This window comes from Drosophila sechellia, chromosome 3R, assembly GCF_004382195.2.
Source record: "Drosophila sechellia strain sech25 chromosome 3R, ASM438219v1, whole genome shotgun sequence".
Classification (NCBI taxonomy): domain Eukaryota; kingdom Metazoa; phylum Arthropoda; class Insecta; order Diptera; family Drosophilidae; genus Drosophila; species Drosophila sechellia.
The window spans coordinates 15,209,261-15,487,069 of NC_045952.1; the positions used below are offsets into that span (position 1 = coordinate 15,209,261).

At 42.3% G+C, this 277,809-nt stretch overlaps 31 protein-coding genes and 1 long non-coding RNA gene across 48 annotated transcripts in view; 15 read left to right on the forward strand and 17 right to left on the reverse strand.

Annotated features, from left to right (window-relative positions):
* Nucleotides 1-202, forward strand: part of LOC6606540 (lipase 3) — a 2,121-nt gene extending 1,919 nt beyond the window's left edge. The window contains exon 3 of the mRNA XM_002031305.2: nt 1-202. This exon is cut by the window's left edge and continues 221 nt beyond it. Coding sequence (XP_002031341.1) covers nt 1-160 — 160 coding nt within the window. The 3' untranslated portion in view covers nt 161-202.
* LOC6606541 lies at nt 134-881 on the reverse strand. Its single transcript, XM_002031306.2, has 2 exons — nt 594-881; nt 134-535 (listed from the first exon to the last, which is right to left on the reverse strand). Exons 1-2 carry the CDS (start codon nt 822-824, stop codon nt 215-217), a joined length of 552 nt encoding a protein of 183 aa, XP_002031342.1. The 5' UTR covers nt 825-881; the 3' UTR covers nt 134-214.
* A 642-nt stretch (nt 882-1,523) lies between these two features.
* Nucleotides 1,524-5,564, reverse strand: LOC6606542 (mitochondrial dicarboxylate carrier). Of its 2 annotated transcripts, XM_032720543.1 has the most exons (4): nt 5,274-5,564; nt 2,802-2,998; nt 2,316-2,738; nt 1,524-2,228 (listed from the first exon to the last, which is right to left on the reverse strand). In XM_032720543.1, exons 3-4 carry the CDS (start codon nt 2,714-2,716, stop codon nt 1,787-1,789), a joined length of 843 nt encoding a protein of 280 aa, XP_032576434.1. In that variant the 5' UTR covers nt 2,717-2,738; nt 2,802-2,998; nt 5,274-5,564; the 3' UTR covers nt 1,524-1,786. The 2 variants fall into 2 exon arrangements, with proteins under 2 accessions (XP_032576434.1, XP_002031343.1); XM_002031307.2 differs by lacking the exon at nt 2,802-2,998.
* Nucleotides 3,569-8,363, forward strand: LOC6606543. 3 transcript variants are annotated; one of them, XM_002031308.2, is made up of 2 exons: nt 3,569-3,714; nt 7,529-8,363. In XM_002031308.2, exon 2 carries the CDS (start codon nt 7,538-7,540, stop codon nt 8,291-8,293), a length of 756 nt encoding a protein of 251 aa, XP_002031344.1. In that variant the 5' UTR covers nt 3,569-3,714; nt 7,529-7,537; the 3' UTR covers nt 8,294-8,363. The 3 variants fall into 3 exon arrangements, with proteins under 3 accessions (XP_002031344.1, XP_032576437.1, XP_032576436.1); XM_032720546.1 differs by lacking the exon at nt 3,569-3,714 and adding an exon at nt 6,029-6,137; XM_032720545.1 differs by lacking the exon at nt 3,569-3,714 and adding an exon at nt 6,030-6,143.
* A 6,453-nt stretch (nt 8,364-14,816) lies between these two features.
* On the reverse strand, nt 14,817-16,559 carry LOC6606544 (probable G-protein coupled receptor Mth-like 12). The gene is made up of 6 exons (XM_002031309.1): nt 16,053-16,559; nt 15,848-15,995; nt 15,614-15,790; nt 15,306-15,557; nt 15,073-15,247; nt 14,817-15,021 (listed from the first exon to the last, which is right to left on the reverse strand). The coding sequence occupies exons 1-6, from the start codon at nt 16,557-16,559 to the stop codon at nt 14,817-14,819; spliced, it is 1,464 nt and encodes a 487-aa protein (XP_002031345.1).
* Nucleotides 16,560-25,046: 8,487 nt separating this feature from the next.
* On the reverse strand, nt 25,047-31,658 carry LOC6606545 (somatostatin receptor type 5). Of its 2 annotated transcripts, XM_002031310.2 has the most exons (7): nt 31,185-31,658; nt 29,141-29,830; nt 28,915-29,080; nt 27,899-28,031; nt 27,629-27,827; nt 26,356-26,579; nt 25,047-26,156 (listed from the first exon to the last, which is right to left on the reverse strand). In XM_002031310.2, the coding sequence occupies exons 2-7, from the start codon at nt 29,616-29,618 to the stop codon at nt 25,380-25,382; spliced, it is 1,977 nt and encodes a 658-aa protein (XP_002031346.2). In that variant the 5' UTR covers nt 29,619-29,830; nt 31,185-31,658; the 3' UTR covers nt 25,047-25,379. The 2 variants fall into 2 exon arrangements, with proteins under 2 accessions (XP_002031346.2, XP_032578473.1); XM_032722582.1 differs by lacking the exons at nt 27,899-28,031; nt 28,915-29,080; nt 29,141-29,830; nt 31,185-31,658 and having other exon boundaries at nt 27,625-27,754.
* Nucleotides 31,659-35,594: 3,936 nt separating this feature from the next.
* On the forward strand, nt 35,595-40,973 carry LOC6606546 (pyrokinin-1 receptor). Of its 3 annotated transcripts, none has more exons than XM_032722145.1 (9): nt 35,595-35,913; nt 36,919-36,993; nt 37,535-38,075; nt 38,458-38,623; nt 38,703-38,835; nt 39,148-39,346; nt 39,415-39,629; nt 39,753-39,866; nt 40,094-40,973. In XM_032722145.1, the coding sequence occupies exons 3-9, from the start codon at nt 37,721-37,723 to the stop codon at nt 40,703-40,705; spliced, it is 1,794 nt and encodes a 597-aa protein (XP_032578036.1). In that variant the 5' UTR covers nt 35,595-35,913; nt 36,919-36,993; nt 37,535-37,720; the 3' UTR covers nt 40,706-40,973. The 3 variants fall into 3 exon arrangements, with proteins under 3 accessions (XP_032578036.1, XP_002031347.2, XP_032578037.1); XM_002031311.2 differs by having other exon boundaries at nt 35,595-35,845; XM_032722146.1 differs by having other exon boundaries at nt 35,595-35,783.
* Nucleotides 40,974-50,900: 9,927 nt separating this feature from the next.
* On the forward strand, nt 50,901-51,216 carry LOC6606547. Its single transcript, XM_002031312.2, has one exon. The coding sequence runs from the start codon at nt 50,935-50,937 to the stop codon at nt 51,094-51,096; it is 162 nt and encodes a 53-aa protein (XP_002031348.1). The 5' UTR covers nt 50,901-50,934; the 3' UTR covers nt 51,097-51,216.
* A 93-nt stretch (nt 51,217-51,309) lies between these two features.
* Nucleotides 51,310-61,329, reverse strand: LOC6606549 (glutamyl aminopeptidase). Of its 4 annotated transcripts, none has more exons than XM_002031314.2 (7): nt 61,237-61,329; nt 60,785-61,173; nt 59,474-59,844; nt 53,001-53,963; nt 52,792-52,935; nt 52,217-52,708; nt 51,310-52,159 (listed from the first exon to the last, which is right to left on the reverse strand). In XM_002031314.2, exons 1-7 carry the CDS (start codon nt 61,244-61,246, stop codon nt 51,484-51,486), a joined length of 3,045 nt encoding a protein of 1,014 aa, XP_002031350.2. In that variant the 5' UTR covers nt 61,247-61,329; the 3' UTR covers nt 51,310-51,483. The 4 variants fall into 4 exon arrangements, with proteins under 4 accessions (XP_002031350.2, XP_032576667.1, XP_032576666.1 ...); XM_032720776.1 differs by lacking the exons at nt 59,474-59,844; nt 60,785-61,173; nt 61,237-61,329 and adding exons at nt 54,151-54,637; nt 55,124-55,531; nt 58,894-59,166; XM_032720775.1 differs by lacking the exons at nt 59,474-59,844; nt 60,785-61,173; nt 61,237-61,329 and adding exons at nt 54,151-54,637; nt 55,124-55,531; nt 58,885-59,166.
* LOC116801419 lies at nt 60,075-60,550 on the reverse strand. Its single transcript, XM_032720777.1, has 2 exons — nt 60,473-60,550; nt 60,075-60,411 (listed from the first exon to the last, which is right to left on the reverse strand). Exons 1-2 carry the CDS (start codon nt 60,498-60,500, stop codon nt 60,218-60,220), a joined length of 222 nt encoding a protein of 73 aa, XP_032576668.1. The 5' UTR covers nt 60,501-60,550; the 3' UTR covers nt 60,075-60,217.
* Nucleotides 61,330-61,633: 304 nt separating the features above from the next.
* On the reverse strand, nt 61,634-65,008 carry LOC6621501 (glutamyl aminopeptidase). Its single transcript, XM_032721160.1, has 6 exons — nt 64,784-65,008; nt 64,360-64,715; nt 64,060-64,204; nt 63,472-64,005; nt 62,481-63,409; nt 61,634-62,415 (listed from the first exon to the last, which is right to left on the reverse strand). The coding sequence occupies exons 1-6, from the start codon at nt 64,970-64,972 to the stop codon at nt 61,740-61,742; spliced, it is 2,829 nt and encodes a 942-aa protein (XP_032577051.1). The 5' UTR covers nt 64,973-65,008; the 3' UTR covers nt 61,634-61,739.
* Nucleotides 65,009-65,680: 672 nt separating this feature from the next.
* LOC6606551 (glutamyl aminopeptidase) lies at nt 65,681-69,302 on the reverse strand. Its single transcript, XM_032721159.1, has 7 exons — nt 67,878-69,302; nt 67,715-67,812; nt 67,338-67,655; nt 67,156-67,274; nt 67,005-67,090; nt 66,517-66,922; nt 65,681-66,458 (listed from the first exon to the last, which is right to left on the reverse strand). The coding sequence occupies exons 1-7, from the start codon at nt 69,238-69,240 to the stop codon at nt 65,810-65,812; spliced, it is 3,039 nt and encodes a 1,012-aa protein (XP_032577050.1). The 5' UTR covers nt 69,241-69,302; the 3' UTR covers nt 65,681-65,809.
* A 91-nt stretch (nt 69,303-69,393) lies between these two features.
* LOC6606552 (wnt inhibitor of Dorsal protein) lies at nt 69,394-71,980 on the forward strand. Its single transcript, XM_002031317.2, has one exon. The coding sequence runs from the start codon at nt 70,895-70,897 to the stop codon at nt 71,822-71,824; it is 930 nt and encodes a 309-aa protein (XP_002031353.1). The 5' UTR covers nt 69,394-70,894; the 3' UTR covers nt 71,825-71,980.
* Nucleotides 71,981-72,227: 247 nt separating this feature from the next.
* LOC6606553 lies at nt 72,228-73,321 on the reverse strand. The gene is made up of 2 exons (XM_002031318.2): nt 72,649-73,321; nt 72,228-72,587 (listed from the first exon to the last, which is right to left on the reverse strand). Exons 1-2 carry the CDS (start codon nt 73,319-73,321, stop codon nt 72,262-72,264), a joined length of 999 nt encoding a protein of 332 aa, XP_002031354.1. The 3' UTR covers nt 72,228-72,261.
* Nucleotides 73,322-75,145: 1,824 nt separating this feature from the next.
* On the forward strand, nt 75,146-76,219 carry LOC6621776 (protein apnoia). The gene is made up of 2 exons (XM_002045830.2): nt 75,146-75,373; nt 75,567-76,219. The coding sequence occupies exons 1-2, from the start codon at nt 75,259-75,261 to the stop codon at nt 75,863-75,865; spliced, it is 414 nt and encodes a 137-aa protein (XP_002045866.1). The 5' UTR covers nt 75,146-75,258; the 3' UTR covers nt 75,866-76,219.
* A 1,169-nt stretch (nt 76,220-77,388) lies between these two features.
* On the forward strand, nt 77,389-78,864 carry LOC6606555. The gene is made up of 2 exons (XM_002031320.1): nt 77,389-77,902; nt 78,419-78,864. The coding sequence occupies exons 1-2, from the start codon at nt 77,389-77,391 to the stop codon at nt 78,862-78,864; spliced, it is 960 nt and encodes a 319-aa protein (XP_002031356.1).
* Nucleotides 78,865-79,471: 607 nt separating this feature from the next.
* On the reverse strand, nt 79,472-84,184 carry LOC6606556 (stearoyl-CoA desaturase 5). Its single transcript, XM_002031321.2, has 5 exons — nt 83,872-84,184; nt 81,285-81,570; nt 80,887-81,223; nt 80,384-80,730; nt 79,472-80,315 (listed from the first exon to the last, which is right to left on the reverse strand). The coding sequence occupies exons 2-5, from the start codon at nt 81,568-81,570 to the stop codon at nt 80,059-80,061; spliced, it is 1,227 nt and encodes a 408-aa protein (XP_002031357.1). The 5' UTR covers nt 83,872-84,184; the 3' UTR covers nt 79,472-80,058.
* A 7,705-nt stretch (nt 84,185-91,889) lies between these two features.
* On the forward strand, nt 91,890-94,794 carry LOC6621454 (TBC1 domain family member 5). Its single transcript, XM_032720740.1, has 6 exons — nt 91,890-92,771; nt 92,829-92,925; nt 92,985-93,127; nt 93,259-93,401; nt 93,463-93,815; nt 94,090-94,794. Exons 1-6 carry the CDS (start codon nt 92,053-92,055, stop codon nt 94,591-94,593), a joined length of 1,959 nt encoding a protein of 652 aa, XP_032576631.1. The 5' UTR covers nt 91,890-92,052; the 3' UTR covers nt 94,594-94,794.
* On the reverse strand, nt 94,666-99,487 carry LOC6606558 (protein suppressor of variegation 3-7). The gene is made up of 5 exons (XM_002031323.2): nt 98,564-99,487; nt 97,566-98,150; nt 97,140-97,499; nt 96,125-97,084; nt 94,666-96,059 (listed from the first exon to the last, which is right to left on the reverse strand). The coding sequence occupies exons 1-5, from the start codon at nt 99,334-99,336 to the stop codon at nt 95,006-95,008; spliced, it is 3,732 nt and encodes a 1,243-aa protein (XP_002031359.1). The 5' UTR covers nt 99,337-99,487; the 3' UTR covers nt 94,666-95,005.
* Nucleotides 99,488-99,761: 274 nt separating this feature from the next.
* LOC6606559 (protein suppressor of variegation 3-7) lies at nt 99,762-101,106 on the forward strand. Its single transcript, XM_002031324.2, has 2 exons — nt 99,762-99,867; nt 99,928-101,106. The coding sequence occupies exons 1-2, from the start codon at nt 99,836-99,838 to the stop codon at nt 100,970-100,972; spliced, it is 1,077 nt and encodes a 358-aa protein (XP_002031360.1). The 5' UTR covers nt 99,762-99,835; the 3' UTR covers nt 100,973-101,106.
* A 440-nt stretch (nt 101,107-101,546) lies between these two features.
* Nucleotides 101,547-103,430, reverse strand: LOC6606560. Its single transcript, XM_002031325.2, has 3 exons — nt 103,327-103,430; nt 102,008-102,173; nt 101,547-101,738 (listed from the first exon to the last, which is right to left on the reverse strand). The coding sequence occupies exons 2-3, from the start codon at nt 102,134-102,136 to the stop codon at nt 101,655-101,657; spliced, it is 213 nt and encodes a 70-aa protein (XP_002031361.1). The 5' UTR covers nt 102,137-102,173; nt 103,327-103,430; the 3' UTR covers nt 101,547-101,654.
* A 782-nt stretch (nt 103,431-104,212) lies between these two features.
* On the forward strand, nt 104,213-117,922 carry LOC116801403. 3 transcript variants are annotated; one of them, XR_004361987.1, is made up of 3 exons: nt 104,213-104,308; nt 105,353-105,456; nt 117,604-117,922. It is a non-coding gene; the product is annotated as an uncharacterized LOC116801403 (long non-coding RNA). The 3 variants fall into 3 exon arrangements; XR_004361986.1 differs by having other exon boundaries at nt 104,220-104,308; nt 105,334-105,456; XR_004361988.1 differs by lacking the exon at nt 104,213-104,308 and adding an exon at nt 104,406-104,421.
* Nucleotides 117,923-118,028: 106 nt separating this feature from the next.
* Nucleotides 118,029-141,310, forward strand: LOC6606561 (acetylcholinesterase). 2 transcript variants are annotated; one of them, XM_032720642.1, is made up of 9 exons: nt 118,029-118,448; nt 119,861-119,999; nt 120,126-120,671; nt 120,774-120,981; nt 125,989-126,131; nt 126,846-126,995; nt 131,049-131,212; nt 131,332-131,495; nt 140,900-141,310. In XM_032720642.1, exons 1-9 carry the CDS (start codon nt 118,126-118,128, stop codon nt 140,971-140,973), a joined length of 1,911 nt encoding a protein of 636 aa, XP_032576533.1. In that variant the 5' UTR covers nt 118,029-118,125; the 3' UTR covers nt 140,974-141,310. The 2 variants fall into 2 exon arrangements, with proteins under 2 accessions (XP_032576533.1, XP_032576532.1); XM_032720641.1 differs by lacking the exon at nt 140,900-141,310 and adding an exon at nt 134,500-139,706.
* A 2,247-nt stretch (nt 141,311-143,557) lies between these two features.
* On the forward strand, nt 143,558-144,546 carry LOC6606562 (chaperone protein DnaJ 2). Its single transcript, XM_002031327.2, has one exon. The coding sequence runs from the start codon at nt 143,719-143,721 to the stop codon at nt 144,445-144,447; it is 729 nt and encodes a 242-aa protein (XP_002031363.1). The 5' UTR covers nt 143,558-143,718; the 3' UTR covers nt 144,448-144,546.
* A 5,074-nt stretch (nt 144,547-149,620) lies between these two features.
* Nucleotides 149,621-155,334, forward strand: LOC6606564 (venom allergen 5). Of its 2 annotated transcripts, XM_032721949.1 has the most exons (5): nt 149,621-150,010; nt 153,031-153,231; nt 153,772-154,030; nt 154,289-154,441; nt 154,596-154,801. In XM_032721949.1, the coding sequence occupies exons 1-5, from the start codon at nt 149,926-149,928 to the stop codon at nt 154,786-154,788; spliced, it is 891 nt and encodes a 296-aa protein (XP_032577840.1). In that variant the 5' UTR covers nt 149,621-149,925; the 3' UTR covers nt 154,789-154,801. The 2 variants fall into 2 exon arrangements, with proteins under 2 accessions (XP_032577840.1, XP_002031365.1); XM_002031329.2 differs by having other exon boundaries at nt 149,623-150,010; nt 154,289-155,334.
* A 15,994-nt stretch (nt 155,335-171,328) lies between these two features.
* On the reverse strand, nt 171,329-172,258 carry LOC6606565. Its single transcript, XM_032721723.1, has 2 exons — nt 172,077-172,258; nt 171,329-172,027 (listed from the first exon to the last, which is right to left on the reverse strand). The coding sequence occupies exons 1-2, from the start codon at nt 172,165-172,167 to the stop codon at nt 171,411-171,413; spliced, it is 708 nt and encodes a 235-aa protein (XP_032577614.1). The 5' UTR covers nt 172,168-172,258; the 3' UTR covers nt 171,329-171,410.
* Nucleotides 172,259-174,487: 2,229 nt separating this feature from the next.
* Nucleotides 174,488-175,449, reverse strand: LOC6606566. Its single transcript, XM_032721745.1, has 3 exons — nt 175,341-175,449; nt 175,095-175,274; nt 174,488-175,031 (listed from the first exon to the last, which is right to left on the reverse strand). Exons 1-3 carry the CDS (start codon nt 175,389-175,391, stop codon nt 174,756-174,758), a joined length of 507 nt encoding a protein of 168 aa, XP_032577636.1. The 5' UTR covers nt 175,392-175,449; the 3' UTR covers nt 174,488-174,755.
* Nucleotides 175,450-177,420: 1,971 nt separating this feature from the next.
* Nucleotides 177,421-178,482, forward strand: LOC6606567. Its single transcript, XM_002031332.2, has one exon. It carries the CDS (start codon nt 177,538-177,540, stop codon nt 178,345-178,347), a length of 810 nt encoding a protein of 269 aa, XP_002031368.1. The 5' UTR covers nt 177,421-177,537; the 3' UTR covers nt 178,348-178,482.
* Nucleotides 178,483-181,812: 3,330 nt separating this feature from the next.
* On the reverse strand, nt 181,813-182,710 carry LOC6606568 (cilia- and flagella-associated protein 299). Its single transcript, XM_002031333.2, has 2 exons — nt 182,314-182,710; nt 181,813-182,260 (listed from the first exon to the last, which is right to left on the reverse strand). The coding sequence occupies exons 1-2, from the start codon at nt 182,617-182,619 to the stop codon at nt 181,865-181,867; spliced, it is 702 nt and encodes a 233-aa protein (XP_002031369.1). The 5' UTR covers nt 182,620-182,710; the 3' UTR covers nt 181,813-181,864.
* Nucleotides 182,711-200,026: 17,316 nt separating this feature from the next.
* On the reverse strand, nt 200,027-267,617 carry LOC6606569 (protein timeless homolog). Of its 3 annotated transcripts, none has more exons than XM_032720797.1 (18): nt 267,408-267,613; nt 267,024-267,347; nt 263,251-263,508; nt 262,871-263,199; nt 260,875-261,060; nt 257,295-257,418; nt 256,433-256,599; nt 249,444-249,615; nt 247,008-247,141; nt 246,776-246,856; nt 242,075-242,175; nt 205,727-205,822; nt 205,551-205,599; nt 204,702-204,843; nt 202,563-202,768; nt 202,175-202,263; nt 201,653-201,856; nt 200,027-201,502 (listed from the first exon to the last, which is right to left on the reverse strand). In XM_032720797.1, the coding sequence occupies exons 1-18, from the start codon at nt 267,507-267,509 to the stop codon at nt 200,106-200,108; spliced, it is 4,161 nt and encodes a 1,386-aa protein (XP_032576688.1). In that variant the 5' UTR covers nt 267,510-267,613; the 3' UTR covers nt 200,027-200,105. The 3 variants fall into 3 exon arrangements, with proteins under 3 accessions (XP_032576688.1, XP_002031370.1, XP_032576689.1); XM_002031334.1 differs by having other exon boundaries at nt 200,106-201,502; nt 262,871-263,190; nt 267,408-267,509; XM_032720798.1 differs by lacking the exons at nt 200,027-201,502; nt 201,653-201,856; nt 202,175-202,263; ... (11 more) ...; nt 262,871-263,199; nt 263,251-263,508 and adding an exon at nt 266,218-266,965 and having other exon boundaries at nt 267,408-267,617.
* On the forward strand, nt 208,126-231,157 carry LOC6606570. Of its 2 annotated transcripts, none has more exons than XM_002031335.2 (4): nt 208,126-208,286; nt 209,030-209,401; nt 222,942-224,653; nt 227,334-231,157. In XM_002031335.2, the coding sequence occupies exons 3-4, from the start codon at nt 223,685-223,687 to the stop codon at nt 229,800-229,802; spliced, it is 3,438 nt and encodes a 1,145-aa protein (XP_002031371.2). In that variant the 5' UTR covers nt 208,126-208,286; nt 209,030-209,401; nt 222,942-223,684; the 3' UTR covers nt 229,803-231,157. The 2 variants fall into 2 exon arrangements, with proteins under 2 accessions (XP_002031371.2, XP_032576690.1); XM_032720799.1 differs by having other exon boundaries at nt 208,126-208,240.
* Nucleotides 267,618-269,398: 1,781 nt separating the features above from the next.
* On the reverse strand, nt 269,399-269,950 carry LOC6606573. Its single transcript, XM_032722396.1, has 2 exons — nt 269,894-269,950; nt 269,399-269,843 (listed from the first exon to the last, which is right to left on the reverse strand). Exons 1-2 carry the CDS (start codon nt 269,916-269,918, stop codon nt 269,458-269,460), a joined length of 411 nt encoding a protein of 136 aa, XP_032578287.1. The 5' UTR covers nt 269,919-269,950; the 3' UTR covers nt 269,399-269,457.
* Nucleotides 269,951-277,809: the final 7,859 nt, after the last annotated feature.

The window sequence follows — 277,809 nt, forward strand, 5'->3', positions numbered from 1 at the left end:
TGTGAGCGATGTCCGCAAGTTGAGAGACGAACTGCCCAACATGGCGCTGGACTACCTGGTGCCGTTCGAGAAGTGGGCCCATCTGGATTTCATTTGGGGCACTGAGGCCAGGAAATACGTGTACGACGAGGTCTTGAAGCAGATGCGATCCTACGAATAGATTTATTTCTCAGGCAATAAATGGAACATGTGAGCTAGCAAATTTCGGGATTGATTAGTTCTCCTCCAACTCCATCTCCAGAACATACGATAATATCTTAGACTCCTCATTCTTAAGGGTATACTTGATGCGATAGAAGCCCGGACTCATCAGCTTTTTGAGCAGCTTGACATTGAAGGGATAGTCCTCTAGCACATAGCGTTCCTTGGGCAGAGGACAGCTGCTGGGATGCGGGGCATTCGAGTATTCCTTGATCCGTTCGTAAAAGATATCCTTGTAGTAGCTCTTCATAAAGTCGCAAAGCTGCATCTCGAATATCAAAACCTTCTCGTAGTCTCCATCGCCATCTGGAGAACTTAAGACCTTAAGCACAACCTGTTGAAGGAATAATAATTATTTAATTCCTGGACTATATATAATATAAACTACGTACCATCCAATCATTGTCGAGACGGTGATTCAGATCGAGATATCCGCTGACTTTCAACTCATTTTCCTCGGACTCAGCGATTTGCAGACGACTGCGCAGATATGAGGTATCCTCAGTCACCTTTTCTAATTTCTGGATCCTGATCGTCCTTTTAGCCTGGACACCAATATTACTGGTTAGAAGGATAATTGCAAAGACCGCCACATAAGAGACGGGACATAAAGAGGAGCCCATTACGATACGTTGACGACTGATGGCTGATCATTCGCTCTCATTGGTTTATAAGGATTTAGATAGATGATCGCTAGCAGTTTAAATTAAAGCTTGTACCGGAAACGAAACTGTTTCGGTTATTCCCAGAAATGGTTTATTAATATCGAAACGCGATCCCTTTGTTTTATTAAGCTATTGCACAGTTCTATTTAATTGCCAACATCACGACATATACTATTGACTCCATTTTAAGAACGGTACGCCTATGAAATAACTAGTACCCTACATTTTCTTTTAGCTGATTTTATAAAAAAAAATCGAACTGTGATTTAAATTCTAAGAACCTCATTTTAATCCTTCTCACATCTTGGGATGACCTTTTTGATTTTCATTTATTTGTTTATAAAAAATACACTTCAAAGAAACTATTTGTCCTTTTTTTATTTTTTGACTGTCTTTACACATAAAGCAACAACAAACAAATGCTAAGCCATTGTTAACAAAATATATATAATTAGTAACAGCACGACAATGACGATGGAGTACGATAGAGTCAACCTGTACCTATTATGTCCACACCAGAATATATTTAATATTCTAGCTTCTGTATAATTGTTCTTAACTTTGTTCAAAATCCTGCAAAAGTATACATATTGCTATACGCAGTAAAAAGATAATATGTTTACTTTAAACAAGCAAATTGCGAAGAAATCGACGCTATTTAAGCATTAATATTCACGGTAAATGAATACATTTCTGTATTTTATCAAAAATTATATATTTCGGGATAGCGGCCATCAAACGCTTAACAACAAATATTTTGCTAGCATAAAAGCATCTTGGTTAACAACTGGAACGGGCTAAAGCTAAGTTATGTTCTACACGGTGAACGAATTGCTGCTGGAATGTTGCATTGCTCAAGGGAATCTGCCAGCCAGCCAAGGAGAATTATTGCCTAGTTAGAGTATCGATTGGCATCGCGGCTAGTTCAATGTGCCAAAATTGAGACGCAGTTGCTCCAGGAACACGAAGGTGATGATCGTGTGTGGACCCAGACGCACAAATGCCGGCACATAGCCCTTAAAGAAGCCGAGGGGACCCAGCTTCGCCGTATGCTTCACGATGTCCCACAGGCCATTGAATTCTCCGGGCTTCGCGTTCATCGAGCGCGTCTTCAGCACATCCAACGGCTGGGTGAGAGTGGTGGCTATCGTTCCGGCCACCAGGGAGGCGGTGAAGTGCGTGACCAGGTTGTCTTGGAAATACGGCGTGGCCAGCAGGTAGATCTTCGTCTGGTCATAAAATGCAATTTGGCCAATCGTCATTAGGATGCCACGGGCAGTCGCTGTAGTGGCGCCAGAGAAGAGTCGCTTGAATCCCTCCTGGCGGTAGACCCTAACCAGTCCGTCGAAGGCATTATTGTAGCTGAAAAAGAAGTCAGTTAGTTTAAAGCCTCAAAAGCCATTTACACTACAAACTACTATTTAAAGGATTAAAGGTATTTTCACATACTTGCGTCGTTGTTGCGGCGGCAGTTTTACGTCGTTTTGCATGCGCACGTTGACCATGTCAGCCGGAGTTCCCACGATTCCTCCGACGAGACCGGATGCGCCTGCCAGGGCCACCTTGCCGCCAAAGGTGTCCGTATTGACGTACTCCTTTCCGGCCTCGTACACCCCGAATCTCGCAGTGGAGTATGTCAATTGGCGCAACACGGAGGCGGAGAGGCCGTTGTAGAAGACGAGTACTCCCTGTTCGCGGGCGAGTTTAGGGATCAACTGGGCCACCGACAGGTGACCCTGTTGCGTCTGCAGCGTGACCTTGATGAGGTCGAGTGGATGGGTCACCATGGCTGCACCTACGCTCGCCAATCCGCCAAAGAACCACATCGATTTTCTCTCTTGGTGGGCCATTTTGCGTGTTAGTTATCTTTAGCTAGAAGGTGGTAAATGATATAAGAATATTATTTGGATGCCAAATTAGTATGATTTCCTATACCTATTGCAAATGTGATAGGGCGGCTAAGTCGTATCTCTTGCGATGGGCGTCATTTTCAGTGGGTCGGCTGTGTTATGTCATGCCGGTGGGGCTATAAGGAACTGACGGAATTGAAGGACCCACCGCTAAAACATCTGGGCGGTTGCGCGAAAGCTTAGCTTGAAAGCTTTCGGCGGTTAAATATTGCTAACTGTTGTCTGGGGCGTAGCCGAAAATGTTTACATGGGGTAGTTGGTTAATAATTATTCTAGTTCAAAATCATGTTTTGATTCTATACATTTTAAGGTTGAATGAATAACTAGTTGAAAAATGTAAATAACTCCTTTCAATTTTAAGTCCTTTCCAAAAAACGGTTTGTTTATACTTAATGATGGTAGGGTATAACTCACCTGGCAAAGGCTTTAAATTTGTAAAGAATAAACCAAAAACGCAATAAAAACATTTTAAGCTCAAATAGTTAAGTTCATTAAAAAAATATGTAGCCAAAAAACTGTTTTTCTACAAAAACAATGATGAAAGTGAAGACATGAGTGACTAAGTTAATTCATATGAACCAAAATGCTTCGATTAGAATAATTCGTTTCTTCTGGTCACTATTGGAGCATATGAATGAATTTGTTAATAGTTTTAAAATAAATATTTGTCCCCTTTGAATACGACCATGTATTTTTGTTTGCCTTGGCACGCGGATAGCATTCTGTTAGCACATAACAGAGGTCTTGCTGCGCTTTACAGCACTCTTTTCAGACCTGTTTTCAGACAGATGATCGCCTCGAATTTATGGTCATACTAGCACCTATAACATGTTTTTCATGTCAAAATTGTATATTTGTTTCGTAAACTAAACCGAAAAAGTGAATCCCTTGCCACCAGTGAATTGAAATCTAAGCCCGCCAGTCCTCCAAACACACGGGTGAGTAATTGAGCCCAGTTTGGGCAGCCCACCAACTTGCGCAACAAGTCGCCATTGCCGGGCAGCGTCAATATGCAATTTCTCTAATTTAATTTGTTTATAAACGTCTCGAGTTTTGTTTACATTTTGTTTATAATTTTTGGCAACTATTGCCAACATATCGGTCCTGATCTCATATATTCAGAGTGAGGTAACGTGGAATTCGGACCAACAAAATGAATCGATTCGAGAGCAAGTTCGACTATCTGTTTTCTTTACTCTTACTTGCAAAATGAGTTTATTTACAGAATTAAGTGACTTGCGCTTCAGTAACTTTAAAAATGTTTTTGAATTCTTCGTGAATGAATCACCTTTAACGAACACACATTTTCGAAATGAATTGTCTATGATATAACCTTGAAGTTATAAGAAAATACATATCTTAAAAAATCTTTGGATTTCGTATGATTGTTATAAATTAAATATTATATGAAAAATTCGTCCGATCCTGACCTTATGAAACTCTGATCTTATATAATCGCATAATCTTCCAAGGCCTTTGCCCTTACTTTTTAACATTAAACACTAAACAATGGATTCTATGTATGTTCAAATCTAAATGTATTTACCTAAGCGATTATCTATTTCAGTTATTAGTCGATATAAAAATGTAGTTCTGCTACCAATTTCATACCACAATGTTCTGTAATGTTATTATTGAATTGGCGGCTTATAATGAAAGTCAAGGGCATAGGGTATTCGGTTACAATTAGGTGTGTTTACAGTTGGTATCCATATCGGCCAATAGCCCTTTCGCTCGATTGTTTTGCAACCATTTATACACCCGAGACCCGGGAGTAGTACCAATCTTTATAGGCCTGTTTGTTGGGCCTGCCTTATCAAGTGGACCCGGTTACCGGGGCGTGTTTATAGATAGATAACATGTTTACTATCGATCGAAATCCCGGTGCACCACATTATTGCTGGCATGTGTTGAGTTAGATTCTGTGTTTTCCCAACAGCCCGCCATTATTTATTTATTCAATTACTATTTTTGTTTGGGAACATCCACGTGCGTCGATTGCTTCATAATTTATATGCAGACAAAAATCTATTCTCTTCTCGTTTTATTTTATTTCCACTTTTGTTTCGTTTCTTTTTTCGTCTGAATTTTATCTGAATATAAAAATGAGTGGCAGTGGTCAAAGTCGAATTAATAACGAATATCACATGATCACTGGGCATTCTTTAAGTTGTTTTCGCGCTTAACCGAGCCCCCAAAAAAGATTAGTTGATAATGGATTTTACTACAAATGAACAGCTGATTTGGGACAGACTATTGGAATCGTCCTGTAACCTTTCGTGGCACGAAACATCGCGTGATAATTCACTAACATAATCCGTCTGAAACACTATCTCTACGGGTGTTTGCCCATTTTGAAGCCGCATGTTTGCCTTGCAAATTGAATAATAAAACTGGCACTGCAATTGCAATTGCTAAACTGCTAATGAAGCAAAAAAAAAAAAACAAAAAATAGGACGGGAATTCTGGGCACAGCTGATGGCATATGCATATTTACCTTGAACAAGAAAACGCTGCCTCTGGTTTTCCGGGTGTTGTTGGTTGTCTACTTTCCGCGAAGAAAACTATTTAAAAGGTTTATAATTTTTTTTTTGTGGCACACCAGGAGAGCGCGTTGGAGAGGGAGAGCCAGATAGAGAGTGAGAGGGAAAGAGAGAGAGCGACGTCAGCACGTCATCGTTGTCCACACAAACTGGTCTGGGATTCGGGTAATGGGATTGGACAGAGGCCTTGCTGCTGCTGCTGGAGGCAAACGAAACGCAACGCTTGAGCACCGAAAGCGGACTGATCGCCGCGCAGCGTCAGCGCGGCAGATCCCACACAACTGCCGTCAAAAGTCGACCGTACACTCAAAAAATAGTGTTTCAAAGCGATATTAGAAATGGAATAAAATTTTTTGGAGACTTTTTTAAATCTTGTGATTTGAATTGCAGTTTAAAATATCCCTAATTCTTTGATTGATCTATTAAGTTCCTGCATAAGTATTGTTCAAAGATTTTTAATATTGCTAATGGTAAAAATACTATAATCAAAATAGATTACTATCAATGAAATACAAAGTGGCTTCAAAAAATATTTTTTATTCAAAATATATATTTTTTTGAGTGTCCCCATGCGCTCTGAACTCGAATGAGAGGTCTGCTCTTTATCGCGCGGCCAAGGCGGGCAATTCGGAAGTGTTTTTTCGCACTGGGACTGTCACCGGGATACGGGGACTTGATTCTCGACGCCGGAGCGGGATCGACTTGGTTAGTCAGTGGTTGGCGGTCAGCGGGGCGACACTGCGAGAGAGAGCGAGAGCGGGAGAAAGCGGTACGCGAGCGGTACACCCATTGAGTCGAGCGTCAACATTAAACAACTGGTACTGGTGAGAGCTTTTTATTGACAACGCAATCACTCACCAAACTTTGTATGTGACTGTGTGTGTGCGAGTGCTACGATGATGGTATCTTTTGGCATAAGAAATCATAACACTCGGGAATTACGTTGTAATTGTGAGCATTGCTAATATCTGGTATCCATTCAATGGCGCATTTCCCATATGGTCATGGGGTAATAGTCATGAAAATGCCATGTGCAAATGACTCAAATTTTCCATTCAGAAAACATTTATGTAATTTCAAGAAAATCCGGGCGTGCGCCTGCCAAAACCCATTAATCATTGGACCCTAATTAACGGAACATTATTATTTTGTGCCTAATTAAATCGATTGCTTGTGTAATGCACTTTTAAGTCAAGGTTTAATTAGAATGTTTTTGTTTGCCTGCACTTTGAGCAGTTAACGCTTCGAAGCGGAAAATCTGTTGCCTAGACGGTAATCTTGGCCGTGATAAGAGTCCATAGCGAGAATGAATCCGCAAATATTTTCTCCAACTTGTATTACCATAGTGCTTAATTCTTCTTTAAATATTTTCTCGCACGTTTTCAGTGCATGTCCCACCATTAACACCAATTTGTATCTCCCAGCTATTTTAGCAACTCTATCCCTAGTGTTAAATTTTGATTAAATACAATGAAAAAGAACTCTTAAATATAGCTTCATGAAGCTTTGTCGGAAAGCTTTTTACCCCTCATAGGAGTTTTAGGAGCTTTGGAGTCTAACTGGGCATTTGGCAGCGCTTCTTACAACGATATTTTGGCTCAGGGGTTTAAGTGCCATCTTATATTCCAATTTTATTACTAAAAACGTGGGTTCAATCTCCTGTTTGGGAAATAATTTTTTTTTTTTAATTTTTAAATTATCAATCCAAATTTATAAGTACATTTTAGGTTACCCAGCCCAACATAAAAGTGTATTTTATTTTATTTTTAGATAAAGTAAACTAAACTAAATATTGTCAATTATCAGTTAATAGTAAAAGCTAGAAAGACAGTGACACCTAGACTATAAATAATGAACAAAATCTGCTTTCCCCCAATATAAATGCTTAATAATTTATTACTCTTGGTTTATTTACTCTCTCTTTGTGTATTAAGTACACTGTGTGCCACGTGTGCCGCTGACAGCAATGATGAAGTGACAAGATGGAAATTTCCTCCTTATTCATTTTCCCTCCCCGATTTTGGCCAATAAATTTCAAGTTGTTGGCCCCGCTCGAGTGTTTTTAACCTCATTGGCTCGGTCGCCACGTGACCTGACCCGAATGAAAAAAAAAAACAAACAAAATACTGCGCACTTACTTGTAATTAATTGAACTCCACAAATGACACTTGCAAATTGACTCATGACTGTTCTTTTTATGCTATTTCAGATCGAAACAATGGCCACCTCAGTCCTGCTAGCCTGTGGACTCAATGAGCAGAAATTGCCAGGATTTATCCACATCAGCGAGGAGTCCAATGTGGATGGCAGCTTTCTGATCAGCTGCGTTTTGGGTCAGAGATTGCGCATCTCAAATGCTGGAACCCTGCTCGTCTGTCTGCAGCATCACTACCAGCATTATTTCAATGCTGGCATGAGATTGGGGTATAATACTAACATTTTCCAAGGGAAAACCCTGGGTGTTATCGATGTTCTGAGTGACATGGCTGGCGAGGGATTGGCTTCCAAATGGCTAACGAATACCGAGGGTCAGACATTAACCGAGCAGCTAGTAGATGATATTCGCGCCCAGGTGGAGAGCAACTATGCCAATCGCAACTCCTATACGGTTCTGATCGACAATCTGTCCATATTGTTTAATTTGGGAGCAAGCAAGCTGCAGGTTCAGCAGTTCTGCCAGGACCTGGCTGCGCTAGCCAAGGAGCGCGAAAAGCTGACGGTGATCACCAAGCTTAGCAACAGCGACATCTACCAGCTGACGGACAACAATGTGGCCAAGCTCGGTCAGGTGCGCATCCAGGTGTTGCGTTTGAAGAGTGGTGTCTTCCGTGAGGTGGATGGCAAGCTGCTAATCGAACGCGTCCTGGACGAAGGAAACTATGCCTGCGAGGAGACACGCAAGGAGGTGCTCTACAAGGTCAACGATCGCAACGTCAAGGTCTTTGCACCCGGCGAAATTGGGGTCAAGGTCTAAAGGATGCATAAGCTCAAATAATTGTATGAATTTTAATAAAGCCATTTTTTGTATATTCCAAACATAGCCAGTCAAAGGTTTCTTATTGCGGCGGAATATAAAGTAATTGTATCTAATTTTGAAATAGTAAATCAAACGACTAGACTTGTAATTGGAACCATTATTTTAGTTATATTTTTGCAAATATGTCATTCTGTTTCCTAGGCTAGCTGTTGAAATTAAAATTAATTTAAATTTAAACCTATAAGCTGTTTGTTAAAAGGACTCAATCACGTTGTGAGTAATAGGTAGTCATCCTTCTCTGGCGGTCAATGCTCCTCCTTGTTCAATCAAATGGCCTTTGTGCGTTCCTTTTCTGGTAGCATCTGTTGACGTCACCCTAAATGGCGAAGTATTGATGAATTTATGTCTGGTCACGATCAATAAGGAGCCAGTAAAAACGACTCAAGGCGGCGGTAACCCAAGTCAGCGTCAGAAAAGTTTGCCTAAACTCGTAGGTCCACATAAACGCTAAATGACGTTGCCGACAATAAAAGCGGGCAATTGAATTTTTCCAAGCCATACAGCCAAAAAAAAAGTTGATTAACTACGCCTGGGTCCCTGCCAGAAATGTGCTTTGCTTTGCAAAGAGTTTTTGGGGTCCAGCCGGAGGAAGATTTATTTATATCTGTGTTGTGTCCCCTGAATTGGATTAGGTTTTACCGACTAGCATAATGGCTTTCCAGTTTGTTAATTACTTGAAATTTTCCTATCCCCAAGCACTTTATGACAGACTTTGATGGAAACGTCCAGAAGGAAATTTGATATTTTATGCTTTACACGATGACGAGTTTATGTCTTGGCCTTGATTAATGGGAATTATCTTTTAAATGCCTGTAATTTTTGTGGAACTTCTTTAAACACTTTCGGCAAGTGCTTACAGCCTGTGGCGAGGCCACAAATTCGTATTCGCTCATTTGGAATTCACGTCGCAAATTGTCGAAGGACCAAGCCAGGCGTAAATGGAGAATTGCATATAGCGGTGGCGCACAATCTTCCAGATATGGCCCCTAAACAAACCCAACAGATGACTTAATTAATTACGCAAATGCTTTTTGTGCACCCAAGCGCTGAATGTCGCTTATTGAAAGTTATCGCGGCGCGGAGCGCCAGGATATCGGAGCCAATCGAAGGACGTGCCTTAAAATTCAGCAAATGCAAAAGGGGAAGGAATAAGCGACGCCTGTCGAAACGGAAGCTTACGAATATCTACTTGAATACCCCTGAAAATATAATGGAAAAGAGAAAGAAAATCTTTGCTGAGTAATATTTAAATAAAATTTGTAAACAATTACCCATTTTACACATTTGGAATTTATAAATTATAATAATCATATTTTAAAAAATATTTGTTCATCATCCATGTATCAGTGAAAACAAGTTAATCAACATTTTTATACATATTTTAGATGTTTGTATAAATAATTGATTTATTCAGGAAATGCACAGATGTGCGAATATTTTCTCAGAGTGCCCCTTTTGAGTTTTGTGAGACCGGGAAAATCCAATTGCCGGTTTGTCCTTCTCAGCAGGAATAGCAACAAGCGGGCAAAAAGGAACTGAAAATAATGATGGGGTAAAGGAAGTGTATTCTCGCATGAAGTACGAAAGGATGTTACATTGAGTGCTTAGGACACGCCCCTTTACGAACGAACCGGTCTCTGTTAATGACAGTGCCACATACGATTTTTGTTGCATACTTTCGGGCACGCAGGAAATGAGTGCTCGCCCAAATATGCAGCAGTCTGCACATACGTATACGTTATATTTATGTACGAATTGATGACAGCAGCCGAAACGCAAAAAAAAAAGAAAGAAAATGGTGCACAGGCTATAATTTCTTCACATAGGATCGTCATAAACATAAATTCGGCTCGCCGGTCTGTCCTTTCATCAATGATAATAACGTCGCATTTGTGCGGTCCAGGCCTGAAAAATTGGGCCAGCGATTCGAGTGCGATGACCAACCAGAAGAACACAGACACCTACGTCATTCTTAGCCCTTCATGCTCTCCACTTCCATTAAAGCTGGGAAACATTCACCCTTCTCAACGCCGAAAATAGGGGGGTACATTTTTTAGGGTTTGACATGATGCCATATCTTCCGATTTTCATCGCCATTGTATCGCGCGCTGAATTATCGGCAGCCACGCTCTTGCCAACATCTTGTGTTTGCTGATGCCACACAGGGCGTATGTGTAATATTTATTTAACAACCACACACACGCACACTTTTGCTTTAAACGGCGAAAGTTGAAGATGCTTTTAGCTGCCTCTGCCGTCGCGAACTCTCTTTTCTAAAAGGATTATAGAAAGTTGGTTAAAAGAGTTGCCAAAGACAACACGAATGGGGTTGGGGCGATAAATAATAAAACCAAAAGACGGTTGTAGCTAGAGGGTACTTCTGTTACTAAAATATCAAATATCTCTGTATCAAATATTTTGTTTTCCAAATCTTTGTTATTTGTAAGAGTTTATGAATCAATTTAATACGAACTTAAAGAAGCTTGATAAGATATTTTTGGAAATGGCTGCTATAAAACGAGCCAAAACTTTTGTCGAATTAAATTTAAGCGCAGTCTTTTGGCCACATTTCAGATTTAATTTTATCTTGTTCAAAAGAACGCAGCAGAAAATGCATACAATTTTACTAATTCAATATGAATATTTGAGTCGTGTGTCATTCAAACGGAATTGTCAACTGTTTAGTGTCCTTTGTGAGCGCTCTCCTTCCGATGCAGAAAGTTTTTCATGGGTTTCCTCGTTTTGCTTCCATTTTACTTCCGTCGTTTTGCCACGATTCCAGTTCCGGGAAAGCAATTAAAGATACATTTAAAGCGAAATGAACGCTAATGAATTTAATAATTTCCATTCAAGTGGTGTGCAAACATTTTTCGATTTCGAGAGGATTGAGATTAAATCAGCCGGAATGTTACCACAATACCTGGCCGCTTTCATTAGACCACAAATTTATAGGTGCAGTAATCGCATTTCACCGCCATCGCCGCAGAAGTGGCTGCTAAACCGAAAAACATTCAAATTGATTACATTGCGTATACGCAACATTTGGCACTCGGGCTTTTTCGTACTCAAATATTGTTGTTTGACACTTTTTTTGCGTTTGTCTTTCCTGCGGGTTTTTGGAACCGCGCCATCTAATGTGGGCTGTGCCATGATTATGCGGTTGGCTGGTTTTGCGTGGGAGCGTGTTACTTTCGTGACTTTAAGCCAGGTTAAGTGCTCGCACCTACGCTATAACAGTTTGAGGCACAAATTGAAAGCTCCAAGCGAACTGGGTGCAAATCAACCGGGACAAACAATTACCAATTTCGATATGCACAGTCAGACAAGGACGTTTCCGTGCCATAAAAGCGTCCGAGTATAACATAGAAAGATACCACATTGATGGCTCGTTACCAACAAATTGCATTGAAGTCCCATCTCCTAGCTGTTTGCTTTATTTGCAGAAATACGTTTTATGGCTTGTCCAGCTGCCATAAAGATCCCTTCGGCATTGGACATGACCATGGACAAGAGATCAACTGGTCGTTGGTCATTGCCAATTGAAATGAGGGAGCAGATTCCGCACTTTGCGTTACTATAATATTTTAAGATTAACTGGCGGAGAATGCTATGCAATTATAAACTTACTGTTTGAATTCTCACTAGTTATTGTTAGCTTGCAGGTAAACCACAGGATAAAAACTTTAACTGGTACCTAAATAACAACTATTCAGAACCATACATAAATTCACTTTTGCCCTTTGGAATTATGTATCTATGGTAGCAACACGTGGCCAATTGCGCTGAATGTTTTCAAAGACTCAATAACGGGAATATTGATTGTAATTTGCATACACTTTTAAACTAGATTAGGCGGCACCTACGACATTCCGAGAAGACAAAATTCCAGCAGCAGGCCGGATTCGGTGTCACGTAGTCCTCAGATGTGATCTCCGTGGGACTGACAAATGCCTCTCCTATCATAGGCTCGTGTTTGCTGACCTTTGCTGCTCGGAATCCTTAAGCAGTTCGCGGTAGAAGCCTGCCCGGGACAACCACTTATATAATAAGCATGAAGCGACGAGCTCTCTGCCTTTGATAACCAATAGGTTGGCGAAGAAGTGCTGGTGAAATTATGTTCAGCTGGATACCTTTAATTACGGCACGTTATTGTGATGGCCACCTTCTGCTGACTGCTACTTAATGCTCGTAATTTCGCTGAAAACTTTGCCGCTGCAGTAAATTTTGAACAAAGTACACTTGCACAAAGGGCGTCGACAGCAAAGATAAAGAGGCAGTCAAAGCTAAATCCGGCACACTGCAAAAAACTTGACTACATTTTGTACAAAATAAATGTGCTTTATCTGCGTTATCTGCTTCAATGCAAGATTTAAGTTTATTTTTACTTTTATTTTATTTCAAATTTTTAAAAACAACATATCTTCCTCTCTTGCACATTGGAGTGACCTTTTTCTATAATAATAACTTATAAAAACAATATCTTGAAAATCTAAAGTATGTTGATGCATCCTCCTACACGATGTTCATTCTAATTGAATGTAAGTGTGTCTCGAAAGGGATTTTGTTTAAGTGTAAGCCAAACACAAACATTGGATACCCCAAAATGTTACGCCCTCAGGCGAACTCACAGATACAGCGAATCCCAAAAACACATACTAACACCCCCACACTCACGAAACAGAGACACTCACACAGGTGGCCGAAATATTTACTGTCTAAAATGGCAAGTCGCGTGTTGTAATTTTCATGTGTCGGCAAAACGGAAACGGAACAGCAAAGCAAACACAAAGCTAACTTTCTACACACACACACACACATACCATGCCAACGTACCACAACACAGACCAACAAAGACAAACGCACAGATGGGCGGAAAAGGACGAAAACCACAGCGAACGATAATGGAAAGCATTAAAGCAGATTACTTGCGAAGCCAAAATGCCAAGAGACACAGCGGCAGTCTGAATTAGTGAAATTCAAGGACGCGACTCCTTTTTTGTATGCGCGAAAAGGCTTCGAATTGATGAAGATGAAGGTCATTCGTCGATGGCTGCAATCAGTGCCTTCTTTACTGCTATTCCAGGATAGTGGTATCCATTTGGTTGGTCCGCCATTTGCCTAGGCCAATTTTAATTATTTGCTTTCTTTTCGGAGGATTAAAGTGGACCCAGTGCAGTGTTGCCAACTTGGCCATTTTTTTTAAAATAAAATAACGGATTAGTTTTTAAGTAAAAAATTTAAATTTCAAAGTTTGAAAGCTAGATAAGAGAATTATCTATTAAAAAATTAACGATTGTTAATACAAATCAAGTTGTAAATTTTAAAAGTTAAGTAATTAATCGGGCTTTATTGTTTTTTTTTCCACTAATTGAAAATCCACCATTATTATTATATAGTATTATTGCTATTCATAAGCTGCCTGCTCCAAAATGTAGGCAACACTTTTTAGGTGGTTTTAGCCCGCACACCCACACGCCCATACACACACTTAGCCATTCTAGTTAAAACTAAGAAGGAGAAAAATAGAACTTGTCGCTGGGCAATTTGTTTAATGAAATCATCAAATTAAATAAAATGTGCGGCCCAAAAAGTGTAAGTGTAAGCAATTTGCCGGCGCCTTTGTTGTTGCTGCTGCTGGTTTTTTTGTGTCATGAAATATAAAACCACAGTATGACATGGCCCAAGCCCCACTAATGTCCCTTCCTCCGCCTAACACGTGCCCGCCCACTGAAACCACAAGTACACTGAGGAAAACAGGATAAATGTATGGTGAAAAATGTTGAAGTTAAATTAATATATTATACGCATTTACTTAATCAACTTTGAGCATTTTTCATATCCTTAACATTTTTGTACTTTTTTTCAGCGCAGTGCAATTTGTAACCAAAGTCAACAGCATAACTGTGCGCGTGTCGGTCGAATGCTATCACGTCTCTTTGGCTGTCATTTTGGCCATGTTTTCAGCCTAAATAGCCCGTTGCCCCTCGACTCGATCCTGGCCAAAATGCCCCCTCGGGCGTTTCAATTACATTATTAATCACATCACTCGCAGGTCTTATTTTAAGCAGTTTGCCGCCCCAGCTGCCGGGCAATAAATTCGTTGGCCACTAACAAAACTTTTTCAATTAACACAAAATTATGCAAATTGAGTGGCTGGCAAAGTCGGAGTCATAGGAGTTGCTTAGATAGCGAAAAGACAAATGGCTCTGCCAAAGATTTCGGATGTCGTATTTTTTTCCCCGACGGCACGAAGGATTTATAGAATCACTACATTCTACAATGGACCAATATTTTCATATGCGGGGATTTTTATAGTATATAATATATATAGTTTGATTATATATAATCATAATTTGATTTATTTATTGGTTACTTTGCAGACATGACATAAATCGTGTTCCTCGAATGCTAATAAGAAAGAAAAAGAGTTACTAATAAATCAGACTCCAATATAGGGTATTTACCTTTCCATTATCATTTTAAGTGTGCTGCCCTTTAGTATAAGCAAAACAAATATGAGTATTCCAAAGGTGGCATTTAAGTAGACTGTTAAATTCAGAACTATAGTGTCCAGCAAAAGGTGAGAATCCTCAGCCAATCGCGTAAGTTGGTCAAGTAGCCAACTTGCGCCCATAATCAGAAAAAGTCGCACAAACTGTATGTAACTAAAATTAATATATAGAATAGTTCTAATTTCAAATGAGACTAGTTTTTACGTCTGAACATCGAATTCAAGACAGGTCGTAGTTCTGTCGTCATGTTGGGCGAAACTCTTGACTTCCTTCTTTACTTTCCAAATGTAAATGGCTGTTAGGATGAACATGATCACATTAAAGCTGTTTAGGATTACTATCGGTATATGACTGTAAAACCATGAAGATGATTTCCAGTCTGTAAATTAATATGTGTAAGCTATTTAAATAAACGATTAAAATGAAAAACAACAAACCTTTAACCGAGCACCCAAAGTAACCGACCAAAGGCAACCATCCCAATTTCTCTGGATCATTTTCCCACATTTGGTTCATTGAAAAAATCACTGCTGTGGGAATAGCAGCCGTGCACCAGACGAAGGTGTTGTATATCAGGAATCGATACTTTGGTTCGTGACGGTTCAGGGAAGTAAAAAGTTCCCACAAATGGAAGCTTACGACAGAAAACCATAGGTACGATGACATCGAAAAGAAGTATTTCGTGTATCCTATTGGCGATCTATTTTTAATTACAATTTAAGATAAAAAATAGTTGTAGACCAACCTGCAGCGGAACAAATGTTCTGTAATAAACTAATGTGATCCATTGTCCAAATAAAATACTCCATGAACATGCTAAAAAGTGAGCACATAAGGCACTTTCCAAGTAAATTCCGAAGCTTCTTAACAGAAAGATACACGGCCAGAGTAAGGATGAAGCCTACTACTGATATCACAGAAACTAAAAGATAATTTATTTAAGTTTATTGAAATAATAAATTTGTTAAAGGTCTGTTACGCTGGGGTGTTCCTGGCATCACATTTCGGTAGCACCTTCGATTTATAATCCTTATGGTTTTCGGAAAGTCCGCGTAGATTTCGGGATAAAGGCAGTATTGATCATTGGACAAGATCTCGGCGGAGGTGTGGAGGAGTATGGATCCGTCCTGAAAAGAGTTTGATAAGAGTGAGCTAGTGAAGCCAAAGGAAAAACTAAATTAAACCTTTAGCATCGTGTACTCATCACTTTTTAGGCTGACAATCTCGTCGCATGGCTGAAACTGTTCCCTTACAACCAGGAGTTCTGTGGAATTATGCTGCGGTATCATATTTAGTTCGGCCAAAGGTGGATCAGTCAGCAATATATCCTGCATCGTTAGGTCCAACATGGTTAGTTTAATTTCCTTCTTAACTCCATCACCACACTCTCCATTGCTTAAAATATTTTTGCGGGCGCAGCAGATTCGAATGCAGGTCCTAACTTTGCAGATACAGGCTCTTAAATTGCTTTCAGCAGGAACTTTGGAACCATCCATTAGCTCCTTATAGTCGAACTCGCCGGTCAGGTTGGCTGGAATTTCAAAATGTTCATAGATATAGGCATCGTTGATCCGTTTAAAATTCGATATATTGATGGTTTCATCGTATTTGCAGTTCGGAATTTCTGCACTCGAGTTTTTCGCGATGGTTACGATAATAAGTGTACAGAAACATTTGAACCACAAAAACATAATTCACATGGAAGTAAAAACTGGACTGGGGTTCCAGACGACTTGGTCGTGCATTAAATAGGTCTTTGACTTTTATAATCTGGAGAGAGAAATGAGAAATGATTAGTTATTGTTTCTTTTTTGTATAAAACATATGCTTAAACAATAATGGTCTCATAGGGCTTTAGATATGTATATATATAGTGTATAAATATAAACATAACGATTTAACAGAACATAATCAGGGTCAACTCCCTATACACTCGTTAATGTTTCTTTTCTAAGCATGAGATGATTGAACAAATCATTAAAACTGGTTATTTTAAGAAGAATTTAAAGTATGCCGCTATAGTTATAGATATCCCTGGGGCAATGTCTCTAATGACTGCTAATGCTGTTGTACTTGTAGTTGGCCTCTCATTAAGACGAGGGAGCCATAAATTCACGAATATACGCGACGAAGCCAGAAACTCTATTCATGCTCACAGGGGGTATGAAAAGTACACTTAGAGAATTTTGTATGTACTACATAGTGCTGAAAGTCATGGTTTAATAAAGGTAACAAAGATAAAGGTAACATTAGGATTACATTTAATACATATATTTTCTTCCTACCATTTTTTCCTTGCTTTTAAGTATTTTAAGTATTTCTTAATACGAAGATTGAATATTCTCCCTGTGCAGTCACAGGTTCTCAGCATTCCAGATGCATTTTCAGCTATGAGGCATTCATCAGAGCGCGTTTCGCGTTCACATTGTCTCGCCGGAGAACGAGGATGTGGCTGTGACTGTCATCCGCAGGAACAAGGACGCCGATGGATCCAGAGAGGGGGGCGCGGAGCTGTCTCGTTACGCTTACTTAGCTGCTTAATTTATGCATTGTGCAAGGCGCAAATGATGCATTGTTTGCCATTGCAGTGTGTTTTCTGGTCTGGTCGTAAAGTTTCCCCGGGAGGAAAGTTTGGCGCACCAATTCCAATTTCAATGTGGTGAAATCGAGTTCAACTAATCAATTAACACTTCTTAAGTACGCAAGATACACCTACTTAAATCCATTAAATATTTCTATTAATTAGAAACAAACTTATATATTTTTGATTTAGGTTTAGAAGGATCAAAGTACTTACCAACAGATTGCTTAGGTATTTAATATACTATAAAGTATGGATTAGACTTAAAATCAATATCAGCCAAGCTAACCGAGATCTAAAAAATTCTCTTGATGTTGCAAATCGCTCCAATTTGACTCAAATTTGATCTCACTGTTATTTCCGCAAACTTTCTTGCGGGTCTGTTCGCCGATTAAATATAATTTCAGCTGAGCTGCCACATGCCACAACCACTGCCACTAAATTGCGCAAAGTTGTACCCTAAAGATGCAGCAACTAAAGCTGTCGCCGTGCTCACCTTTTCCTCCAGGGGAGCTGCGAAACTTGCAATTAAGTTAGTGGCTTTCTTTCTTGCCACCTGCAGCAACTGCTCACTAAATGCGCATCACGGTACTTAAAACAATTTTGCCTTAAAGCGGATTCGGATTTTAATTGTTTGTTGAAGCTCGCCGTGTATTTAATTTAATGTTTAATTTTGTTGGATTTATTGAAGGGTAAGTTATAATCGTAGCTATTAAGAATCTTTGCCATACATTTGAAATGAGAATTTCTACTGAAACATTCCCTTTAGTCTACAATTCTCTTTAACCCCAATGTTGGCTGCAAAGGAGTTAACCCACCGCTCTGAGTGAGATGTATTAATGTCAGCGATGGTCAACAGGTTGGCAAATAGGAATTGATAGCGACTGACCCGTCTGAGCGGAAATAGACAGACAACTCGATGGTGGAATCGATTTGTCTGGTGACGTTGGCCAAAAGGATATTTGCTGGCTCGAAAAACGCTATCAATTGGCAATTATGTGCTATGGACGTTCTACGCTGTTTGAATTTTATGTACCGGCTGCTCCTGAGTGGCTGGCAATGATTTCGTTTTCGCATAAATCAAACAGGAATTGCGTAAGAATGTTGCTTTAACTTATTTACTCTTGACTTATTGTTGTTTTCATTTTCGTTTTTGTTGCTTGTGGGAAATTTATATTTTTTAATGCGCCCTGTTCTGTTTTAAGGCGTTTCCATTTATATTCCGTCGTGCCCTTGGTAAATGTTACATAATGATAAGCGAAACGAGAAGTGTGAAATGTAAATAAAATACTGACTTCCTATGCTTAAATTATTATAACAAATTAATTTTACCCAAATGGAATATAAACATGAATATTCAACTTTTTATTTGGACTTTAAACCTTTTCAGCTTTAAAGAATATTTTTTTGTAACTACAATAAGTAAATAATATAAGTTCTTTAAATGGAAATTAATTAGAGCTTTCGCTTTTAGCTCTTAAATAGACTTCATTTTTTTCCAGCTTTCGCCGTCTCGTAAAAATTGTATTCTTTGTAAAACACCTGACAACACTGATAGCTGCCTCGTCCTTTTGTTTACTCTGCATTGATTTATGCATTGAGTGTTTTAAATGTGGGCGTGCTATTTATGGGCCTTGACCGATGTTCTTTCGTCTGCTGGCGTTTTTGCGCCCCTTGCACTTGATTTGTGGCTTGTCCTGCAGACGAGGACTCCACACCCAACGACACATCCAAGCCAGGACTCTGGATGTGGCGTGTCCTGGCGAAAGGTCACTTGATGTATGGGGACCTTAGCTTCTTGGCGCTCGGCTAGTTTGCATATTTGGCTGCTGCTGTGTCAGCAGTGGAAATTACTTCAAATATTATGGCTTCTTGTCCTGTCAGTCAGTCAGTCGCCAGCCAGATTTGTGTCCGAAAATTTCGTGACAAATTTGATAAGACTCTGCAGCTCATTTGTACGGCATGTTTGGCTGCTTTGTTGGCTGGGTTTGTGCTGCATTGCACTTGGGTGCTGATTTTCCCATCAACATAACAAATGAGTGTCGCTCCTTCGTCTGCAGATCTGTCGTCGCTGTCAATTGGATGGTTCTCCAATTTGAACCTGAATCGAATCTTATCAGTCTAATGAAAACCAAACTTAGCTCGAGTGATTGCTTAATGACCAGCAGAAGTGTGGCGAAAACATAAGACCTCTTTAAAAATTACGCATACGACGCGTATGCCGACCATGCTTTAAGTTTAAACGTGGTGAAAATAAATATGGCTTTAAATAAGAAGAATGTAATTTAAAATCAAGCATTTAATTACGGACAACTATGCTGAAATTTTAGAGCATTAGCCAAACAAAATCCATTGGCCTGAGTGTGTCAACAAACCATTTCAATTAGGCCAAAACCGGACACTCAATGCAAATGTGGAGCAGACCGACCACATGCGGAGGAGACGACTTGCCAGGAATCAGCAATTTAACGTCGGTTAAAGCCGCAGACATCGCATCAACATGGAGCAGTTGGGTGCCCAAAAGCCGGAGTCCCTGTGTCGATTGCCGTAGGATTGCCATGTGTGCGCGTGTTGCTTCAGCAGACCGTAAGCTACGTGCCAGACGTTCCTCCACGGACCCCCAAAACCTCCAAAAACCCCATGCCCACTGCCATGTGTCGACCATCCCCCCTTTTCCTTTTCAGGGGCGGCATGCCAACAGCTGCGAGTCGCTGTCTCGATTTCTTTGTGTGATTTGTTGTGGAACGGATGTTGGCAACATGTCCCACGAACGGCGGACACAGTGCTCCTTTGACCCTTCTTCATTTCTATATACTTTTTTTTGCAGCCATTCTTGCCCCTTGCCAAATAGTTGACTTCACTTCGCGTCCACAATTGTTTGCCATTTAATTCGCTTTCGCCTGATATCAACCTAATTGAATTCATTTCAACAGCAGATGTCGGAATCCTAAGAATTCGCATACCGTGGCGGGGCTGAAATGGATACATTATAAGATAATGCTTCGCTATGAAAATGAATGAAATTTATTCATTCTCGGTTTCGATTGAACGTGACTGGAAATCATTAGAATCGAAAAGGGATCGAAAAGTAAAGGTCGCACTTGTAAAAACATACAGCTATTGAATTGATTACAATAATATACACTCTAATCGAAATAACTTTCATCGACCATTTTTGATTTTATGTAATGCTTAAATTTAAAAATTGCGTATTTACTTCGCATTAAATAAAGTGTTGTATTACCAGATACATTTTGGTAATCGAAACAAATGGCAACATTTATGACGGTTATACAGAGATTTAGATTCCGCATTAGCAAAAATTATTTGTAAACTTTTTGTGTAAAATTTTACTTGTAAAGTTGCTTATCTGGAAAAAGTTTTCCATTTTTCCTTTTCATATCCTGCACGGAAACGTAAAGCAAAACGGTTGAAATTATGACAAAAAAAAGAATTTAAGGCATGTGAAATCATTTTTAGCAAAATGTTGTTCCTTTTGGCAATTAAAGTATCAGGCTAAAACGACCACAAGTAATATGTCAAAAAACCTTGATTTTCTCAGAACTGACATGCTTTTAATGCCGTTAAATTTTTATTTACTTGAACGACTTTGTCTCTGTGGAATTCAGGGAAACGCGGTCTTTAAATTGTGAGCTCTACTTCTTTCTCGGAATATTGTTAACTTTATGCTCTGTAAGCGACAGCAGCGATCAACAATTAAAAACAATTTGCAGACGTTAAATGAGAAAACTTAGTCAGTAGTGGAGCTGTAGTTGTTAATTAGCTTATGATTATTTGAGCTATTTGATTTTTGAGAAAAATTAAAAACATTTAAAGTCGCTTAAGACGTTCAAGCTTGTAAAATGAATAAATTGAAACTACCTTACTAATATGCAGGATTTTTTTAATACATAAATTTCATGCCTTTAATAAGTAGTTCCTATTTAAAATCAATTGAAATTTGTGACGCGTGAAGCTTACATTTGTTATGGCGCAAAAAACACAACCTCTTTCTCACATCATTCTCTATATAAACACAACTGACGAGCTGGGTTAATGGTCAACGAAGATAATTGAAATACTAAATAAATCAATTATTTAATTGCGAATATACAGATAAAAATTGTAACCGCTAATTTGCGTATTTTATATTAAATTACGTTCGATTATGTAGTGAACAAATGGCAGACACTTCATTGAAAATGCAATCCTTAATGACTAAAATAGTTGGAGAAGCGAAAATGGGAATAAACAAGTTGGCTTACAAAGTGGAATAAGTAAGAAGGATTTCTTGTCCTGTTCCCAAGCAAATGCTAATTAATAAACTTACCCCGGTCCGGAGAAAGCAGTTGAAATTTGTAACTTTACACTATGCCACTGTTGTTCCCTGCACGAGTTTAGAGATTAATTTCAATTGACCAACTCGATGCCATGGTAGTTTCAGCTCCACTGACGTCGATAGCAGCAAAAAGCAGCTTTCGGGAGGGCATCACTGGAACTGGTACTGGAAAATGGCGTTAAATCCCAAACAAATTATCTCAGACACGTTTCAGCATGGAAACAAGATGCCAGGAGGCACACATCCACCAGCAGGACGATTAAAGCCTGATTTTGATTCTGGTAAAGTTCCCAGAAAATCCTTGCGGCTCATAGTGCCGCTTTAAGGACAATTACCCCGGGTTTTCGCCGAAAAACCCACTGGCAATTGCAAAGAAAGTATAAACACACGGAGACAAATTTTCATAAATAAATTAAATTATTAAGCAATTTGTGCGAAAAGTATTCTTGTATTCTTGTATGGATATTATTAGATTTATAATATACTCTTTTTACTTTAAGTTAACCAACAATTCAAGAATGGCTAAGACTAAGAAGTAAATGATTGGGACTATAATTCTTTGCCAGTGCAATTCTCTGAGGAAGGTCGCCGCATCCAGATCAAATCCGGAGACAGGGACTTGGATGGGTTCATGCTCATGCCCAACGCTCCATGTCCATGTCCATGTCCATGGTCAGGGCGGCACGGTTTATTGTTTTGGCCACTGCAATTGAGCGAAATATTTCGAGTTATTTTTGGCTCTCGACTTGTGGCGCAGCTAATCTTGAGTTGTCTGCTTTCGGAGATTGCGAGTTTTGTTTTGTTTGTCTCGAAAAAAAATACATATAGAAGTGGGGTAGATAGGGGTCGCAAGCTGGGGCTTTAAGTACGTCGAGTACATCGAGGCCATAAAGCAAACACTTTTAGTTTGTTGAACTGTGACCGAAGGTCGGGGCTTCTAATTCGTTGTCAAAAACTGCCAGTGCCAGCTGCTGACTGCCTCTTGGATTTTAAACTGTCCTCCCTTGTTATTTTAATTTGCCTCATTGTTCTGCGGCGACATGGCACTGATATTACAGCAGCAGTTTTATATGGCCAGGATAACGGCCCGATTGGCCAACCGGCAGGACTAAAATTTAATTAAAATTTCTGCTCTGACATGGCACGGCATTTAAAGTGTAAATCGGTTATGCACCATCACAATCCGACTGAGCCGCAACGGACAGCGTGTAGCACACAGAAAATAATATTTATTTGCCATCCATCGATGGGGGGCACGAGTTGAGTTGAATTGACCCCATGGCAGTGCCAGCAAAGGAATCAATTGGGTTCATCGAAACAGAGCACAATAAATAAACACATAAGTCGCCTATGAAGTGTGTCCTTTGGAGCGTGTTTACGCAACTTTAATTGTTGCCCATAACAAGGACACTCGAGCTGTTTTCCACAATCGTTTTTGCCAGCCGCCCGACCGCATTTTTGTGTAAATTTTTAATTGAACGGGAACTGAAGCGTTGTGCACATTCTAACTTGTTCGCATATGTAACTTTAGAAAATAGGCATTATTCGTTGAGCACTGGAAAAGAAAATTTCACTTTTGCAATTTCCCTACTTTTTCACATCATTTATGAGCATATCCCGGACTCGACCACTATTTTGCACAGTGCCTGCCTGCTTGTGATCCTGGAGTGAACCCGGTGATGGGTTCAAAGTGACTCGACTCAGCTTTTGTCCGGCTCTTTGCTGGCTCGTTAGGTGCAGACAAGGACCAGCAGAGAATGACCGGATAGCATGCATGTGTAAGCGCTTCGGCTTTAAAATCTGGACAAGGACATGGACATGGACATGGACATGGGCATGGTTATGGATGTGGATGTGGATATGGATATGGCCACTCAGGGGTCCAAGAGTCCAAAAGACCGAGTTATTTGTTGTTTACCCTCTAATGGGAAAGAGCAAAAAATGAAATGAATTCGACGCTTTGAAAAGTGAAAGTTGGTCGGTCATAAACTGGAAGAGTAATCTGAAATGTCTGCGCGTAATGACCGGGACAATATGCTAGCTGCTCCGCCGGACTTATTAAAGTTGCTGGCAGCCCAGGATGGGAACAAATCGGGAGCACTCTTCATCTTCGTCAGCGAGCATTGTGCGATGTGTTGGCCGTTAAACTGGTTGTCTAGACCGTAAGTAAATTTATGGCTCTGATTAATATCTTTATTGTGTCAGATTATGATTGACTAGGCGGCAGGCCGCACGATTTATTGATGGAGGCTCCGCCCATCCAGCATCCCCCAACTGAGAGCTGCTCACAATGGACTCCACCTCGGGTGATGATGAATGAGGTGGAGTGGCCCAAAACGCAAGCCCTTTGTTATGGTTTCCTGCCGACAGGCGGTATGGAATTACATGGGTCTTGGCTAAGCGGTATTCAATGGGTAAATATCCATTTGATATATGAGCTGAAACCACACGACAACTTCAATGGCCCACACATCTCATTAGTCGGAGGTAAAGAGGCGACAATATGGCTTTGAATTTTTCAGGACTTGAGAGTCTTGACTTTTGGCTTCTACTTCGAATTTATTTGCCTGCCTTTAATGAACCATTAATAATTCCCTTTGGACATGACATCAGTCGAGTCCTTAAATTTGTATGCCACTTTTAAGTTGATTTATTTTGTGGCACCGACACCGCTCTCCATGCACTCCACGTGCCAATTCATCACAGGATAAGCCCATTCGTGGCACTCCCTGCACATTCGTTTCAATCCGAACTTCCTAGCCTACAAAGCCCTCTTGACTAATGGACCTCCGGCAATGGGCCAGGTGCAAACTGAAACTGACTTGGTTGCCAGGTGCAAGTGGAGTCGTGGGGCCATGATTTACACTGCGAAATATATATATTTACATCAACAGGATATCCTGATGAGCAATCCATTTAAAATTTATGCTACGTTTTCCCTTCAAGTTTTGTTTCTGGGGGTTTTGAAAATATAAAGACTGCTAATTTATAGGCACTTTATTTTCTTTAATAGTTGTCATGCTCTTTACATTTTTTTCAGCGCTTTTAGTTTTTGTGTGGGAAATCAACAGAATGCCAGGCAATCTGCAGGAAAAATGTCGCAAAAGGTACGAACAGAGATTGCTTGGAAACGCTGCACCTGTAAAACCTGAGATGTAACCTATTTCCGATTTTCCCTTTGATCCGGGACAACTTGGAATGCAGGCGAACTTGAATGTAACTGGCATGCATTGTGAAAGGAAAACGCATTTAAAAGGATTTTGCTGTAATATTGAGAACAATTTTTTATTTATTCACATTATTTAGCTGGTAGCTCAACACTTAACACTTAATTTATGAGTGCGATGCGGTTGCCATTGCAAAATGATGCGGGGCGTGTATTCGTCACGATACGCCGTAGCCTCATTATCCCGGCTTTATGACTCCCATAAATCGTCTGGACCATGCCCATTCGTTAAATTTTTTTATGGTCAACCAAAATTTGCATGCAAATCGCTGGACTTTTTCTGGCTTATTTACAGATAGAAAAGTTTATTGCGCTAACTAAACAATGCCTAACTAAGCATACCTCTAGTTATCAGCCAGCTGGAATCACTGGGACTTGGGTGAGCCATAGGTCAAGCCCTCGCTGCTGGGATCCTCCGTTTTTTGCCTTCGCTTTCGCCACGGAAACTTGCGGGAACTTCGACCAGCCACCGATGCCGATTGACAAGTCTCCGGATCCGGCAAACTGTGGCTCCCACAAAAGGGCGGAGTGCTGGTGTTGGCCACCTCATCCCGCCGACTTATCACCCTAGTCAGCTTGAGACGAGTGGCGGGCTGACTGACTTCTGAGGGGTCGCCACTTTGTGGTGGTGTCACCAGCAGGGCTCCACTTTTGGTGGCCAGGAGAGCTCTTTTGGCTCGCCCGGATGCGTAGTGCCTGTCCACCACCTCCGCCTCCAGCAGTGAGTTAGCATCGCCCAGCGACGAGAGCTGAGACACCTGGGCCTGCAGCATTCGATGGGGAACTGCTGTACCCGGAACGGGTCCATAGAACTCCTGTTTTCGCAGACGCCGCCCACCGCCACCAGCTCCAGCACCAACTCCATTTCCGGCTGCCATGCTGTTGCTGTTTATCGTCGTGGTTGTGGTGGTGGTGCGAATGCTGTCCTGCAGGGACAACTGGTGGCTCGCATCCCGGCAACGAAACTGCACCACTCGGTAGGATCCATATGGTTCCAGCGCGTTGTTGTTTACACTGCAACTGGCCGGCTGCAGACGCATCGATCCATTCTGGCGGAGAAGGGCACTGTAGTTGTGCTGGTGGTGCTGACTCTGCTGATGGTGGTGGTTCCTGGCCAGACCAAACTGTCGCGTCAGAGTAATCTTAAAAGTGCAAAAAATACAAAGATTACCAATTCATTAATTTAACAAAAACCATTTTGAATAATTAAAGTTTAAATTTGACTTTATGAACTGTAAAAGCCTGTAAGAAGGGTCACAAAATAACATTCGATGGTCCCAATTAATAATAGATTACTATTATGAAGTGGTTAGATGAGAAGGGTTAATCCCATGGGCTTACCTTGAAGGCCTCGCGGAACTTGTGGCTCATGATGTTGTACAGAAGCGGATTGATGCAGGTGGAGAGAAAGTAGAGCACCCCGGACGTGTAATCAAGTATCCGGAAGTAATCGTTGAAGGCGTCCCGGCTGATGCCTATATTAATCAGATTCAGTCCGTAAACTGCCATCAGACGCTGGGCGTGAAATGGAGCCCAGCAGAGGAAGAAGGCGACGGCTACAGCTACTGCAAATACGGTCAAGTAAGGATAAGCAACGTATTAAGACCCCAGAAAAACTAGGTCACCGGAAAAGGAGCTCTCTCTTATACTAAAAGTGGTCTTAATACTTTATATCCTCGAAATCGAATAGTTTGCGCAATATAACATTTTGATAAAGGCCAAGGTTTTACCTGTTAGCAAACGATAAATAATATCCCACTATCTATGTATAACTAAGCCCTGCGAACGGGTGTGTTTTTTTCCACTCTTGCTGGCCAAATTAATTTATTGTTAAGGCTGTGGGCTTAATCTGAATTGCTCCATCAATTTCCATTTGGCAGACCAAGGCCAATGGTAAATTTCGAAATCAATGGTCTGTGTTTCAGTTAAAAGCATCCGTAAATTGAACGTTGTTTCGTAGGCTGTAAGGGAAAACGGCTCTTCGGGATCTAAAATTTGGCCCTGATTTACACTTAAATTTATTTGCTGTATCTTTTGATATAATTTTCTAATTATTTAAATAAAATATGTGAATAATGCGGAAGATGTGTGATGAATAAAGAATACCTTAAAAATTTAACAGCTAATAATGTGGCACGTAAGCGGACATATATAGATTTAAGGAACACTTTTTACAAATATTTAAGCTTGCTGTGCGCACCCCGCAGTCTTGAGTTCATTTAAGTGCCCCGGCTTGATTACTTTTGAGGTGACACCTGGCTTCACCTTTGCTTCATGCGCTAGATGGCCATTTAAGAGCTTTTCACATACGCACCGATGTTTGCGAAAAATGAACGACACCGTTGAGGGAAAAGAGGCAAAAAAAAAAAAAAGACAGAAGCACGTTCAGCCCACATGACGCAAGTCCAAATGAAGGGGGCGGAAGGCAATGAGGGCGGGGCTATGACGAATTCCCTGTTTGATGTTCGCCAACGCAAATATGTTGACAGTAATTTTCAATTTAGGACTTTCGGCGGAAAAGTTTTGACAGCCGTGGATGTTCTTTTCGTTTCTGGTTGGCGGTGGGGCCTATTGCTGTCTTTAATCAATCAAGCTGCCAACTTAACTCACCTACCCAACATTCTGATGACTCGTCCCTGGGCATTTAGGCCGCGATTCGCATCGAAGGTCCTTCGCGGCAGCGATTGCAGCAGACGACTCCTCTTCAGCTTCACTCCGATCAGCACGTAAAGTACACAAATCGCCGTCATGGGTCCGCAGAAGAAAATAAATCCCGAAACGGCGAACACATGGGCGTAAAAGTCGTTCTCCATCTAAGGGAATAAACAGCGAAAAGGACACTCGGTGATGCGTCAGTTGGTTTTCACATTTCAGTCCCACCCACCGTGCACGAGTATCCTTCGTTCTGGTAGACCACCGAAAATTGCATGGCCTGCGGAAGGGCCAAAAGGAAGGCCGCCAGCCAAATGGCAAATATAAATTTAATGGCCCGCGACAATTTTGACATGGTGTGCTGCCTACAAATGATGGAAAGATTAGGCTACATTATATGTTAAGTATTAAAGACAAGATGATGTGGATGTTTCGGATAAACGTGGGCAGATATGAGATGGAAAATATTAAGGTTGTAAAGTACAGGCAGTGACCACCTACACTTTTTACGCTTTTTAACTTTCTCTTTAAGGTTTTGGATATTAAGTGCAACATAAATATTTACTTTGAATGTTGGTGTAAATGGGAAGGAATTCAAACAGTTTCCTACCAAATTCAATGTTTATCACTTTTAACTTCTTTTGGTAAAATGACTATAATGGGTTTCAGACCTTTTTCATGCTATGCTCATACCCAAAAATCCTTTCGTTTCAAAATAACTATAATACTATCAAATGACAGACATAGAAACATTATACTCTTTTCGACAACAATATTAAATCCCAACTTCAGAGATATGAAAACTCTTTGCCTTATCGGACTTGGAATCCCTTCTTTTAGAAAAAGATATTCACATTTATTGGAACTTAATTACATAGTCTGTAATGAACTTGGTTCATTTATCGACCTAACTATTAATTAGTGTCAATAAATGAAAGCTAATGCATTTGGTATATTAAAAAACGATGGGAATTCGGTTGTCAAGCCTGACTTGTTTTATCATTCCACAGCCAGACTGTTTAGTTATGAATAATTATTGTGCCTATAATTTGTTAGGTACTTTTGTGGTTTCATATCATAATGTTTCCGACTGACGCTTATCAAGTTTCATTTATTTATTTATATGCTCTGTCCTAATTATGCATGATCCACTTTGTTAATGAAAGGGAGGCAATAACACTGAAGAAATTATACATTTGTTTAATAAAATAAATAAATATTTTTAACGTTTAAATGTTAAAAACTCACCGGAATGGATGGCAGATTGCTATGTATCGCTCCACAGTAAATGCTGTGATGGTGAGAACTGTTGCATTGGCGGCCATTTCCGAGAGCACACTGCCCATGATGCACATGGCGTCCGTGAAGGGATACATATCCGGATACCAAAGGTTGTACAGCTCCTGGGGGATGCCTGCAGGATATTTGCCGCATTACGCATACGCCATGGTGTTCCTCAAAAATGCCAGCTCACCTGAGACCAACAGTATTAAGTCGGAAACCGCCAGGTTGAACAAGTAGAAATTGGTGGCCGTGTGCATGAAGTTATTTCGCGATATAACAATGCAGGTGATAAGATTACCCAGTACGCCGGCCACAAAAATGAGGGCATAGCAAACGGTGAAGGCAGTTCGCAGGGTCAGGGACTCGTCGACCGGCGAATCCGCTGCCATTGTGCTCGCATTTGTGCCGTTCGTGGAACCCAGGAGATTTGATAGATTCTCGGTCGTTATGTTCAGCAGATGGGCGACATGTGTTAGGAATTTGTCGTTCTTCAGCAGCAACAGCTCGGGGCTCTCGCTGGGATTCGGCATCGTGGATGAGGCGACACCGATGCCCACTCCAATGGAGGAACTCTGATTGGGACTGGGCGCCACATGAGCCATGAATGATTGATTGAGGCCATCATCGTTGCTGTCGTTGGCTATGGTGATGGCGACGCCTTGCAACATGCTAGCTGTCGTCGATTAATTGTGGACTCTATCCACTCCACGCCACGCCACACCACTCCTTTCCAGCGCCAAGTTTGGGAAAGAAAAACAAAAGCAAATCGGCCGCCCACTCGTATCAATGCGTTATTAATACTGTCTGTCGTGTCCTTTGCGGCTGCGGTGGGACATAGCCGATAAACAGTCGACGACAGGCCCAAAAATTGCGCACTCGCCTATGAAGCAAACAACATTAAAAGTCATTAGACTCAAGGATGAATTTAAATTGAATCCCCAGCCAGGCTGACGTCACATTCAGACGGACGGCATCAGGTATCCAAAGTCTTCGATCAGGAAATTGCCTTTTACATGCAGTCCCGAAATAAAAGCACTTGATTGCTCCCACTTGTCACTTGCCACTTGGCTCTATTAATAGTAAACATCTTCACTTATGCAGAGAGAAAAAGTTCATACAAAACAATATATTCTATTAATCTACATTTTAATAATAATATATTGAGTAAATTATTATGTATTTATTATACATCAATATTTAGGCCAAGAATGTATATATGTACGTAAATTTAATTGATTTAGAAATTATTTTCTCTGTAAGCAGTATGTCATTTGCCACTTGGCTCTATTAATAGTAAACATCTTAAGCTTAAGCAATACAGATTGCTGGCACTCAATACAGATATGTTTGTGGATAAAAAACTTTTTCTATTTGCTAGGTTTTAGCCATGATAAGTAAAACGAAACATGATTGCATGTGTGGAAAAGTTCTTCCAGCTTCGATAAAAATGGAAAATTTTGCCATGCCATATTCTCATATTGGTACCAAAAGGGTGTGAGCTTTAAAGATGTTCGTGAGTGGTAATATTTCACTCATAAATCGACCAAAAACCAGTCGAACTGGTTTCCCCGGCTGCCAAGACTCATATTCTGGGGTTAGAAGTCAAAGAACAAGTAACGGAACACCAAGTCACTGTTAGTGCCAAGTTGGATTACTGGCTTATAGCCAGAAATCTGCTTGATACGTCTAATTAATAATGTTTCTGGTTCGTTTAGCGTTGTTCCTTGCGAATAGTCGTTTAAAAAAGCCCCAAAAAGTATGCTAAGCACTTAGTGAGCCTACGCAGTTCGAGTGGTCAGCATCACAGCGACATCTTTTTGACGCCAACTAATTGGAAAAATAATTGAATTGCCAGTTCAGTTGTAAAAGTTGATTTAGATATGATTGGGCTCAGAGTCGGTGGACTGGGAGTCGGTGGCTAATTCAGAGTCTGTGTACAAATGTGCGCCTTCGATCGCTTCTACACAATCCAATCAGCAAACGCAATGCCACGTGGACCATATTAGGGTTTGCAATTCAATTTCAGTTGGAGAATGAGTTTAAACCACAATCTAGCTGCATTGCCCAGCTGTCCAGCCGTCCATGCGGACGATGCCTTAACATTTTTTAATTAAGCTTTGCGGTTGCCAAAGGTAAGCAATTTAGTAAAACGGGAAAGGGAGTTTTTTAAATTCCGAGGACCAAAAGGATTGGGTAATGAATAAATTGCCATCGACATGATTCTTGATTCTTACCAAGGCTAGATTAAATAACAAAAGTGTATTTACTTTTGCTACGCGAATTGTCTCCTCTTTTGTTGTCAACTCGTATCCTTATTCGTTTTTGAGTCGCGCAAGGTGTGTGTTTCTTTACCTTTTTTTTTTTTTATTTTCAAACGTTTAAGAACTTCCGCCTGGGGATTTGTTAACCCTTTTGCTTTCAATAAAACGAATTCACCGAACGGAAAATTAGTTTTGCACTTTGCTAGCCAATCATTGAGACATATTTAATCAGTGGAAAATGGCTTGGGAGTTTTGGGTGACTTTTATTGAAGCCCTGAACGATTCATTTAAATACATTATAATATTATTTTCTGCAAAAAATAACTTTTAAATTTTTTTTGCACTTTTTAAATACATTTTGTATTTATTTTTCACTTTCACGGATCTGTTTTGTTGGAATATAATTTTCTCGTAGTCGCACACGTCCGAATCGAAGGAAAGTCCGTGAAAGACTGAGTTGCCTTGCGGCAATCGTGGCAATTGTCAACGGTCTCTGTTAGCCAAATGTTAACTAACAGCGCTTCTTGGCCATCTGGCTCTCCGTGTTGTCTGCTTTTTCTGCGACTGTGTGAGGTACGCAAACATTCGGTCCTAATTTCATTCATAAATTCATGCACTTCACCTTGACTCCGTCTGCTTCTCAGTCGCCGTAAGTTATGGCTTACTTGTCGGATGAGTAATGTCGCAGGCATCCGGTTTAACAGAGCGCAGCCATAAGGGGCAGTCGAACCAATTGAATCGCTAGTTGCGCGGGGCTAATTGAAATTGCAAATGGCCCAAAAGCACTGGCACTTAGTTTTAATACTTATTGCCAAAGGCGACCGCCTAAATTGTTTTCTCTCCGTCCTCAGAGCCAGCGAATCAAATGAGAAATCAAAGCCATCATAAAGTAGGAAAATAAATGTGTTTGTTTTGCAGTACATGAGGCCTGATTTCCCGCTGACCAACAGAATGCCGAACCGCATATTAATGTCGGCCCTTGTCCGCAGATTTGTGGATTGTTTTCATTATCCTCCGCCGTTCTGGTCTCAGTTAGCCGTGTGGCTCGCTTTCATTGGAATCCGCCTGTTGTTCTGGTCTTAAAGATATTTATCTTGTGGGAGGAGAAGACGCCTGGCCGTAGAGTTCTCAGTCCAATTTGGCATGGTTGTCTGGTCGCGGTAAATATGCACAATTGCTGGAGCGTGACCACAATCCGGTTTTTCGAGGCTGGCTAAAAGGCCTGTGTATATAAAGGAAATTCCTGCGCGCGGATTTGAAGATTTAATATTGTAATTCTTAAACGAGTACTCAAATACATACATATATATATTTAAAAGCACAAAATAAGAGGTAACACAAAAATCTAAAATGTACTTTAATTTGCTGTTAGCAATTCATTTTTAATAGAAAATACATGTGTTTATTTGACGAAATTCAACGTAGTTCTGTTTTCGTCCTGTGCAGCAATAAGATCCCAAACAGAGTTCACGTTTCCACGCACTTTGATCCGCCGTAAATGCGATTAAACGAGCGTTAAATGAATGTTGCCCCAAATAATCACTGTCCGCAATCTGAAAGTCGATTTCCTGGTTTATTCATGAGCTCCACAGTAAATAATGAAAGCGTAGGGACAATCAATATTAGTGCTTTACCTACTGACCTTTACAAGTTGCGTATACGCCATGTTATCCCAGTGGTTAGTGTGTTTCCCTGAATCTGAATGATTCAATTGGCCTACGGGTGATGCTGATTAGCATAATGTCTTTTGACACACATGTAGGCCACTCACAGGGCCAGAGACAAAGGACTACCAGATCCTAATCGAAAAGGGTCAACCACAGTTTTGAGGGCACAGCAGTTGGTCCAAGCTCTCGGGCTCTGGCCTTGATTTACGATTGCAATGGGTGAGACGACAATGATAATGTTCTGGCCACAACTAGAGTCACTGATTAGCTCGTCGCAGCTTGTTTGAACGATGCCAATATGAGGGCCCTGCGAATGTGGCTTAAAGCACTTTTGAGTGCGTCATGTAATTTCAGTTGTGGCTAATTAGTTGCAATTAAACTAAATGCGGGAGTCCTTGGCCTTTTGCCCTGCCAAGAGCATAGAACATTGAACTATCGGCCAGGACTAAATATCCCTTTACATACTATATACTTATAGTAGTTGATACTTAAAAGCCCACGCTCTTAGCTAAGCTCACATTACTCATACAACCCGTTGGCCAAAGTGTATGGGAAGTGCTTTTATTTCATGTTGGAAATTGGGCATCTTGGCTGGCATTGGCATGCCGACGAGGGCAATTGCCGGGCTTTTAACCAAATGAACTCCAGCCAACACGCACACCTCCGTTCTTTTTTTCTTCGGGAATTCAATTATTTGAAAGGCTTTGCAGTGCATGTGGAAGTCTGGCTTCATTTGGCCAATCGAAGGTCACAATTAGCCACGAGCTATGAAATTTTGTCAACGACTTGTTGAGCGCGTGCAAAGGTTCAATAAATTGGTGCCGCTTAGTAAAGAAAGTCGAAGCTTGCAGGAATGTTAATACTCTGATTCATAAAGCAAGCTAAACTAAGGCTACTCTTTAATTAATAATATGTGAGCCAACAAAAAATGCTGGCATAATAAATGTTATAATCGAAATGAAAAAAAGAGAACTATAATTAAAAAAAAAAAACCGTTGTAGTATTCAACTGACCGATAACTTTATTTTTGCTGTGCCATCCTTTTTTCGACTTGCTAGAGTTCCTTCAAATGTAAAATGAGCCAATTCAAAGTGTTTTAAATGTCTGGGCTCATATCCACTATCTTGTCCTGGCAGACAAGTTTCATATTTTATTTATATAAGCCCCAACCCTAATATTATATTGTCTGTACTTAGGTGAAAGTTAGGGAAAGTCGAAATGGCCTGCCCTTTCTGCGTGCAATAAAACTAAATGAATTGGAAACTTGCACAAAAATTTGGCCAAACTGCTGACGAGGATGCCGCCGTCGCCTGATGACAGAGTCCTGGGCAAAAGGCAAAACTGCAAAATGCCAAACAAGACGCCCCGAATCTGATGTCATGCCCAATGATCATAAAGAGCAAGGCAAACGAAAATCTCCCCCATTTTCCACTTTCTTGTCCATTTTTCTCGGCTTTCGTCAACAATTGGCAGCAAAGTTTTGACTGGGAATGCCTTTGCAGCACGTGCTCTGTGTGTTTCCCTTCCTTTGAATTCATGAGATACTCGATGTAGAGATTAAGAGGGAAATGTTGTAGGGTTCCTGACAAAGAAATGCCAACGCCGACCCTAGATTTTATATCCAACACCCACCAGTATTCATTGTTTGTTTAGGACTTTGTTTTGATTAAGTGCCAAAAAATTGTTTCGAATTATTTACATAAAAATTGAGAAATTGAATGCATGCAATGGACTTGATTTGTTTGCCTCACAATTCGATTTTCCCAGCGTTTCATATACCATTCGCTACATTTGTTTGCTCTTAATATATATCGCAGCAGCGCTGGGATAGGAAAATACACATTTTATGAGCCGCAAAGCTCTGATAGATTTTCCCGCACATAGTCATAAAAGTTAGGCCCCGGGGCACTAATAAAATCTCCCTTTGACTGATCATAAAACCACGGCATCATGTCCAATTTCGTGACTTGATGTCTTGGAGCTCAATGGCGTACAAAGTGGTTTCACAAATTAATTTTAAGCAATTCCGATGTTTTTGCTACAGTAATAAAAGTTTTGCAGAGAAAATCGCACCATATAGTGGCGGTTACATTATATAATGCATTCTTATATATATGCTTTAAATATTAAGTTTTCTTGCATTGCTTATAGTATACAAATGACAAGTTTTTAAATAGCAAAGCTATATTTGTATATAATATCAATTTTTCTACTTTAATTTTTAACGTTTTATCACTTAAGGGCACCGAGCATTTCTAATCAGGAAAATTAGGTTCAGTATAAAAAATTTCTGTCTTTATTCTTTGAGCGACCTCTTCACCTTTTCCGAGCTGCCTTGACTTAAATTGATTGTGGTTGTGGGTTTAGTTGCGATTTAAGTGGGCGACAAGGTCGGCATTTGCATTGTCCTTTGGGCCTGTTAACATAATAATCAAACAATTTGCCGCCATGGGCAAATTAATACGCCACTAAATAAGATAAACTGCATGGCACTCCAGAATTATTTGCATTTTTATTACCCTTTTTGCAGGGGGACCCTTCATATAAGGCCGAAAACCGGCAGCGCGCCGCCGCAGAGAGCCGAAAAGCAACCGGTAGTTGTTCGCTGCCGACGTCGCTGTTGCGTCGCTGTTAACGGCAACGGCCGTGGCCCGAACGGACTTCGTTGCCAAGATATTTTGGCCAAAAACCCAGTCAGTCGGATGCTGCGGCCCGTTGCTGTAGCCGCCGCCGTCGCTCTTTCGGTTCTTAAGTTTTCGGATCTTTTGACGACGAAATAAAACGAGATATCGGGAAAACCATCAATTTATGCGTGCCCCTCAGTCATAATTTTTCGTTTCGCAGAATCATTTTACGTACCAGAATTAATCAGTGCCATACGCAAATAGTTAAAGCCATTAATTCTGTGAGTGTGTGTATCAAATTAAGCCCAACGCGTTGCGGTCATTAATCAACATTTAGCACATGGTAAAAACTGATTAGCTACATTGCAATAAAACAACCTAAAAACAAAACGAAATCACATCTCAGAGAAAGTGAGTGAAAGATGGGAGGGGGAGTACAGTGAGTGCAATGCTCGCAAATGCGAAGGCAAAGTGACAAAATCAAAACAGTTCAAAGCCATAAAAAATAAATGCATTCCGAAAAATGTGGCAGGCATCGTTTGATAAATTTAAATTAAACGTGTTTTAAATGCACAAACGATAGCCAGCCCGAGAGTCGAGAAATATAATTAATTGCCATTAGGCGGAATGAAAGCCACGAACAGGAGCACCGAAACAGTTGTAAACAAGTTGAAAATAAATAAGGCATTATCGGGGCCTCGAGATCTCCAGATTGCCAGTGAAATCCATTGACCCGAAACACTAATGATGCAGAATCTATAATAACATATTATAGCCTTATGCGAACCGGCTTGCCAAGCGCAAAATATGGAAAATAATAGTAAACCAAATACAAAACTCACACTTAATGGAAATGGGCGGGTGCATGGGCATAATTTTTTCGGTGGGATGCCACACGGTCGATCATCGAAATCATCGGACAACGAAACGAAAACAGAAAAATGAATAAATGAAAACCAGTTTGATCGATTATACAATATAATAAAACCTAATTCGACAGCATTCTTTTGGCCGTGCATATATTGTAGAAACTTTTTTATGATAATGATAATGAAAACGGCCAAAAACGGCCAACAGCGGTCAGCAGCAACAAATAACGAAAAATATAGCCAGAATGTGAACAGAACAGAACACAGAACGGCAGCAGCCGAGAACACTCATCATCTGAATGGAATGAAACTATGTTAATGTTATTAAGTCACCCGGTGTCCATTTGCCATCGTCGTCTCCTTATCCGCCTTATCCACCACCTGACCTTGAGCTTCTGGCTCGTTTCATTCGTTTGCCACCTGGTGTTGGGTGGCAGGCGGAGCGGCAGGTCCATCCTTCTGAGCCTTGTAGCAACATCCTTAAATTTATCCCGTGTACACAAATATTTTGACTAAATGCCACTTAGCAATTCAAATTAATTTTCAGCTTCCACTCGCCCTAAGCCTGGTCTTTCGCCTAGGACACGCCTGACTGCCGCCTGCCAGTTTCCCAGGATGCCAGGTAAGCACACAGGACACAAACACGCTTAAAGACGCGCTCTCTAGGGTGGACCTTAGCAGGCTAAACAAAGCGCACAGCTTACCAACTAAATTGTATATATGTATAATTTATGGTAATTTGGTAAACTGGGCTAAACTGCCTTAATGTTTGAAGTGGACTTATGTATTAATAAATTTGTTAAAATACATCGTTGTCTTGTATTTAATAATCACATTCTTTGACGTTCTTTAAGATGAACATTTTTAAAAACGATAGACATGTGGATAATTGTAATTAATAATCTTAATTTGCACCAAGAACTTGTATATAACACGTTTACTGCAACTAATAAATACAAATTTCATTCAAAAGTCAAAGGCTTAAGCAGGCCATATAAAAACATTTTTTATGAAACTGGAACCATTTCAGTTAGCAGTAAAACACCAATTTTATTTTAATTTGAACAAATTTTGAAAAACATAGTTTTATTCAAATAGCACATAGGGTCCACCTTATCGCACACATCCGTACAAAAAATTTAATCCCACACTCATTACAACAGATTGCAAGTGGAGTGGCTCTGGCGTAAGTCGAAATTGATGAGCCCCCATAAGGGGCGTTATGAAAACATTATTTGCGAGCGAAAGCTTCGATTGAGAATACATAAGCAGAAGTCTGAAATTTCCAAAGAAATTCGAAAATAATTGTGCGTATATACACACTCGACACACACAAAGACACACACCCCATGGCAGTCAAAATGCTGCCCACTAACAGTTCCGGTGTCCTGGCAACCGATCTGCAACTGTTTCACAATGAGAAATTCCTCTTAAATCTGACACAAGTGCTGAACATCTCCGCGGACAACCTGACCAGCCTTCTCCAGGGTCTGGAGCCGGAGGAGCTGCTGCCCACGGTGACCCCGATGACCCCACTTTCACTGCTGGCCACGTTAAGCGTGGGCTACGCCCTCATATTTATCGCCGGCGTTTTGGGCAACCTCATCACCTGCATCGTCATTTCGCGGAACAACTTTATGCACACGGCCACCAATTTTTATCTGTTTAACCTGGCTATATCCGACATGATTTTGTTATGCTCAGGTGAGTGCAAAACTAAAATGTTCATGGTTTTTGAATTATAATTTAATTCAGTTCAGTAGTGCCAACAATAAAAGGAACTGAGGCATATTAAATTAAAATTTGTAAATAAACTAGAAAATATAGAGTGAGATATTCGGCAGATGCTCAAATCGATTTGCATTTTGACACCTCAGGCCTTCCAACACAATTCATATAAGCTCAAAATTGCAGCTTTTATTAAATATTTATAATAAACTAATTGCCATGTAGTTTAAAAATTTTCATGCTATATACAGTATGTTCTATTGTTGTTAAGCGATTTTTGTATACAATCAAATAATTGTTGTAAATATCTATAATCCGATTTTGCCATTTATTCGAATTATGCGTCTTATGTTCTTAGGAATGCCGCAGGACCTCTATAACCTCTGGCACCCGGATAATTATCCTTTCAGTGACAGCATCTGCATATTGGAAAGCGTTCTCTCGGAAACGGCGGCCAATGCGACAGTTCTGACCATTACCGCCTTCACAGTCGAGCGATATATTGCCATTTGTCATCCGTTCAGGTAAGGGAACCGGCATTCCACCCACTGCCCATTTCCATTTTGCCCTTAACTTGCCTAATTGGTTCTGCTTTCGATACAGGCAGCACACGATGTCCAAGTTGTCCCGGGCCGTAAAGTTCATATTTGCCATCTGGATAGCTGCCCTTTTGCTGGCGCTGCCCCAAGCCATTCAGTTCTCCGTGGTGATGCAGGGCATGGGAACATCGTGCACGGTGCGTATGATTGATGCAAAGTCCTTAATCGTATGCCCAGTTATGAGTAACCTGGTTAATTGATTCGTCGAACCGGTCCTTTGATCCTTTGATTCATTATGGGGTTTCCGTATAGATAGTTCCTATAGAGCCTTTGCTTAAATTTACAAAAATTGAAGAGCATGATAAAACAGCGACAATCCTTTACGAGGCTTGATTCAGTTTAGGCAATCAAATTTACAGCCATTGCCTTCCGGCTGTGGCTGTAAGCCAAAACCATATCGTATCGCATGCGAATACATATATATTATTTTTGTGAAATGCCTGCTGCAGATGAAAAACGACTTTTTCGCCCATGTGTTTGCTGTGTCGGGCTTCCTGTTCTTCGGCGGACCCATGACGGCCATCTGCGTGCTCTATGTCCTCATCGGGGTGAAGTTGAAGCGGAGCCGACTACTGCAGGCGCTTCCCAGGCGATGTTACGATGTAAACCGGGGGATAAGCGCCCAGACGCGAGTCATCCGGATGCTGGGTAAGCAGGATATGAAATATCCGAAATAACTCATAGTTGCATCAGACGCCCTTATCCAACTTTTGCAGTGGCGGTCGCTGTGGCCTTCTTCATCTGCTGGGCCCCCTTTCACGCCCAGCGGCTGATGGCAGTCTATGGATCCACCTCGGGCATCGAGTCCCAGTGGTTCAACGACGTGTTCAGCATCCTCGACTATACGTCCGGTGTTCTCTACTTCCTCTCAACGTGCATCAACCCGCTGCTCTACAACATCATGAGCCACAAGTTTCGTGAGGCTTTCAAGGTGAGTTTTGTCTGCATGATATTCATTTCTATAGTTTGCTTGAGGAAATTGGCAAAATGCTTCAAGTTACAAGTTTATTAAAGGATAAATTAAAGATCAATTTTGTATTTAATCGCATTTTAGGTAACTTTGGCTAGACACTTTGGACTGGGTGGCAAAAATCAGGGAAGGGGGCTTCCTCATACCTACAGCGCTCTGCGGCGTAATCAAACTGGCTCATTGCGGCTGCACACAACGGTGAGTACACTGAGAAAAATTACACAATTATCAGTCCATATATGCACTTATATTGTATTAAGTGGCATTATTTAAGAGTAAAATAAAAAGGATTTCCCAACATGATATTTAAATCGCAAGACTTTTTAAATCCTCTATAAGATGTTTATTGCTTAACTTATTTTCCTGTCTGGCGACTGCACTTTCCCTTTCTGATTATCCCTGCATTCCTTGATTTCCTCCTGCAGGACAGCGTTCGCACCACAATGACTTCCATGGCGACGACCACCACAGGGCTAAATGGCTCTGCCAATGGGAGTGGCAATGGAACGACAACGGGTCAGTCGGTGCGCCTAAACCGCGTGTCCTTGGATAATCTCCAGATGCAGGGTCAGAATCGCAGCCGGCCAGAGCTCTTCGATAATCCGCGTCGAATGCTCCAGACGCAAATATCGCAGCTGTCATCGGTGGGCGATGCCCATTCGCTCCTTGAGGAGGATTTGCAGTTTCCCGGGGAGCCACTGCAGCGCCAGCCCACGATGTGCTCCATTGACGAGCTCACAGATGACTTGGCCATCTCGCGGTCACGCCTCAAACTTACGCGCATCACCCGCCCATCAGGAGCTGTCAAGGGAGGCGTGGCAGGAGGCAGCACTACGGGGGGCTCGGGGGGCGTGAGTGGTGACGAGTTGAGTGGCAAAGTGCGCAAGGCAAAAGTGAAAGTGCTCAAGAGCTCTAGCGCGTTCAAGGGTCTCAGGGCCAAATTCAATTGGCGTGCCAGACGCAAAGGCAGCCACAAACCGCACGAAAATTGGGCGACGGTGAATGGAGGCGACACTGAAGAGCGGGCCGCCTTTTAAAGGGGGTAACACGGGGGTCAGCATATCCTCCATCTGTACTCGATAAGCGAAGGAGTCCATTCCAGTGCCACCTACGTACATTACACACACACAACTGTGATACGAGCAGCAAGCGCCACTCCAGCTTGTTTGTGTTTTAATTTAGACAAATATTCCACGTTGGGGTCAATTATATGGTTGTCCTTACCAATAACCGTAATATAGCCCAAAGCTATAGTTTGAATTATAGTTATAGTGCACGTAATCGAATAAAATATGTAGTTCATAAGTCGACCGATGTTTCATTTATAAAAAAATCAAAAAATAGTGGACTTTTGATAAATAAAATTTACACGAAAATAGTATTTATTAGACAACAACAGCAGGAGCTACCCTCGCACACTTTTCTAGTGCGTTTCGTCAGTATGTGGAGTACAGTGATATATCAATACATATTAAGGGTGATACCCAAATGGTTTTATAATGCAATTTAAATATAAAAGCGATCTTAATTTTGTAAACAGCTGATCGACTTTGCTAAACACAATATATTAGCAGTCCAATAGAAACGGTTATCTATATGTCAGTTATTCAATATCCATTAATTACATTTCTCTTAGAGAACAGACAGCCATCTAAAAGTAATTATTTATTTCCCATTTAATGAATATATTTTTTTTGAAAGAGTGTGGATCAAGTGGGGATTATCAAGAAGAGGGTTCAATGGGCGTCTGGCTAATGACTGTCAGTAAAAAGCGGGCACTGCATCATAATCCCTGGCCATTAAGATGTTTATCTGGCGCACAAATTCGCTTTTTGGTCTGGAGTCTAGACAGTGGATGAAAGCCATTCTCGCGATTGGCCAACATTCGCTGAAAACCGCCGTTGGTGACTAATTAGCATGCCATAACGCAGTGTCCCAGTGCATTTAGTTTTAATTTCAGCAAATGCAATTTGTCAGGCTCTGCGTGTGTGCAGCCCAAAATGAATGGCTTTTAATTCATAAAGTGCAGCATATGGTGGCAAAATGTGGCTGAAACGAGTAACTGAAACCACAAAAAGTTTCCTTAATTTGCCCAACAGTTGCAGAAATAATGTTCATTTTCGGTTGCACTTGGGTAAGCACAAGTTAGATCCTAGTTCACTTTTAGCTGGCGAAGTATTGTGAAGACCAAGAGGCTTATGCAACATCAAAACGTTTGTTGAGGTTTTAAACTAATTGGCAGATTTTTCTTTGCTTAAGTTCAAATCCGTATTTTCCCAAAGGTGTTACAAAATTCTTTGGTAATTCTTTGGAAAAATCAGTGGTACATGTACTACTTCTATGCCAGATGCAATTATTAAATCTTAGACAAATAATGCAAAATCCGGTGAAGCGTAAATTTTATAAAATTGTCATTGAATACCAAAATCTATTCATATAAATTCTACAACCTTATTTACATACTTGTAGAAGAACAAAAAGTTTATAGTGTTTGCCCGGGCCGATTTTCCTCGTGCTAAATTCGGAGAAGGACAAATTTGGTTTATGAGCTACTCTTGGTATTTAGACAATATTGTCAACTCCCTAATGCCACATACAAGATGCTAATCCGTCACACACGCCCAGTCGATCCACTTTTTAATGGCCGGCGACCGAAACGACTTTCTGCGTCTGTTTGTCTGGGTCGGGACCCTTTTCCATCAATGGTCGACCATCATTTATGCGACATAAAAGTCAAAGGCTGTCAAATAGTTTCGATGAACTTCATCATTTTTATGTGCACGGCGAAAATAGCAACGAAAACTCGTAGATAACCATTCCTTTGCCAACCACACAATAAATTTGAGTGGGTTTCATTTTGTGCAAATTTACTATCACTTGTCTCGATGGTATAGTAGACTGAAAGCAATTGAAGCATTCAATTTACGGGTTGGCCTAAAAGCCTTTTCTGCTCCTATTTTAAATTCCCCGATGAGCCTTTGTTCATATCACGCATACGCAGTATGTGCCGCACTCAGGCACTGCGACCGTCATAACGCATAAATAAGAAATAAATAAGTAATTCGGTGGAGAGGCGATGGCGATGGCAGGACCAAAATAAAGCCAAGCCGATCCCATTGACTGTGCAATAAACTCTCAATTTCATTTATATGTATGAGCCATGTTAGCAATTCAAATGGACGATGTGCCAGATTCACTAAACCATCGATAGCCGCATATACACACAATGTGTATGAGGTGGGCGTGCTGAAGCAATTAAGCCATAAAATACTGTTTCCTACTTTCCGCGGCCATCGATTTACGCGTCCCTCCAAATCGGTGGAACAATTAAATGGAATTTATAAGCTGCAAAATCGCCTGAGCACCAACCACTTAACCCCCACTGATAACATAACAGTTTATTAATTAGGAGCTTGCCCAGCCAGGCGCACATATTGCAATTCAGAGAGTGTATGTTAGGGTTTACTAAGCTAAAAGGAGTAAAATAACTGAAAAACTTCACAGGCTAACTACGCTATGGTTCTAGATGATTTTTTAGGGATGTTAGTAGCCACTATTTCTTTACTAAATAAAATTAAAATAACTTAATGTGTAAATGAATGTTTTATATGAAGCGACATCCGTTTTTGGTCCACCCTAATGCATTCACGCACATATGCGTTTGGAAACATACGCGGCAGTGAGTTTCGCACTTTACTGGGTCTCAACCGGTTCATCCAACATATATCGAATCCCTCTTGCTATGGAGTAGATGGCTCTGCTGGCGGATCCACTTGGCACGTGCGGATTGATGCCTCCATTTGGAAACTGTGCTAAGGACATGGTCGTCGATGTGATATGTTTGACTTTTCGCCAGGGTTCTGTGCCGCAGCTTTATGTATTTACTCAGTACAATCCCCATGGCTTTCATCCTATAGCCCTGGCCAGGGATCTGGTTTCTTGGCTTTGTGGGTGTTGTCGCTGCGATGGAAATGGCATTGTTTTGCGCATTTCACACGTACTTACTCCTCGTGGGAGTGTACTCATAAAAGCGAATTTGATCGGGTCTGACAGGAGCAAGGAGCTCAATATAGTCGGATTGCCTAAACACCAACTAAACCGCAATTCAATCGCTGACTCGTCTTTTCCCAGGCGACGCCTTTATTGCCGAGTCACTTAAGCTTCCTTCCGACAAAGAGAATCCAACAAATTTATATGGTAGTTGGAATTGGGCTGTCAAAGTAATCAGACAGTCATATAAATAGTTTAATTAAATACATGTAATTTAATAATGAGTAAGCAGTGACTAAAAAATGTATAACCACTCCCTAAATCCAGAATCGGATTAGCAAAATGTATACAATACCCACTTTATATACAGATCGATTTCTTAACTAGTTTTCTGATAACATCAGGAATTCGTTGAATATATTTTAAAAGCTTTCGATGTCGAACACCAAGCTCTGAAGTAAAGTAAATAATTCTTAACAAAACACCAAAATCAGCTCCTCAAATGGCACAAGCTATCGCTTATTCATACATACATATACTTTTTATATGCATTTAATATATGCCACACTTTTTTTGAAGGCGTGCGACCCTGCCGGCAAATCAAAAAGCTATTTTTGACTGAATTATAAATAGCTGACAGTTGCCATAATTATGATGCATGATGCATAAAGAAGGGGCTTAAGGCCTAACTGTCAAAGAATGCATATTTTAAGGTTAATTTTAGTCCAAGCTTTAAATATATAAAAAAAAATAAAATAGGCGGTTGTCATGTTCAAAAGAGTCTGTATAATTCCATTGACCAATCGCGCGCCAATAACCAATGGCAAATCTACGATTCTGGTTTATCTCAGACCAGCATCAATGGTTTCGCAAAATATTAATCGGAACGCCCAAAGAATTTGCCCAAAAACCAGTTATTTGGAAGTCTGCATTTATTTCGTATTTGATATGATAATCATTTTTTGATCAGATTCTTAATTAAGCAAGCAATGAATGCAGGTAAATCAAAACAATAGGAAAATAAACCAATAAAACAAATGTTATTTTCTTTACATTTTTTAACGGGAATTGCTCTTTTCAACTTTAAATCATAGCTATTAATAACACATTTCCCTTTTAATTGCTACAAAGTATATAATAACTGAACAGATCAAATGGAATATCAAAGGCATAGACTTCGCCAAGACGTGGGACCATAAATGCAGTCGGATTCCGAAATTTAATGCTCGCTACCAAAACAAGACCGCAAATTTATGACTGGCTGTTAAAAAATACCGTCTAGCACAAAGAAATTATTGAATCGAATGGCGGCATAACAATCCTAATTAATTGTAAACAAGCCATGAAAAACATCAGCTCACAGCACACACACCCTTGGCACTTGCAGCTCATTTGCGTGGCACGTCGGTGGGTGGTCGTCGGTGAGTGTGAGTGTGAATGCGAGTGCGAATGGGAGTGTAAATGTGAATGAGCGGTGGGTGTTGCTTTGTGGGTGGTTCTACGCATTGCGATCCCTTTTCGCTGCACCATGCCGTGTAAGTGTGTGCGTGAGAGCAAAGAGTGACGGCTTCGTCGACGGTTTCCATTTGTACGATATACAATAATATTTTGATTGACTTGCCCCCAACAAAAGTGAAATGAGCAGCACAACAAAGTGGCATTTGATTTACGCCGACACGGAAAACAAGTTGTTAAGCCGAAGCAGTCCGCTAACCGTTTATTCGAATGCGATAAGTTCCATTCGCTGGCTAGGTTTGTTCGTTGTGAAGTATAAAGGAAAATATTTAATAGCGTATGAATGAATGAATGATGGGTTTGATGAGACGGAATGGATTATCAGTTTCAAGAAATGTATGACTAACTAAACATGAATAGGAATTCATTTATGCATGCTACTGTGAGTGGAGTCAGTTGGCTTATCAAGCTCTTTTAAACATATAATGAATCTTCTAAATTATGAACAAAATTCAGATAAAATGAAAATTAATAATAAAAATAAAAATCATTTAAACATGTTTGTAAACATTAATTTTTGCTATTTTACATTGAACAAAATTATAGCTCAATTTTTATTTATGATTTATGATTATTTATTTATGATGATTTATTTATGATTTATAGAGCATTGATATATTCACTTAACAACTGACCAACGTAATTGTGTTGATATGTGCAATTCTATATTTAAATGTGTGTTCTACGATTTTTCCGTGGAATGGGCAACGCAGACGCCACTGCCGTCTAAAGAGTCAAATACCTCATCCGTCAATAAAATTATGATTCATTGTTTGGCGGCATCGTAGCGAACGCCTTCGTGTATTTTGGCCCAGATCAAAGTGTAGCCATCGGGAATATTGTAAACATCTTAATTTGCATATAAATACGCATGAGGCATTTCTGTGTAATTTTTTGGAAAAGATTTATATGACCGCGAGGAAATTTGCGTTTGTGCGCGGATTTATTTATGGCCTGACGAGAGGTCGGGGAAGCCGCACAGATTTGTCAGTTCATTAAAAATGAAGCGTATGTAAAATGTTAATGAATTTTGCGTAAATGAAGCGCCCACCACAATTGTCAGCCAGCTTGGACAGGCGTGACCAAAAGATGTCACATTGCGGGCAGTTCAAAGTCGTTAATCTAGCAAATCTGGGTGTTAGTTTCACTGAAACAAAAAAAAAAGTTGATTTGCATTTGATCGGTAATAAAGGTTATTACTTCATTGCATTAAAGTAACGCACATTCTACTAATTATCTACTCATTCTACTATTCAGTTATCTTAAGCGCAAAAATATTATAAAATACACATTAATTAATTTGATGAGTTTTACTTAGAGTGTTTATTAAAAGTTTAATTGCACTCAGGCGGCCGTGAGGTTCGCATCTAATTAAAATGCAGCAAACGCAGTGCAGAGTGCTGCACAATTTGTTGGGTTATAAATTCAAATAAGTGTCGAAGCGGCAACCCAGCCCGCTGGCATCGAAACTTTTCCAATAAACGTAGCTTATCGGGATGTCGGACTCGGTTCAGGCCGGGCTAAGACAAATGCTCGGCGCATGGCATAAACAAGAGAAGGCTAAAGGGAACGGAGCTGCAGAGTCTGGGAAATGCGTTAACGCATATTGCTTTTCGCAATCACAAAAACCAAACGAAATGGTTTTGCCATTATTTACCACCGGCAAATTAAGTATACGCAGCGTGCTCACGAGCCACGTTGCCCAATAATTGCAGTGCAGTTAAATTAGCTGTTAACTTCGTGGCTCTTTGATATTTGGCGAATTGCATAACAGGAAACTGAATACCACTGCAGTTGAAAAAACATTTTTCCTCATCTAGCCAAGTGCCATTTGTTACCAAACATTTGCTATTTGTTTTGCCATTTTTTGTGTATTTATGAGCCTGTTTGGAAAGCGAAGAACAAATGGCCATAAATCAAGGACCACATTCCGGCCACAGACAATGTTAGTAGTTATCATAAAAAAACTAAAAAAAATATAGTTGAAACTATAGGCGGCACACGAATACATTCTGTTTAATTAAAGTACTTTAACTGCATTTTAAAGTCGCATGGGCTTAGAGTTCACTCACATCACGTATACGACATGCATGCTCATGCCGAAGGAAGACGAGAGCGACAGCGCGTGTGGGATTTTAATTACAGACAGTCGCGCCATTAAAGGCTTTTATGGCACTTCTTTACCAACAATTTTACTGCCAGCGACAAGCCAAAATAAATTTTATGCACTTTTTCACAACAAGGATCAAGGAGATACGAGTAGTGGCATCAGGACGACGTTCAGAGCCGTAATCTGCATACAACTATAATCCGACGACGGTCAACTGCTTTTGCCAATAAATAAGTAAATTGCAAACATTTTATACACTTTCAAATACTTGAAATCAAAATTTTGTTGTTTTTTTGCCTGTACTAGTATCTATATTCCTCAAGAGCTTAATTGCTTTTCTATTGAGATACTTAAAATGCTTTTGGCTTAGCTCTGTCTGTATAATGCCATTCACACACAAATATTTATATAGAATATATATATATATATATATATATATATATATCGAAATATTTCTAATAAACTAAGCTATTCAACAGAAGTCTTACGTATAGTGGCTAAACATATTTATAAATAGAAATATTTTTCTATTTTATATACAGATATAATTTAACGAGAAGCTTACATTATTTTCAGTAGGTGCTGAAAATATATAAAAATTAAAAATTTAAAGGAGTTCATAAAAAGCTTAATGTACGTGTGTTTATTATTAAAGCAAAAATGCTTATTATTATTAAAGCACAAAAGTGAGTGTTCTTTAACAATCAACTTTTGCATGGTTCACTTAATATTTTTTTTCCGCTTTCATTTCGTTCAATATTGCCAATAGTTCTCGATTTGCATAGCCCATTAAGTGTCGCAAGTTGCCTGTGAATGGGGAGTAGCCATGGAAACGGTGCGCACATTCTTCGACCGGTCCTTTAAGTGGCACTTTAATTTAAACGAGCGCTTAATGTGCCTTTAATTAGGAGATCCGCCTGTACCGCGCCCTTGGGTTGATTGAATGTTTGCCCTTGAAATTGAGATTAATGGCTGGGGCGGAGGAGCCGGACCGGAAAAGCGGTCTCCGTTCATATATAACACAAACGAGGTTACATCCTGGCATTTCGGTGCTTCTTCGTTTTGTCTTTTATTTACCCCAATTGGGCTGTTTTTTGTCTCGCCGCTGACAAAATGCAATATTAATCATGTCGAGAGCCCTCCCGCTTGCTGATTTCCCTCAGCACCGTTCAGGAGACAGCCAATTCAATTAGCAGCTAATGAAGTAATTTCGCCAGGTCACCAATTAATTTGGTTCATTCTTAAGCCATCGCAGTGCGCTTCAACAGGTTTTGTGGTCATAAAAGTTTGCCTGCAGCAAATTGGGAAAATATTCCATACGACTGCCATTTTAGATGTCTGATAGCGAGCGTAAACACTTAAACATGCGAATGTCAATCCTGTCTTCGCATTTTTTCCCCACCCGGATTTTATGGTGTTTGGCAGGATAGGCAATTATTTTTTATTGGCCGACCAGCATGTGAGTGCATAGAAATGGTAATCACCAGCCGAAAAATTCATGCGACCGTTTTCTTTCTTCATTTGTCATAAATAATTGATTTTGACATAAAAATTAAAATAAATTAGTTTAATAGCTTTAATACATTAAAAACGAACCTTGTTGTTACTTAGTTTTAAACAAAGCCGTGTATATAAATTTCAGAAAAGCTCAAGACGCGTTTAATTTAAAGTTGCTTTTATTTTGATTACAAATGGCTTGCTTCTCACCCATTCGCTGCTAGGAGAGGCAAACTTATTCGCCTGGCCCACGGCCAACTATTCATACACTGGACAAAACAACATAGAATGCTTTAACATTTAATGAAAATTTATTATTTTTCTACTATTAGTTATCTGATTTTTTTATTTACCTAAATAAATAAAAAGTACGAAAGTAATATCAAAATATAAATACATTTCAAAAAACATTTTGCATATTGAAAGGCAGAGTTGGATGAGCTGAAATCACTCGGATTAAAAAAAGTACAATCCACTTCAAATATCCATCAATTATTTCTTCGAGTGCAGACCTCTGCGGCATGGGCAAACTTTATGGCACACAGGGGCATAGACAATGGGCAAATGAGATGGCTTGCATTGGTAACAGACTCCGGTTGGATGGCCAATTTGGACGCCTGCAGCTGTTACAGTTTCAGATCCAGAAGTTGGCCGTCTGCTTGATTCGACCCGATGTTCATTATCTCGTCTCAATTGGGCCTCGTACAATGCATTAATAGTTGGGCGGCCCAGACAAGTCAATTGTGGTGCGACCTTGGCGCGTGGCGGCTAAACGCTTCTTAAAGATTCCGCCAAACTGATATTTAACCTTAAATCGCCGTTGACCCGCGCCATTTACGAGCGAAATCAAATCGAAACAGTCGCATATAAAGATAAATCGTTACCATGGTGGCGGCAGATTATTGGGGCGCAAGTTGAACTTTCATTGCTGCTGCAAAATATTGTCATTTATTGTGCGAATGATAGCGATAATTCAGCGATGCCGAATCGGAATTTATGCAGTCCCATGGGCCACAGCCCAGGACATGTCGTCATCATTTTTTCCGTTTTTGCGTATTGGCCTCGGGTCATTTGAGTGATTCTGATTGACTTTCGAGCGTCCTCCTAATCGGTTACACAGCGCTATCAATTCCACTCGTAAACAATTTCGGAGAGTGTCCTGTTTACGTCAGATCTTGTCAACAAAAGCCGTGTTTTATGTCCCTCGTGCTGGCCACAGAGCATAAACACTTTTGGCCATATAAAATCCCACGCAAACGGAATTAAACAAACACTAGCGCTCCGTTAGTTATTTCCGGTTCCGCTATTTCATTGGTCGCCCAGCCAGAAAGTATGCAATGAAATGTTTCCCTCGTGTGGGATAATAAACACATAAATATGAACAGAGTTTCTCCTCAAGGTCGAAATCTGGCAATCAACGGATTTAGGTACAATCGAAGCCAATCATGTGCGTGTGCCGAGAAACAAGCCATAAAAATTCACATAAAATATAATTGAAAGTCTTGTTAGTTCCACTTTGAATAACTTTGCCTGTGGTGTCTTTTAGGCCCTTGGCACTTAAGAAAATATATTTTTATACTCGTTAATCGTATGCTTGATACGTTGGAAAGTATGTAATCGGTAGAGGAAAGTGATTTTGACCATATATCTCGATCTTATCTGGAAAATGTAGCCATAAAATTCAGACACCCAACCGATTCTTTCTCAAACTCACAAAAAATGGCCACTCCCGAGATTCTATTTTTTGAAAACTTTGGAACTGTTATTTTACACTCGAAAAACGATTAATTTAGAAATCTAATTTAAAAATACATTTTCTAGAATAACAATTCGCATCAATCATTGAACTCGTTATAAAATTAGCTTGTCGTTTGTAAGTAGTTCATATTTTGCCAAAACAGATATTTGATAAATATTGTATAAACGTTACAATTTAATCGACACTTACAAGCTACTTCAGCTGAAAGCGACTTCAGCTGAAAGCGTGCGCAAATTATTGCAAGTGTTCATGAACAATTGCCGTATCATCTTAGCAAATTTGCTGGGTCTGTTTAAAACAATAGTGCCGCAGACTCAGAGTTCGTATAAATAGGGGATTTATCGGAGGAAAAGGTAGTTCTGGATCAAGCAGAGTAAAACTATCACGAAATTATCATGCAGTCTTCTACTTTCCTGATGGCCATCTTGGTGGTTTCCCTACTGATGCTAATCAGCACTCCGGCAACTGAGGCCACCTTCTTCCTAATCGCCTGCATGTTGCGGTCACCACTTTGCCCCTGGATTACCACCACAGCCGCTACCACCTCTAGCGGCTAGAGGCTAGACACCTAAAAAGGTGTCTCCCATTGCCGATAAACATATATAAACCATAAACAAAAAATAAACCATTGTAGTTGCATTAGAGTATGCAACCTTGTTCAACCATTTGTCAAATTATGACAAAAAATATTATTTATTTAGGTTTGCTAAAACTTGGAAAGGAAGGAACAACCATAACTATTCCTAGTTACCAAGCCTTCAGAAAAAAAATTACACAAATTTTTTTTCACTTGTATTTTCTTCAAAAATATCATAAGCAATCACAATTCTTCGTTCATATTTGAAATGCTTTTGCTGCACTAGTTAGCTAAGACTATAGTCACTTCCATTGGTAGTTTTTACATTACTGATATTTTACAAGGTGCAAATGGCCGAGTTTAGTGTTCACTGAATGCGGTTGGTGACGGTGGACTGTTGAACGTAATTGGCCAACCATTCGCCCACCTGGGCCTTGTTGACCGCTAGCCATTTGATGTTTGCCTTCACCGCTTCCAACGCCTGTTGACGGGCCGCGGTTCCGGCTCCAGCCTCGGGATATTTGGCAAAGAACTGCTGCATCTCTTCCAGCTTGGTTTCTGTTGAGAAGCGGGCAGTGATCGTGGGGATCAGACGACCCAAGGTGCGTTCATTGATGCCGAAACGATCCACCAACTTCTCCCAGTTTTCACGCACGTAATCCCACACAAGACTCTGACCCACCGGATTGGTGGATATGTATCCCAGCAGGGTGAAGTAGTCCTGTCGGCGCACATTGCTCTCATCCCAGGCCCAGTTGATGTATCGCTGCAACAGCCATGGCACCTGCACGGCGGTTAGGCAGTTCATCAACTTCAGCTTCTCCTGGGCATCGCTCTCGTCCAGGTACAGCTTCCACACTTGATCCCAGGCGGCCTCTGTGTTCACCTGTTGCAGACCATAGTAGTAGACCACGTCGCGGATATCCGGATTGGGTCGGGTCTCGGGGCTGGCTAGCCACTGGTTGAACAGCGTGACTGCCTGTTGCAAGGAGCTCTCGTGTCCCAAGCTGCAGGCTGAGCTCAGCACCTTGATGCGGAGGCGACTGAAAAATAGAACGAATTATATAAGTGTAAGAACGCCAATGTCTAAAGTGAATTACTTTTCCAGATGATCGGCTGCAACGGTAAATGTGACCTTTTCTACGATGGGCGTAAGGAGTTTACGGGCGTAGGTGGTGTAATTAGTGTACAAATCCGTGTAGTATACGCGGTTCCTTAAAGTAGCCAGGGCGGAGGTGCCTACGCTCCAGGGCACGTAGTCCTGCTCGCTCTCCAGGTAAGATATCAGATCCAGTGCCACGGAGTAGTTAAGCTGTCCGGCAGCGGCCAAGGTATTGGCGTCGTTCAGCAGATGAGCGCGATCGGCGGTGCTGAAGGTTTCCCGGGAGTTCTTCAGGGCCGAAATAAGTTCCGCCCACTGTTCGCTGCCGTAGTTCACCCGGTAGTATCCCACTTGATTCGTGTTAATCTTAATCCAGCTGGCCTCTCCAGGAAGCGTGATGGTGGCCTCATTGTCATTGTGGTTAAATATTAATGATTGGACTTCATTGTTGATGCTGCTCGTGTAGGTAATGGGAATCGACCAACGGTAGCTGTTTAAAGAAGTATTGTTAAAGTACGGAGTACTAGCTAGAGTTTTTTAAAAACCTAATCAGCTTTTAATGATTCCACCTACTTGAAGGACGATGCTTCAGCATCGGCTGCGTAGTCATCTTCGTTGGCCAGGAAACGCTTTTGGGTGAGCTTATAAGTACTTCCACTTTTCTCCACCTCCACAACCGGAAGACCCATCTGCTCCGTCCAGGTCTGCATGATCTGCCTGCAGATTACATAACATATTAAATGTAGGGAATACGCCTTCTATCAGGCAAAAATATTACTTACTTCACGTCAAAGTCCAGGCCTTCCTCCTCCTCGACTGCGGTGAGGTAATCTTCGGTGGTGGCAGTACGGTAGATATGACGCACCAAATAGCGGGTGGTGGCGTTCCTCAATTTTTCCTCGCCCACCAGATTCTCCAGCATGCGTACTAAGGCGGCTCCCTTGGAGTAGGTGATGGTATCGAAGTACTCCGTGATCTCAGCTGGACTCTCAATGGACTTGACAATCGGATGGGAGGCTAAGGTGGCATCAATGGTCAGCACCGAATGCAGTTCCTCAATCACGAACTGATTGTCCATATCCCATTCTGGATGCATTTGCTTTACTCCCTTGTACTCAAGAAATGATGCGAAGCCCTCATTTAGCCACAGATCGTTCCACCAGTTCATAGTTACCAGGTTTCCGAACCACTGGTGGGCCAATTCATGGGCCACGACGATGGCCACACGCTGCTTATTAACGCTGGAACTGGTAGATTCGTCGTACAGAAGAGCCGTTTCTCGGAACGTGACCAATCCCCAATTTTCCATAGCACCAGACACGAAATCGGGTATGGCAACCAGATCCAATTTGGGTAGCGCGTACGAAACATTGAAATAGTTTATGTAGTAGGCCATCACGCCAGCCGCAGTGTCCAGGGCGTACTGGGTTTTCTCCACCTGCGCTGGTGGGGCATAGACTTTCAATGCAATGCTGGTTCCCTCCACAGTGGTTTCCTTGTATTGAAAATCAGACACAACAAAGGCGGCCAGATAGGTGCTCATGGGTACGGTCTCTGCGAAAGTCACCTCGGTGATATCGCCATCGACATACTCGCTGGCCACTGGCATGTTGGACAGCACGTGGTACTCATCACCACTTGGACGGGCCACCGTTATGGTGAACTGGGCTTTAAGAGCGGGCTCATCGAAGCAGGGGAAGGCTTGGCGGGCATAAGTGGGCTCGAACTTGGTGGAGATGATTGATCTGAAAAGGGATTAAAGACGTTATCACGATTGTTTATCATAGACTAAACAACAAACAATTATCAGTGCGCTAAAGAAAAAATTGGTGTTTTTGTAGTTAAATAAGAATATTCAAATATAAATTAGGGTCTTTTGTCTGTGTTAGTGAGGAGCATGCTGTAGCTTTCGATGGTTAGTAGACGGGCTACCTGGAGCGGTTCTTCAGCTTGTCCAAGTAGGAGCTCTGGTACATCCCCGTAATCCGATCTACAAGCGATCCCGTAAAGTTGAGCAGCAGTGAGTAGTTTCCCGCCTCCAGCGGCTGTTCGAACTCGGTGACCCAGTACTCAAACTCCGGATGGGCAAAGGTCAGCGTGGGGGTGATGTCCTTGAGCGGCGCTCCCGATTCATCCAGGCGCTTCACCTCAACGGTGCTCACATTCAGTTGCTTCACATGGACTGGGATGAAGGCTATGGGCTCCAGGACTTGCAGGCTGATGCTTATATTGCCGGAATAGTTCTTCCGTCCGAGATCGGGCCGCAAATGAAGGCGGTACTTGCTTGGCTTAATCTGTTTGGGCAGCCGGAATCCCAGATTCTGGAGCACCTTGCTCGCGGCTTTTACAGCGGGCGCCACAGTGGCCATTATGCTCGATTTTCTGCTGGTAGGCACTTGGGTGGTGTGAACGCGACTATCTGGTTTTGAGTGCGATTAAATTATCAATAAGATGGCCAATATTATTAATTCTATCAGTCTCTAAAAAGCACAGAAAAGTGTGACAGTGGGTCGAAAATGATTTACTTAAATGTGCTTGGTAATGTTAAATACTCCCTTGAATATACCAAACAGAGGGCAGCAAGGTTGTGAACTTGGATAGATTCATTTGGTATTTTTACCGCTAAGAATGCGCGCCAAATTCAAACATGATTTCAAGCTACTAAGAATTTTTTCTTGCATTTTTTTTTTTGAGTAAACTTAAAAATTTGACAATTGAAGAAAAGAAACATGCATAATACGTAAAGAAGCATTTCGCTTTGTATGTTACCAACTATGGTGACAAAAATAGCAAACAATTGTAAGAGATCTCTAAATTCCGATTTTATACAAGCGCTTGAATTGACTGGTTCATTTACTTTTGGTAAATTCCAATGGTGCTTCTGTTCCCCCCTACACAAACCAACCTGAAAGTACACTGATAATGGGCTTGGTGGATAGCAACTGGTCCCGATCCACGTAAACTGTGCGGATGGTGGAGTTCAAGGCCCACTGGGAAGCATTCGCGTGCTGCTGCCTCTGGTGCTCCTCGGCTATGTTCTTGCCCACGTAGACGAGGGCGCCCAGCAGGAAGCCGCAGAGGACTAGCAGGAAGACGCAGAATGCGGCGAGGGTCAGGATCGTGTTGCTGCGGGCCTTGTGGGGCCGATTGGTGTCCTTGATCCGGTGATTGTCGTCTGTGGAGAGGCTGCTGCGCGGGCGTACGTTTTTCGCTGTATACATGACTTTTAGTTTCTTTCCTTCTTAATTGTACTTCCTTTTGCTGTTTCTAGTCTTATTTTACTGGACTGGGTGCGTTCTACAACAGTAAATCACTGGAAAACATTATTAAATGACGCGATCGGTAAGCTTCACTCTAACTGTAGTGTTTTCGGCCAACTAAGGGGCTGTCCCACAACGCCATAACTTCATGCAATCTATTGTGTCATCGGCGGGGTAATTCGAGAGCATCATAAAAGTCGCGTACTGAATTACATGCGTCGCCGCTGCCATCATCAGTTTTTTCTGTTTTAATAATCTCCGAGCTGCTTATAAACAAACCCGGGCTTATGGACCCGGCTTTTATGGTGGTGCCAGGTGAAGGAGGCGGGGCATCTCAGCTTCCGTCACATTTCACTCTATCTCCAGGTGGAGATTGCCTCAATTTCGACTCGCTGCAGATCAATCAGATGCCTGTTATTTTTGTCCCCCAGTCCCCGCCAACGGTCACGTAATGAAGTTGGTCATTTCGTGAAATTGTTACTACAAATACTCGAAGCCATTTTTTAGTTTGGTTTATAAAGTTGGTGTTGGAACTGGGCTGGCTAACCGCAGGAGTTGCAATCCGAATCCCCGGGCTTGTTGCAATGATACGACTTTCTATGGAGGAGTCTCTACATAATAACGCTAAGAAATTCAGTAGCAAACAATACTTTTAAAACACCTCAATTTTATGTAATGAGCATTATTTTTTTTTATTATAATGCATAGTTTTTCTCGCTGTGTACGATTGATTGACGGATCGCGAAAGGTTGTTGGCTTTTTGCCTGTCAATTTACGGAGTCTGTTGCACAAATCTCCGCAGATTGTGCGATGGCAAAAAATTGCAGATGCCATTATCAGCATTGGAAATGAATTGAGTTGCCCGCAGAGTCATGATCCACGTCTTGCTTTTCGTAAATGATGTCTGGATATACAGCTATATCTCCTATTCAGCTCCCATTAAGCCAAAAGATCACCACCATTCACTCGGAATTGTGCGAATTGAGGAATTCGAGGCTGCAGAATATGCTAATTTTCACCAGCCGGCAGGCAATTGTCTCTGATACCCATGGTATAATACGTATACGCCCCCTTGCATCTTCCGCGGATGATGTAATGCTGACTCAATTAGGGAGCGCACATCGCACAAAGCCACCGCACATCGGAGTCAACAAAATTGCATGACTACCACCTTATGAGCGCCGGAAAAAAGCAACCAGAAGATCTGCAGACAATGGTCGGTATATATATATGTACCATATGAGTTCATATATCTCCGACTTCCAACAGCCAATCGGACACGCCCCATTGCACAGATGTGGATATCTCGGCATTCTGAAGCCGATGAAGCGATGATCGCGGGGGCACAAGCCATAACATAACAGTTCTCATGCTTGGCTAATGAGTCGCATAAATTTCACTACTTTGTAGATCGAGTCGAAAGCACACAGAAAAAAAAAACTAATGCGCAATACAGCAGCTTAAACAGGAATTAATCTCAACATAATTTTATGTAAGACATGTGGATCATATCATAAGCTGAACAGTAACCATTTGTGTGGTAAGATAAAGTGATTTGGATAAATATTGTCACTGCTTGTCAATCCATTATAAGTTTGTTAAATGCATTTAAAATGCATTTATATTTGGGAATTCGAAACCGAAAGCTTACATTTGAAACACGTTCTTCGTGCCTTTTAAGGTCATAACTTTCACAATATACACAAAGTCGCAAATCGTTATACGTGACAAGTGCGCCCCAGAAACACCCAAAAACTCAAAGTGAATCCCAGACATGATGGAAATACTACCCATAACACCCGCGATGGGATGAAATTGACAAAGGTCGACTATACGTGCCTGCAATTTACGATATACACAAAGGGAAAATTCAAATAAAAACAATAAATAAAAGGATGATGCGTTGACAAAGAAATGATTGCCACAATTTGCATGTTTGGGGTTAACGGAATGCGAAATAAATTTACTATCAATCAATGGGTTGCATCACTTTCAACACAAATAAACTATAAAATTTGTGAGGAAACTTCGGCCTTGACTTGCTCAATTTAATGCTATGAATTTAATGATATAAACTTTATAAATAAGTTTATTATTGGAAAATAGGAAACTCGAAAACATGGGATATTTACAAATATTTATGTAAGCTTTATCAACAGTTCATTGAAATCAATAAATATTTTATAAATAAAAGATCAATGAAATTGTTTATATTTCAGTATATGGAGCAATGAACTTCAAGGTGTTAAATTGTATAATTAACACCCTGCCAAAGGTGTCAAGCGCCTTATCAATTCAGCCAACAGTCATTAATTTAAATTATTAGCACAAAAATCGAATTAAAAAGCCCTGCACTTTCGAAGGTTCTTTCCAACAGTTTGGAAATAAAAAATTTCTATTTCACCTAAGAAGAACAAAAAAGAAATCAGTGTCAATGAAAATGAAAAAAGGTTTGACCACCGAGCTTCGACTGAACTTTTAAGAACAAAACAAACCCAGGAAACACAGTGAGAAACGGGGAGGGGAAACTACTATGACAACAAGTTTCTTGGCAGTCAATGATGTTGACCCATTTAGTTGCGGCTTTTTGAAGAAAGTATTTTCTCAGCGGCCATTGAGTATTTGCCGCATTGGAGATGTAAACACGACGCATTTGCTGGCCAACAACCACAGATACACAGCAAGAAAAAATCATCAAATTGAAGATCTAATGAAGAGGTCTATTTGCTGTAATTGTATTCGTATTGTTATCACTAGAATTTTTAGGGCCATATGTTTATAAGATTGGTAATTTAAATAACTGTTATATCAATATTTCTTATTATAAGATTGGTAACATTTGTTGATAAAATATCTAAGAATGCAAATATAAACAAAATCTTTTTCTTGTTGATATGAGGCATACCGATATAATCTGATAATGGGTTACGATAGATATAATTCTTTTCTTTTTTCGCAGTGCATCGATTGTGGCCGATTTAAGGCCAAGAACTTGCGCGGCAAGTGAACTATGTATGCATTGGGCTCCAAGCCTGTTTGCAGCGGTCCCATAGGGGTATGGGTAAGAAGGAGGGGAGATGGAAGAAGGGAGCGGTGCAACCTGTTTGATTCAGCCATGTGGAGTTCTCTTGGCCAGCCTGCGATGGCCCGTTGTTTATCGAAACGAATGGCCGTTGAAAGTCAAAGTTGGCATAGAATCCGGTGGTCGCATTTCAGCGAATATTAAAAATAGTGATCGCCTCAATGCGCCCAATTAAAACTAGAATTTTGATCGCATAACGGCGCTGCGTTGACAATGGTCATTTGGTATTAGCGTGGAGCTTTTGGAGCGGACTCAACGGTATCTGATTGATCTGGGCCACTTATTATCTATTATTCTCGTCCCATTTCGCACTATGCCTTTTACTTGATTTACAGTTGAAATCACGGCTTTTTGTGTCTCGTTTTTCTTCTGTTTTTTTTGTCTACGAATGGCATTAATTGTCACTTTGCCGGGTCCGAGGAATATCACTCATCTAATTTGATAGCGGCAATTGCCGGACAGCTATCATTCTTGATTCAAATCGTAGGCGCGCACTCGAGAAATCCGAGAAAACGAAGAAAGGCGAGAAGAAAGGGGAATCGAGAATCGTAATTGAGATCGTGTATTTGCAAACGGGGTCCGCTCTTTTCTATCGCGACCGTCGCGCTCTGCTCTGAACTTCCAACTGAAGCGGGCTCCAAAGTTGTCACGGCATTCGAGCTTCTCCGGAAAGCTCTCTCATCAGCTGAGACCGGCTTTTTTGTGGCCCCAACATGCGGTGATCTCCAATGCATTAGCGGTATTCACAAGTCTGCTTGCAATCGTACTAGTTGCGGACAAAGCAGATTACTAGATACTAGATCTTAGCTACATAAATATTACGACTTAACAAAGATACCTAAAATCTTGCATCTTAGTCTAGACATGCTAACAACATGTTATTCACTACAAGATATACCTTAGAATTACTCACCTATCAACTCCATCGGCATTCGTGTAGTTGCTGATGTAGCTGCCCACCAGACTGCTCAGATTGCAGTCGAAACTAGCGGACAGTGTGTAGGCCTTGTTCATACTGAGGACCTCCCTCAGCGTGATCAGGAGCAGCTCCCGGGACTCATCCAAGTTGATGCTATCGATGGCCACGCGCATGCGCGCCATCATGTTCAGGATGCTGATTCTGTGCACATTGAGCTCCTTGGCGTGCAGGACGATCAGGTTGGTGATCGCGTTCAGCTGGAACTGGATGGACACGGTTCCCTCACAGGCGCCGGTCTTCAAGTCGGGATGATAGTACACCTTGTACTTGATGGGCGTCAGTTCCGTGGGCAGGCGCCATTCGATCTGCGGGGTCGTAAAGTTTGTTCAATATCCACGCCATCGATAATGGGCTTTGGCCCTATAAAGTGAGCAATGCGTTGATAAGGTGGCGATAGGAAACAGCACTGTTGTGGTCAGGTCGTAAACAAAGTGGACGTCGTTGCAACACATATGCCTTCGCGGGATATAGTGGCTAAATGTTGTGAAATTAGGGTCCTAATTTATGAGGTGCAATTTCAGATATCAAACAACAATCGCTGTACAACAAATAGTTTGAAACCTAAGCGTATTTTGGTTTCTCATCCGTTTGCCTTTATTGCTATAACCTGGGGACATTTTTGGAAACAGATATATATTTGCAAACATTCTTTTTGAACGTTTGCCAGCACCCTAATTCTCATGAATTTCTATCCGAAATGGTAGACAGCAAGTGGCTTTGAATGTATTCCTCCAGGACATCCAACATCCTTTTGGCTTCGTCCAACTGCAGCCATAAATTATCCCTGTGGACGACCACAATTACAAGGGCCACGATCAAGCAGGTTGACAATAGACCAAAGAATATAGCCACGCGTTCAGCGGTGATCCAGTCTATAAAAGTATACATGTATCTCGGTATTTTCCCCAAACTTCCTTCGTTATCAATAAATACCCTTAATCCTGTCCTGCGTGTGTCCCATTTTTGTGACTCCTAACACTGCGTTAGCCGCAATTAAACTAACTAAAACACCCAAGAAATTAGACCCGTTTTGTATTATGATAAAAAAAGGGGGGAAAAAAAGCTAGCCAAGCGATAAGCACTTGAAATGACCAGTAAGACTAAGTTGGAACTTAATAAATTCGAAATTAGTAGCCATGCCGACTTTACGACTAATCGCTGAAAATTTTCCCACTCAGTGTGAGGGTTTTTCTGAACTAATATAATTTAGAGCTATGAAATATATTTTGCTTGCACTGCACTCACCTTTTCAGGATCAGGAAGTCCTGTCGGCAAAGTCGGATAGATGGGATTGGCGGTGGTGGAAGTGCTTCCTGTACTGGGTGATGGCGTAGTTCCACCCGGAGATGTTCCTGCACTGGAGGTTGTGTCATTTCCAGTGCCAGGTGTGGTGGTAGAGCCAGGCTCGGGTTCATCCGTGGGCCTATTGGGATTTGCAGTGGTGGGGGTCGTGGAAGTGCTGGTAGAGGTGGAGGACGTGGACGTGGTGTTCGCCGTCAATGCGTCGATCTTATCGAGGGCATCCTGCAGATCGTTCTCCAGGTCCGCATTCTGAACGGCCAGCACAATCGTGGCCACACAAAAAGCAGTGGAGGCCAGGCCCAAAAAGATGGCCACTGACTTAACCGTCAGCCCTAAAACGAGTTCACATTGGTTCCTGTTTCTCCTGGATATGCTATTCTATATATAAAACTCACAGGCAACCATTTTTAGGGATAATCTTTTTTCGATGAGAACTACTCGACTGCTTCCACTAGGCTGGAAGCCAAATTGGAAACTGAATGCAAGTTGCGAATCTGACCCCACAATTTGGACTTGATAAACCTGACCAGATTGCTGGCCGATATCTAGACTATATAATATATAGCTTCGTGTCCAGATAAATTCGTTTTATGCTAGACTATTACTTTTACGAGGCCAACAAGGGCATATATCGACTATTATGACTGGACAGTCTAATTACTCAGGATAATTACGCACGGTCATGATTCCGCATTGACCATATTCTCGAAGACTCTATCTTCAATTATTTCCTAGGAGCCATGGAAATCGCCATTTGCCGTGGATAAAATGAATGAAAATATGGGGGTTGTATTTATGGTTTGATTTTGGAATTTCATTTTATTGAACTCGAACGGAATTTTCGCTTATGCAACTATAATTATTGGCTAAATGGCCGGTTTAGATACAATATACAATTTTACAATTGGTTTTCCTTGGTCAGCGGCGAGGCTGTTCCACTTAGCCAGTTGCTGATGTCAGCTTCGTTTCTGGATAGCCATTCGATGTTGTACTTGATGGTTTCCACGGCCTCCAAACGGGAGTTAGCTCCAGCTCCCGATTCTGGGTACTTGGAGAAGAAGTGCTGAACCTCCTCCAGTTTCACGGAGCTAGCAAAGTTGGCCGTGATCTGGGCGATAAGTCGTCCAAAGTTGCGGTTGTTCAGGCCAAAACGGTTGGTCAGCTGGGGCCACTGTTCGCGGTAGAATTCCCAGACGACAGGTTCACCCACAGGATTGGCGGCTATGTACTGCACACAGGTGAAATAGTCCTGGGAGCGGACGATGCTCTCATCTCTAGAGGCCTGAACCAGGAAGTCGAACAGATACTGGCTGTTCCGTACGCCAGACAATCCGTACATCAGCTTCAGTTTCTCGCTGGCATCGGTTTCGGCCACAAAGAGTTGGAACAACTGATCCCAGCTCGATTGGCTGGTGGACTGCTGCATGCCATAGTAGTATACGATCTCGCGAAGATCGGGGGAAGGTCGGCTGGTCGGAGTCTGCAGGAAGGTGTTGAAGCGCTCGGAAGCCTGCTGCAGACAATCTGGAACACCCAGGGCACAGGCGGCGGTCAAAATGGAAACACGCAGGCGGCTGCAAAGGAATAGGGATTAGGGGGTAATGTTTTCAGAACAAGAAGTTGGTACTTATATGCGTACTTCTTCAGGTGATTGTCGGCGTCCACAGTCCAACCCACCTCCTCGTATACGCCGGCGATCAGACTTCTGGCATAGGTGAGGTACGAGATGTATCCCTCGCTGAACATGAGACTGCGATGGAGCGACCTCAGCTTATTGGAGGCCACATACCAAGGCACGAAGTCTCGCTCCTGGGCCAAGTAAGCGGTCATATCCAAGGGAATTTTGTAGGATAGTTGGCTGGCATCCGCCAGAGCGAAGGCATCGTTCAAAAGATGGCCACGATCGGCGATTTCGAAACGAGCGGGATTGGTGGTTAGCTGCTGGATGAGCAGGGCCCACAGATCCTCCTCGTAGTTGACCCTATAGTAGCCCGTTTGGTTGACATTCAACTTGATCCACTGCACCTCGCTGGGCACGGCAATTCCCACAGAGTCCACGTCGTTGTCGTATATGAAGCTGTTCTCTGAGCCATCATCAGCAAACCAGGTAATCGGAACACTCCACTTGTATCCGTAGGTGCTATCTGAAGGAGCCTCCTCGTAACTGGCTGGATTGGAGAGGAATCGCTGCTGGGTAACCCTGAAACTACCATCTGCAACCTTGGAGACATTCAACACCGGATAACCCATCTGTTCGGTCCAGGTGAGCATCAGTTTCTTGATATCCAAGTCAGTTACCACAGCTTCGACTTCGGTGAGGAAGTCATCGGTCACCGTGTTATTGAACTGATGCTTGACCAGGTAGTTGGTCACCGCCTCCTCAAACTTTTCGGCGCCCACAAGTGTCTCCAGCATACGGATCACGGATCCTCCCTTTTCGTAACTGATGGTGTCGAATATGGCCGTAATCTCATCGGGGCTTTCTACCTTCTGGACAATTGGATGGGATGATAGCTTGGCATCGTATACCAACACGGGTTGAAGGGCCACGATTTGGAATTGCTCCAGCTGATTGGTAAATATCAGATATTTTCTTTGAGGATTGAAATCGGTATTTTACATTTCCTTACCATTCCCCAGTCCGGGTGGACAGCATTGACTCCCTTGTACTGCATATAGCGGGCGAATCCCTCGTTCAGCCATAGATCGTTCCACCACTTCATGGTGACCAGGTTTCCGAACCACTGGTGTGCAATCTCATGGGCCAGTGTTCCGGCAATCGATTGCTTGTTCGCCGTGGAACTGTAACTGGGATCGTACAGCAGAGCGGTCTCCCTGTAAGTGACCAATCCCCAGTGCTCCATGGCGCCGGAGGCGAAGTCGGGAATGGCGGCCATGTCCAGTTTGGTCAGCGGATAGGGCACCTTATAGTACTGAATATAGTACTCCGTGACTGCTTGACCGAACTCCAGAGCAAACTCGACTTTGTTGATCTGATGCGAGGTGGCATAGGCTTGCATTGAGAAGTCCTCGCCAATTCCGTTGGCCTTCACCGTGGTCGTTTGGGATGCGAAGTCTGACACAATAATGCATACCAGGTAGGTGCTCATCGACACACTCGTCTCGAAGATGGCCTCAGTATAGTCACCCAGATAATTGGATTCCTAATATTTTAATTTTGTTTAACCCATTTTAATTGTTTGTTTACTTGAGCTCACCGTTTGCTGCATGTTGGAAACGGCGTGGTAGGATCCCGATGGATGAACGACTGTGATGGCGAATGTGGCCTTCATGGCTGGCTCATCGAAGCATGGGAAGGCCTGACGCGCGTAGGTGGGTTCGAATTTCGTGGTTGAAATGGTTCTGCACAAGAAACATATTAAATATTCAAATAAAAATTTAGAAAAAATCATCAAAATTGCTATTAAAACATAATCATCGTTATTGCTTATAATCCAGATCTGATCATGAAAACTCATTGCATACTTTTGGGCTTAACGTAAAAATATCGGAAATACCTGGTAGCTCCTGCCTCGTTTAGATAGGTACTGCTGTAGAGACCCACGAGTTTATCCTTCATCTGTCCACCGAAAATGATTCCGAGAGTAATACTGGCGTCCACCGGCAGCTCTTCCGTCAAAGTGATGATCAGGAACTGACGTTCCTCCTCCAGCTCGAACTTTTCCACCTCTCTATTCAGCACATAGACACTTGTGATATCCAGGAGATAGGAGTGCAGAATAATCTGATTGGTGGCCTCCACCACCTTGATGCTGATCCTCTGCTGTCCGGTGAAATTGCCTGTCTCCAGATCCGGATGCCAGTAGAGCTCGTAGTGCGTGGGCACCAGATTCGTGGGCAGGCGGTAATCCGTCTTCAGGGTGAGATTATGGTATTATTATATATTAAATGGATTCAACTGATTAGCAAATGGTTACACACCGTATCTTCACGCTTGATGCGAGTGCGGCCCTCTCCGTTCCACTCCTCGAACACATCGATTTTGTCCTGTACATCACGGAGGTCCCTTTCCAGCTGAGCCTTCTGCACCGCCACCACCACCGTGGCCGTCGCAAAGGCCACCACCGCCCAGGAGAGCACCACCTGCAACCAATAGCCACTGAGGAACATCTTAGCAATCGCACCTGTCGCGAGCGACTAACTAGCGTTAGGTCATTCGAACCAACTCTTACCACTTGTTGCCCAATATTCGATTATTTGATAGTGTGTGCACTGGAAATGGTTTATGTTCACTTCGGCGATTGCGATAGTGATTGGCAAAATAGCCGCGATTACGGTCAACTGGGCGATAGGGTAAAAGCCAGAGAAAGTGGGAAAATACGGAGTGGTAGGGTATGAATTCGCGTGGCTTATGACACCATAATTGTGCTATGGGTTTAATAACATCATTTAAGTCAACTTTTACTCTTTCACTAACGCAAATCTGTGCTATTGGTACTTAGCCATTTTAATTAGATTCTCTCCACATCACTGAGAAAAAGAGAATCCTCTATATTATCAAAAAAGATTTTTATTTTACGTATTCATAGTTTAATAGAGCTACTAAAGATTAAAGGTCTGCGTATATTGCTCAAATTGATAAATATTTATGTTTTAATTGACTTTAGATAATTTTAAAGCCGTAACAATAGAATTAATGTGGATTTATGATATATGATGTAAATTTCCATTGCATGTCCAATTTATTGCGAAAATTTGGACGTGCAATAAATGTCAATCAAAAGTTTTCGTGTCCAATAGTGGAACCCACCCAATCTTGATTATCAACCCATGTTATCAATCAGTCCAATGGATAATTGCTTATTTATGGAGGTGTAATTTCAGTTTTTCCAATAACTAAGCTTATCTTTATTTCCACTTGTTCGGCACATTTTTGCTTTATAATGGCAATTAGATGAGTACATGCTTAATGGTATCCATGGTCGCACGACCACTTCCTTGGACTTTTTACAGTGACTGCTTGTCCAGCCAGGCGTCCACACCCTCCAGGTTCTCGGCCAGCCAAACAATGTTGTTCTTCACCGTCTCCAAAGCTCTAACACGGGCAGCTGTGCCGGCTCCAGCTTCCGGATATTTGGCGAAGAACTGCTCCATTTCCTCCAGCTTGGTTTGGGTGCTAAAGCGGGCAGTTATCGAGGGAATCAGGTTGCCCAAATAACGCTCGTTGAGTCCAAATCGGTCCACCAGTCGCTGCCAGTTCTCCCGGACATAGTCCCAAACCAGGGACTCACCAACTGGATTCGCAGAGATGTAGGTAAGGCAAGTGAAGTAGTCCTGACCCCTCACGTACTCCTCGTTCCAGGCCAGATCAATGTAGCGCTGCAATATCCATGGAATCTGGATGGCGGACAGGCCATACATCAGCTTGGACTTCTCGCTGGCATCGGCTTCGTTGACGAACAGCTCCCAGACTGCATCCCAATCCTCTTGGCTTCCAACGGACTGTATACCATAGTAGTAGACAGTTTCACGGACATCGGCCTTTGGGCGATCCTCCGGCTTGCCCAGCCATGCGTTGAACTGCTCCCCGGCTTCAGTGAGACAGGATTCCAGACCCAGGGAACAGGCGGCACTCAAAGCGGTGACACGAAGGCGGCTAGAGATGCAGGAGAAAGCGATAAAAAATACACACATCTCTTGAAGAATCTACCCACTTATCCAAGTGATCCTCGCCGACGGTCCAGGTGAGTGCGGTATAGATGGGCTCAATCAAAGCTGTAGCGTACTTCTTGTACTTGGCATAGGTGCTGGTGTAGTAGAGCGTTCTCTTCAGCGAAGTCAGACGGGAAGCAGCCACACTCCAGGGAACATAATCGGTCTCCTTGTCCAAGTATCTGGTCAACTCGAAGGCAGTTGCATAGGGCAACTGAGTGGAATCGGCCAGGGCAAAAGCATCGTTGAGTAGATGAGCGCGATCCACAGAGCCGAACGCACTTGGTTGCACCACCAACTGATCGGCCAGATCATTCCACAGATCGGTATCGTAATTAACGCGATAATAGCCCACCTGATCGGCGTTAAACTTAATCCACTTGACGGCAGCAGGAACGGTTACAGTGACTGTAAAAAAAATACAAAGTAAATAAGTTAGAGATCAAAGATCTGGGGAGCCGTGCTCCAGCATACAGATGACACCACTTACTTTCGCTCTGGTCATGATAAAACCACAGACGCTGCACCACCGACTCCGAGCTGGTGAAATATGTGATGGGGATCGACCAACGGTAGCTATATAATGTATGTGCGAAATTCGCGATCAGATAGCGTCCAGGCAATAAGTTCTGCACACTCACTTGAATTCCGAGGGCTCGTGATCGGCGTCATAGTCGTTCGGATTGGACAAGAAGCGCTTCTGCGTCAATTTGTATTCCGTGTCGGAGACCTTTTCGATCGTGACCACTGGCAGACCCATCTGCAAAACAGAATGGGGTGTTGAAATATTCGCGAACTTAGAGGTAAACGTCTATGGGTTTACCTGCACCGTCCATGTTAGCATAATCTCTGTGACATTGTAGCCCAATTCCAGTTTGTCGATCTCTGTAAAGAAGTTACCCGTTTCCGCCGTGGAGTACTTGTACTCATTCAAATAATTGGTAACCGCCTGGCGGAAGGTTGGCTCCCCCAGGAAATCCTCCAGCATTCGGACGAGGGAGGAACCCTTGGAGTACGTGATGGTGTCGAAGATCTCCGTGATCTGGTCCGGATTTTCCACGGTCTGGATTATCGGGTGGGAGCCGAGGGTTGCGTCCAAGGTGAGTACGCCGTGCAAAGTGCTCACGGTGAATTGATCGCGCTATTGATATGATATGTACATAAGTTGGGTGTGTCCTTGATTAACTTAGGTTCACTTGCCATTTTCCATTCTGGATAGACGGCATCTACGCCCAAGTACTCAACAAAGCTAGCGAATCCTTCGTTTAGCCAGAGATCGTTCCACCAGTTCATGGTAACTTATAGAAGATAATTTAGGTTAGGAATAAGAATTCCGATCTATTCAAACCCCCATTTAGCTTACCCAAGTTTCCAAACCACATGTGAGCGAATTCGTGGGCAATCACGCTGGCGATGCGCTGCTTGTTGGTTGCGGAACTCGTGGCTTCGTCATACAAAAGCGACGTTTCCCTGTAGGTGACCAATCCCCAGTGCTCCATGGCGCCGGAGACGAAGTCGGGAATAGCAGCCATATCGAGTTTGGGCAGCGGATAGGCGATTTGGAAGTAGTCGATGTAGTACTCGATGACTCCCTTGCCAATGGTCACAGCCAGATCCACTTTGTCGAGTTGCTCCGGAGTGGCGTAGACGCTCATGGAGAAGGTTTCTCCAATGCCCTTGGTGTCAATGCTCACCTGCTTGTAGGCGAAGTCGGAGACAATAAAGCAAGCCAGGTAGGTGCTCATGGGAACACTTTTAGCGAACGTGACCTCCTGGAAGGCTCCCTGACTGACACTCGAGTCCACGTTCATGTTGGACAGGGCATGGTAATCTTCCCCAGAGGGATGCACCAGAGTAATGGTGAACTCAGCCTTCAATGCTGGCTCATCAAAGCAGGGAAAAGCCTGGCGAGCATAGGTGGGCTCGAACTTGGATGTGGCGATCCATTTGCGGGTGTCATCCCCCTTCACATACGACGAACTGTACAGTCCCACAATCTTGTTGGCCATCGATCCTTCGAATCCAATATGCAGCCTCACTGTCCTACCTTTTGTCAGTGGTTCGTTGAGCTGGATTATCAAGAATTCCCTCACAGCATCTACTTTTGTCTCCAGGATCTCCAAAGTATCACTGCCAGTATTCATTATGGATACACTCGAAATGTTTAGGTTAAGGGAGTGCAGGACTATCTCGTCGGTGGCCTCTTCAACTGTAATTGTAATCGTCTCCTGTCCACTGAATTCACCAGTTTCGATGTTGGGAAACAGATAGAGATCATAGTGGGTGGGCTTCAGAGTTCCGGGCAGTCGGTAGTCGATTTTTTCGGGGGATGCAGTAGTGCCGGGTTCACTTGTTGAAGCAGTGGAACCTGGTGTCACAGTGCTTCCTGGGGAAGCTGTGCTTCCGGGCTCAGATGTGCTTCCTGGAGAAGCTGTGCTTCCAGGAGAAGCTGTGCTTCCTGTAGAAGCTGTGCTTCCGGGTTCAGCTGTGCTTCCTGGAGAAGCTGTGCTTCCTGGAGAAGCTGTGCTTTCAGGATCCGCAGTGCTCGCTGTTGTCGGAGTAGCTGTGCTCGTTAATCCCGCCTCCAGGAGATCCAACTTCTCCTGGGCATCGCGCAAATCACTCGTAAGATTCGCCTTCTGGACGGCCAGGACAATGGTCGATACGGTGAAGGCCGTGAGCGCGAGGCCCAGACCAATGGCCAACAACTTCGCGGTGACAATCATAGCACGTTAATCCGGCACAAGCGGAGTCCAAAGCGCAACTAAGCGTTCTCCTTGGTAAAATAGCGACAGGTTAGGTAGTGGGGGAATCTGAAGTGGGCCCCTATATCTTAATTGGCTGCCTGCGTTTGCAGATTGCTAATCTAATCGCGAGTCGATGAGCTGCTTCGTGGGTATTAGCCGGAACATATGTAGGGAACGAGTGCCGGTGCGGCTGACAATCGACCGAATTTATGAACCCTGTCATCGTTTTTTGATTAAACTTAGAAATGCCAAAGATCTGGCGCGTTTTTCCTCGGCAAGTCGGAATTCCAAGCTGGTTGCTGAGCCCCGAGGAACTTCCAGTGTCAAGGCCCATATGTGTGATTGTATCCCTCAGATACTGCTATACTCAGGCGCACGAACACCAATTGAGCAATTTTTTTACTACCTGCGATATCCCGATATCCCTCTCTGTTTCTGTTTTACCCGGCGCTTAGGTCCTAAAAAACCCTTTTCCGGTGCTACGCAGACAGGACTTTCGACCTAATTAGAGAATCGGTATTTTCATTGTGTTAAAACCCAAACATCGAAATTTCCGCACACGTTTTCGCAACGCCTGGAACTGAAGTACTTTATAATGACTTTGGCTTTGTGAGATGTGTTCTGTAAAGGGGAAGTTCCCCATAAAAAATATTATAGATGTATTACAATATCAGTACTGGCACTTGATGATATTCACATTTTTTATGGATGATCAGATGTTTAACTGTTACTGATTGCATTATCTTTAAAGTAGTCTTTAAGTCTTTAAAGTGACAACAAGCTATTATTTTAAAGAGATTATATTCATGGTCAAATGAAACTGAATTTAAGTGTTTATCAATATATCAGCGATTTTATTAACGTTGTAGCTAATGTTGGTTAACTCTTATCATATCTGAGATATTGTTTTTGGGCATGCTAAAATTCTCATCTGAAAATATCCCAAAAAAATCCGTTATCAATATCTGGATATCTGTTCCTAATGATGCTTAACACCATAATCCTGGGTATTAACTTTTAAATAATATAACAACAATACTGGCAGTTACCGCCGGCTCACCACAATGGACAATTAATTTCCCAGATTATATATACTGTTGGTCATATGTTTTGTTATATAATTGGCTTGGCCAGTCCAAAACCCAAACAAACCCGACCGCGTATCGGGCATTGATGTTGTGCAGTGTGAGTCCGGGAAAATCCGGCCGTACTGAATGGACTCGACTGGGTTTCATTCATGAGCACGTCGGGTGCCGTTTACGGCTCTACCTGCCTAAGCGTGGGAAAGTTGCTCACAGCAAGGCGGATCCTCCACCTCCGCCGGCGCAGGACGAGAGCAGGTAGTCAATCAGGAAACTGGGCTGCTCCGCAATTGCGTCGCGGGCTGCCAGTGGGTTTTTGTACCCGTCCATCTCCGGGAGTTCCTACCCCCTGCCCATGCAAAATTTCCAAGTGGAAAACGGCAAATTTCCGGTTTTATGAGCAGGCCCGAAATTCCCACGGGCCGGCCCCAGGAGGGCGCCCCGGCTAGGGATTTGCAGGCTATATAAGTGTGCTGCCCCGGCTCATCATCATTCAGTCGATCTTACGACATCGCAGAGATAGCACCACAACAATATTATAATCAGACAGCATGATTTTTGCCATCACATTATTCATGGGTATTACGAGCACTCTGGCAGCAGTTTTGGAGCCCATGAGCTACTACCAGTACACCCAGTTTCAGGCTCCACTCTCCTGGGAGGATATAACCGGAAAGGGGCTGAAACAGGCCCGCGACAGCTGCCAGCAGAGTTTCCAGTGGCAGCGATGGAACTGTCCCAACCAGGATTTCGTGCAGAAGAATTCCAAGCCGGAGGAAAACTCACCGAATCGGGAGGATGTCTATGTGGCGGCCATTTCCATGGCAGCCATAGTCCATACTCTGACCAAGGACTGTGCCAATGGCGTAATCGCCGGATGCGGATGCACTGAAAATGCTCTAAATGTACCCTGCGCTCATGAGCCCACCAAGGCATTGGAGCAGTACGAGAAGCATTTCGGATCAGGATCAGGAGCCACCAGTCACAATCGACGGGTGGTGGGAGCTCTACTAGAGAAATCACTGGAACAGGAATGCCGGTGCAAGCAACCAGGAGCCGTGCAGGGCGAGTGCCAGGAGGAGGAGTGTGTGGCGGTACTAAAGCCATTCGAAGCCATTGCCCAAGATCTCCTCCAAATGTACGACGATGCCATCCAACTAGAAGGAGCCAGTAGCAATCTGAAGATAATGTGGCAGAACATTCCTCTAGACTCCCTGGTCTTCATGCAGGACTCGCCCAACTACTGCGAACGCGATGCCACCGGATTGTGGAAGGGAACTCGGGGTCGCCAGTGCTCCAAGGATGGCAGTGGTTCTCTGGAGGAACGTCTCTCCTGCCAGCAGCTGTGCCGTGTGTGCGGATACCGAGTGAGATCCCAGCACGTGAGAACCGAGAGGAGGTGCAATTGCAAACTGGTCTGGGGATTCCGACTCCAGTGCGATGTCTGCGTCCAGCTGGAAAGGCAGTACTCCTGCTACTAAATGGATGCACCACCGGAAATGGAATCCAGGACTGGGGCGCTGGTCGAGCCCCACGAAAACTATTTACCTACATTTAAGTTAATTTATTTGATTCCACATCTAATTTATTGCCACAACAAATGCTATCAATAAATACGTTATTTAACATATACCATACATACTCTTCGGATTTATAGATCTCTGATATTTATGGACTGTAAAGCAGACTTTATCATCGGTTCTTGCTGCAGGTGGTTTAGAGATTACCGATTTCATTCGCTAGCCTAGAATTTCATTCACAAGAGTTATTTTATTCCTCTACAATTCCTTTTTTTGTTGGGTAAGAGTATTGCCATGTGAACACAAAGAAAAAGTATGGTGATCAATCCGATTTGTGTATATGTTTATTTGGAAGCACTAAAAGCCTAGAACCGAAACTTATAGCCATGTGAGACCGCCTAGCTTATCCAGGTTGTTGGCTTACCCTCCACCCGATAGCCATTGTATGCGGCAGCCGCCGAGGAGGCAGCGGCGGCCAACTCCGATCTCCGACTTGGTTCGCCGGCCCAGTAGGAGGGCACCTCGTAGCTCTGGACCATCTTGTTGCCATTCTTGATGGCTGAGATGATCAGCAGAAAGATGGCCAGCTTGCCCACCAGAATCGATTTGACCAGGAGCAGCTTCAGCTTGGTGACCAGGAATGGAACAATGGCCGATTGGATGAGGAAGGGGAGAATGAAGAGTGGTAAGACTTTGGTGATCATGTCGTACTTCTTGCCGCGTCCTGATGAAATTATAAAGAGTAAAGTAATGTTTTAAAATATGAAGATACCAGTAGAACTCACCTTCTTCACTATTGTCTAAGGTTAACCAGCGAGCTCCAATGATCTCCTTGAGATTCTCGCCATTCAGTTTCACATGCACTATATCGTTGCTCATGTCCAGACTGACGTTCAGTCCAGGACCCACATTGTACCGCTGTATGCTCTCGTCCTCCGTCGAAGGATCGGGCTGATCAGTTTCGGATTCCACCTCCTCCTTTCGCTTGTTGCGATCCTTACGCTTGCGTTTGCGTCGTTTTTTGGCAGCTAGTGATTCACTATCATCGTATTTGGGGGACTCTGTTTGGGTCTCCATCAGAGCCTCGGCCTGGGCATCCTGACGAATTTCCTGGGCCAGTGAATCCCTTGGGTCCTCTTGATCGGGCTCAACCGTTTCAGGTGTTTCATTTTCCGCCATTTGGGGAGCAGTCACGCGATCCCGTAGACGTTTCTTGTACTCACTGGTCGTTTTGTTGCCCAAATAGGTGCTCTTGTAGTTCTTGTAAATGCCCATGAAGATGTGCGAGTTCTTGCGCAGCGCCTGCTTGTCCTCCGGCTCATAGCTGCTGGCCAAACCTCTAGCCGCCTCCTGGCTGACGGTGGATGCCTCCTGGTTGCCATCGCCACTGCTGTCCTGGGCCAGAGCCAGCGAACTACAGAGCACACTCAGTAAAAGGAACCTCACCAGGTCGCTCATCTCTGTTGCATGTCAGTTGGCTGTGGGTCTGCGTGAATTAATCTTGTTGCAACCGCTGCAATGGCCTGCTGCAAAATGTGGCACGATCGGCGATGGCCAAGCGTTTTATCAACTACGAAGAAAGCTGAAGAAAAGCAGCAGAGTAGCGGCTGAAAAGCCAGAGTTAGCTGCATTCTGAGGCTGGAATTGGCATTGGAATTGAGCACAGAGACAACTGCAAAGAGTGGCGCGAAGTGGCCGCTGCATCAGCAACCTGTTGCCAGTTGCAGGTTGCCACCACCGCTAGAACACGATTCTTGTGCTGGATCCTCTTCAATTAAATTGCCAGTCGCACAAGCCGATGTCTGTGTTAGAAGTAGTTGCGAAAAAAACAAAAACTGGAGTAGGCCTGCAATTTCTCAGTGATCTCGCTCATTGATTTCTTTTAGCTTTAATTGCCCCCGGGTCCCCGCGGTATTGGCCATAAATAACGCTGGCTCTCTAAGTAGCCTGCTAACGGTTTCCGACTCCATTCTGTAACCCACCACTTCAGACTACGGTCTTCAGACATGAGACGCCTCCAATTAACGCTTGACGGCCATCGCATGGGAAAGTTGTTGACAAAACTGGCGCTGGCGGCAGATCGATCTCAAAATCCAGAGTAGAAAGTAAATTCTATCCATCTAGCGTTGCGAAAAATCCGCTTTACCGATTTGGTCACCTAATTTACTTTCACACAATTAGCAAACAAATACTCCGACTCGCATTAGGGAAATCTTTATTGCGGTAGCCATGGTTTTATTACCCCAATAACATGTCCGTCGCACTACGATACGCTTTTCTCAATACTATATTTTGGTAACAAGTAGCACGCGAAATTTAATCTTATCTTCTGTCCAGCTAATCCAGTTCGAAAAAGAGTTCAAACATGACTAACAAAATTCAAGGAATAGGGTTCTTAAAAAGCCAATGATTCACAAGTTTGAGGTGAATATATGAATTACCCCAAACTCCTGGAGGAACCCAGATCATCTAAAGGGAGAACTGCAAGAAAAAACGTAATATATGTTAAAATAATGTATGCATTACTCACATGTGATTTGCATATTCATATATATCCGTTAATGAAAGTGAATTGCGATGCCGAGGGCGTTGAATGCCAAGCATTCATCAATGAACATCCATTACTCAGTCGAATGGTTAAACATAGTTGCAGTTTAAACCGCAGGTATAGATTATAAATTAAAATGCAGTACGACATTGTTAATTAGCTGATAAATCATTATCGGCCCGCGACGAAAAATGAAAGCGAATCGAATGCGGAGACCTGGTTGCTGCCCTCAATATAGACACGCGTCGTGAAAGAATGCCCATGTCCAAGTTCCATTCCATGTCCAAGTTCCTATGCAGCACACCCCCAAATGCGTTGGTCCCCAAAAAGGGCCCTTAGAGGTAGTGAAAATAATGACTGACTGCATGCATATTCAAAAATATACACTGCAAGAAATCGGAAGTGGATATGTCATGTATAAATCGGCCAAGTTGTCACAAGTTAAAATAACATAATACATATACAAATCGTAGAACTGTGTAAATGTGATATATATGCAGCATTATACTTTTATTCGAATTTTTGTTGGTTAAAATAAACTGATTTTTTCCAGTGTACCGGCATCAATGGGACGGTATAGTGTAGTTTCAGTCCGAGTCGTATGGCATCGGCACGATTTGCTTGTTTTGGCGCACGTTCGTGCTACGCTGCGGCTACGCGATGTCCGGCTGCCGAATTTCAAGTAGCCGCCCAGTAAGCCGGCCCAGACCCTCGATAAAAGCCAATGTCAATGTGAGCCCTCCATTCAATTGCTAGCCAGCGTCGGAGTCGAGCAGTTTAGTGTCGAACGGATTACCAGATACTCATCCTCAAGGAATCAAATCACCTACAGTCAAATCAAATCGAAATGGCCGCCAACCAGAAGATTGTGTTCGCCCTCGTCTGCCTCTTTTTGGCATGTGATTTGGTGCTAGGTCAGCAGCAGGCGGCCAACAGCTCGGATGCGGACTCGGATGTGGCGGGTTAGTGATCTTGCTAAATTGGTTACAGTGTTGCTGAGGATATTTTCCGTGATAATAAGTTACCAGAGACGGTGATCTAATACATTGTGATCGGAGTTGCATATTAAAAGTGAAATAATCCATCTTTACTGTGTAAATTTCTATATCAACTTGTCATTTTCGATTCTAATAATCTTTTTGTGCATTATTCCAGAAAGCCGTACTTTTGGCCATCATTTCCTGCGGCGCATCAGCTTCGCCTTGGTGCCCGGCGCCTTCGTCGTGGGCGTGATCACCACCCTGCTGGCGGCCTTGACCGTCGTCTCCATCAAGGGACTGGGCGTGGGCGTCATCCTGCTGGTGCTGGCCATCGGACAAATGCTGTCCCGTGCTCTTCCCGTCCAGGCAGCCGCCGCCTATGCCGCAGCACCCGTTCCCGTCCAGGCACCCGTGCCGGTGGTCTACTCCCACTCGCACACCCAGCAGCCCGTCTGGTTGGAGAAGGAGTGGTAGAGGATTTGGTTCGGTTTTGGCTGACCAGGATGACAATGCAAGACCAGGGATAACGGCGAGCTGGTAGCGGGTCAGGATTCAGATTTACCTCAGCCTCAGCGAGCGTGCAACCAAATAATAATTTAAGTCTAGTTTAAATTATTTATTTAACTTATTTATTTATAACAAGTCAAAGATGGCAAAGACATTTAGCAGAGAATTTGTACTATGAAATTATTATACAAATTAGTCTGCTAAATGAATACAAATTAAAATTGAGCAAGGAAGAAACATATTGAAAATAATTTGGGAAACGAAAAGTTCTAATGAAAAGAAGATAAATACTTATAATAAAAGCACATTAAAACATCTAAAACCTTGATCAATGAAAATACTGGAAAAGTAAATTATTTGGTCTGAGCTTATCTAAATGTTTATCAGATGTTTGAGTAACAAATCAATAATCGAAATTTCCTGTTGACAGCGCCAATGGATTTTATTCGATTGCGTGTGCTTTACTGCTGAAATGAAAAGTGAAATTTCTATCTCATTTTGTATGCAACAGAGGGAGTTCGTGATTTACGGTTCTTTTAACTGCTCTTCCGCAGTGCCACACGTATAGAAAGCTATATATGGATAAAGATACTCGTACTCCCAGTTCCAAAATAATCGAAATGGGTCACAGTTAGTCGGAACAGCAATGCCGATAATTGTCTGGGGCCCAGATTTCTCCGTGACTTTGCTCATAGCTCATTATGGTTGGAAACTAATTAATTAACTCTCACTTGATCCATCGTCACTTAATTCAAAGCGTATCGATTTTCTAACGATCTAGCCAGCCACTCAATCATCTCAAATCCGGCTTTAATTGTTCCACTTTGTGGCAATTTTTACAATTTTGCACACTGTCAACAAAGTATCGCCTCTAATGGATGGCTTTTAAATTAATTGATTAAATTCTTGCAATATAATTTAATAATAATTGTAGTAGTAATTGTAATATGTAGAATATTCCCTCGATACTTTGGTTTAAGTTTTTGCTTTCATATGAGGTTTCAAAATGTTCTACTTTAAACGAACACCTGGTGCACCGTTGAGTTACTTTTACTTGCAGACGCACTGGTGGCACAGTTTATGCCACAGATAACTTGGCCAGGTGCGCCAGATTCTCAGCGCGAAAAGAACTGATTCTGACAAAGATTAGAGGAATGACAACTGGACACAGAATTTTGGATGTAAACAATCAAATGTATCGGCCATAAGTTAGGCAAGTGGGGCAAGTACCTCGCAGCATGCAGCATGTGGCAAGTAAGAGCGAGTGCCGCCTGACCCGCTAAACTAAATCTAAGAGGCAGTCGAGCGTTGGCGATCGCAAACCAGTTGGCCCGGCCGGAGGAAAGTAGTGGCCAAGAATTGGCATTCAGTTGCCAGACAATCGGGCTAGGATGGCAGCTGCACTTGGCCAAGATGTGCATTCAGTTTTCCACTGTCACTGATGCCGTGCAGTTGTGTTGTGTAGGCAGAAGCGAAATAAACATACAAAAATGCGAGCTAACTCGACGAGATCCTTATCCTGGCACATCCTGCTCGGACTTTGGCTGTTTCTCTTGCTGAACGTACACACATCACTTGGCCAAGATGCAGTGCCTCCTAGCGAAGACTTGAACCCGAGCACTGGTCGCAGTCAGTCGGCGAATAGTGTGTCATACTTTAAGGCGTCCATTCCAATGAGAATCTACGAGTGTCTGCGGGAGTTCACCATGCTACACTGCACGAAATTGTACGTGCTGCAGAAAATGGAGGAGCGCCACCAGATGCCAAACAGTGGCAATCTCACCCGCGACTTTGTGGATCAGTTCTTCGGGGACGAGACACACATGGGCAGTCTGGTGGGCAAGAAGTACCACAAAATGTCCGAGAAGGAGCTCAACCAGCGGCTGGTTGTTAACTTTCAGCGATTCTTTAAGCATCGCGATCTCAAGATGCACTTCCTGCCCGGAATGCTGGTGAAGATTGTGCCCAGCAAGGACAACAAACTGAAGTTCTCGATCAAGAAGGGTGAGCTAATCAGAGAATTTATTAATATTAATTTATTAATACCTAACATTTTAGCTAGTTACTAGGTATAGCAATCGTTTTATTTTTATCTTTCCATATGGATAAGAATGAAGATGCACACATATTAAGATACTTTCACACATTAGTGTCGTCTTTCATATAGCGAACTTGGCTACTTTGATTTTAAGCGTGGCTTTCGTAATCTTGAAATATTTGACACATACCCAAACGAGTGATATGGATTTTGTATTATATAATTATATTATTTTTAAAATTTGTAAATTAGCACAGCACATCCAGAGTTGCTAGACGTTTTAAGAGACAAGCATCTGAGAACGGTACACAACATTCGAAAAATAATTATTGGCAATGTTGTTCAGGAAGCAAAGCTGAATTTAAATTTACGGCAATAACATTCATTGAAAATAATAACCATAATAATAATGGGAAACAAACAAATTTGTTGTTTCCTTTTTGAACAACTACACTAAACTAAATACTACTTATATTCTACAGCACCCAAATCCCGGATGGGTCGTTCTCGAAGACGTGAGACCGAAGAAATGGACCTGAACCTAATGAATATTCCGTCCATTGGTGGGGGTGGTGCCAATAGTGGAAGTGTGGAGACCTACGAACCGGAAGCGGAAGGAGATTCCAAGCAGCAGGGGTTATTGGGGGGCGGAGGAGGCGTGGCCGGTGGCGAGGGAGGCGGCGGAGGCATTCTGGGTAAGCGCAAGAAGAAGAACTCGTACAAGGTGACCATGATGCAGGTGGCGGTGCCAATGCTGATCTTCCCCGTCGTCCTGCTTGGCAGCCTTCTGCCCTTCATCCTGCCCGCCCTTAAGATGGCCACCATACTGTCGCTGGTGATGAACAATGGCGCCTTTATGGCGGCTTTACTGTATGCCGCCCGTACCCAGTTCAACACCCACGAGGAGCAGCACATCAGCTACAGTTAGCTCCCGCATTAGTGTCCATTTAGTGTCCTTCGATCATTTTCCATTAAATGCCTCTTTCATTGCTTCATTATTTCCATGTCTGTGGAAGCAAATAAAAAAGAAATATAAACTTTTTGCAATATTTATTTACTATTCAACAAATCGTTCACATCCGCAAAAGGTCCCAAAATGCATTTGAACTTTTAGTTAATGACCAGTTTTAAACTAACTACAGAATTAAAGCCCTTTCAAGGTGTTAAAAGGTTAATGACACCTAATAAATTTGAAATGGGGAAATTTATTGTACTTCAAAATATAATTACAGCAATTATAAACAGTAGAAGTCGTAAACATTTAGAAACCGAGAGTAGGCACGAGTTAAACAAATGTATTAATGTTTATTAATATGTTGTTATTACTCACCATTACATAATCAGTTAAGTAATTAAACACTCATTTGGAGTTAAACAAATTTAGTAATGTTTATTGATATGTTGTACTTACTCACCATTACAAATAGTTCTCACTATGCAAATATTTAATCAATTAAGTAATTAAACACTCATTTGGATCTTGAGAAGTATTGCGTATTTCATCCCTTTCCGATAATAAGTTTCTTACAATTTTTTTTGTTTGGTTTTTTATAATTTTTGTTATAATTTTCAACAATAGTTGGATTGAAATGTACAATTTAGACCTACATAACTAACACAATGTACACACACATAAAAGTCGATGCTTAAAATAGATCTTAGCAGGTACGCTTAATTCTAGAACCTCTTGCGTAAATATACAGTTATTAATATATAAAAATAGAGATAGAGATATGGAGAGGGAGAGGGTGGCAGATGTGTTCATTATCCCCGAACGACAAGTGCGAGATACGGATTGTGTAGAGAATTAATAGGGTGCAGGTTTTTTTTAACACTCCGTTGCTGCGAACGAGTTGCATTGACTAATCTCGAATAGTTTTCATTTGTTTTGTAGTATTTGGAATTGAAGCCATTGATATATAAGATGTCCTTGCTGCCATCATACCGGGTCCCACGATCGGAATCCCCCTTAGGTAGTTATTTTCAGTTTTTAGTTTACAGCCACCACTCAGATACGCAGGCAGTACGGAGAATAGGCAATTAATATAATTAAATACTGAAGACCCGATGTGGCAGCAAGAAGTGTGTTCGTTTTGGGTGAACTCCCACTGGTCCCCGATCTCTAATCCAGCTTGCACTCGGACTCCTTGTTCACCACATTGGCTCCCTTGCGATCCTCCTCGCTGATATCCTTGTCGTCCCATCCCCAAATGGCGTGCTCCTCCTTCTCGTGATCCAGGTGGGCCACCAGCTCGCTGGTCGGAATGGCACTGTTGTTGTTGGCATCCAGCAGGGCGGCAATGTGGGAGCCATCGCCAGTGCGAAGGACTCGCTTGTAGACCATCTCCTGCGACACAAACTTCAGGTCATAGGCTTGTCCTGTGGGAGATAAAGATAAAGGTAAGTGTTAGTAAATATGCAAGGGCATAGAGCGCAGCAGAACCTACCGATTTTAGCCATCACATCGATAAATGCCGTCGTCCAGTTGAAGCTGTAGGTGCCCAGCTCGGCTGCCTTGTAGTCCCAGGGGAAGACGTGGTGGTAGTTGTGCCATCCCTCGCCGATGGTCAGGGTGGACACCAGCTTGTTGTTCATGGCGCTCACGTTGACATCGTAGGGCTTCATGCCGTAGAAGTGGGCGGCGCTGTTCACCAGCCAGGTGAAGTGCAGCGACAGGCAGAAGCGCAGCATGGAGCAGGTGAAGAAGCAGACGCGCAGCGAGCTGCCCATCACGTAGTAGGGGAAGATCATGGGCAGGGCGAAGCAGCAGATGGGCATCACCACAAAGTACATTCTACGAAAATAATAAGTGGTATAAGTACATAAAATAGAGGGATTAAAGTTAGAATAATTGCAACTCCTTAGAATCAATGGAACATTGACTATTGTTCATTGTTCATTCATTACTTAGCAAACTTCAAGAAAACATTATTGAAAGCACACTACTTACTTCTTCTGGAACATAACGACGGGATCCTGCTCAATGTCCTCCATGGAGATCTGCTTGCCCTTGCTGGTCACATCGGGGTGCTTCTTGCACATCAGCCAGCCCATGTGGGCGAAGAAGAAGCCGCGTCGGGAGTTGTGGGGATCGGCGTGTGTGTCGGTGAACTTGTGGTGCACACGGTGGTCACGGGTCCACTCCCAGATGCTGTTCTGGAAGGCCAGGGACTGGCACAGCATGAGGAAGATGCGCAGTGGCAGCTTAGCCTTGTAGGCCTTGTGCGACCACAGACGATGCACTCCGGCCGTGATGCCGAGACCGCCGAGGAACATGGTGGCATAGACTGCAGATGAACCCAGAAGCTTAGTAAGGCAAAGACGGAACGCGGTGATACTCAGACTCACCTGGCAAGAGTTCCCAGTAGGCACTCTCGGCGAACACCAGGTACAGACCGTACAGGGCCATCGAGTGGAGGATGACGAAGAGTCCCACGTTGCGCCACACGATCTCCAGTTCGTAGGGCTTGTTCTCGGGCGTCTTGGCCTCCGCCTTCTTGGCCAACTTCTGGCTGGGCGCGGCTGCTGGAGGGGCGGCGGAAGCGGCTGGTGTGGCGGCCATTTTGTTGTTGTTGCCATCGGCAATGGCCGTCTCGGCCAATATAAAGGTACTGCCTATTATGTTGGGCGACATCTGCAAGCGTAACCGGAAAAGATACATATTCAGCAATTAGTATACCCCATTAGCATTCAATAGTATTCGTCTTTCTGATTTATAGCCTGTCGTCTCGACTATGTGGAGCCCACACGGAGATGCAAATCTATCTGTGGGTGCTCCTCTGTGGCAGTGCTTTCCCTCATTTAAATGCAGGACGCATTGCTATATCACTATGGCACTATGGATCTCCATATGGAAGGCATCACCCCAGCTGCACGACTAATTATGGTCCACAATTGAGGTGAGTGCCGATCGGCGACCTTCGGCAGTTGGCCAGCTTCAATGATACTCAAAACTGATAAAAAAATAGCAAGCCGGAAGCGCAAAAAGAGAATTCCGAATAAAACGAAATCCAAAACCCAAGCCGAATAAATCGAAACAACAAAATCCCCGCAGAAAAACTATCAATATTTTTTTTTATGTTGTACACGACGAATGGATATTTGCATATCCATTCTTTACAAACGTACGTTTCAGTCTATCATTGAAAACCAGAAAAGGTTGGTCAAGAACCCCAATAGTTGTGCCCCAAGCGTAAAGGTTCTTTCAAGATCATTTTATACGATACTGCATATAAGCTGGAAAATCGTGGAAAATTCTATGAAATGCATTGAGGAGTCCAAAGCCATTGGTGATTTAGGCAGACAGTTTGCGAATTTGAATAAGTTTGTTATTTATGCAGAGCTGAATTAATTCATGAGCAGGGGCTAGGTGAAAAAGTTCAGTGCGACACATTGCGCATACGCCCTCTGGGTCCATTTAATGGCACCACACAATATGCACTTTGTAGCCGTGCAATTTTCAAATCTCCGTCTCTGGGACATTTAAATAATTGCGGGTGCTGAGACATCGTCACATAGAGTTGGCAACAAAAATAAGTTGGCCAAAATGGCTGAATGGCTGATCTTCAACTCTCTAGAATAGATAAATTAGACAACCGGTTGACCTCAGAGTGGTTGCATGTCTCGTATGGATTCAAAACAAAAGTATTCTTATTACTGCTAGCTGTGCGCATAGATTCGAAGCCATTAACTCTCCGCGGTTCAATGTCAATTCGGGTGTTTTGAATTTTATTCGCCTGCTTAAATCGGTCTTTCGGACTAGGTGGCCTTTGGCCCAGTACGATATGTAAACCACTGGAAATTACAGCCACTATTAGGAGGTAATTCGTTATCAGGTGCTAGGGAATGTAATTGAATATACGATAAAGCTCGCGATCAACTTAATATCATGCAGGTGCCACGCGCTGGCTGAATTAAACTAGTTTTGCCACGGGTCTTCTTCAGATCGATTCCGATACTCGGATGAGTCCAGCGCTCAATCATCCTTACCGGAATATTAGCATAGTTAAGTAACCGCGATAAATTTATGTATAGAATTGCTTTTGTTTCGGGTTCTCCAACGCCGAATCAAGGTTGGTGTTGCCAACGAGTTTTGGGGGGTTTTTGGCAGAATGTGTCTTCATACTTTGGGTTCATCTGTGGGTTTTCGTGCTCAGCGTTTCTTGGGACGGGAAGTCGTCACAGAGCACTGTCGAAGTAATAAATAGAATGCGAAAGCTTATAGTTATGGGACCTGACTCAAATCTAATGCGGGGTGTGATTGATACCACGGGAGGAGCTCCATTGATCGATTCGAGCAGCGCACGCAGCTGGAAACGCTTTTCGCATACCAAATATACATTCAGTCATGATGGAGCCCAGAACTGAAACTGGGAACGTGACTTTGGTCTGGTCTGGACGGACTCTACGGCTTTCCATCTAAGCAGATCCCACCGGACTTAATATGCTTATGACCACATTATGCGTGGCATCCATACTCATTATTTCTTATATATTACTCTGACGCATTCGCAATTAGCGCTTGCGGCTAGGAAAAAAGAGATTAGATTCGAAACGAATTGATTCGTGAAACTAAACTCCAAAAGTCAACTATATAGAATTCCATTCGTTCCATTTAGGGCTAGCATAATTTTTAGAATTATGAGGGCTACGTGGGGCGGCAATTGCTACTTTTTAGGTCTTGCCTCATACGCTTTATTAAATTCTTTTCATAAATATAATTTATTGCTCTATGAAATGCCATTCTCTGTGCGTGAATCACATGGCCGATTGAAGTGCTATCTGTCGATAGCTGTTGAAATTCGGCTCAAACTTTTATGATGGGCAATCGAACTGGCTTTGATTTCCTGCTTGCTGACTTCCGTAAAAATAGTTCCAAAAGCATACAGGTTTCATTCATCGGTCAGTTCATATAAGAAATATGACCCAGACTCACCTTTAAGGTTTGAGTTTGCAACTAAGTTTGTAGAAATCCAAGTGAAAAACTCAAAATCCGCTGAGTTTGGTTCGCTCACACTACACTTGATCACTGTTGGCACTAGAGTTCGTTTTCGAATCGCCTCGATAAGGACGATTCCGCGATATATGATAGCTTTTTGTTTGGGTTCTCCGCTTTTTACAGCCACAACACACGGCACGTCCACGAGGCGCGATGAATGCACGGCGTATGAGGGATCGTAGCAACTGGCAGTGCTTTTTAAGCGCCTAGTTCAAAGAATTCGCACACCGCACCGCGATCGATCGTTAGACGCTGGCTTTTTGAGACTTTGAGACGCTGATCGGCCGAGAGAGCTGGCGGATGGATACAGTGCCTCAAAAGTTAACCAACACCGAAATTTAAAGCCGTCTCTCTGCGACTTCGACGCTTCTGCCGACGCTTCGGTTCTTAAGACGATCGTTTCGGATCGGTTCGGTTTGGATCGTATAATATCGTATGCGATCGTATCGTATTGGAGCAAATGGGATCTCGGATATACGGGGCCGGGGTCGCTTAGGCTATATCTTTTGCTTGTATGCGTCTCATAATATTCGGCGCGTGGCTGTTGGGGAACTTGGTCTTATGGCGGATAGCATAGAATATCCAGTTCACTTGCACTTTCCATTGAAATGAAGTGATATGTATTAGGGGTAAGTCCCCTGGAAAATGAATCTGTTAGTGGCTCTGCTCACGTACGAAGTGAAGCCACAACATTTGGCCAAGTTTATTGCGTGCTTTTTTTTTTGGTTTTTTTAGATCATCGCGGGTCAAGCGGTTCAAACTTCGGTCAAGTGAGCTCGCGTCACGTCGATCTTTGATTTCTTTTTTTATTTTCTCATCTTTTTTTGGGGCTTTGTACCGCCTGCTAATGAAGTGCTTGGGAAAAATGTTTTCGAATTTCGGTATTATATAATGTTCTTAGGATCTGGACCATATATAACGCGATGTATGTCATATGCCAAACGATTAACCAGTTTGCCACCTTGGCCTTATCTCCATATGCATATTCAGATGATTTTGGCCAACTGGTAACAGATTCTAATTGATTTTGTCGTTTGTTTTCAGACATTTTCCCCGCCGCATGGCCGACATATAATTGCTGTTTAGTCCGTCCAAATATTTGGCCAAGCGACTCATGAAATGGGCCAATAATGGCTCGATTCTTTTGGGTGTTTTTTGTGGAGCTGGCTGAGTAAACAGCCATTACCGCATCGCAGGTTAAGAAGAGGTGGCCCAAAAAAATGCCTTTGTTGACAGTTTTCGCGTTGTTGCGGTTTCTGATAATTGCCGGGTTTTCACACCAACGCCGCAAAGTTGAACTAAGCCGGGCCTAATTTTGTTTAGTGGCGGCCACTAAAATTGTTTGCCATCTGCCAGCATTCGGTGTCAAAAACCCCTTCTCGAGCCGAAGGTTTCGTGGCCCCGAAGGTCACATGTTGCATCTTGCAGCTTGAAATTGCATAGTGGTTACTCAGTGGGTTAAACAGCGCCGGGTTAACCGGTTTGGCATCACGTTTCCGTCCGATTCCCAGCCAAGTTGGCCTGTAATCGCACTACCCTAAAAAATATAAACAAATATGCCACGATTTTATGGCTTTCGATTTCAATCAGCATAATTCCAGAGTTTATTTCCAACACGTGGCCACTAAAGAGTCATTAAACCGCCATATTTTGTGTCCATTTGTGAATGGGAAATAAAATTGATTGCATATTACCCATTTTATTAAATTATTATTTTGTTTTACTAGTTGTATGTAGTTTAAATAAAAATTGAGCTAATGGAAAATACTCGGAGGATTTGAACAAAACTCCAAAGCCTCTTATTATGTTGAGCTCACCAATTTTAAAACAAGAAATATTTATGTCTTCACACGGACAAGTAATTAAAGATAATAATTACTTGAGGGGAACACATTTCCAGTTAAAGTAATAAAATTTAAATACGCTCCAAAATCGCGGGGCTTCAAATAATTTTAGGTGAAATATTACTAAAAGTGCAAGCATTCACAAGTGAGTTGAGTTATTACCTTTGCAAATTGTTAGCCTTAAAAACCAAGTAAAGCCTATTTAAAAAAAACAGTTGTGTTAATAGGGTAAATTAAAGCATAAATCAAAAAGTTGTATTTAAATATAACGCTTTAGGGTGTAAGTAAACAAACCGAAGACCGTAAACAATAAATTTAAAAGATCTCAATGAAAACTTTTCCGTAGATCATCAGCTAAAAAAATCCCCCAGCGGAAAATAATTTACAGCACCACCTGATTTTTTTCCATAAACTGGTTGGTCAACCAGAAACACTAACCTTAGCCACCGATACTCCAGATTAATCTATTTAAGGGGTATGAACACAATATTAGTTAAATGAGTAATCGCAGCAACTAGAATATAACAGATTCTCGGAATCGTTAGCCACTGTGCAAATTGCAAGGTCAAGTGCCAAATTGCAACCGAACTCCCTCGCAAACCGCGAAGCCTTCCTCAATAAATAGAAGATAGCATTTAAAATTCGAAAAAATAACAAAACATTTGACTAAATGACTGTCATTGCGGAGTGTGGTTAAAACTCATACGAATGTGACTGGCAAAATGGCAGTAGGATCTTGAAAATGAACAGGGAATGGTGAGGCGGTGGGTCGTGAGTTATCCAAGGTCGTTTGGTGTTTTTGAGTTCTTGGCAATATCTTAAGTGGCGAAAATTGCACAATTAAGTACAAGTACACTGCGAGCATGCCTTTTGGCCCGTCTTAACCTGGCCCTAACCTTTTGGGCCGTTACCAAACGCAACGCGGCATTTACCTGAACTTAAATTTCACTTGTAAGCCAAAAGACTCTGAAAGTGATGCGATGCCCGAACTAATTGCAACTAATTGAAATTCACGCTGGCGGCTGTTGCGAAAACACTGTTCAAATGACGCAGTTCCTCCGCTGACAAATTGGTCGGGACAGAGAGATTTTTTTTCTGAACGTTTTCAAGTGCAAAAGTGCGTGAAAATCCAAATCAGTACACCCAGGTGCCGCCGATCGCTTTAACCAAATATTTATGCAAATTTCTGATTTGCCGCAGGAAGAGCACAATGTCACGTCACCTGAAATGTGCCGTGAAAATAATAACAAAATCAAACAAAAGCCTCATTACATATCCGTAGATGTGTGTCCATACACACATGCCAAAACAACCAAAGATACAGATACAAAAACTATAAGCACATCTTTTTCTTCGTTTAACAATCTTGATAAAATTTTAAGTGAAAAATTTGTTAATAGCATATATCAATTGCTAAATTAGTTAGTGAAGACCAATTGCATATAATTATATAGACAACTTCAGTTGGTTCCCATGTTATGAAAAGATACAATGAATTAATGTAATTATCAGCAACAATAAAAGATTGAAAGATATGAAAGATGGCAGATTGGGAAGCCTTCAACTCAAATTATATTCCCTATCAGATGGGTATACTTATTAAATATATGCCATAATCCTATACGTATCTTTTTCTTCTGTGTAGCTGGAGATCGGATAAGGAGACCAACCCAAATGGATTTTCAGGGCAACGCGGCCTGGACTTTGCAATACCGATCTCATTGTCACTTGTCACAACGCAACCAACTTAATATGGCCGCATTGCGATTCTCAGGCCGTTCGGCTGGCCAATTTATCAAACATTGCTTTTACGATTTGGAGGTGCTTGTCAGGCTGCGTACAACCCAAATCCATTAGTGTTTAGCACAAGATCGTAAACCTGTACCCCTATTTTTAGACTATTCTTTCGTCCAGCAGCTCCACGCCCATTCATATGAATACTCGTGGCTGGCACGTTTGGATGCTCGGAGATTTATTCGTGAATATAGTTGAATTCAATGAATAAAGCCATTAAATAGGCATGCGGTTGAATACTTGTTGTGGGCCGTAAAATTATTACTATCTATACATGTTTTGTAAAGTAATTCGGTCAGCTTACAACAAATATTTAAATCTTGCTGCTATTCAATATTATTCTAGCTAATAAGTAATATATTAACTAGTTTTACTATTGTAGCTACATCTCAAGAACACACACTTGTCAAGTTTATGGGTTATTAACTTCACCGAAGACATTGAAAGTTACTTCGAAGAGAAGAAACCCATGTAAAACATTGCATTAAGATTGCTGGATAGTTCGCAGGGCATTGGCCATTCGATTGCCGGAGTGTAAGAATAAGCCATGCAAAACATTGATAAGCCATAAAACGAATTGAAGTCGCCGGAGCGCAGAAATTAGCAAATTAGTCACGTGCCCTCCAACTTTTTCTGCTCGCCCACGCCCGAAAAGTTTCGATGATATTTTCTATTTTGGCGCAACAATAAGCATTTCCGTACACCGTGTGGTAGCTACACCGAAGCACAGAATCTTGGCCCCTGGGGAAGTTGGGATTTTTGTGGCTCAAAGAAGTCGTCACCAAGTGCTCGAAGTCTTTTCATTAACAACTCGATCATGCTCAGCATCGAAAAGGCCGGGAGCCTGCTTAGAATTCTGGGGGGATCGCAAACCTGATTGGCGTTTTAAACTGCCTTCTGGCCCGTCCGCAGAGATATGTATTTTGGGGGCTTCTAGTCTTGACTCTTTGCTGGTGTGTAAGTGGATTTGCATAAATATGCATGTGATTCCATTGAGCACTGGTTACCCCAACATATATTCGCGACCTAATCGAAGTCACAAATTGGCCCTTATTTAATTTCATCCGGTGAAAACCGGTCGATCGACTCCATAAACCGGGGGGCAGCTCATTTAACACCCATTTAACGATATCAGTCAAGGCGAAGATGAATAAAATGCTGCCCAGAGATATGCGTCATAAAGCTAATCAAGAACTCTTCAATTCCACGAGATGCCATGATTAAACAGACAATCGTTTCGAAAATCGAGGAAATCAAACGTAGGACTAGATCTGCAAGTGGTTAGAAACGTGTCTTAAATTCTCACCCCGTTGATGGGAGTAGAACCTTCTCAAGCGTCAAACGATTTATTTATCTAAAGATCAAGTTGATTGAATTTCTTGGCGGATAGAACAATTTTTGGCCAACACGAGACTGAGCTCACAGGGTTTGAATATAAACATTGGAATTCGATAAGAACGCTTCCAGATGCCCATTTACATTTAACCTCGTGACCCTTGCTTGGATGCGGACAAGGCTATCGGTTCCCTATTATTTATATATCATAATCGAATGGATTCCTAGCCCTCCGATAATTTGGAAATCCCCCGCCTCATTACACATTACACAGCCGGTGAATTTGGCCAGACTTCCGCCTCGAACTCTTCCGCATAGGTGTAACAGTAAACAAGTTGACGACCGGACCTCCGAAAAGCTCGATTAGCCCCACAGACCCAGCAATTAAAATATGTAAATGGAAACAAAGCCAAACAAAAAGGCCAATGCTGCGCGAAAAAACGACGCCAACAGAATCGAAGCTAACCTCGCGTCTGTCTTTGCTGCAAATGAAGAGATGAAGGTGGAGTCGAGACCGCATTGGAGCTACATATGACGGCAAAAAAAGATCTGGCTGTACACCAGATACCATCTCTATAAGACTGGCAAACCAGTTGCGACTCTTAAAGCACCTAACTAAGTGGAATTTTATTGGTAACGTGTATAGATGTGGTCGAAGTCTCCAGTAAACTCTATAATTCAAAGGGAGATTCACAGTCAGCTTAGCTTGCGTTGAAGACCAAATCTTTAAAAGTAATTCAGCAAACCTCTAGAAGTGAATTCAACGAAATTTTCAGAAATTTGAATGTTCTAATATTTCAGATTAATTATAGAGGTAAATGGGATTGCAAAGGTTCGGATATTCTTGAATGAATTTTATATCTTATAAGAGAGCTCATAAAATTTGAACTAAAGGTTAATGGGTTTCTATATGCAAGCTGAAGTGTTTCACACTTTGAGCCTGATATATAGTTTATTTAAAAATGTTGTTAATTTAAGTTCAAAGTCAAATAAAAAGAAAGACATTTTAAGAATGAAGTTATTAAATGACATAAAGGCTGCATAGAAATCATGGCACCTCGTCGATTAGAGCAGTGAAAAAGTGAACCCCGAAATGGTTTTGCCGTCGCGACTTCGACTTAAGCGTCTTCAGCTGACTGATTAAACATCAGGAAATACAAAATGCTAAGCAGGCAAACGCAAATTGTAACAGGGCCCAAAGTCAAACGAGTTCTCAGGCCAAAGGCAAAAGCTATTGCTATTGATAAGCGGCCAAAACTCGTTCGCATTTCGACCGTTTTCGTGAGCTTTTCGTTGGATGGAGGGGCAGTGGTGTGGGGTTAAAGCCAAATAGCCAGATAGCCCCATTGACTGATTATTGTTATTAATGCGAATGCGGCGGTGTCTTGCTGGTTTTTTGCCATTTGCATTGACATTGACTTTGACCGAGAAATTATAAATCGAAGCCAATGTGACGCATACGTGCGACTGACTATGTATATGGCTGCGTTTATGCGGCGGTCGGATTAAATGCAAATGCACTATAAAGACTCCTCTTTATTCCATTAATCGCTATGGCAACAATGTGGCAATGATTAGCATGCAGTCGGGCATTGCATTTATATACCATACCATTTTCCAAATTTATGTTTTCGTGCAACTCATAAATCTTAGCGGAGTACTTGAAGCCATAATTGTTACACTGGACACACTCGCTTGACCACCGACCAACCGAACCACCCAGTGAGCCAGTGAGCCACCAAGCCAAGCCAACCCATCCATACAACCATCCTTCCATCCACCCACCGCAGACATTCGACATTCAGTCATTGGGTCAAAGCCAACCGATCGTTCAAGTTCAAGCCCCCGAAAAGAGATTAGAAAAATTGCTCAAGACTCAAGACTAGATCAAAAAACGACATTGACCGTCATGTCATGGCACCGGCACACAATCAATATTAGAAAACTTAGGGACATTAGCAGAGATTTTGATGGTTTATTAGCAAAATTTGGCATGGCAAGAGGGGCAAAACTTCTGCCAGTCGAAAGAAAAAAAAAAAAAACCGAACCGATCCGATCCGAGATCTTCGCATTTCGTTATTGTCTTCTATTTCCTGGTTGGATCCGCTTCGCTGCCGACTATTTGGCATTATCGTGAATTAATTGTTGCATATTATAGCGACAAGCATTGACCTCAATAGAGAGATTTGATAAACACTACATACGTGAAGCAGAACGCGTAAGTAGATGCGAACTTAAAGCCAATAACTTTTTTTTTGGATTTTTTTCTCTAATGGATTCATATACATTTGTGCTCATTAGAAGCGGATTGGCAAACAAGACCCGATTCAATCTTCTTTAGTTGGAACCATCATTTGTGACCAGAGAGCAGAGTGTTTAGGAACTTGGAAGCTAGAGCTTATGAGGCTTGAGTGTATAAACAATTTTATTGTTGCCTGGTGGTTGCACATTCATTTATTAAATCTCTAGAAATACTCAGCGCTACGTTTTTGATTCAAAGATTCGGCGCTACGTTTTAGATTCAATGATTCGGCGCAAATTGTTATTAATTATGTGTTCACATTGATTTCATATTATAGTGCTCTGTTCTCTAGTTTTCTAGATCTCAACTAATCGATATGAGCTTACATTAAAAATGTTGAATTCTAATGCAAATTATGAAAAAATGGTTTGGTCTTTTTTAAATCCCCTTGGTTGTTTAATAATTGATGTCTTAAGACTTTAAGTGGATTTTCTTTGGAAATTTCATAACTTCCTTTATTATGAAATCTGTATTATGCAAAATTCAATGCAGTTCATAGCCCAAAAATATATATTTTGTAATTGATTTAACGAAAAAACGTTTGACCTTGTAATTCAAAATTTGAATAAATTAAATATTGAAAAATCCGTTAATTTACGATATTTGATAGGGCTAACATAGGTTCTAGTATATTATCGCGAGGCCCTGCGGTATATTCTAATGGGGAACCAACGGTCACACTGGTGCACTGCTATCTTGGGATTGGATTCAGGCCACTTTCTTCCGAAAACCCATTGTTTATTGTTTAATTTGGCGCCACCCCCTCCACCTACCGGAATTTAGTGTTGACATGGCTACGGAGCGGATAACCGCCTGCACTTAGTTTCTAGCCAGCGTCGAGCGATGACTGTTTGGGGAATAGAAGCCATCACACTGAACGGATCGTCGGCAAGGGAAAGTTTGGAGCACCTTCCGGGAAACGGTGCAATTCGGGAGATTCCAGAGGTGGGAGCTATGAACTCCGTGGAGCGCTACCGGCAGGAGTGGCAGGTGCTGCTCCAAAACCTCGATGCGGACCCGGAAAGTCTCCGGCAGTCGGCATTTGCCGGCGATCTCAAGATGTCCAAATTCCGCAGCGTTCACTGGGCCCTCCTACTGCGCGTCCTGACGTCGGAGTACCGCAGTTGGGCTAGCCAGCGACTGCAGCAGCGAGTGAGGTACGACAAGTTCCGGGCGGACTACGTCCGTAATCCGCACCAACTGGCCGTGGACTGCAACGATGACCCGCTGTCACAGTCGACGCAAAGCGTATGGAATCAGTACTTCAGCGACCAGGAACTATTCGCCGTCATCCGGCAGGATGTGGTGCGCACTTTCCCGGGCGTGGACTTCTTCCGTAAGCCATTGGTGCAGAATGCAATGGTCAACATACTGTTCTACTACGCCAGGGAGCATCCGTACATGTGCTACCGGCAGGGCATGCACGAGATCCTGGCTCCCATCATATTCGTGGTCTACAGCGATCACCAGTCCCTGCTTCACTTTAGCGAACTGGCGAAGACGGATATCAATTCCACGCTGCTGGACGTGCTGGATCCCGCGTATCTGGAAGCGGATACCTAGTACGTAGTTCAAGTAACATGAAATCTCTTTATCTTAAATCAATGCGTTCCTCGCAGCTCTTTGTTCTCCCGCCTCATGGCCTCCGTGGAGTCGTACTATCGCGTCTCGAATCTGGTCTCCACACCCGGTGGCCACATCGAACAGCGAGCCGAGGTGCGTCGCAGTTTGCGGGTGCAGCAACCAGCCCTTATCGCTACCCATTCCTCTTTCAGAGCCCCGGGGACAATGAGACGCCGACCGAGGCGGAGGTTATCGGCCAGCTGAACTTCATACGGGACAAAATACTCGCCAAGCAGGACCAGCACTTGCACCACTATCTACAAAAGATGGAAATCCCACTGCACATATTCGGCATGTGAGTTGGCAATGAAAATGGGGGTTTTAGTTACTAGTAATGCTTTTCGAAAAGAGAGTTCCACAAACAATATGAAGATATTTTAAAAATGAATATTGAAACTAACCAAATTATCTATTTCCTTATTATAGTCGATGGCTAAGACTTCTCTTTGGACGGGAGTTTATGCTGCTAGACCTGTTGCTGCTCTGGGATGCCATCTTTGCAGATAGCGACCGCTTCGACCTGCCCAACTACATTCTAGTGGCCATGTTGGTGCACATCCGTGATAAACGTGGGTACTCCCGCCTGGTGCCTTAGTTCCTAAATAATGACCTAACTAATGTCGATATCAGTGCTTCTTAGTGACTACACCACATCGTTGACATATCTAATGCGCTACCCAAACAATGTGGACGTTCATCTGGTGCTGAGGCATGCCCTATTCATGCTCAATCCCAAGCAGTTTGAGTATCCGCCAAACGCCTTCACGTGTGTGTCCTTTGCCAACAGTTCTGCGGACAAGGAAGTGCCTCCTCCTGCGGGACAACGCCCGCGCACCAATTCAGAAAACTCTTCGATGGCCACTAGTGCTAGCCAGATCGATCGGCAGATCACCTTCATGCAGGAGCGCAATGCGGCGGATTCTTCTGCGCTGGCCAAACTGCAAGATACCCATCGAGTTGCAATGGATGGATACTTGGAGAATGTGAGTATGCTTTGATATATGTCGTATAAGTGTTTCTGTTACCATATTTAACCGTTTATTAAATTATATTTAATTATAAAAAAAACAAAACTACTTAAATCTAAGCCAATCTTTCGTACATACTTTGGAAGTAGGGTTTTAGTGAGTCAATTCTTAAATACTTTCAAGTTATAACGTTACATTTACATTCATGAGAATAACATTAAGTGGCTTGGCTTTTTTGATTTTTTTACAACGACCTGTACTTAAGAAATATTTGTATCGGCCCTTGCAGAGTCCAGAGCTACTCCGATTGGAGCTGAAGAATGCCCAAACTGTAATCAAGATAGCCCGAAGCAAGTTGCAGAGCTACCTGAGCAATGTGCGCCATCATGTGGGAAAGCAGGCGAGTAGTAGCGAAGAACTCGGTCGGACACTGGACGGGATTGAAGAGCTATGCAGCTTTCTGGACGTTAAATTCATGTTCCCGCTGCACCAGCGATCGGCGCCCATCGACCAGGCTCTGGAGGCCAACGAGCAGAAGCAGCTGAACAGCAAACCGCCAAAGCTAACGGCTTCCTCCACTCCCGCTAACGCACCCGCTGCTCTCTCTGCAACTGGCGGCTATCAGATGCCCGAAAACGCCTTTATGCACAGCTCGATGCGACGGCTCCTGGGGGAACTGCGTGAAATCGAGCTGTCCACGATAACGAGCGATGAGAAGCCTGGAAATGCGGTGGTGCAAAACGGATTGCCAGCTGCGGAGCCCCAGCAAAGGCATAAAAACGAATCGAGTTGATCGTAACGACTGAAACTGAATTTAGACTTAAACAGAGCAGCCACAAAGTGGATAAACCAGAACTAGTAAGAATTATGATTAGAAGACATACAGTTTACTTAAATATTTCGGACTTGAATAAGTCCATAATTTGTAATTTTCTTAATGAAAAATAAATATTTTCTGGTATTGGAATGGTTCCGAAACAAAACGTCTTCAAAACATGCAAGTTTCGGAAGCAACAGATTCGTTTTGAAGGAGTCAGTATTCTATGTGATATCTTGGAAAAAGCTCCATTGTTTGTGTATTCTAAATTTCGAATAATTGCTTGCAAGTATTCATCTTTAACCTTAAATATATCTGATTGAGTCGAATTTAAATAATGACAGTGACAAAGTCTAAAATTACGTGTGATTCATATTTCCTAGGACCCCTATGGCCTGCGGTTATGGTTCACCATTGTCCGAAATGTTGTGATTTGACTACCGTTGCTGCTGGGACCACCACGCATTATTGGAGTCGAGGATGTTATGCTTGCCGGTGCCTGCTGCATCTGCGGCGTCTTGGTAATGGTAATCATCTTGGAACTGTTGGTATTGTTGACCCGTATCTGCCTGAGCATGGCCAACGTGTTACCATTGCTAAGGTCCGCCTGTGAGGTGGATGGTGCTTCCGAAGTGCCACCTTGACTGAGTCGTCCGTTCACGTTGGTCCGACTCTGGGTTGTTAGTTTGTCCAGCGGTACACAACGCACGGAATCCGTATCGAGGCGGTTGGTCACTTGCGTTTGGTTGGAAGTTAAAATACGGCGTATATTCTCTGGCAGGTCTTTGGCGCTACCATTGATGGTCACTTGGGTAGAGGAAGCGCCGCTAACTGTCTCTTTCGGTACGGTTTCCTTGTCGTTATTATTGTTCTGCCCGTTATTGTATTCATGCGGGGTTGTGACAACCGAGGAATGCAAATCTGCATCGGCAGAAGCAAGGGGAGCGGAACTAGAAGCCGGAGGAGTTTTAACTGGGGTGACCGTAGTTGTAGAAGGCGATTTCGAGGAAGCACACACTGTAGCTGTGGTTGAAGTTGTCGCATTTCTCTGCATGGCACGAAGCTCCAAGCTACAAACGAGCTGCATGATTTTCGACTTGCCCTCTGCGGCTAAATCCAGCGGCAGGGACTTCATGGTCGGCGAAATGCTGTCAAAGAAGAGATCCACTACATGTCGTGGTTCCGGTGGCTTACTCGGTGACACTGTCACCGATGGCGGCGCCTGGGCCATGGACACGTTATGTGCGACCGACTCCCGTTCCAAAGTTCGCAAGCGCGTAACAATATCAAACGACGAGCATATCATGTCCCTGGCCATGTCCATTTGGGAGCGTTCCTCCTGTTGTTTGCCCATTGAGTCGCGAAGGGCGCGTATTATGCGACGAACCTCCATTGAGCGTCGGGACCGCTTCGCCAGCGGTTCCGCTGTGCTGCAATCGGATCTAAGTACCCATAATGAGTGGTTATTAGAAACAGTTAATGAAGGGATTTCGAATCTTAAACTCACCGAACGCTCATATCGTTTTCGCTCTCCTGCCTTTCGGCATCAACAGTGGGAGTGGTACTAACTGACGGTGCATTGGCGGCAGCGGCGGCATTGGCTTTGTGCCGCTCCACATTTTCGAAGTGCTTACGCGAAGCGTCGTGTTGCCGCAGGTAAAAGACCTTGATCGGCAGCCGGCTATCACAAACACGGCAGTGACAGTGATTCTCGTCATTGGCGTCGGGATCCAGCCAGTCGTACTTGGCTTGCAGCTCTGCCATAGCCGCTTTCTGTCTAGCCTCGGCGCTGGCCAAAGCCGAAGCTGTGGCCACAACAGTGGAAATTTCACCTGAGTTTTTGTTCGATGTTTTCGAAGGGTTGCCACCATTGCGCTTCCGATCAATGCGGAGACGTATGTGTCGCGTAGTCCTCTGGTGCTTGGAGGCCCACTTGGATGAGGGCAGGTAGAGGGACACTTCGCACAGCTTGCACCAAGCATAGTTTCCACGCTGCTCGTTCTTTTTGTAGGAGAGCCACGGGAAGCGGCCCTTCCACACCATTACTTTGCCCTTCATAGTTGCCGGAATGGGCTTGACGAAAAGCTTATTGTCCGGTCGAGCAGTCTTTCTTGCCTGCACGGTGCCCAAGTTGAAGTTGCTCTGGGAATCTTCTTCTGCGTCCTCCTCTTCTTCTCCATATTCCTCGTCCTGTTCCTGCGATTCTTCATCATCCTGCCCATTATTTGTAGTTTGCGTGTTTGTGCCATGGTGCAGTTTGGCTTGCCGCTTCTTGAACTGCTTCACCAGCTTTACATGCCGGACACTCAACTCATGTCGCGCCTTTGCCGTTTCGTTGTGGAAGCGAACGCGGCAGAATTTGCAAATCTGGGTCTTTCGGTCCTTGGAGTAGCAAAGCCACGGGTAAAAACGTACCGCAGCGCGAACCTTGGCCTTTCTTTGCTCGCTAGTGGATTTTTGAGCAAAACTATACGAAATAATTATTATTAAAGCAAACATTAAAAATATTACAAACAACATACGCTTTTCCGAGTTTTTGGATCGAGGACCAATTGTCATCGTCATTATCTTCACTGTAATCGGTCTGCGATGACTGGGCTTGATCACTTGCCTCCGCATCCTCTTCATTCATGTTATCGTCGTCGTCCTTTTCGCCGCCTCTGCCGTCACGCGATCCAACTTCGATGGCTGCCTTGGCGGTGGCCAAAGCCATGGTATGCTTCTCGGACCTTTCGTGGTTCTTGCGCTTGATCTCCGAGTTTCCATACATAAATCGCTTGCGACAGACGCTGCAGTACCCAATGGTGGGGTCTTCGGGATCAGCAATCAACCAAGGATGCATGTCGGCGAACACGGCCCAAATGCCGCGAATATCTGAAGAGCTGAAGTGAAATAGTGGAAGCAGTTCAAGAACAGGAACTATTTATGTTCTGTAGAATAACACTCACCTCTTTTCATTGGGTGCCAATAGCAGGTGACAATGAGCTCTGGTTTTACAGTGTCGAAGGAAGCTGGTAATCGCCATTGTGCAGTTGCAGAGCGTACATCGGCATTGTTGTGGATTGGTGTCCGGAATCAGCGCACACCATTTGCTAGGGTCGTCGCCCGAATCCACATCGCCGTTCATCATAACCACAGGGGTGTCGTGAGCATCCTCCGGCCCAGCTTCTGGTTCAGATTCCTTCTCTCTGTCGGCCTCATCCCCGCCTCCAGCGGTCACGCTGTTGCTCTTGCTCCTCTTTCGCTTCCGACTCCGCTTATCGGAATCTAGGTTGCGCAGTGCCTCAATGTGACCTTTGGTGGTTTCATGGCGTTTGCGCAAATAGACAAACTCCACGTTCATTCGCACGTGGCAGATGCGACATGTCCCGACGGTTCCTGTGGGGTTGGAACGTTCAAGCCAAGGATGCCAACGGAGCCAGCGCAGCCAGTTGAAGTTGGTAAAGGCCTCGATCTCGGAGATTCGCTTCTGCTTCATGGCGGCCACATAGCTCTTGGTGCCGAATTCGTGCTTGATTTCGTTGTCGCTGATTCTACGGAAAATTGGGAGTTAATAAGTGTTCTTGAACTTTCGGTGGTCTTAATATGATTTCATTTTTTCCTTTTTCAAAGGTGCATATCTTCGTAGCAATACGAGTAGAGCTACTCTTATTGAAAGCAGGGAGTGTAATACATGTAAAATGTATTCTGAACCGCGACCAAGCCTGTTATCCACCAGTTTCTTTGTGTCAAACAATTGCTACACGTTGGAAAATTAATGCGGACTCGGTGCAGTGTTTCATTCATTAGGTTTTCAGTTTATTTTCATACTACAGCGCGCTTTCTTGATAACAAAGTGAAAGGCATTTAAAGAGTTGAGCTTTTACTTTATCCCGCGTGTTAATAAATTTGATTTCTCTAACTTTTAGATTTCTGTACTCTTTTCTGTAATCTTTCTGATACTTACGCTCCTCGAGTTTGCTCCTCGCTTTTCTTAAATGCCAGATAGTTACACTCGCGTTCCTGGTGGTAGAGCGACATGTTGTGCTGTTGGATGTGTCTGGATCGGTTGTTCACGTTGATGGTCATGTTGCAGTAAAGACAGAACGCAAGGGAGCCATCGGAGTCCTCGTGTAGGATCCAGGGCCAACGCTTCATCCAGAGGAGCCAGCGCTGTGCGCGGGGCATCTTGCGGCTCATGGCTCCGTTAGTGCCACCGCCATTGCTGCTTTCGTCATCCTCGTCGTCGTCATCGTGGCTGTCTGCCGGATCATGGGTTTCAATCCTCTCCAGCAGGCCCATGGGATCGTGGTACGAGTGGGAGCTCTCCGCATCGCTGGAGGGTTCAGTTTTAGTGGATTCACGTTCCTGGTCTTCCAGGAGGGGATCCTCGCTGGTCTGTTTGTCGTCTGGGTTATTTAGAGCGGACTGCAGCTCGGCCACCAGCGGAGCATGTTCGTCGTCCATGATGTCCTCGATACCCGGGTCATCCCGCATCGGGTGCTTGTCCTCCTCCACCTCCATGGCCGTATCCCCATCGTCATCATCCACCACGATGACTATGGGGGTCTCCGCTTCCTCGATGTGATCCGGATCCACCACAGCACCACCCTCTACGTCCATGATTTTCAGCTCGTGCGTTGCCGACGCCAAAGTTTCGGAATTCGCAGACGCCATTTTGAGGCCGGCGTTGCTGTGAGCATCTGTGTTTTTCGCCTGTGTGCTCGAATCCTGATCCATCACGAGATGCTGGTTATCCAGGCACTTTGCTTTTATATTTGCCGGCTTTTGGGAGATCACAGCATACGGTTAAAAACTAAAACAAATAAAAATAATTGCAAGCGAAAACTGAGATTCGCTGTCAAGGCGATTGCCAATGTGACCGTCCTGTTGCAATAAATCGGCGGGCTAAGGACCATATACTATGGAAGTGCAAAAAATACTTACAATGCGACTGAGTGACTGGACCGGTCACTTTATTGTGAGAGGTCTTAAAACGTACTGCTCACACTATTACAATAATTTAATCACTACATGATTAAAGAATATAAAGAAATTACATGCATTAGTTTAATATTTATATTTCGTTGAATACTTAGAAAAAGCAAGTAAAATTAAACAACCGATTAGGGTGACAACTCTTAGCGTATGTGGAAAACGGGTTATGTGGTATTTCTGTGCTTGTGGGCACGGTCATACCGCACTGGATTTTGTTTATATTTTGGAAAAGACTGCCCAAATGTCAAACCTCCAGTTAACTCAGGAAAAACTGTGAGTATACCAAAGTAAGAGACCGGGGTCTAATGTTCACTGACTATATTCGCCGCCCAGAGATGCCCTACGCTCCGAATACAGGCCACGCCGGCCGTGCGCCCAGCTGAAATATCCTCGACCCAAGACAAAGCCGGAGTACCAAGCGATATATCCGTGGTTGCTCCCGGATGAGACGGATCCGCACTTCGTGTTCTGCGCGGTGTGCGAGTGCAGGCTCAGCTGCAAGAGATCCGACCTGGGAAAGCACGAGGGTAGCATTAAGCACTCGGAAAATGCACAAAGAAAATCGTTGCCCGCCAAGGGCAACAATCCGAACTTTGATGGACCCAGCTCCGGTGCGATGAAGTGGGATGATACCGAGGACGAGGAGGGTCTGCTGCAATACGGAACAGATCCCCAAGACGACGATACAGAAGAGGAGGATGGGGAACTGGACGAAACAGAGGGCGACTGCGAGGACGATGAGGAGCGGGCTCAAGAACTGGAAGCACAGAATGATCTCGAAACGGAGCCCGTTATTAAGCAGCAACGCCGCACCTCGGAGACCGACTCACAGAATTCCGGCATGCTGGATTATCTACCACTACACGTGACCATCAACGAGTTGCCTCAAAGTCTTCCGTCCACTGTCTCCGCCTATCCCACATCCTCCACAACAGCAACAGTAGCTCCGCCTTGTAGGATCACCATTAAGAAAGTTCCAGTGCACAGTACTCCACTCAGTGGAATGTGCCAAGCTCAGGAGATCAATTCCAAGGCCACCATAACGCCTATACACACGACGCCCTCCTACGCTGCCCGCCCGCTGCAATCTTATCAACTGCAACCATTGTCACCTATAACGCCAGCGCGCGACTCTTTGGAGCTGTTCTTCGACAGCATTTGCGCCACCGTCAAGAACTTGCCGCCCAAACTGGCCACCGAGGGCAAGATCCGGGTGATGCAGCTCATCGGGGAGCTCGAGTTGCGTGCTCTTTGCGAACAGGAGGCGCTCTCTCAGGTCGCCGGACTTCCGGATCTCGCGGGAAACTCCATGTCCGGAGCATCTGAGGCCTCAGGCAGTGGTCAGCAGAATGCGACAGTGGCCTCCACCACAAAATAAATTCACCTGGACTTTGGAATCGGTTCCAAACCGTGCTCAATACGGCAATTAGAATATATATATAGTGCTTTCTCAAATTTTTAAATTTTGTTAACTGATCTTCATTAATAAAGTTATTTATTAGTTGTTGTAGTCTTGAGTGCATTTATTCTTTAAATCTATCTGATGGTGTTTTTTGTTCTATGAAATGGCTTTATTACATATCATCTTTTTATAAATGTAATTGCCTATATAGAAATCCTGACCTTGGCTTGCCAGCAAAGTATAAATTGTGAATTTTCTCAGAGGATGTTATCACCGAAGAGTTGTAATCAATGATCAAAAACACTTCTTGAGTGTGGGTAACAATTGTGAATGATACAAAGCGAATTCACTAGCTCTGATAAAGGGTAAATATTACGCATGTACAATACCATGTGAAAAAAGTGTGATAAAAAGTTTATCGCATAATAGGTTCGGTAGGTAAAGATAGTAAAAATCCCTCCATCAGGCGAATTTCTCAAGTGTAACGAACAAACAACATGTAATATCAGATTGAATCAATCAGAATCAATCAATTGAAAAATGTCGGTAATTATAAATATAAGTTAATAAATCTTTATTTGTAAAATTGTAAAAAATGATTGAAAACAAGAGTTATCAGTAAGGCACTTAGTTAATTGATATTGGGGGAAATATCCCCTTAAAAGGCTTGCTTGCCCTCCAACATGGCTTTCCCGCAGTAGAACGGGAACTGGACTCCCTGGAGCAGAATGTCCGATATGCCCTGCGAAAGTAAGGAAACAAGTCGGTTAGCAATGTTTTTCCAGGCAATGGGTGTGGGTGGGTCTACAAATCGGGGCCAGCTATCGCTGTTGCCCATAAGCTCCGGTTGTGGGTCTGATAAGTTCCCGAAATGACTAATGGGTTAAACATCTTGGCGGCGCGATAAGGAAAGTGCCTCATGCAACCAGCAGGTGAAGCAGGTAAATTGACTCACCCCGCCATATAACTTTAAATGCTGCTCCCAAAAAAAATCCCTATAAACCCACTTACCGTCAGGGCGGGAATGCAGGAGGCAAATGCGTAGACCCAGATGTAGAAGAAGGCGCAGAAGAATGCCACGAAGAAGGAGACGAACCAGAAGACCAGCAGCCAGAAGACGAACCACAGTGGATTGGGCATCGTGATGAGTGGTGTTGTTTGTTCAGAGCGATTTCAGCTGTGCGATAAGATAAATACAAGGGATCTTGTTAGTGGAAAGATCCATAAGAAACTGAAGCTGATCATCAGTCGCCTTCTTAATAGAGCAGATCTCATTAAAAACTTCAAGACTTGGAGCTCTGCATTTCGTTTACTTTTAATAAGCAAAACACATGTCATTAATTTGATACGCGCATTAACAAAGTGACCTCATAATATTTTTAATGAGCTAACAAATTAAACCTTGCATTTCGGAAGAACACGATTCTGATAAACCCCACCTAATTAAAAGAGCTTCTAAAACGTCACTTCTATTTCTAAATCATTTTTTCTATCGCAGTATCAACGTTCCAATTTAAGATAGCGAATGTCAAGTTATTCGGGCAGGTAAATGCTTCAGTAAACCCCATTTGTGTTTGCATATCACACTCATTTATAAATAGTTTTTAGTCATATGCAATTCGAAATTATATATTATATAAGTAGTCCACGAGTTAGGCCTTTGAAGATCAAGTTTGAGTTTTAGATAATATCTTCCTTCACTATAAAATGATTAAATATTCGAGTCTCTCCTAAAAATACATTTTCACTTTCAGAAAATATTATTAAAATATGCATTCACTCAGGTTTTACCAACGAAAAATGCATTTGAATGGCTTTCTTCTGCATTTAGATTTCACTTTTGAGTCGTGACAAGCATACAAACGACCGATTTGGCTTGGTTTTGAGACTGAATTTAGAAACACTGACGCAAAAACTGATTGTGACCAAAATAAGGCAGAGTATATAAGGTCAAGACCTCGACCGCCGATTTCGAGACGAATCCCACGATCAAGTGGCGATTATAGTACTCTCAAAACAAGTGTCGTCATTATGCAAATCACACTGCTAGCAAGCACTGCACTTGGCGGGGTGTGTCGCCTTAAGTCATCGCCCATCTTAAGTCATCATAAAAACAATTGCAGATCGCCCACAAACCGGTTGGCGAAATTAGCACACGGGGAAAATCTGATTAATTAGAACAGCCGAATCTGAAGTATGTGCCAATTAATAGGCGTATGCCAACTATGCGTAAGTATTTTATAAATACTGTATACCACGCACCCACGTATTTAAGATCGAAAACAACTTAACAGCCGAATGGCAGAGAGGCAAAGCAAACAATAACAAACCAAGTAGAAGATCGGATCGGAGGTCGACGTCCGGTGGATTCGAGAATGGAATGAAGACTGAGAAGCGCAAACCGGCGCAACAAGTTGCATGCCCACTGCAGGCAGGGTTGTCACCCGTCCCACTGCGACGCGCACTTTCGAAGGAAAGCTTCGCGAAATAGCTTTTGGCAGCGAGGCCGATCTAAGAGTTAAGCAAAATATTGCGTTTTTAGGTAAATTGAAAGAGAAATCGTTCTTTTTAATGCAAATACATACACAACACAAAGACTGTCTAATAGATAGTATGTGTTTAAACCAAATAGATATTAACTATTGTAATAAAATATAAATGTTTTCGAAACATAACAGTCAATTTAGAACATGCAAAAAGTCAATATTAATCAACACACAAGGTACGGCAAATACCATGTTGTATTAAACTAATTTTATTACATTTATCGTTATCATTCTTTTATACTATGCTTCCATCAAAACAATATTTAATTTAATTCTTTCTCCCAATTCTTAAAGTACAATACTAGCAAGAAAGCAAAGAAATAATGTTAAAGTTCACCCACATTGTGAATGCCCTTATCAGCGAAACTTATCAGTCAAATGTTTGGCCATTCCGTTTATGCCTTTTAGCGCTTATCTTAGCAACTGCCGCATTCGGTTTCCCGGCCAGCAATCAATCGAAGCTAAGAATAAAAACTTGGCCAACCTCAGCTTCGTTTTGGGAAAGCTCTTCGTGCCGCAAGAAGCTTTATGCGGCTGCTTGTCAATGTTTTCATATCAAATTTCCTATAATATATCCACCCCCCTCATTTCCACGACCGTATGATGGTGTGTGTGTAGCCAAAAAGTTGTTCATCCCGGACGCCGACGCCGCATTTTGCAGCTGTTGTTGTGGTCGGCTGCTGTTTTCTCCGATTCTCCGCATTCTGCTGCGAGTCGTCGGTCACGCTGGTTCCGATTTTCATCCGGTTGAGCTCGACAACAAATTGTAAAAGAAATATATACACATATAAAAAATTGGAAAAAAAATAGTTCGAAAACGTTTACAAATCAAAAATATTTATCGGCTTAAAAGGAGTTTTAAATCATTGTCTAATTGTGGTGCATACTTTGCGGCTCAAATCAGCTGCCTTTTTATGAGAGTGTATGTGTGTGTGTTTGAGAGAGCACAAGAGCGAGAGCTGACTTTGTGTGTGTGTTAAAAGTGTGCGATCGATTTTCGGTTGTCCCATGAAAACAAACAGAATCAAAAATATAAAAAATAAATGAAAAAATGTTTAAGACTTTTTAAAAGCTCATTAAGAACTACCAACAATTAAACAAAAATATTTGCCTAACTGGAGGGTCTCTCAAATAAACAAACAAAGCGGCCACTTGAGATAATGAAATTTGGTATGGCTCTCTAGAGCAACAACAAATGCGGCAAAAAGTCGCAAAAAAAAGTTTCCGATTTTGATTGCGAACAAAAACAAGCTAAAGCTTCAGGCCAAAAATAAAGAGAGAGAGAGGTGGTATAACAGTCGCTCAAAAGCTGCCGAGGGAGAGAGAGAGTGAGGGAGAAAAAAGAGAGAGTGAAAGCATAGTCCCGCTATTTTGCCGAGAGAGCTGAAGAGCACAAAAGCAATGTCCGTTTAAAGTACGCATTGCGATGCCTTTTAGCTTCAGTTTAGCTAGAGACATCGTCGTGTTTTGAACGGCTGACACAGTTTCGGAGTTCAGCGGATCGAGCGGACTACGCCACACAAGTATTCAGTTCAGTGCGCAAAAAAGGCCAAAAGGAAAACCAGAAAAACTTTTAAAATAGGCAGGATAAAAGAAGGCAGACCATACATCTTTAAAGGGCAGCAGCATACCCTTTCTGTCCTCAAGCCAGCTCTTTCAAGCAAACACACACATACACATACCCTGGCATGCATATGGCATAACACGGCCAAAAAAGGATACTCATTAGTCAGATTCTGTGTGTGATAAAGTGAAGTTTTGGTGCTAAAATCGAGTATTCAATGCAAGCAGCCCTGCACTTTATTTACAGCTTGGAAAATTGGCAAATCGGAGTGTCGGAGAAGGTTTAAACATCAAACATAAACCGAGTCATGTAGTGAGCGACCGAAGACAGCATTTTCAGCGCACAAAGAGGTATGTTATCTCTTGAAAAACCCATATTTTTAAGTGATAATTGCCTTGCAAAATAATAATAGCTTTGAATATTTATTACTTCCGTTTCTTTTTACTTTTGACAAACTCTAAATAATATTTATACTATTTATTTAGAGAATATCTAAGGAGAATGTTTATTTCATATTTAAAATTGTGTATTTGAATTGTCCTAACAAGTGGAATTTAACAATATAATTCAAGTCATAACAATAATTATGGGAAAAACAAAACAAAATGGAACCTCCCCTTAGAGGTATTGTTTTGGTTATGGAATTTCTTCTTCGATTTTAGCATTTAACGATTTTTGATGAGCTCAGTGATCCGTGAGGTCCTCAGCACACACACATACGCGCAAAAAGGGAGAGAGATAAAGGGAGAACGACAGGATACCCCGGGAAATACGAGAGAGTCTTACAAATTCATAATTTGTCTGTTTACATACAAGGACCTGGTCCCTGTATTGGTGGTTTATCGAGTGGCGCTGCCTCAATGTCCACCCGCTTGCCCCACCTGGCCACCGCCCCACCAATCCACTCCGCCCTTAATTTCCCTGAACGAAAGCGAAATTATTTTTTTATTTTGGTTTTTTTTTTTTATTTGTGGGGCACGTAGGCTCCATAACTTCCGCTCGGTCGGCTCACGCGCACACCTGTACCCACTCTCATACACAAACTTATACACACTTTTTGGCAACTCACATCGAGGGCGAGCACATTTAAAATTCTGATGAAAAGACACTTTTACTTTATTCTTTCACTCGCCGCCACACAGGAAAAAAGCATGTGATTGTCATTTCCTTGCCGTCTCCAGAAGTGGTCCATGACACTTTTATGAGCTCATCTCATATAGCAAAAGGGTACATTGTATTCAAAAAAGCATGCTTTCAGATTCCATTATGTATACAAAATCTAGATAGACAAAAATTCCTAAAGAGGGGGTTCAATTCATAAAGTGATATCGTATTACATCGAAAATACGTTAAATTTCAATACTTCCCATTTTGAAAATACTACAAATGAGCGAATAAATTAAGTTCATTTCGCACACTTTCTGAATTCAAAATGAATTAAGCCTGCCTTTTTTTCAGTGCATTGGGCATCGCACTTTTTCACATCTTTTGAGTATTGTGTGTCCGAGTGCGTGAGTGCGCTTAATTCGTGTGTGTGTGTAAATATTTTGCTTGATAAACGCTCGACACACACACACACACACACACTCGCCTATCCTCCCAGTCGCCCACATGTCGCGTAATTCAACTGTCGATTTATCACACTTAACCCGAACACACACTATACGTTTACTATCTACTATCCACCATAATCCGCACATTTCATGCAGCATCATCATCATCATCCCATGATCATCACGTCATCATCAACCGGCGGCTTATTAGGTACAAACGCTGATTAGTTGTCCAGTTTCGTGCGATTGCGTGCTGGGCTCAGATTCAGATTCAGATTCAGTCCTATTCCGTATTTAGTTTTTGTTTATCATTTTATATAAATTTGCTTAGGCTGGGGGACTATTCACGTACCAGCGCCAAAGATACATTTGTATCTATGTACGAGTATCCATGGGAGCATACAAATGCGACCAACTAGTTTGCTGGGCTTTGGGTGTCTGATATGGTTATGGTTTCTTTTTTATGGGTCTGTGAACTGCATTCTTGATTGAGATTTATGTTGCATATATGCGCTTTTATTACACAATTATTTTATATTTTGTTACACGATTTTTTTTCACCAACTACCCGAATGTTAGTTCGCTTTGATTGTAAATTTAATACAAACCATTTTTTCATTCAGTATATTCGCCAGTTTTATTCTTGGTTTTAAAATTAATTTCGGTTGCTCGTACAATAAATATTTGGTTTATCTGTTTTTGCAAATCACAGAACCATTTTCGTTAGCTTAATTTACTTTTTATACACAGGATTAACGCAATTTCAATTTAGCTATGTGACTTGGAAAATATTTCACTGAGAATGCAAACGCTTTTAAAAGGTTTTTATTCCTAGCTTACATTTGGTGAGATTTTTAATGCACAAGTTTTTAACACGGAAAATTGGCAAATACGGGAAAAAGTGTTTAAATATATTGACATGATAACAAAAAACGTGTTTAATTCCTTAAGGCTATCTTATTTTATCAAACATAAAAACCATTCAATAATTAAACTGTGTGATATTATTTTTAAAAACGAGAATTATTATGGAACTGGTGAATAAATTTGTTCCTTGATATAATTAATTCCGTGCAAACGTTGCACTTTCCAATTTGCAATCAGGCATTGCTTAACAATTCAAAAACGCATTAAATGGCCATTAATTCAATTTGTCATTTGTTTGCCTCCAGGAATTAAATATAATAAATAGGATGCCGCTGCTGCGGACTTCCGTTTATCAGTGGTTCATCCATTATCCAACCGAATCCATCAATTCGACGCACAATGCACTCCATTAAGCCGGCCTGCAATTGCCCCATCGCTTTGGTGGCGGGGGAAAGTGCAATTTCCCAGTGCCTCGCGTACAGAATATCTGCTATGCGATGTTAAGTTAATTGAATCAGTTGCAAAAATATGATTAAATCACAAAGGAAACCGCCGGGCGTGGGAACTCCGACTCCGGTTCTTTGTGTCGATTTCGAGTTCAGCGGGACTTTGGCAAACATAAAGGTCGAGCTGAAAACACCAAACACACAGAAAGCAAACAAACAAACAAAAGGCGCAATGCTTAAAGCGCAAAACACTTGAGAATTGCTTTACACTTTTCCGTTTTGGGCTTGGATTTTCCGCACGCCGTGCAATTTATGTTTTGTGAATTATTCCACACACATACATATACATTTGGCGCCCCGTCAAATAATTCGCTGAACGCTGAAAGCTGAATGCGAAATGGCAGGCAGGATTTTCTCCTTTCCTTTTTTTGGCAACCAAGGGATTCGTGTTTTGAGTTTTCCCTGCAGTCCGTGGGGAGTGCAACGCTTTTCCACTTTGCTCCTTTTGCATTCCCATTTCACGGAGAATCGACAAACTCATAAAAGTCTTGGATTCGTGTTCCGAGCGGGTAACACGCGAAAATATGAAAATAAAATTCCATAAAACAATGCGAAGGACAAACAAACGAACATAAAAAGGCAGCCATAAAATTGAAATAAAGGGGACAGTTTTATACCCACGGCAAATTTGAATATTGAATGACGAGCTAACGGAAGGCCAGAGGAAAATGTTTTTATCATCCGAAGTTTCTTACTCTTAAGAAAGTCCCATTGAGTTTCAAACTCTACAAGTTCTGCATAATTCTCGTTCTAGCTTTTAGGAAAATATCACAATACTATAATAATATAGACTTATGCTTTTTATTAAAGTTCTATAAAGTATTTGTAAACATGACCATCCTATAATGCTTTAATATTGTCTTAAAATTATATAGGTAATATTATACAAATCATATTACCAGTTCCAAGCGTATATTCTAGCTGCCTGCGTATCTCAGAACTCCCCATATCCTGTACAACGCATTCGGACTCCTTGGATGGGTATGTTTGCACTCGTACGAAGACAAGCACTTGGTAAATGGGTCGTTGCTCGTCCGTTAGAGCAGCATTAAAACGCAATTTTATTGCATATCCTCGGGAGCTTTGGGCCAGCCATCATTGTCTTAAGGGTCCGGCGATGACGATGGTCGACGACAGACCCGGGCTTCCGAATTGAACCCAACCGAACAGAAGCTCACGCAGCACAAATGGATGGCAAGGAAACGGCAAAGTACAGACGGAATACAGACACAAGACCGCAGACAAAAGGCACAAGTTTAGGGGCAACGGGGAATTGTTTAACATTAGTTTTATGCGATCCTTTTATTTGTCTGTGCCTGGGCTACTTTTATGAGTTTTCCTGTGGCCTCTGGCGATTTGTTTTCTGCTGCAGTGACTGCATGCATTCCCAATGGATTTTATTGGATTTACTACGCAAAATCGGTTCAAGCAGCATGGGCTAGAATGCAGCGAATGCAATAGGACCAAGATGAAATCCTACAGATGTTGTATATATTCATATATTACTACCCAATTTATTGGGTGTATCTTAAGGACTTTAAGAAACTTACATAATGCCAATTACTGCTCGCTTAAAAAATAGTTGTGTCGTATTTTTATAACCCGTTGGGGAGTTAAATGCGCATCAGTATACGGGAAAATAAGCTTCCACTTTCTACGCCATTTTTACAGCAGATAATCACTTATAAGCACACACACACCCACACACACACACGCTTTCAGACCGTGACGTGTACTGGGAATAAGCCGCTTGATGTGTGTGTCTGTCTGCGTTAGCCAGCATGTGTGTGTGTGTGTTAGCCCTGCTGCTCTGGGCATTAAAAGTAACCCAGGGTAAAATAAAAGCAAGTGCCAAGTGTGGCGCATGTGCCACTCAAAGGCAAACAAATGCGAAGTTCTGATGTTTCTTGGGGAATACGCGGCGTATGCGCGATTTTAGTGTGATTGTATTCGCTCAGCTTTGCTTGTAAATCGCTCACCGAGGTTTTCGCTATTGTTATCGCCGGTGCTACCAACTTTGGCTTTGCTTTAGCATGCACAGATTACCTTTAAATTGCTGGCGATTTGAGAAAACCAACCATTTTAATGTCGTAAATAAGTGCGGACGTTTCAAGATTATCAAATAAGCATTACTCTTAATTACTAATTATTTGTTATCTAAATTCTTGCTTACTCTTTATAAAACGTTTGGTAAAATAATCAACTATAATTTAAAAAACACTCTACAACAAAGCATACACCATAAATTGAAACGTTAGAGCATAATCAAATCTTAATCATAATTAATGAGATGACTGAATCTTTGATTTTAATATAGATTAATTTATTTTTTTGTTTCGATTAACTGCATGTGCATATGTTAGCACGTAGCGTGGAATATAATTTATTAATAAACTTAATAATAGCATGAGCCAGACTAATTGACAAGCGCCGAGTCTACGTAAATATTAAATAACTTTGTAATTATTGTAACAAATTACAAATTATTGATGCGAGGTCCAATTAAAATTCAATTTAATTTCCAACGCGTTTTCCGTTTAATTTTTGCATATTGTTATTGTTGCTGTCGTGTGATTGGCGTAATTGTTGCTGTGGCTGCAATTTGGCTGATGCCACAAATTGAATAACTCAGGCAAGTGCACACGAGCGCACACGCCCAATACGATATGATATGGTCGGTCCCAGGCCTCAGATCCACTTTCTATGCCCGGACAGGCAACGCTCTGATTATTTGTAATAAGCAGCCCAATTAAAACTCTTACGCTTTTATGAGCATAATTATCGGGGGAGCAACAACGGCAGGGCCTGTTATCAACACAATCATCGCTCGCCCGGCATCAATATTGATTGATGCGTGCTGTTGCCAATGGATGGATGCAACGAGTGCATTATGCAGCTTGAATAGCTCAAATTGAGTTCGAGTTGTGGCAGGGCGCACGGTTCACAGGTCGTATGCGCAACGTGGCCAGGGCGTATAAAGGATGCTGATGACGTTCCTTGCGTTTAATTAACCAGCCTGAGGTACATTCTGCTGCTCTGTTGTTCTGTTGGATGGGTCCCTCGGCCTGGATTTTGTGGTCAGGAAATATTCACCATATATACAGTCCTTTATGGCTGTGACGTCACTTGCCAGGCTTTCGCATTGTATGCTTGGTTTCGACGGCAGTTGGCAGATCGATGGTTGCCCTTTGGCAGTGGCGCCCCAAAGGCGAACGCTTTTATTTCTTGCGTCATTTCATATGAAAGCAGCACTCACATTTGACATTTTACAGCATCATCATCGGCATCAGTTGAAAAGGGACGAAGGGATCGAAAAGGAACGTCCATTAGGGACTGGACGTTGAGTATTCATAATCATTGAGTCCATAGACGCTACTTATACAGCCACAGTTCACAGGTCGGATACTTAATATTCAAGCTGATTATTGTTATTTGATTGTAGTAGCTTAATGGGATGAGCGGTAGTGTCTGTATTTGTATTTTATTAGTTTTATGAAAGTACAGCTAGTTCGTTTTCTTGTTCTTTTGGGATTATCCATCTTATTATCGCCATCTTTAAAATTCTATTATCAAATCGTATTTCATTTGCTGGTTCCATTTTGCATTCTCTCTAGGTTAACGACTCTATATATTTCATAACCAACTGCAAGCTGAAAACACATAAATATGAAGTGAAACTGCCATAAATTCTAGTCGAGACCTGCGGTGCACGTTTTTGGGTCGTGTGCCGCGTACGTGTCCCGGGGACTCCCCAAACTTGCCCAGGTTACTTAATATAGAACTTTTGCCCCAAAAACACACACACTCGCACACATGTCCTTTCTCGCGCGCGAGTGTGTGTGTGCGTGAGTGCTTGTGTGTCGGAGGCAGGAACAGTCAGAAATGGCGGCTTCGCCTAAGTTCAGCTGAGTTGCTGTTGGCTGTTGACTTGTCATTCCCCGATTATTGATTTTTTTATTTCGGCTTTGAGTGCAGCACACCCACGGGTAAGCCGAGCAGACCCAAGACATCGACACCAAGGGCAGGGGTCTGTGTGCTCGAGGGCTAGTGCCGTGGGAGCTGGGAGCCCGCCCGAGAGAGATTCGCACATGCCATGGAGTGCAGGGAGAAAAAACTATCGGCACTAATAAGCAATTAACTATTTTTGTTTACCAAATATCTTTATTTACTTTTTCTTAGAAAAATATTCAGATGCACCTCTTCTTATTTTGTTGATATATATTAATTTTTTACGGAAGTCAAAATGTTGCTATAAATTTCCTTCATGTGTTCCTGAGACTGCAAACGGAATAGGAATACGGCAAGGAGCTGAAAGGGAACTGCTCCTGGGATGACGATGGCCACGACGACGTGGCTGCGGTGATATCATCAAGGTCAGTCACACGGTCGCAGGCGGAGGCAAGCGGAGCGCCAACCTGAATAAGTCGCGCTAAATTGAGCGTCTCAGCGTTAACGAGACCCGGTGACGGGCGAGAGCCACTAAAGCCAAACTCGTGCCCCGGACGTACTTCCGGCGCCACCCAGCCCCCTATCCACCCACCTCCTGAAGCCCTCAGCTCCCGTTGCCCACTGCCCCATGCCCCATTCCGCTCACTCCCACCTCTCGGGGGACACTTCAATCGCCGCAGCCGCCACATGCGGCGCCATGCAATAAAAAACTAAGCGCTACTGGCTCTCGGTTTTTTCGTCTCCTACTGTGCAATTTCCACATTTTAGTGGGTAGTTTTTCCACACACTCTAGCGAGGTATAGAACTTCTGGCACATATCGAAATGAAAATCTTTAATATCGTTTCCATATGCCGAATTTAATAAAGGTGTAGCTTATAGTTTCAGTTACACGTGTGGTATCATTTTATTTGTGTCTGAATGCTACTATTGTACTCACAAGAAATAATTTAGAATTATTTGGTTTATGAATTCTGGTTTCGAACTTTAAAAAATCGTTTTGATATAAATATAAAAAATCTTTTATAAAAAATGAAATGATTATATTATTATTTTTTTAAAACTCGAATGACTAGAATTCTTAGAGTCGTTTTGTGTATGGGAATAATAAGAAGTTGTGGACGCGTTGGTTTTTCGGTTTTCTCCGCCTCCGAGCCACGCCCTAGCATTTATTTTATAGTTCGCCTGGCGCCAGACATTCGCTTAATGGCCGGACTAAAGGCCTCTGATCGGAGTCCTGCCGCCTGGCAAATGAAAAGGTCAAATGGTCAGTGAAAACTTGATGATGATTGTGCCTCATTAAAGCAGATGGCCATATTTTTTGGGGTTTAAAGATTGCGCAGCGGTTAATAGACCGGAAGAAAGTGCACTTAAATGACTTGGAAAATATTAAGTAAGATTTGTTTAGCGAGATATACCTACAAGTTTTCTAGCTTTAATGGTGTCGCTCGAAACTGTTGTTTAATTTAATTTTCTTTACGCCTGGCTGTCATGTGACTGAAGTTTGCAACTAATTTTAAACCATGTCTTAGACAAGAGACACCATTTTGGCCAATTGTCCTTTGATTATTCAGCCCATAATACAAACCTGTCCCTCATTCCTTGCCTTTAATATCAGGGGGATCCAATTAAGCTTCGCTGACTGGCGGTCACCTGCCCTCCATTACCCTCTTCAAGTCATCAATTAAAGCAGACACATCTAACCTCGTACACAGAAAACAATTTCTTAAAACTCTTAAAAAAATGTAAATAAAAAAAAAGAATTTATAATCTTATAAAATTGGCAGACAAACTCGTTACGAAAGTGTAAATTTATTTTTAAATATTTAGATTCTTTGAAATTAGTAAAATTAATTAGTAAATGTCGTTAGTAAGCTACACTTACTAATGAAAATATTAAATATTTTTTCGGGCTATATAGTGTGATATTCATTAAAGTGAAACAATATGAACGCCAAACATGAAAACCTCGTAAACAAAAATGAAAACACAAGCAGAACTCTGTTAACTTTTCCCACTCACTCGGCTTTTCCGAGTTTTAATTTTTCCCCCGTCATTTTTTGGTGTCTCTCTCGTTTTTGTTTTTGTTTCGCTTGCCTTTGTGTTGTTTACCCTTTGGCTTTTACCATTTCGTTTTGTCGTTGGCCATGTTTTTTTTCGCATTTGCCAAATTTTGAAAACAAACGCAAGGGAAATAAACAAGCGATGGGGGCGGAAAAGCGCAGAATATAGAGAAGCTTGATTGGGGGCCGGGAGAAAATCGGGGGTGTGCCAAACCTTTTTCCTCTGCTATTGCTGTGACCTTTGGCCAACAAAGCTGACCCGTCGACGGGGGAGGTGAGGTTGTGGGAAAAGCGGCCGGTGGGCGGTGCCTTTCACCTGTGCCACCTGGTCATGTCCTTGTCATCGTCGTCATCAGCAACGCTCGCTGCTCGCTGCGCGCCGAAACTTTTGAAATTATAATTTAATTTGAATGTCATTAAAATTTTCGCGCTCTCCACTTGCTCTCTCTAACGCTCATTTTCCGGCTGTCGCTTTCCTGCTCGCTGGGTTATCATATCCATGGCAGCACTCGAAGGATTTCCATGGAAAGGTAAAAGAGGAGGACTACAAAACAAGAAAACTATGCCACACAGAAAATATGTTGCCACAATAAAAACAAGGTTGGTAGGAGATGCATCTCAATTAAAATGGTTTAGATATAGGTGTTTTTTAATTCGTGTGAATGCCTTTGTGAATAAATTAAGTTGCTGAAACAACATGTTTTTGAATCTCAATTTCTCATATCATGTTGATGATGGCAAGAATAAAATAAAAAAAATAGTTAAGCTTTAATCATATCATATATTTCTCTGAATTTTGATGACAATCTCATAAATTGCTGAATTTTCTCTGTCGTTGATTCAAATTAAGACTTCTTCTTACAGTTAAAACACACTTCTCTGCATTTTAGTGCTTGAGCCAACTTTGAAGTTGCAACTTTATGAACACACAGTTGCCACGGAAAAATGCTCGAGTCAGCTGAAACTAAGCGCTTAAATTGTGAGCTTCACGTCTCTGACAGACATCAAATAAAATAAGATAAATACAACTTTTGGTCGCTTTTCCCATCCTTAAGTAAATCCTCACTAACTCAGGATAAAAATGCGCATGTTTACGGAAAAGTTCTAGGAAAAACGGTAGCTCGGAAAAGCGGAGGGAAAAACTGCTGCAACCGCAAGAAATTAAGAAAATATTCACTTAGGGCAGAACGTCTTATCTGTCGAGAAACAGGCAGCGACAATTTTGAAATACGGCTGGAAAAGCGAGGGTTGCCAGGGAAAACTCGTGAAAAATGCAAAGAACCTGAGGAAAATTAAGCTAATTTGGATAAAATGTGCACTCTGTGAAGGGGGTGCCGGCGGGGTTTTAAAAACAAATTAAATTGCCAACCTGCAACTCGCATTTCGGTGGCGTCTTAATGCCATTTTAATTGTGCAGCTAAATAACATTTAAATTACTGCGGTGCCAGCTGAGAAGGCCTCTTTATTCCTTTGTCCTTTCGCAGACAAGTTGCAGGCAAAAGGATCGGAAAAGGACTTTCCAGGCCCGCGGGCGTTGCAACTGCAGGGGGCATGGCAGCAGTGTTATTACACGAGCTCCGACTTCTAATGGTCTGTCAGCATGCAAGGCCCAGTCCAAAGAAAATTTAAGTTTCTTGGCTTAATTCAGTGCCAGGAATTGCTGCAGTTCGAAACGTCAAGGACATAAAGTGAAAAAGTCATTTGCCACCGGGAAATTCTAGTTTTCCTTGCCCAACTGCAGCCTCCCAAAATGAATTTATCGAGAAATGTCAGAAAGCAGGAAAACAGCCCGAGCTCATAAAATGTTTATTTAACATTGGAATGTGTGAGAGTCAAATGAAACTTGTATTTTATACTTTGGACTTCGTTATGTTATATTTATATATATTATTATCGATTTCTCATTTCATAATCTACTAACATGTGTGAAAAAAAAACGTTTGTGTATTCAGCAAAACATTTAATTAGTGTGCCTTTGAAATGCACATAAATCGTTACTTCACCCTTTCTATTCATAGCAATGGTTCACTTTTCCATTGCACCAGTGCCAGATATTTCGAATCAGCGCAAAAAGCCTCTGGGCTTCAATGGTTTACTCGGCTACTTCGGTTTGAAAAGATATTTGCTTAAATCGGTCAAGTGACTCTAATGAAAGCGTATAAGAAAATATGTTTAACGACGTTGCAGGCAAAGCCTTAGAGAGCGATATGCGCCACTCGAGAGAATCCCAGCGAATCCTGTGAGTGGCCCCCGCTGCAGGTGTGTGGGCAACCCGGCGGGTGTTGGGAGATGGGTGGATACAGGTGGCACTCGAAAAGTCTTAAATGCAAACCGAGACCAAGAAAGGAGGCAGCTTTGCATCTCTGCTCAAGTGGTAAACACACAGACTAACCCAAAGGCAAACACATAAATATTGCAGCATACAAACGGGGGCAGACGACACACACACACACAGACACAGGCGCACAAGCACCCAACAAGTCAACTCGTCCTTGTGTTTGTGTGTTTGCAGTGACAGAAAACTGAGAAAAATGTGCATGCGACGAAGGCGGATCTCTAATTATTTTAAAATAAAATGGCTAGTATAGGCACATATGTACATACAAAAATTACAAAAAATATAAATTATTATAAATTAACTTATACTTCCACACATCTTCAAATTAAGGACATTTATTAATACTATATAATATATAACTACTGGCTTTTCTACGTGCAGCCACAGAAATGAAAATACCCCATTATTTTTTTTTTTTTTTTTTTTTGGAGTAACTAATTCTATTTATTAAGATTTCAAAAGGAATCGTTCAGTAATTCCTCTGAACTTAACCTAATGTGTGATAAAGATAAATGAGACCAAGTGGTATCTTAATTATAAAGTACAAAAGAAAATGTAATATGTTATGTTATCCTCCGGGTAAGGAGATCGCTGGGGTGTACCCTCTTCAGTCTTCGGAGAGAGATGGGATCAGCTAGGATAGTTGCTAGTCGGTTCGGGTGGGCCATAAGCCTGTCGGCATAACGGCTGCTGTGGAAATTAATCTGATCCCCAAGAAGGGTAACTTTCAGATCTCTTTCGATGACTATGTTCGTCACGTACCAGGGGAGCCCAGATGCGTGACGTGCAGCTCTTGACTGGACCACACGGAGCCTATTAAGCTGGGATTTGGCGGCAGTTCCCCACACCTGGATGGCATAACTCCACGTTGGAGCGAGAATGGCTTTGATTAAAAGAGCCTTAGAGCTCATTTGAAGTTTGCTGGAGTGGAAGAGCCAGTCGAGCTTTTTTAGCTTCGCCAGTGACTTTGATTTGACCGACGTGATGTGGGCCCCCCAGGTCAGTCTCCGATCTAGATGAACTCCTAGGTAGCAGTGCGATCTAGCATTGGTGATAGGGCTTCCATTGAAGGTCAGATCTGTGCAGGTTCCGGGTCGCAGGGAAAAAGTTACACAGGCTGACTTTGAGGAGTTAATGGCCACATTCCATTTGGCAGTCCATTTTTCAAATACCCCATTATGGAGCTCAGACAAATAGTTTAATGCCTGTTCCTTCTGTTTGCAGTTCAAACACATCCGCAGACGGAGAAGAAGAGCCGAGCAGCCGGAGTGGGCGCTGCAAAAGTGCAACAGCTGCGCAGGAAACCGAAACGAATAGAGGACGCCAACTGAAAACCATTTCCAACTCTAAGCCAAGTCCAATAAATCCGAGACTAGATTCGAGTGGCGAGTACCGAGCAACTAGTACCACGTTTCCAGTTCCCAGATTCCGGATTTCAAAGCTGCTGCGGCGGGAGAATGTGTAGTGCAACCCACGGGCGGCAGCTTCAAGTGGCAATTGTGGCAGCAGCGGCGAACTCAACCGGATAATAAGTTGTGGATGCGGCTTGCAGCGCCGGGCAGGCATCCCGAATCCGCCAGACACACCAGTTCCGTACCGAGTTACCCAGCGAGCAGAAATCGCGAATCGCGAACAGCCAGAGAACCAGAGACAAGTGGTCAGTGCCAGTGACGTCAGGCCAAAGTAGGCCACCACCACCCATCGCTACCGCTTTTGCCAGCCAACGCCGCCCTGCGCATCCGCGTCATGGCCACCTCCTGTCGGCAGAGCAGAGTCCTGCCCATGTCCTTGCCCCTGCCCCTGGCCATCCCGCTGCCCCTGGTGCTGGTGCTATCGCTGCACCTGTCCGGCGTCTGCGGCGTCATCGATCGCCTGGTCGTGCAGACATCCTCCGGACCCGTGCGCGGTCGCTCCGTGACGGTTCAGGGCAGGGAGGTGCATGTCTACACGGGCATCCCCTACGCCAAGCCGCCCGTCGAGGACCTGCGCTTCCGAAAGCCGGTTCCCGCGGAGCCATGGCACGGCGTCCTCGACGCCACACGGTTATCAGCCACCTGCGTCCAGGAGCGGTAAGTTTCAATTCAAGTTTGAACCAAATTATTACAAAAGTAATCAAATGTACAAGGGGTTTGCCAACAATTAGTCAGAATTATATGTGTGTTTTCAAAAAGTAGTTACACAAATATTTCAAGATAAGATAGTTTCATAAGATCTAAAGAGCAAATCGATCTATCAAACGGCGTTAGCTGGGGTTTTTGGCAAAAACAGCGAATAAAGGTGGTCATATTTTTTCGGAAATACGAGAGATTTGTCATGACTGGCTTAGTGGGTATTTGGGGCTCAGAGGGGGCGGGCTGGAACGCTCCACTTTTGCATCTGACCTAGAAAGGAGAATCGCAGTCCGGCTGCAGCGGCAGCTCGCTGTTGACCTAACTGTTGCCAGTGACGTCATGCCGCATGCAAAAAGCCGGTCAAAACGGAAAAAGCCAATTGGAAACTTTGCTCAGCTTGTTGGCCCTGCCAATTGAAATCGCACATTGTTTGCCCATTCAATGGGTGTGAGGAGCGAAATGTATATTGTTTGTGGAGAGATACGTATGATGGATGCAGTTGAAATATTAAATTATATTCGGAACTTAACAGAGAGTTTTGCAAATTTACTGATTGTAGAAATTGCAGTGGCTAACACTGTTGTTTAGCCGAAAATTTGCATAAAAGAATATGCGTTTGATGTTTCTCTTGCGGAAACTTTTTGCAACTGTGTATATAGAAAATCGTAAAGACACAGAGGAAATAAAAACATTCTACCCATTCCTCTTTCATTTATTTAATCAAACTCATTTGGTTTGCCATACTTTCGCTCTTGAAATAGAGAACCAAAGTTTTTCCGCACCCCAAAAGAAAAGCCGTGTGCGGCAAAAGGAAATTAGAAAAATATAGTGATAAAGGCGAATGTGGCAGCTGGCGCAGGAAACAGAAATCGTCTCTTCTCTCCGCCTCTGTGATAAATTACTTTTATGCGAAACGGCAAAGTTAATTTTAATGGACACGAAGCCAAACACACCTAAGCACACACACACATACACCCACCAGCATACGGGAATATACAAAGGTATCTATGGAGACGGACAGACAAATGCTGAGCTTTCTACGAATGCGTAGGGATATCGATTCGAGCGATTCGACATTTATAAAGCGGAATAACTATGTCAAATTGTGGGGGACTGAGCCCGGGACAACGGGGCGTATGTGAGTGAGCCTGTTTTTTTTTTGTTTTGTGGGGAAATGAATCCCAGTGAAGTGGGCAAAACGGAAGAGAGAGCGAATAAAAATAAATAACACAGCTGGTTAGTTTTTCGTAATTGGCTTGACCGAATTCCAGATGGGGCACAAACAGCCTTTGATTTGCATATGGGTCACCAGCTAATCAAGAACTCGCCTCTCGCTCTTCTCCTTTCCTCCTTTCCCCACCGCCACCCAGTTACGAGTACTTCCCCGGCTTCTCCGGCGAGGAGATCTGGAACCCCAACACCAACGTGTCCGAGGACTGCCTCTACATAAATGTCTGGGCGCCGGCAAAGGCCCGACTTCGCCATGGGCGGGGTGCCAACGGGGGCGAGGTAAGTGTGAAAAGAAATAGCAAATATATCTTGTGATGTACACATATGAATATGACACAATATATGAGTCAAGCTAGGATATGGCACAAAGGAATATCTCTTGCGCTTATCAATTTATTATCATAGCACCCCAATGGCAAACAGGCGGACACTGACCATCTCATCCACAACGGAAATCCGCAGAACACAACCAACGGACTGCCGATTCTGATCTGGATCTATGGCGGTGGCTTCATGACCGGATCGGCCACCCTGGACATCTACAATGCGGATATCATGGCCGCCGTGGGCAATGTGATAGTGGCCTCCTTCCAGTATCGAGTTGGTGCATTTGGGTTCCTGCACCTGGCGCCGGAAATGCCGTCGGAGTTCGCGGAAGAGGCGCCCGGCAATGTGGGCCTATGGGATCAGGCACTCGCCATTCGCTGGCTGAAGGACAACGCCCATGCTTTTGGCGGAAATCCGGAGTGGATGACCCTGTTCGGGGAGTCGGCTGGATCCAGTTCGGTGAATGCCCAGCTCATGTCGCCGGTGACCAGGGGCCTGGTCAAGCGGGGTATGATGCAGTCGGGCACCATGAACGCCCCCTGGAGCCACATGACCTCCGAGAAGGCCGTGGAGATCGGCAAGGCGCTGATCAACGACTGCAACTGCAATGCATCCATGCTGAAGGTAAGTCATACAGGATGTTAATACAAGTACAAAGCTTTTACTCACATTAGCATATTAAAAACTAAACTAATGGACCATTTTCGTATTCCCACCTGCTTTCAGACCAATCCCGCTCACGTGATGAGCTGCATGCGTTCCGTGGACGCCAAGACCATATCGGTGCAGCAGTGGAACTCCTACTCGGGCATCCTCAGCTTCCCCTCGGCGCCCACCATTGATGGTGCGTTCCTGCCGGCGGATCCCATGACGCTGATGAAGACGGCGGATCTGAAGGACTACGACATCCTGATGGGAAATGTCAGAGATGAGGGTGAGTGTGCTTACTTAAAGACCCGGTGCAGTACCTCCTCCTCCCCATCCACCTCATCCTCCTGCGAGTGACTTCATCACGACCATCTCGTGATCCACCTTCCTATCTCTCCTGGTTTTTTTTTTCTGTGTCGTCCTTGCCGCCATTGCTGCATCCTCTGCGGCTGACGTCAGCGCTAAACTTTATCCGAAACAAAGTACTACCCATTGCCAATGTTGTTTGCCAAGCTTTTTAGCCCAGCTTCCTGCCCCTGCGCCCCGAAAAACTTTTACGCTGCAGCTCGGAGCTCTTCATGCATTTGAGATTTTATTACTTTTGTGCAACTATACGTATATATATATTTATACACACTTTTTGTTGTGGCCTGGCTGGCAGACAAAATGCATTTTATTCTCATCGTTTTATGGGCGGGAAGGTGGATTAGCCGGGCTGCTTTTCAAAAATTTCCTCTGCCCATTTCGAGGACTCGTAATGCATTCGGTACTTTCTGTTGGCTCGAGTGCTTAATTTTTATGGTTTATTGCATGACACTGAGCGGCGAATCGAGGGGGTTAGTGGGTTTTGGGTTACGGATTTCGGGTTCTGCGTTTTGGGTTTCGAGGACTACGACTGGTAGTGGTTCTGCTGATGGTGGTTACATTGTGCTCGGCTTAGTCCTGACTCGGCTGTCGCAGAACTGCACTTTGTATAATGTCCTGTATTGTTGGCTTTTACGGCTTTGCCTTTTGTTTTTTACCCCCTTTTTTGGCTTCGCACACAAATTGCGAATTTTGTGAACTTTAAATTTCAAGTGCTGCAAGTGTAAATGGAAAGCCGGCTTACGAGTATATATAGCAAGGTATTTTTAGTTAAGTAAACGGATACTTACGTGTCCTTAGCGCAAGTACAACGAGATACCTTTCGGTGGTTAAATAGGTTTATCATTCATTTTCACTACAGTTTAAACATATTGTTACTTTACCCGTAAAGAAGAAGGCTTTTCCGGACTTGGGATGTAGAACATGCTTATGCTACATTTTAAATTCTGAGTGTGGCATGTGTCAACGCACCGGAATTGCCGGAGTCAAAATAAAGAAAAAAAATCCAAAATGCCGCCGAAACTTGCCAGACTCGCCCACGCGAATTGCGGTGACCCCGGGAAAAAAGGAAAAACATCAGAACGCACACACATACTACACACACACACGCACTGGAATGTGGCGCTCAGCTGTGCGGGACGGCATCATAAATTATTTAAATATATATTCCGCTCAGGTGACAGCGGGGGGTGGTGGGCGAAGGGTTGTGGGCGGTGGGTGTGGGTGGTGGGTGGTGTCAGTGTGGCGGTGGGAGGTCTGCGGAAAAGCGAAAGCAAAAAGCGAGCCCTCAACTTGATGGGCGGAACGGGACGCGTGAGTGGCACACGTGCCGCAGCATTATTGAGTGACAAAGGGGACGGGTTTTATTAAAGCGGGGCAGAAAACTATTAGTAATGAAAGTTGACTTAAGGTTCTGCTGTAATTATTTTTTATTACCTTTCGAGAAAAATGTTTAACCGCCATAAATTTGTATTAAAACTTTTAAAGATTGGGGTCCATTTCAATTTAGACTTTTAATTTTAAAGCCAAAATCAATTTATTAAGCCCCACCGAATAAATAAAATAAAATCAATAAGTTAAATAATCCGAATTTAGTGTAAAGTGCAGTATACAAATGACTGTGTAGGAAATATATGTTTAAAATATAATTGAATTATTTATGTGGCAGGAAAAGCAAATGCATTTGCATTAAATCAGTATTAAATACAATTATTTTTATCGTTGTGGATTTGATTTCTAATTTATTTTCAAGTAGTTTTTTCGCAAAAGTTTTAATCCGATTATTTTATACGAACAGAGTTCCAAACATGAGCAAGAAAGAATTATTTGTTGTTAAATATTTTCCCATTTAATGCTCAAAGCCCCGGTTTTAAATTTGAAGCTACTAAAAGCTAGTTACTCAAGTAGATACTTAAACCGAATATAAAATTGAATATGCAACCATTTATTAGATAAATCGCCGTTAAGTGTGGTGGGAACCTGCCGTTCTGCGAAATGCTGCTGTTGATTCTCCCATCATTTTCCCCACTTTCCTTATCCGCATTCACTGCCTGTTGTTTTTCCTCTCAATCTGGTGCGTAACTCTTTGTGTGCATTGTGCTGCCAGCTTTTCCGTGCCAGGCCGTGTAAGTGGCGCACTTGTAACAAATTTTCCGTTTGCGTTTTCCTTTTCTTATTATTTCGCGAGCCGCCACCGCAGGATGTCGTTGGGTGGTGTTGGGTGGCAGGTCCTTTTTGGGGGGCTGGGCTGTGTTTTTCGTATAAGAGATTGAAGAAGATTCTCGGGGCTTTTGTGCCAGTTCGTGCTTTGGCTTTCCTTTCGATTTTCTTGTTGCTGTTGGCCAGTCATCTAGTGGCGCTGGTGTTTTTGGTGTTGCTGCTGCTAGTTGCTGTTGTTGCGGCTCCTGTCTTGCCAGGAGCAGAATAAGCCAGCAAGGCAGACACGTGTGCTTTTCTGCTCACTTTCACTCATTGCTCACAGCTGCTGCTTTCCGCTTTCTCTCTGCTCCTGGCTCCTGCTCCTGCTCCCGCTCTTTCATCGCTCACCGTTCTCTTTTCTCTTTTTTCTCTTGGCCAAAAAGGTGTAGGTGTGCGTGCATGGCCGCCAGGCAACTGCCACCATTTTCCATGGGTACAAGTGCCGTTACTCAGCTGAGCGTGTGTGCGTGTGTGGGTTTGGCTCTGGTGTTTGTGCTGGTGTTTGTGAGTTCAAGGTCATCTAGCATTTGCAACAATACGAATACAAATTCAAATACATTACGATGAGCCGCGTACATGAAAGCATCCTATTCTGTTTGTTTTTGACAAATTCGCTCGCCCTTCGTCCCTATTACACACATACATGCTATAAACATATTATATAAATATATATTTATATTTATTTGAGTGCGTTGGAGTGAGTGCGTCTGCCTAATGGTTATCCTAAATAAAATATTTGTGTAGTTCAACTAATTGACCTGCATGTGGTTTTAGCAAATTAGTTGGTATTTGGAAATGGATACGGTGTGCACTTTAAAATGCCAAATTTAAACAATTTATAACAAATAACTGGATTTCACATCCAGGATTTAAAATATCTCCATCTCTTTAAACGATTTTGAGGTACTTTAATATCAAATGGATTAAAAAGAATTAACAATATTTCCTGAGCTGGGAAGCTTTCAAGTGCATCCCAAAAGTATGCAATGAACTCGAGACGTCAACTTTTCGCTGCTTAAATAATTCACTTTTGGTGGCAAGTCCTCTGACTTGCGACTTGCATGCCATCCTGCGTTAGTATGTGTGCGTGCCTTGCTGTGCTTGTTTGTGTTTGTATGTGTATGTGTGGTGGTGCCTCCTTCGCTTGTGTGTGTGCAAGACAGCTTGTTTGCTCGTTAATTGCTTCGCGTTCCGAGACGGCCAACTTATCGCTGGCTCCGTAGTTGTAGTCCTGAGTCCTGAATTTCGCCTATAGCGTTTCCAACGTTCCGCTGAATCAGTTGGGCCGCGTTGTTGTTGCTGCTGCTAACTCAATTATACACTCATTAAAACCGTATTTACATTTCGCTTATGTGTGTGAGGGAGTGAGTGAGATTTTCCGCAGAAAAACATCACAGAAATTTGTGGCCACAGAGTGAGTGTGTTGTTGGCAATTTAATTAAAAGCGTATGCCCGACATACAGTAATATTTGAAAAGCGCAAGGTCGTTCCGGCGTGTAGTAAAATAATTTACCATAGTTATGCAGATTATACATATGACTTTTCCAAATCTGTGTGCTGTATAGCTAGTGTTCCCATAACTCCATAAGATGTACCATTCAGGCGCTATTAAATTATTCGATTTGAAAACCCTTAAGCGATCCATCCCGTCTTTAATGTAAATATATTTCCTGGCTCCCCCCATCCTGTAGAAAGCATACTTATCGACTTTGGTAAGCGACCGTTTCAGGCAGCTCGTTCAATATTGTTTGCAATTCAAGTCAAAGCTCCTCGTGCCTGGCTTTGCATAAGGTTTTGACCTTAATGGAATCGAAGCAAACATAAACACAGTGGGCAAGATAAATTGGGAATGGGTTGCACGTGCCCTCGGCCCACACAAACACAGATACTCGACTATGTGTCCTGATGTTGCTGCCGCAAGTGTTGCTGCTGCTGCTGTTGCTGTTGTGTTGCTGCCGTCGCCGCTCATAGGCAGCAATTATGGTTCGTTAGTGTGGCCCGTATTTGAAGTGTGCGACAAAGACAAAAGCCGGAGAGAACAACAACTGGGCCAACAACAAGTGCCATAAAAATTAAGTTAATAAAAGGCAACGACGAGCCGCTTTGTTCTATCGTCCTGCCTATTGTACCCCGTGTTTTAAAAGAGAAAGGTATTATTGTTTATGAGAAATCGAGTGATATGTTTCCCAAAACTCCGCTTGTTAACATAATATAACAGTAAGGTATTAAAGTATTTCGATATTAGTTTATTTAGTGAATAGTCTGGCAGAAAAGGTATTCGATACATCATTCAGCTACTGCTGAACTAGGGAAGTAACCAACCCTTCTAGCAGGCTGACTTGTACGGAATAGGGTATGTGGCAGTCGACTTGACTTGTTTCTTAGTTCATGCTTCTGTTTTTGTAGTGGGCACAAGTTTTGGTTTATTCTATTTTGCACTTACTTCTCTTCGGCTTCTGAAACTGTTATGATTGCTGCTGCTGCTGTTGTAGGTGTTGCTGCTGCGCCTGTTGTTGCTGCGGCTGCTGGGTCTAAGGACTTGGGGTTAATGCTGAGCGCGGTGTCCTTGGCACGGCCCCTCCATTGTAAGTCGGCATCTTGAAGCGCCGCCTGTAGTGGTAATTGTTTTTCCAGATTGGCCAGCATCCCTCTTCGCGTCACTTTTCACCCAGCATTGTTATGACATGACCTCGCACGGGTTAAACATTTATTCCCCTTTTCTATTTCGCAGGCACTTACTTCTTGCTGTACGATTTCATCGATTACTTCGATAAGGACGATGCCACGGCCCTGCCACGGGACAAATACTTGGAAATTATGAACAACATTTTCGGCAAGGCAACGCAAGCGGAACGCGAGGCCATCATTTTCCAGGTAATTTTCAACTACGCACTGACATTATGTGATGAATAAGCAACTGCAAAAGACAGATGCACTGAAGATAATCTATTTTTTTTGTTTAAATATTATGTCAATTTGCATTTCAAGGCCTTAGCAATATTATAGTATACCAATTTTATAATATTATATTCTCTTAAAATTTTGCTGATTTATACTTGTGTATGTTGTGTATATTTGTTTAAGTGCACTACCCCAATCCCCCGAAGTGCATTAGTGCAACGTGCGACTGCTCCGTGTCACCAGCAGCATCGCTGCATGTGCTAAACACGTTAAATGCGACGTCAACGGAGACGGCTGGCTGATTGAATTGCATTTAGTGGCTTTATTCATTTACTCTGCCCTGTCGCCGGTTAATTTCATTTTGCGGCATTCTGCGTCAGCAGTGGATATGCATTTGACAGTTAAGTCCGGACAAAATCCGGGATTAGCTGGCCCGGGATCCGTAGAGCTTATAAACAAACCAATTTCTCTAAAACAGTCCAATGGATATTGGCTAATTGGACAGCCAATTTCATTGTGTGGACGAGTGGAGACTTCGATCCCAATAAGTTGGCGAAAATTATGATTTTTGCATAGAAACATTTCCTTTTAATCCAAAAATAATGAAACTTGCACCATATATAAATATATAAATTATTCTAAATTAAAGAGGGATATATTGAGGTAAACTTTTCTCTTATTTTTTAGTATACCAGTTGGGAAGGCAATCCTGGCTATCAGAACCAGCAGCAAATCGGACGCGCCGTGGGCGATCACTTTTTCACCTGCCCCACGAACGAGTATGCCCAGGCTCTGGCGGAGCGAGGCGCCTCCGTGCACTACTACTACTTTACACACGTGAGTACCACATCGAGAGTGGCCACTGTATCCGGGCGAAATGGCCAGAACAGCCTGGCACCCATTAAATATTTCTCAGGCTTTGACACGTAAGATGGCGTTGAAGCGCGTGCGTCCAATCGGAATGCGGTCAAATGGGGCGCAAGTGGCGCAACGGCGCAAAAATCCACGCTGAAGCCACTGCAACGCAGGCAACTGCAATTTGCGTGTCATTAAAATTGCACACAAGGCTAATGGCAGGCAGCAGTCCGGCCCAGGCCCAAAGTGGATAACTGTCGCAAGTATTCGACACTACGAAAATGTTTGCTCAAGTCCAGATGATCTTTTTTTCACAATCTAAAACCATGTTTTTTGGAAAGTTGAGCCAACTAAAAAGCGTGAACAAACTATGCGCTTGCAGATACCTTCTGAGTGTCGAGTTCAAGCTGATTCTTTTAGAAGGTATTCAATTATATTGAAAATGCTAAATTTCTTTCGATGTACTCCACAGTGGCTGCATCTTCGACGGAAGCAGTTACGGCTGCGTCAAATGTCAACGCTACCGTGTGAACGTTAATTATTAATGTCTGAATGATGGCGGGGCGTTTTCAAAAGCAGAAGTATATAACTAAGGGTTGAACCTCCTGAAAGCAGAGCTTGCGGCTAATCAGAGACACAGAAAGTGAAAGTACTTTAGCCAGAATGGGGTCAGGAGCATACCCTAGTCAATTGCTTTTGACCGAGAATAGCTCGAACATGAAGTAAAGTTAGCATTATTCAATGATGTATATTTATCCATGCTTGTAAAGGTTAAAGTTAAAGTTGGTTGTTAACTAATCAACGAAAAATACTCAGACTTGCGTAATTTTTCCTTCGAGCTGCATCGAAATTGATAAATAAAATTGGATTTAAAAGCATAAGTAAATGCCACTTTTCTAAAGAGCTAGGATCAAGTGCTGTGCTACCGATATTATTGGCCAATTAATCCGTCAACCACGAAATAACTGTATTTCTTATGATTGTGATGATTGAAAAATCATTGACAGTGAATGAAGATATCATCCCTGTCCTTTGTCGTGTGCAATTTTTCGTAGCGTGTCCGACCACTTCGTGTGGATTTTTCAATTAATCAAGCAATTTGTTGAAGACAGCTACAACGCGTGCAATCCGTTGATTGGACTTCATAATGTCACATCTATGGGGCAAGGGTCGCTGTCGCAGTTGCTGTTGTTGAGCTAGCATGCAACCTTGGCCGCCATAATTATGGTAACCAAAAGTTTCACGCAACTCACGCCCACCCAAGAGTGAAGAACCCTCGCACAGACACACATACCAAGAAACGCCCCACGTTGGGCGCCAATTAAACTGTACGCACACGCACAGGCTCAGGATGTTGGCTGCGGGCAGACACAACAACTATACAACTACAAAGCAGCTAAGAGGGAACAGGGCAAGAAATCGTTACTGGATCACGACCCTACGAAAGGGGCCAGGAGCATGGGAAAGCAGAGTCGACTAATGAAACTTCAATTTACGAGGTCACGGCCCGCATGCCCTGCACGTGTGGGGCATAATTTTAGTCAGTTATTTGTTTAAACGACTTTAGCTGCGGTGCCTGCTGCCGTCGATTGATATCGGCTGCTTGCAGACCCAGTTGGATCGGCCTAATGAATAACAAATACGCAGCTCTTACAATGCGTATACACAGAGTGGTCTGTATTATGTATTGATTTTCGTTCGGCCGGCTTCGATTCCTTGAATACACACAAACTAATGGCTGCGATTGGTAGACGATATTGACCGATAATAAGTGGTAATTTGGCCGAACAAATCACTGCAGTACGCAAATCAATATTACGCATACGCAGCGTTGAAATTAGTAGGCGGTACTCTTACGACACATATATCTCTGGTGTTGTGGGACTTGAGTTTTCCTTAGGAAGAAAATGCACAATATATTTATATCTTTCTTGCAATCAATATGTTTCCACATCACTCGTTAGTTTATCAAATAGCCAACATGCTCTTCACTTTTGATGTTCGGTTAATATTTACGCCAGTTTACAGTGATAATCAAACTGTTTTACCCGTCGAGTCGTTGCTCCTTCCGGCTGATTGCACAATATGCAAAATTTAGTGCGTGCGGGGTGCCAGTTTGACTGCATTGTTTATACCAAATCGCCCGTTAATAATCCAATAGACCGGCAGCGCCAGCAGTTGACAGGCAGAAGCTGACCGGTTGGTGCCACCCTCGAAATGGAAATGAGAGCAAATGAAATTAGTTTTAATTACAGCCGTCAAGTTGCAGCAGCACAATTCGTAACTCACTTTGCCCATAAACGGGTCCGCGATGGGGCGACGAAGCATGGCAAATGGGGTCGCCAGCTGCTAAAGTGCCTGCCAGATTGTCTATCTGCTTGGCTGGTGACCAGGGGGTCATCCCCATCCCCCACTGGCCGCATGCTTGACTGACCAGCGTTCCTCCCATTGTCCTCCCATATTTTACCCACCCTCCCAGATCCTGTTTCTGTTTCATTTCGCCATTCGCCGCTGACTACTGCAGCGTGCAACGTGCCTGGCACTTAAATAAGTTTTCCTTCTCCACTGTTCCTCCTGCTTTTCCTGCTCCTACTGGTTGTACTCCACTCCACTTTACTCCACTGTAGTTCGCTACTCCTCTCGACTTTCGACTGTGGCGTTTCTCATTATGACCTACGAGTCCAAGTTTCATTGCTGTTTGCAATTTTGCGCTTAAATCAAAAAAGTTTAGTTCTCCGCTCCGGCTGCGTACAATTTTTCATTATTTGCACGAAAAGGCGTAAGGACTGCAGGACTTTTATGTTATGTGTGTACGTATTACTTTATATAGGGGACGTGTGTCCTGACAGCCAACGACCAAGTCGCATAAATTTCCAACAACTTGGCAGGAGCAGAAGGAGCAAAAGCAGCGGCCCGCATTACCAGAATTACCCATGGCATATCCCGAAAACTATTCATTATGCGACTTGGCACTTGGCTGCCAGCCTGTCAAGGTGCAGCTCAAGCAGAGCCCGACTGTGGCCAACTCAAGTTGAATGGTTAAGTGGTTAGCCCTCAGCTTTCAGTTCTCAGCCCTCAGCTCAGGGCTTTCAGCTCTTGGCTAGGCTTAATGGTCAGCAGAATCGTATAGGCAGGTTTTGGTTTTTCGCTTTGCATAAGATTGCATTTTACAAGGGGATTGCCTAATTAGCATTTGGGCTGGTGTTGCTGTCCGGAGAATGAAAATCAGCACGATGGTAGCAAAGGGCACGGACGGCTAGCAACTTTAAATGAGCAGAAAGTGTGCTTTTGATATTGTAACATATACATACATAAGTATCAGTATAAGCATTAGACATAGTTGAATTATTAAGAATTTCTTCCCATTATGAAACGTTCGATTTAATGTTACTAAAAGTAAAGTTCCAAGAGAATTCTAGGCTTAAATATTTAAGAACTAGAGTTAAGCTTAAAGCTTAATTTCGCCCAATTTAATTTAGGCGTTCAGTTACTTAAATGTTACTGGGTTTTCTTCAAGAATATGCCCCTGCAGACGTGGTCCATCGTACAGCATGGCGTATACGCAACGTGGTCGCCCGTGCACGTAGCTAGTGCAACAGCCTGTCCTGCGATTCCGCATCCCCAGATGCAGTTGCAGTGCAAACTGCTGTGAGATACGTGAAATGGCGCCACACGAGGGCATTTAATGCAGCTGCCTGTCAAGGGCGACAGAGTTTTGGGACTGAAACGCTGAAACTCAGAGCTGGCAGTCGACCAGGCGTTTACTTATTTATTCATTCGTCCTTTTTTTCGGCGTTCCAGTGCGCTGCATGCTGCGACAATATTTACCATTAACGGCGAACGCCAGCGAGCAGGCGAGCGAAATCACATAAATAAATAAAAAGGGTAGATGTTTATCTGCATAATTTCCGGCGGAGTTTACGACAGCGTGGCGCTGAGCTCTCATTTTTCGACGGTCCCATTTTCACGGCTTTTCCTTGGCTTTTCTACCCTTAGTCAATTTCTTATTTGTACGCTTTTGCTTTTTTTTTGCAGCGCACAAGCACCTCGTTGTGGGGCGAGTGGATGGGCGTGCTGCACGGCGATGAGATCGAGTACTTCTTTGGCCAGCCGCTGAACAACTCCCTGCAGTATCGACCTGTGGAGCGTGAGCTGGGCAAGCGTATGCTCAGTGCGGTCATCGAGTTTGCCAAGACGGGGTGAGTTTTGTGCGCCAAGCTTTTCACCAAGAGCTTTTATTCGGTTTTATAGCAAGCCTAGCCGAGTTTCCCACTCGATTGCCATAAGAAAAGCTTTTACTGACGGGCAACCATTTCAGAAATCCCGCTCAGGATGGCGAGGAGTGGCCCAACTTCTCCAAGGAGGATCCCGTCTACTATATTTTCAGCACCGACGATAAGATCGAGAAATTGGCCAGGGGTCCTTTGGCGGCTCGCTGCTCGTTCTGGAACGATTACTTGCCAAAAGTCAGGAGTTGGGCAGGTGAGTGATACTATCTCCTTCTATATAGAAATGCCCCACACACTGCGATCCAAAAGTGAATGAAAGTACAGTCATCGTTGGTGGTTTCTGTTTGCCATTGTATTGCTCTATCGGTGTTCATTCTTTGGCTTCTGTTGTGTTGTGTCGATATCGTTTTGTGTGTGTGTGTTTGGCATACAATTAACATAAATTTCGTATTCGCTACGATATATCGTAAAAAACGGCATAAAGTCAGCTAATGGCTGTCGGCATCATCGGCACCACACCTTAAGGCGGACTGGGATTCGGTTCCCTCCGAACGCTGGGTTAACGCTGGTCAGGCAAAACATACGAGTCCGGAGTGGATTATTCACTCCGATAATGTACCTGTGATAACGGCGATTAAAGTGCCAACCTATCCCAAGTCTTTCTTTCGAGAGTCTCTGGACAAAAGTGAGTGTTAATGGTCGTACAAATCCGAAATGTTAAACACTTACCGTTCGAATGATTAATGGTTAACTCAGAGCTGCAGAGAGAAAAATACATTCACAAAAATGGTAGTTAACAGAATTGGATTTGAAATAAGAAAAATGTTATCTCAGGAGGAGATATATTTAATATTTAAGAGGGTAGATAATTAATAGATAATGTTTTGTCATTAATTGGTTAAATTGCCATTAGTATTGTTAAAGTAAAGAAATCGTAAATAATTCAAAAAATAACTGAAAGAAAATCTATTATTTCTTGTTATTTAAATTGTAATGATCAAATATAATATTATCAATTCTTATCAGTAGCCATTTTGATAATTATTCCAAGCCAAAAACAGTTTTTCTTAACAAAGTATTTATGGTGTAAGTTTTCTTTCTGTGCTTTAAGCAGTTAAAACCTTTTGAAGCTCCTTCCTTTTTCACTTAGTGGAAGTCGTGAGTCAGAGTGGCTGACGTGACTGATTCGGTGAAAGATTTTTAGTTATGCTTTTGAATTTATTTCATTTATGCGTAGCATCATTCCGCCGACCGCATTTTTAATTTATGGCAGTGTCAGCTTTTCAAAATGTGCGCATCAATCAGGAAAATGAGTTGCGAGACAGATCGGACGACTGACCGAGAAAAGAAATGTAAATATGCATATAAGCCTGGCCCTGACAATGATCAATGACGAGGCCCGTACAAGTCTCTAGTTATATAGATTAGCTGCGAGTCCGGTGGGCGTTGAGGCTTTTTATGTTTGCACTTAAAGCCTTAAAAGTTGTGGAGCCATTAAAGTTTATGGGCTTTGGGTGAAAGATCACCATCGCAGAGGGCCGCGCCACCAAGTCTGGCTCGCAATCTGACCAGCAAGTCGATGAGTGGCACAAAAGAAAATTACTGTCTCACAAATTAATTAAAACTTAATTTATGCTAATTAACCGTATTGGTTTTAGGAGCTAATTTTGGTTTTCAGTTTTACATAAATCCGAACGATCGGGTATGCAAATGAGCCTGGGTGAACGAACTGAGGATTTGGGGAGAGCAGCTAGATAGCTCCCTCCCCTCTTAGTGCAGCTATCTCCCCAATCGATCATTTGACGGGTATTCGAATATACACATATGTACATATATGACAAGCTCTACTTTTGATCTGGCTGCGGTAAAAGTTTGCCACTTAGCACCCGAAGATCTATCCCCATTTTGTACACCCCGAAAGAGCGGGGCAAACAGGTTTTGTTTTGGCAAATTAATTAATTTGCATTTGTATATGTAGCGGTGTATTCTTTGTCGCCAACAGCGCTTGCCAACAATGCTTCCCATTTGCCTTAATGGCCATTTAAAATTTCACCCCAGATCTAGTTTGAGTTAATCCCATACAATGGGAACTGGAACTGGTCGTCCTGCTGTTTCTACCAGACACGCTGGCACCGCTGGAATCGAGAAATGTCACCGGCCGCGATAAATAAACGATCGCCGTGTCATAACTCAGGCGCACGCGTTGAGATACGGATTAAAGACCTGTAGCTTGTAGATACAATATCTTTTGCATTTGTATGGCCTTTTCTCTTTGGATTCGGTGCGGTGCGGTTTGGATCGCTTCGCATCGCTCCGTTTCGTTTCGTTTTTTGGCTTTTAGCGACACGTGTTTCAAATATGTATGATCGGCGTATTTAATTTGTATGTGGTTTTTGTGGCGGCTGTGCCAATTTATTTCTTCATTATCTGAATGGTATAATCTATGGTTTGGCCAGCCTTTTAAATTCAAATTAGCAAAAATTAAATGCACGCGACAGAGTGGCTCGAGAAATATGAACAATTCGGATATTATAAAGGCGATTTATTGCCTAGCTCTAACCGAAGATTGATTTCGAAATTGATTTGCTTCGCTTTGTTTTATTGCCTTGCTTGATTTTAACTCATTTTGCACACTTGCACTTCACCTCACCGGATTATAAATTATAAGTCGTTGAGCAAGTTATCCCTATACTTTGCGCAGCGGTCTGAAATACTAAAAGCCTTAAAATTGAACACTTCGCCGGTCTTTGGGCCTGGTTTGGCGTGTTGAAATCTGATCGCCGGCCGGGCCATTTGAAGTTTGTATCTTGCCTGGTTTGTTGTGGCCAAACAACTTTCGAATGAATTAGCACACGAATTTTGACTTAATCTATTTTTGCATAAATGTAAAAAAAAAAGTTATGATACAACAATGCAAAGCAGTTCGTTCTGCGGGACTTTTTGGCGGTCCAAGGTAAGTTGGCCCAAAGATCTCCCTAAGTATTATCTTTTCATTCCCAATGCACCGAAACTCGCACCGAAAACCAAATGCTTGCTTGCTTTTCGTCCTTTTAAGTGTACATATCCATAATATTTTATTTGTTTGGCTTCACGATAATAGAGCTGTTGAGTGGAAGACATTACTATGTTTAGCGAGAGGATAGATAGCTTATGTCTTGGATGACTTTTTCAGAACCGCCCACATACATACACAATCATTATTGATCGTCCGCAATCCGCGCTTGAAAATAAACTCCATTATCTTTATCTCTTACTAGGTACTTGCGATGGCGATTCGGGAAGTGCTTCCATATCCCCGAGGGTCCAGCTCCTTGGAATCGCTGCTCTGATCTACATCTGCGCCGCATTGCGAACCAAAAGGGTTTTCTAAAAGAAAACCACTCCCGGAAAATACGACATATACACACACACACTGGAACACACACACACACCCCATCACAACCACAACCATACACACATAAAGTTAGAACACGTATATTAATAAAATGTAGCAAACAGAGGGAAACCAAATTTTTAGCAGGCATTTGTGTAGGAGCAGGTGATTTGTTTACAGAACTTAGTAGGATCGGTTTGAGCAATTCGATGGCAATTGCTGAACATTTGTAAATTGAACTTAGAGCTCTACGCACCCCTAGGCAGTCAGATGGTCGGTCAGGGTCCTTTGAAGGACTCTGGACATCCTGGCCAGACTCCAGAGACCACTGTAGCCACATGCCACTTGCCACGCGCCATAGGCCAGGCCCAAATCAAATTGTTTTTTGTGGAGCACAATGCTATATCGCTTAATTTGAAAAATTGGCCAAGGATGGGCGGAATTTTTGATAAATATTAATGCAGATAGAACTAAAATGTTTGTCATTTTGCCTTTGTGGCAGCCAAAAAGAAACAAAGTTTACAGATACTCGTTTACCGAACGGAAAACTCGCTCAGATGACAGACACTTTTTTGCCATGCCCACATTCTGGAGCGATATTTGAGCGCATTTAATGGCACAATTTTAGCATTCAGTTCAAACCGAAAAAAAGTCCTTGTTGCCTGAAGATAGTTGGCCAAATTGCATTGGTTTCATGCTTAGGTGAGGGTTCGTTTGATTTCGATTCACATTCCCAAGGAAAACTACACTCGAAAATTGTAACCACTCGATTCTTATGAGAAAACCCAAATGGACATTTTCGGAAAATCAACAATTGTATTGTACAAAAATTGGCATTGGTTTATTATAAGAAAACTAGAAGTTAAAACAAAAAAAAAGGAGGACTAGTTAGCCCCAAATCAAGCACTACCCAAGACAAATTTTTTCGAAACGAACAAAGCGAAACAAATTGAACAAATTGTAATAAAGAATCGATCGAAAATGAGGTTTAAGCGTAGTACGGGGCAAAGACGAAGATGATATTTATAATGCAAAACATATCAGTATATTATTGTATTTGTACTAAACGTTTTACAAATTGGCTTAGTAAGAAAATTGGACGGAGGAGGATGAAATGATTTAATACTAAATAATGGTAATTAGAAATTTTATACACATAGCGAAATTGGATCAATGATTAACACAAAACGTATTGTATGATGAGTAACGTATATGTACTTGGTATGTCTATATCTATAAATAAATATTGTTCAAAACGTAAATCCAAAAAATGAAAGATCATTGTCAACCCTAGAGTTCAGTGTGTGTCGCAGACTAAATGAGAGCTAATGAGTAAAAGTAAAAGTAAAAGTAAACGTAATCGTAATAGTAACCCGTAATCGTAACCGTACTCTGTAATCGTATTAAAGGCATATCAATATGTATTAACTATGGAAATCGAAAACCTTTCGAAATTTACTAAGGTAAGCCACACTGATATTAATTAAGTTATTTTTATCAACAATTATTATAATACCACACACTATCTGATAATACATAGATTCAACAAGTATTAGACTTATGAAGAACAACAACATTAACTGTTTGCTAACACTTGAAAGTTTTAAAACCAACCAATAAATAAGAAAACCCTAAACCCTAAACCAAAAGTAAAACCACATGGGAAACCCAATCAAATAAGCGATTATTGAATTGTATTGTATTAGGTATGAACTGTGGTCGAGGCCTACTGAGCGATGTTCGCTTTCAACTGTAGCATCTAGGAAAATTTATGTGACCCTCTAGCCAGGTGACGAATGCACTTAGGACACTGTATTCGATTCCGTTATATCTGATACTACTCGTAATCAACACCAATGCAAGCAACGATAGCAAGCAACTCACTTAGAAATCTCCCCATAGTTATACGACAATTGCACCACGATTAACGAATAATTCAACAATTGAGCGAGAAGCGAATGGGAAGAATCAGCAGATCCACAAGGCATTCCTAAGTTATGCATTACTTTAAATACTTCTTAAAGGGACAAACAACAAGACAAGAACAACTAACAAAACGAAAACAAGCAAGCAAACAAACAAATAATAACACTGCATGATGCAAATTAATAACTTAAACAAAAGGATTTTTTAAATATATGTGGAACATTTATATTTTTATACCATGCAAGAAGCGAAATGAAAACAAAAACCGAAATTGCGTAAAAAGGAGGTATTAACAAACGATAAATAACTTTAAAATTTTGTACTAAACCATTGTCTAAAACTGTGGACACGAAAATGTGTGAGACGAACTCCAAGATGACTAGCTTTAATCCCTATTCCCTATCCCTATGATTGCACCACGTTCGCCTCTTAACCGAAATACCGATAAAAAATGGAAAAAAAGTAAATAAACCTAGGTATATAAAGTAAACGATTCCAAGACTAGACTTGATAGTTAATCCATTCAGTAGAGAAGAGTGGGCCAAAGCGAGTGCTGCCTGTGACCCGACCACGCCCACTTGGCCGGCCTCCAAGGTCAGGTGGGATCACGAGGTCAGAGGTCATCAGGGGCAGTATTTACTGTGCGTCCACTCACGGTGAGCATAGAGTTAATGAATATCACACAGAAAATACACCAGTTTACCGTGTATTATGCCTTCTGCCTTCGAAAAAAAAGAGAAGTGAAAAGTACTCATTCTACGACTACGTTGATATTACCATTTATATGCATTTCCAAAATCCCCACTTATTTTCGTCTCACCCGAAATTAGGAATATTTTTTGTCATTTTGCATGGTTTTCGGCTCAAGCCAAAGAATTGACAATATAATATTTCGCCTTAGAAGCAAAGGAGCAAACGAATTAAAGACAAATTCCAAGTGTTATGCTTATAGATCTAAATTTTTATACATGGACATGGACATGGACACTTCGTCGTCTGATTTTTTGGTAAACGTGCACTAATCGCTACTCGTATGATTTGTACAGATTATTGCTTTCGTTGCGGTTCTTCCAGGTCATCTTTATAAAGTATATTATATATATATATATTAATGTAAACGATAGGACAACCAACCACACACACGCACCCACTCACTCTCACACGAACACATCTCAGTGTGCTTTTGCTGTAGTAGTCTGCCAATTGTAAAAGAATTTATATATAAACGAATCGAAACGGAAACGGAACCACTCATATTCTAATTTATGATAATAATGAAAGCATGCTGATCACACTTAAACACACACGCATACCCCCACAAACCAACACACAGCCAGAAACTCTTCATAGAAGGACGAAGCGTAGGAATAGGAAATACATACATGAGCAGGATCCTTAGGCGGTTAATGTGTTTGTGTTTTGTATAAAACAGCGACACCCTAACCGAAGTAGAGGAAACATAGTTCAAGTTTTTGTTTATTGTGTATTAAGAACAAGTTAAAAATTGTATCAGCTACGACATCTGATAATAAAATCGAAATCTAGGTGGTAGACAAAACTCTCTGTACAATGTAATAAATATGTTGATTGCTATACAATAGACTACAATACACACTCACAGAAAGCAAGAAAAGTATGAATCTGAATCTGATAAAGTTAAAATACCATAAAACTGAAGAAACCAGGCACAGAAATGCATTTGACATCACAAAAATTCTCACAATTAGTCTTAAAGGCAGAGGAGAGGTTTAGTAACTTAAATACAGAGTCTTTTATGTATAAAAATCAAATACATATCAATATATGGCCTATGGTTTATTTAGTTTAATTATATATTATGAATAGCACACTCGAAAGCAGCAGGTGTGCAGTAAGGCTCTGATTTATGACTTTTTAAGTAGGCAATTTGTAAAAATTAAGCAGCAAGCAACACAATACAAGCAGATACAAGCCAGAGAACGGAAAACAAAACAAATTGTGGTTAAATATGTGTTCTTACTTGTTAGTGGTAATAAAACAAAGGTAAAAGTTTAACAAACGCAAATTAAGCAAACCAAACTGTAATTATAACTGTTAGCTTTTAATCATGCCAAGCATTTTCCGTTCGATTCCCCCGAATTTCGTTGCGAAAACTCGCTTGAAACCCTATGTTTTCACTTAGAACACACGGATTAGCTTATATTGCAAACTGTAGTGGCCCCCAAGCAACACACTCACACACCCATGGGAGCACCCACACGACGACAACTGCCCGTTTGAGTAATGTGTAATAGCTATGGAACTACTTAATGGCTAACAAACACTCGTCGCGGGCAGCACTAATGCAAATAAAGTTAAAAGGTAGCTAAAAATAACAACTAAGACCACTTTTGCTCGAGCAAAAGAGCAAAAGTCACGAGCAGATCGAAAATTAATAAATCGAAACTCATAAAAGTGGACACAGACACCCAAACACATACTCGTGCAGTTAGTACAATGGCAGCTCCAAAAGTCCTCATCTTGTGTTCCAAATTTGAATATATATTATATACATATGATTTGATGGCGACGCTTTAGTGTTCAGCAAAAGTAAACAAATATGAAACCGAAAATAAATGCAGAATTCTATTTAATGTATATGACGATGTTTGTTTGTGTGTCAATGACGGAACGTTGTTAACGATTAAATTATAATTATTATTGTCGCAGAACTTACTTTAAATTCAAGGAAGACGAAATGGAAGATCGTTTCGCCCAGACGACAGATAACATATGCAAAACATAATTGCTGTTTTAAGATATTAACTATATATAAATAAATATATATATATACAGACATACATCTAGATTGAAAATATGACATGAGCATACAAAATGTAGGGATCATTTTACTGAATATTATATACATACTACTACATATAATCGAAACCAAAAACAATTCTGCTAAACAAAGAAAAATAAAACCACAATTGAAATGCTAAATGTAATACGATTACCGAAACTCAAGAGAAAGTAAGAAACTACCAAGAGAAAAAGTAATGTGTAAACAATTGAAGCACGCATTGAAGCAGCATAAAAAATACAAAAATTTAAGTGAAATTATATTACGAAATATATTGTATATCGATACAAGATGGATACAAGTAAAATACAAATAAAACTCATGTATCATGTACTAAACAAACAGCAACTCGCTTTTATTTCCCGCCCCAACCCTCTATCATTTCCCAATGGCATTTGCACCGTTGTCCATATTTTTCCATATTTTTCCAGTAAGTCATTATCGGCTTCAGGAAGCGCCTCTCATCTGAGACAACAGCTCTATCACTCCGACTTAGCGGCTGCTAATTACACGGCACTTTGCATTTGCATTAAATCAATAAAACTGAAATGATAAACACCAAATAAAATCGCTTACTTAACCGCCCGCCCAGCCGAAGTGCAGAAAACTTAATTTATGATGCATATAAATCCACAATTATGCCGCCACTTCCGCATGCCGACTGCAGGCCGAAATATGCAAATTAATCATGGCAAATTAAAACGAAAGGTGCCCCATAAAAGACCATGGTGACCACAGTGCCGCCGCCCGTCTCCCTAATTTGCGTGCCAACATTTGTCAATTTGCCCGGGGTTCAGGGATCCATTTACGGTCGCCATTTCGCATACGTAGTAAAAGTTAAAGTGGCCCCGACCCGAGACTAAGCCTGAGCACAGTGGAAAGTCTATCTCGTTATGATTCAGCGAGTAACGAATGTCGTACACTCTGCTCGGTAATCGTAGGAAAATATTCATCGTCCAATTCATTTGTTTATCTGAGTGTATACAGTTGTTTATATTTCTTTTTGGAATTATCATAATTTACATTATTGATGCAGGTGTTAAGGTGCCTTCGTATTATCTTACATTCTTGAATTTTAAATTTTATATTTATATCGCTTAGTTATTTTTTGTTGTCCGATAGAGAAAACTTTCTTTTCAAAAATATATAAATAAATTAAACTTTTATAATTTAAACCTTATTTAAGCTGCGGAAATTTTGTAGGTAATAAAAAACTTCCTTTTATCGTTTCAAAGATTGCTAGACCATTAAGTTTTTATGTTTTTTGTATAAAGTCTGAAATTTATCGAAGTAACGAGAGGCTTGAATATTGTAAGCTGAAGGACCTTTTCCTAAAAAAGAGTATGCAAAGGAAGAAGGTGCATTGTCATTAGGGCCAACGCGACTGCGACTCAAAAGTGCCGACAGCTTTGTAAATGCAAATTAGACCTGCAGTCGGCGAATACTTTATTTGAGTATTTGAGTACATAGTCGTTAAGTCTCTTTATACCCGGCTTATCTAGTAAAGTTTATGCTATTTCTGTATCTTCTTTTCCAGAATTTGCGCAGCACATAACCCAGGTGGCCACCTCGACGTTTGTCTTCCTGAAGACCTGGCTAATTAGTGGCTAAATGGAGTGTTATTTAAATATCTCTAACCAAAACGTTAATAGTTATCAGGGCACCATTCATATTACTTCCTCGGAAAGTAACGGAAAGTCTGATTGAAGGATAGTTATGCTAAGAAACGGAAACACTACACTAACAATTTGATAACGAGAGACTATAAAGAAGACAGAATATGGAGAACAAGACGAATTTAGGAATCCAGGGCTTCGAAAGGCAGTTTAAAACTGAGTAGTTTTGTAAGATGTTGACAGAGGAAAAGTGCTGGACACCCTCACACGCTTTGAAACTCGTACTTCCCCCGCTTAACTTATTCACCAGAAAAACCAATAAAATTGTTCCACTTGATTGATGCAAACGCTGGCTATTTGCGAAGTTTTGTGTATTTCCGTTTCTAGCCGGTTTCACAGACGCCATTACTTAGTTTTAATTGATCCGCGGACAATCGCCGAGCGGAGTTAATCTAGCGATCAAATAGGTTTTTACACGCGAAAGGCAGCAACGGCAGCAACAGCAGCCTTCAACCTGACATATGAATAATTTAAATTTCGCTGTATGCCGTGCTGCGACTCGATAAACCAACCAAGATGAGAAGTAGAGAAGTCGAGATGTCGATCCAACTCGTAGTCGAATCGAATCGATGAGCCATAGCCGGCGCAGACTTCTTGGCAACGTTCCTGTCCATTGACCCAGCATGAAGCCCCGAAAGAAGCCCTCGTTAACTGGCTATCAGATGCTCCAATGGAAAACTCTTGGCCCGTCATAATAAGTCGGGATGAAAGGCGCACTCTATATATACAAACATAGGTAACACATATACACATGTATATTGGCCAGATAAATGAGCCAGCGCACGGCGGAGACAACCAGTCACCACTTGTCGTAAATCTTCAGCTCGGCGTTTTCGGTGGGGATGGGTTCGGGGATGGGCCAGCTAATTCTTCAATAGAAACAGAACCTGTTTCCAATTATCGTTTTGCATTTGGTCGCCTGGACAGGCTTTCGCCGGCCAACTGCGTTTGGAGATTTCCTATGGAGATTTCGACGGAAACGTGGCTAGATGGTCCGCTGCCGAAGCAAATTGTTAGTGTCAATTAACATATATGGGCTGTGGCCAAATGATGCTGCCAAAAACATAAAAAAATAGCGCTCCCAACCCAACTGCACAGTGACGCACAAGCGATTATATTAATGGTCAAGCCCTTCGGTCTACTAGAAATAGAAGGGGATTCCGGCGACCTGGAATCATTTAAAGTCGCCAATCGCTAATGACCTGCCCATCCACAACCGGACTGGCGGCCTAATCAATTCCAATTAATTGTTCACAGCTTTTCGCGATATGTTTTGGGAACTCGCCGCCTCGAGGCCACTGTTCCTGCGACTGAAAGAAGGTGTTTGGGCACGGTCCGTCCAACTGAAACCAATTAGCAGGTGGTTCCTACAACCGTTGTCAAGTCTGAGGACTGGAACGGTCCAACGGGGCGGGGAAGTACTCTCTTGAAGAAAGGTTAGGTTTCGGACTTAACCCATTATTTATAATAAATACAAGAACAAAAGACTACAAATTGAAAATAATATCTGAAACTCATATATAAGATGGTACAACAAATATTTTTTTGCAACGTAAATCAAGGTTGTTTTAAATTTCTTTAATTTATGTTTTTATCATTTGTCATTCTAAATGAAAATGTTTAATATCATAATATTTGGAAGTTTTTTCTAATGGTGTTCATTACATATGCATGTGAAATGACAAAATTTCTTCTAATTCAAAGAAATTATTCTTTCACGGTGCTTTTCTCATCGGGTAATAAATAAACGGCAGCATCTCTATTTTTAAGATCGTTTATGGCCACACTAATTCGCAGGTGAATGAATGACTCGCTGGGCAAACATTGTGATTCGATGGAAATTGTCAAGCTGCGTATAATGCGCCATCAAAAACAATTATAGTAATGTCTTGTGCAAATATTTTTAGCCACCTTCGACGTAATCTAAAGCCCAAACGCTAACGCAGTGTGCGAAAACCAAGTTCAATGGAATTGTTTATGTCTCCGGAGCCGAGAGAAATGACCCACTTGCCTCGAAAACGCCACCCACACGTGCCAAATATTTAACTTGGCTGTGTAACATAGCATATCGGGTTATCAACTTGGCCAAATCCGTGGAAGATTCATTGCCAAGTTCGTTGGCACTTCCGGAAGGTCAGGAGAGACAGATAATGGCCCACAAATCATACCACAATTGTGTGTCTGTTTACAGAATTGGCCATGGGGACGCTTATATAGCCCAGGGTCGATCTTTTATCGATCTCGGCCGTTAGTATAGTAGTTTGCCAAATATGGGACACGCTGACTCAGTTTTTGGTTTTGGGATTCCAAATTTGCATGGTCTTCAACTCACTAATCGTACAGATAATTAAAGAAATTTTCTTAAATAACTTAACAATCATGTTGCTTAATACTTCTCGATGGTGATGTATTATCACTATCTTACTACTTATGCATGATCATCCCTGACTTCGAACAATATTTTGTTGAGCCAATTTTTTGTTCGTCCTTAGTATAGTTTTATCTTAATTTAATAGCTCTATTCATTCAATACTCGCTACACAGCCTGATCAGATCGGTTGGCAGCTGTTAAACAGTCAAATAAATTTTTAACCCGAATACATTGTTATTTTTTTTCATGCGAGAACGAGAGTTTTAAAAATTTCTCATTTACGATTTGGGACCCGCAAAATTTACGTGAATGTTGAGGACCATCCAGACCGGAGCTGGCCAACCGGTGCGCTGCCTGGCCACCTTCGGATCCAGATTCACGTACCAGAGCCAACCGATGTCGCAGCTCCGCGTCGAGAACCACTACCAGGTGCTGAACGTGCCCGTGGGCTCCAGCGACCGGGAGATTAGGCGGGCCTTCATCGAGTTGTCCAAGAAGTACCATCCGGATTCAAATAGTCAGACCAGGGACTCAGAGGTCTTCATGAAGATCTGTGAGGCCTATCAGACGCTCCATCGGGTAAACTCCAGGCAGATCTACGACTCCAGACTCCGGATGCAGAACCAAAACAAATCTCCGCAGGAATCCACGTTTACCGGCAGACGAGTCTATACGGTTTGGTCACAGTATCAGTCCGCTGTCCGGAGCAAGCAGATGGGTAGAGGTTCCCGGCGATTTGGTGGCGTAAAGTCCACCATCTTCAAGGGAAAGGTAGTCAACAAATGGCTGCCAATGACCTTGGTCGACCTCATGCGGGAGGGGCATAGGGGATCGTGGCATGATGAGTACTCCTTTCCCAATAGTCCTATTTTCTACCTATACGTAGCCGGATTCTGTTTGGTGGGTGGACTGGTTCTATTGGACGTGATCAGTAGATTCCAAAAGCAATCATTTGTAGAGAAGGATATTAAAATCTTGCTAAGCGAAAAGGATCTGGAGGCCTCAACAATAACTCATCCAATCCATCCATCTGCATAGTTTTACTACCTCATCCATATGCATACACCTTTGCTTTTGTTGTACTCCCTGGTCTCGTTTGAAAGAAAAATATATAAATCTGTTCGTTAATTGTGTGAATCTCTCTGTGAAACTACATCTTAGTCTGGCAGGCTGATTATGCATAATTTGTCATTCCAGCATAACCGATCGGATTGTACAAACGAGTTTCTCGCGACTCACGACTTCTAGTTCAGTTTCCAAGCTAATTAAGAATTATGAGATTTAGCGCTTTTGCTTTTCATCCTACCCTAGGAAAAGGGGTACTTGGAAACTGTGATGACGTTAAAGATTTCTGAATTATGGTTTTTCAAACGAGTTCGTAATTAGGAACTTTAATGACGTGGATGGTTCGGTAAAAGTTTTCAAGCTTGGTTCATCAGTGACGTATGGAAAATATTCCTGACGTTTAAGCTGTTTTCTTAGTTCTTTTAACGACCATGTTTAAATGTTTAAAGATAGGATCAAAATTTATTATGGTCATTAGAATTTTTTGGTGACTTAAATGAGTTAAGTTTAACAGGTTAAGTTTAATCAGATTAAACCTTTCATAACATTGGCGTAAACATCGCAAGACTTCCGTACTTCCCCTGCTCTGCCGAAAAACTATTTGCAATCACTAAGAAACTAGTAAAAAGAAAGATTTTTAAATACATTTTTAGTTTTTAAAACTCCCAAATAAAATAATAATGCATTAAGATGTTTATAAAACTTTAATTGTATGTGGTATTGACATGCCTTGCAAATTGAATGCTTTACATACCATACGCATTTCTCACAGTGTAATTCGGGTACAAGACCTCTCACACTCGGATTATATCTGATGCCAATCTATTCATCGCGATCCCGTTCGGGTTTCGCTGAACTTCCGCGCTTTGACCTTTTCTGAAACGGCGGGCAGACGATCCCCAGATAATAGATACGTTTGGCTTAAGTATGTTCTATTATGATGCCATTAAATGGAACGTACAGTGGCAGCCGAAAACTCTCAAGGCGAGCCAGTGGCGGCTCTCACATAAGTCGGGTCTCCAATCAGTGGCAAATATGTATGTATGTATATTCCGGGCTTGTTAGAATCGCCGGACCACCAATGGCTCCGCCAACGGTGCCACCGTTAGTCAAGCAGCAATAATAGTTTTGTTAATTTGAATATTGTATTCCCCTGTCTTTCCGCTTGTTTTGCCTTTTTTTCCGCCTGACAGAAATTGATAAATTATGATCGGTGCTTAGCTTTGATTAAGTTGTCGTGTCGCTCTTATGAATTCATCGAATGTCAAAGGCAGCAGGGGCGAGAGAGATCAAATGCGCTGATATAGTTAAACAGCCACCAATGCGAATTTTGAATTTCCAATTCTGCGATCGCAAATAAACAAAAAAACCAATGCATAAATCAATATTCGCACCGAGTGTCGAATGGCGCGCATGCGCAGCGGAGCGGCGCGATAAAGAGCGTTAAAATTATGTTCTGTCGCCTGGCTGCGCAAAATAAATACATACAGCGATCGGACCCATACTGAAGCCTATAAAAAGACGGGGCGAAATCGGCTCAGCAGGCGCAAAGTGAAAAAAATCACCAGATCACAAAAAATGGTCAAAATTTATTGTACGCTGACGGCTTTTTAATGAAAAAACGCTGGCTACCAAAGCGAATTAATGAAGGTGTGTGCGCATATATCCCAGTTCCCCAGATCCCTGCTCCCCCCACACCTTCAAAAACCCTCATCAACTTCTGCGCCGGCACAAGTTCAAAAAAAAAAGAAGAAGTAAAACACAAAAATAAGAAAGAACCACAAGCGCAGATTGATCAGCATATGAATCGATTTAGCATAAGAATGAAAACGTTTCTCTAACGAAAACTGTTTATGGTTTTACGACACCGGCTAGTTCATTCATTCATACACGTGTTGCTCATGGCTTATTGACTTATTTTCCCTGTTTTATTATTTTTCTTGGCCAAAAACAACAAAATGATGGATCAGCCCGCATTACCATTATCATTCCGAATCCGATTTTGATTTCGATTCCGATTCCGTAATTTGTTAATGGAGCTTTCGCCGTTCACAGCTTCATTGTGAACTCAACTGGTATGACATTTTAATTATGCGTCTGTCAGCCAGACTGCCTGGCAGACGGCTTTCAATTGCAATTATTTATATTTTAATAATAGTCGTTGTCCCCGATGGGCTGGAAAAAAACTAATCTAGTATATAAATGTTTTGTCACACCTGTGTTTGGGGTAAGTGAAAAAAAAATCAGGGGCTTAGCATCCCTATCCGAACTGCTCTGAATAAAGTTGTGTTTTTGACTTATCACCCGGATCAGTTGGCGAACCGTCATTTATCTCTGCCTCCGGGCCTGCCCCAAATGTATTCCTTATTAATTATTGTTTGTTTTGCCTAAGAAAATGTTGATCATCAGTCAAGCTGGGGAAGATTTATGGCAGCGGAAGCGATTGCACCTCCACGACGAGGATGCGTTGATGACACTTGACACCTGCATTGCCATTGCAAGTGGCGCATCAACAACAATCAACATGAAATAATAATAACGATATCAGCCTCAATGGCAGTTTCAGGGGCGGAATCTGTATAGTTATGAGCAAATGTCAATTGGCAATCATATTCGCCAGCCGAGAGTCGAGTGGTTCCGCAAGGCGATCTCCGCGATAAACAAGTGACTGATTAGAGAAATTATCAGCAACCTTCGCTCGCTATATCACCGAATGGAAAAGCCATGTTAACAGCGATGACATGGCTGATGACCTTATTGACGGCCCTCTGACTTTCTAGCCGATGTGGAGTAGTTGCTGGTGCATATTCATTAGCTAAATTTAGACAGCCACTTATTCTGAATTCACCCGTGTCTTGTTTAAATTTCTTTATCTAGAAGTTTAAAATATAGAAATAGCATGTATACTTTGCATGCGGCGAAACGTTTTTTCTTTGAGGCCATTAAATGGGTGACTATTTTTGGATTGCTATAAACATTATCTACTTTAAATTGTTCCATAAAATTGTCATAATGGCCGCTAATTGGTGAGAATTCTCTAATTAATATTGCTTTTGGCTATATTTATTGAAATTGATCAATTACCAGATTTTTAGCGTGAATCTCAAGCTGATGCCCTTTAGTAATCCCATAACGGCATTTACTAGCTGAAATCCAGTGATATTTCTCCATCGGAATGAATCAGTGAACGATTCACTTTCCTCGCATCGATTAAAAACAACTGGGTCGCCTGAGTCACTTACGCCGAAGCGATGACTTTATAAAAATTAATATGCAACCGTCAGGATTTCAGCGGAAAGTACTGACCGCTTCCGACTTGTGAAGTCTTGAGTGGCTGAAAGGAAAGATACATACAATGGCGGAATGGAACATGTTGGTCCAGTGGGTGGCAGCCGATGTCCCAATGGACAGCACACGCGCAACGCAGGAAAGACATTAAATTGAGTCATAAAACTATACACAAAGGCAAATCAAGGGAAGAACTACGGAATCTGAAAAAGAGCTACAACGATAACCGCCGGATGATGCCAAGTGCTGTTAAATTGAGTTAAATGAGGTGTTGGGAATTTTTTACTTCGCTTAACATGCACGATTGTGCCTACATACATATTGGATGTACGTACGTACATACGCAGACAGATCGGACAGATTCACGCAGGTTTATTGAAATGCAAACACCGACCGGCGAGAATCGACAATCGAAGGCCAATAATGTTTGCTTAAATCTTAAATCTCGGCGCTGCATGGGTATTGTACCAGCACAAATATGATCACACATCACACTCGAGTAGGAAATGTAAACTAGCCGCGAGACAAAAACATCGACAACCTGGGGAGCAACAGCAACAGCGATGAGGTACATCAAAGAACACGTATCGGGCATATGTTTATTTCATATTTCTGTAGAGCATAATTTTTGATATTTATGTAGTTTTCGCGAAATAAAATAAATCAGCAGCGCAGCGAAGACGTCACTCCCGGTGCCCCATCCTCCGTTCTCCGATCTCCGATCACCGATCGCCAGTCGCTGGTCCCTGGGATTGGCAACAGCAACTGCCACTGGGATTGGGCTCGAATCTGGGAATGGGAAGGAGGTCGAATCCGAGTCCGATTCCCAGCCCGAGTCGGAGACTGAGATTGGGACGCTCACCCAAAACGTCATGTGTGGCATCAACATGGTCAGCGGCATCGGCGGCACTAAAACGAGGTGAAATAAACAGAACCAGTTAACAGTGGCAACACTTGGAAAAACAGCGATCATAATTACCTATGTTTTTTTTTTTGCATCTTAAACGGTTTATTAATCATATATACATATATATATAGTTTTTCCCCAATAGTTGTATATATTTTAAAGTAAACATACCAAAGCGACAATCTTTGTTCCTAATTTTCGTTCAAATACGCACGTGCTTTAATTTTTCTCAGTGCATGAATAGGGCTCCTTTGGTTTAAAAAAAGGCTCTGCTCTGCGATTCTGGGCCGGCGCAATCGTTTGTACTTGTTAATGGGTTTGTACGCGTAATTATTTTGGCAAGAAGCCGGCCAGCGCGAAGCGGAAATGCGCGGAGCAAAAGCGAACAGGGTCAGTTCAATGGGCAGACACACAGATACAGATACTCGCACATACATACATGACTGCCCCACTAGCGATGATGGTGAAAGGATCAAGTGGCATTTGTTCTTGTGCGCGGCGACTGTGCATTTAATTGGGTGTTTTTATTGGTTTTTAATGATACGCGAAATGATCGAAGCTTCGACTGCCTGCCCGCAGGGCACCTGCTCGTCGATTTCGCGGGTTTCGCAGTTTTCCCAGCGACCCGGCCAGCTGACACGCCCCCGGCGAAGGCGAGTGATTGTTGCCGAACCAGCAGGATGATTAATATAAAGTTCAATCTTCAATTACGCCGGCTAAAAAAAACACAAAACTGAGTAGCAGCATGTTGCTGGTGCGTTGGCAACAAGTTGCTGGCGCGTAACTGCGACTGCGCAGCGTTATTTGCGTCGCTCTCTCGCTTTGCTCACTTTTCTGGCCTGGGGATTCCGATTCGGATTCCGCTGGGCGATCGGTAGCATCTTTACATGTTGCTGCCGCTTCTGCCGCTGCCGCTGCCGGCGGTCGGCGGTATAAAAACGTTGGCGCCGCCGAGCGGTTAATCAAACAGGCGACGCCTTCAAGTCTAGCTGCACGTACACGAGAGTGGAGTTGGAGTCGTCGGCTTTTTTTCGTGGCGCTCTTTTTTTCGGTTTTCCACATTTTATCCACCACGCCCACCGTTCAAAATTGTGATACAAAAAATCCTAGCAAAATTGCAAAGCTATAGTGTATGGAATACCAAATATAACTCTGTCATTTATGAAAAGGTTATATTTGAAAAATTAACAAAGTGCTTAAATCAATAAAAAAAAGAAATCAACGTGTTGTTCAAAACCCAATTTTACATAACCAAAATGATGCAGCCAAGTGCGCTTTTACTAACCACCATCATGATCATCTCCTGTGGAGTGGCATCCGCCTGCAATGGAAAGATAATTGGTAAGTTATTCAAGAAAATCACGCCAAGGTCCCGAAAAATCTGTATGCGTCTCAGGAATTTTGGGTGTTTCTATTGCAAATAGAATTTCAGGGCATGTCTAGCATAGTTATTGAGTTTTTTCTAGTTCATTTTGGACACACGTTTCAGCTATTTGGTGTGTGAATGAATACAGCGAAGTGCAAATATTTGCCAGTAAAAAATATTCTGTTTAAACTGCGCTCGCTTATTTCAGCGAGGGTAGCTCGAGAATATATTGGGCAATATGTAAATGCCTCTTAATTTGCCAGTTTGGCCGGTCCCACCAAAAATAGACTCGGATTGGCACATGCGAGTCACCTTTCTTAATTTTCCAGTTTTAAACAGTGTGTATATTGCATAATAAATAGTTTAGAAAAGCAACAAATACAGGCGAAATATTACTTAAGCGTCGAGCGGGATGGGAACCGGTTGAAAAATATCTGGTTTATATAATTTTTATAATATTTGCCAGTGCCCAAACGAATTAAAATTATTTTAGGTGGCTGACCTATCAACTGGCAGCCGCTCATACAGCCAAAAGGCCACTCAACTTAAAACCGAAATCCCCTTAAAATTCAATGAGATCAGAGCAGGAGCCTCGTAGAACCCTTGAACTCGATTAGTGGCGCCTAATAATCAGGCGTGCAAAAGGAGCTCATTGAACTGAGTTTGGCTTTTTAATTGCCCCACCGAGGCGCCAAGTCGAAATTTGTAAACAAATTAAGTTACCCAGGCGTCACAAATGCGCTGGCAGAATTATACAAATCACTCGATTTTTAATGGGTCATTGAGCTGATCTGATGATTACGCTTATGAGTTTCGGATAGAAATAGAAATACCGAACGCTTTAATGTTCTTTGTTCTGAACACGCGCCGCTTAAACACCCAAAAAATCCCAATTTGCCATAAAAAAAAGCGAAATGAAAACAAAGAAATTTTTATAGTGCGCGTGTGCGTTGCTGATTGATGATTGCTTTTATGCCTTGTCTTCGATATCAGCTCGATTAAATGGTGTGTTTCCTTTTGAGGGGACAGTCACTCCAATTTAATCGCATGTCACAGGTATCATGGCTGTTAAGCCGCACCATTTTGCTGCGGCATCAATCAAAAGAACGTCGTGCTAATAATGTAATTAAATATGTTGGGCACAAGGCTAGTTGTAGTGATAATCAGTAAATGATAAATGAAAATGAAACGAAACATAAAGCATAACTATGAAAATTAACTCGCGCTAAATGCGTCGGTTATTTTTCAACGTCTTGTAGTCCTTGTCACTTAGCCCCCTTCCGTTGGGCACTCTACTCCCAGTACTTTGTTGTAGTTTTTTCTGTTTTGCTCAAGGTGAAGTCAACGCCTGGCCAAGATGCGGTGCAGTTAAGCACTTGTTAACATATTGTCGGCATTTGGCTGAGCGGTCAGACTGCCAACGAGCAAGTTCGTTGCTCGAGTCTTTCGTTTCGTTTCGAGCGAGCTGTTGACGTTCCGTTGTCAACATTATCTCAGCGGTTTGTTTTGTGCGCAAGCGGAAACTGATCGACAGCTTTATGTGCAATTTGTCAGCGAAGGTAGTTCACAAATTTGCATAGCGCCTGCTGGATTGCATCAATCGCAGCATCGATACAGAACACGAGGGAAATGTAAGGCTTTGCCGGATGATTAATGTACGCTGCCGACTTAAACATACATCTCTGGGCCTGGTTTTTGGCTTTCGCCTACCGGTTTTCGCATTGATACAAATGTAGCATAATTTGACAGCTGCGGTTGGTCTCTGGGCTTTTGAGCTTTAGCTATTCGATTCTGATCGTTGGCTCATGTGCTATTTTTAGTCCCAGCCTTGAGCAGCATATCTTTTAAGATTAAGTCGAGGCAAACGCCGTGTTTAGTATTCTCGGTTTTTGTTTGGCCCCCCGCCGCCGCTGCTTCAGTATTGACATCTAGACCCATATATTTGTGCCAGACCGTTGGCGAAGCTGCCAATTTATTTACCCAGCGACGATTAACTTGGGGCGCGTCAAGTTGTCTGACTTTAAATCTGATTGCGACAGACACGTCCCGGCACTTGACCGGCCGGCAAAAGCCATGGTCAAGTTGGAAGCCTGGCTTAAATGCTATCACGTCGCGCTGGGCAATCAGCGCCCATCGCCTGCTCCATTATTATAATTATTAAAAATTATTAAGCGCGCGTAATTATTTAAATGAAATAGGGCACTCCCCAAGGATCCACTTCCGTCTCAGCTCCTTTTTACTGTTTCGACCCGATCTCGGAGTAATTAACACCCCGGGGCAATTCGGCTTAAACTGCGACCACTTTTCGGAACTGATTGGCTGACACACTTCAAATTAACCACTCGTGAGTCAGGCATCATAGGACCATGATTTTGGGATAAATTCGAATCGAATTTGGCTAATTGACGCCTTTGAGCAGCACGCGCCGCTGGCGTTTTGCATTTGATTTTATTTTTTATGCCAATTCGTTTTGTTCTGTGTTCCATTTTAATGGCCAAAACTTATCGAAACAAACCGGTTGACTTTGGGGAGTTAAAACGCTTTAGGAAAGTGACACAGATGTCTTGTGATTCGCACAACCGGCTGGTTACATAAAACACTAATCGCCGACAATTTGGAGCACACGCAAGTGTGGAATATTGTGTAGCCGGGTAAATAATTAAAATATATGTAAAACAAAGACCAATAAAAATGCGTAGCCCCACTTGGGGTTTCCGTGAGGCAGAGCCATGCACACTGAGATTTCGACAAATATTAGCTCGCTCGAAACCGGCTGCCTTGGGTAGACACTTGTTGTTGGTGTCCGTTTCCATCTCCATGTCAAAGGAGAAACACCAGCCCGAAGCAATATTCGAAAAAAGCAAGCATTTTAATGCAAATAAAAATAGAAATGATAAAATTCTCCAGCTGCGTGGCTCATACATATTCCTTCATTAATTCACCATCTTTTGGAGACTCTTTTTAATTTATGCAAATCTCGACATAATCATTTCAGCATCGGGCATCACGGCGGAAGAGAGATCAATCATCTTGCAGGAGCACAATCGCCTCCGGCAGATCGTGGCCACGGGACGCTATCCGGGCCAGCCGGGTGCCGAGAATATGCGGGAGATCGTCTGGGACGACGAGCTGGCCGCCAGAGCCCAGAAATGGGCTGACAACTGCCAGTTCCGTCACGATCCGCACCGCACTATAAGTAAGTTATTCCGATTCATACCCAAACGTGAACCAAGGATTTGGAGTCCATGAGCGCAATGCATGTGGCGCGTTCTTTCTAATCGGCTAATTGGGGTGGTCATTAAACCTTTAAAGTCTGAATTTACTTGATTAAACATCGTTATTTTTAGAGAGTCTAATATATATTCAAATCTTTTACGGCACCTTTCACTGCCGCTTAAACGAATTTCATCAATCAATCACCTGGAAAGACATTTTTGAGGGCTTTGTTTTAGAAAATGACTCATATAGACTTGATTTGTGTTTGGTCACAACATTTTTTAATCATTCATCTTATACACCTCTTGTGTAAATATGTTTTATAATTCTTTAAAGGCCACCCAAATGCAACTATTTTTTAAGATCATATTTTCCATTTAATGCCTGCACGAAGAGCTTCTAAAACACTAAGACTAACTTGGTACTATAAGCAACTGCACCTGCATCCCCAAAATGTTATATTCCACTACCCAATATTTAAACAAATTAAGTCTAATATGCGACATCAATCTATTAACAGATCGCTTTACGATGGGCCAAAATCTGGCTATCATCTGGAGTACGGCGCCCTTGGACGCCGATGACGGTGATTTCCCCTCTCGCATCCAGAGTTGGTTTAACGAGGTGCAGAAGTACTCCTTCGGAGACGCCTGGTCCCCCAAAACTGGACACTATTCCCAACTCGTTTGGGGTGAGACCAGCTTGGTGGGCTGTGGATATGCGGAGTACAAGGATACCAGCAAGTACAACAAGCTCTACGTCTGCAATTATGGGCCTGGGTAAGTTTCATAGATGTTAGATGTTAAAAAATTTGATTATTATACATAATTTATTCAGTGAATATAAGGTATCAACAACATAACATATCAATTACAAAATACAACATAATAAGCTATTACAAATGTTAACATCATTTCCGAAGCCCCTTTAATATATATTATAATTTTATTAGGGTATTACTTTTGACTCTTCTATCGTTAAATATTTAAACGTGTATAGCAGGATCTTCTAATGACTTTTTCTCCTCCTTCTTGCAGTGGCAATGTGGTGGGCTACAATCCCTATGAGGTTGGAAAGCCATCGTGCTCCACATACGGCATGAAGCCCTCGTCCCGCTACCAAGGACTCTGCGCCGCTCCCGGATCCTCGCCAGCGGCCAACAGCGTTTACGGAGCGAACACAATTGAAACGTATGAGTACGGCTACAACAGCAGCCCTTCCAGTCAAACCGCCAATAACAATCCGCCGACTAACAACATTAACAAGAGCCAGTTCAGCTATAACCAACCAAGACCCAAGCCCGTCCAAACCATCAATCCAAATCCCTCCCCGTTCAACCCACAGGCAGCGGTACCATCAGCGTCGTCCTTCGGCGGCAGTTCGTTTGGCAGCGCCTCGAGGGGCGGCAGCCACGCCTACACCACGGACCCATCGCAGTCGGCAGGCCGCTATCAGCACAAGCTCGAGGCGTATCGGCCAAGTGCGGCCGAGTTCGAGAAGTCCGTACACAAGCATACCATACTACGCACCTATATAGAGCAGAATCAGCAGAGGCAGGATCAGCAGCAGCAGCAACAGCAGAAGGAACAGGAGCAGGATCAGCAGCAGCAGCAGTCAGAGCCCTCGAGCACCAAGAAGCCCAGTCGTGGATGGAGCCTTCTAACCTGGCGTGGTTGAGCTATAAATCTTGCCAATCCATTTGCCAATCTAAAATGCCGCTTAATGTATTAGGCCATTAATAGCTACTGTGTAGTGCCATTAGCCAACCACCAGGATCCATCGTCATCTTTAACACCCTCTGTCCGTCGACGCGAAACCCCTAGCAAATCCTATTTAAATACCCCAACAATTTGTCATATGAGCTGAAGTAGTTTCCCTTCTTTGGAATTCCGGCTTGTTGAGGCCAGAACATAGAAGAAGTGCTGGCGGCGGACGATTCATGCCACAGACGAATATTTGTATCAAATGTTTGCCACCCACCACAACTGTCATCCTGTTAAAACCAACCAATCGGCATTCAACATCGATCAGCTAGTTGTAGTATTGTGTTCAATAAAACAAGATTATTGATTTGTAAATTAAAGCTGGAATTTGTTTTATTTCGGACTCTAGACCGTACCTGACAAAAGCAGCTTGAATTATTGTAAAGCCAACTGACAAAGCTTCGCTGATTTTGCACTCGAACTTTATTTTCGAAAAGAAGAGAACTGGCTTTTGAATATAAATCAGCTAAGAGCAAGGCTAAGAGAGCGCAAGCGTATTAGTTCGGAAATTTCGCTGAATTGAAGAGATGCTACTTAGGAAAATTCACGAAATTGAGGGGAAACGGTAACCCCCTTCTGGCTAATGCGTTAAATGCAACAATGCCAACTCAAATTAAAGCCGGATATGAAAAGAGCAAAGCAACAATGAGCTAATGAGCTGAAATGGGAAATGTATCGAGTTCAAGGGTTTTTGGCCAATTTGGCTTGTTGTGTTTATGTGTGTGTGGTTGTTCGAGTGAGTGCTGCGCAGAATTTTGGGAACCTTGCACCTGCTCAAGGTCGTCCAGGTGTCTCTCGCCGAGCCACCCAGTCACCCACTTTGTTCGCCTGCACAGCAGAAAGTTTCCCCCAGATAGCACAGTCCATTTTTCCTTCCTTTTCCTAACGAAAAAGTTCTTTGGCGATAACCCCCCTCAGCATTGTGGCGATTTTCACCGCATGTGGTGACTTTATTTCCGGTTTTAATTGTTCCGCTTATCAGCCAGTTAGCTGTCCCCAAAGTACAACTCCAACACACTCACCCACACTCACACACTCATGCCGAAAGTGCCAATTTCGTTTGTGACAAGGAATTAAGATAGGCAAATATGACTGTCAATTGTTGTTGGAGCGCCCCTATGACAGTCGTAAAATATATACGAAATGTACGCATATGCCAAAGGGTTGAAGTTGCAGTAATTCCGGGTCTCTATGTGACAATATGCTTCATTTATATTGGTCTGGGATGTATGAAATATTGCTGTGTTCCTTTAAAATATAAAATATAATTGAAACAAGTGAAAAGAATACTTATCCAAGCTATATATAATAGAAATTTATATAAACTGTATTACATAAATAGATAAAACAAATGTCTTTAAATTATTTACTGTGCACTTATGTAATGCCTCCTCGTGGGCAGACGCACTTCATCATCCCGGCCATACTCACAGATCCTGGCAGCGTGAAATTAACTGACAGAGTCCTCGGCAGGACAACTTTTTATTTATACGCAGTCATTCATTTAAATATGACGCAAGGCCGGAGAGGCCGGCAGTGTCCTTTTTTTCTGCTGTCAGGCCAAGAAGATGTCCTGATTCTGAATCTGGACCGGAATCTGTATCCGTATATAGTATAATGGCTCGAAACTTGACCCGCAGCTGGTGGAAGGACTTCGCGCTTGTCCGGGCTGATTTATGGCATTTTATACAAACGTCAATTTGATGCAGCTGTCACTGCAGCGGAAGTGCAATCTGCGAGTTAAATGCGTGCAAAAGCCATTTCCCAGGCCATTTCCATGGCCAAGAAAAATAAAATTAAATGGCCGCATGTAATTAAGTCGCTTAATGTGCCTCAAATTGCCAACTCGCTTCGGCCAGAAAAACGTCCGGGGCTTATGAATTTCCACGCATTAATTTTATTTCCCTTAATTTTCGTACCCTTTATGCGGCCCTCGTTTTTTTTGTTGCTTCCTTTGTTTATCCGCAATGTGGGCTCTTTCCGCTGCCAAGTGTCATTTTTGATGGGCGCCAAAAAGGAAATGGAGTGGGATTATATCCTTGCCTTCTGCGATAATTAGCGGAAAACTTTGGCAAGCATTTGACACCGCTTGCAAAAAGTAGCCATTAAAACTGTGCCATTATCGGATTTCAGCAGGCAAACGGCATTTTCCATTTTCCGTTTCTTTAATTCTTACTTAACTCTTTCATTTCGGTGACATGCAGAACTTTATTTTCAATTTGCAAACGTCTCACCTGACTTGGCAGGATTGGCGAAAATGCTGACTTTCAATTTAGAAAAGGGATTAGGTGTGCAGCTGAATATCATAAAAGCCACGCCCCCATTGCACCGCCCGCTTGGAGCCACTGAAATGAAACAATAAAAATATCCACAAAGCTGCATCCCATACGAATATAATGCAATAATAAAATGGGTAACGAAAGCAAGAAAAAGCACATATTGGAAAAGTTTTTCAATTTCAGCAAAGCTTTTATTTTACATGCAAAGATTCCGCACCCACACACTCGCACCTCGGAAAATCTGCTCACCCAACGCCATGAACCACTTCCCACCACTTATCTCCATTGGGGCCAAGTGCAGGCGGGAAAACCAAAACTATTTTGTTGTGAAAGAGAAATCCTCACACATCCCGAACTCATCCCCGAAAATAGAAAATACAAAATTAGAAATGGGAAACCCGGCAACAGAACAACGCAAATGCAAAATGTAAGCAATAAGCGAAAATGAAATGAAAACTCATGAATGGCCAACGAGAGGAAAGCGAAATCAAACCGAAAAAGCATTTTCCGAGTATTATTGGTGGCCACTCTCCGTCTCCATGGCCCCACAGCTTGCCCCTCCTCGATTATTCCAGCTCCATCCACATTCCCTGCTCCACTTTCATCTCCATCTCTATTCGCATATCCATTTCCATTCCCCATTCTCATCGACATTGGTATTTGTACTCGTTATGCAGTCGGTAGTGGAGTTTTGCATGCCGCAACGCAGTTGGCCATGAAATGGAAAAAGAAGGCCAGCATAAGCTGGAAATTACCAAAAAACCCCGTATCCGTATCCGAGAAATAGAATCAAAAGAGCGAAGCTCGCGCAGACGAAGCGTGTGATAGAGTTGCTCCTTTGTTTATGAACGTCTGCGGTGGCTAAGCGCCGTTTTCCCATCCAACTGACCATGGTTGGGGGAGTCCTGCACCCATTCCTTAATTACGCCCAGTACCTTGTGGGACGATCTCTGCTACAGTCGTTAAAAATCGCGTGGAATCTGCGGCTGGGCCAGAACAGTAAATCATTTCCCATGTGTACCTGGCTCCGTAAATTGCCATCATGCAAATAATTCAAACCACTTAAGCCAATTGAAAGAAAAAAAACGTAAACCAATTGAAGGAGAAAACGTGAGCAAATTAAAAAAAAAATTGATTCATTTTTTGCAGTGCGATTTTCAGATTTTGGTAGGCCCATTAACCAAACACTTGATGCATTGCACCAAAGAATTTCCTTTTTTAGACAGGCAAATGTTGAGTGTGATTTTCACAAAGGACGAGAGAAAGTTCATGCATTTGTGTAAATGTTAAATCCTTTCGCTTTTATGCCCTTGACTTTTGACAAATGTCAGGCCATCTATGGCACTCGCCTTCGGATTCGATGGAAGTCATCAAATTTCGCTTTTGACTAAGGCCCTGGTTCCAAGAAATGTGCACATGAGTGGAAAGTTTATGTGCGGTCCACGCAGTGCTGTAAAAATCCTGCATGAATTTGCATATTTTCGGGAACACAAGGCACATGGCAGCAACAAAGAAAGAAGGTAAATAAATATACAAAATTTCCAGGAAGAACTGCTGGGAATAAGGTTTGCTTTTGTTCAACTTTACGCGTCAAATTTTACATAAATCTTTATTTTCCCAGTACGTAGGAAAATGTTTGCTTTGAAAAATAAGCTGCATACTTCTGGGCGAGTGCAGGCGATTGGACTGCGGACTGGGATTGGGATTCGAATTGGGACTGGGATTGGGATTGGGGGTCCTTCTACGAGTCGTATCCGATGAACTGCCCTAGTGACCGGCAACCGGGAACCAAATGGAAAGCAAACACGAAACGACAGCTTCGAACTGCCGTTAAATCAAACATAAAACCCGGAAAACTGTCGGAGAGCAACTCGCCTAGCAACGGCCACTAAACCGAACAAAGTCAGCTTTATGGGCCATCAAAAATGCACAACAAGCTGCCGTTGCGCCCACAGGTTATGTTCTCTGTTTGCTGGCCAGATTGGTGCGCCATGGCCATAGCCATCGGCATTGCCCCTGGTTAAGTCCATTGCCCAGTTTCAAACGCCTTGATTGCACAAAATATTGTTGCTGGTGTCCGTTTTCAATCCGAAATGAGTGTTCATCAAATCTACATAATTCGACCCACAGGATGCTAGGTGGTTCAATCAGTCCGGCAATCAGCACTTTTATTGTTGCTAATCAAAGGTCAACCGCACAGATTGTAACGAAACAGAGTTTTGGCTAGTTTTGCGGCCGCCATCCGTTCATCCTCGATCCGGCCAAATCTCATTTCTCATTTAGTGCTACCGCTTCGGTCCGATGGCAGCTTTCCATCATCCCAGGCCCAGTCCTCATCCCGATCCCCATTCGCATTCCCATCCCCATTCGCAACCTCATTCATCCGCATTCGCAACACGTAGTCGACGCATTTGTCGTCCGTTAATCAGTGCGTTGATTTTTGAGGATTTATGTCAGAGCCGAGTGCAATTGCCAGTTCGTATTTTGGGATATCTTTCATCAATTAGTTCACGATTTGGACTTAACTTTCGGTGGCTCGAAATTTGCAGCTTTAAACGCTTTGCGATGCACACATATAGTCCGCATTTCCATCAATTAATTGCCTAATCGAAAAGCTTCTGACTGGCACTTGCACTATAAAAAATGTTTATGATTAGGTAAAATATAAAATGCTAAGCTCTGAGGGTATGTCATAAACATAAAGCAATACTTATTGTTATTTGCCTTTATCTTACCAACTTTATTCCTCTCAACCCCTTTTTTTTTACTTCCCCAAACTGCTATATATTTTCAGTGTAGATCTACCCCAAGCTCGTATCATGGCTACAGCCATTTGCACTTGGTATCGGATATCAATGCCAGCCCTCAGGATGGAGCTCATCCCTTGCATCAGCCATTGACTTGTACAAGAAAAACCAATTAAAATGAAAACATGCAACGTGCCATGGAGCAATTTATTGCATATGTATAGCTGTTGTGCGGCTTTCTCCGTTTTCATCTAGGAGTTGCTCCCTGCGATTACCCCGGCGCCTTCTCCGATGCCCCCGATTTGCGACTCCCGATCCGAATCCCTGGTTTTGGTCTTTATCCAGTGTGCGCATCAGTGACTCATTAACGGGGCAGGGGAACTGGCGATGAAGTATGCCACACAGTGGCTCCATGCTGATTCATTTAATGCAACCGATTCAGTTGAAATCTGACCTCCTTCTCCGCCGCCTCAAACACTGTTTGCTGATATAGATTGCATATTTGTTTTATTGCTAAATACCATGGTTTCTTGGCTTATTGCTTTTTCCACTTAGGCACACAGAGGGCCACATATCAACTTGATTAATTAATTCCTGAATTATGTGCTCTGCCCCAAGGAATGCGTATTTTATCCGACATTTTCATTATATATACGAATATCTACGCCACTGCATCTGTTGACTGTTGGTCAGATAGTAACATTATTTTAGTATTAATTGGCTGCTCGCAATGTGTTTGCTTAATTCCGTACCTTTTACTTTCGACTTGGCAGCTTATTGACTCCCGACAGACTTGTTGAACAGCAAATAATTACACTTTACTGGCTAAGACCTTAGGGTTTACCGGGCTGCTGGTTCAATTTGGTTCGATAAGATGCATTTTGCATTTTTGAAGCACTTTTCGTTGCCTCTAGCAAGGCCTAGTTGTAGTAACTGCAAAACATTCAAAACTGATTGGCTCTTAGCGATGGTACTACATTTATACTAATTAGCTATATATTAGCATGCATTGAATTTCACATAATAAAGAGCTGAACAGAATAACCGCTTCACGAATATTTAAAATTGGTTCGTTGCATTTTAGGAATTAGGTTTTAACAGAATAATTGGTTACTTACTTCTAAAGGCAACAAAAAGCATATACATATTTAGATTGCGTATAAGACTTTAAATATCTTATAGGGTCCATTGTTATTTGTCTATAAATAATGTCCTTATTTAAGCTGATGTTGCCCCAAGTCTGCAGCGGATGTTGCAAATGCCAGAACATCGGGCAAGATTCCACAGTTTCAGCAAACTTTTGCCTCCGTTTGTGTGCTCGAACCGGGCTCAATGGAAAAAGTGACACATGTGCTGCATTTGTTGTCTCAGTTCTTGTTCGTGTGCATTGGCGTAATTAATTTGAAGCGGCGCCAAAAGCGGAAGCGTCGCCCCCGCCAAATGCCCCTCGTCCATATGCTAATTGTGCACATCCGGATCCGGCGGTGCAAAGTTCCCAAAATGCGCCCCAATGATTGCTGGCTTTGTGGCATGTCAATTAGAAAATTTCCCAAAATCTCTTCGAAAAAAACCAACTCTGTCTCCTATTGAATCGTTTTCAGTGCGCATTTAGGCAACTTTATTGCTCGCAATATTTGCATTATTTCTCAATTTTGGCGGGCCACGTTTAAGCATTCGTACTTATATTATTGCCGCCATTTCACACAGCTGACACAAAACCATTTTCGTCAACAGCCGTCAGTTTTCATACTCTCTGGTGTCACTCGGCCCGGCAGCTGTTTAAAATTCAATAAAAAAAATGGCAAAAATATGGCAAGGCATGTAAATTGTGCCTAATAAAAGTCTTATTGAATTTGCAATATGCCAACGTGAGCACAGAATTATTTAACCGATATTCAGCCTACATATGTGTGTGGGAAAAGGCATTCACAGGGACACAACACGGATTTACATATAAAACAGATTGTAATGAATGCAGGACAAATATCGGGTAGAATATGAACCATATTTATTTAACGCTTAAAACCTGTAGGACAAGTAATTGATTTACCCCCTATGAGGCATAAAAAATAGAGAAATAAATGTAAAGGAGTGCACTAAAATGACTCGTATACGTATTAATTATTATCAAATAGACAGAGTAAAAGAAGTACGCCCCAAAATATTAATACTTTTCGCACACAGAAACACAGATAGACCGCAAATCTGAAGCGATTGCGCATAGTCGTAATCTGTCCGTATTGGAAGTTGATTTGTCATGCACGTAGCGTTTGTCACATCAACACCACCAGTCCAGTATCCGCCAGATACAGACAGATATATATATTTGGGGGAGCGGGATACGAGTGATGTATGCATTGCCAATTGTCACTTTTGTTGACTGACATTGACGTGAAATGTTTTTCATAAACTACGCTCCGGAATTTGTGGGCAGCTGCCGGAGGCTATTCTTTTCTCCCAATCCCTCATCCCACCGGATGTGGTGTGGCATTGAGAATTGCCATCCGTACAGGCGAAAATGTTGGCTTTCTTCTCGACTTAATGAAAAAGTTTTTATTGCCACGTCAGAGACACATACGCGCATAAGAAATGTGCCGGCGAAAACTATGAGGGACGACCTCGAATAATAAATGAAGCGCCTAGGGCGTGGCCAGGACCTCTCGGATCTCGAATATTCCCGTGCCAGGAGATTGATGACACTCTTCAAATTCCCGCCCAGGGGTGGAGCATCAGCAGCCCGAGGCTTTCGTGTCTAATTAAAAAACAAGAGCTACTCTCAAATGATGCGAGCCCAAAAAGGGCCACATTACTCATTCGTTATAAACACATTAAAGACGCCGACTCAACTTCGCGGTGGTGGCAACATAAAATCTAAACAATAATTACACATGCATATGTTGCGGCAATGGCTCCCGGGAGAGCTGCCTCCACCACCCCGACGTATTCATGTCCGTTTCCGTGTCCGGAGCTCGGGTTTTGGGTCCTGCGTTTCTGGGTTCGGTGCCCATAAACGTAAGTGAATTAACCATTCAACTAACATTACGGCCATTAAATCATTTTCGTGTGCGCTGCGTGCGGATGGCAAAAGGGAAAGGCAATGGCAAGCCCGCAAAGAAAACTCCTGAAACTCCTGACCAGGATTCGGATTGGGGCGTGTGCTCGTCTGCCGCTTTCCTGCTCTTTGGCTCTTTTGCGCTTGTGCCTCGTTTACTGCATACTGTTCAGGGCGCAACTACACGTGGAGGAAAAGTTACTTTAAATTATATACAAAAGATTGTGTACTACATTAACCAGTTGAAAATAAATATCAAGATACGTTAGATAACATTACATTTAATATTGTAAGAAAATATTAATTTCCAAAAGACTTCGCTTAAAAGAAGACATTAAATGCACTATATTCAAAAGAAAATGTATACCTATACAATCTCACATGTTTTCTCTCGGTGCACTTTCACTGAAAAGAACATGCAAACTAATTTGATGTTTGCCGCCCGTGCCACCTTTCCCCACAAAACGCACTGTGTGCGTGTGCTTTGCAATTGAAATTGAACTACAAAGTGTGCTGATGAGTTGTTGGGCCCTGCGAAATGGAAGGGCATGTCGAAAAAGTGTTTACAGCGGTGCAATAAATTGCGCACCGCACGCAACTCGCTGAAGGGGGTTGAGGATTTGGATGTGGGGGTTGGAAACTGAAGGAGTGCCAACCGCGGCCCAAGTGCAATGGCACTGGGTCCTCGAGAGGGCGGCTGGAACCCCCGGTGGTGGAGGGCATTAACGAGGCGTCAAAAGGTGCGATTAAGTCGAGCGAAGCACCAAACACAAAAGACTTCGGGCGCAGCGGGAAAATCAATTTATGACTCACGCACACCTGCCTTCCTGCGAAATGGAGAAATGGAGGTGTGAACAGTTTAGTCCAACAATAAACTGATTTGATTCCATGAACCGAACAATGAAGCTAAATAGGTTTATACCTTCAATGCTGGGCTCTACGATCCACTTCCTCAATTCTTGGAAGTTGCAGTGTTTCGTTACTAGTGTGATTGTAGGCGTAATTGCTATGGTTGATATGATTAGTTCATGCAGATAACATAACTACTATTATACTCTTATACAGTAACATTCGTTATATCCCTGAAAAGTATTTATGTATTTTAAATATACTAATATATGTAATATACTACTTGACGAACTTACTTAGAACCGTAAAAATGCCTTAGGAATCCGTAAACTTAAAGTCACCCACCATTGAGCAACCCCAACGACGACACTTATCTGGCAGACAGGAAACACAAACAGGCCATCAACCTGCAGCAAATATATACGCTGGGGACTGCCATATTCTATTTGCGGATCGCGGATGAAAGGACGCTATCTTTATGTGGCAGTAAAGGTGAAATAAATATCTTAACGAGCCGAGAGCGGCGCTGAAGTGCGTCGGCAAAATGAGCCGTAAAAGCAATCAATTCGCCATGTGTTTTGGAATGAAAATGCAAATGTACGCCAAATCAAATAATGTTTTGAGCGAGTGCGAGTACTCAGAGATTGCCGACGGAACACGTCGTGGAATTTTCAGAGATTTATTTGCATTCGTCTGAGCCGGGACTTCTGTTTCGGTTTGGGCCAAGTTGCGAGCAAACAATTATGAGGCAGGTCTCAGTAGAAACGGAGGCGAACAACCCCCTTTGATGACACACATATTTGATAAATACGATATGTAATTGCAAATATTTATTTGCGCGCACGTATGACAAAGCAAACAGGGCCTACACGCGCTGAGTTTTGGCGAAAAAAAATAATAGAAATTCACCCCACACTGCCAAAAAGGAAAACGTGTTGCTGTCAGCACTTGTAATTTTTAATGGCAACTCTCGGAATTTATGGCGCCAACTCTTGGCTCAATACCATGGACCGCACATGCAAGGTGGCAGGGTGAAATGCTGTCTGCAGCATTTAAATGCCAGCTGGGAAAACCAGAACTCTGCTTCCCAATTTCCCTCTTTTCTATCGCAAAAAACGGCAATTTAAAGGGCGAAAATATTGGTCGAGGTCACTCCCTCTCCGCTGAGGTCAAGCATCCCGCACAAAATATGTAAAAAAAAAAAAATAGTGAAAAGCTCTGGGAAAACACACGACCTCCCGTGTACTTGAAATTGGCAGAAATTAGTTCGAGGGGTGCATAAATTTATGAAAGAATAAGGGCGAGGGAGTGTCCCTGTGTGCTGGCTCGAATTTGTTATTTGAGTGGCATATGCACGCATAAATGTTGAATTTTTAATTGATTTCAGCGGATTCCGCTGCGAGGGGAGAAAGCTTTTCAATTAGGACCTTTAATATTCATTAAGTGCTCATTGGGCAGAAGAAATTAATGGCCTGATACAATAAAGTGCCCAAATAAATAATTAACTATCTGTCTACTTAAAAAACAAACTTACAACAGCTTATTTATTCATTTTTGTGTGCATTTAAATAAGTTGAATACTTAAACGTGTTTACAGAGCTATAGTAAAAAATTACTGCACTTCTTATATACTTCTTACAGAGGCAGTGTACTATTTTTTTTACTATGACCTCCAGATTGGTCGTAAGTACTTAAGTGTAGATGCTTCAGCATTTTTCCCCAAACTCCCCCATAAGCTATGATATTATAACCAGAGTGTGCTGTTAATTAAATGTTCATGTTACGGGAAATACTTAAAGTCACAGGGAATGTTTGCTGTAATGGTGTTCTTAGTAATGTAAAGTTATTTTTGTTAAAAAATGTGTTATTTAACGGGGTTGGTTAATGGTATGATGAATGACTTCACGACCTTACTTAATTTTCGCTAATATCAAAACATTTTAATTATGTGGGCCAGATTTTTAGGCAAGTGGTGTTTTGACTTGGACTTAGCAAGAATCTGTTTAGTTCTATGACGCAACCACACATAATGGAAAAGATAAATGGTGATTCCACAGAGCAAAAGTTGCCGTTCTTTACTCGATGTTGACCATAGAAATGATGGATTATAGCACTCCTGAGGAGCACACGCATAACTGGCCAACAAATCGTGGCCAAAAATAACAGAGCACCGCAATTTACGTACTCGCAAACTAGGAAAACAAATGAAAGCGGAGGTCAGGAGCCAAACGTGAGCACACTCACGCACACAGATCCACAACAACCAGTCACGCTGGAAAAGCAACAGGAACTTTGGGGAAACTTGTAAGTTTGTTTGCCCACTGACTGCCACGGTTGTTTGTCTTCTTGGATGGGTTAAGCGGCATGGGCTAAGGCTAAAAGTGGCCCTCACAATGGTGCCTGTATGCCCCCGAACACGACGCACCTGGCTGAGTTGCTTAATTGTGGCCAGGACTTTGGTGGGCCACTAGTATCCTTGGACATTGGCTTCAGGCTCGTGGGGTTTTGTCACCGGCTTTGCAGTCTGGCCGCTGACATTTTAGTGGCCGTTCATATGTTAATATGTGGGGCAAAAGGCTAAAAGGTGGGACCGTGTGCCACTAATTTAAAGCCACACATATGGGCCCAGAACTAAGACTTGGTCTAGGGATTGTGGCCCACAGTTTAGCACTGTCACGCATGGCTCCGTGCCGAAATGGTTTTGGCCAAAAGGTTAAGGCCAGGCCTAATCACTGAGATGGGTCGCCATGTACGCACGCCCGCCCAAGAGTCACAATTAGACTAATGAAAGCGGCATCAGACTGCGTAATTTTGTGGCTAATTTTCATTTGGATCGCATCGCCTTCGGCTGGCTTGTTTGTGTTATGCCTGCTTTTGCCAATTAAAATAAATTATAATCCAATTTATCCGTAAAAAGGGGCTAACGAGGGGATCCAGCCTTACACAATTACGCGTAGATTTATAACATTTCAGCAAGTCGCGACGTCCTTGTATCCGGGGATCCAGATCCAGTATTCATTTGCTTAAAATGAGAAACGAATAAAGAATAATGAAAAGCTTTCGGATTTCGATGGGATGCCGCAGACAGACTGTCTGGATTTTCCTTTTTTTTCGCAAGCTCTCTTTTTGTCTGCTTGCTAAAACAATTTTCCCTTTCTCATTGAAATCGACAGGGCCGCAGCGATGTCGAGAACATTTTGATGGATTAAAAGTTAAATGCCCGCTCCCCGCGGGGATTTCACATTTTCCAGCCACTGGCTGTTCAATTGCAGAGGCAAAAAAATTGAAAGTTTCGCTGATGATGAGTGGATATCGCCGGGCTCTTGCTCCAATGATTTCTGCAATATGGCCAATAATCGGTTCTGAATTTAGTTTCAAAGATTTAAAAGTTGTGTAGAACAGCTGCAAAGCTAATTAAATTAAAACCATTTAGTAGTTTAGATAAGTCGCTAGTTTTTTCGCGTTTACATTCATTTTCCATTTACTAACGAAGCTAAATTAAAACCGCAGACCATAATTTACAACCGAAACTCATGCACAGTGCAAATATATACCATCGGCAACCACAGAAGCTTATTTCGCTTCTTTTTAAATGACATGTCAAATATTTGCGTGTCATTTTTAATCGGAACCTGTGCGCAATATTGAATATGACTCTTGAATTCGTGTTTGACTCTTTGATATGCCCCAGCTGTAATTAGTGTTAATGGCAATTAAAACTGATAAAAGTTTTGGTCCAGAAAATGTTGGACTGTCTGCTCTGTGTTTAGTTTCATGGTTGGTTTTTAAAGCTCCTGCTCTGCTCCGGCTGCAAAGTTCGAGCGCTGACAGCTCGACGGCAAAATGTCTCTCGGCAGCAGACACCGACTCTAAAGTGGTAAAAACTTTTGCGGTGATAAGCGTCGTCCTTTTGGGCTGGAGGAGAAGCACCAGAAGCTGGAGCTGGAGCTGAAGCTGGTGGCATTTCTGAGGTCCTGATGCCAATGGCTTGTAGCAGCGCATAAAAGTATGCAACAGTTTTTAGCTTCCGCATTATGCCCAACTTGTTACTCAAGCCACAAGGAAGTCAAGTTTGCTGCTCCTGGCTGGCCGCATTCTGTGTTTTGGCCCGTATCAGTTCTCGTCTGAATAGACACGTTATCTATACACAATATGGCGTCAAGTGAGCTCGGAACAGGCACGTTTGAATGATGCCCACCCACTAAAAGCCAACCCCTAGGAACTTGGCACAATGTCGTGCATTTCTTTTGTACTCTACTGTTCTATTTTTGTGTCTCTGCCGAAGACGTGCCATTGTGTTCACACAATATCTGGAAAAGCCATTTCCCATTTATTTCAAAAGTGCCCGAAACTTTGGGCCGCTTGAGCTTTGCCTGCAATTATCAACTGCCAAATTCACACACAGTGACTTACTCACTTATGTGTACCTATTCGAATGCAAATTAATCAACCGAAATAAATCTAAATTAAAGCTCTTGACACCAGCACAACGCACCGAATTCAATTGAAATTTTCATTTCAACAAGTTGAATTAAGTTGGTCCTAGCGGCCACAACAGTGCAATATTTTATTGCCCAAGTGAAGTTTACCTGGACAGAAAGCACAACTGGGAATGAACGCCTCTGTATTTTGTAGCACATAAATTTGATTTGTTCGACAAGCCTACAAGGATAGGACTATCCAATAAACACAGCGAAAAGATTGTACAAATTATTTAAGAATAATATTGCCTAAAAATTAGAAAGATTTATTACAAAGATTTTGAATGTTGTATTATAGGATTAAAATCTATTTAAAACGACTGGCGTTTATCTTTTATAAACTCCATTCTTTATATTTTACAGTGCACTATAAAAGCTACTGTTCGCAAACTTTGCAGCAAAGTTCAAGTTTTGCATTGCACTTTATATCATTGGACGACACGCAGATCGACATAAATAATTCATGCTTGATAAATTAAACAATATACTAAGCAGCCATTTGTTATGCATAAAGTATGCGCCATGTGCGCCAGACTGTGGCACACCCATACCAATGCACTGGATCACACACACACAGCATTATGGAGACAAAATGGCGGAGGCTGTCGTTGCAATAAGCGACAATTGCAACGCCTGTAAGCCCGAAAGAGCGGAAACGGAAACGTGCATAGTGCATGCTATTTGCACAAATGTGCGCAGGAGCGGGGGGAATTGTCTGGACCGCCACTACCACCATTATGGATTGTGTCTGTGCGGGAGTTGTTATTGTGAAGAGCATTTATTTATAGCCACTTGGAAGCAAGGCTTGAGTCTTGAGCTGGCCAAAGGAAAGTTGAGTTTACACCCAGGTCAATTGCGAATATCCTAACAGAAATAAAAATATAATTAAATGTCGTATTCAAATTTTATATATTATTTGCTTTCATTCATTTAAGCGCGTAGTGAATGGAAAAACAAGTAGTGGTGCACACCAAAAGTTCCAACATCTATATGTATTCAATGGCAGACCCCATGGATAACGAGATTCCCCACTAACCTTGACAATTACTCATAATCACTGCTGGTTGCACTAACCTTTGCCCCAGGGGCGACTGCTGCCTTCCACAGTGCAAACACAACAGTAATTATGTAATGAATAAAAGCCACATTCACCGTTGCAGCATGGCAATAGAATGGGCTGAAATAAGGGCTGGGGAGAGGAATGAGCATAGAAATGTGGTTCAGGATGGAGACGGGGAGGTTCCTAAATAGCGCATGTCAAGTGTGTGCCCCTCTTTTGAAATGTCTAGGCGGCAGATACTACAATTACGGCATTTCCACATATTACCATGATTTCTGCAGAGTGTAGATTCGTTGGGGGTTTTAGTTCGGCAATTTTAAAAACGTTTCTTATTTAACTAAAAAAAGGAGCTTAAACTATCACAGTACTGATACTTCTCAGTATTTGAAAGAGCACATTTACAAGCTCATTAAAATTGTTATGCATACAATAATCTGATTTTCACATAACTAGCTAGATTTTGCTCGATAGCTGCCAGGTTGCCATCACTGGATGGCTTCCGTAATTATGTATACGTCATGTGTTACATGGCGGCATAATTTAAAATGAAATGTCTGCCAAAGCTCGGCAATATTTGGCTAAAAGGCGAAATGCAAAAGGGAACAAAGTAGCACTCGTGACGAGCAATTTACTAGCGCTTTGTTGTTCAGCAGGCGGAAGATTTTAATGATGCCCCCAGAGGCTGGAGACCCGGCATTTGGCATTTTGCAATTCCTGCAGCCACTGCTGATTTAAATTAATTACTGCTAAATTTGCCCTGGCGCAGACGCCGATCGCAGACGCCGCTAAAATTGGCCAACTGCAACTTAGCAGAAACTAAAGCTGAATGTTGGTAAAATCGGGGTAATCGATACACGTAACTCGGAGCTCGGAGCTTGGAGCTTGGAGCTAGTGTCATAACGCCAGACGCCCCGAGAACAAGGCAAACAAAATTAATTTAATTTGCACACATAGCTGGCTTTCGTGAGCGTGTCTGTGTGCGAGTGGCTGGGATTACGTTCCATGGAATTTAATGCAATTTAAAACGCATCAATTTTCTGTGTTGCTGCAGCGGACATTGTCATGTCCTCGCAAAGGCGGAGAAAGGATTTTCCATTTTCCCCACACGCACACAGATACACGCACACGCACACATACGCACACAAGCGCGCTGCTGTTGGCAAATGCCATTTAAGCTGCAATAATAAAGCTGAATCACAGGATGCATCTGCATCCTCTTCCTTTCGATGTCCGTGTCGCTTTCTCCACCTAGTTGACGCATTAACTTCTGACGCTTGCCTTTCGGTTATATATCCTTACGGATTTCTCGGCACTCACTTAATTAATGATAAATATTGCCCAGAGCCAGGCCACCAAGGCCAACACGCAACTCCAATTCCCCCACGGAGCTGTCATCAAGTGTCCATCCCCCACAAAAGTCGGATAACAACTCAATTGGGCTAACCCAATTCCCCGAATATTCAGTTGACCATGGTTCATTAGCCAAAGTCTTCGGTTCGTTTCTCTCCATACTCCTCAGATGAAAAGGCTTTAAGTTCCGACTTAAAGCTGCTTAACTTCGCTTACAGTTTTGTCTTGGTCACTAACTGCCCCAAGAATTTATTGTTTCAGCTGGCCAGGATGCCCCGGTACTTTGCGTTGTTGCACTTAACAACTTTGACGTGGCCAAAGAGTTCATAAAATATTTCTGCTATTCGTTGAAGATGCAAGAGGGTTCCTACGAAAATGTCTTGGCTGCAGAAGTGTGAACAACAAATTATAATTAGAGTTATATACGATTTAAATCATTCGTAATATTCCTTAAGCCGATTTTATAAAAGCTACTTTTAGCATAAGCAGAAATTTATTGAGGTCCGACCAACCTCTTAAGATATTGACCAAAAAAAAATCCCATTAACGAAAACAAAGATGTATCACAAAAACCCTTCTTAGAACAGTGACAGTATGGACCATATCAGAAATATGACCAACACGCATCCCAACTGGAACCACTTGAGGAAAGTAATCTGTGCTCCGATCCAAGGGTACACCATTGGCATAAGCCTTATCGCGCAGTAAAGATCCCTCTCCCTGCGAATTTCAGGGAAAGTCGCTGGGCACCCATCTATAGGATCGTTGACCGCGAACCAGCAGGGAAATTCGGAGTCAGAGAGGTACAGTCCCGTTGGGCGAGGCACAGAGCCCGGCTGGGCTGGCACATTATTATCCTTCTGATGGGCATTGGGTCCCTCTCCATGGAAGGGCATGATGTCCTCGTACATGAGCAAATGGCGTAGACAGAATGGACATCTTGGCGTTGTTGTACCACTCAATTTGGGCCACAGGCAAGTCCAGCAAAACAAATGACCACAGATGGTGACCACACCACCACGCACATACTGGTGGCACTCATTGCACACATAGGTATCCAGAAGCAAATTCCTGCGACGGCGGCGAAGTCGAGTTCCAGGCAAGAGGTCATCCTCGCCATTATTTTTCTGCTGCTGTTGCTGATTGAAGTTTGCGTTGGACAAGTCTGGCGTATAACCCTTTGAAGTTACCTCACCTGCTCACCTTGATTATTAATAATTTGCCATCTAATTGGAATGCCTTACCTTGAAGGCCATTCTCGACAGCTTCATTCGCTGGAACTTCTTCTTCTTCGCAATGATTTGGTTGATCATTTTCTCTAGCAACTGCTTCCATTTCAAAATGTTTTTTTTTTTTGTGTTTAAAAGCCCATGCTCCAGCTTACATAAATATAAGTTTGAGACAACTGAGTCATAGCAAACGGAACTTTTTATAATATTTTTAACACAAATAGCGTGGTAGATTTCACTATCCAACAGAAATATAATCAATTTAAAAAATTATTTTGGGTGAATAAAAATCTGACGTTTTAACTAGCCTTCAATTTAAAATTTGTTCATCGTTTGTTCAAGACATTTTCAGCGATATTCATTTGAGGGCATAGTTATTAATGACGAATTTCCACCGTAACATAGTTTATGCCAGATTTTGATGATTTTGCAGACACTTAGTGATTTATATTAAAACCAGTCCAGCATTTGGCATAACGCCAAAGGCAATTAGACAAAAGCTGTTGCCGTCCGTCCAAGAATTGCAAAATAGCGAACTACACACACCGAGCATTTGACAGTTCCGGAAAAACGGCGGAAAATCGAAATTCGTAGCATTCGCCAGATGTCTGACATATGGCGGCATAATTTATGCGAAAATTGAACCGGATAGTGAGTGGAAACTTCGCGGTCCGTTGCCGCTGAATTTAAATTCTGACAATTGTTTGCATTGTCCTGGCAGCACGTCTGCGGCATTGTTTAATCCCGATTTTTCGACATCGATGGGGGCCATCGACTGCTTGTTAATTGACCCACATTTGTGAGCTGAGTACATAATTAAAAGAAAATAAAGCGCGGGCCGGTCCAAATAAACCCGCCGACAGGCGTTCGAACACACAACAATGACAATAATAATAAAAGTGAAGTTTCACAGCGAATTTACACACTCGAACAGAATTAAATAAAGAACTACTACGCCGTGGTGTAAAATACCCTTTTCTTGTTCTGAATAAAAAACAAGTGAGAGTGTTGCGCGGTAAAATATAATGAAATTTCAGATTTTAAGACCATCTATAAAGTATTTTTAAAGTACTTTAATTATATGGTAATGGGTACCAAAGTATTTCCGAAGCTTGTGGACACACCGTGGCGCTTTTTACTTACCCGGTAAAATGACACCTAGGGAAAAATAGTGCATATTAATAGCGACTTTTTCACATATTACCAACTGCCGACATTTATCAGGCATTAATAATTACGTGTTAATACGTGAAATATGATTAAATTTTTATCAGTTTACATGAATCACTTTCGCACGTTTGCGTGCGAACAAGGACATTTTATTGGCTTCATTTGGCGACGGACCGCAGAGAAACTGACGTTTGCCCAATCGGAATTACGATCGCAATGCCAGTGGTTCTGCGTCATTTGGCATCCTATATCCCTGTCCACAAAGCGAATCCTTTGGCCTGTCCATTTGCCTGCTGTGACTGGAGGGGCGTAATACACTGCGTATACGCGATGGGGCCGCCACGGCGTATACGCAATAAAAAGTGGTAACGCCGAGCGATGGCACAAGGACAACCGCCTGCGCTGGCCATTAAATGCAACAATAAATTCGGCAGTTCAACTCCAGTCAACTTCGCTGGCATGCCCGAAATTTAATTAGTTGGCATTTAACATTAAGCATTTCCACTGGCGCCGCGGCTGTCATGGGGCTTTGTTTTCGTTTTGCTTTTTATGTTATTTTTCAGTTAATTAAACGCACGCCAACATCTCGCCATTCTAAATTGTGCGCAATTAAATTTGGAATTACTTTCAACTGAGTATTCTGCGTAGCTTTCGCCAGCGGCGCGGCAATAACTTAACTTGAAATTTTATTGTAAGCCCCTGCCTTGCCAACTGTCACTTTTGATGGGCAGCCATTGGAGCGTAATTAGGCTACTACATCGCCCCTAAAAGCCCTCCCCAAATTACCAACCCCTTCACTCTTCTTGTGTCGAAAAGCTAACTTTAACTTTTTCAGCTCGGCAAGCCTTTAAGTTCTTACCTAACTTCGTTTGTCTGCTGCTCGAAAGTGCACTGTCTGCCGGCTTCATTATGCAAAATGCAATGGTACACAAGCCGATGTGAAGAGGCTGCTTGTCTTCCTTATGAGTTGCACTGTTCAGACTTATCCTGGCCAGAATGGTATTTTTTGGGCCCTGATGGTGCCCAAGCACTCACATATCCACTGCATTCGTCTGATGGCTTTTTCACAATCGAGAAAAAAAGCTACCCAAAATGTACGTACTATCGTATTGGCTATTAAGTATTTGAATGATACCAAATTATTAAAACCCAGAAAGAGCAAGAATCCTAGAAAGCCGTATAATTTTTCATATTTACTAACATTTATTATGTATAACTACAAAAATATATAATTATTCTCAAGGCAGGGCATGCCCACTGCGACTTGGATAAACAATGACAGAGATTCTCTTCCAGTCGTATATGTTTTTCATATCACCTGCGAAGAAAGCACACACACAGCATCGGTGTGTCATGGGTGAAAAAATAAAGGAGGTGAGCAGTTCGTGTCTGTCTGTGCCACACGAGGTACGAGTGCAATATTTATATTATTGCAGCTACGGCCCCACATTGCAGCGACATGAAATGTTTGGCGTTGCATGAAAACCAAACTTAATGTGCACTCCCACGGGAATGAGGATGAGTTTATTGCTTTTGTGACTCGAGATATCGCATTCTGTCCCGTCGGTGTCTTCTATGGGATCGGATGATGGTCACAATGAGTACAACCATGATCACGATCAGGATCACCACGCTGATGGCCGACATGCTCAAACTGACCGATTTGGAGGCCATTGCAAAGCTGCTAAAGAGGAAAATTAGTTCCATGGAATCTCCCAGCTTTGAAAATGAAACGCCGGTTAGAAAGTAATATGTAGAAGCGCAGTTAACCAGTATCATAATCAAAATCATGGCCAACAGCTGCAAAAATGGGATATTTAAATGTTCGAAATAGACTTCACCACCATTTGGTCGACCACCCACCACCAATCGCATGTGCAGACGGGTCCTGGAATAATTCGAGTGATATAACCAGGTGCTCAGGGCGTAAATCAGGCAAATGTAGGCGGTTCCCACGCAGACCACCTGATGGGCCAGCTGCTCATAACTGACGTGTAGGGGCAGGACGTTCCCAAACACCGACGCGTTCAGCACGGAAACGATCTGCGGAACAGATGACAGGGGTGAGTCACAAGGTCAGGTATTAGATGGCAGTCAGGTGCAACTAACCGCCGTGAGGAATAGCAATAACGATACGATTTCCTTGCGGGAGAGTAACATAATGGACGTTAAACTGGTAATTTAAAAATACTGCAAAAGTTTCTGATGTTTAACTCAAGGATTGAGTTAAACATTTACTAATACTTACTTTTAATGTGTGTTATTCCAACAGAATATATTATATTCAGTTATATTTCACTCATACGATAATGGAGTAATTTTAGATGCATCCGTTTGATGAATTGCCAATCCCCTGCTGTTGTAGCCCTGGTCTCACTTCATATCCTTTCGAACAAGGTCGTGTTCCCGTCTTCCTAGATTGCCGGCCTATTTGATGAGCGCAAAATCATCGAGAACAAATTGAAATTTGCACCCATCGTGGAAGCTTATCTGCGCCACGCAGGCACTTGCAATGCCACACAAATGGGAGCGGCAGGCAGCCGGCGCTAATTCATCAACAGTAAAGGCAATTTAGATACTCATCTACCGGATATCGACAGCCAGGCAGCCGGCAGAAGGCACAAGGCAGCCATGTAAGCAGATACCCTCGTCCTGTTCCGAGGACTCCAACCCATCCATTCCGGCGGCTGCGAGCAGCGCGGAGCGTTCTGCAGACAGGGTTTCATAAAATATTGATGGACGTGAAGTTGGCAGCGCATACTCGCTTCCTGTTCCGTGTCTGTCGCAGCCATAAATAATTTGCTGTAAATGCAATCGTGGGGTTACGAGGGGCATGGCATGGGCTACCCTGTGGTTCGAAGTGGGCGCTTTGGGTGCCAGTGGGTGGTGGTTTGGCTGTGGGTGGTGGGATGTGGGTGGTCATCCGACGGTGGGGGCAGTGGTACGATGCTAATGGCAAGGCGCACGGTGCGAAAGTGTTTCGTATGAATTATTCGCCGGCAGCCAATTTGGAGTCACGTTTGCCGGCACAATTGAAACTGAACACCGACCATCGAACCACCGGCCATAATACCAATCCAGTGCTGGCGATTGCAGATAAGAATGAATAGCTATTTCAAAGGGAATTTATTTATTTATATAAAATGTAGAAAGATTTGATTATCTAGCTAAAGGCAAGGATCGATTGTCTTACTAAAATTTATCAATAATTGTTTAACATGCAATCAAATTTATTAGAGCAAATATAGCAAAGTGAGCATATTATAATTATTTTGTTAAAATGGAATTGTATGGATATGGTAAATGTCTTAAAATCATAAACATATTTGGCTTCTATTCCATATAAATAACATCCTTAATATGTTCTCAGAAATAGCTAATAGCCAAGAAAAGTCTATTTCAACAGCACTGCCATCCTGTTGTGAACCGCCTGTCGAAATGGTGTAATTTGTTATGTCTGCCACTGTAGCCGACCATGTCTATCTTCGGGCCGGGCTGCTTTTTAATAGCCATTCTCCTGCTGGCCGACTGTTGCTCGGCGGTTGTTGTGCCTTTATCGCCGGACTGCCTCCACACCACAGCCGCCTACTCCTGCTCCTGCTCCTGAGTTCGTCCTGCGCCGGCAGGGTAATGTGTATTTAATGACGCCATCTCATGTACAATGCCCGTATCCGTTCTGCCATGATCCTGGCCTTGTCGACGGACACCGGTTGTCCTCCAGCGCCTAATGTCCAGTGACCGCAGCCATCTGCAGGATAATGCCCCGGCTCCTGGTCGACGGGTGCCAATAAAGCTGCGCCCGTTGGCAGGCATTTCAATTTCGTGCCTGCCCTGCTTTTTTCAATATTTTTAAACGGCAGCCATAAAACGTGAGCGGTAATGTGCGGACAAGGCTGTTTAATTGTACCCCTGCCCTCAGGGCAATCAGCAACTGTTTGTCTCAGATTACGACGGTAAGGCTCTCGATGTGTTTAAACAATAATTGAATTTAAGTCCATTCTCCAAACAATAGAAGAGAAGCCCAAAAGAGCAATTCATATCTTGAAACCAAGTGCACTGGCAAGCTAGTTTGGCATGTATGTTCGCCAAAAATTCTTAAAAATTATATACTTATTGAGATACAATAGTCTTCTGGTAATTTGGGGCAACTAATACACACATCATATTTATAAACAACTTCCATATCGAGTGATCTTTGTTTTCTAGTCAGTATTATTCCAATCTAATTATTCCCACTCCGAATTTCATCATATTCATTTGTGTACATTACTAATATATATTATCCCTAAATCCGTTCAGGGCAACGATGAGCCTAAAGGATCTCAAACTGACTAAGGAGCAAATTATCAAGCTTCAGCAGTTGCTGGCAGAGGAAATAAAGGACGAAAGCCAGCAGGAGCGGAAGGAGCTATCAAATGATGATTTCATAGCCAATGCACTGGATAAAGTGCAAGTTTATGTGCAGGCTGGTAAGCCAGACGCTTTTGTCCAGCTAAAAGAACCGCTATTATACAAATTTGAGATTACCTCAAATGGAGTAGCCACTGGATCTTCGGAATCGGATAAGTTTCAGCGCGCAGACGCCAAGGAAATTGCTCGCTGGAAATCGGACAATGTGATCAATTTGGATTGCATTTCAGACGAGCACCGCGAACAGTTAAGCCAAATTCAAACCGATGAGAGTACTGGCGAAACCTACATGCTCGTGCCCATTGATATAAACATACTCATCGACGATAACGAAATAACTCCTGATGCTTCCACAAAGCGTATCACCGAACATGACGCCTACAATGCGACGGGAGCGGGACACACCATCTATATGCATCCCGAACAAGAGGAGCATCAGGCTGGTCTAGATAGAAATACTCAAGCTAAACATGCTAGCCCAGCTCCGCCAGAAGAGCAAGCCAACTACGACTACCACATGCACACTTTCGAGGTGCCCAGGCTGAGTTTTCCCTTTGAACTCAAGTTTGATACCGATAACGATCGATTGGTGGGTGGCAAAGTGGATAAGTCGGGCGAGAGCTCGGGAAACTCAGATCACGACGAGGATCTGGAAGTGGGGGTAGCTACCAAGCTTCAGGACGTCCTAGAGGATTTAGAGGAATAAAGCGCATCTTGCTTATTAACGTCATCAGGGAAATTATTTAGGACAACAAAATTAGTAACTAGTTTTTCAAGTTAGGCGCCTCTCGTTAACTAAATTATAAATATTTTAAGAAATTATATACAAGTTAAAATAATGCTGCAGTACTTACTACTTTTTTTCTGTGTAAGCATTTCCATTTCTCCTACACGTAAGTAATATGATTTCATTTGGTAGACCCGATCTAACCGATTCAATAAGCGTTCGAATGGCTGTTGCAGTAATAATAATGCTCTTAAAAGGGTTTGATAAGTAGCCTGCATATTCAAATGCTTAACTAAATGGCACTTCCTCTCAAACAATTGCACCTAAATGCAAACACTTGATCTTAGCTGCATAACAATGACCGCCCACCCAATTAACCCCCGATATCGGACGGGGGGTTATATATACGTATCGACCAACCGCGCAATGCAATCTCGTCCCCTGTTCAATACAATTTCCATTCAGCTTGCAGCACGGCAAAGAGAATATGATAAGAAGCAATGGAAAATTTGCATAAAGCTTTTAGCCTAACGACGCGACATTTGCTTTTTATGTGATTCATGGACCACCCTCACTTTATGTTCATTTTTTTTTATTTTCATCGCAGAATGCAACAGCTACCAACTTCCGCACAATTATTCAGCAATTTTAAGCACAACAATCGGTCGGCAGAAGGGGTCGAGTCGGGATCTGGCGGAGATCTGGTTGCATGCCTGATTGCCTGGGGGCCAAAAAGCTAGGTCCTTCGATTCCGACATCGACTTGGTCGCTTAAGCAGATTGAAACAATCTCCGGGGTGGGTAAGAGCTTACAGCCCTTATGGACGAAGGGGCGGGAGGGTTTTCTTTGGCTTTTAACTTTCGCCGGGACTGCCATTATTATTATTCTCCGGCGTCTGCCTGCAACTGTCAGTTGGGTAATTTATAATGAAGTTTCCTTATTGACAGTGGCAGCTTCCCTTCGCATTCCTGGCTCCCGATTCACGATTCGCACTTCCGCTGCAGCGATTCTCCTGCAGTTGGGCATAAATTATGGATGCCTCTATATAATATATCGCCATAAATTGCTTGTCAAGTCGCGAGTCGACAGGCGAGCTAACTAAGATGCCGATGCCGATGCCGGCAAACAAATAACAATCAAAATCACTTTTCGACCCCAAGTCGATTTATTTATATGGGACGAAATCTCGGCACTGAGGCCTTAATCGCTGAGGCCAGCCGCATCATGAGATCGTCAATCGTTTTGATTTATTGCTATTTTATTTGCGCATATCCTTATTTGCCTTGGCCGCAAACTTCGAACCCCAATCAGGGCCGAGGCTATTTTATTGTTCGATAGCTTATCAGGCAAAGGCAAACAGGACGAGCGCCTTGGAGGCCGGCAAATATCATAATTTTCGCAGGACACGCTGCCCTGTGTTTGTGTTTGTGCTGGTTTCGTCCTGTCACAATGCCATGCAAGGCATAAATCTGAATTAAATGCCATTTTGAGCGGCTCGCAAGGAGTAGCTGGTCGGGATGTTTATATTCAGCACATTGTCACTTGTTGTGGCCTCTTTCTTGGACTCAACTCAACTCAACTCCGGGCCAGAAATTCCGCCGGGAATTGCTGCTCAGTGGCCCGGGCAAATAAATATTAATCATTGTGTAATAATTTTCTGCTGTCAGCTAAATTCAAGCAAAGTATTCATAATCCACAACTAAGAACCGCTTTTGACAAATCGCTTTGCGGGCCACTCGCATAAATATTTATATTTTTATTCCAAGTTGGCCGGCAGTTAAAATGCTTTTAAAGTTGCCGAATGTTGGGCGCCAGTTGCTGATTTGATTTTTTCAGCAATGTTTCCATTTGTTTTCTCGCCAACTTTCGGCAACTGTAAATCAGTTTGAGATCCTTTGATGTGTGTTTTGGGCTTGGGTTGCGAGAAACGAGATTGCAATAATCAAAATGTAATAAACAGAGGCTCTCACACATCCGCTTTCAACTGCTCGGGTCAAAACCAAAATGTTCTTTATGCACGGGTCCTTTGTACGTGATTGTGTGAGTGTGGGACCTTCTCATCTTGTCCTTTGTGTGTGTGGCTCTCAGCATTCGATGCACGTAACGCATTGTTTGAATTTCATGGCGACTTTATGAGTTTTGTAATCAGGTTTGTGAGCAAACAGACCCAAAAACACACACGCAGCCTAGCACTCACGTGTTAACCTGCACATAAATATTGTTTCTGGTCGTGGGCTTTCCGATTCTCAGATGTGGGCGTGTTGACAAGTCGGCCGAGCAGCCAACCGCCCGTTAATGCTAATGAAACCCAAAGTTTGGGCCCCTTTCTGCTCGCCTATTAAGCCATTTTGTGGTCTGCAAAATCCACTTAAAACGTCTGGCGGCAACAAAATATTTTATTGCATACTCTTATGCGCAGACATTACCTGCACCTCTGCCTCAGCAATCGGTAAAAATGCTCAACAATGTGATTTATACACGCTGGAAGCACTTAAAACTAGACACACACTTTCACAATAGACTGGCCACGCCCCCGGAACGCCCCTTTTGTTGTTTGCTGGCACTTTTGGAGCTCTTCCAAGGATCAGAGCTTAGTCAGCACACGTGGAAAAAAAAATTTTAAATTTTTTAAGGATAGATACAATTTAATTTTAAATCGTACATTATTTTAAAAGGCTATTAAGCAGTTCCTTAAGCAGATTCTTTCATTGTAGAATAATCACTTCGTTATCCTTGGTTTTTTTTTCTCTGTAATACGCTATTGTCTGGTTGCCAAACAAAAGCCTCTCTGCAGTTGATGACTAGAAATTAACTAAGCAGCAACAGCAGCAGCAACAATGTTGCCAAGACCGAAACAATGGGGCTGTCTCAAAGACCGGAGGCCCCACCCCCACCACGGAAAGCAAACAAGTAGTATTTCCAACCCCTCGGTTTGCAAGTCAGGCTATCGGCTGTCCACTCCGGAGCATTAAATAAATATTTGCCATGCTCTGCAGGAATTTTGAGACCCCAAGCCCAAGGAACACATCCCTGCCTGCCTGCCCGTCCGACTGGGAAAAAAATATTCTAAATATCATATCATCAGCATTTTTCGATGGAGTCTCTCCCTGGTTGCCATGGGGCCATGCGGTTTCGGGGGCTGGTATCGTCCAGTGTTTACCATTTATTTTTTGATTTGGGTATTTAAGGTGTGGATGGATGGGCCAAGGCGGGCGTGCGTGTCCAAAAGAGTGTCGCAGTGTGAGTGCGGAGGGATGAGAATGTGTGTGTATGTGTGTGCGGTTGTGTAGGCAGCAGAGTGTTGACAACTTAAGTGGAATTTTGCTTGCTCGAGCGTTGCAAGCATTAGCTTGATATTAATATTATCTGAAGGACAGTTATTAGTTGGGTTAGAAGGCGCATCCCACATTAAACAACTAAGAAAGGCACTTTTTAGTTCAATATTTAAACTTATATTCATTGCTCGCTAAATCATCAAGCTAGTCTTGAACATAATCTAAGTCTTCTTACGAACGTGGTGGTCGTACAGTATAATGAAACCATATAGACTCGACCTGATCATAGAGCGTCTTACGTTGCTGGAAAAGGGGTTCTTCTTGGTGGTAACGGGTATGTTCTTGTGATCCCCCTTATGAGCAAACATAAGACCATGTTCCGGATGAGCTACAACTGTATAATTGTCGTTGTCATTCGCAAAAATCTTCCTGGTCTTCCAGTCGTAGAAGACTATATCACTCGGCTGGGGCTTCAGCAACTTCCGCTCCTCGAAAACCGCCTTCCAATCGACTGCATTTGGTCCCTTGAACCGATAGTTTCGCAGACTGGCCTCAAAGTCAATGTAGCCTGACTTGGAGAACCCACTTCGTCCGCTTATTTCCAGAAAGATAATTGTCTGCACGGGAAGATCTTCTACTATGGATGTAAAATATATTATTAAGTACTTACCGATGTCTCCTGCTGGACATTCCCGTGCTCGCGTTCGGCCAATGCCCAAAGTGCTGGATCGGTTCCTTTGAAGTACTGACTGTAGTATATTTGGGCAGAAACCGTTGGATTTAGGAGCTGTTCCACCTGCTTTTTCACGTTCAAGAACTCGTCCTCCTCGTAGAAAGAACGGTGTTCCCGATAGCCGAGTTTTGTGAGAGTAATGACCGTTTTGTGGAAAGGTAAGTACCGAAAGTCCTCAACGGTCGTAAAGGAGTGCAGATACTCCTGGTAGTTGTTAAACTTGGCAATGCTGAAGTCTGTCATGATGAGCTAATATTTCAGCACCTAATGTGTTTCTACAAAAGTGTATTTCCTGTGAAAGTTAAAATTGTATCTCTGATTTAGGAACGCCGGACTGCTAGGAATGCTACTCATCTCGCATCGAAATACTTTATAATCGATTAAAATAATTTGTATTAATTCTCTTGCAAATAAATTTTTTTTATAGGTTTTTAATACATTTTTTCCGAAACAAAAAGAATTAGCATTTTATACTCTAGCCCATCCTTAGTTGGATTTTTAATACGATGGCTTCAGCACGTTCAGCCTGAAACCGCAAATATTAACATAGTTTAAATAATCCGTATCATGAATTCGTCGATTTTGTGGAATTTTTTAATAAATTTTGGTTATACAAAACTCTCTGTGGCGACTTTTCATTTAGCGCATTATCCAAATACCGCAATGGGCAAAAATATGCATTTATTCATTTATTTTATTTGTCTTTCTCGTCGAGCGTGTTTAAAAGAGGGTTGGTGTCCGAAAAATTCCAGGCAGCCCAAAAACATGTTCACTTCTAAAAAACCCATGCCACTCAAAGAGACGTCTTCAATGGTGAAAATATTAAAACCATTCTCGACATTCCCCATTTTATATATGTAGATGCCAATGCGGATTATTTGGGTTCAGCAACCTGCTGAACAGTCATTTGTATTTATCAACACTTTCGTCAGTGACGTAATTTCCGGTTAGGCACGCACACATAAACAATCGTACAGCTGACATAACAAAACAAAAATGGCCGACGCGTGCTCAAAATTCGGAAGCGAAATAATTAACTTGAATGCTAATTAGTTGAATTATCAATGAGAGGCTCAGTAAATCCGCCACTAGTATTTATTGACATTAAATCGACACGAAAACACATGGCCGTAATGTTAGAGGGGGCGTGGCAGTCGATGTTTATGGCCCAATGGGCTTTGTTCGTGATAACCAGAATGTGTTTTAGCCGCATAAATCCTCATTCAGGCGATGGGCTTTGCCAGGCATTTAAATATATCAAGTGGCAGGACGGCCCAGATACTCACTATTATTTACATGGCCCCCATCAACAACTGCAATATCAGCAAGTTCTCCTCGGCGTGTGTAATTTAAGACCACGGCATAAATCATCAGGACACCCGCTCAGACAATTTTGTAAAACACTCCGAGTGTCCCAGCCTTTCAGCTCCTTTCCGTTCTGCTCCTTTCGTCTCCTTGGCTGACTGGGCATGTGTTGAATAAATTTATTGTTGTGCATAATGCTGCCCAAGATCGCAAGCGTAAAAAATTGCCATTATGAATATGAAGTGCATTGCGTTCAAGGATGCAAGACGACTGCTCATACGCGGAAATGGGAGAGTGTGAATGATGGCGGCGTTTAAGGGCACATTGCATCAGAAGTCGCAGCCCGTAATTATGAATATTAATTGCAGGGTAAGCGCCGAAAGTGCCAACCGCAGGATGAAGGCGTGACCCTGTAAGGCTATGCAAATGTACGCAAAACTAATGGTGCAAAAACGGAGTCTATGAATAAATCACAGAAGATTAGGTCCCAAATGATGTGAAAAGGGATAAGGCCGCAAAAGTGTCCATCTCACCAAAAAAAAAAAACAGACGCACATACGCACACACACATTCAAAGCAAAAGTGAACCTAAACAAATAGGACCAAAAAGTATTGGCATAGAAAAGGATACGACCGGAGGAAACACAGAGTTCATATCAGCCTAAATGCAAGTCTTCATTAAATTTGCATATTTCGATATTTTGGGACTTGCCACATGTCCCTGTAGAAACCCAACAAGTTTCATCTGCAGAGTATTTGTGGAAAATATGCGAATGTCTGAACAGCTTACAAGATTTCCTATGATGGATTGAAATCGTCAGTCCAATTAAAATTCCGATACACTTCTTCATATCCTTTACATGACTGCCTGTAAATAGTTTTTACCAATCCAATTATTCTATAAAGTATTTTACAACAAGCCATTTCGGTTGCTCAATACAAGACCATAAATTCCAAATCGAAGGACATCAGGGCGAAGTCGTATTCGTATTTCATGGAATTCGGTTTACGGGTATATTGAATTTTATTCTTCTACTTGCAGGGCTGGCTGTATTTTGTGTAATTATTTGCCATGTGCGTCGGAAAACTTTGCCATTTTTGTGAACGAGTGCACTTCAAAGTTTATGCGCCAAGTGTTACATGGCGTATACGTAATTTTTCATTTCGCAGCCAGATTCAAGGCACTCACAGAACGTCTGTATCTCCTCCCTCTGGACTGTCATGTTTTACATGGCCTTGTGCGTGTGTGTAGTCTTGAGTGCTCTTTTCCCGTGCCCTGTTGATGTTTAGTTTTTAGACAAGCCGGCAAATATATTCGAATTTTATGCAAATTTTAATTGCTTTACTTTGCGATGGAAATTTACGACCGCAGCCGTGGCAAGGAAAAAAAACGGAAAGAGGACTTCAGTGCGGAGGATCATCTGCATAAATATTTTAGTGGTGCTAAAATAAATAATAGCCATTCTCGGTGGTTAATTCTCGACGTTGTCGGCAATTAGCCAACGAGTCAGTGGGGCAACCGGAAAAAGGCCATCGCACTCAAGAGATTTTATAGCCCATCTCAGATTTTGCTCGGCAAGATGAAGAGCTTTTCTCGCACAAGCTCGCCAACGGACTCCAAGGACTTACGAAACATTCGAAATTAATTCGCAGAAATCACTCAAAAGGATTTTCAGCATCGCAGAAACACATGTGTCCATTCGGCTTTTTTATGTGTCCGCCAACCATTTTAGACAGTTGACTTGCTACTTGCTAGACAATTGACTCAGCTGAGTTTTTTATTCGATTTCCTCTGACTGACTTGAACGTTCTTTTAATGTCCATTTAATGGTTGACCATGGCATATTTATCGGTCTGAACTTGGACAGCTTGTTAATTTATTTTGGGCACAAACATTTGTTTCATCATTTATATTGTAGGCACTTCTTGGGCAATCGCTTTACAAATTGTTTACTTTAATATTTACTATTTATTTGCTATTTATGAAAAGATTTATCATAATCCTCATAACTTCTTCATCCTCTGAATTGTACAATACAAATTCTTATGAGAATATATTTATTATTATACAAAAGTGGGTAGTATTCAGCTTGGCCCCAGCCATACACATGTGCTTATTCTATTTAATATCATTTTAATCTTTTACGACTCGTAATATTGAAATAACATATTGTATCGGGCTGGTCTGGAGTCCTAAGCCTGAACCTTTGGGGGCGTTTCCCTGCAGTTGTTACTTTTTACGAGCATCAATTTCTGCCACATTGACATAAATGTGCATAATAACCGAAATGCTTTTTACATTTCCGCTGCAAAGGAAGTCATAAATAAGCCAAACGCTGACGGGGCAGTCAAGCCCGGCGTCTTCGCTGTCCGGCACTATCCGGAAAAGGGGGCGTGTCCCCGCCCATGGATTTTTGTGCTGCATCTGCGTCGCCACGTTGGGCGCAAATCAAGTTATTACGGCCCATGGCTGGACTTTGCCACTGCGTCACATATGGCGAGCATAAATAGCACCCATCCGCCCCGTTGGCCGGCTGGATGACTGGCTGACTGGCTGAATGGGAAACGGGCTAACTGGCTGGCTGGCTGGCTACAAACTTTCTTTATGCGCTTTCCATGAACATTTCGTGGCTGGTTTATGTATTTAATGGACTTTGCACAACTTTCTTTTGCTTTCTTTGGCCCTTACCAACTGGCCCTTTCTTTTTGGCAACTAAAAGGGCGTCTGCATCGCAAGTTTGGAAAGGCTCGGTTTGGACGCATTACGTCCATTGGCAAAGTTTTGTGACGCCAGCATTTATAACCGCTTCAGCGTCCATTTTCATTATTAGCCGGAGTAGCACACTCAATAACAGAATGCGTGGGATTTTATGTCCAATTATTTTTGTCGCCTGCGCAGCACATTCGCATTATTCGCGGCGCCACAACATCCATAAATAGCTCAATGCATTTTATGCGCTGGCGGGATCAAATACCAATCAAAATTAAAAAAATAATGCCTATAGGGATGCTATGCCAACGAAGAAATGTTGAACTATGAACAATCTTTTGTAACTGGTTTTATTAAATTTTAACTTTTGTTCTACGTGTTCTTGTTTTTACATTTAAAAAGAAAATGGTTCAGCTTTTAATACGAATGCTGTGAAAACCTTTCACCGTCAACCTTGGGATTTCACGCAGCTTTGGATGACCTTGAACTTTTACCACGAAAGTAAAAGCAGATAGCCAAAAGGGTCCTTTTGTTCGCTCGGTTTGAAAACATCCATTGAAAGAGTGCTTTGCATACGGCTCGGATGAATTAAAAAGTTCAAAAGTTAAGCGAACATTCGCAGGCAAATATGGTGGTCAGTTGCAAATGAATATGCCTACTAAATCGTTTATTATACTCGAATGCTTCTTGACCTGTTTGGGTATGTGGAAATCTTTTCATTCTGCGGCATTCAACATACAGTGTAAATTTGTATTCATACATATGCCAATCCTGCGGAAGACATGGGACTTGGCAAAGAGCCGGCGCCGAATAGACGTCGTGAGCCAGCAAAAAGCCAACACATAAGATGGCACTCCCTGCGGAAAATGTCCTCGCAACATTATTAAAATGTTGTCAGGCATTCCGAACAAGTCTCTGTGCAGTGGAGTTTATTTCATATTTGCAGCCAACCAGAATCACACACATATAATACGTTGCATGTTGCGACAGTAAAAGTAAATGCAATATGGAAAATACAAGTTGCCTTATTGCCTTTATAAAGCTCTTACGTTTTCCTGATATGAAAGTATTTTCACTCTTTTGCATAAGGTATTATATCAGATAATCGTGAATATTTCGGTATTTTTAGAAAAATTGTTTTAAAATTCGTATTTCGTTGGCAGAAAGACCATATTAAGTGAACATTATGGCCGCAAATATTTGTCAACCAAGATATGACGAAATACTTAGGAATTGCTGCTGCCAGGAAGTATATAAAAAATCGAACTGAAAAGGACAAAATGAATGGTATCAACAAGCGCTGACAGCGACGACAACGACACTTATCGAATGCGAAATTGATGAGCTAGGCAAATGACAGTCCGGCTGGGAAGGCTCACGTCCCTCGTCCTCATCAGCAGTCCCAGTTCCCGTTCCCAATTTGCCCAGCTCAGTCCTCCTGCTCATCCACCCACCCTCAGGCGTAATGAAGGCTCGGCGGACTGTGTTCGATAAATTCCCGAAATTGGTTCTGACTTAAAGTCAATAAAAGTCCACTTAAGGCTTCATTGTTGCCCGCTTTTTTGGTGGGAGCTGGAGTTATCCTGCTGCTGCCGCTCTGCTGTTCACAAAATTGTTTTTTAATGCGCGCACATCAATAGACAAGCCAAATAGTCCATCGCAAATTTAACTACTACCATTTTCGTGCTCGATTTTGTAGCTTCTCCAGTGTTCAGCATCAGATATTAAGCGACAGCATGAATGGTGCTGCTTTTCCGGGGGGTTTGACTGGACCCCAAGGATGGTCCATTCGGGGGATGAGGTTTTCACAGTTGGTTTCAGGGTATTTTACCTGTGAAACCAAGGATTAACAACAGCGATGCCCAACAAGTGTCGTTATATAAATACCAGGGATGACAAGAGAATAATTCCACCATAATGAGTCACGTAGTAAAATAGTAAGGATTTATATATTTTCGAAATATTCCATAACGTTTTCAATACCTACAATCAAGAAGTTTATCACTTTACTAAATAACATTTCATTCTATCACATTTATTTACAGGGGTATCTTGGAATACGAATAATTTTATGCTATAATTTAAGCTATGTAGTTTTGAAATATTAGCTAACATTTTAAAATTATTATCAATTAAAAATTTTCTGTAGGCTGCATCCCTGGACTCAAACATTACCTTGCATAATCGCCCCTCATAAATGAAATCTTATCCGAAAGCTTATGAATATAGCCCCAGTTTTTGGACAGAAATTTTGGAAGAGAAGCCTTTGCCCTGTATCTTTTTAACGAAAACAATAACTTCCGCATGCCCCTTTGCTCTTCATTAACGGGCTAATGCGAGTTTCCCAAGAAGTTTCATGCAGCGTTGAAGTTTCCCCTGGAAAACCAGGTTGCCAAGCCGGGGATGAGGAAATGGGACGCGTGTGTTGCTAATTAGAACACATTTCTTCAATTTAACCCCCCGCAAAAGTCAGGGAAAACACAAGCAAGTTTCGGGGAAAGCTAAAAACTCCGGGCACAGGTCGCTTTAATGAAACAAAATGGGGGTTGAATACGCACTCGTGATGAATATACGCGCAATTATACCTTAAGGTAATCCACTGTCGTACCTTTGTTATGTCGATTCCAATGAAAACACTTGAAACTTTTCGCATGAATGATATTGTTGATGGCTCACGGACCGCGTTGTTGTATTTGACAAATATTTATGCTAATAAAAGCGGCATCACCGTAAATATGACCTCCCCTGAAACACTGTTGCTGCTCTTTGTGGCCAAAACTTTCCACGAAAGTTCAAACTCCTGTTGTGAGCCATAGAACCGAACAACCACTGGGGGACAACCCACTGATGCGGTCGATGATGCGAACCTAGCCACACCAGTGAGCAACTAGCAAAGTGGGACCGGTTGGAAGGATTTCATCCTTTTAGAGTTTTAATATTTAAAAATTTATTATGTATTTAGACTAAGCGAAAGTCTAAGAGCACATTTCCATGGAGTATTCAAGTTAATCATAAGTGTCTGAAATTAATAAGCTTTAAAATAGTTTACCACAAAAATATGTCTATTTTTAATGCATGTGCTTATTGTCCTATTTTCGGCAAGCATAAAATAAACAATTTAATGCCTGTTTTAACCTATTTTGTTTTTCATTTTGCCATGCCGATGGAAACCGAACTGTTGCTCAATTAGAAGTGCCGCAACCCTCTAGCCCAACGTTCTTTCCGGCTCGACTTTATTAAATTAACGTTTCATGTTCGTTTAATGAACAAAGGAAGACGAAAATAATGATGCTCGAAAGGAGGAGGCGTGCCCCACAAGTGGGGAAGTGAATTTTGGGGCAAGTCAACGTGTCGGATACTCACCGAAATACAAAAATAAAAGACGCAAATGCGAAAAACGCCGCAAGATGTTGCCGTTGGTCCTGATGTTGCTGCTGTTGTGGCTGCTTTTTGCGTAACAAGCCACTCTAATGACAATATTGGCACTTACAACAACAATAACAACAACCTCAACAGCCACAACAAACACAACAACAATAATAATTTTTGTGGTTATTACAACGGCAGAAGCAATGACAACTTTTTGTGCCCCACTCCAAGGACACCTACACTTGGAGATTATTGCATAAGTTTTTGGATATGTAAGTATGTATGTAAATATGTAACATTTTTAATTTAAATTCCAAGAATTCTGTTTTTAGAATAATAATAAATTCTACAATTATTCGAGATAGTCCATACAATTAGTTTCTTACATAATATGTGAATTGAATAAAAATCAAACTCAATTTTGATTTTGAAACAAAAAACTTACATATTTTAACATGCCAAAAACATGATAAGTTTTAAATTAATTTTGGTAAAGTCAAATGGAAATTTATCTTTCATATACATTTTCCCTGTGTACACATACAAACTGTCAGAAAAAGAAAGAGAAACATGTCGCACCCGAGGAAGTCAAACTCACACATGTGCAGACGCACCTACACATGTACAAACATTTATAGTCTACTTAGAATTTAGCGACATTTGCCGTGGCGAACAAGTATCAAAGGAAAGAAAAGCTGCAGAAGCCGACGACGGAATGTTTTCATTTTTAATGAAGGCACGTAAAATGCGAAAAAGTCCTACGCACACACACACACATGGACGGGCTTTCATAGATTTGCTTTAATTATAATTCCAGACGAGTTTATCACATCAACAACAATACAAGCGCAGACCCGCACACTTGTACTTGAATTATTATATGGCACTCGCACAGTAAGCCATTACATCTGTGTTGCCACAAAATGTTTTTTCATAAACTAACACATACACACACACACGCAAGGGGCTGTTGAAAATTTAGAATGTCCTGTAGGTGGTAAAAAGGCGGAAAAACCACCCTGCCGGCGTTATCCTGTTTTTTGGTATTATTTTTGGTCCTTTGTTCGGCTGAAATATTTATGCATTCGTATGACAAAAATTTTACAACAGTTGTTTTGTATACATATTGTATATTTGCCCTTTTGCATGCTACTCATCCAACTTCTTGGGCTTGTGAATTCTTGATGCGGCAATTTTGCAACGAAAATTATCTCTGCTCGTCGGGATTATCACAAACTTTTGCCAAATTGCAATTTTCTTAAAAGAAAACATAACAAAATAATGGTGTAGAAACATTTTGTCATGCTCTCCGTGCTGAGTTTACTTTTACCAACAAAAAATTGGCAGTTCTAATTAGTTCATGACTTTATGTGTACAGTCACCGTATATCAACTAATATCAATTCCTGAATTTAAGTCACAATATGAAAGGCATCTAAGTTATTTAGTCAATGGATTAGGTAAGCATTAGGCTTATATATTCTTGAAACTATGCAATTTTTTCCTTTGTTTAATTTAACGGACTTTTATTTTAATCACTTTTTATGTTGTTGATTTTAATCTTAAATTTTTATTGCCCATGCACCGAGTTGAGCTAATAATTGGGTACTTTAATAATTTATACAGATTGCCACATATGCAACAAAAAGCTTTAATCCAGGTATAAGTCCCATTTGATTCCAAGAGCAGCTGTGCTTTATGGTCCATTATAAATATCAGCCGAACACAGTAAACTCCCATGAGGTCACATTGCTCGCTGTTTTCTGGTTTGAGGATAGATTAGTGGTGGAATTTGTAAACACAAACATATTTTCAGAAGTGATAAACACTTGACTCTCAATTGGAGAGCCCACAGACACCTGAATGTCAAAAAAATAAAACAACAAAATGCTTGCAGTCAAGGGCTTTTGCAAACACTTGAAACGCACGCCAAAGACTAAGCTGACAAAGAATGTGCTCAAATATGAAAAGCAGAACAAGAACGATATGCAGCCAAGATTGGAAATAATATTTATTTGATATTTCCCATCGCCATCGATGGCAACAACAAATGGCAAACATTTGTGCAAGTCTCAAGCAGCAACTTAAGCCAAAGTGCACACAATCCATCGTCCTTCTTCCTTCGGCCCATAGGATGTGCTTAGGCATGCAATAATCTAATGTGCAAATATGAATGGTGAATGTGCGAGGCGGGCGAACACAACATGTTACATGCCACTAAAAATCTAAATAAAGTGCCAAGAAAGGCGGCGCAGAAAGGAACTGCCTTCATAGGGCGCAATGCAGTGAAAGATGTTGGCTCAATAGCTTCATCACATATATACATATATATCTGAATATATATTGCGATTGTATGGGAACTTTGCCTTCGGCCTGTTTGCAGAGACGGCGCCGCAGACCGCCAGACACGTGCACTTGAAAACGCCAAAGTCAAGCCCAACATCGACGCCAACGCCCGGGCCAAAAGTCAATAATAATAAGTTGGGGGATTCGGAATACAAAAAAATCCAGTCAGCAGCTGGATAAGGGGGCTGCAGAGGGGTAAAAAATACTCAGACAAATTCGCTTGAAAAGGGTAAAGGAATGTAATAATACTTAAAACTTGAAATTCGACTATTCTGCTGAGCCGGTTACAAGGGTAGAAATATCAGTTTGGAGGCAAAATATATATGCTATGTATGCTATGAAAATACACATTAAACTAAGTTTAGAATATCAATTTTTATAAAATATATACAATAACTTGTAATTATAAAAGCCATTATAAATATGTCTTAATGAATTTATGGAGCTTTATAAGTCCAACTGCATGTATCTTCGTTTAATTTTAAAATAGTACAAAAATTAGTTTTAAAATTAAATATTTTTTTATTTCAAGCTGTCTAGTTTTTGTGTAATTCGTTGGCGGCATCACTGAGCCGCATCGCGTGGTCCCCACCCCGGGCCCACTAGGCGTATGAGTTATAAGCGAAGTTGCCGTAAGCCTTTCAGTGAGCTCTGTCCGCCCTGTTGGTCGTCCCCAAATGTTTGACTCGCTGGCTGCCTGTGCGGGATTGGAACTTGCAGGATGAGGACTGTTGGTGGGCACGTCCATATCTTCGGCTGACTGTTAGCACTGCCTGCTTGACTTCCAAGTGGCATTTACTCATTCTTTTCTTCACATGTTTGCCCTGCCTCCGCAATGGCTGCAGTCTGCCTGCCTCGATTTGTCATTTTGCTGCCAAGACGAGACAGAGGCTGGGCGGCTAGAAAAAAAGAAAAAGGAAGACCGGGGGTAAAAATGGAAAAGCCCTCAATTCTGTGCATACTTTTGTGTGTCGAATTTGAATTCAATTTCCGACGCTGAAAGGTTTTTAATCTTGTTATCAGGCAGCTGCTCAACCGCCTGGCATGCAAACTTCAGGATTTTCTGGCCAGCAACCCTTGTTAAACGTTGAGCAGTTGATTAGCTTAACCTTTTTGTTGTTATGCAATGCCCTGCGGCAGGCGATTGTTATTCACATATTAATAAGTCCACATGCTCAGTTGGAGTTAAGTGGAGAAACAGAGAATTTTATTTGGAGTTTTCAGAGAATGGCTAACTTTTTGATTAGGAAAATTATACAACCTTCCAACTAAACATAGTTTACTGGACATATGTGAAAAATAGAAAAATAAACCATTTTGGAAAATGATACTGATTGTTGCAAGTGGAGCATTAGAGTTCATTGGTAAAAATAACCATTTTTATACTTTGGCCAAAGGGGGTGTCTTATCGAAAAACACCACATTTACCCCAATAAAAAAGAAACCCATGTCACACAATTTAAAAAAGATGAATAAAATGATTCCAATGTTCAACGTTTATCAGACAGTTAGACACTTTTTTAGGTGTCCTTTATTGGGGCTTAATTAATTTCTTGATAGTCTTGCTGTTGTGACCACACAGCTGGCATTTATCCCACGAATTATCCAAGCCTCTGCAAAGCGTAGACTCCGAAAAGGGGAAATGGCAAACCGAGATATCGATCCCACGTCAGAACTTTATTAAAAACCACCTGCAGTGGTATATTGCCAGTCACATGGATTTATTTGCGGCCATTAAATGTCAGAGCGACTGGAGCAGCTAGAGATTGCGACGGCCTATCCCAAATCGCAACCGGATAGTCAGCTCACGCATTTTGCAAATTTAACACCGCCCAGCCGGCCAACAGCCACACCAAAGTTGCTGCAGATTATAAACGTAATCCCGGGCGCGGGCCACGTATTCCGGAGTCCTATAAACCGTAAACTCACGCACTCGCCCGCAGCGGTGGCAAATGCCACGTACCTCCGGAATCACAGGGCCCGGAGCACAGAAAACATAAAAGAAAGCAGTAAAAATGGCAAACAAAATGGCAAACATATTTCTACCCGACGCGTCGCCACAGAGGTGAATAAAAATAAGCACAGTTGCCAAATTCCACATTTGTTTAGTGCTTAATGTTTAGCCACCGACGATTTGCATGCCAAGCAGGTGTTACATAATTTATCAGCGAATGCAAATGTCGAGAAGCTACGGATCTGATTTATACACTATACACGGTCCTGGCCTGTAAAATGCTACGGCGGAAATTGTTTTCGACATTTAAATGCCAACTGACAATCGGCAAACCGACACCTGCGTCGCCATTTTGTCTGGGCAAATACGGCAAAATTTCGGTAAAACTATGGGTTGTTCTCAGTAAGTGCATTAAATTGAAAATTAAAAGGAAAACAAGTTATTAACTAAGGACTACGCGTAGTACCAAATGTTGTATCTTTAAGAAGTGAAATTCAGGAATAAAATTAAAAAAATAATTAAAATAATACTTGTACAATATCTTGCACTTATCATTTTCGATTGTCAGCACTTAAATCAAGAAATATACTTATTTGAGATTTTTGGAACTCCCCGAGGCAGCTGTGATTTCGATCTGCGATTGCAATTACCATCAATTTAATCAACAAGGTTGCAACGCCAGTGCAAATAAAAATCGAGAGTCGCCGCCATAATTTTGGTTTATAGCCGGGAATCTGTTAATGCGATGACTCTCAGTCGGCGCTCTACGCGGCTGTCCTGGCCACCTCATCCATTTTCAGGTCCTGTCCAATGGCGCTCATAAATAAAAATCACTGAGGCTTGAATTTTGCATAATTCCCTTTTTTCTTGTTTTGGCTGCACGCGTAAATCTGAAAAGTGTAGTAAAAAAAATGGTTGGGAAAATTGCCCGTGTACATATATAGCCAAAGGTGTGGGTAAAAATCTCGGTGTGTATTTCTGAATGGCTGTTGGAGGAGGGGCGTGTCAACGGCCTCTGCCACTCCCACTGCGGTCCCATGCATCATGGTGTGGCAATTTTCAGCTTTTATGTATTTATTGCACATGAAATGCATTCCACAATGCGCCGGTAATTTACCAACTACCCGTTGCCACCCATGAAATCCAGCCCATCCACCCACCAGCAGCCACTTTCAATGAATGCAACTGCAATGTGCAAATACCAGATATTTGCAGTTAGGGCTTCGGTAAAGCCCGACAATCCAATTTGTTTCCACGAAACCGTGTTCTCACAGCATTTACGACACTTTTTTAAATGGAGGTACACGTCATAAAATTGGCAAAAGTGCAGACAAGTTAATGTAAGGATTCCATTCGAGTATGAGAAGTTTAACAAAATCAAAATTGGTTAGAATTAGGGCAATTAAATACATCACTTCTAAACTGACTTTGTGCGTAAGTCTTGTAATGTGCAGCTTTTGAAAAACGCTCGTAATATTCTTTGACCACAGCAATTAGATTTATCCAAAGAACCAAAACTTTCCCATTCGGTGCCCATTTCCCCAAAGCCGAACAAGGACAAAAGTTTCCCAGCTCAGCAGATCACGAAAATCGTTCCACCAGCAACCAAACCAAACCGCCCAAAAAGAAATTGGCACATTCGCTATCCAACCACATTTCGCCTACCATAAATCCACACAAAAGGAAACTTTTTGGCAAGCGAGAATTTATGCCCGGACTGCCGGCCGACTTCTTAGCGATTTGTTCAGGCTTATAATTCATGTTTTAATTGGCAAAAAGTCGAGGGGCGAAAAACGCAGACGCACAGTCGAAGACTCGCATTTATTTATGACTTGTTAAGTGTAAAATATCTGGCGCAAAATCAAAAGATGCAGACCGCGACCCATACCCAACCAACCGACTGCGAAATTCCAATCTAAATCATATGTTTGTTTATGGTAGTAGTGCCTAGTAGCGCCCACAAAATCGGGCAGAAAAAGCCGCTGCCAAGTTGGCAGCCATTAGGCTAATTATAAGCGTTCTACGGCCAACAGAATGCTAAACCCCCTACGAGCATTTGAAACGATAAGTCCCGTATACGGGATCACGAGGGTCACTAAAAGCCCCTTATGACGGGAACAACATAAACTACAATAACAATTAGTCGGCTTACGAAGTCGAAACTCGGGCTTCCAGCCCGAAAAGCCCAACCCTCATCATCAGGCGTAAAGGAAAAGTGTCCACAAAGTTTGTGCGTAAGCCATCGCAAACAGGGTGAATTTTCGGGTGGTTCGAGCTAGTTAGCCAGTTCGATCCGTTGGGGTTAACAAAGGCCTTTCGAGACTGCCATTGTGCCAGAAGTGGGCCGGGCTAAAGAGTGCATGACATACGCTTTTTACAATTATTTACTGACACTTCCGAGTCACGCCCCTAGGTGTTCGGAGAAAGGTCCCCAAAAAACCAGACTCGTTTTACTAGTACACATGTGCAGATTAAGGCATGCTTTTTGCTGCCCTAAAACAAAGCTCCTAGAAATAGAAATCATGGGAAGAACACTGAGGAAAGCAAGGGATTTTATACGGATGTAACATGTATAAATGGTGAGCAGCAGCATATGTTCAACTTTAAGCTAAGAGAGTTCTCAGGAGAAAAACCATACCTAGTAACTAATGGTGTATACGCTTAATGAGCCAGATTTATTCATTTCATGAACTTGGTTTCAGAAAAACTCTTCAGCGAAGGGTCGCTAATCAAAGCCTCTTCATCCGGAGTGTAAACACTTCACGAAGTGTATCTTAGCCTCAGCATTTTGAAAATAAACTTTGCCGGCTGCTTTTGTTATGATTTCCCAAAAGCCAAGACGGGACACTGAACTGTGTTTGTCATCGGGTGACTACAAAGACTGGGAAAACTGGGAAAAGGAGGACCTCTCCACAGGCAGTCGGTGAAGTTTTTGCCAAAGTGCTTCTCTGCTCGCAGTTCTCTTTTAGCGGGTCCTGTGAATCCTGCGAATCTGGCATTGTGTTTATCACACGTCAAAGGCGCTTTTTGTCTTTGCCCAAATCTGCTTCAATTTGAGCCAAGATGAGCGGCATATAAAAAGTTTCTGTTGTATAAACATTGTGTGATTGTTAGAAAAACATGTGCCAGGGGCACAAATACACTCTTGCAAAGAGAAACGCCCACTCGAAAAAGAAAACGAACAAAAATCGCAGGATCGAACGTCTATTCTGAAATACTCTCCAAAATTGAGTAAATAGTCTTTTAAATTTAGAGTAGATTGTTGCAGTATAATTTAGAGCATTTATAGAACTATTTAATTAAGATGTGGCACACATAATCATTTTGATCAGCACTCTTCCACATTTTTATTAATTCAGATAATATTGATTTACAAATTGTATGTGAAATTCGTGGTAAACCTTTCACAAAAAACGCTGTACTTATGCAAGGGTATAATGCGGAAAAAGTTGGGAAAAATCGAGAAAATCCATGGAAGTGGGGAAGCGCAAAGCGAACTCATCAAACAACGCCATCATCTGCATATGCCACGTCCTTGTCAGCGACATCCTTATTCCCGTTATGATGAAAAGTCGCAAGTTTCCCGAGCAGAGAATGTGTCTGCATGTGTATGTGAATATGCGCCTGTGTCTGTGTCACAATAAAGCCGCCTTTATAGTCCTCAGATTAGGTTAATCCGCTGGCTGTTAGCTGTTGGCATCGCTATCTGTTTGGCCTTTGTTCTAATGATGGAAATGAGCGTGTGAAAAGCCCGGGCAATAACTCCTTCTGTTATGTTGGCCCTAATGAAAGCAGTTACGCTTTATTGTGCTCACGCACACACATTCCACTGCGAACTCGGTTTAATGAACAACTCCTCCGCGCAGCGAAAAAAAAGGATATTCCAGTTCCAGGCCACGCTTTATCATAATTTACGATGTATTAAGTGATTTTAAACATGATGCTTGCTGTTGCCTCTGCCATAACTGCTGTCTTTTGCAACCTATTCGACACACTTACACAGACAGCTAATGACAAGAGAATAGTTAATTTACTTTGAGGAAAGAACCCCTCCAAAGGAGCTTTACACTCGGAAAATAATAATATGTTGCCTCTAAAGCAACCCATAAGTAAAATATTTATTAATGTTTATGTAAATGTTTATGTTCTACAAATATTTAATAAGGCGTCAGAAGTTCCGATGAAAGGATATGCTATTATTCTTAACGCTGCTGTACAAAACCTCCACGCTATCTCCATAAAAAGGTGTGGCATTCTTTTGAGGGCTCATGCAGTTGACATGTGCCAAGGAGGTTGATTAAATTAATGAAATAAATTATGAGCTGCTCATCACCGGCTCACTCGCTGCTGCCTTTTAAATGGAGTGCGCGCCATCTTGAAATTAATAATGTGACATGTCGCAGGACGAAGGGCAGGAGGACGGGGGTCCTACTCCTTGGCAGGTGCCACACACGTGTGTCGTGTCCTTTTAATTCTGCTGAAAAATAAATGAAGTGCCTAAGGCAGCGCAGACTTAAGTTGCCTGTCTGGGATTTGATTTATGCGCGAGCTTGGATTTTTTGCAGCCCGCTCAAATTTATGCACTTAATTTTATTAATCCGTCTAGTGCGACATCACGCATACGCTCCGTTGCAACCAGAAGCGGAAGCAGCACAGACAGTTGGTTCTGATTATTGAATTGAATCGAATTGAATTGCTTTTTAGGAGTCTTCACTACCCAATCAACCGCATTCTCATCTGTGGCCGAGTAATTTCCAATAAAAGTGTCACAAAATAAAAGTCCTTCTCCGAATGCGAAACGCACCACAAATTCGTTAGACGTGGAGCCCCAAAAAATCCAATAAAAACACAATAAGGCCGGGGCCATCGGCCAGTGACTTGTGTGCTGCTCTTTGGCTCCCCTTTTGGAAGCTGCTACAAAGCAAAGCATTTAAGTGTGATTATTTCTTCCGACAATGTGGATTGTGTGTGAATTGCAACTGCCGTTGCACAATGCTCATGCGGAGCATTTGCATGCAGTCGCAACGGTTGCTAATACACCTGAAAAACTTCCATAGCGATACTAGAAAAAACTATAAATACTATACATATCTTCGTCAGGAAACTTTAGAAAGCACTGAAACAGAACCACTGTATTATATATGCGACAAAAAGTACTTTACCTTTTTAGTATGCATTGTAGACTCAATAAAAATAAATATTTTATTTTTAAACTTACTCCAGTAATGTTCCAAGGATAATTTGAGAGATTTTCTTAAGTGCATGCCTTTTGCCAGTCGAATTCGAACCAAGCCTGGGACTTGAACCGTCTCACCCTTGCCAGAAATTAACAAAATGCATTGCACGAAGCTTGGCGAATGCTCACCCCAGTGGGGGCAACGGACCAACAAAAGCCACCAAATTAGCAGAGGCACACAAAAGACTCTGGAGGTGGGGCAGTGTGTGCTGCTCACAATGGACCACCATGGAATTCCATCAAGTCGACTGGGGGAATGGCAGAGGTAATAGAACTGGCCAAGAGGGACTTTATTCCGAAGGAAGGGTCGTCGGGGTCTAGGCCATGTTTGCTGCCAGACAGTTACAATGCAGTCGGTTGACTTTTGTTGGCCAAGTTGATACCCTTAGGCTACGAGAGTAGGCAGTACATAATGTGAATAGCATACGCCCAGATTAACATTTTTGGTGCTGCATTTTTAACGTAACTAGACAACACGACAGATAGGTAATTAATATTGAGACACACATTCGAAAAACAATAATAAATATAGTTATATTATACTAAAATTATACTAAAGAACTGTGGGCCACTTAAGCGTTATGAAATGAATATCAAATTACATTTTTCAATTAAAAAGGATTTCCAATCTGTGTGCTAATGCCCAATTGATACCCTCTCCTAGTAGAATCACAATACGCATATAAACAGTATACACTCTCGACGAACATGAAAAGGGAACAAACAAAAGCTGATATGCAAATTAAAAGTTACATTTATTCGAGCTTCCATTCCGGTGAGCTATAAAATCAAGAGCAGAACGGGTGTGCATTAAAAATCATCCTCATCATCGTCAACGATGATGGCCAACCGACGCCGCTTGGCCGGCTCGCCATCGACTTTGGCTGGCTTTTTGCGAGCCAAAAAGTTGGCCTCCTCATCGCTGTCCTCCTCGGCAGTGGCATCCATGTGGCCAGCATCCCCATCGTCGTCACTGCGTGGGCGTTTGTTTGTCTTGTCGGCGGGCAAGGCGCCATCATCGTCGTTGTCGCTATCCGAGTCAATTACATTAACGCGACGTGCACGCTGCAGGGACTTATTGGTAATGTTCTCTTTGTCACCGCCGTTCTCATCCGCATCCTTGCTGTTCTGCTCCTCATCCTCCAGTTCCAGCAGGCGGGCACGATAGTCCTCCGAGTTGAAGTTAAATGCATCATCGTCCTCCTCTTGAGCAGCATTTGTTGACTCATTTAGAGCCATATCGCTCAGTTTGATTTTAGTGGCTCGCTTGGCTCTCAATTGGTTAAATAAATCATCCGTGTTGGGTTTCTCGAGCTCTGCTTTATCTGTCCCATCGTCATTGGAGTCCTTTGACTCCTTGGCTTTGTCTTTGACCTTTCGCTTGGCCTTCTTTTCGCTGGCCTTGGGTTTGTCCTTGGCTTTTGGGGGAGCACGTTGCTCGGTTTCGTCATCGCTCTGGTTGAACATAAGACTATCAAGTTTTCGCTGCTGTTGGGTGGCTATGTTCTCCTGCCGCTGCCTGCTGTGCTTTTCAAGGAAGTCCTCTTCCTCACTTTCCTCGGCCTCCTCGCACTCCTCATCGTCTGCAGCCTCGTCTTCAGGCTCAGCATTAACCTCTTCTCCTGCCAGGATTTTGGAACGTAATAACAAATCGGCTGAGTTGAGATATATAGGAATACGCCAGTAGGCTTCCATTCCCGTAATCGGCGGCTGCATGCCCAGGGCGACCAGCACCTTTTGGAAATCACCATCTTCCATGGCATTCTTTTGATCCTGCATTAAGGGCAGGAGAGGCACACCATCGTCATCCTCGACTGCTTCCTCGGTGTCTTCGCTAGCATCTTGCAGGCATTCCTGCAGCCACTCGATGGCCGATTGATACTTTTCGGAATCCACCTGACCGATTAGAGCTCTAATGGTGCCTACATCCAAGGGTGTGCGTACCATCTGACGCTTCTTGGCTTTTTTCGGCTTGGACTTCAGCTTCTTATACCCCTGCTCCTCAAGCATGGGCTCCTCGGCAAAGTCAAACTCATCTCCATCGCCTTCCATTTCTGCCTCTTTTTTGGGCTTGTCTTTTCCACGCCCCTTTTTGGCGGGCAGAATCTCGGATTTATCCGCTATTAAATGAATCTGAAGCATTCGCTTGATGATCTGCTGTTTGCTGCGCCGCTCAGCGAACTCGTGGACAAGTCGCTCTAGGCAGTCTGTAAGAATAAATAGTAAGTAAAATCAAAATCTGACTTCTGTACTTATTGCCCCAAACATCTAATCAATTTGGATTTAGTTGTGTGCCCTTGTTTCGAGACCTACATTGCATCCTTTGCTCTGTATACTCAAACTGATTGTCCACTTACCCGGCTCAATGCGATGCTGATCATATAAGCTCCTTAGCTCGTCATCCTCTTCCGGCTGCCAGACGTTTTTGCCGCTCTGGGCGGACTTGGTCGAACGCTTGGTGGGCGCCTTGAACATCAGGCCCAGTTCCTTCAGCTTCTTCAGGACAGTGCGGCGGTTGCGCGTCTTGTCGACCAAATTGTCCAGAATCCAATCAATCACATCTGAAAGAACAGACACAATTGGGTAGTTGTTTTCCGTCTATTCCTAACCCTTCTCTCTCTGCCTGCCTGTCGCTTTTTCGAGTGGCTAGAGTGCCGGAGCTGTGATTGCTTCTATTCATTTACTACGAATCAAGTTTTAATTCACACTCAAGGGCAGTTTTAAAAAATGCAGATGCAGTGCGAGCAAAAACGTATTTTCCGTTTTTTAAAGTACTTCAATGCTTGAATAAATTTGTATATGCGTATTTTTCAATTTTTGATTATATACACTTATTGTGGCTTTTCATCATAGAATGTTAGACTTATAGTTATAGTTACCCTTATCTGTTTCAGGATTGCGCTGGTTCTCCTCGAAGAGGAAGCGTAGCTCCGACTCCTGCTCCTCGGTCCAGGCTCCTTTGGTGCCACTGCAAGTAAAGTTAATACGATAAATATAGGGCCAGGACTTTTCAGCACACTGTCTCCCCGTAATTTTGGCTTGCATGCAAATGATCTGACCCTTTCACTACTGTCCGTGGGGTGCAAATACAATAGGGACACCATTCTCGCCGCTGGCCATCATTTATCATGTGCCAACTAAACGACAGACGATAAAGACCCGGCTCAGTCAATCATGCGGCCATTGTGATGGCCCTACCCATCCATTCCATCCCATTCCCTTCAGCCCCAAAGATGAGGAGACAATGGCCAAGTAGCCCGTACTCACGCTTCGTAGGCGTCACAATAGCCCGTCTCCAGCTCATTTGCCTCCCTGATGCCTTTGTAAAATAATAACTCTGCATAGATTTTGGGATTAGTCGGGGCCACCTCGACAAATTTGCGCACCACAAAGATGGCCAGGCGGCGCAGCTCCTCCTGATGGACGTCACGTTCCACGCTGAAGACTTGTTGAAAGATGCGAAACAGCTTGGCCTGCGGGAGAGCGGGAAAATCGCTGGTTAGGTTGTGCTTGAAATTCAAATGAAAAGTTTCTCGAAAGACAGCCACAGCCACAACAGTCGCCACCTCGTCCTTCTTGTCCTCCATTTGGAATCCTCTGCGGTTGCCGCCTGCGGTTGTCTCTCTGCTGAGCAAGATATCATTTGCAGTTGGCAAAAACTTTATAAATGCCACCCCGCACCCGGACAACTAACCCTAAAAACAGTCATCTCCCCACCCAAAACCCACTGAATACCCCTGTATCGTTGTCGACTGTCGTCGTCCGTATTTGGAATTTAATTTATCCTATGATTGCGCAGACCCATTAGTGGTTTTGACTTTGCATATGATGCTACTTTTGTTTTGCTTGTGGCCAGACTGGCAAGCAGCAGTCTGCTCCTTTTGATGGCCACATGGACATGGATAGCTGCAGCCATTCACTTCACTGAGGCAAAAAACTCATCTTACGCTTACCAAAAAAAAAAGGAGAAAATTAACTAACGTTAATTAAGGCTTGCATCAGAAAAAAACGTCTGCACTTGGATTAAGTCAATGAATAATAAAGTTATAATATGAAGGATTGAATATTGTTTCAGATGTTTCATGTGTTCGATGTGTTCCAGATCTTTAAGTATTAAAATCTTATGCTGATATCTTGAAAAAATTGTTAACTCTCATTAAGACCTGCGATTTTGGTTTTAGAAGGATTTCTCCCAGTGCTCCGTTCCTCATTCTCGTCACCGTCATAGTCATTGTCGTCCTTTTAATCGTCGCTTGTGCAGAGCAGACATTGAGCCGGCTTAGATGATGCTGATAGGCAACCCATGCTGCCTGAACAGAAACACGCGCGCTAGATGATGGACCACGACGGAGTACGAAATGCGAAAGACGGAAGGCGGAAGACGGAGACACTCGACACCGGCTTTGTCCCCCAAAATGCGATGCCGTTTTTGGCCGCTCCAGTGATTAGCCTTTCTCCGTTTCCCAGTCATTCTGCAGTGGTTGCATGCCACTCTGTTGCCCGTTGAAAGCCAAAAACCGATGGCTTTAAGCAACGCTTTAAGCCGATGAAACTGGAAAAGTGGGTGGTTGGGTGGCTGGGTGTTTTTGGGTGGTTAGGCGAAGGCCGCGCAGCCGGCTGCTGCTGAATGTGATTTATGAACTCTGCCCGAAAAGAAAAGTTTAATTGCCAGCCGTGAAAAGCAGCATAAGCAGTTGAAAAGAAATCCGGAAAGAAGTGGAAACACTTGGCGCAAGGTACAAAGTTAAATGCTCTACAATAAAAATCTCGAGGGCAGTATATAATATTTTCAAGCTGTGACATGCCGTAGGATTTTAAGATATTATTTAAAAAACAAAGTGCAAGGTAAGGATTATAAATTAGTATCGTAATATAGAAAAGGAAACAGCGCGGTCACATTAAATTCAAAGTCAAGTCGTCAAATCAGTCCTGTAAATTTATTTAATTTTTAACTCGAAGACAATCGCGTTACGCTCCTTCTCAGAGGCTCTGAACCAACTCAAACACAGACATTTGAATATTTAAGTCGCTATAGAACCCAACCGATGCTGTGGCTCAAGGCAGCGCGTGAAAGGCTTAAAAAGTTCAAATTCCAGCTGACAGCGGAGGGACCGAAAAAAAGGCCCATCGCCAAACCCGCTTAAAAAAATTGTATATGTACGCGCAAGGCAGTAAATATCGTTTGTGGCTTTGGACAAATAGAAAAAAGGTCCGCTTAATTTGTACAAATTACCATAAAAATGAAATGTAAGCAGCGACAGTAAAATAAGGATGGCAAAAAGAAAATGAGCGGCAGCTAAGCTGTGGCATTTGTATTTTGCGTTTGACTTTGAATGTTAAAAACCTGCTTTAAGATAAGTAAATATTTAAAATTCAATAAAAACATATTCCTTATGATTATCTCACCTGGAAAAGCATTCCCGCACATTTGCAACCGTAGGCAATGCGATGTAGAATAGTTACGGCCGCTTTCAAGGATCTAGTAGGTATATCCGCCCAATCCGATAGCACTAATGTGCAAGCTCGAACGATTTTCGGATTCAGCAATCTAGAGGAGAAAGGAGAAAGGGGAGACGCAGGCCATTATAAACCAAACTCAAATCAAATTATGCTAAATTTAACTAATTATGATTTAAGAGTTTATCCAGCCGGTCACCCCGAAAACAGCAGCTACCGCGGCAACCCCAAATGTTCCACACTCGGCAGCAAAGTTTTAGAAACATTTGCAACAACAATGGCAATGGCAATGGCAGCACAATTAAAATACAACGGGCCAACCAACTTGACGTCATTTTATTATAATTGTTGTGGCAGGGTGAGCTGATGTTGCTGCTCGTCGGAGGATGTTGCCTCTGTGATGTTGCTGCCGCTCTAAGCTGCCTGCGGCATCTGTGTGCGCCGGTTTCCAGTTCGAGTTCGAGAGTTCGCGGCCATAAAACTTTTGGCACAAGTAATTTCTGACACTAATCCTTAATTAGTAGCCACGAGCACTGACTCTCTGGTCTGCCTTTCAATTAAAAATACAATTACAATTTTCAACACGACCATCACGGCACAAAACCGCCGTTCAACCGAGCGGGCGACCATAATAACTTTTCAAATAACAGCAGTAAAATTTAAGCGACCCCTCTCTTCCGTTCCCCTCCATGGTTTGTATTTCCCCAAATGGAAAAGTGTCCAGGAGCGGTTTGGCCTTGATTCGAAAAGTTTATGGGTTCGGGGCGGTACTTGGATCCTAGTCCTAGGCCTATTTACCTGCGAGCGAAATCATCAAATTTGAACGTTTTCTCGGTGAGTCCATTATCTAGCCAGAGGATGAAAAGCAGGGAATGGGATGGGAAAACAGGCAAATGCCATTTATTAGTTGAAATTTCCTCAAATTATTTTCATATTTATCGCAGATTTATGCGATGAGTGCTGCCCTTGCTTACCCTGCTCTTCGTATTCTTCGTTATCCAAGTCATCGTCTTCGTCCTCGTACTCGTCCTGATTTTGTTCCTTTTCGTTTTCCTTATCCTCGGACTCAACTGAAAAATGAAAATATTATTTAAGTACCAGGTCTAATCAGGATGCCAGAAATGGTGATTGAATTTCGCTGGAAATAACTAATTTTGGACAGAGATATTTATGGAATGACAATATTAAATCTAAAGGAGCAAAAGCTCCCAAAATGTCGTAAACTGGATTAAAAATAAAACTCCAAACATCCTATTTGTATTATCTACTGATCCATTCCCATTAATTTTAAGGTCACTATTTTACAATTAAACTTCATTTGTTTTAATTTTGAAGCGCACTTGCACCCGTTGCGACTTAATCAATTATGCAGTTGTTGCATATAGAGACAGATGAGGGCACTCCGGTTAGGCACACCCATTCTCCATTGGCAAAACACAAATGGCCATTAACAATAATTATGACTGCTGCAATGCATAAACAAGTGTACTTGTGTTCCTACAACCGGGCTCAAACGCACAGAGGGCTATAAGAGGTGCACAAAGAGAGGGTCCTGATAAAATGCAAAGCTAGTCAGAAGCACACTTCACAGGATCCCTATTCCGAAAACAGTGGAATTCGAATGGAATACGTATGCTGGGCCATTCGACCCTGGGCTTTCGCTTGGAGGCTGCTAATGTCGCACCTGCTCCTGGCGAAATGCCCCCAAAAAATGTCAGCCATACCCCGAAAAGCCGGATTTCAGGCAGTTACAACTTCATTTTGGAAGTGCAGGTCCAGGACATCCCCCTCGCACCTTTAGCACCTTACACCCATGGAATGTGCTGCGTGTGCGTCGCTTTATTAACGTCTTGAATGGGGTCTCCACTGGCATTTCAGTCCGTGTCCCTGTTCCTGTTCCTGCTGCTGCTGTAGCTGCTCCCTGTGCCCTGTCCCCTGTCGTTGGCAGTGACGCTATGCTCCGTCATTAAAACACAATTTTCTGTGTCAGGTTCAAGCTGTAAGCCCAAAAACATGGCACACGAAGGGCCAAGGTGCGTGGTCGGGGAGAAATGCAACACGGACAGCACACGATATTAGTGCATGTCTTTTGGGCTGCCTTTGTAGCTGCATTTGTTGGCCCGACACCCGACGGGACTGTGGATATAGTCATACGGCCCTATAGCCAACCCGCTCTCCGGCACAACAACACCTTACTCCATCCGAAGGACTGCGACTGCACGGCCATTAAACATGAACCTCGTTACGGCGTTGTTGATGTTCTTGTTATAAGCGGTAACTTCAGGGTAGTCAGGCTATGGCCCGAACTTCATGTGGCTCGAAGTCTGGAAGTCATGATGGCACTTCGAAACTCACCAAGTCCAAGTTGCTTGGCTTACATGGAATTACCAGACACTAAACACGAGTTATACTTTAATAAAAAGAGACATGCTAAATATTTAAATTCAATAGGATGTCCAAATGCGTTTAGAAGGTACTATTGTTTTTAAATACCTAATTATTAACGTCTATTTTCCCAAAGTATTTTAAGTTTATATAAACTTGGCTATTAAGCATTAAGAGTATTGAAACAGTTTTATATTTTACTTGTGACCTAAGGTGCACTTTGGTTTATTTTAATATATGCTAGCTTCGTATAGAGTACCACATCAGTCTAATTAATTAAGCATTATGTTTGTTCAGTTGGCGGGGTGCATCACACTTTGCAGGCCACACTTAATGACTTTTGCGCGTCGCTTGCACCTGGACAACACCTGAACGCATATTTGCCACGCCCCCTGTTTGGACCACCCTCTCCCTCTTATCATTACATGACCTTCAGTGCTGGATATTCCGCACATCCTGGTAGCAGCATGCAAAACGGGAACGTGCCTGGTGTTTGGGCTGTGGTCAGCAGTAGAAAATGTCCTGCCATGTCCATCCAAGGACCCTGTGTACTCATATTCATGCCCATGCCCATGCCCACATATCCCTAGACTTTTGGGTGGCAATTAATTTGAAGTTTAACACGTGTGCGTGTGTCTTTGTGATTATTACATAATGGCAAAGACAATGTCAGCAGCAGCGTCTGCCAACCGAGTGGGTGGGTTTTGGTGGCTCAGGTTGTGCAAGAAACTGAGCCGAATTTCAAGGACTCCCAAATGCTAACAGGTGATGACAAACACACACACACACACATCTCTGCTGACAGGGACATAAACAAAATAATAACAAAACGCAGTCAGCAGCTTGAAGAGCAAATCAGCCAGCTGCTCACCGAATAGAAAAGAGAAACCGCGCAGGCGCCCAGCGAACATTTCGAATTTCGAAATCAGGAGGATGGCTTAAAAGCATGTCCTGGCCGAGTGAGCAGCTCAGTCTAGTGCTAAATACATCGAGGCCAGGACACGCGACCCGAGAAAGCGTCGATTCAACCAAACCAAAACCAAGTGCCAAGTGCCGTGTGAAGAGGCCACAAACAACTAACTAACTAACTGCCTCCAGAAACTGTGCGATTCTAACCAAAGCCAAAAATAAATATAAAAAAGTTACCAGGTAGCAGATCGAGCTTGTTTTGAACTGTGTGGTTGGCGTGTGTTTGTATTGTGCGTGTTGCGTTGGTATTTGTGATGTTAGCCAACTTCCGGTAGCAAAAGGCGAAATGTCAACATATTTTTTGTATTTTCTAGCTAGAAGACAGCAAGGCGTCGAAATGGGAATTGGGATTGGAACATCCTCATAGCTAACATATTATTTATGATACTGACTTTGTTCAGAGGGAGAATATTATATTTGTATGCCTTTATTTTTTAATATCAGATATATTTATATATCCATGCCTTAAAGAATACAATTTGTATGAATGTGAACATCATACATTTTTGATTTGATGATTTTGCGGTCGTAAAACAGCTGATGAGCAGAATTATGTCTTAATGCATAGAATAGAATATTTTATATGAATAGACTTATAGCACTAAAGCTGTGGAATAAATGAATTCAGAATGAGTTTTATTAGGTGTCCAGTTAAAACAGAGTAAACATTGTAAAGCATGGTTCTGGGATAGAGGGTGTTGTTTGGATATAAAAACTTTTTAGGAACTTTGCCAGCATGCCGGATAAAGAATTTCGCGTGCTCCACTCATTTCCGCCAGTTGCATGTATGTGTGTGCGTGTCTTTGAGTGTGCACTATGCGTGTGTGTGTGTTTGTGTGTGTAGGAATCTGCTCATTTCCGCTCGCCTGCAAAAGCAGGTGAAAGCTAGCTCGTAAAGCTCACGGTAAAATATCCATTTGCAGTGCATCAGTGCCCGGGAAAAAGACTTAAAGCAAACAGCAGGCGAAGTGAATAAACCATAAACAAAACCCCGAAAATTAACCGAAAGCAGGGAAAAAACGAAATTTAAACGTCTGTGCATATTAATCAGAACGAGAAACGTGAACAGGATCAAGTCCTAGACAACTTATCACAGAGGATTTACGCAGACAGACAAACCGGGACGCAAATCCGTGTGTAGAGCAAAAGGCAGCGCTAATCAACGACCAAACCAGACGACGTCCTTACCGACTGGCCACGCCCACAACTCCCCCTCGAATAGGAGAAGGAAAAAAACCACCAGAAGCCTGAGAGGAGAAGAGCAGGAGCCGCCTCATTTGGCCACTGCGGATTAGGTAATTTTTGCTTTGATTACTCGTACCTTTGGGGGCTGTGCAATTTTGTTTGCTTTCCTCCCGCTTTTTGAGCACGCTCCTCAATTTGACACCCAACCACCCAGAGTCCGGCTTACATATTTATGAAATTTTTATGCAAATCGAGCTAATTCATTCACATTCTGCTGCTGCTGCTCATCTGGCAACCGTTGCTCAGTTTTTAATTCGCTGCCTTAATTGCAAGACAATTTTTTTTTCGTTCGCCCAACTGATTTGTAGTTAAAAACTCATAATTAACAGGCAGTGGCGTAAATTGAAAAAGTTTTCCAGGGTAACTATACCTCTCTGAAAAACAAATTGAAATAATTATGGGCCAATGTAATGACAACACGGGGAGTACATTAGGAATGTTAATCAACAACAAATGAAAAAGTTAATTTTGATTGCTTTGGCCGTCAAATAGAATTATCACATGCAAAACCGATTCATGGCCAACCAATTGCAAACTATAAATTAAAAAATTAGCCGAATTTTACTCTCTTTCGAATGCTGTTAATGCAATTGGAGTCCGATAATTTATTTAACAGCTGACATTTAATGATTAAATGGTTACTGCTTGTGTCAAGCCCTACGCATTTGGATTTGGAAAATAAAACAATTTTGCAACCACAACACTATCAAATATTACTCAGAACTAAATGCAAAGCCAGCAGTTGAATTATTGTGGCCTGTATGCCCAGTCAATTGCAAAATTCGATAAATTGAGGCCTCAATTCACGGAGGAGAATGCAAATTGTGGGCAAAAGTCCAAGGCTCCTGGGAGGGCAGAGGTCAGGGGTTTCGGCCAGGACAATGCCGAACCAACTTGCGACTGGCAATGGAAACAAAAACAGAAACTCCCAGTTGCCGGCAGGCATTCACAACTTTATACTCAACCTGCTCTGCCGTTTCAGCATCGATAATTAAATTGTGAAATTGTGAGCTTCGGAATCGAGGATGGAAACTATGAAAATGTGGCTAGAAATCATGCTCAAGTTTGTGCCACAATCTACCTACCTCTTAAATCATTTTAGTTGAGTTTTGGGTTCGCGTGGGAGCTTTATGATTTTCATTTTCAATTTAATTTGATTGATTTTTGCCTTGTTTGGGCTCTGGCACATGAAATTCATACTCGTGAATTATGCATGCAAAGCTGCTTGCAAAAGTATTATGAAATTCCTGTGGGCAATTTATTTATTTACGAGTATATTGCGCACAAGCGCGCCAAGAACATAGAGCACAATGGCGGTTAAATTATGTACGTATGCATATATAGAGACACCACTGCATACCATCAGTCTATATATCGCCAACATATAGAGTATATTTATGCTCTGGCAAATTGTCAAGCGCAAATTAGGCAAACGCTAATTCGACTTTTATCTGACGCGGCAATAAAAACTTTCGGTATCCGCACCAAAGAATCTTCTACCCCGAAAAACCATAAAGTCCAAGTTCCTGGCAATTAATGCAGCCACAATGTCTAATTAGATGGTAGCAAAAGTGCCGCCAGTTCAGCTCAGATAGCACACGCACCCCAAACTCGGGTTGGCTTGAGTACAGGTAGCACTCCGTATGGGGGATGCTGTTCAAAAAGGGCGAGGGGTGCCGGCCCAATTAAGTGCCTCGGGGTGTGGCGCGAGTGGCTCTTGTGCGCTTAAGATGGTAGCACCACGGCATCGTAACTTGATATCACATCAAAACACGCTCACAACTCAATTTGGTTTGACTTTCAATCAAGTCAAGCCTTGACGGAATTATGGGAATTGTTTCCATTGGCAGCACAATTATTTATTTATTTAATTAGTCGCTGAAATAACTCGACTTTTTGCCGCTGGCTGCAGGTAAACGTGTTTCAATTGAAATTAATTTTCCTCCTCTATATGAATATTATTAATGGCAGAGCATGAATAATGCCTGGAGCTATTAGTATTATATCTGAATATGGGTTAGTGGCAATAAAATTAAAATCATTCGATTAGGCCAGGTTCATAAGGGTAATTGAAATTGAAATTTGTAATGTAAGTAAAACCATTTCCACAAATTAGCTATGTGCGGAATAATAATAAATCCTGGGGCACCCTCGAACAAATAATACCGTGTGTTTGTTAGTGTTTGTTAACCAGATATTCCTAACCATACAAAAGTAAAAGCTTTAAAAATTAATTGATGCACTTCGGTATCAGTCCAAACCACTGTGCGTATGAGTGATGCATATGGCACGCAACCGCAAGCCTTTCCAGATGGACCTGGTTTCCGGTTAGCCAACAGACGACGGCATTGTTTGCGGCAAACTCGGGCACTCGCAATCACGTGCCCCGTCTCGTGGCAATCAAAGTCGTTAGCTGCAACCGAGGGGGTAAGGCCCAAAAGAATGGGGAAAGTGGGTTCGCACATCCATCCATGTGCGTCGGCAGCGGCGGCGAATAATCAAATATTTTCGTGACTACAAAGGAGCCCGCACAAAGATAGCAAAAGACAGGCGGGTGAAACTTAAAGCCAGTGAAGTAAATCCGATTTAGGGCTGTAAAACGGCAGCAGGAGCAGCCGCAGCGGAAGGAAAATCCAGAGAAGCGAGCAAGGCACCAGACAATTTGCATATTTATGAAGAAGAACGGCCTTTGATAAAGCTGCAAGACGGCGCTCCCAGGCTGCTTTAAGCTTATTCAAATTGAAAAACGCAGACAGCGGAGGCAAAAGATACAAATGTAAATGGTTGTGAAGCTTCGCCGGGTTGGGGTTAGCAACAATAATATGCCCTGATTTACGATTTACAGGCGCGAAATAGACAAGGAAACTTTCGGAATGGGAAGCCGGCGGACAATTTGCGTGCGCAATTTGCAGTTGATGGGCGACACACGCCTCAACTCCCGCCTACCCCCGCAAAAACAAAATAAAAAAATGGCAAGAAGCCATCCCCCAAGTTGTTTAACATTTTTGCGAATGCGAAAAAGCGTAAAATATTACACACTGATTTTGATCGGTTCGCTTTTTTCTTAAAATAAACGCCTGCTGGAAATGGCAAATGGATAGCTGTCTATCCACTGCAAATATTTCACGCTGAGTTTGCACAAATATGCCCCAATTTAGAGCAATCGAAAGCAAATGAAGCATCAAAAAAATGTTCTATACAAGCTTTGCATCCGTTGGATTGTATAAAAGAAACAATGAAAAGCGTGTTAAAATTGATTGCTGCCAGTGTTAAAATTCTATAGAAATATTTGACAACGAAATTGGTCTTTTGGGGCTCTAATCCCTCTATTACGAACATAAATACTTCCAGCTACATGCACATAAAATAATTACCCTAACCTGAAACAATTTCCAATTAAAAAGCTAGCTGTCAAAACTTGTCTGCATTTACAAGTATTTATAATTAGTCAAATGCGCGTGAGTCTCAGGGTCCCCAGCCATTTTACCTCAATATGTTTGAGCGGAGAACTCCAACACATTTCGCAATCAGTTTTGATATGGAACAAATTTGGGTTTTTGTTCAAGTTGTGCAGTAAAAGCTTTCAGCTTTCAGCCACTCGACATGTTCCCAGAACTGTGTCAACATAGTTTTTCAATAACGCTGCGGCATGTGTGTGCATATGTATTTAGTGCAAATATGGGTAAGCAGTTGGCATATGAGGTTGATATTACCAAAAACAAACTTCCACATTCCGCACATTGCCTTGCACTTTGGCAAGCACACTCTAATGCAGATGTACATACAAATTTACCTTCTGCTGGATGACTTTAACAATGCAAATGCAGCACTCAAATATACAGTGCATATTTATCTTGGAGAATCTAGTTACTAAAGCCAGGTGCGTAGTTTACAGTCGATAGGGTTGGGTTGTTATATTTGGCTTAAACGAAAAGTAACGCACATAAAGAAATATTATCCACAACATGCGTTTGCTTATGAATGCCAATCTAAACTGCTAATTAGTATTGAAAAGTTAGCTAAAGTCTAGAGCACATTTCCATACTGTAGGCTTATGGTTTTAACCAACATTTCCTACGCTTTCATGATATATACTTCGATATGCTCCTGTGCATGAAACACTTGGAAATCTCACCTTAATGCCTAATCCCCGACATTAAAGTGTTGCGCCGGCAAAGTGATTTGTTTTACGCGAAGCGGCAGGATACGAAGGCATCTATACGCTCCATAGCACCCCCCTTAAGACCACTCTGAATCACCATTATTCCCCTTCATCACAATCGCACAATGGGAATTGGAACGAGAACGACGGCATTGCAAATAATCTTTGCAGTAAATACGCAACAAGAATGGAGAGGAAAAAACCCCGGCCCGGGTATCATTATTTGCCCAAGTGGGAAACAAAACGTTGGCAAAAAGTCCTGCGAACCAAATGTCGCACATGAATGCGGCAACTGTGTGCGTGTGCGAATGAGAGTGTCTGTGTGAGTTTGAATGTGTAATTTAAGCATTAGAGACGCGTAAAACCTTAACTCAAGGCACATGCACGCAGACACAGAGGCATGAAAATTGAATAAATTATGCGTGTCATCACATGCAGAGCAGCTGGGATGGGTCGGAAAATGGGGGATTTTCCTATGGAGCATCGCAATTTGTGTGCGACGACGGCATTTAATTAAGCATTTTGTATTCATCGGAAAAGTCATAAAAATTACGAACAGCCGTTGGCAGTCGAGTTTGAAATTTACCGAGGATGCAGGATTTGTGTACCTTTATGTTGCATCAATGGCCGCATTGCAGCTGGGATTTGCCAAAGAATAATTACCCAGCATTCGTGCTTTTTCGTTCTTTATAAGTATTTTTTGCCGGTAACTTATCTTCCTATGCCTTTGGGCATCCTTTAAACGCAAAGTCACGTTCCTGAGCGACAAAGTAGAAAGAGAAATAGTGAAAATATGCAAAGTAGTTGGGCGCTTCGAGCGTATCGGGTTTCAAGGTCCCAGCTATCCATAAAAAGTGTGTGGAAATCGAGCTTTCGGATATCCTGTATTGACTTTGAACCTCGTTGAGAAACTTTCCTTTTAGAATATATATTATTAGTACACCGTGCAAATATTCAAAATCTATGCAAAAATTTACAAACTACCCCGAACTTTTAACTATCATTTATAGTTTTTCGTTCCCAAATTTAAACTCTTAACATGACTAGTCATATAGTCATAGTTTTTAAAAACATACTATTTAATTTTTAACATAAAAAAGATGCGCTAGTAAATCACATCGAAAATATGCAGATCATCAAAGGACAAGCTAGTAAATGTAGTATTTTCATTGTTGAGGAATTGGATAGTGGGGTCTAGAGTTTTTTTTAGTTGTTCTTAATAATATATAGTTATTGGTATTTGTTTTTGTGCACTGATGTTTTGGTACCCTTTTGCGGAGAGCACCTTGAACGTATGTTAATCCTGGCGAGGATGTGCAAAACAAAAACAATGAGCACTTGGGCGACAAAGTTTTGGGTCGCATACGTATCCTGCTTTTGTATGCACATGTATGAGTGGGTCGTGTAAAGTTATTCTTGAAAATATTTAGCAGCCACTCAACTACGTTACGTATACGCACAGTTAACCTGGCATCATCACAGCTCAGGACACCCGGGGGCGCCACCTACAAGTCACCAGGCACCTATTTCTGCTGTTTGTGCGCGTGTAGAAAACTTTTTTAGACAGCAAACACTTTCGCATCGATTTTCCTGGCCTTTTTTCCCATGGTTTTGCTCTTGCTTTTGCTTTTGCGGTGGCTGCTATCTGGCAGTTCGGTGCTGTTTGTTTTTATTTTCACACTCTGGCTTTGGCTTTTAGTGCTTCGCACAGTTGCTCACGCTCAGGCTCACCACCGACCTGCCCGGCATCATCATTTCGTATTCAACGTGGCATTAAGGTCAGGATATCTGGGATTTATAAGTTTTGTTAGCAGCTCCTCGAAGGCCGACGGCATGCGTTTATTTATGCAGGTCAAAGCAAAAGGCATTTCGTATGGGCTGCGGATTGCACTTTGCCACACCGTAAGTGGCAGCCAGATCCTTTTTGGCTGACTCCCATCATTTAAATCAAATTAAACGCCTGGTTATATCAAATAAAGTTAAGACATGCTGCGAAACTTTCCGGGCACTTTCGGGGCATAATTTCCTTTACATTTTTTCCAAGCGAACCACGCATAAGTCGGGCGCCTTTTCTTTAAACTGTTTCGCCCGCCTTTGTTGGACAACAAAAGTTTCGTGGCACGCCCACTTGGCTGCCCCTCACTCGCCTGCACTTTCGACACTTTTATGCCTCACGGTCAAATTGTTATGGCTCATAATGAATGCCGGGCTCGAAAGAAAGGCGCACAATAAATGTTCAAAATAAAATATGCGAAATGCAGCACACTGAAAGTGGGCGTTGGGAAACGCAACCAGCATAACAAATTAAAAACTTTTCTCCCCGCACACTTTTCCTTCCATCTTTTTCGCTTCTGTCGGAGAAATGCCAGCAAAATGTTTTGCCATTAAAATATGAAAAATTGCTTAATAATTCAGGATGGCCGGGGGCAGTTTAAAACGGCAACAAAACAATTCAGAAGCTATGGATGCTGATGGTGATGGCTCTCGATTCGATTCGGTTTTTGCCAAATGAACAGAAATATTTGGTTAGTGTGGAAATTCGCATGTCAGTTTAAGGATTTGACAACATAAAATGTCAAATTTGTCTATCAAATTTGGGAAATATTTAAATCTGGAATAAACATTTTTTGACAAATGTGCGAAAATTACTATAATAAATATACATAACATTTTAAAAATTTCAAGCTTTAAGAAAGGGAGCCTCGCATTTGAGAACTTCCCACAAAACACAATTAAAGATTTTGGTGCCGACTGAAGGGTCTCATTTGAAACACATTAGACATATTTCGCATGCTAATTCACTAATTGCCATCCTAATCATCGGCGCACAACGGGAATTACCAGCATATATCAAGCGGCTCAAGTGCCCTTCTGTCTAAATGGGACGAGAGTGAACCCTTGCAGGCCGCGTTTCGTGCTCAACTTGTGATTTCCGCCACATTAATTTCAATTTCACAAAAAGACGCCCCCGGAAGACCGAGCCCTGTTTAGAGGAAATACCAGGGAAACGCCAGTTCAGTTCGGTTCGGGGACACGGAGCATTTGGTAAATGCCTTAATGGCCTAATTTTTGTTTTCCAACGCAAAGACAAAACGGGGCGAAGAGTCGCACAGAGCCCAAAAAAAAAAAATATATACGACAGTTATGCGTGTAATATTTTTCCTTTTGCCAGCACCCCGGAAAATCCTGCGGGGTGGTGCTGGCAAATTATCATTGGAGCTGAGCAGAGAGAGAGCAACAATCGTTAAGGGTTCGTGGGCTGGTCCTTCTTCGCCTTCGTCGTCCTGCCTTGTGGCCCATGAAATGATGTCGTAAAAATTTAAAGTTTGCCGTCTGCCTTTTGTTGTTTGGAAAACCTCGGAGCAAACAACAGCCCCCACAGAGCTTTGCCATAATTTGATACTCGAAAAATTGAGCGTAATGTGCGTTAATGTAAATGGCGCGTATTACTGACAAGTGCCTTGCCTGACAAATGGTCCCAGTTTCGCAGATTTATGCGCAGACACATGCGCTAATTGTCAAAGTAACTTCGGTTTTAGTTCCACTTGCTGTCTGAAAAATTTCCCAGCGACACAACTTGTTAGTTGGGGGAAAAAAGAGGGAAAACTGAGTGTTTTCTGCCAGCCAATCTGTCAGGGGAGCAGAAACCCGGTGCCCGCCAGCTATGAAAATTAAAAGACACAAATGCCAAAAGTTGACGACACAGCCGACAGGAGGATGAGCAAACAAGCGCCGTTGACAACCACAATCAAAATAACAGGCGAAATTCGCAGATGGGAATTCGGTGATGTCGAGAGACGATGACAAACAGGAGTCTACTTTAACTGCTCGGATTTTGCTCTATTTTGGGCTGGCTGTCCCCAAAGCAAAAGTTATGCACACAAATATTTACCTAGTTTTAGGAAAAACAATGAGCAGCACGCATTTAGCTGTTGGATAATATCCAAAGAAATTTTAAAGCATTTAAATCAGCTCCGTACTCAAGCTTATACATAAATAAAATAATAAATTATTAGAGCATTTCTTTGTAAGCTTTCAAGCTTGACGTACTTATTTGGCAGCTGCAAAGACTTGGTTGTATGCACTAATTACTCCCAAATCGTTTGAACCAAAACTTTATAGAATTTATTTATAATCATATTTTCCGGCTCTCAGAAAAACTTTCCAGTTATCTGTAGCTTAAGTGAGCTGATGCAATGCCTCTCAAATTTTCTTATAAGCCAGCACCAATTTATGGAATATACGTTTGAAGAGTATCATCCGCTTCCCTCCTAGAAATCTTCTCCAGATTGGAGAACAATGGCTCTGGGCCAAGTCGACGACACCCAATCCGAGTACAGTTTTGGTGCAGTTTTTCCTTTTGATTTTCTTTCGTAAGACGAAACCACTTGAAAGGGCGGAAAGAAAAGCGCATACCGAAGCCAAGTTATTGATTTTGCTCTAGTCACAGATTTATTTTCACGCTTTTCTATGACCCGCTAAGCAAAGAGCTTTAAGGGCCCCGACTTTAAGAGGGGAGAAGAAATTCGATGACACCACACTCGAGGCAAAGGATCTGCTGCCAAAAGTATCTAGTTATGTCCTGGCCAGAAGAATTTCGTCTACATGGCTGCTCAGACATTTTGGAGGCGTGTGTGTATGTGAGTATTTCTGTGAACATAATCTGGCTATCCCACAGACACGTATCTCAGATTTAATGGTCAACCAAAGGCAATTTGGCAAATTATTAGAAAATCATTGTGTCACTTTATGTGCCGGACAAGGAAATATGAGTGCCTGTGGCTCGGAATAAGGCCCACTTCAGCGTCTGTCAGCCACACAATTTGCGGGGGCTGTTGACCCAAAGTGGAATTGGTTTTCATATAACTACCACAAGATCCTACCATATTACTGTATTAACCATGAGTAATATTTTAGTTCAAGAGCTGGTCAAAATCAGACAGGGAGATGGCAATACTTTAAGTAATCGAACAATTGAGATGGGCAAAAGGAGGGTGAGGGTCAACAAATTATGCACAGTTATTGAAAAAGTTTTTCAATCTCGCAAAGAGCTTTGCCAGAACCAAACTAAGCCACGACAAAGGGGTTAAAAATATGAGAAAGATAATAAAACTGAGTGCCATGCCGACTTCAACCATCAGCGTTTCTTCATTTTTTATCGCAAATAATATTCCGCCTGGTATTCAAGGTCCCAGGGAAGATGAGCCGCTGCGAGCAAAACCAAAATTGGGCTACCAAAATAAAGCCCAAGACGAAGTCAAGCACACAAACAGCCGAAAACCCAAAAAATATATACAAAAAACGAACGAAAACGGAACAAAAAGCGACCAAATAAATATACACAAGAGGACCGGCTCTGTTGTGGCGGCCCTGAGCCTTCAGCGATTTTTCACAACACAATTTAACAAATAAAAGCAGAAGGAAAACTACAAAACAGAAAAAAAAGAATAAATAAATAAAAAGAAAAATAAAAGCAAAAACTTGCCTCAAAAGACGCACACAAATAAAACAATAAAGGCCCACACACTCAACCACCGGCAAGAAGGCGAACAACAACAAGTTTATTACAGATTTTACTTATGTGTTTTTGGTTGCCTGGGCCGGGCGAAGGTTGGGGCTTTTCCGGGGGTTTTTCTTCGGTTTTCGCCGGCTGGGCGGTCCCTTTTTACCGCAGGGCATTAATAAGGAGCACAACATGGCGGCACAATGCTAGCGGAAGTCAATGACATGTGCTCTCCAGAAATCTCCCGTTGATGGGAATTACAAATCCCGTTGATATTCTATGCCTCTCATATAAATTTTCATGAAGGCCAAAAACTTGCTACGAGGTCACACTTGAAAGCCTTGAAAGGCAACCTTAGAAATGATTTGAACTAGCGCAAAATAAGAATTTAACAGTCAAATTAGATACGTTACAAGTTACTATATGGACTTTCAAAACTATTTACATACATCACTCCAGTATTTTCGATTCAGAGAATAAGTCTGGTAAAAGTTATACCGCAATTCTCTATTCAATAAAATTAACGCCCATGAAAAACATTCTTAAACTTTCCTGCAAAACATGGCAGGAAATCTATTTCAGGCACCTCCAAGTGGGCCTAAAATCCTGACGTGGCCTACACCTCCGCAGTTTTCTTTTCGGCTTCCCGTTATCGATATGGCTTTCCTGCCACCCACTTTGTCTGACAATATTTTCAGTCAGCCGGGGCCGTCGAACTGATGCTGCTGCCAAATTGCTGGCTCGTTCAGTCTGACAGTCGAAAGCCAGAAATAAACTTTAATTTGAAAACTTTTATGCGCAGCAAGTAAAGGCGAATCGATGGCTGAGAATCGACCAAGTGTCGTGGCAAATTGTTCGCCAAGTGTTGGACATTTTGCTTAAAGATGCCAGACCTAGAAAGCAGTTTAAGTCCCACATGCATATCCACGTGCCCGCACGTGCCTGACATTGACACAGATGCTGGGCTGCAGGATTCTTGCAGGATAGCTGACTCGCGGAATTTTCCGGTTTGTACACTTTAAAGAAAAATCTCATTTAAATAAAGGAGTATTGCATTTATTCAGGACTAATTATAATATAATTTCAAGTTTTAAAATGTTTAATTTTTACACTTCGTTTAAAGAAAAGTTTAATGTAAGTCCAGAATTAAGAACATAACATGGGTGTATAGATCTCTATTCAATACAATTTTTTCCAGTGAAGCACCACACCAGCATCGAGCTCATGTCGCTCACAGAAGGCGAACTCTATGAAGCCAAGGGTAAAGCGGAAGTTTATTAAAACTACAGCAAACAAAGGGGCGCATTGGGATAGGATGAGTAGAAATAGAGGGTAAGGGCAAAATGCATTGAAAGGAGCACAGGAAGCGCACTTAAACAATAAACATGCCGTTCGTGCTGAGCAAAGAGGATCCAAAGGATCCAAAGAGGCACAGAGACACCGAACGAACCAGCAGTAACATTTCCATACAAATAAATCACTGAGCGCGATAGAGAAGTAAATGCAGCGCATTACGTATACGCCAGCGTGTCTGGAAAAATGCAACCAGCCGCGACGGGCATGGAGATACAATTTTGTGTGTGTTTTGTTGCACCATTGAGCGCACCATTGAAGCAAAAAGCTGTTGCAAAGCAAAGAAGTACATACATACATATATAAAAAAAGAGCACACCAGCCGACTGAAGCACTCAATGAAAAAATGCAATGGTGCAGGATTGGAAGGACAGCCATGTGGCCAAGTCCTTGCTCCGTCAACTGCATTTGCATCCGTTGATAAAGCCATGTTGGGTTCGGGGATCCGCATTCGGGTTCGGGGCATCTAAATACGTTTAAAATAAATCACAGACGTATGCTGTGTGCTCTCGGAAAAAGCGGGGTTGCGAAATCCAATTTCAGCTTTTGCAGTGAGTGCTCCTTGAATTTTATTTAAGCAGCTTGCTTTTTATATCCTTGCAGAGGCTATATAAAGTCTGCAAGTCAGCTTTCAAGCTTCATACTAAAAAATTATGACCAACTGTGAAAACTGTTAAATTTGTTTAGGGTTATGGTACCTCCAGGTGGACTATAACAAAATTAAAAATGTTTAAAAGTTGTGGACTCTTTAAAAGAGTTCACCTTAAAGAGAACATAGGATTCGGTTTTTAAGCTGTTTGACTCGATGACTAAACTTAATTTCGTTTTGTAAACTTCTGTTTCATCTTTTTGCGTTCCTGGAATTTGTATCCTCGAACAATGCACTCTAAGATTGCAGCATTGCAAGTTATTCGCTTTGTGCGCAGCATTTGATTAACTAACAAAAATGTGCACTTGCATAAAGGAAACAAAAAGCATGCTCGCTCATATAAATATGCAATAAAGTCGACGACAAATTTGAACAAACAACCCTCGCTAATGTCTGATAATAAAATACAGCCGAGAAGTACAAGAAAAATATGGCACAGCAATTTGCAAATTATTTTCAAGCTGGCATAAAATAAACTGACAGGCACCCTTGGAACCCAGGCCACCAAATAAGGGACACCACCACCACTGGTGGGCTGCGTCAATCTTCTCCAGGCAAACAGACAGCTCATGTTGTTGCTTCTGTTGATATTTCCTCCATTTGTTGTTGGTTTATGAAATCGACTTTCATGTCAATTGACTTGCGTACATCTGCCTCTCTGAATATCTGACTGAATTGGGTAGTCTGGGGGTGTTACGTATTAGGGCTGGTGGAATGGGCATTGGGTGGCTGAATGTCGCCAAACTTATGGCCCAAATTTTACTGTTATGTAAGCAAACGGCAGCAGATGAAATGAAACGCCAGCTCCTTGATGATATTTGTCAATAAATTTAACGTAAACCAGCCAGAGCCTTTTTCCCTTTATTTGTATTGCTATATATGTAAAACGCTCTGTATGTGGCCCGACATTTTTGCGTCTAATGGCAAGGAAACCATCTACAAAAAAGCTTATATATTACGAGAAACGCATTTTTCTTAAATTGGTATGGCAGTTACGCTTTAAATACCGGAAAATCATTCGATTGATGGCCCAAAATGTAGCCCGAAATATTTTGTAATTTATCACAACAAACTTGGGAACATTTGTGGGATCATTTTTTGGTAGGGTTTAAAAACGATTTTATTGGCTACTATTATTATGCAATACATATAATTAAAAACATTTCAATCTTCCAACAAAACCATCCATCAATGCCCTGCAATCTTCCGAAACAAGTTATTAAAACTACCCACCGGGTTATCAAAATGCCATACTCGACTTTAAGTAGACATTGACAAATTAATTTGCCACGATTGGGTTGTCCGAGGCACAAAAAAAAGATGGCAGGAAACCAAACCGAAATCCACTTGGGAGGGAAGACAGTAGAGGCCAGGATGCGCAGCATACATTCGAGCGTCATTAGGCCGGCAATGAGTAAATCAAATTTGCGTCGTTTTTGGGCCAGATGCTGTGGGTTGTCGGGTTGCTCAGTGGCCTTCCTGTCGCTTGTCTACGCCGGAAATGAAATGACCCAGTTAAATGATTTATGGCAAGAGCCCACACACACACACACATACTTACGCGCACACACAAAGAGACCGTTTGCTTGGGGTTTATTAGCGGGGCTAAGTGGCAAGCGGCTGACAGGATCGGGGAATATCCCCTTCAGCTTGTATCCCGAAAACCGTGGCGTGTTGAAATTATAATTTCATTAGCTGCAATCAACATAAAAATAACACTAAAGGCAACTGCCAAAGCGCTCTGATGTCGTAAAGCCAAAGTAGAAATTAAAATGCGATGAAAAGCAGGGAAACCGGAGAAGAACAGGGAGAAAGATATTTAAAAGCAACTTCTACCTTAGCCACCTTTTTTTGCATTCACACAGCACAACACACAGCTAACAAGAGCGTAATTACAAGCAATTTTTTCACGTTTTATTTCAGATTTTAAGCACGCGATGACAACAACGCCGAGGGAGCACTTGGCATTGTAATGTGACAACAGTTGGCTAAGGACAACAAAACAATACCAAAAGCGGGCCATCAGGAGTAGCTGGAATGCTCGCTTTTTAATTGACATTTGCTCGAGTTGAGTTGCGTTTTGTTCAACAGCAATTAGCATCGTGAAAAAAAAAAATGAAAACACAAAAAATAAAACACGCAGAGCAAAACACAAAGCAGCGCAATTAAAATTGTAAAACAATTGCAGAACGTTGAATTGAAAAGGGGGAAACAATAACAGACGACGTCGACCCGGAATAGAATGATCAAGTTGATTTAATTAAAAATTCAGCATCACCCTCGCCATCCAGCATCCAGCAACCAACATCCAGCATCAGCAGCCGTGCAATGGCATTTGAGCACGCTGCTTGAGCAATGGCCGCCGGACCGGAAACGCAGCCATTGCCCTCGGGCAACATCCGCCTCTGACTGCCGCCGACACTTGTCACATGTTTGGCCAAAAAGGCGCGCACGTGATGCCCCCGGAAAACCAGATGAACGAACGGATGAACGAGGAAATGAATGAGCTAGCAGCCATATTCAAAATTGAACGTTAAACGTTCGCACGTACCGAGCATAAATTCCAAGTGAAATAAAAGAGCCAAAAAAATAAAAAAAAAACGAAACGAGGACCTCCCCATTTATACCACCAATTCAAAAAAGAAAGGTTGAAAGTGGGTCGCAATATGGTGAAAATCGTGAACCAACACTGTGATCTAGGCCTGGCCCTCCTCCTGGCCTGGACGTGGCTAACAAGGCTGGTGTTAGCGGCCCATCTGGTCGACATCCCCACCTCATCACGCCTGGCCGCCGAACGGGAGGAGCTGCAGTTGTCCCGGCAGGACGTGGGACGGCTCAGCTACCAGAGTATCCATCGCATGCTGAGGGACGAAAACGAACCTGCGAGCTTTCGGGGGGAATTGCGATACCAACAGAAACGCCACAAAAGAGAGCTGGAGCTGAATGCGCCGGCCAACAAGCTTAATCTCACCCACCGCGACTTAAGGACATTCAATAGCACTGGTGGTCAGTGGAAGGGGGACTTTCAAGTGATCACCGCCATGGATCTGAGCAGCAATCAACTGGAGAGCCTCAGCTTGGACAACTTCAATCAACTGAGGCAGCTGGACTTGGGTAACAACTCCCTGGTGGTTATACCATTGAGTTTGGCAGACACCAATATGTCACTACCCTTTCTGACGCTCGATCTTTCCTGCAACAAATTCAGCCACATTTCTACGAGCTTTTTTACCCAGCGATTGCCTCAGTTGAAAAATCTGAACCTGGCTCACAATGAATTGCTAAACATTTCCCGGGAATCATTCTACAATTTGTTGGAACTACAAACGTTAGTACTCAGTCACAACAACATCTCGGATATTGACTACGAAACATTTTTGGCACTACCGAATCTGCAATATCTGGATTTATCCCATAACCGCTTGAGTGGATCCGCAATTCGTGCTCTGCAGGGAATTCCGGATTTGGTCAGCCTTTCCATCGCTTACAATCCAGATGTGGGAGTGGCGATGCAGGAGTTCGTCGCTTCCTGGAGCCTGAAAGAGTTGGATGCCAGTGGCACTGGCTTGTGCCAGGTGCCTGCAGCTCTAGCCCAATCTGTGAGGACTCTCAAGTTGTCCGAAAACTGGCTCAAGGTAAGTTAATGTAATATGACTATAATAGTATGATTTGAATGATCATTTAAGGTACTAATTTAGTTAATTCACTATTTATTTAAGATTTATAGGTAAAGGTTATCTACAGAAATAGAAATAGTCTCCGTGTGGGAAAAATCTAAGGGGTAGCCCTAAGCTTTGAACGATAAATTTCCAACTCGACTCCCCGAGTCGAGCAAGCCAATGAACCGCAATTCGACGCATTTGCCGGCAATTAGCGGCACATTCCCAACAGGCACTTGCCATCGTTGTCCTTGGCTTCAGGTTCAGATTCAGATACAGTGCTAGGCTCCTGCATCCTGCAGGCTACATTATGGTGGCTCCCTTTGCCACAGCCGCCATTAATTAGCATCTGTTATGTGGCCTGTGCTCCGCGCTGCGTGCTTGAGTGCGTTTTCCTGGGGCCCCCTTCAATTTCCCACCCAATTTACACCCACCCGGCGAGGCAAACGCGAGGCAATCTCACCACGCGTATGATTTACACTTTGTTATTTTTAAATTATTGCCCCCGCCATTTTGTGCGGCCTTTCTTTTACTTCCGCTTTCGATGCGGAAAGAGGAAGCAAATGAGGGAGGCTGGAAAATTTTATGTGGTGTTAATTTTAGCATTGGGAGCTATTACATAAAATTGGGAAATTTAAATTATTGATTCTTTCGAAATTCGATTTAGTTGAACAACTTTGGCTTGAGAATTGATCTATAAAGTATGAGTAGTAGTATAATATTATGAATACTTACTAAAAGAACACACACCGCATTAAACGTGAAAAAGCAATTGTGATGAATTTAAAAATGATTATTATTAAACTGTTTATTTATTGCGGAGGATAAATATTTCACGCAAACCCCATATAGTAATTAAAAAGGATTATATAAGAATATATTCAATTTAAAACGTTAGTTGCGATAGGAATGATGGTAGCAAAGCATTTTCCCTGAGTGGCAGTTGCAGGCATTGTTAAGCTGTTAGTCCGGCTAAGAGGACACGCCACTCAAGTCCAGTTAAGAACGTAATTAAGATACAATGTGGCCACACAATGGAATAGCAAAGTGCACTTCTCACTTTTCAACAAATGCGAGTGGAAAACAAAGGAAAAATAATAGAATGGGCGCGCTCAAGTCTTAATAAGGAAAGAAAAGCAATTCGAAGAGGGTGCAGAAAAAAATATAGACCACTGGGAAAGTCCTGCCCAAGTCCTGCGAGCCGCCTTTGATTGACATAAGCAGCAACACGAGCTGCAGATTAGCGTTCCTCCTCAAATTGCCAGCACTTACACCCACAAAAAGCAGCAAACAGATTTAGAAGGGGCACAAAAATAGACAATCTCGATTGCATTACGGGCACAGGCTTCTTTTCCTTCGCCCAGGTATTATCCTTAAACGACTTCAAGTGTAGACAAACAAATGCGGCGCATAAATTGAGGCTGCCGCCGCCTTTGTCGCTCTGTCGATTATGGCGGAAGCCATAAAAGGTGCAAAAATACCGCTTCGTAAGCTGTTTAGGGCCAGAGACAAAGGCTCCCAGCTCCAGCGGCAGCAGGAGCGGGATCAGGACCAGGACCAGGAGCAGTAGCAGTAGCAGAAGCAGAAGCGTCAGCCCGGCCACGGGCATTAATAAAATAAGGATAATTGGCATAAGCATAATCACGTTTAAGCCAACAGCCAACGTGCAGCTGAGACAGGAGCTGGCATTAGAAGTACACTTCAAAGTAACCTCTATTTGAATATCCATTTTTATTGGGCCTATTTTGAGCTACTGAATTTTGAGTTTCTTTCAAATTCAAATCGTATTTCAACAATAGTTCCCTCTTCATCTGGGGAAATCTGCTGATGTTTTATATTATATTATACTTTGATGATGATTTTTTTTCAAGTGGACTAGCCAACTATCTGTGCAGTCGCTTCTGCCATTCCGGCTGCTCCTGGAATGAGTGGCTCATCACTGCTCCCGGGTGCCTTTGTTGCCAAGCCATTTTAATTTGTTCGCCTGGCCAGGCCGACTGCCTTTTTCCACTGCCTTTATCGGCAGTCAACACGCAGCCTTTTCATGGCAAATTATGGCGTTTAGGGGCCGCTGGTTGCCCATCGTGAGCCCCCAATTGCCCGCCTGCTCCTCCACATCCTTCTCCTCATCCTCATCACCACTTTGGCAGTATAATACTTTCGTTTCTTTGGTGCCCCAGGACAGAGACGACGGCAGGCTGTCTGGCTTCCTGGTTGCCGGGCATTCGTTTCATTTAACGAGTCGCGTCTATGTTTACTTTGGTGCCAGACGAGCATCGCTCCGGGCATCGCAGGCGTGGCATGGATCGCAAAAAGGGGCAAGTTCGCCGGCGAGTCCTTTGAAGTAATTATAATGGCAGATTTAAGTTAATTTTTAAACAATGTCGCATGGCGGCATGCATCTCGCACTTTCCCTCTTTTTCAGCCACTAATCAAATTTCCCCAGACTTTCGCCAAGAACAATAACTTCTTGAGTGCTCGGCGAAGTCAGTGGCTAGACAGGGATTAAATCATAAAAGTTTTCGCCGCCCTTTATAGTCAATTTTAAAGAAAGCTCCACTTCCTGATGGATTTCTTAAAATCAAATGTTTTTTATAATTTCTCATGCAATTTACTAAATGAATTAAACTAATAGAAACTTTCTATTCATTTTTAGGCAATTAATTGCGGTGACATGGACAGCTATCCGCTCCTGCAGTACCTTGATCTCTCGCACTCCCGCATTGCCCAAGTGGAGGACGATGCCCTGGGACGTTTGGAGCTCCTCGAATCACTTTTCCTCGACCACAATCTTCTGATGCGAGTGCCCAGCAGTCTGCCACCATCGCTGGAACACTTATTTCTGCAGCACAATCAGATAATGGAGCTTCCGCCACAGGCTTTTATGGGATTGGTCAATCTACAGACTCTGGACTTATCCAACAATCGATTGATCTTCCTGCCCCCGCTATCACTGCCCAAATTGCTCACCCTGAATCTGCAATCGTCAGGGGTGGAGAGTGTTAGCCAATCGATAGTGCACACACTGCCACAGTTAAGGGATCTTTTACTGGAGGACAACCCCATTAAGTGCAGCGATTTGCTGGGCATTGCCGAATGGGCCAGTCCTTGCAGGTCAGTGGATGTGGGTCAATCGAATGGGGCAAGTGTGAGTGGGCGCGTGGATCTAAAAACGGAGTATCTGCAGTTCCACAATTTCTACGAAAACTTCAGCAGCCGAGAGTGTGGTATAAGAAAACCGGAAAATGACACAAAGCCGCCTTCTTGCAGCCTGACAAGGGCAGCAGCAACATTAACAACAACACCCAGAAGTATGTCAAAAGTTAAAAAGTCACAAGAAGCACAACCAACAGCAACATCAGTGGAAATAGCAGCGGCCGCAGCAGCAATATTAGAAAAAACAGACATACAAGGAACATCAGCAGCAGCACCAGCAGCACAGTCGACTGCGGCGGCAACAACAGCAGAAAGAGAAGCGATTGCAACAGCAACATCAAGCGACACCACAGCAACACCAACACTCGCAGCGGCAACAGCAATGCAATCAGCTGGCAACATCCCTGCCCAGTTAACCACAAAAACGTTGGGGCCAACAGAAACAACTTCGTTAGCGCAACTGCAGCGTCGGCAACAAATGCCTGGCATGCCGGCCAAAACAACAGAAACGCCAGCAAAGAACCTGCCAAGTTTGGCCCAGACAAAGGCAACAACAGCGCTTCCCATTTTGGCAACACGAGATGCTGCCACAGCAACAACGGAAATAAATTCCGACAAGCCAACGAACATTAGCGGTGCCACAAAAACAGTAGCAACATCAGCTGCAGAAATAGCAACACCGCCAGCAATTGAAGTGCCACAAACCATTTTGGCCGGCAAAAAATCTGACAAAATGCCAGCCGATAAGGCTCACGAGACTTTATTAAAATACCCAACAAGGGACACATCCGGTCAAGTTGCAACAACGCCACACAAACATGCAACACTGCAGCTGCACGTTAAGGATCGACATCTAATTGGCACACCGCTGCTGATGCACAAGGGCGATGTCCTTTTGGTGGATGCCGAGCAGTTGTTGCTGCCTGGTACGGCCACCGTGGCAGATGCGGATTCGGAAGTCCTGGACCCAAGCCAACAACATCAGTCAGCGGAGCAGGAAAAGCACCAGTCAGCGACTGATAAGCGACAAGCGGATGCAATAAAGGGCGACACAAAGTCGCCGGCGAAAAGCCACAAAAAGAAGCCATCGCTGAGCATCAAGAAGATGACCTACAGTACCAAGCACGCGGCAAAAACGGTGGAAGATATGGCAGCCACCTCGAAGACACCGCAACACCAACATAGCAGTGTGAACACACCGAAAGAAGCTGCTCCCGAGGAGCTGAGCACCTTTGCGCAGCTCAAAGCCTATGTGGAGCTAAAGAGCGAATCGAAACCGGAACACCTAATGGACCAGCGGGAGGAAAACCATCATAATCTTACAGGAAATCATCCCGGAGTCATGCTCCTGGTGGCCTGCGTTTTGTTCATCGTCCTGCTCGCCGGTTTGGCCCACGTCTATCGCTGTGAATTGCCTTGGCAAAGGAGCAACCGCTCTGGTCAATTGCGACCGCATCATCAAAGGCATCTAAACGAAACCGATGATGCGCACAGCTTCCTGCACTATCAGGGATCTGTGAACTCCAATGGCGGAGATCCGGCTCGCCTGCAAAAGTGGCACCACAGCACGCGGAGAGAAGCACCCTACAGCTCCCCGCTGCACAATCTGCAAGCGCGGGAACTGCAACAGCAACGCTGCCAGCAGTTCTATAGCTCCTCGCTGGCGGACAAGAGCTCCTCCACCTCGTCATCCTCATCGGGAAGCAGTCGCAGTAGCCTGCACTCGCCCAGCAGAGATGAAAGCTACTATATAGAGATGGCCCCCAGTAGTCCAGCAGCAGCCAACCTGCCTAGTTTGCCCATGGAACTCTTGGGCAGCAGGAGTAATGCCCTCGGATGCCGGACGGATCGAGTGGCAGCCACCGATCTGGGCGGTACGACAGAGGCGGTACCCTCTTCGGCGGCGGCCATCAAATCGGTGAGCAGCAGACTGATGACGCCCAGTTCGCGGAGGCTGAACATCTGGTGACAAACCGTCTTTGGTCAGCGACAATACGCACCCTTTCAGTAGAGTAAAAAAATAGGAATCAATGTAGTTCGAACGACAATCGCCACCTGCCAACTTAACCAGATGAGTCAGAGAGTCGGAGCAGAAAAGGGAAACTATTGAAGTTCTTAAAAATATTTTTAAAAATTGTATTTCCCAGATTGAGTTTCTATTGCAAGGTGCTCGTGATTTAAAACTCAAATTTTGAAGAAAGGCATTAATTACACCAGTTTAAAACTTTCAGAAGTCGTTATGTGCTTGGCAACACAACGTGTCCTGTCGATTTTTTGTAGGTCGATACTCGAAAAAAGATAATGGTTAAAAATAAAACTCGAAAGAAAACCAAAATGGGACTACGACAACAGAGGGAAAGCATAAATGCCAGCAGCTTTATATATTATTTTCAGTTGGCTCCTGGCTTGATTTATGATGCCTCAGTGCCCACACATTGCAGACCTCTTAGCGACTCGGTTAGCAGCAACAATTTGTCATAAATTCCTGTTACGTATACGCCGCGTAGTCCCGGGCAACTAAGGCGGCCGAAAGAGGCGAGGGGCGTAGACAAGCGGCCAAGTCAAATGGCCAAAGAGCCAACGCCACCAAAGTTTTTACGAGCCAGCCGAAGAAGACGATGTCCATCTTGTGGTCGTATTTGGGTCAGTTTACTGGCCAGGAGCACCGTGTGCGGCCCAGTTAACTTTATATAAGTGCCTGTCCGCCTGCCAAGATTAAGTGTTCCGATAGTCATGCATATAAAAATGAAATATCGATCAAGTATTAAATAACAATTTATTTTATGACAGACCCAATTCAGTAATCAGAAAATGAGGCCGCGCATGCTGAGCCAGGCGAATTAATCGAGGAATATTGGTTGGTAGTAAATATAATATGGTAGTTGGAATTTAATATCATCGAAATTGGAAAATTAGGTGTGACTAGCCAACAGAGCGGAGGAAAAAAGAAGACAAGGACGTACAAAGTGAATGAAGTACCTTGCTAAACATTGTGTTACAGATTTTAAGTCTGTTCCAGGTAGAAAACTTAATTTGATGTGGTGCACCACTTTCGAATTTTCAACATTCAAGCCGAGTCCATCCTGCTCTTATTATCCTTTGAGCCATGCTGCGCTTTGATGTTCGATGCTTTGCCAGATCTTAACCTACTTTCACAACTGCTTCAGATACTAGAGTTTAAATTGCAATCTAATTAAAGTTTCGCCTCTGTCCCTTTCGCAAAACCCAACTACCTTTTGGATACTAGAAGTGTTTTGTGGTATCACCCAGTTGAAAGATTTATTTAATTAGCTTGAATTCACTTTTTATTTATTTGTAGGAGCAGGGAAGGTCCCGCTCCATTCGAAGTTAATTCGTCAATTCATTTGGCGATCTAAAATACAATGGTTTCTTAGCCTAAGTCGAGGAGCAGCGCTGCCGGCATAGCCTGCAGCGCAGCGACGCTTATTTGCGTTTCCTACATATATATATATTGTCGCCGAGCGACGGTGCTGGAGGAGGGGTGCTATAGGCACACATATTAGCGGTCAGCGCTTGGCCAGCGTGAGTACTGCTGATCATGCAAATTTGGTACGTTGCCCTCAACATACGCTTGGGCTGAACTGTTTATGTTCACATTGCAACAGAGTGCTACAATGTGATTGTATATTATGAATACAGTGGTTAACCGATATGTGTGCATACTACAGTTTGCTATCTGCACTGGCATCAAGCATTCTTCACCCCATTTGAAGATGCTGGGCAAAACGGCCACAAAACACCCTCTTCCTTGCGAATCAACCCGCACTTAACCTCATTTTACAAATTGACCAACACAACATATGGTGTAAATCCAGCCAAATGGCCAGACATCTAATCTGCCACGCCAAAAGTGAAATGTTGTAAAACTATTTGGGGGCTATACGTACATGTATCTAGCGGACATCAAAATAATGTGGCTGCAAATCAAATTACAAGACACGCGGCTGGCTCTTCGGGGGTGGAAAAAATGGTTAGGGGAACGACCAAGGAAACGTCCCACAGACATAGAACACAACAATTACATTAAGACACGATAAAAAGTTGTGCCCAACCAAACTACGCCGAACTGAGCTGAAGATGGTACCATCTACTCCGAAGGGCAAACCACAGTCATTGCACAGCTTTTTCAACTTTTTGCGGCTTTGTAATTGGAATACAAGAAGGAGGCGCGTGCACACAAGCGGCAGCAACAGGAAACAGTCGGAGAAAGTGAAATACACAGTTAGATTCCAGTTAGAAAGCACTCGGAGAAATAATCAAAACCTATGGCCACACGAATACTGGGCAAGATGGCATTCTAGCAGACTTTAACATCAAATCTTACTCAGCAATATAAAAATGAACTAGGTTTTTTCGGCTGAAGTGAAACTTATATGAGACACAATACTAGAAACCGAAATTTTACACTATCAAAGTCATTAAATATCATTTTAAAATATTCATATACCTAAGAAGTTTGCTTTTAGCTAACTTACATGGCATATTTTCCTATTTATATGAGAATTGAAGCATTCTAGCCGAATTTTCCCCAAGTGTAGATAGATACAACTTCTTTGGGAAGGGGCGGGATTTCAGGAAGGCGTTCAAGCAGAGTCCGCTTAAGCAATTCAGAAGGATTTATTTTCGGCCACAAAAGCGAAATGCCCGACAAAGCGCTCCGAACAACAATTAAAGTAATGCTGACCAACAACCCCCTGCGCCCGATTGGGTGGGATTAGATGGCGGGGAGTCCTTTTCAGTCCTGTCCAGTCCAGTCGAGTGGAGTGGAGTGGCGTCCGATGCCAGGACGCACAAAATCTTAATTAAGGAACTTCCAAGTGGGCAAGTGTCGAACGGCAACGGGGAATGAGGGGCATTTTTTGAGAGTTTCGCAGGGCGAAGAACCTTTTTATTTGTCGGCTTGCCAGCGCAGCACAAAATTCGCCTACAAAAGAAACCCTACGGCAGAATGAGCCAGAGAGTCCGGTTGGATTTAGTCCTCGAGCATTGTCAAATTTAATGAAGGTTTCCCATTTTGGACTTTGTGCTTATGACACTGGCCAGCTGGCCAAGATTTAGGAAGTTTCCAGTCGAGGGGCAAGCAAGTGAAATGAGTTAATTCGATATTTGACACTTTCGGAGCTCGCATTCCACACAATTTCGGTATGTGTGATGGGTTCCAGGGTTGCAGGCAGCCATAGACCCCCGGATTTTTGTCTCCTGCGCAGTTAATAAAGTTGGTCCGGACCAGGACGTAATTATTTGCCTGCTAAATGGCTTTTGGACGACATTTCGGGGCCGTAAATGGGGGCGATTTAGAAAATTATGTGAAAATAAGTTGCCTTTTGTTTGGCCATTGGCCGTTGGCAGTTAGCAGTTGGCGGTTGGCGGTTGGCGGTTGTTCGGGATCGTAAATAACGTTCATAATTGGGCAGACTCGAAAAGTTGTGGGGCAAAGGCAAACAGAACTCGAAATAAACATCTCGGCCGTATGGATAGCAAACAATAATTAAACTTAATTGCGCTGTACATTGAAACGTCAAACTGTAAATTATAGTTATTAACATTTACTTGTAGTGGAGTTTACTTGAACTAACATTTCAATTCCGAATATTGCATGTACAATTTCCATAGAATATGTATTTAAAACTTATCACAACAAAGTGGATTAAAAGTAAAACGGAACAAAGCGACAGCCAGGAAAATACAATTCGAGTAACGTTAATATTTGCATTTAATTTGTCGAAAATCAAAGTAAAATGCGATAAAAACCCACAATAAAAACAAAAACTAATTGCCAAATATTTGACGTACAGTTTGTAGCGTTAGCCATTAAAACCTTTATATGTACGGTTACATATAGATATACATATAGAAACAAAGAAATGCGAAAAAAGTGAAATACATCTAGCGCAAAGCCGAGCAAATAATTATTAAACAAATACTTCTATTTACAAAAACACATCAAATATTTAGTTAAGCCAAAATGACGCGCTGCATTTTAATTAAACAACATAAAATCGAGAGCTCTCAGAAACAGATGCAAAATGCAAAACATCCAATAAGTAAAGGTAAACAATAGTTGCAGCATAATTTCCGTGTGTATTTGTAAATAGACAACTAAAACCAAATATGGAAATATTGAAAAAAAATATTGGAACAAACCAGCAAATCAACAAAGAGTATTCGATAAAGAAAATTTTTGCTGGAGGGCAGTTCCAATTATACATACATATAAATATAAAATTAATGTTAGATTTAATGTTGCCAAAATCGGAGCAACAAGAGTTGATAACAAAAACTAAGGACATGTATGAAGATTAAAAATAACAATAGCACTAAGTGAAATGTATTATTGATATAGCAAATATTGATAGCAATTAAAATTGTAAAAATTACATGGCAAACATTTTATGAAATCTTCTTGAAAACCAAAACAATTTTAATGCAAACAAGAAACCGAGAACATTGTGAAAATAAATTGAGAAATTTAATTTGAAAGAGTAAAATCTCTACGGTATGACTGTGTTTTCATTTCATTGTGGGATTAAGTTAACATATATTTCATATATGGCAAAATGGAAAAGTGCGTTATTGTTGTGCACCCAAAGAGAATATCAATTAAGTGAAAGGAAAACTTCGAAAGGATTCGAAAAATTGATGTTGCAAGAAGCCCGTTTAATAGTATTATATCTTCACTGATATTTTACCTACTTAAAGTTGAAGTTATGCAGCTACATCAGCAGATTAAGGATGTTAACCCACATATTGGAAGAGAAAGATCAAACCAGGCAAGCAAGGACAATAAAAATAAACGTTAAATTAGTGACACATGCGGCAGTTAAGCGGGGCATAAATGTGAATGAAGCCACGGCTAAATTATGCCAATACACAGATGCCAGGGCACCGGGAGAACTCGAGGAATACTCCCGGGAGGTCAGGACCCAACAAAACGGGGAACATTTTTATTTCAAATCCAATTATTTCACATCCAAACTGCAATCAGATGATTGCGTTCAGCAACAGGAAGCGTTCACATACACATAAATACGGATGGTCGTGGGCATGTATGTGTATATGTGTGTGTGTTGGTGGACAAACGATGCTGTGAAAATGGCCGACAAAATGAAAGTCAATTGGTTTTTCTTGTTTTTCCCTCCGCCGTTTTCATCTTTTTGTATTCTCGCCCTTTTGTGGCGTTTTTCTTTCTTTCGGTACAAATGTCGTTAGCATCGTGGGAAAAGCGGGCGGGAAAAAAGAAAGGAAAAACTGTCGCCACATTGGGAAACTCAGCGCACATGTGAAGAAATTGTTATGCGCCCTTGGACATTCATTCGTATGGGCGGCGGGGAATTAAATATTCAATATTGCATCGGGACAAACACCCGACATTCAATATTGCCAAAAACATCTTCATGCGGTTGGGGGCGGGTCTGAAATGCGTGCGCAATAAAAAGGTTAATCGTAAAATAATAAAAATGTAACGAAATTTTGTGACATGCGGCGACAGTTTGATGAGGAAATGTCATTCCCTATCAATTTTTTGCTCCACCTTTTGATGGGTGCAAGAGGTGAGAGGTTGTGGCACATTCGACCAGTTGCTTGCCACTTCACTTTTTGCGATTCGCCATCTTGCTGCTGGTTCATAAGTGCCCCGTCAGCAGTTAATGCACTTGGCATTTGACTGATGGGAAAGCCATCCGAAAAGTCTAGGCCAGAAGGACATTATCTCTGATTAACCCGCATAATCACTGAGCGGTGGCCAGAACCGCGGCATGGAAAAGCTCGGAATGCTCGAATGGATCACAGGAAAAAATTGTTGATTTTCCGTTGTCAGCTTAATTGATACCTAATAAGTGCTTGCCAACAATTTTAAATTAACGAATTGACAGGAAATTACACAATATTCATAAAAATCTACACTTAAAGATTAAAGATACAGAAAAGATCAGATTTTAAATATTATATTTTTATATGCTAATCTCCTCACTTAATTTGTTTCCATACTTCCTGCATTGTGTAACCTTTTTCAATTATAAAAATTGCAATAATTTTTTCAATAATTTATTTTAGTGCATCGCCATTTTAAAACAATCTGTACTTTTGCCTTAATGAGTGAAGGGAAAGCGGGAAAATGAGAGAAGTAAAGGGCAGGGCAATGGAAATTTTCTCTGGCAACCATTGAACTGCTAATTTTTATGCAATTTACTGCAGCGGTTGCTCCAATTGAAAAATGTTTGACTTTGTTTATACGAGTGTGTGCGTGGGGCTGGGTGCATTTTTTAAACCTGTATATGAGAGAGCACAGCTGGGAAAAAAACTTTATCTAATTGATTTTCGGAGCAGTGCAGCCAAATGGGGCTCCATTCATGCCGAAAAAAGAAACGGAAGCCAAACTAATGTTTTTTTTTTCCTTTCGCTTTTCATAAATAAATATGCAAAAAATTCTGCGGGTTGTTGATGTGCTTTGGGACCAAGAAATAAAAAATACACACGCAGATAGCAGTACGCCGCGAGGTTGGCACACTGGCAACTTTAAATTGCATTCATTTTTAATTCAGCGCCGCCAAAAAGCACGGCCACATTACGTATACGCAGCGTAGTGCACTCTAGGGACACATTGCTCCATCATCCGCCCAAGGGCGTGTAGGGAATCAGGGAGCAGCGATTCCTAGGGGGTGTCGCATCCACGTGTGACACTACCAGGACTTCCCCTCAAAATGTCGAATGTAAAACGGCTCGTATTATAGCATACACGCAGACTTTTTATACGCTTGCAGCGGGTATTTTTAACGCAGCTGAAAGTTTGCAATCCTATTAATTAAATTGGGGAAAAAATTGAAATCTCATTTTTATAAAAATATTTTTGGATTCCTCTGCTACAGCATTGAATGAATTCCATCTCTGCCCAGATTTATTCCTTTAATTCCTTTTACAAAATTCATATAGGATAAAATTGCATTCTTTTAAGCAGTATACAAGCAATATTAACACTGGATAATTCATTAAACAAAGTTAGAATACTATGACGGACTTTTTCATTTCATTCCTATATACAATTTGATCGTGCGTCAGGCTTAAGTTTACACGAAATACTTAATAAGCCGTTAGCGGTCAAAAAGATAGCAAATTTTCTGGTTGGGCTTTTAGATTTGAACGAGAAAAAATAAATTCCTCACGTGTCAGGTTTTGATAAGGGTATCCAATATAGCCAAATGCTGCTGGAAAATCAGGTGAAAGGGGTTTTCTGGGGGCGGTAACGATTTCATTTCATGGTTTTGCACTCGTTATGACTTTTCCCCGACCCCTACTCACCCCTTTCTATTCCCCTTGCCCCGAACTCCTCTATCGGTCTCACCGCTTTTCTTGGTTTTTATTGTCGCCCAGTTGCGAGCTAGTGTCCCCAAAGTATGCAACGTTTTATGTTTACTAGAGGTGAAATTCCGCACACAAGTTTTTCAGGAGTTTTTGTTTTTTTCCCTAGCAGCATTCTAAAGTCTCTGCGCCCGCCGACAAACTTTTTGTTTTTTCAATTTAAAGTTAAATTTTTCGGTTACTTTTTCACATTTTGAATGTCATTGCCGCCAACTGTGCGAGGCCCAAAAATCCCACGAGAAAAGTGAGAGCACAGGTGCGGTTTGTGTTTGTTTATTTATAAAAAACAGATAAAATAGCGAGACGAACGGGCAAATGAAAAAACAGAAGGTAAACGAACACGGACAATGTAAATTTTGCTAAATTTTATCGCATGCAGGTTTTAAATTACGCAAAGCCTCGCATTACTACAGTTTTAAATTTGTACAGCGTTGCTTAATATTGCTTCTTTACAAAAAAAAAGGCATTAAATACATTTCGTTTCTGAAATGTTTACTTTCCCTACGTGCACATTACTTTATCTACTTAACAAAACAAATATGTCTTTAAAGTTTAAGCTCGATCTCTTGATTACGCTGCTTATTGGAAAAAATAATAGAAAATATAGCACACGCACATAATTTAGCAGTTTTTCCAGAGATATTATGAAATTATTTGCGAAATTGAAAAACTAAAATTGAGTTCCGTATGATGAAAAGCCAGCACAAGAGCTAACTAAACTAATCAAGGTAAACGAAGAGGATAGCTCTCTAGCAGAAAGTTACGACCCAATAAAAATGGCCAGCAGAAAGGCAAATCAGTGTCGAGAAAAGTCACTTAATTGAGTAAGTGTCATCACCGGACCATCCGCATCCGCATCCAGATCCAGATCCAGAACTCTCAGTTCACTACATATACATATATGTATGTACCTATAGAAGTGGCAGTGTGTGCTGATGGGTGTTGCGGTTGACGTCTGGTATCGCACTCCTTGTGGCAGTGGATTTGGAAAACGGGGACAGCAGACACGACACGTCAACTTGCAAATATACTGCTAAAAGGGGATAGGAATCTTACACCCAAAGAAATTGGTAATAATTCCATCTTTTCTTAGCATAAGCGATTGAAAATAGTCGAAATAGTCGAATTAAAAGTATTATAAAGGTTTGTTTCCCCTTTGTCGATTAATCCATGTACTTAAATATCTTTCTTTCGAAAGTCGTCAGAATTAAACTGACCTAGGCTAATTCAATTGGTTAGTTCAAAAGTAGCAAAATAAGTTTTAAATACACTAAGCATTTTGGAAGTTCTGCATTCAAGATGACATGCCCTGATTTTATTCTCAGTGTGCAGTTCGGTAGTGTCCAAATGACTCTGTTCTTGCTGTGTGTTGTTGTGGGTATTTTATTTCATTTTATCGTATTTTATTCCTTTCCTGGCTCGTATTTTTTTGCGCACTTTCTGTTGTTCTTGGGCGAGCTTTGTTGTGTGCTTTTGTTTTTATTTGTGTTCATAACATAAACTTTGTATTTTTATGCGGGACAAAGAGCGGGGAGCAGCAGGAGGGGAAGGCAGCAGCGGAAGAAGACAGGGGACACAGGACACAGGATTCAGGACGCAGGACCAAAACAACGACAACTGGAGAGACCAACTTGTTTGCGCTGGGAAATCAGTTAAGGACTTGGCGCACAGACTTGGCAGGACTTGAAATAATACACATATACACAAATATATTCACTGTCCCCGTTAGCGCTTGGCACTTTTTTCTGCTTTTTTTTGTTTTTGTTTTTTTTTATTCTTGTTTTAACACTTGAGTGGATTTTTGTGTTATTTTTGTACGAGTCCTGGGCGTTGATTTGGCTTTGCCAGGGGGATACGGAAGCGGCGGGACAAAGGACTCCTCATTTATTATGCGCGCCACAAATCGAAATCAACGAAGCAACTTGATTAAGATTTAACTAAGCAAACAGACTCTCATGCAGCATTCTCACACCTCCTGCGATGTGTATTTCTCTTTTTGCCGTCCGGAATTAAGTTTGCATTTCAATTTGAAATTGAAACAAGGACCGCATATGCATCCAGAGGTACGAGAGCCCACACAGACAAGTGTTATAAATTATGCAAAGTGTCAATGCACTTGCTGTTTGTCTTGCCCATCGTCCGGCACTCTTGCACAAAGCCAATTTAATATGAAGTGTAATAATTAAATGGGGGGGATACGATTCGAATCAACTCAATTATACCCAGTTAGACGGATGAATAAGTAATTTGTATTGTCAATAAATGGTAAAAGTCTTACGATGAAGATATCTACAATTATTATGGCATTTAAATGCAGAAAAAGGAAAAATATCGAATTTTCTTGTTATTTTATATTGCTTCTTTACAATCACAATCACTTTATATTGCATATATTTCCACTTCTTTATTTGGATACATTAATTTGATTGTGTTTAAGAAAACAAACAATAAGTAAGACAACATTATGGATAATGCTTTTGAAAGATCTCAGTGCAACAAAACTGCTTAATTTTATTTTTAGTGGCTGATTTCATGGCCGACATGCACCATTCAATGGGTATGTCACGTAAAAAATTATTAATTAAAGCCAAACCACAGGCAGGGAGTTTACTACATGAAGTTTGCGGTCGCCGGTAATTAATAAAATGTTCGAGGGCAAAAAGCGAGAGGGACACTCATACAGTACCATTCAATGGCCACTTTGGGGACTGATTCGGTTTTTATGGCTGGGGCATTAGCATGGGCTTTTATATAAATTTGTGGCAGAATTTTTTGGTATATGTATACATATGTCTGATGTCTCTTGGCTAAATGCATATTGTTGCAGCCGGCAAAACTGTCAACTGAACATCAATCTATTGATGGCCGGCGGGCGTTAAGCTGGCCATCAAATCCCATGGTCGCTATTAGAACGGGTCACGCTTTTGTTCAGAAGCTTAACGAGCTCAACCCTATCGATGGGGTAAAAAATAAAACCGATGACGCAGACACAAAAGAGGGTTTCAAATGCTTTAAGCGCTGCGTTTGAGCGCCAACGGAGACTCTTTCATGTGGACTCGTGAACGGATGGCAGGATGGCAGGACGCCAGGATGGACGCTGCAAGGCACAGACACGGACGAAACAGTAAAAGGATGCGCACCTCGCCCACGCACACACACACACACACACAGCCACAACCAAAAAGGGGCATTGTCCGGACATTGTTCAATCCATTTGTAAGGGAATATGGGTATGCTACTTTAAATTGAAATTTAATTAAATTTACCATACAAAGGGATTCCTTGAGCAGCGAAACTATGTGGGGGTATTGCGTTTCCACTCTAATAAAAATTAAAAAAAAACAAAATGGTGTTTGCTTATTAGTATCAAATATCCAAATGTATCTGACTTTTAACTACCCCAAAGTCCTACGATATTTAAATTTCTTTCAAAATGAGACATGTATTTCTTTTTCAAGCTCTATTTCTTGTTCAACAACTCCAACAATGCCTTTTTCTTTTATAAATAAAGACTTTAAGTTTATTGCCGTAAGAACTTTTCTTAAATAAGTAGTTCATCTGGCTCGTAACTCTTTGTTTAAAGACTAAACCTGATATATACCGAACACACAAAAACTCTTGATATAAGTTTGGTTTCACGGCGGAAATCATAAATTTTCGCACACAAAAATCTCTATTAACTGCACGGAGCAGCAAAAGTTGAAAACTTTTCCATTGGCAGCGACATCTTTGGTGTTCTTGTATTGTATAAATTTCATTAAAAAGAAAAAAAAATAAAATAAGTATGTCAGCCATGGATGCGTTTTAAAGCGTTGGTCAAAAACTTTTCCATGCCACCGCAGCTTTCAAATTCTGCGAGGCAAAATGCACGAAAGCCGGAACTGCAGTGAGGCGATAAGATACATGAACATAAATGCATATATATACAAACGAAATAAACCCGAATGTGCAACATATGGATAAGGGTATAGGTATAGGTTGTCAAAATCCCAAAGCCATTAGACAGGTCTCAACAAAAATTGCGCGGCTTTTGCATTTCAGGTGCTCCAAGGGCAAATTGAAAAGTCATGTCAAGAGTAAACAAAATATCCTGGCAGACGACAGACAAGGAACGGGAAATGGGCAGCGAATTGTCAACGCTCGGCTGACTCTCAAATTGAACGAATCCCAACAACAGGAATTTCACAAACCAATGCACTTGGCCAACAAGAAAATATAAAACAATTACGCGTTTAATATATTTTCATTTAGTCCGGCATGGCGAAGAGCTGCCAGAAAACAGCGAGGAAAATATAGGAATAAGGATAAGGGGTGTGGAAGTGCTCGTCCTTTGCTGCCTCATTTTTTACTTTTAATGAAGCGCAAGAATTTCTGTTGGATAATTTGTTAAGCGAACTTTGGCGGTCCGAAGGACGAGGCTTCTTGGCCAGAAGGCAAAAAGCCAAACGGGGCCTGCAAAACCTTAGACAATGCAACAAGGACATGCGCACACACAAACATACATCGACAGACAGCACTGAAAGTTGCGCTATAATTTGGCTTATTTCAGCTAGCAAATTTATAGACTGGAGATGCAAAATGCTGCACCGGAAGTGGCCCCAACTGCCCAGGACTACGATGTGCAGGATTAAGGACGAAGGACGCAGGGTGCAGGGCGAGGCAACAGACAGCGCAAGATAAATGACACGCAAAAGCCAAGTGGCAGATTTTCATTTTTAATTAAAACAACGGTCAGGAGAAGTTTGTGCCAGCACGCTCTTCCATAATGCATAGTAATAAACAATAAATAAAATCGTGGCCAATGGGTGTTGTCCTGTCCCTCGCCAGCATTGCACTCTCCCACTCTCTCTTGGTTTTTCCACTTACCTGTTGTAATGTTGTACATGAAAATCTCACGCAGGAGCAGCAGCTCGTCTTCCGGTGCAGCGGAAATTGCACCGAACACTTCGTTCTCCGGCCAAACTTCCCTGGGGAATACACAACAAGGGATGCGTTAGAACAAAAGCAGAAAAATATATTTCATTAAAGTTGGGAATGCAGCGGAAATTGATGTATTAAACGGGTTACCTTTACTAAAGCTTGACTAAATAAATTTAATGTTTTAAAGGAAAGTTCGCGTATTACAGTTTACTACATCTATCTATTTATTTGAATATATAGTTTTAAAGCTTTGTCATTTGCCAACATGTTCAATTGGTTTTGATTATTCGTTATTATAGGTCTTTCCATTTGCTTTGATTTCGGCTTGACTAGCAGGTTTCTAGTTTTTTGATTTATTGATCCAATCCGCAACCAAGCTTTTAGAACTTCATGTAAATGCCAATTTTCATTTAATTCTCCATTCCAAACTAATCAAAACACATAAAAGCTAGCACACTGAAAGCTGCCAGCTTAACAAAATAGTTCGCTTTAGGTAACAATTTCCCACAAAAATTAAAAAAAAAAATGTTAGCTCCAACAATAGGCCCATAGTATTATTATTATCATCCACATCCAACAAAAAGCAAAAATAGAGGCGCTTTTAGCCCGGGCAAACTGAAATTGATGCGTTTAAAATTGCGTCAGGATACACCACCCGTTGCACTTGCCCAACATTTCACATGTTGTGTGCGTCCTGCCTTCTTTCTTTCTTTCCCTTTTTTCGATGCCACACACAATATAATCCCTTCCCACTGCTGTGATGATGCAACATTGCAGGCTTTTCGCAACGTTGCCGCAGTTAATTTAATATTTGAAAGCAGCTTAATATGCAACGCACAGCAAAAACATAACGAGAAAGAGATAGAGCAGAACTTGGTTACGACACTCGAATTAGCCTAGAAATCATTTAAAATATGAAACATACTATATATTTAATAAAAGGAAAGCTTAAACATTCAATACATGTCAGCTCAACAATTCAGGAACTTTTGAAATATTTGTCATGCCATTTTAGAACACATACAACATTTTTAAATGGAAGCTCGATGCACCAAATAGTTTGAAGAAACAATTTAAGTGTACAAGCTAAAGTTTAAATTTGCAAAATTGGTTGAATTTCTAATTTAATATCATATATGCATTTGCGTATACAAAATATACAATAATTTGTATTAACTTGTTCTCTTTTACAGGCACCCAAAACTGTAAATTTTTTCTCACAGTGCTATTGAACGACCTTGTGGCAGTGAAAAGCGCGAGGTTCTTGGCCATATCAGTGGCAGGCAGGCAGTCAGTCGGTAAGGAATGTGGAGTAAGTCCCTCTAAGCGACATATTTATGCTTATTTGTGGTCGTGCTTGTAGGCGATAGTGCAACTTATGTTTCCCGCTGTCGCCCAGCCAATAAATTGACTGACATGCCCATGGCCACGCCCCCATGGATATTGTCCTGCGTCATCCATGTCGTATACGCTATGTGCTCTATGTTCCATGCCTGCAATCCTGCGGGTCTCATTTTCGGAGCTCGTTAGTTGCCACCATTGGGATAGGACAATGTGCAACAGAGCACACAGAAAACCATCCATGGGTGGGGTGGGCAGAATTTTTGGGTTTTGGATCAACATTTGCCTGCGCTCATTTAAAAGTTATGCGACAATATTTTGCGTGCAACTTTTACAGCGATGTGGCGTGGCGATAATTAGCGGTTTTTAGTGTGCCACTATGCTGGTCAGGGGCGAATATTGGTTAATTATGGACCATGAAAAATCTATGAAAGCCATCGGGCCAGCGGTTTGGGGCTTTTGGCTTTTTAGTTCGATTATATTCAATATTGTGTTGAGCTGTGCGCGCCAGCAGATAAACTATTTATTTCAATGAAAATCGTTCCTGATGCAAGAGGCAAAACATTTTTAATTACATTGAATGAAACTGGATTAATTATGAATCGATATTCTGGCCAATGCAATGGATTAAGTCGGCTCAAATTCCAGGTGTTTTTATCAAAAACTCTGTGATTAAATTTATAATATGGCATAATGAACTGTTTGAAATTTTCCAAAGCAGCATACAATTTTAATTTCGAGTACTAGCAGAGAGAAGAAATGTCCCCTGATGGACAATTAAAAATGGATAGCATGACTATTAGATTAAAATGAAAACATTTTTAGACCAAAACAATTTGAATTTGAATAAATACGTTTAATAAAAATTTGTTTAATTTTATTTACAGCTTGTTATTATTATTCAGACAGTATTTTATTGAATATATGTTAAGTGATCTTTGAAACTCTAAATCAGTTATTTTCACCACTAAACACTAAGAGTTTGGACACCAACTTAAAAGCTGAAAATACTCTTTATTTCCAGTCAACAAAATCAACAAGAAATGTGCAAAGGCGAAATAAAAGGCGAAAGCGAAGCTTGCCGTTGCTATGCTAAATAAGCGCATCAGCAGACGCTTAAATAAGCTTAGTTAAAAGGCGGCCAAAGTGGGCGGGGCAGCGTGGATGGAGAGAGAGAGGAGGTGGGATGGAGGGGGGATTCTGAAAGTTGCAGCCAAAGTGAAGTTTGAATAAACATTTTGCGCATTTACTTCACTTAAAAGTTTGCTTTTTTCCAAGCACACATTCCTGGGCACCCATTAAGCCAACGCCGGCGAAAGCCAAAGCAGCCGGAGCAGGAAAACCCAGAAAAGCTACACATTTTTCCTCTTTTGCCTCTCGCTCAACTTAAATGAAAAAACCCCTAATAGTGTGACTTGGCAAGTATTTAAAAATTCTGGACAGACACACACTCACACACCCCGGCACACACATCATCCTCAATGCACTTACACACATGCCACACCAGACCCAAATTACGAATGTCTGCATGTCGGGCCCACAAACTCCAGTTTGTTTTCAATATTTTGCTTACCCAAAAGCGTCCTCATGGCCAAGAGTGAAAAGAGAAACAGAGGCATCTAAAATGTATAATATACCCTCATGCTTGGCATTCTCAATGGATACGACATCATATATGTAGTTAAAGATTAATAAACTGGCGCTATGACACACTAGTATAATTTTTAGAAAATTATAAATAGGCTATTGGAAGTAACAAAATGGTAGCTGTATTCGAATCAATCTAAAACATTCCAAAAGATTGTAGAAATATTAACTTTAATAAGTTTCTATACAAAACTTTTTACGTTAAAGGTAATAAACAAACTTATCTAAGATCTAGCATTCTTTGATATGAAGCAAAAATAAATCCAATTAGTGGGACTCCTTTGCAGAGTATGCGATATAAAGTGAGTGGCAAAAAGACCTAGGCAACGGGGCACAAAAAAGTTCCAGACAATGCCCAGACAAAGGAGTGGGTTCCCGTGGGGGCGTGGTCCGGGGCGTGGGCAGTGGGCGGTAGGCGGTGGATGCAAGCTTCCGTAGTGCTCTATATGCATATCGCATTTTAATTTATTAGCACAAAAAGCGTCTAGACCTTTTTAAGCTGCCACTGCAGCAGCCGAGTGGCACAGCAAAAATTGTATTCATTTTAATGCAACAATTTTCGTTGGGAACAATTAAAATGTACATAAATTTCGAGAAAGCCTCTACAAACACACACACACACAGTATGGAGCCATCTCACTGGCAACACTTTCCTCGAATATATCCAATCAATTTGCACAGAGCGAAGAGTAGGAGCTGGAGCCTCCAGCATCTCGGTCTCCTCCTATTTGCAGATGCCATCGATTGGATTCCTTTGAGACACGGCTCCTCCGACCAGAACCAACAGGCAGGCAGGCAGGCAGCAGGTGGAAAATTTTAATGAGGTTGTAATTAAATGACTTGGAAATATTTAAGCCACGTTTTCGATTGCTCTGGCACAGCACAACCGACCAGCCTTTGACACCCGGCGACATCTGCTGATGTTTCTGTGAGGGTGCTGTCGGCACGGCCCTATTTAAATGTTGACGCGAAAAAGATAAATTATTTTCACGCAATTTTCCCCGAGCAAACAATAAACATTTCTTGAGCGCGTCTTCAATGGGCTTTACATAATTGAGCGGGCAATTAAATTGAAAGGCGCAGAGGAGGTCCTCTGACCTGGATCCATCCACCAGCCACCAACCTCACCTTGCCAACTCTGCGGTTTGTTGACTGAAAAATTGCAGGCGGCTGGGACAAAAAACCGCGCACCGAGAAATTGTCTGTGCGAAATGCACAGGACAGCGCAAGGACTCTTCTTATTATCTGTGGGGGCAAAAAGGGAAGAGCAGGGAGCAGGAACAAGGAATTCCGGGCACTGCCATTATCTGTAGTTACCGGGGTGCCAGCGTGCTCTGCCTTAACAATAAATAAAAACTATTTAATTTAAGAGCAACGCAGGGCAGCGAAAGGCATCGTGCAAGAGCGCAGAGAAAGGATATGAAAAATAAACAGGATGAAAATAAAATTCGATAAATGCCAGTGAAGTTGCATTAAAGGACACAGGACGACCAAGCGAATTTTTTTTCTTTTTGCCCATTTTTGACTAGAGTTAATTTATTATGCGAATTGCTTTCGTACCTTTTTCTTGGCTCGGTCAATGTCAAGTTATTAAAAAGCGGGATTTACTAAGGCATTACGTCTGGAGCCCTAGCAACCGGGATATCATTTTCAACTCACCTGGCGGCACGAAGAAGGGCGATGGCCTGGTCCAGTTTCTCGGAACGGAGCAGTTTATTTATGCGAATCATGCAATCCTCGCTGAAAGTGGGGAAAGACCAAGAAACATAATAAGGACACGTTGTGCCACTGGAAATCGAACTGGTAATAATAGGTTCAGTTCAGGGGGTCAGATGGGGTACAAGGAAGGAAAAATGGAAGGAAGGAATAAAAATAGTTGCAACTAACTCACCGCTGATCATCAATGGATTTCTCGGATGCCGCATCGAAGGGCATGGGTTGCTCATCCTCCGGCATTTCCAATTCCGTCGATAGTAGGCTGCACACTTCCGTTGCCAGTTCAGCCCATTTGCTCGACAATTCTTCCTGCAATTATGCATTAATAAATTATTTATGATTCGACATTGTTTGCAATTGGATAATCAAAGAGGGAAATTAGTCGTTACGTAAATATCGGAGCAGCAGAATTAATTATACCACAGGCAGTGGTAATTATAAACCAATATCTAATAATCCTTGTCAGCCATTTGGTAGTGACAGAAAAAAAAACCAAATACAAAGTGAGCATTTAAATGAAACTTAAAAATGTGTTGGTAATAAAATGGCTATAAAATGATTTTCTATAATTAGAACTCGATTTTTTAAAATCGCTGTCAGGCATATTGTTTATGTTTGATCACTTACAAAGAATAACTTAATATTTTAGAGAACGAAAAAGCAGTTTAGTTATATCCATACAGAATTTACATTACAGTTTCTATGATTTCAATTAAATTATTTAAAGTTTAAAGACTGGCAACAGCTATGAATTGTAATTTGCTGCTTGCAAAAAAAGAAACACATTTAAACCATTGTTCTCTCATTTTTTGCCCATTTACGACCTGTTAACAATGCATATTAATTGTAAATCAATGGTCGATGTCCGCCTAAATACAAGGACGTGGATTACGGCAAAGTTTTTATTTTCATTTATTTTTCAAATCAATTTAATAAGTAAAAAAAATATATAATTTCAAAAAGGATTGATACATTAAATAAAAATCGCACTATTTTTAGATTCTTTTAAAAAGCAATTTAAACAAAAATATAATATTTAATGGATATGCATTTGAATCTTTTATGACATTTTATAAGTATCGAAAAACTTGATAAATTGTTGAGGAGATCACACTTCTTGACTATCATCATAATTTTATATAAATTCATTTAATTTATGCTTATTTTACACGTTACACAATTGAATCTTTTTTGTTTATCGCACGCTTAACTTTTTCAAGCCAAAAGGGGAGGAACATGCAAATATTTGTTTCCTCATGGCGATTGTCATGTTTTTCGCTCGGCGGCAAGGACAAATATTTATAAATTAATTGTTGAAAAATTGATGCGCTGAACGCGTGTGCGTGGCCCAAAAACAATAGCACAGCTACGCGACCGCAGCTATACAAATAAATATGTCAGAAATTAACACAATTGAAGGTTGTTGCAAAAAAAAAAATAAAATTAATCTTGTTCACGTCAGCTACGGCCTTCGTGTAAAAATTCCCATATCCTTGCCCTACGTGCACTTCCCGACCAAAAGGACCAAATCGCAGGCCACAAAAATGGCCAGCCCTCGCAGTATGCAGTTGCAAACTGTTGTGGAAAACTCCAGAGGCCAGTTTCCACTGCCCGGAAATCACGCTCAGTGGTGCGTCGTTTTCCCAACGCAACAAAGTGTGCAAAAACAAAAGATGGTTAGGAATACAATGTGCTCTGGGTGCCCAGGAAAATATGCGACTTTAAGATACTCTTACAAAGTTTGGTCTGCTTACTTTAGCAAATATTGGAATTCCATTAAGAGAAATGAGACTATGGTGTGTAGTACCTAACCTAATAGTTCTTAAAATCTGTCAATGGTATTGATAATGATAATTTTTAAGGACAATAGTAATAAAACCAATTACAGTCTTCCAACCTTTATCCCATCGTAAGTTGAAAAAATAACAAGAACTAAACGCAGAACTGAGCTTTTTGAAAAGGGTCAAAGCGGCGGAAAAAGTACGGAAACCTGGTGGACCGACTGGCGAAAGTTTTCCACATTTTCCGCGAGTGAGAGAATGAAGTAGTTTGCGGGTGCGTTAACTAAGGTCGCATGCAATTGTGCACCATGAAAATAATACGCACACACGAAGTAGAAAATACACAAAAGCCGCAGTCGTTAAAATTGAATGAAATAGAATCGTTGCTGGGACAAGCTTCTATACATTTTCTGTACTTTCTTTTTTTCCATATTTTCAGTCAATTAAATTTCACGATCAAGCACATAAATCTTCAACGGTCAGAGCATAGACGACAATTGTTTTTTGTGTATGGTCCTTTTCTTTGCCTCTGTTTGCAATTCGTTTTAAATTTTATTGGCAATTTAGGGTGTATTTTATGGCCTGCACAGCGGGTGCTGACCAGCAGGCTTAAATAAAGTTATTTAATGCGGCCATTTATTTATAAAACATTAAACAGAGTCTATATAAAGGGCAGATTGATGTTGACTTCCAACAGGAAATTCAGGAAAATGCTCGTAATTATTTTTAAATTAAAGCTTAGTTACTCGAAAATCAAAACTTAACCTTTCCCCCTTGTGCGTGAAAAACTTCAACTGACTACTTTATTTTATTTTTCATCTGGGTCTTACCTCAGTGGGCTGTGGTGCAGCTGGTGGCTTGGACTTGGTCGCCGCCTGCTTCTTCTTTCGGGAGGCGCCACCACCTCGCTTCTTGTCCTGCACCACCACTGAGTCCTGGCAGAAGCGCTCCATCATTTTAATGAAAACGTTGGCCGTTTCCACCACATCGCGCAGGAAAACCCTGTGGAGTTGGAGTGCAGAGGTTAGTTAACGAAATGAATATATATTGTAATTAAATTCTTTATTATATGTGTGCACACGTATCCAAATTGAATTTTGTTGTATGTTGGCCCCGTATCTATTTGAAAAATGCATGCCACATTGCTTCAATTCAATTAAATGTGACAAATACTTAATTTTTTTAACTCAATTTCATTGGGGTTGAATTCAATTTATAAATAAATATTTATGTTCATGCCACACACTGAGTAATTAATAAATTTTGGGGTTACCATAAGGTGGGAAAACCAGCAGTTAAATGGTTTGGCACACTCATATTTTAGTTTTAATAGATGCTCAACACAGTTTGAACATTTTTAGATATTTGATAAATTTATATCATTTATGTTGCAATTTATAAATCTAATACAGTAAATTTAAATTGATTGATAAATATCCAAAACAAATGAACGCATTCATTGCTCTAAAATATTTTCATTTGAAATGTATGCATTAGAAATGAAATAAATTCATTGACAGTCATTCTTATGCTTTTATGAGAATGTTCGTAGGAATAAATCAAAGACCAACATCAATAACCTTTCGACCGGCCCAAAAATACTTATTGAATATCATCGACTACATTAAAAAGGGCCAAAAGCTGCCCCGCCCAATGCCATTCGGCCCACTCATCGGCCAGGACGAAACGTTCCCCGCCATGACTGACTAACTAACCCAACTCGATTTTGGGCTGATTGATGATGTGGCGTTGCCTTTTCTGTCGAAGCCGATGACGCCTCCAATTAGCAAATTACCCTCAAAATGTGAAAAGCCAGCCAACAACAAAAAAAAGGGAAACGCGGCAAAAGACAGCCGCCAAACTGCCAAAATCAGCTGTCCGCTTTGTTTTTAGGCAACCCGTACCCAAAAAATAAAAGCCAACGTCATTGTGCACGTCAATTTGTTAAAATGATTGATTGCCATTTGAATAATGAAAATCGCGCGAAAAGGACAATTCCAAACAGGAAGTGTATGCAAAGTAGGCGGGCCACAATAGAAAGCAGATTTGCTAGCCAATAATAAGAATGCACGGCGATTGATATTGAAAGGTATATTTCTGAATTTTATTGTATGAGATTACCTATATGGAAATGGAAATACACTTTGACATATTTAGATATATAGTCGAGGAACCGGACTATAAAGTTCTCTTTTGTTTTCTAGCGTGAAAGGAATGCATATTAAAGTTCTTCAGCGTTCACCACTCTAATTGCCAGATCCCAGGTCCATAAAATTGGCAACATTGCGTTGGCGATGAAAATGGTGAAGTGTTCCCAAAAAGGTCACAGCGTTGCCGCCCAAAAATGTATTCATTGCGAATTTTAATGCCCCACAGGAGCCTCGCTGCAGGAGCATCCAGCATCATCGACGTTTTCGAATGCGGTCAATGTGCCACAACGCAGCTGGCGAGCTGATCATGGGAGCCGGCAAACGGGAGTCCGGGAGTCGGGAGCCGGCGACCGGGGAAATGAATTTGTAATGAAAGTGGTTATCCGGCATTCAGTGACCCGCCGGATTCCTGCAGGAATTGACGGCGTAAACGGATAGACATTAAGCGAAATTAAACAGGCAAATAATTCAAAAGCACGCGTAGTTCTGCGAGGTACAATAAAAATCAAAAGGATGTTTCAGCGAAGTCAATACTCATGGACCACACAGTAGGTTCCTTTCCTAGTTGATATGTGCCAAACATCTCATAGTGGTTTTAAAAGCTGAAGTCATTAGATAAGTTGTACGTATCAATATGTTTGTTGTGTTTCTTTTTTACGATATATTAAAAATCATCCTTGGTATATAATTTTATTGTAATGGGTAGAATATGATAGTAGACCAATCAAATCCTATACTTTGGCCCTGACAATGCAACCCGAGTTGCTCTACGCAATTAGGAGTCCAATAAATTACACGTCTATAATGGAGCTAAACAAGCAAGTTTCAACAGCCGCATAAAGCAGCCGATGAATAGAAACCAGTTAGCAATCACCAGCCAATTCCAAGATATTTGGCCATTTGTATTGATCAAGAACTGTCAGCAGTGACCACAACTGACAGCAGGACGAATCCAAGGGGGCACTGGCAATTGATGATAAAGGCGCTCAGTTGACTGCAAGGATTGGGATTGGGAATGGGATGGTGATGGGGATTGGGATTGGGCAGGGAGTGCGGTGTCGTGTGGTGTGGTGCACGTGGATTTGAAATTTGAGTGGTGCTATGTGTTCGCCCATGTCCCCCTATTCCGTATTCCGTATCCAGATCGAAGCTTCTGTCCTGTTTGCGGGTAGCGTGTGGTGCGCATTTGATGATAACTGAAATGTGAAATGAATCAAGCGCAGCCACGATGACGGCCATGTTACCGCAAAGATGTCCGTGGTGGCCGCATTAATAGCAGGCGAGGTGCAAAAACTACTGGTAGCTGCGAACTGTGATGGCTGTGACTACTAACTAGGGTTGCCAATTCAGCTAATAAGGGACCCAATAAATATTTCAATTATATAAATCATAGGTAAGTCTACAAATCGAATGGATCCAAATGTCAAAGGACCAGCGGATCTAATAATATTCCTATTGGTCAGGTCAATGGGGTAATAGAGAATGATCCAATAGAATAGAAACTACACATTAAGGCAAATAAACATTTGACTACATTTTTTAGAATTTATAAAGATTTATAAGCATGGGTACTATGAAGCCTACATTTGGCTTCTTTCTCATCAGACATTTTAGCAACACTGCCATTGGCGGAAGAAGATGGTGGTGGTGGTAGTGGTGGTACTGCTGCTGCAGATACGGATGCGGATGTGGATGTGGATGCTGGTGCCACCTGACCACAACGCCAAGTAACCGCAGCGAATAGGCGGGTGGGCGGTTTGATAGTTGCACAACATCTTTCATGCCACAAACCATTTTACAAGCGGATCCAAATCGATTGCCCACCCACACCGCCCTAATGATGCGCAGGTGCAAATCGAGTCAACCCCACCCATTTATTTCCACTCCTATTTACATTCTACACTGACAGAAAAAGATTAAACTTAAAAATTTGTATTTAACAAATAGATTTTTATCATTATTGTGATTATGTAAATAAAGATAATATTATACACTCTAGAAGGAACTTCTTAATTGAAAAGGATCTATAAGGATTTTCGACTATCCCCTTTTGTTTCTCTGCACACATACTCAATCTCAAGCACATGTGACCAGGAAGCCTGGCAGCAGGACAAAGATAAATCGTTAATAAATTATTTATAATTAATTTGTATGCACGCGGTTTTGTAACTTCTGGCTACCTTCGCCTGTGCCGCTCTTGTTGTTGCGCCTGATTTGATATTCGCGTTTACGCTGATTAAATGGACGCCAACAGCCGCAAAATGCCAGGGAAAATGGGATGAAGAAGTTCAAGCAGCAGCAGGTTGAGCATACAGAATTAATTAGAACACTTGGGTGTTTTTGGGGCTGGTCAGAGCTCACAAGTACTCTGGGCTCAGGGGTTGGGGATAGGGGATCGGAGAACAGGAAGATGGGGATTGTCTTCCCGCCGAGCCTGAGCGCATGTTGAATAAATGATAAAATGTAATTGCGCCCAAAACACCCACAGACGGACCGACTATTTGGGGGCCAGTTGTTTCCGTTCTTGTTGTTGGCATAAGACGTTTATAATGAAAATATTATTAATTATGACAGCCACAACAACAATGACTGATGAGGCGTCAATTGCAGCTCAACGCTAGTGTTGCCGTTCTGGTCATTTTGTATATACTTTGTGCCACTTAACTGCCAGATTTGCTCAAAAAAATTATTCGATTACCACTTTTTTCTTAATTTTTTACACTTCAAACGAAATGTGTATTCTATGTACACAAATTTTCCATCTATTATATGAATGAATAATTTGTATGGTTTTAGTTTGGTAGATTTTCACATCTTAGTTGCATAAGTCGAGGCAGCACTACTCAGATCCTGCAAATCGGCGGTAAACTGGGTGGCATTAATCTGCGAGATAGCGGATACGTGGCAGCCTGGCGGGGTCATAAATTATTCATCTTGACACCAAAAAATCTTTAATCTGTCAGACACTCAAAACACTGATTGCAGTTCAAAAGGCAGCGAAATTTACATGATTGCCAATTGGCCTGCCTAATTGAAAGCTGTTCAACTTAATGTTTAATCGATGAAATTGTATAAACCAACTATTTTCAACTGGCTCCGCATTAATCATGCTCCAATTAAGCCACACAGTTGCTGGCCCAGCAACAACCCACAGCTGCAGCTACACGCGAGTTGAGTAAATGTATCTGTATCTGCGTATTGTATCTGGCATCGCAACGAGTTTCCTGAACCAAGCCATCTCTCCCCGTCGAATCTCTGTCAATTTCATGTTTGCGCGCTAAATTAATTTAGTCAAAGCTTTGAAATTGCCAGTGCCCCAACCAACAGACTCTGCTCAGACCGACTAACTAGGACCAATCCAACTGGCTGATGTGATGCGTTGATAGTCGACAGTAAAACCCAACAGGCACACAACAATTTGTTTATCTGTTTATGTGTCATCAGATACAGTGGAACGTACTATGATTCGATTATGATACTTAAAGTACTATGCTAGCTGCTGAAAAAATATATATATATTTATACTTTTATTTATTGCCTTTTAAAGCGTCTGGTAATTAGTTGAATCGGGTTGAAAACATATGTACAGCTTAAGGGATTATGTTTGTTTATGTAGAATACCATATTTTTGTACGTTAATCAAAATTTAAAATGCCATTATCTAACACTTCAGTAAAGAAAACAACAAACCAAAGAATATAAAAACATCTGCTGGTTGCAAAGGTATTTAAAATGACACATAATAATGAAATATAAACAATAATTTTAAGCGCTGGAGACAAGGTTTGCTTTTTGGTTATTTCGATTTTTTATTCACAAATAAATTTGGATACCAACATAGAATTTATTTAATAATAGGGAATATACTTGATTTATTTTTCCAGCAAAGCACCTTAAGTCTATTAAAAATTCCAAGAATTTCAAAAATTTCATAGAGATAACGATCATGAAATATTCTTTGCGAAATTTAATATAATTAAAGTGAATTCTGAGCTTAAAGAAATGTGTACTGAAAACTTTTGTAGAAAAGGTTCTTATATCTTAGAGATAGATAATTAAATTAAATGCAGACCGACAGGCTAGGAAACTTTTCCGACCCATGGTATCTTTTTGCCACTGTCACGGAGTCTGTGACACAGAAATAAATTTTCAGGCATTTATTGCAGGTATCACTCGACACAGAGCACTCGGAGTCGAGTTTGTTTGACAGGCGAATTTGTGCAGCCATTTAGAAATATTCAAGTGAGTCTAACTCTTCATGTTCAGGACTAAAAAATCGCAATTATATAAATGGATTGCGCAGTGGGATTCATTTATAAAGGGTTTTCCAATGCATATGCAAGCACCGAGAAATGCAAAAGTACCATTATATTCTTTGGTCCCTAACCAATTGCTGGAAATAAATACGTGTATATCATGTTTATTCTGTGTCAATGAACTCAATCTGCCAGATGAACTCGATCAAATGTAGGTAATGAGTTTAAAGCACTCTACACCTGCGAGTAAATCCAGAAAATCGTGCTGAATCTGTTGGAGCTGCACTATATTCAATGTTCTGCAGCGATTTATCAAGTAGCCGCACTGTGGCGCACGTTTCGATTGAAATAATCTCGATTCAGCTATCGTGCGGAGTACGCAGTGTTAACTCGGCAATTAGGATGCAGCCAAGGTGCACGATTTGCCCTCAAATAAAAACACTGAAAAACATGGTTTGGCTTGTGGGAAATGGCATAATTTTTATGCCAGGGCACGCATACAGCACATGCTTGTAAAATCAATTAAGCTTTTAGCCAACTCCCATCGCCGCCTCGTGAGGAATGTGCAACTAGTTCATTTGGGGATGCCGGCTTTTGGGGGAACACACGCGCTTATAAGCAAACCACATTCACTGAACTCTATTTGGGGATAGTGATGTCCACTCAAGGACAGCTAAAAATGGCCAAAAAACTGTAACTTTCTATAATTACTTGCAAGTAAATAAATCAAAAAGCTGGCTTATTTGGAAATAGGTCATAAAGTATAAAGAAACATTATTAAAACTGTATTCAAATGCAATTGATAGCCATTGAAATATACTACTGACTTTTTAAGACCCACTAGATAAGTCTAGAAACTTGGCTATCACACTTCCCAATTAAAATGAACACAATTAAGTATATCTTATGGCGTCATTTAAATTCCCACTGAAAGTGCAGTAAAACCAAGTGCAGGAAACCACCAGTTTGCCAGCACTAATGGTGAGCTTTGGCGACCCAGCAGACATCTGTGCAAATAGCCGAGCAAACAGAGCAGGACTCAAGACAAAGGCATGCCGCCAAGACAAACAATGCCTGATTGTCGGGGCGAGAGATGCTGGTAGAAGCAGCGATATCCTGACAGCCTGCAGTGCATATTTCGGTGGGGGGCAGTGCCACTACATCGAGTGCTCGTAGTAATCCCATTAGAGGATGTGTGTTTGGCTTGCTTATTTCCAGATGCCACGGGGTCATGGCCGTTATCTATCAGAAATGCAGCCAGGCCGGTAGATGGTTTCCAAATTCAGTTCGTGATGAGTATGGTAGTGGGTATTTGGTAGTGGGTACGAGGGTTTTACCATGGCCGGAAGGGCAAGTTATTTTCAATCGGAATGTGTGTGCATAGTTGGAATGGTTATTCGCTCGGGTACTCACTTTGTGCTGTGCGCCTCATTGTAGTTCATTAACAAATGCAGCACCGTCTCCCGATACTCCAGGACATAGCACACGTTGTTCAATAACATATCGAAAAGGGCTCGCGCGTTGTTGTCATCCTTTAGCTTCTGCAGTGCCAGCAGGCTTTGGAGCAATTCCCGGAATGTCTTTAATTAAAAAATTGGTAAGCATTAACTTGACAGACGTTGGAGCTCTTGATTGCAAAGTGGCGAGACAGGGTCCAGAGATGCTGTGTGGTGCATTGTAATGAGCTTGACGAACTGACTGCCACAAGGTGACTCAGCACACATGTGTGCAATTATAAACGCCCTTCATTACTTGTGGCCAATCCCAATATCCTTGGTGTGAACGGGGAATCAGTTGGGCTTTGACCTAAGTGTTTGTGTCTGGTTGATGGTAATGAAGCTGTTAGTTTCCGACTATCTTTAATACCGAATAATATGCTTCTTGCCACTATGATTCCCACTTTTGATCTATCTAATTGGTGTGGACTTAACCTTTTATCTTCAAAAGAAAGATCAAGGAAACCTTTTGTGCCAGACATTTCTGGCTAATCCCCGGCAAAGCTCGCTGTTAATTTGAAGTTTCCCCATCATTCCGGCGAGCTTAAAGGATGCATGGAGCTTGGCTTGAGTACTGGGAGCCCAGTGCCAAGAGCCAGGCACCCAGCTTAATCCAAGGCAATCGTCGAGCGGCATAAGAGTGCCCCCAAAAGTGCACTTACAGCGCCAAAGCAAACAACAACAGACCCGCACACACACTGTACGCCCGGCTTAGGTGGCCACCGGGATCAGGATGCAAGGATGGGGCAGGACCTGGAGCTGGAACGGAGGAGACTTACCAAAAGCGCTACATGCAGTCGCTTGGCCCAGAGACGCGCCTGTTTCTTGTCGCTCACAATCATGTCCATGTCATGTTGCATGCGCGTCAGGACCCAGTGGAAGCATTGCACGCTCAACGATTCGCTGCGAATGAAATGGAAAAAGGCAACAGAGTTACATAACACTCGTGTACACAGCCAAAAAATAAAATAAAATATAACTATTTAAATAAACTAGTGTAACACTAAAGAGCTTTATAGTAATGATGACTGCAATTCAAGGCTATCTTTCGCGCCTAGTAACTATCCCCACAATTTGTTTTCAGTGCACATGGCATCGTGTATGGTGTGAATCGTTGTGTTTGAGTGCATATTTAAATAGTAGAATTCTGCATTAAAGTTGGCCCAAGTTGGCAGCATGGAGCAGCAAAACAGGTAAGCAGCTTGCCGTCTGCCACTTGCAACTGCCAGAGCGAAAAACTCATTAACAAAATTAATTTTTAAGTAGCGCTAGAATTGAGCGCCAGCCAGCCTAAGTTTTGCTTGTCCTTTCCACCCCCCAAGGATGCGGGGACCACTGGGCGTTGACATGCCGCACGTCTCCCAGTGGCCACCCACCGCTCAACCACGCCCCACTAAGCCGCCCACTTCCGGTGGCTGCAGCATTTGCCTGCAACTTGGGCGAAATTAGTAGCGCAACGTCGGCGGCAACCACCATTAAAGTTCTGCGACAACGTCGAGAGCATTTGAAGAGGCATTAAAAACAAATTAATTACAGATGTGCGGCAGCAGCAGCAATAGGAACCTAAATAAATAAATTATAAAATCAATAAAAGTGCAATGAACAGCAGCACGATAATGTGGCAAAGGGAACAAACGGAAAAACACTGATTGATGCACAAACTTTTTACAAGAAACTGTGCAAAGCAAATAAACTAATTGAGATTTGGGCTTCAACTGGCTGCACTCATGCAAAATGGTTTAAAAAATTTATGTTTCAAGTGGCAAAAACAAGCTAAACAATGGATTCAAAAATATTTTTCCAATTAATATTTGTAATTGTATTAAAATATCATTTGCATATCCTGACCACACTTGGAAATCAATAACCTATATGGTTATCCATTTTCAAAAGTTTAATAAGTTTCTTAGTGCTCAATTTTATGATTTCATCAATCATATTTGTGCCTTATAGAGGCGATCCTTGTCCTTTGCAAATTTCTGATCATTCGCAGACTTCAGCGATTGATTTCTGTATCAATGCTGTGTACGTGTACTCGCATAAACAAAATGACAAACTCAATTTCACTTTTTTTCGGGCTGCTGGCTGCTGGAAAACTTTGCCCATCGGAAAGCCCATACATTACAGCAATGCCATGCTTTATATAGTGCAAAATCAGTAGAAAATGGCAGACGATAAAGAAAGTTCAGGGCGTTGCGGAGGCAGCGTCAAATTGCATTTGAGGAAATAAACAGAAAGTTTTATGGTCGGCGAGTATATATATTGTACATAGGATGCTTACTATATATAAGTGCAAAAATGAGACGAAAAACTCTGATAAAGGGCGGAGGGACATTGCTGAAAATGAATAAGGGAGCAGGAGCCGCAGTTCCAGGAGGCGGGAGCTCCACTAGAAGAACCAAGCAACTTAGAATAGTGCGAGGGAGTCGTCGCCAAGCGGCGGAAAAGGGGAAAAAAGGGTAGGGTCTGGGAAAACTTTGCGCCAACGGAATGACAACATTTTTGCAAAGCTTCATTGTTGTCATTCAGAAACTAATTTGAAAGTAACCAAAACAATTTTAAAGAAATTTCCCACCACACAGCCAGCGAAAGAGACTAAAACGGAGCAGGAGCCGGATCCGCATCCGGAGGAGGAGCAACGTCAGCCGGATGACAGCATAAAGAACGCAAAATTTTATTAACAGCATGCTGGACAAGAATGAAAGCAACAACACAACGCCAGAAATACCGACATGGGGGGACATATACTTGTACACTGAACAACAGAGCTTCCTGGAAAAGTATATTATCAAATTAATATAAAAATGTTATTTTATCGTAATTAAAATGTTCTACTACAAATACCCCCTGTTTCCTAACTTCTTTTATGGGTATAAAACGATTATAATATGTATCATATATGGTCTTCACTTCATAACTATTTTATTTCTAGTGTCTAAAAATCACGATATCAGAATAGTTCCTTTGACAACTTTGGCTAAGAACTTTATGGAGGAGTGCAACTTGCAGTGGCTGTAAAGTGGTCAAGTTTGGTGGGTCAACAATTGGCGTCATGACTTTGATTTGTACATGTGCTTGTTGTCCCCCCGCCAAAAACTAATGCAATAAAACTCTAGTGACGAAACGCTGATGTCAGGCCACCAAGGAATGACACACAAATTGTGTGGTGACCGCAGTAAAAATTCTTGCGGGAAATGCTGGGAAAATGCTTTAGATTTCCCATTGACACTCTGCTTAAACATTTTCGGGCAAAGTGCTAAGAGCAAAATGGAAATTGTCATCACACTAAAGTTTATTTGCTGCGCACTTTCCCCTTTTCTTGTAAATAAAAAAAAGAGGAAAAAGAATAACAACAAATGGAAACCATTGAAAATACCCCTTATAAGCGGTCTCTACTTTTCACACTTCAACAGCTCAGATGATGGATTGTCCTTTCGACAGATAAACAAGTATTCGCAGCTTATTTGCTGTCGAAAACATTTCAACGAAATCAATTTTAAGTTTATCGCAAGCGCTTGCAGTACGAGTAGAGGCTATAAACAAATAAAAGAAAATTGAATTTTAAAGTTGTGGTTACTTTAGAGAAACTACTAGAATCTAGCAGAGTCTAGTTAAACTCGAAAATCCTACTGCCAATTGCAGTTCGATGCAGTGTTAACTTTCTTACATGTGAATAAATAGTTTACACTAGTTTGCAATTAATTTAAATGGCAAGGCACTTGTTGAACTTCTCAGTTTCTCCTGCACAGCTGCTGCGTTTTAAATTTCAGCAGCAGTGTGTTGTCCTCTTTGAGGAAAAATGTTCAAATTGGGAGTGGCCACCGAAATAAAAGTTTAGGGGAATTTCCTTCATCTGAAGAGTGTTGCGAAGTAATTTGATTAAAAGCCTTGATGGAGGCGGTTTGGCAGTGTAGTTTGTGCGCCGGAGATTTGCATATCTGCTGACTTGGCCGGAGGACGAGGTCAGCGCTTCATGGAGCCACTGAAAGTAGAGCTCATTCATCAGCATCATCATCACCATCAGCATATCACTTGTGAAAACTCGTCTGTGTATCCTTTGAAACTTGGAGGCAATTCATTTGAACACGTTAGGCGGCATCCAGTTGATTATCTGGGGCAAGTCTCACAATTTCCAGAAATCTCTTACGCAATGACATTGCCAAACGGAAATCATATGTCAGTGATGCCAAAGATGATGATGCTTAAGTGTACTTAATATAATATATTAAAATATTAGTTTAGGAAACGCTTATATAGTGTAACATGTTCGTTAAAATACCATTACAAAATCGTGTGACTTAAATAGTTTATAAATGTACCCAGTTCGATTGCAAGTGCCAGCACTTGAATGCCACTCACCTGACTAACTGCAATTGTAGACCACTCAAACGATTGAACTCCATGAAAAATCGTATGGCCCACAATAGATAGGAGTCATCGTGACTCGACGATCCGGCGTTGCGTTCCAGCACCCGACGCACCTGCCTCACCAGCGTGTTGTAAGCGGAGCGCAGTACCTCGATGCAGTACTCGCGCAGGCACAATCTGCAAAAGCCAGGAAAAGTACGAAAAAGTGTGAGAGGGGGATCCAAAAGCTAAAATGTTCAAGACTGGGTGGGTGGGTGAAAGGATGGGCAAAAGACATGAAAAATGGTTATACCACAATAATATTGATTGAAAGCGAACGCCCTCTATCAGTTTATATAACAAATGCGGACTCTGCAACGGCATTTGGCAGCGCTGATGCAATAAATTTCGCCTGGCCAATTTATTTGTGCAAAGCTGGCTAAAAGATGCACCCAACCAGCCAGCCAACCAACCAGGCAACCAGCCATCCAGGCTACCAGCCAAGCGGCCCACCCATACCCAATCCTGTCGAGCGTGGAGCAATCTCTGCCAGCAGGCGAAACACAAATCCAACGCATCGATGCCGACGCGGATTAATTTATGCCAAAATGGAGGCAAAACTGAACAAAAAATGGCCAGGCCCCTTAGTCGGCTTATTGCAGCATGCACTTGTGGTTGGCTAACAAATTGTTGGGGAGCACGGGGCTCCAGCTTCAGCACGTGACATTGATGAACTTTCGCCTTTTCAGACTACGTGCCTTGCTCCTCTGACTTTGGCCATTCGTTTGCGGTCGGAATGGGACATTCGGAGTTGTCTAATCACGGCCACCGGCGGCGCCCCGGTCACATTTGTTCTGCTCCATCAATTTATGGGCGCCTAAAGATTTGGCCAACCAACCGACTATGTGGCTAAACATAAACCAGGCCAAGCACTGGCCGACTAACAAGCAAAAATGTTTGCCAGCCAGTTCCAAATCGCAGCAGCGGATAAAAACCTTTTGAGGATTTTACTTGAAAATTGCATGCCTCGTCGGCCAGAGATCCCAAAGTCGATGCCGATGGCAATGGCGATGCAGAAAATGCCGATGGCGCCGCCAAGTTGCTGCTGCAGTTTTATCTCGGCTCCGCTTTTTATGCCCCATGCCACAAATTGAGGAAGAAACCAGAACTTCCCAGGCGAACTACAAATGCTCTAGGCTTGGGGAAGAGATGTCGGATACGAAGTTCAATTCGTGACTATCAATCATTGTTATAAGTGGTACAGACTTAAGCATAACGTGGCTAACACAACATTTATGCATTAAAGGTCTTATTTTCGACTAAAATAGTTGGAATATTGTTGGACATTCTCCCACCAACTAGGGTATATATTTTTGTGACCAAAAAGAAAACCGGAACCGAATGCATTTATTGTAACTGTTGAAGAAGGCCAGGATAGCGGAAACCCGAGAATCTTGGCCTGCGGGCGTGGTGGCATATCCTTTAAGTAGTTTGTTGGTTAGCGGAGAAGCATAAAATAGCTGCACCTGGTGGCCATTAGGGGGAGCGGCAACAGAGGCGCTCGGCGCCAAGATATTGTTTAGCCCGGCCAAGTCAGGCGGAACCCGAGAGCCTGGAAGCCCCTAGCAGCCAATATCGTTTCTGTGATTCTATAAAACAGCAGGAATTACAGGCTGCTGGGTGGAAAAAGAGCGGGATGGGAGGGCGAACCGAAAGGGCCAAAAGGAAATGGCTTCATTTATTATTGAATATTATTTTATACGCTCTCTCGCTCGACTGCTCGCTCGCTTCGGTTCAATCTCTCGGATACGGCTGTCCTCCTGGCAGCGTAAAATCGAAAATCAATGGCCGGGATGTGGCTCCGCCGCTCCGTTGGTGGCCATAACAATTCCGATGCTAATGGCCACACCAGCACCAGCACAATACGAACAAGGCCCGGAGCCAAAGTGCAGGAAGTGGCCACAGACAAATGGATATGGCTGTGGGTTACGAGTAGACCGGGACTCACCTCACGGTGAACGCACTGCGACGGGTCACCTGCGCCTCCTCCTGGATGTGACGGTGGGAGCGCTTCTGCTGCTGCTTCTCGCGGTCAAAATCGATCGATGACACGCGCTCCAGAGCCTGGTGGCATATCACATCCCGATCCGAAACGGACTTCATGTTCCGGATGACGTAGGTGCCGCCGAAACGCGAATGCCGCCCAGGTGGAGGACGAGCCTGACGGCGAGCACGCTCCCGTCGTCGTGCGGCCAGAAGTTCCTGCTGGTCCCGTTGCTTTTCGCTCAGACTGCGCTGCAGGGAGGCGTCCGCCAGGGATTCGGCACTCTGAAATCGCTTAAAAAGGTATTTAATATTACTGCCATACATATTTGTTTATTACCATACCTGTTCCCTGAAAAGCAGGCACACAATCTCCAGTCCGTGCAAATGGAACTGCTCCTCATCCGGCGAGGAGATGACAAACAGCACCAAGTCCAGCATTCCAGTTTGGTGCAACGCCCAAATGACCTGGTCGTGCAGACTGGCATCATTGTCCGCCCGGCATTCGGCTTCCGGATTCGCTGGCACTTGCAGAACGTTCCGCACCAGGACCAGGATGCGCTCAATCAGAAGATTCTGCTCTTCGCTGCGAATCGCAAATGCCTGGAAATGAAGCCAGAGCATGGCATTAGAAATCAGCGCCATAAAATGCTGCAGCAAATCCCAGTGTAAAAATCTAAGCGCCAAATCCCGCGAGTCAAGTTAAAATAATCAAATGAAATTAAATTAAATTAAATTGCAAATTTATGTAGCTCGACTGTAAAACGGAAGCCCCAAGTCGGGCCAAGACAAGCGATGGTACCACAACAAAGTCAAGTTGAAATCAATTTTGGCAGGGTGTGGGCGATAAGAGGAAATGCCTGGGTGCCTGACTGGATGGGCGGATGGTTGGATGGGTGGATGGTTGGATGGTCGGAAGGGCGGATGGACTCCATGGTTAGGGTTGGGCGCAGCAGGACATTACAGTTGCTGCTGTGAGCTTAAAAATAAATACAACTAATGCGGCTTTTGTGCCTACAAGCCAGCTGTGACTCCTCCGACCCGACATGGACACCCACTTACACTCTCAAACCCACACCCATGGCCACATCCAGGCATGTGCCAGGAACTCGGGCCTCCAGACCTCAGGACCCCGAAGCCCATCTCAAAGGCAAAGTTAATAATGACTTCCGTTTTTGGTTTCCCTACGCAACAAAAACAACAACACTACGTTCCAGGGGGCGGCGGCTCATTCAAAACTGAAAGCTTTCCTTCGCAGCGAAAGTGGAGGAGGGGCAGTAGCTCCTCCTGCCCCTGCGCCTGTCCACTTGGCTGCTCGCCGCGCATACATCAAAGCGTGTAAGTCGGTGCGACGCAAATAAAGAAGTAAAGCATAAAAAGTCAGCAGCACCAGTGCACTGAAAGCAATTTCAAGCAAAAAAATATATTTATTTATTTAAATAAACATAACTTTTACTCTTCAATACCAAAACAAAAGATAATAAGCCAAAATATCAACCTAATACACATTTTGCGGTAATAAAAATGACTTATATCATATATTCCCCATATAATAAGGCCTTACTAATTAACAACTATATTTTTTTGAGTGCACCCCGCACCCAGGAGGAAGGGCGGATGCGCCGGAGGCAGAAGCGGAAAAATCCTCGTACACATTCATTATCAACGACAACAGCCACACAGCAACAAGAACAAATAGACAGCGTCCATATAGAAATTCGCGTGCATTTAACCTAACCAAGGAGGAAAAAAAAAAGCAGCCGGGAAAACCGAGGAAAACGGCACAAATAAAAGGAAAAGCTCTCCCTAAAAAATGGAAATGTAAAGAAATCCTCGGGCGACTCTTTGGCAACGCAGCGCCATGAAAATCCTTTGGAATTGCTCCCCGGAGTGTTATGAATGTCGATTCAATCGGCTTTAAATGAATTTATTTCGTTGTGATGGGCGATGGGTGGTATCTGGTGGGTGGTGGAGGCTAGGAACTTTGGCTTCGGTCTCTCATCTTTGAGATTTACGTTCTTACTTTCCGGTTGCCAGGACTTAACCCATGATAATTGTTGGGATCATCAACCTGGTAGTGTTTCAGTTTGGGCTCGGCGCGTTGAAAAAATAGTTTGAGCCACAAACAAACAGCAAACATTTCCATTCAATGTAAATTTTCAATTACGAATTTATGGCAATCCAGACGGAGCTCATCCATAAATTGCACACACAGAAATCAGGAAATCCTTTTTTTATTTGCTGGATACTAGCAGAGTATTTCAAGCTGGAACAAATATGTATAGGTTTTACCCTTACAAAATTATTAAAAATAAACTGGGAGAAAAAATATACATTATTTAAAATTTAAAATATATTAATGTAAAGTATTAAAAGAAGCAATCGCTGAACTCTTAAAATCAGCACGATTAAACATTTATAATTGTAATATTTTCGAGAGTATCCAAAGATTGACCATTGTTATACAATTTTCATTTCCCTCAACTAGCAATTGAAAGCATTTGAAAGCATTTGAAAAACGCCGACTGCCATCGATTGGCAATCATTGTTGCTGGGCCTTTGCCTTTGTGGTTTGAACAATGTCTCGACCCACCGATGTTGGTTCAATTCCAAACAGTTTCGCTTAGCTTTTTTTGCAACATGCTGCCGACAGATTTTTTGTGGATTCGTCTAGGCCGGAATCGAATTCCTTTTCCCCAACTGTGACGCGTTTGATTCGAAGGTGCCTTGTAGCCATTGGCACCCAATGTGGAGTGAAACCAGCCCCGCCGCCAACTTGTCGTGGGTGTTGATTAAATCGACTTGTTGCGGTTTTTCCTTCTTCGCTGAAAGCAAAGCACCAAGTGAGTGGAACCCTTTGGAGATGTGAATTCCATCTTTGGACCTCGTTGAGCAGCAGCTCAAGTTGAGAGAATAAAGGCAAACGGATGCACGGAACAAATAAAGAAGATAAAAGCGGGCAGATATGAAGTTCAAATTAGTTATGAACCCACAAAGCGGACGAGTTCAGTCATAAAGCCAGAGCTGGTCAAAACAAACTTCAAGTGGGTTGGGCAATGTGAAAAACATTCGCTCTCCCCACGAAAACTTGACTGCTGGCAGCTGCAAGGGCCATTAAAAGTTTTGCGTACCCGCTTGCCCATTAATACATAGATTAAAGAGATTTCAGGAATAGTTGCGCAAATGCCCGAACGATAATTGCTTAGACTTTAGAACAGGAGCCCCAACCCACCAGGTGGATCAATTTGTGGGGATAAAAATTGCTTAGGGATGGAAATCAGGCCCATGAAAGTTCAAAATAATTATGCCCACTACACACAGAAGAACATTTTATTTACGTGAGAGGGTAAATCTAACAGAACTGCACAGCTGGAGCACAGAAACTAGCTGTTCTTGGATGCCATTTAAGACAATAACAAGGCAAAAGTCAAATGAAAATGTATTAGTAAAGATTTGTTGGGCGCTACACCTCACTGGGCCACTCCAGTAAATCAGGTGTCACTGCCGCGTGTAGGTACATGGTCAGCATGAACAGGAAGATGGCAAAGTTAATGAAGCGCTGGTGTAGCGAGGGTGTAAGGAAAATGCGCACTATGGGATAACGTGACCACTGCTGAAGCAACTGTGGCGGCAAAGGCTTGATCCTCGGCATAGGGTCCGGCGGATATTTGATATAGCCACGTGTGAACATGCCGGCCTCCGGCAAAAGGATGTTTTCGCTTAAACAATCATTGCTCATGCGCATCTTGCGGCGGTGCTCGCCAAAGGATTTGCATGAAAGTACGTTCTTCTTCGTCTTCGCATGGCGTATAGTGATGAGGGTGTTCTCGCCGATCAGGGACTGGCAGTAGGGGCATTTGGCCTGGTATTTCTGTCTCCTAATCCAGTTGTATATACACTTGGCGCAGAAGTGGTGGCCGCAAAAACTGACCCTCGGCGATTCAGCAGTCTGCATGCATACCAGGCAGACGTAATAGCTGTTCATCCAGGAATCCTCTTCTTCGCCGGAATAATTTGGGTTTCGTTTTTCTTCCGAATTCATTATTTTGTTTTTTATGTGCTTTCGAAAACAAAATGATGAGAGACCTTAAAACTAATGTCAAGCAACTGAAACTCACTATTTCCAAGGCCTGCTTGAGCTTCTCGAACAGGGCGCTCCAGACTTTGTCCTTGGCAAAGGCTGCTTTGTAGCCCTGCAGGATTTCGATTAGCTCCATGAACACTTTCCGGCCATGGTTGTCCTTGGGGGCACCCTCCCGGTATAGCAGCAGTGTCGGATTGGTCAGGATGACCAGCAGGCGGATCAGTAGATCGGATAGCTCCTCGTGATGCACATAGTCCGGCAGCATGTAAACCAAGTCCGTTTGCAGCACCTTGGAGCGGCCCAAATGACGGCGATACTCGTGGTTGTCCAGGTCCCGACGCAGTATCCATATCAGATGCTAAATGGATAGTAAAACTTTAGATTTGTGGAAATTTAAATAAATGAAGAGGTAAGATACCTTGAGACCCTCGGCGGCATCAGGTTCCGCTTGATATTTCTGTCCATCACTGTATCCCAAGGCCGCACATGTGGCATCAATGTCCGCCAGAAGAATAGACATCGTGAAATACACTTATCACTTTAATTTATATTGATTAAAAGTCTAATAAACTTTGCGACATAAACAAAACAAAATTTCACAATGATTTTCGCAGGAAAAGCGCGCGAACTAAAACAGCTGCGCAGTGCAGCTGATCGATCGCTTCGTGGTTTAGAACTCCACTGGGCAGTAGCGGTGGCGCACACCTTTTAATTGGAAACTACCATCGATGATCCATTTCCAATTATCGATTGTTTTAGATGTTTTCGTACATGTTTAACTATAAAATTAAGATTTGTATTTCGTACAAGTCACAAAAGAGTGTAGTGGCAAAATTTAATTCAGCAGCTAAAGTTTTGCATTTGAATAAGAAAATTCAATTCAAATGCGTATATATTCCTCCGAAATGTTTTCTCTGCGCAAATAATCCATATGTGCATTTGCATAAAACACTTTTCCAATGCGTGTATACATTCATTCGTTTCCATCTTAAATCGATTTAAATCCAAATTATTTGCTTGCATAAGACCCACTTCCCCATCCTGCAGAGGCATTTATTTCGGTTGCTGGCTATAAGATCCTTGACAAGAGCAAAAGGAAAGCGTCTTTTGTGTGTGCCTGTCTCCCAGTGCGGTAAATTCAAATCTTTTCACCATTTTCATTAGTCATTGGAGCAGGAAATTGCCGGGGCCACACCATCTGAGTCATGCAAGTAGCTGTCGTGGGAGCCGGTCAGGATTGGTCAGGATGGGATGGAACTGGTCAGGATGCAGGCGCTCTAATCATCCGGACACATTAAAAAGCAAAGGCTATGGGGAAATGGCGAAATTAAAAGCAAACATCGAGGCTCCTGTCCAGGATATATTTACCTATGATATGAACAAATACGACGGGCAAACTTTTCCCACGAAGGATGGAAAACTTGGGGCCACCAACTGCTCCTCCTCGACCTGCAGCTCTTCACTTGCCCCCGCCCTCCCCGCCGCTGTCATTTCCCCCGGCCGAAGAAGTTAAATTTAATTAACTAAGTAAATGCCCAGACATGGGCCCGGCTTGCTTATTTATCAAACTTCTCGGCACTGCGATGATGGGCAACTACTGCACTGTCAAAATCATATACTCATTGTCATCCAAGTGAAGCATATGTGTAAGAAAAATAAGAAATGTTAAGAAAATCTGGAGTAACTTGGTATTCTTATTTACTATTGTTTTACCAGTTCTTTAAAATCCTCATTTAGATAGTCTTACTTTCTTTATATTTATGTTCAATATAGGTTTATAATGATTTTCTTATTTGGCAAACGAATAATAAGAAATGTACTTTTGAGATATATATATTAAAAACCATAGTAAGTTATTGATATTTTCTTGTTGTGCACAACTTGAGCTAACTACAAGAACTTGCTGCCCAAATAAGCAGAGCGCGTCAACGCGGCCAAGTTGCCGGAGTGCTCGAGGGATCTGTTGACTCAGTGACTGAATGACTGACTGACTGACAAACTGACCGACTGGCAGATAGAGGGACTGCGAGACTGGCGGGCTGGGCTAAGGACACTATGCAAACCTGATTATAATGTGTCAAATCCATTATGTGCTGTCAGGCTTTTAGGCACAAAAAGCGACGCCCGTTGCCAGGATTTTCTTTGGGGTCGTCAAACGAATTTCTCAAGTTTTGAGGCAACTTTGGCCCCGTCAGGTTTTGCTGGCCAGACAAAGTTAATTATGATTCTGGGCCTCAGTTAAGCTGTCGAGTGCCTCGGGCCCAATTAAATGCATCGCCACAGTGCCTTCAATCAATTGTTGGATAAACTTGCTGATACGATTTTAAACTGGACACTGGGTAAATCAATTTCATATGAATTACCATAATTACTGTAGGAAATTAGGGCCTGTCCGAAAATAATCACCTGTACCATAATAGTTAAGTGTTTTGTTTAGTGAAAAATATATATCTTGCTAATGTCTAATATCAAATTACACTTGTGGAGTTGTCACTGTCGCCATCCTGAACTGCAGGCACTTCAACTGCATTGTGTCGTTGGTTCCGCACAAACTCTCCATTGAACTGAAAGTCGAAAGGATATTCGGCCATATGTTTCCAGGTGTGAGGAATGGGCGGATGGTCCTGGTAAATCCAGAAGCAGCAATAGTTCTCATTCATTTTGCCCGTTCGGTTTTTTCCCACAAAAGATAGTACGCTCATTTGTCGAGTTCGTCCCTCGATGCGCTTCGAATTAACAGGACCAAGCATATCCCCATTTTCGCGCGGTGTAGTTATTTCCTCGGCGACTTCGAAGTCATCGAGGGTCTCCAGCGGATGAGTGATGTCCGACAGCAAGAGAAATGTCACCGCAACTAAAGTTTGTTTTAAATATTTCAGAAAAATAATAGATTACTTTGCTTACCAAATGCTGAGAGGTGTATTTTCATATTTAACAACCATTCAAATTGAAAACATTGATCTTACTAAAGCAACTCAAAGAATAGAAAGCTAGAATTAGCATTTACAGGCTTGAGTGTGAAATTGTAATTATTTCATCCTACATGCATTATAGTCTTATTTTAAATGAATTTTCACCCAAAAGACGACTATAATCCTATTAAACAATTATACATAAAGCACAGAAGTAACCAACATATGGAATTCAATGTTAAAGAATATTATATTTTATTATACTTTTTAAAAATACATGAAGGGACTTTGAGTAAGAGGCTAACGAGGCGGGCGATGTGCAAATATTTATAAGGACCACTTCGCCACCATTTCGTTGCGAGAAAAAGCCTTGATTCCCGCGATCGACGTCACCACATGGAGCTGCTCGTTAGTGGCTCCCATTTGGCTCCGGGTGCACCATTGTTAGTGCTCGGCCGGGCTCGGCAAACAAAGTGCGGCCGGAATAGGGAGCCCAGATGGCCCACTGCCGCCCGGAGGCGACTAAAAGTGCAGCGGTATAACAGCATCTGACAGATGTCAGCTGCCATGTTGGCTTTGCAGCTTGCAACTCGACGCTTCTGCTGGTTTCCCGAATCCGTGCGCCCAGTGATGATGGTTTCCAGTGGCACTGTCCCTGGTATTTAGTGCTCTTAATAATATCACTCAAATTTCCGTTTGAATTAAGATTAATATATCTTGAGAAATTTACTAAGATTCTGGCATGCATTAACTCATCAAAAAATAATTATTATATTTATAAAATAGCATTTTTGAACTTGCAGCTCCTTGGCATATATTTTCTTTTTCTTGGAATTTCAACTGGCTGCACGGACCCTTGCCCATCACTGCCTGTCCCTTTCCGCGCCCGAATTCAATTGTTTGCAGAGCCTTCATCTTGCATTCTGATTGCGTGGCTTAATTGCATAGCAGCCGCGAACTGGGCCAGATTTGGTTTTGGCTTTGTGTTTGGCCGAAAGGTGAAAGCGAAAGCTGAGTGCGCTTCTATGGAACCGCAGCCAGGACGAAATGAAATTACCGCCAGGCCACAAGGAAAGCAGAGTCGAACTGCGTGTGGCTTCCTTTTCATCCTGCCAAAACAAAGCTGCGCGGCAAAACTGAAGGAAAAAAATATATATATAGAACAGAAGAGCACAGCACAGCACGAGGACGAGGAAAAGGACTCGGAACAAAGCGGGGAAAACAATTTTCAAACAAATAAAACTCACACCTGAGACTTGGGAGCCCGCAAGTGTTCTGGTCATCTGGTTGGGTCTCACAGCGGTTGCCCCTGGCGAAAATGAATTGTTGAAAATCAATTTGTACCAGACCAGCAGGGCAACAACACAGCGCAATTACAATGGCATTTTTCAATCGGAGTGGGTGCAAAAGTGGGGGCACTCTTGCCAATTTGTTCGCATGGCCTACGATTTGTTTTTAAGTATTGCCTGTAAAAAGCGCGTCATAAGTATTATATTGTTGCCAGAAATTGCTATCAATCTATAAAATGTGATAAAAACTTAAAAAAATTAAGCCATGTTATACATTGATATCAACACTATTTACATAAAGGAATGTAGGTTATTGTTGTATGGCAGTAAAAATATGATCAGAAATGTGAGCTGTGCAAAAAGTCTTCTCATTGATTGAAGTATGAAATAAATAAAAGCAATAAAAAAGATATGAGTATACCAATATACCCTGCCTCACAAAATGCAGGGCATTCGGGCGACTGCATATCCACCGTAGAAATGTCACGAGATGAAAGCGAAAGTGGTGCAAAGGAAACCCTAGTCAATGTGGATATATACAAGTTAGATCCGCACTTCAACCCCTGGCAGGATATGCTCCCCCCGCAGCCGTTGCAAACAAATCAAAGGGAAATTGTAAACGACAAGTTAATCTCGCTTGAAGTATAACCGGAAGCCATTTTATGACCCAATGGACAAGGGGTGGGGCATCCCCGTCAGGAGCGGACCATGTGGAGATGCACCATTTGCACCGACCGCCGCACATTAAACAGGACCATTTATTCTGTACATTTGGCTGGAAGTGCTGCAAATTGAATTAAAGTTCAATGAATGGATGGGGAATGGGAAATGGAGAAAAGGGAACAGTTTCCTTTGGCCTCGGCTGCGGCTTGGAAGCATCTTTATCTGCCGCTGGCCTTTGTTTCTTGGGAAAACTCTTATATATTTTTCTGGGTTTTCCTACTTTTCCTTTGGCCCCCCGTTGTTGTGGCAGCGTTTTTCATGATGTTTGCACATTCGCTCCTTGTACCGCCTCGATTTTGAGTTACAAAGGCAAAATCTCAGCAATCTGGGCCAGGCAACGAAAAAGCTGAAATACCTTTTGCATGCTTCATTGGCGTTGCCTTTCTGCTGAGTGAACATCAAATGGGATTTGTCTGCCGGTCTCCCAACCGCCGGACATATGTATCTGTATCGGTGCCTGTGTATCTCTGTATCTCTATCTCTATATGTATTTGTATCTGTGTGCGACTTCCTGTTGCGTAACAGTTCAATGGTGTGTTAAGCACACACCCACATCCCCGCAACCCAATTGATAGATGGCTGTTTATGTGCCAACAGGCAGCACATCGCCTTTATTCCCAATCCATGACCCACACACAGCCCACAAAAATAACCCAGATAGCTATAGTAGGTGTCGATTCTATCTGGCCTTCAGTGCAAATGCGTCAGTGCAGCTGCCATTGTGTACTGTTCTGCCGACTGCACTTAGGCAAATTAATCCCATCAACGAGATGATTGTTAACCGCAATCGTAAACGCAACTCAAACGGCGGCCATTTGACTTGTGCCCCCAACAAAGAATCCTTTCAGCTCAACACACACACCAACTACGAACAACAGGCGATGCCGAATGACACCCACGGGAATAATCAGCCATGAATTGGGTCGAGATACAAACTAACCTGACAAACTAACACGAACATCTATCTCTGATCAAATGAAAGTAAGCTTACACAAGAACAACAAGGGATTATTTAAGCACTTAACCCAATTTTAATTACAATTTTATATGCATTCCTTTTCGAAAAATAGCCTAGTATATTAAGAACACATAACTTTTTTAATCATTTAAGTACCTATGTCACACACCAGTTTAAATCCCAGTTTAAAGCAATTCTTTGAAACTTTCAATTAGAATGCGCTCTTAAATCACCGAAGAGTTCTTCCAGTTTCTAAATCTCCGACTTGGAGGTTCGGGTAATAAAACGCCTTATTTGCCCGATTGCGTAAGGGAATGTACATGTATATGAGGTATTTTAATCGCATCTCACCGCCAGTTTCTCACTCCGCCAAAGAGCCCGTGTTTCTTTGTGTGCCTACATTTCGCTCTTCCCTGCCATTTATTTGTTTTTTATGTTTTCTGAGCGTCTGCCAGGCGCATAACTCAAAGTGCTTCAGTCTGAGCCTTCGATGCCGTGCAGATAATGATGCCAAAAGTGTCGCATTCGATGGGGGGAAGCAAAAAGCTGTGGCGGCCCATCTCAGATTCAGGTAAACCTGAAACACCACACACGTGAAGCGGGCAGGAATAACATATCGAAAAATAAATTTCATTGAGTGGTGGGATGTTAAAAAAAAAAAAAAGAAGGAGAAAAGAAAAGAGCCTCGGGGGCAGGGGAAAGTGAGCAAAGTCAGCGAAATCTGTTTCAATAGCTTTTGTCGTGGGCTTCGGGACTTCAGGACTTGTGGAATGGGTGGAAATGCCTGCGAAAGTCATAAAATCGCGAGAGCAGCTACAAAACATAAACAAGGAGGCTGTGGAGCCATAATGATGTAAAATATATCGCAGAGATTTAGGCGACTTTTTTGGAAGAGTCAAGGTCTGTGCGTGTGCTGATAAAAGCGAGATGGTGGGAAAAAGTAAAGCCAACTGGAAGAGAATAAAATTGCCAAATGGCTAAAAGTGTTGAGAGCACTTCAAAGTCACAAACAAATGCATAAAATATCAGCTCGATATTATTCAATTTGTTCTAATAGCCGCGCTTAACTCACCAACCAGCACCCAGCACACATGGCGTATGCGCAACGTTTAGCTGCAGGGGCTCAGGAAAAGATTTACCCGCACTTAATGGCAGTCCAAGAAGTGTATTGATGATGTCGAGCGTTTCAACTTCAATGATGCGCGATTTTATGCACAAGTCTTTTACATAAATTTCGCTCCCTACCAAAAGCGTTTATGTGTGCACGAAAGGATTTGCCATCCTGCAAGGATATTTTGTCTTCCCGGGGTTTTCAAGTCACTTCTTTTTTTTGATCTGGAAAGCATGGAAAGTGCGTACAAACGTTAATACGCCTTTGATATGGGAATCGTATTTTGCCTTTGCCAGCTTTACTGATTCGCATTTATGACACTTACCGATACAATTTAGCAGAAATCCAGGCCTCGGGAGTAAACTTTGCATTTATGCAGATCAAGGCGAATTTATTGAAATTTCGCAGTACTTGCCGAATTTATGTGTCATAAATTTGCTCAGATTTCGGCTGTAAATCAGGATTATTGTGAATATTCACGAAAATAAACTTGATTTTCGGACAATAGCACTAAAAAGGTTTAAGACAAGGCGCAATTTTAACTTTCTTGTTTTCTTTTATATTCCCGAGATTATACGGACAGAGAAAGTTATAAAATGTCTCGATACAAAACTGGAACCCTTGCATAAAATTTCAATTATCAAATTCATAACTTGAGTCTGCGTAACCCGGAGGGTTGAGACATTTTCCGCAGGCCATAGTTCAGTCCACCCCCAATTTTTTCAGTTTCGATTTCACAATTTCCAATTACGATTCGTGGGAAAACAGATAGAACACGTTAAGGCGGTTAAAAGGGCAAGGGAAATTTATTAAGTGATAAATTTGTGGGGCATTGCGAAAAATGTCAGAGAAGGTCAAACGGAAAGGGAAAGCTTTCCGGGATTTGGTGAGGGAAAGGTTGAAAATCCACGTCACACACAAAAAACACACTCAATCAGAAGTCCGTCCGTTGTCAACGGAGCGAGAAAGGAGCCGAGGCGAAGCGAGAAGGATACCGCCTCCAAAAGTTGGCCAAAACGAATCGAAATGAAAATGGCGCACAAAACAAAAGCCGCTCAGAACAAATTACCAGAGTCGTCTTTTCAATGGCTTTGCCTTTCTTGCCTTGGCTAGGACCATTTGGCCTGCTCTGTTCTGGTGTCGTCCATTCCCTTTTTTTTTTGCAACTTTTCAGTCTCAACTGTTTGCCAATTGCACTTTTCAACTGGGCCCCATTCGAATGGGTTTCTTGTCGGTGTGTGCTGAAGATGGCCAGCGCCCAGTTTTAATGCCACCGTTAGTACTATAGGTTGGGTTGCTCCCTGGAGGCGAATATGTATACAGCTGCGCCTCACATTCACTCAAGTGAACGGACCCAATTGGGTTTCCTTGGAGAGGACGAAATGGCCAAGTAGGCAGTTTTTTGAGGGGGCCAGGCAGCCCAGCCCATTCGCCCCTTTAAACATTTATGTAATAGGCTTGAAATTTCCATTTGGCAGCCGCAAAAACTGCACAGCTGTATGGCCACAATGGATCGTTAGAAGCCAGCCGGACACCTCCGAAACTTGGCCAGCACATGGAGTTGATTCCATGCCATATCCCATATCCTGTCCCAATCTGCAGCTGCACCTGCACACACGTATTAAAAATTAAGAGCAGTTACAGCACAGCTTCCCTTTCGCACAACCGCAATGAGTCTTAAGCAGGTAATCCGGACGACTATGACCCACTACTCCTGGTTATTACTCAGTTAGAGATGAGCAGGCGAAACGGAGTGTCCTGCCCAGCACAAAGGATTCCCGGCGAGCTTGAAAGACAAAGGTTTTGGGGCCAAAAGCTCCAAAATTGGGTCAAAAGAAAATGAGAATGAGCAAAAAGAATGAAGAGATGCCATTAGGTAATCAGCCATAATTTAATTTAAGCAATTAGTATTAGATTCTCTGTTTTTAGTTATAATATTCAGTATATTGTTAGAGATTATTGTGTTTAATAGTTTATTTAACGATTTAGCAAATATATATGAGCGCACTTTTTATATAGATTATTTCATTTAAAAGGAATAAATTTATTTATTTAAGTATGCTAAATTAATTCGAACTTTTACACTGCCATAGAACAGCCTTATTGATATTCTGACGAAGTATAATATTAAATTGATTTCGTTATAACTTTAGACGTCATTCGGTGGCGCTACCATGAATATATTTCGAAAGGATTATGCCAGCACCATTGGATTTCGTCCTGCATCTCTGGCACCGAGCTCGCATTTCATTTAATTTCAGTATGCCAGTGGCACACACTTTCGGGCTTGCATTAATTTCAAATGCGACCTGGTCGCCACTGGAGAGTCCTTTTCCGGCGGCCAGAACAAAAGTGCAAGATCTGACCAAGCTGGCCAGCTAACCAACTAACCATCTGGCACGTAAGCTCGTTACGAATTTTAAATTGAAATACTTTGCTGCGGCGGCAGGGTACTTGTGTTTTTAAAAACCCGAAATTAGGTTTGCATTCTGAAATGCGTCCGATGTTCCCCAAAAACGGGCGTAACTTTCATTATTAAAGTGCATTCCGGGTTTTGGGGCAAGGCCAAAAGCTGCAAGATGGTATGCTCTGGGGCATTGGAGTAGTGGTAGCATTCGAGTCGGAGTTGGTAGCTACTCCCACGTCCGTTTTTTGCCTTTTGCTTTTGTTCATTTTTAATATGACTTCTTTGCCTTCGGGCCATTCCCCCTTGGTTCTCCCTTTCTCTGTATTTCTCTTTCTTTTAGCTCTGTATTGGCCAAGTTGGGTCCGAAGTCCGGAGTCCTGAGTCCAGAGTCCAGTGCACTGTGTCCTGTGAGTCTGCGTGCTTCAGCCAGAAAGTTGCGGTCTGCTTGCACTTAAATTATTGCATCGGAGAAAAGTCCTTGAGCCGCAAAGGCATTCGCCCTTTTCAGAGGGCATGGCCAGATGGCAATTAAATAATTTGCGGTCTATGTGCTGGCGAGGCGTAAACTTTTCAAAATGCTTCAAGAAATAAATTAGCCAAGGGCCTGCCAGCTGAAACACAAAGTGCAAGTGCCCTGGCGATTGAAAAACGCCAATTAGCCCGGCCCAAAAGAGGTCAGGCTTATCTGCAGATAGCACTTGCCGGCAAAAAAGGGATGCCTACTCTGTTGGCTCACACAAAATGGCAGGCAATAAATCAATGGTCTCTATTCCGAGCCAACCCTCCCACACAAATGGGCCAACTATTTCATCCCAGGCCAGCAACTTGGCCAAAAGGGTTTGGTTCGTCTCGGCTTTACATGTTTATGCTGCACCAGCAGCATCATCCATGGCCAAAAGCAAGCATTCTGTATTAGGAATATGTGGCATTTGAGGCGTCCAGGGTTTTCTGATTTGATTTTAGTTGCATTGAATGGTGGAAAAATATGTAGAATTATAGATGAATGATTTGTTAACAGTGAGGTCAAGACATACAGAAAATGAAACTAGAAATGGAAATAAATTGGTTAAATTCATTAGGCAACAAAATTCAATACTATTTTATGTTAACAAATTTAAAATTACATCTTATTTAATGCGTAAAATGCTAAATGGATTGAATTTTCTTATCCACAATTTACGTTTCCATTCGCACACATTTAATAACCGTTTACACAGGGTGACTATGGCAATTGAATAAAAATATTTTCCAACACAGTGGTGAATTTGTGTAGAATATGTAATATACATTTGGTGAAGTACATCAAGTTCTGTCCATTACCACTAGATGTCGCATTACTGTTTTCAGAATTCGTGTGTAAAATGCATATGCGTAGAATGTGAGCTAGTGGCAAAATAAGGAACTAATATATGCGTAATTT

Coding starts and splice junctions, on each gene's coding strand:
- LOC6606541 (XM_002031306.2), bottom strand. CDS start 824: ATGGGCTCCTCTTTATGTCCCGTCTCTTATGTGGCGGTCTTTGCAATT. Junction 536..593: donor GTCTCGACAATGATTGGATG/GTACGTAGTTTA, acceptor TTCCTTCAACAG/GTTGTGCTTAAGGTCTTAAG.
- LOC6606542 (XM_002031307.2), bottom strand. CDS start 2,716: ATGGCCCACCAAGAGAGAAAATCGATGTGGTTCTTTGGCGGATTGGCG. Junction 2,229..2,315: donor CCGCCGCAACAACGACGCAA/GTATGTGAAAAT, acceptor CTTCTTTTTCAG/CTACAATAATGCCTTCGACG.
- LOC6606543 (XM_002031308.2), top strand. CDS start 7,538: ATGGCCACCTCAGTCCTGCTAGCCTGTGGACTCAATGAGCAGAAATTG.
- LOC6606544 (XM_002031309.1), bottom strand. CDS start 16,559: ATGTTTTTGTGGTTCAAATGTTTCTGTACACTTATTATCGTAACCATC. Junction 15,558..15,613: donor GAACATTTGTTCCGCTGCAG/GTTGGTCTACAA, acceptor GATCGCCAATAG/GATACACGAAATACTTCTTT. Junction 15,248..15,305: donor CTTTGGGTGCTCGGTTAAAG/GTTTGTTGTTTT, acceptor ATTAATTTACAG/ACTGGAAATCATCTTCATGG.
- LOC6606545 (XM_002031310.2), bottom strand. CDS start 29,618: ATGTTGCAAGGCGTCGCCATCACCATAGCCAACGACAGCAACGATGAT. Junction 27,828..27,898: donor ACGAAGGATACTCGTGCACG/GTGGGTGGGACT, acceptor TTATTCCCTTAG/ATGGAGAACGACTTTTACGC. Junction 26,580..27,628: donor ACGAGTCATCAGAATGTTGG/GTAGGTGAGTTA, acceptor CCGTATTTGCAG/TAGCTGTAGCCGTCGCCTTC.
- LOC6606546 (XM_032722145.1), top strand. CDS start 37,721: ATGGCAGTCAAAATGCTGCCCACTAACAGTTCCGGTGTCCTGGCAACC. Junction 38,076..38,457: donor CATGATTTTGTTATGCTCAG/GTGAGTGCAAAA, acceptor TTATGTTCTTAG/GAATGCCGCAGGACCTCTAT. Junction 39,867..40,093: donor CATTGCGGCTGCACACAACG/GTGAGTACACTG, acceptor TTCCTCCTGCAG/GACAGCGTTCGCACCACAAT.
- LOC6606547 (XM_002031312.2), top strand. CDS start 50,935: ATGCAGTCTTCTACTTTCCTGATGGCCATCTTGGTGGTTTCCCTACTG.
- LOC6606549 (XM_032720776.1), bottom strand. CDS start 55,439: ATGTATACAGCGAAAAACGTACGCCCGCGCAGCAGCCTCTCCACAGAC. Junction 54,638..55,123: donor CATTATCAGTGTACTTTCAG/GTTGGTTTGTGT, acceptor ACTCAAAACCAG/ATAGTCGCGTTCACACCACC. Junction 52,709..52,791: donor GCTGAAGCATCGTCCTTCAA/GTAGGTGGAATC, acceptor TTCTTTAAACAG/CTACCGTTGGTCGATTCCCA.
- LOC116801419 (XM_032720777.1), bottom strand. CDS start 60,500: ATGGGACACACGCAGGACAGGATTAAGG. Junction 60,412..60,472: donor CACGCAGGACAGGATTAAGG/GTATTTATTGAT, acceptor ATACTTTTATAG/ACTGGATCACCGCTGAACGC.
- LOC6621501 (XM_032721160.1), bottom strand. CDS start 64,972: ATGTTCCTCAGTGGCTATTGGTTGCAGGTGGTGCTCTCCTGGGCGGTG. Junction 64,205..64,359: donor AACGAGGCAGGAGCTACCAG/GTATTTCCGATA, acceptor TTTCTTGTGCAG/AACCATTTCAACCACGAAAT. Junction 64,006..64,059: donor TTTCCAACATGCAGCAAACG/GTGAGCTCAAGT, acceptor TTAAAATATTAG/GAATCCAATTATCTGGGTGA.
- LOC6606551 (XM_032721159.1), bottom strand. CDS start 69,240: ATGATTGTCACCGCGAAGTTGTTGGCCATTGGTCTGGGCCTCGCGCTC. Junction 67,656..67,714: donor TCTATCCAGAATGGAAAATG/GCAAGTGAACCT, acceptor TCATATCAATAG/CGCGATCAATTCACCGTGAG. Junction 66,459..66,516: donor GGCGAGGATCACTTGGATAA/GTGGGTAGATTC, acceptor CTGCATCTCTAG/CCGCCTTCGTGTCACCGCTT.
- LOC6606552 (XM_002031317.2), top strand. CDS start 70,895: ATGATTTTTGCCATCACATTATTCATGGGTATTACGAGCACTCTGGCA.
- LOC6606553 (XM_002031318.2), bottom strand. CDS start 73,321: ATGAGCGACCTGGTGAGGTTCCTTTTACTGAGTGTGCTCTGTAGTTCG. Junction 72,588..72,648: donor CTTAGACAATAGTGAAGAAG/GTGAGTTCTACT, acceptor TAATTTCATCAG/GACGCGGCAAGAAGTACGAC.
- LOC6621776 (XM_002045830.2), top strand. CDS start 75,259: ATGGCCGCCAACCAGAAGATTGTGTTCGCCCTCGTCTGCCTCTTTTTG. Junction 75,374..75,566: donor TGCGGACTCGGATGTGGCGG/GTTAGTGATCTT, acceptor GCATTATTCCAG/AAAGCCGTACTTTTGGCCAT.
- LOC6606555 (XM_002031320.1), top strand. CDS start 77,389: ATGCGAGCTAACTCGACGAGATCCTTATCCTGGCACATCCTGCTCGGA. Junction 77,903..78,418: donor GAAGTTCTCGATCAAGAAGG/GTGAGCTAATCA, acceptor TATATTCTACAG/CACCCAAATCCCGGATGGGT.
- LOC6606556 (XM_002031321.2), bottom strand. CDS start 81,570: ATGTCGCCCAACATAATAGGCAGTACCTTTATATTGGCCGAGACGGCC. Junction 80,731..80,886: donor GTCGTTATGTTCCAGAAGAA/GTAAGTAGTGTG, acceptor TTATTTTCGTAG/AATGTACTTTGTGGTGATGC. Junction 80,316..80,383: donor CGATGTGATGGCTAAAATCG/GTAGGTTCTGCT, acceptor TATCTCCCACAG/GACAAGCCTATGACCTGAAG.
- LOC6621454 (XM_032720740.1), top strand. CDS start 92,053: ATGACTGTTTGGGGAATAGAAGCCATCACACTGAACGGATCGTCGGCA. Junction 92,772..92,828: donor TATCTGGAAGCGGATACCTA/GTACGTAGTTCA, acceptor CGTTCCTCGCAG/CTCTTTGTTCTCCCGCCTCA. Junction 93,816..94,089: donor TGGATGGATACTTGGAGAAT/GTGAGTATGCTT, acceptor CGGCCCTTGCAG/AGTCCAGAGCTACTCCGATT.
- LOC6606558 (XM_002031323.2), bottom strand. CDS start 99,336: ATGGATCAGGATTCGAGCACACAGGCGAAAAACACAGATGCTCACAGC. Junction 98,151..98,563: donor GAGGAGCAAACTCGAGGAGC/GTAAGTATCAGA, acceptor AATTTTCCGTAG/AATCAGCGACAACGAAATCA. Junction 97,085..97,139: donor ATCCAAAAACTCGGAAAAGC/GTATGTTGTTTG, acceptor TATTTCGTATAG/TTTTGCTCAAAAATCCACTA.
- LOC6606559 (XM_002031324.2), top strand. CDS start 99,836: ATGTCAAACCTCCAGTTAACTCAGGAAAAACT. Junction 99,868..99,927: donor CAGTTAACTCAGGAAAAACT/GTGAGTATACCA, acceptor TTCGCCGCCCAG/AGATGCCCTACGCTCCGAAT.
- LOC6606560 (XM_002031325.2), bottom strand. CDS start 102,136: ATGCCCAATCCACTGTGGTTCGTCTTCTGGCTGCTGGTCTTCTGGTTC. Junction 101,739..102,007: donor CCTGCATTCCCGCCCTGACG/GTAAGTGGGTTT, acceptor TTACTTTCGCAG/GGCATATCGGACATTCTGCT.
- LOC6606561 (XM_032720641.1), top strand. CDS start 118,126: ATGGCCACCTCCTGTCGGCAGAGCAGAGTCCTGCCCATGTCCTTGCCC. Junction 131,213..131,331: donor ATCGAGTTTGCCAAGACGGG/GTGAGTTTTGTG, acceptor CAACCATTTCAG/AAATCCCGCTCAGGATGGCG. Junction 131,496..134,499: donor AAAAGTCAGGAGTTGGGCAG/GTGAGTGATACT, acceptor ATCTCTTACTAG/GTACTTGCGATGGCGATTCG.
- LOC6606562 (XM_002031327.2), top strand. CDS start 143,719: ATGTTGAGGACCATCCAGACCGGAGCTGGCCAACCGGTGCGCTGCCTG.
- LOC6606564 (XM_002031329.2), top strand. CDS start 149,926: ATGATGCAGCCAAGTGCGCTTTTACTAACCACCATCATGATCATCTCC. Junction 150,011..153,030: donor CTGCAATGGAAAGATAATTG/GTAAGTTATTCA, acceptor TAATCATTTCAG/CATCGGGCATCACGGCGGAA. Junction 153,232..153,771: donor CGATCCGCACCGCACTATAA/GTAAGTTATTCC, acceptor ATCTATTAACAG/ATCGCTTTACGATGGGCCAA.
- LOC6606565 (XM_032721723.1), bottom strand. CDS start 172,167: ATGGAAGCAGTTGCTAGAGAAAATGATCAACCAAATCATTGCGAAGAA. Junction 172,028..172,076: donor TGTCGAGAATGGCCTTCAAG/GTAAGGCATTCC, acceptor CAAGGTGAGCAG/GTGAGGTAACTTCAAAGGGT.
- LOC6606566 (XM_032721745.1), bottom strand. CDS start 175,391: ATGTTACTCTCCCGCAAGGAAATCGTATCGTTATTGCTATTCCTCACG. Junction 175,275..175,340: donor TATTGCTATTCCTCACGGCG/GTTAGTTGCACC, acceptor TCTGTTCCGCAG/ATCGTTTCCGTGCTGAACGC. Junction 175,032..175,094: donor GTCTGCACATGCGATTGGTG/GTGGGTGGTCGA, acceptor CCATTTTTGCAG/CTGTTGGCCATGATTTTGAT.
- LOC6606567 (XM_002031332.2), top strand. CDS start 177,538: ATGAGCCTAAAGGATCTCAAACTGACTAAGGAGCAAATTATCAAGCTT.
- LOC6606568 (XM_002031333.2), bottom strand. CDS start 182,619: ATGACAGACTTCAGCATTGCCAAGTTTAACAACTACCAGGAGTATCTG. Junction 182,261..182,313: donor ATGTCCAGCAGGAGACATCG/GTAAGTACTTAA, acceptor CTTCCCGTGCAG/ACAATTATCTTTCTGGAAAT.
- LOC6606570 (XM_002031335.2), top strand. CDS start 223,685: ATGGTGAAAATCGTGAACCAACACTGTGATCTAGGCCTGGCCCTCCTC. Junction 224,654..227,333: donor TGTCCGAAAACTGGCTCAAG/GTAAGTTAATGT, acceptor ATTCATTTTTAG/GCAATTAATTGCGGTGACAT.
- LOC6606569 (XM_032720797.1), bottom strand. CDS start 267,509: ATGTCTATTCTTCTGGCGGACATTGATGCCACATGTGCGGCCTTGGGA. Junction 256,600..257,294: donor GACTGCATGTAGCGCTTTTG/GTAAGTCTCCTC, acceptor TTTTAATTAAAG/ACATTCCGGGAATTGCTCCA. Junction 202,264..202,562: donor TATTGTGACGCCTACGAAGC/GTGAGTACGGGC, acceptor CTTTACTTGCAG/TGGCACCAAAGGAGCCTGGA.
- LOC6606573 (XM_032722396.1), bottom strand. CDS start 269,918: ATGAAAATACACCTCTCAGCATTTG. Junction 269,844..269,893: donor AATACACCTCTCAGCATTTG/GTAAGCAAAGTA, acceptor AACAAACTTTAG/TTGCGGTGACATTTCTCTTG.